The following is a 288,358-nucleotide window of genomic DNA, read 5'->3' as shown; positions in this document are numbered from 1 at the left end:
TAGTAGTGGCCATCGGGACCTAATTGAGAGCCATTCTAACAAAATTTAGACTTATAAGGTTGTGGGATGGGTGATTTATGGGGTAAGTCATGAGATGATTTTGCGTGGCAACTTTGGTTTATAATGTGTCCTTGAATCAATCACGTATATTTTGCATTTTGCATTGTAGTTGGGTTGTCTTATGGTGGAGCTAGAGAAGAATTTTGGCATTAATAAACTTGTTTTTCCTTTCCAAATTTCAGTCATTCTCTAAGAATTAAGAATTCCTTGTTCTATGTCAAGAGCGTTGGTGGATTCAACTATGGAAGTGTTAGAGCCCTCACTCCTCCCACCTCTCATAATATTTACTAGCTGGTTTGCACCATGGGCATTCTGCTTTATGAATTTGGGGTCATTGTGGAAAGGCTTGATTTCACAGTATGTTGGAGAGATTTCACGATCACTAGGAGATTGTCCAATACTTTTGCAAGCATGAGGGTCTCTATTCGATGGGAAGTAGAATAGAAAAAGAAAGTTTAAAGTCCTAGGTTTTGGTCATGCATTTACTATTATAAGCAAAGACTACACCTTTTCTTGATTTCAATTGCATGCATGTGCATAGTGCGCAAGCAAGTTTACCTTCCTTACAAACATTTATGAATTTCGAAAACAACTTGCAGCACTTCTAAATAAGCTATGCATTATTCAAGAATGATTGTGATACCTTTTGCTTTCTTGGCTCATGAGCTTCCCGTGTCTCTGGTTCCTCATATCGTAGCTCTTTCTTTCCTCATATCCTTGTATTCCCGCTTCTAGTTTAGTGTCTGCACCTTAAAGTTCACGTACAACAAAGTCTATACATGCAATGGTGTGAAGTAACCTATGTGCCCTAGACCTACATGTGCATAGATGTGAGATGCCAAGTAAATGTCTAGGTATGTGGATCCAAGGATGCATGCATGGGTTAGCATGTGTGTGTATGTTAACCCCAAGTCGAGACGGCAGAGAAAATGGCGGAGAAATGAAGGAAAATTTGGAAAAAAGATGGAAAAAGAGCAAAGATATGCAGCCAGGCTCCCTCCTCTGCCATTTGTAAAAGAATAGACAGCATAGGTTGAGGCCATGAAGCAAGAAGAGGGAATTAGAAAAAGGGACCTTGCCACAATGGCAGGTCATGTAAAAAGGGATGGGTGCCCATGGGAACTTAGGGTTTTGTATATAAAGTTCAAAAAGTGAATGAGAGCTCATTCTTTGGTGTGTGGCTAACGTTATCAAGAGTCCTAGAGACAACCCGCTAAGCCATAAACCCTGATTGGACCAAGAACGAGCAAGGCAACATAGCAAAAAAACCTAAAACCCTGTCAAGACGGCCAAAGAATTGATCAACAAGCCTATCAGGCCCAAAATGAAGCGAGAGTGCATAAGACGCTTAGACATTGTTTGCCGCACTCACCTTGAATTTCCGCACTTGAAGTACACTTAAGGAAAACTGAAAGCCTAATTGAGCACAAGTGCACGAGAAGAAACACACACACTGAGAGGAGATAAATTGAGGATTGTATTTAATAAGTCAAGGAACTCACTCAGATAAACATCTCAAGAAACCCACCAATAGGAGAAGACTCAAAGACATAGACAAACTATCGACACACAGAGTAGGACCAAGCAAGCGGGGCCAAAGAGGTGGATTTGACAAACTTACTCAACCTAATCGATGCTTGGTAGAGCCCGAAAACACGATGATGGCAAAAGAAAACCTAGACCGCAGGCCGAACGAGGAACTCGACTTAGGAGTCTTCCTAGATGCGATTCAGCAGCTGGTTAGTAGCTACAATGCGCACGCCCGGTATGAGCACCGCGGCAAGATAGCAAATGCCATCATCGCAGACTTAGAAGAGGAGAGGAAGCTAGCCCACAAGGCACTACAAAGCATAGTAGAGTACAACAAAGACCAACATGCTAGGAGCAAAAGGCAAAGCACAGAATTGTGTGAGGTATAGCGGGTGCTGAACCTAGCTGGTAGAAATCGAACTAATCACAAGAGAGCCCTGGAAGGAGACTTAACGCTGAGCAAGCTTCTCATGAAGCGACTACTAGACAACACAAGAGCAGAGCAAAGTGTCGTAGCACTTGTGACATCATTGCTAGTAGGATTAGGAGTAAACCAAGGCTCTAAGAGCCAATCCAAAATCCTAATTGTTGCAAACCAGCTCGACAAGTACCAGCCCCACAATGATCCATACAGTTTCATAGAGCAATTCGAGCAAGTCTGTGAAGCCAACAGCCTCACCGACCTGACTGAGTGCTCTCAAGGATTTGGGCTATGCTTAGGTGACAAGGGTAGGACTTGCTATATGAGTTTAGATGCCGCAGAGCGAACCAACTTCAACGGCCTCAAGAACCTCTTCATCAAGAGATTTGCCGAGCCTAGATACTCCGACAATCTGCTAGTGCGACTGATGAATGTCAAACGGAAGGAGAAGAAGGACATTCGCAATTACGTGACCCACGTGAGGAGTCTCTTCAAGAGAATCCCTACCGGCGAACGACCAACTGAAAGAGTAGTGTCAACTATATTTATCAGTAGAATTCGAAATGAGGAATTGTATAAGACTTTGCCAGGCAACTCAAGCTTGCAGCGAGACATGCTAGCTAGGGTTTTTGAGGGAGCCATCAAAGTTGATGACCAACTGAAAGAGACAATCTCTAAGAGCTTAAACTCAGAAGAAACCAACACACGGAACTCAGAGAGAGCTTTCACCTCTAGCGAACGATCACGCCCAACCACTCGAGATAAGGGGAAAGCCACCGAGACAAACCAGGACTTGGCTGATGTAAAGATGGAGATAGCCAAGCTGCAAGACATGTTGAGACGACCAATGCGCCCACATGTCCAATGCATGTACTGTGGCGGAAACCAATTGCCAGCTGAGTGTCAAGACCCTAGGTCAAAACCTTGCGCTAACTGCGGTAGATTCGGTCACAATGTCACACATTGTAGATTACCAAGAAGACTTCCGTACTCACAACCATACGGCCAGCCCTACCTAGCAAATAGGCCGTAGCCATTCTTTGGAAAAGGGTGCCCCATTGGCCCTTCTTGCGCCTAACAACATTAAGTCGGCTGTTCCTAGGATGGACATAAACCCTACAAGCATACCTAGACAGCCTGGTCCGTACGTGACCCATCCACCGAGTGACGCTCCAGTCCACTATGTGGAAGAGCCGAATGAGGAAGAGACTTACATATACCCTTATGTCTCGCACGACGATGAGGGCAATGCAATCTTTATGGACTATCGACTAGTACCAGTGATGGCATTAGGAAGAGAACGAGATAGAGGCCTAGGAGGGCAGACGCATGATCCAATTATCTGTTGGACTTGTGGTCACCTAGGGCATGTCTCATCACGCTGCCTTGAGAGGGAGCAGCAGAACAAGGAAAAAGCTGACCTAAGGTGCATTGAGTGTGGGATCACTCATCTCTTCATCGATTGCCCAAAGTGAAAACCATCTTCAAGTTTAGACAACGTGCCATCTGTCCCATTGGGACTGTTTGCTGTCGAGAATCTCGATGGGGAGGCCACACCTATCCCATTGTGGGTCATGACTCGTGCCCAGATGAAGCAGGCCGGCATATCACTGCCAGGGCCTAGCAACCTCAATGTAGCATCAATAGGGAAGAAGAGTTGTAGGCGGAGAAAGAAGAGGCCTGAAGCTAAGGTTGCACTGAAAACTGAGAGTGCTACTACTCTGCCTACTGGAAAGAAGGTCATTGATGCAGAGGCAGAAACTTCAGCCCCTAAGACGGTCGAAAAGGGAAGTGCTAAGGTAGGGGAATACCTACATCCGAAGCGCCAACTAGAGGCCATAGAGAAAGTGAAGGAATGGGTGAAAGAGGCCCAAGAGCACATAAAGGATGCTAAGCCCATCCTAGAGGACGAGATCGATGATCTCTCCAGCATAAGCATGCCAGTCTCACCCCCTCAACCAAAGTCAGGGGATGCGACTGCACCACAAGTAGTACCGCTTAGGCCAAGTCTTGATGTTGCAGGCCCACAAATCAGCCACGGCCATTGACCAGGACAATTTGGATTAGGAGAGAGACGAGTAGTCAACGACCTCCTTACCACACTGGTAACCACCCCTATGACGCTAGTCTGGGAGACATGCTTAAGCAACATCCAACCCTATGGCAAGACCTGAAACAGTGGGTTGAAGGATCACAAGAGCAAGATGCTGCTCTACACGACCGTGATGCAGAGACACAAATACAGACTCTGACGCTGCACTTTGTGCCAAAGTCCTTGCACATTAGTGCCTTCTGGGAGGGCACCAAGATGCATGCAGTCTTACCAGTCCTAGCCTTAGTAGGCGACACAATGAGAAAGGGGATCGTAGATATGGGAGTTCGGGTTAGTGCGCTTTCAATGCCTTGATCGACAAGGGAGCAAACTTCAATGTCTTAACTCACGATCATTGGATCCAACTGGGCAAACCACCACTACATCCCACCGATGCCAAATTAAGCCCATATGGGGGCCGCTCATACGCACTTCTCAGCAAGTGCAGAGTCGTCGTTTCTATCGAGTCTGAAACTGTACCAATGATCTTCTACATGTTTCCAAACGTTGAAGATGTAGGCACAAAATCGTTGCTAGGGCGAACCTTCAAGAAGCAAACTCACTGCAATGTTGATTATGAATCGCAGCGTATGCACCTCGCCATAGGCAACGTTTGCATTGTTGCAACCTTTAGCAAGGGCTGCATGACCTCATCAAAGTCCGCAAGACCACCGGTAGAAATGTTAGCAGCCAAGTCTAAGCAGTGGGGTAGTGCTCGGCCACCACCCACCAAATCTCTAGAATCGCCACTCACAGCAACAAAGGCTAAGATCCAACAGCCTAGGCCTCAATGGAGGCCCAAGCAACCACAACCGCCGCCTAGGAGTCGACGCTCACGTCCTCATAACACCAGAAACTCTAACCTAGGAGTCCAAGGTGCAGTTACAGAAATCGACACATGATCAAGCCAAGATGGGTCCCTAAAGCCCTCTTGCATACGCAAGGCTACTATGAGGGAAATGCCTAGATATGGATCCCTAAGGCCCGCATGGCCGGAGGCACTACTCACACGCCGCCCTCAAGTTCGATCACACCAAGCCCCATAAAATCTCAAAGCCAGAAGCCGCACCACTTTCAAGACCCATATCCATCAAGCTCATCCACACATATGCCCAGGGAAGTCGAACAAGCCTATCGGCCCAAACGACAAACACTGTCACATGAATCAACACTTGATAGAGCCACTCAAACTTCCCTGATCCATACTAAAGGCAGCAGTCCGTCAGACATCACTGCTACTACCCTAGCCCTAATTCAAGAGGTCCAACCGCAATCTCAAGAACACCCACAACCGCAACTATTTGTTGTCAAACGCTCTAGTTCTATCAAACCCCAACCGCCAACCAGCCTTCGACCCCCTTATGAGCAAAAATCATTCTTAACACTAGTCGCCGATCTAGCTGAGGACACAGAGGAGGATGTGATTGATTGCATTAGACGACTCGATGCCACTTTCATGTCGTTAGCTATGAGCTATGATCGCTTGGATTTAGGCCTACTGCAAGAACCCTTTGCAAATGAAGTTCGAACAATGCCTTGTTCTTGGGAGACATTTGAATTTGCATTCGTAAAAGCCTCTAACTCCGCTACTGAATTGCTCACCAGTGAGATATCCAAAGAGCAGGCCATCAAACAGCACCTCATCATGTCCTATAATAAACGAACCACTTTTGCCATTACTTACCAAGAAATCGTAGAATTATCAAAACTTGCTAATACTGAATCTCCGTTCTTAAGGCACTGGTACACTCTTCGATTGCAATGGGAAGTTGAAGGATGCCAAATAATGACCAACGCTGAGCAGTGCCGCGCAGTCAAAACAGCGGAGTACGACCCCACTTACCTCGCACCAACCTCGTATAGAGTGTTCACCACTCTTCATGGCGCTGACCCATGGAAGAGCACATCAAAGGACACCCCTACCTCGATCGCCTACTGACTGAGGAAGAGTTACATATTGCTAGCCGTGTCGATTTCGGTGACTTCCTAGCATTTGTTCTCACATACATCACACATGTAGGCATTTGACCCTTTGAACTAGACCACAAAGCTCAGTTAGAGTACAATCACAATTTCTATACTTGGTTCCTACGCAAGTAAATCCTAGACCACATTGCAGAATGCCCTTGACCTCCTAACTTTCAATCCTAGGAAGGATTCTTCTCAAGCTGGGAGGGGAGGGGATAAGGTGAATCAAACCAAAACCAAGGAAAATCAAGCAAACGCATAAACACGTAAAAAATGAGTGAGGTAGGGAAAGTGGCACGAGAACTTTGAAATAAAGGGAAAAAAAAGTCAGATCTGAAGGAAAGAATCTACATTAGATTTTAATGCTTTCATTCAATAAACACATAGAGTCTTTCTTTTCCAGCAAATTATTATTTAGAAAGCACTAATGAAAACTTGGGTTCATGACAGGAACGAAAGATGTCGCAGCAAGACCGTGGCCACCGACTCTCGTTCACGGAGGAGGAAAGGACGCAATATCGCATCACCCTAGAAAACCGCGCCTACAACTAGCTCAAATTTCGAACCATCCATAACATAGAGAGTGTGGTGACCAAGGAGGAAACAACCAAGAGAGTTGTCAAGCAGTGCAACCTAACAAAGTACCTTGAGAAGTTTGCACAAGAGCCTGACCACATGAAGTGTGTGGAGTTCCTCAGGACGTACAACCCAGACCAGGAGTATGGCACCGTGATGGTGGGAAGGGGAGAAAAGGCCAAGTAGATGCAGGTACACTTAAACCCAGCCTTGGTGGAGAAGGCGTTGGGGTTGGAACCAAAGGTAGAGAAAAAGCATAAGAGAGATGTTTATGCCATGCTTAAGATGAAGAGGGAAGAAGTGGTGACCAATGACAACATCAGTATCCAGGACATTCCTGATGCGGAAGCCTGTCTACAAGAAAAGCTAGTGCATGCGCTCTTCTCCAACCAGCGCTATAACTCCTTGATGCATCGAATCAGCGTGCCTGTGCTGGAGAATGTGGCAGCATGCACCTTGGATGAAGTCGACTAGAATGACTATGTACGTAAGACCATTGACCAGGCGGCAAAAGTGCTAGCTTTGGGCAATAAACTAGCAGGTGGGGATTCCCCAACATCCAAGACCACAGAAAGAAAGAAGGCCCAAGCCTCATCCATTGGCTACCGAAGCATTTTGATTGCCCTCATTCAGGAGGCGGTAAAACAAGCTCAGGATGCAAAGGAAGGAGAAGGAGAAACGCCCGAGAGATCACCCCCTCACCAGGAGAAAGAGGTATTCAGTCAGAACTGAGAGTGAAGAAGAAGGAGAAGAACAGAAGGAACATATGAGCAACAAGACAGCAAAGACACCTGTTAAAAAGACGACACAAAAGAAGAAGCAGAACGAAGGCCGGAAAAAAGAGAAAGAGGATTTAGAGAGGGCAAAGAGGGAATCCCTCAAGGAGACCGAAGAGAGGGAGAAGAATAAAAAACAAGAAGCAGATAGATTAGAAGAAGAGTTTAGGAAAACAGAGAAAGAGAGGGAGAGAAGAGCTACTGAAGAAGAGGAGGAGCTAAGAAGGAAGGAGGAGGAAGACTTGGTCGAAGCTACACGCCAGTCAACGAACAGCAAAGCAGTGACCTAGGGGCTATGAGCCCGCTTAGAGAGGAGGGGCCCGGTTCCAGCACGCAGGTGCCAGAAATCATACCGCCGGCGAGCGACTGTCACTGAGGGCAAAGGCAAGGCTCCAATCCACCCTATTCCGACCCTCCTGGTGCCTCCCATTGAAGCAACAACCCTCACCCCAAGCATCCCCACTAGCGCAGATGTCTCACACTTTGTGGCATGGATACAGTACTTTATTAACAAAGAACTGGCCCAAGGGAAGAGTACCAAGACCACCGCCACAGGGCAAAAAAGGCCAGCCACGGACGCCAAGTCAAGGTAGGATCCGAAGCACTAGAAAGTGGAGGCCTTGACCACTCCCATCCACACAACAATGACGCCACCAGCTAATTACGATGAGTACGTCATCGAGCTACTCTCTCAATTGGAGAAGGCTAAGGAGGAAAGGAAGATAGTTGTGGCTGAGTTGGCGGCACAAAAAGAGTTGGTGGCTACATTTCAGCTCGAAAAGACCCGAGTAATAACCATGCAGCAAAGGGAGATCTCTGATCTCAAACAGGAGCTAAAGGCTAAGGATGTCAGGGAAGAGGACTGAAGGCAGCAACAGCTAGAGGATGAAACATAGGAACTCATGAAGATGCAAAGAGAATACAAGCTCCTGATCGTACAACATGAAGAGTTGATTGCAAAACTGATCAGATCGAAAAGCTTATGGCTGAGTTTATTGCCAGGGACGAGGAAAGAAAGCAAGAGTTAGAGCAGCAGAGCAGAAAGAGATCGAAACCATAACTTACAAGCTGGACCAAGGAAAGAAAGAACGGGAAACCATGAGCAAAGAGCTAAAGGACCAAGAGCAGAAACTCGTATCCCTGGTCCAGAGGCAGGGTGAGAGCATGAAAGAGATGAAGAAGAGAGCCGAGGAATGGGCAGGGCAAAATGAAAGAAGGGTGAAGACACTGGCACGGCACCTGGCTCAGGTAGAGAAAGAGAAGATCCTTGCAGAGAGCAAAGCAGAAGCCGCCTAGGTAGCCTTTAATACCCAGCAAAAGGCCTTCCTAGATACATTGATGGACACCACCCGCCCAAAAGAAGGAGAGTCATTGGAGGTGGTTAAGAAGAAACTCGGTATCGCACGCAGGGCTGCAGATACCACCCCAACCTGCAGAGGTTAAGCTGAGCCTGGATGATCAACGAAAGTACCTATTACTAGCTGGCCTAACCCCCAAAGAAATTGATGCGATAGGGTTTGAAGAGCGAACACAACAAGGAGACCAACAGGGGGATGAAGGTGAACTTCAATTCGATATGGGAAGGTTTAGAGAAGAGGTGATCTCACAACCCCCCTCGTCGCATTTCCAAAAGCAACAACTGGTTGACACATCTATGGAAAGACAAGCCGCGCTCAGGGAAAGAAGAAAAAAATTAGTAGAAGAAACTAGAAAGCAACTAAGGGCCAAGCCAATTATGCAGCCGTCCGCGCCCCTCCCGCCATGCCCTGATGACATTCTCGCAGGATTCCACACAGAACTGGTAGTTTGGGAGCAACATGAACGAGAAAAAGAGACATTCACTTTCAGCTTTCTCATACCCAACAACCTGCGGAGGGTCTTACCACTCAAGGTGATGGAGGAGGCGATTGGGGTGTTTGAAGTGCCACATTCCATGCAAGGTTATAATTGCCAGCCCCTATGGAGGAGGCGAGTGTGCAACATCAGCATGCTCGCCTGGATGGCTTTTTGCAACACCCTATCCTACAAGAGGAACAACCCCATGTTTATGGCATACCCTCGTAGGTTAGGAGTGGATTTTGATGCCACCCTCCACGGGCGATATGATTTTCCCATTACCTACAACTCTAATGTTGTCTCCTTTGAACACGCCCTCATTGTCAACTCAGAAAGCTTGGATGACTCCATGACTCGCTTCCTCGCCGACTTCTCCTCTTGCCCTGATCCAGCTTTCATAACTACATGTAATTATTGTAGGCTTCTTAAATTATTACTTAAGCATGATCCAACTCCGCAACAACGTGGCCTGCCTCCCCTCTTCTTTGATCCTAACGCCATCGATAGCTGTGCCACGGCGTGCATGATGATGAGGGCTAGCGTCCTCCCTTCCTTTTGCCTAGCTCTCCTAGAAGACATGAAGGACAGCCAGTTCACCAGATGTAATCATCCGTTCCTCTCCATCACTTCACTCCACGTTCGCATGAATCTTAAAGGGTACATGTAGAGCTTGCAATTTTTGAGCAAATCCATCCGACCCCCTTCTCCACCTAATTCAGACGATAAAAATTAGGCACTGGTTGTCATCCTACTAGTGTAATATTAAAAAGAAGAAGCAAAATAAGAAAAAGAAAAGCATGAAAGGAAAAGCAAGAGGAACATCACACAAGGACATGGAAAAAACGACTCACTTGAAGAAGCACTTAGCACCACATAAAACACGATCACTGCACCTAGGGGTCCTCAAGTTAGGCGTGCCCGGTGGCTTCGGTCGGCCGGCTCTCCTTCTAACCCCCTAGCCCTTTTGATCTCCCACTTCACGCTTAGGGCCCATCAAGGGTAGGACATACCTAGGGAGGTAACACTTGCCTATGGTTAGACTTGTCACCCTAAGCTACTTGCACTGCACCTCCCTTTGCACGAATGGGGTCCTCAAGTGTGGGACGTCACCCAAGCTTGCCTGTGGTTAGATCCACCTCCCCATTCCACTAGCACGAGCACGATGCACCACACAATAAGGTAGACACACCCCTTAGGTAACGCACCGCACCTTCTCCTTTCAGGCATTACAAAAGGTGACAAACCACCAACTTTGGAGGCCCCCATCATCCACTTGGCATCCAATTGGCTTTTCCGACAAACATCATTACTAAGCTTCCACAAGCACCCAAGTCTACATGTGGCCCTACCCTCACGCGAATAATTTGCCAACTGCCTACCATTCCCCAACAGCAGCCAGAAGTGCCATGGGACTAGCACTCGTCTCGGAGGGGGTAATGTTAACCCCAAGTCGAGATGGCGGAGAAAGATGGTGGAGAAATGAAGGAAAAAGAGAAAAAAACATGGAAAAATAGCAAAGATATGTAAGCGGCCTCTAAAGCTAAGCTAGAGCAAAAAGTGCAATTTTAAATGAAAGGCGCCTCAAAATGCTCTAAAAACTCTTGTAAAAGAGCGCCAGGCTCCCTCCTGTACCATTTGTAAAAGAATAGAGGGTATAGGTTGAGGCCATGAAGCAAGAAGAGGGAATTAGAAAAAGGGACCTTGCCACAATGGCCGGTCATGTAAAAAGGGATGGGCGCCCATGGAAATTTAGGGTTTTGTATATAAAGTTCAAAAAGTGAATGAGAGCTCATTCTTTGGTGTGTGGCTAACAAGAGTTCTCTTCTTCTTCTCTTCTCCTTGCTTGTGTGTGCTCTTGAGAGAGGGAGTGTGAGAGTGGAAGTGAGGGATCAAGAGGGTGAAGCTCTTCACCATCTCCTCTTCTCTTCTTCTCTTCTCTTTTCTCGTGCACGCGTCTATGGTGGATGGAGCTTGGAGATGGAGGAGGCTTGAGGATGCTTGAGCTAGCATCTAGGATCGTGGAGCTACCGGCATGTGCAAGAGAGAAGGCAACTCATTTCGACATCAAGGTAAGCTCACTACACTCGTAGGATCGATGACGCATCAGCTAGGTGAGAGATAGCCATTAAAGCTCGCTTGAAACGCTTGAAACAATAAGCGGTCCGTGGGTCTTAGCGGTTGAGCATGAGCTCCCTCTATAGTGTAGCTAGCTAGCAATGCCAAGCAAATGTCTAGATACATGGATCGTAGGATGGATGCATGGGCTAGCATGTGTATGTGCAACTACCAATGTTGGAGTGTGCGTACTGGGTTATATGTCCATTTGTAATGATAGTGCACTAAAGAGTTGCCTACATGTGCTAGAATGGGCGTCTATACATGGCGTAAGAAAGAGGAAAGGGTGGTACGTTAATGCACAATGCAATGGACCGTTTTGCTACTCTAATGTACATATGCCTTGAACATTGCGTACTTGTATTATGCACCTACGCATTAAGATAATGTCCTAGGGGATTGCATGGATGCACTAGAAGATGTATTAAGGTTGGGATGTGTGCTCTAGAAGTTTTAATCCCAAGGACGATGATGATAAGTAGGGATGGTGCCTCTCCTGTAATGTGCACACATGTGTGACCTACAATGCAAGGTAAATGCGAGTTACTTGTGATGTTTGGGCCATACGATGGGCGAATCGTAATGTGTGATCTAGGTGTGATTGCATGGATAGTGCAAAAAATGCAATATGTGCATTGAAAAGTGCATTAATTCTAGATACAACATGAGCTACGTGCAACTACAAAAGCTTGCATGCATACAAATGTGAGTGCCTAATACAAGTGCATGATATACTGCAAGGTAGGTTTAACCTAGCAGTGAAATGGACGCATGTGAGTGCACTCTTATGTGCACGAAAGTATGATTGCATATGTATGTGCGCCTAAGATGAAAGGAAACTTAGGTTAGTGCAACATGGCCACCCTTAATATATGCACACCCTAGGTGCACTGAGCAATTTGGTGCAAGGCTAAGGTGTTTAGTGTGTGGGTGTACTAGGTGGCCTAAGATGCACGTAAATGTTAGTGGCCTATGTGTACTAATGTTGAATTTGCCTTAAGTGTGCACATGATTAGTTACAAACATACATGATCAACACCAGGGGGATGCTAGTGCACATAAGTGCACTAGTCATGTTGCTCTTTGTGCATGTGTGTGCTTTTGAGTCCCTAAGGTGTACCGAACTAGTGGACCAATTTATGCAGGTGTGAATAATCCTCGGGGAAGTTACTATATGTATATGCTCTACATCACATGTGTTCAAGGTCTTTTTATAAATATCCTTATCTGTTAATTTTTTCTAAATAAAACATAACCTTTTCTATTCAATCTATAAACAAACCCTTAATATTACACCCTTCTATATGTAAAAAATGTATTTTAAAAATACCTTATTTTGAACTATGTGTGCAATGCACCTTAGTAGGTGTAGCAAAGAGATAATGTTCATGTGCAAGGTGTACCTAGGTGGGCTAGTAATGCACTAATGTGCTAGGTCTAGTTAGTGTGCATGCGTACTATGTGAGTGCGTGTGAATGGGTCCTGTGTGCAAGAAGGCATGTAAGTGTGTAGTGTGCAATAGTGTAGTGCACATGGACCTATACAATTATGTGCACTCGAATACACGCGAGCATTTTAGTGCATGTAAGAATGCCTCTATACTATGCTTGGTTAGAGGTTAAGACACGTGCATGACGAGAAAGTACTAGGTTTTGCGGGCACTAAGGTGATGTAAATGCAAATGCGCATGTAACTAAGGCATGCAGGTATGTGTAGGGGTGTTGTATGTTTATCTATATACACAATGCACCATGTAGTGCTTTCTAAATGCAATGCATATATGTGCATGTGAGGCTAACATGCAGTCATGTGAGTGTGGGTGTATATATGTGCAAGTGCAATATGTGATGTGTTTCTATGTGGGGCTATTTTGTGCCTGTGCAATGGTCCATATGCATATGTGCATGGGTCTATGCATGCAAATGTGTGCACATGCACGTGTCTGCATGTGCATGTGAGGGCCTATATGCATGTGTCCAAGGGTGTTGTGCAATGTCCTAAGTGCTAGCACATATGTGCAATGACCTATGTGCACATGCAAGTGTTTATGTGCAAGGGTCCTAGTGTGTGGGATTGTGTGCACATGCACATATGCACATGTGATAGTTTATATATGCATGCATGTGTGCAAGTGCAAGGGTCCTAGTGTGTGGGATTGTGTGCACATGCATGTATGCATGTGTGATGGTTTATATATGCATACACATGTGTGAGCGCAAGGGCTTATGTGCAAGTGTACGTGTGCATGTGCATGTGTGCACGTGCATGCGTCTATGTGCAAGTGCACATGTGTATATGTCTATGTACGCATGCTATGTGCACGTGTATTGGCCTACGTGCAACTGATTGTGTGCATGTGTCTATGTGCTAGTGAACATGTGCATGTGCATGTCTACATGTGTATGCCTCTACATGCAAGTGCACAAGGGTTGTGTGCAAGTGCACGTGTGCATGTGCATGTGCAAGCACGTGTCTGTGAGGGTCTTAGTCAATTTCTCAGTGTGCATGTGTCTATGTGCTTGTGCACATAAGGGTGTTGTGTATGTGCACGTAGTTTGTGTGCAAAATGTGTGGGTCTCCACACACACACACACACACAAAACCAATGTTACCCCCTTCTTCAACCTCTTCTTCTCTATTATTGTTATTCTTTCCTATTCTTCTTATTCTCTACTCCTCCCTTCTTCTTCTCCTTCATTTCTATTCTCTCTTCGTCCTCTTCTTCTACTCTCTTCTTCTCACATAGCAAGGACACAAGATAGGCAAAGCAAGACATCAATAATCTCAAGAATGTCATCCATTCATGACAAGTAAGATACACGTGCAAAGCCACACAACTAATCAAAGTAAGAAGAGTTTGCATAGTCATATGAAAGGACCATTTTTGAGTCCCTTATCATTATTTCTTTTTCCCATTTCCCATTCCATGCCTATTCCGTGTGACTATATAGTCACACGGAATGGCAGTTCATGGCCATGTCCATTCTCATTCCCAATTCCCATTTTCCAATCCATGTGACCATGAGAGTTTAAGAATTGCATTTTGCATTCCTGTTTTATGTTCTTTCTTCTATTTCTTCATGTTCTTCTTTTCTCTTCACAACCCAATCCTTGCTAACATAGTTCTGAACTTTTCGAAGCATGCAATATGCAAGCATAGTCAACCAATGCCCCTGACAACCAATCCAATTGTGCTCTATACCAAGCCTTCTAGACCATTGCACAATAGGAGTGTGAGAACCTCAATGGTTGCACTATTCTAGGTCCTAGCAACAGAACTAAAATGTTACGCTAAATACACAATAGTCAGGACATTGGATGGACTTCTATTGTTTCAGAAGTTGCAACTCGTTTCATCAACAATATCTCATATTGTCTCTCAACAGTTTGCTCTAACCATGCATCCTTCTCTCCAACCCAAGAAAGCAAGAACACAAGACTAGCTTCGAGGTATAATGAACTCACCAACTTATCTTCATGTGTTATAGTTTGAAATCTTGCAAGCTCGAAGATGGTTCCACGACCCAAGAAATACAATCCAGCGTTGTCGCTACTTCACATCCACCACCAAGTACACCAACAAGTCGAGAAGCTAATAGAGACGAAAAAGAAGAGAAAGAAGGCAACAAAAAGCTTTGCATTTCCTCGATCTCTTACTCAACACACACACACACACAAATTTCTCTCTGTCACTCTCAATAATCGAAGCAATATGATAAAATAGAACAAGTAAATAGAAAGCTTCAATAGTTGGACTAATAGAGTTTTTGTACGATGGACACACCAAAAGGGTAAATACAACTAAAACCTTGCCCCCTTATATAAACTATGATTAGGGTTGGATTAGGTCACTACTCCAAGGTGGCACCCCATTTGTGTTTTAGGGTTGCATCCCATTTGCATTTTAGGGTTTGTGCCCTTTTTGCATTTTAGGGTCTTCATACTTATGAATTAGAGTTTACACTCTCCTTTGGGCATCCTACCCACATTGTGTGATCTATGTCAATCAAACCTTGAAGGATGCTTTGTCCTTAACTTAAATAGAGCTAGAGTCTACTATTCTGGTCACAAATTCATGTGTGCAACCCTCACAACAATTGTGGGTGTGACAAATACAACTATGGGTAATGATACAATGTGCATGGGCTCTCACATAATAACTCAACCATAATTATGTAATTTCCATGAAGCACAAAATAATGCAAGTTCCCAAATATAAAATAATTATTGAAGCACTCCAAAATTTAATCCACCATTCAAAGAAATCTAACACTTTAGCCTTCACTTTGCTTTGACCTTACCTTTCACATTTGGTGTTAACAATAAGCCTTTGCATGGTACAAAATAAGAAGATGATATAGATTTTTTTCACTCATTCTCAATTATCCTTTTTTATGCAATAAGATCTTTGTTTGAACTTATCATTTTAACTTACCAATCAAGTAATAGCATCATGTCTCAATCATTCGTGATTGAAACTATACATATAGAGCCAATTTAGATGAAGGATTATAGCATGCAAGAAGACTCTTACATTATGCAAGGTAGCTATACCAAGCACAACTTACCACCACAAATGAGACATCTCTAAGATAGGACTTATTGTATGATTGACAACAAGCTTAGAATGAATGAAACAAGCTTTGTGAAGGTTTTCCAACCACCACATATGACACCTGATGCATCACACAGACAAAGTGGATGGTAGATACTTCACCTCTCTAACATAGGAATGTTTGTATGTTTCATTAGTTTCTCATTGAGCATAAAGTCTTACTAAAATTAACATTAGACTTCACACTTCATTACCATGTGCTAATTAACATTATCTTATCAAACTTCTAGAACTACCAAGGTTTGAAGCTCCAAAATTTTAAAGTTAAAAATAGATTGTTCATGTATATTCATGCATATTTTAAAAGCACCATGTAGCCATGAGCATCTTTTGAAGAGCCACTCCAAAAAATTGTGGCTTTAATGACAAAATGCAATGTATTATAGCTCAGATCCCAATGCTTTCATTCACTTAAAAAGCACATGTTAACATGAAGAATCAACAATACTTGCCAAAAACATTTTTGAAATATACTTGATGTATTTGTATCATTGTGAAACATGAGTGTTGCCCTACTTGTCTTAATTATGCCATGTGTGGATGGCTAAATTACACAAACCAATGTGCATCGATCACATACATCTCTCTCCAAAATAAGTTTGCAAGAGATGAAATGACTTATGTTGGCCCCTTCTAGTGAGTTCTTCGTATAAGGACCCATTTTTCTATATGATTTGTGGACAATCCAAAGGTGGCCCTCTTGTTCACATTCAACTATTTGAATGTTGACAATGTTCCCTTGATGTGGATCCACATGATACATTTAGCATACTTTCATATGAAGCACTTATGTTTTGCCATCCATTTGTTTTGCAAAAGCACCTACTTAACATAACTAGGGTTTAAATATTTCTAATACTATAGTATAGCATCACTTCCATAAGAAGTACTCAATAAGATTTGAAGTCCTAAAATTTGTCAAACATTAAAAGAGAAAACTGTACATTTCTTATTGTCTCTATCAAAATATATTAAATGGAGTTAGGTCTCAATAACTCTCACATAATGTGAGAGTCACCTTTTCGTAAAACAACTCTCAAGTTATGTGAGAGAGATTGTCACATAAGTCTCACTCTTGTTTACGTTCAACTCTTTGAACTTTGATAAAGTTCCCTTGAAGTGTATCCACATGAAACATTTAGCAAAGTTTCATGTGAAGAACTTATGTTTTGTGGCCCATTTGTTTTGCAAAAGCACCTCTTAGCATAACTATGGCTTAATTATTTCCAATATTGCATTATAGCATCGATTCCGTAGGAAGTACTTTGTAAGATTTCAAGTCCTCAAAAAGTTAAAATGTTGAATGTTAAAATAGAAAACTTTACATTTTTTTTGTCACTATCAAATATTTTGCAATATAACATTTCATTTAATGAAAATGTATTAAGTGGGAGTTAATGCTCACATAACTCTCACATAATGTGAGAGTTAACTCCCAAAGAGTTATGTGAGAGTAAACTCCTACTTAATATATCTTGGTAAATAGTTTTTTCAAATTTAAATATATTTTAACTCATTTTCTTGGTAGGATGTTGTTTGAGAGACTCATAAGGAAAGGGTGTGTGTTTTCGCTATCTACTTGACCTTCCTATCATCATCATGCTCTTCCTCTCCTTCCTCCACTCTCATGTCGCAAAAGCTCTAACATAGAACATCACAATCTCTAGCATTCTCCTCTCTTCCAATCTCCATACTCCTCTCGGACTTTGTCATCCTCCTTCTCATTGTAATAATTCTTCTCCTTATCCTCCTCTTCCTCTTTTTCTTCGTGCTTCTCGTATTATGTCATCTTTCTTATCTTGGAGAACAAAAGGTTCTTCTACAACAATTGAGATGGACTGGGTACACCACTTTTATGTCTCCTGAAGCTTATCCACCTTGTCTACAAGCTCTTAGCTCCTTTCTAGCATGGAGCTTATGGGGGCTAGCGAGAGAGAGAGAGAGAGAGAGAGAGAGAGGGATACATACTTTGTTGGTTGTAGGGTAGGCTTCTTCAATGAAAGAGATGGAGGGCAATGGCACATTGAGGGTAGGTCGCCATTGTTGCACGAGCATCTCCTCCTTCGTTAGGCTTCTCCTCTACCTTCATCAACCTCTCACTCCTTGGTCTCCTCCTCCATCGGCCTTGTTCGCCAATCTTGTTCTCCTTCTCCTTTTCCTTTGTCTACTAGATAGAGTCCATCTTCATCCACACTACTTTGCAAACATCATCCCTATTCCTGAGGTTTTTGAAAGATGCTAAGGGTTCAGTCATGACATTCGTGTAGTGCATTTAAATTCTGGTCGGCTCCTTGGGCCTTTCAGCGTTGCATGCGTCCTTTCTATTGGCTTCGAAAGGGGGGCAAAATACCAGGACACCTGATTGGAATTCTCCCATATCACTCCTTCTTCTCTCGGTTTGGAGTAATGTTTGCTGCCTATAAACTGCGACCACGTGTCGCACGATTTCGCCAATCCTTCTTTTTGCATAAAATCCCCCAAAAATGACTGAAAGCCACTTGCTTTTTTACATGTCATCCTATTCTAGAAGTTGTCTACAGCTTTGTGATATTTACAAGAAATAATATCCAAAAGATCAAAAATAGACTAAACTTGTCCAAAAATCTAGTATTTTTGAACCATCCACACTATGGATATTGACACTAATAATATGCCATTGACTCTCTAGATCAATAAGAAAGACAAATGATGATGCACTCTAGAGTTTTCCACATTGTGTCGACGTAGCGGCACAACATCCGCCCCCTCTTAACCTGCACATCCTCCAGCATGTGCCAAAGTCTTATGGATCTATAGTGTTAAAAGAAGTATCCTCTGCCATGCCAATGTCTTCATCTTCTACCACTTCTTCTTCCATATTCTCACGTTCATGGTTAGTATCTAAATTCTTTAACTTGTACGCTGAAGATTCCCTACATTTAAAGAGCTTGATACACTTTCTAGCCATTGGAATCCTTAGAGTTGTCCCATCCATCTCATCTAATGCATAGGTAGCATTATCAAAAACAAACCTTACCACATATGGACCAAACCACGGCTTTGCCACCTTCCAAACTGGCATTATGCTGATTTTCCAAGTTGCTATCATAAACCAGCACCTAGTCCCCTTCTTGTGTAGCTCGTGGTCAAAGTCTATGTCGCTTGTCAAACCTCTTCTTGTTCTCGATCTTTATAGTCTTCAGCTTTTTCATGGCTATTTCAATGTCTTCATGCCTTCTTTCTAACTATCTAATGTGTAGGACTAGAAACTCTTTTCTATTCAAACCCTCTTCCCATGGTAGAACACTCCAAGTGCAATAGTCTCCTAAAAATGCATGATTGGCTGTTGTCCTATACCCTATAATTACACTATGAGTGGTCTTATCAGCCCATAAAGCAAAGGGTAACATTCTTGGCCACTCTTTCATCCTACTCTTGCATGACTTTGCTAATTCCTTAATGATAGGTTGATGACCACTTTCACTTTTGCCATTTGCTTCAGGATTGTATATTGAAGTTAAAGCCAACTTGATATGCAATTGTGAAAAGAAGTCACGAGCCTCATCTACATCCAATTCTCCTCTATCTGCAACCACTTTACCAACACAACCCTACTTGCAAAAGACTTATTCCAATAAAAAACCTACAAATTGCTTGAGTAGTCTTTGTACTAAGAGCTCGATCTTCCACTTGATTTATCAAGTATTCTCATGCAAGCACAAGATATCTCATATTCCATAAATCTATAGGCATGATAATCAAATCGACTACCCATATGTAATGCATAGACAATAAATAGGTCGGTTGCAACCCATCTCTATGCTTTACCATGGAATACATCTGATAATCACTGCATGATTCCACATAATGATCTACATATTTATATATAATCTTCCACCAATGCTTCTCTTTGATCTTGGCAAATGTGCCCCAAACTCATCTATGTCCAACCCATAAACTTTCATGAAACTCATGCATCACCTGTTGTTGAGAAGCCCTATCTCCTAATACACCTAGTGGAGCTCCTCTCTTTTTCTTTGCATGCTTCCATAAATATCTATCTTTCAAGAAAAACCTATAAGTGTTTCTTTTAATCCTTTTAAAAATTTCAACTTTAGACCACTTAGCCTTCTTTGTCATGAGGCTGAGATATTGGCCTATTTTTAGCCAATCCAAAAATCGCGTTCTCATTGAAGCATAACATTGATGATGCTTTCTCTCTATTTTCCATCTATTCTCAATGGGTGTAAGTTCTTTTCTTACTTCTAAAATCCATGTTACAACAATTGTACTACCTGCTATTTCTAGTTATGACATCTATACTTGCATTAATGACAGCTATACTTGTTGTTTTCAGATCTAATCTGCATTAACAACAGCTGCATACTCATTCCCTACTGTCATAAAGTTGTTTTCAACATCTATCACATCGTCCTCTTCATCTTCTATCAACTTCTCTTCATCTTTAAACCTTGCTTGTGAAAGCATGTCAACCACGGGGTTTTCTCTATCTGCAATATGCTGAAAATCAAGGTTAAGTGACTTTATGTATGCAATCCACTGTAGCATGGAAATATTGAGAGTTAAGAAATTTACTATTGTGCCCAATAGAGGTAGACAATTAGTCTCTACCACTACATGAGCTCCCATAAAATAGTCCCTATCACACTTACGGGCTATCATTACACCCCAAAGATCTCTTTTGACTTGAGAATACCGCCATTGCCATTCATTGAGGACCTTTGCTCCAAACCAAATGGAAAACCTATTATGATTAGCATCATCTTGACCCACTACCCAACCAATGCCAATTGGGCTTGTACCCATGGTGAGAATAATAGGCTTCCCATTCTCATAATTTGCTCTCTTTAGTGTTGGAGGGACTGAAATCAATAAGCTCTTTAACTTCTAAACTACCTTCGTATGTTTTTTACCCCCACCAAAACTTTTCCCATTTTCTCAAGAGCTGATATAAACTTTCTGCCACATGAGCAAAATGCGGAATTCCATGCTCATTCAACTCTTCATTATTCTCATAGATATCACATCCTTTAATCGACACATCATCAAGAAAGGGTAAAGTCAACTGAGGAATATGCTCTCTCAAAACCTTATGCATAGCATTCATCATATCTGTCACTAAATTGATTGCTCCCTATGGAAGCGTACACATCCTAACCAATCCAAGTGGTGTCTTCATGGTAGTGATATCCTGGCTTTCCAATGCAAGTTGAAACTAATCATATCCTAAATATAAATCACCCATAGAGTAAATTGCCTTGCTTGCAAATGCTTCTATAAATTCATCCACTATATCAGGCCTAATCCAACATTCCTCGTGGTGACTTTACTAACTATTTGTAAATCCTATATAAACTTCAAAGCACCATTCTTCCTTTGGAACAGTAAACCACCGATTCGAATATGGAGCTAAAGAAGGCTTCAAAATCCGCATTTTGATATTCTCATTTAAAAGCTCTAGCAGCTTAGGCGAATATGCCCAAGGCACTAGAAGAGGCTTTAAATTCCATGGCACATGAGGTACTGTAAAGATCACCATAGGTGCAACTATGGTCGGATCAACATGTTTAATTTCATCTGACTGAAACGCAAAGGCTTTCCTACGCCTTGCCAACATCTATAAGAAACAAGCTTTCTCTACAGCCAAAAGGAAGCTTGTATCACCAATTTTTAGCTCTTGTAAAGTTTCAGCTGTTAATTTATGTCCTACTCCATGTGGATCCCATAAACTAGGATGTTGAGTCACTTTTTCAGCCAACCCATCACTTTCAAGTGGTAAAGGCAAAGCCACAGGCTTAACCTTCTTTGCAACTATTTTGTACTTTATATCTACCCTTGCTTTAGCCCTCTTTTGCAACCCATAACATTCATGCTCAGCAAACTCTTGAATGACTTTATACATCTCTAAAGTGTCAACATAAATAACCTCTTTTTGTGCCATGTTTTTAGCATTAATTGCTGCAAAAATTTCATCCACTGTATCAAAATCAACCAACCCTAAAAATAGCCCTGAAATACCTTCATTTGCAGCCATCCAACCATATGTCTTCAGCTCTTTTTTAGCCCATCCTACATACATTTTTTTAGCCCTACACATGGCTCAAATATTCTTAAAAATGCCAAGACTACATGTTGTCCATTCCTACAATCCATACACAAACACAGTTTTCCCTTTTCTTGGAGGCATAATTATCTTCCTAGAAGCATTGCCATAGCCTCCACTTATAACAGTGATGTCTAAAAACCCTCAAATTCTTGTGCATTAGGTGGCATGGGATTATCCCGTAGCCTATCTAAATTGCGGGGATGATTCACACAAACAGTGAGAAACTGCACTGCCTTTGTATTATCTTTACTCTAAACCCAAGCATATGAAGAACCATCATCCAAGGCTTTTGTTTCCACCCTTGATTCCAAAATATAGGGCTGCCTCAAAATCACCGATAACTACATGAATCCTACACAAAAAAATGATATTCATCCCTAGCATTTCTAATAGTCACAGGTACATTCACACAAGCCACATAAAGATCCCCTGATGAATTGTTTGTTACCTGCATGTGCCATCCCGGATCTACATCAATCGACCAACCTCCATTCTCATATAAGCTGCGTGCCATAACATTGATTTTAGAACCATGATCCAAGAGAGCTATGAAGGGCGTCTCCGTTTCTCCCACTTTAATAATTGTCTCTGTTGTAGCATGAGCTCAATGCATTTGTGAATAATGATTGCTTTGAATAAAATGAGCATCTTCTTCTTCATGTACTTATTGATGGACATCCCCATTATACATAGCCTTCTCTCTATGCTTACTGTTACCCATAAGACCAATTTCAGCCACATGCTTGCTGTCTTCACTCCCATTTAACCCATTTTCAACATCAGCCTGCTCCAAATCAGCATTACATGCATCATCATATTCCCTCTGAAGTTGTTTCTCTTATGGCCCAAACTTGCTTCAGACTACGAACCTTATCTTGAAAAATTCAGAGTTAAGCAAATTCCTCATTCACAAACCCTTTGTCACTCAAGAGAATTTGATGTTTACTAATCTTTGATGGCTACATATATTGATGCCCCACCCTTGTAAGGTGCCACAAATGGTCCACGATGTTGAAAGTTATAAGGCCCTCATTATGAGTAAGAGCCATGTGTGATCTTGATTGGGTTAGTCTTTGAATTAAATAGAGTAGTTAAGCTAGTAGCAACTCAAGGGACCTTGCATTGAATTGTGGTGTGTGGAAATTCTTAGAAACCATATTCTGGGGTTTGGGGGTTGTCGAAGTAGCTCTAGCTGGGAGGATCTCAAAGGGGCTAGCAACCACCCTAATGGGGGTCGAGGGGAAGCACCTCACGTTGACAATAAAGGCAATATTCCCTAGTCAACTATGAAGGTTCATAATATGGTAGGTTGGAAAGACCGACTAGATTGCGTTCATGAGCTATAATAAGGAGACCCCTTCAAAGCCATCATTATCAATCTTTCACCTAGTTAGAGTTCTTCCAATTGGTCTAAGCTCTTCACCTCTCATTTGCATAGATTACCATTTAAGCTTCACAATGGAAGCATACTGGTGAGTAGAGCCATCTTTGCATTTGTTTGTTTAGAATTAATGAAGTTTTTGTTCTTCTCTTATTCTTTGTGTACTCTCTATTCCTTGCTCAAATGTTGTTTGTTGATAGAGGCTAGATCCTTGGCATTTGCAGAATACATGCTTTGCCAGCTGTATCTTTGCATTTGTTTGTTGATAGAGGTTAGATCCTTGGCATTTGCAGAATAAGTGCTAAAGATTGTCTACCTTTTGTTGACATTGCAACAACAAGGAGAGATAGCTTAGAATTTTTGCAATGTGTCCTTCATTAGCATCTTTTAAGTTAATATCCACCATAAGAAGGTAACAACCTCATTGGCGTTGTGGGTTGCTCTTCTAGCATGTGCGTGGATCTTGTGGCCATGGTGGTTGTGCTGGCCTTATTCATATGTTGTTGGTGGTCTGCACAAAAATATGTGAGATGGACACAAACAACCAAACACCAATGTAACATTTGAGAATGAGAGATAACTCTATCCCTCTCTCTCTCTTTTGATGATATGATTATGGTTTTGCATATATTAGTTTGTTCGTAGCCATCACATTAAAATTTTAAAAATCCATTCTAAAATACAATTAAAAAATATAACATTGTGTCTTGACTCTACAATAGATTGTTTTTTTGTATTTTGCAAAAATTAGATAGTGTACATGGAAATGTTGATGTTGAGGATAACAAAGAGAATAGTGATTTCAACGGCTTGTGTGAGTGCACCTGAATACAATTGCAACACATGGTAGTAAGCACAAACAATCGAATGACATGATATGTAAGAGGACATGAGAGCATTGAAATGTTTGACAAGCTTATTGATGGTCAACCAAGGGGAGTACAAAAAGCTGCACCATCCATTGTTACTCTATTTTGTAGGCCAAAGAAGTCGTTTGGTAAGTGTGATCAAATTGATCCTCATGTGCATCCCCATCAAAACGCTATCCATGTAATCTTTTGATTTTCTAGTACACTCGTTTCATATTTTAGGGGATGTAATAATATCTCTCCTACTTCCCATCCTAAAATTTTAACTCTCATTGTAATACAAAAAATAAAAAGAACTCACTTCCAAATCCATACGCTTTTCTTTTTTTAAAGGGATACCATAGCTCCTTTCCATGTAAAATGAGGTTCTGCCGTAGTACCCTTTAGTTCTTTCTACATTTTTGCAACTTGCAACCAAACCCCCCACAGAGGAACTTTTGTATGCTTGCCATCGAGGTTCAGTGTCAGGCCAGGTAAATCCCCGAATAATAAGTTAAATAGAAATAGAAGAGAGAGATAAAATAGTAGATTAAATAGATAAATTAAATAGATTTTGGGTGATTATATTGGTTCAAATATGAAAAGACGGGTTGGTCCGTTCATATAAACACTTGTCCACACAGGATATATTCTTTTAATATTCATTTGATTAATTGATGCTGAGCCTGGGCCTTTAGCGAACACGCACCGGGCTCTTGTAGTTTCCAGTCGAATCGGTCGGAGCGATGGCGCAGCTTGCTTTTGCCTCTTGTCATCCTCAAGCCTTCGCAAATCAGCTCACAAGTCAGTCCAGAGCCTCTGCCATACGATGTTCTTCAGGTCAGGCTCTAGCTGCTGGCGATGCCTTGAAAGAGCAAAAGAGAACAGGACTCTCGAGAGGATACCATTTCCTGATAATCGTTATCGTGGATGACAATGCTAGTTTTTCACTTGTGCTCATTTCCGAGTACATTCCAGTCATGTCAGTTTAACTCTGTTCCATTCCTACATCCGTGAGCGCACTTGTGGCTCTTTACATGCCTAACTGAGTAGTGCAATCAGTCATCACATTTTCTCGTGCATGTCAAGCTATCGTATGCTGCTTGTTAGCTACAATTTCAGATGTTTAAAAGAAAGTTGAAATCGTTAATTACTGATGACAGTTCAGCTGTCACATAGTCACTGTGAATAGCATTCAGTTGTCACAATTTACTTGAAAAATTCAGTAGCCATAACCGCTTCTTTGCTGATCTATGTTTGTTGCACATTTTCATTCACTTCAATCTCCCTGGAATGGCAGGGTATGCTTCATAACACTTTTCATAAAATGGTGCTGTCTGATACCGAATGCGGCTGTCAAAAGTTGGAATCAAACTACTGTAGCTACGTTCCTAATATGCATTAGCAAAACTCAATTGCATGTGTATCGCCAGAACATAATGACACGTGTATCACTCTAAAGAACCTGCAATCGAGGAATCAGAATCACATATTACCATGAAGTGGGACGCACTTTAAGTTTGTATTCAGTAAACATAGATGTCTTGCTATGCTCTTACACATTGACTTTCTAGGTCAGTTGAAAATAGATTTGGGAGTCCGAAATCTGGTACAGTTGGTGCAAAGCGACTTGAAGAAGGTGCCCTTCCTGGTACTTATTGGAGCAAAAGGTGAGTGTCGGTGCCTAGTTACCTCTTATACATATTTTGCTTGAATGTTGAAATACAGATGATTTGCTTTACGTTTTTGTTCAAGCTGCAGCTTTTTTGTTTCTTTTTGTCTTTTGCACCTACTAATTTGGAAGCTTGTGGTAACATTATGTCCAACAATCATGCCATAGAGACTGGGAGATAATCACTTGCAACATTAGCACAGGCTAAACTAGGCTTAGGGGTGAGCCTGTTGGCTCTCTGGATGGGAGATGAGTCTCATGTTCCATTTTTTAATATTTATTTCTGCATTTGTATGGCTTTTGTGTGCAAAGTAAAGGACCAGGAATGCCTGGAAATTGAGTCCTTGCAATAAACATAAATCTGCCCTGATGTTGGCCTGCTATGGAGGTTGCCTAGACAAAATATGATGTCACCCAGGTCAAAAGAACCTGTCCAATTTGAAACACAGCAAAACTGTCCACTTGTCCAGCCAAGAAGATGCCGCCCAAGTCTAAAATATGCTGCCCAGGTCTGTAATAGGGCTGCCTGGTCTGAATAATGGCTGTCCAGCACATAAAACAGGCCGCCCAACTGAGAAATGGACTGCCTAGCCTGGAAAAGGCCGCTTGGGTGTTGTATCAAGCCGCCCAAAGTTGGAGACTGCCCTGCAAGAACAAAACGGAGAGGTGGCAGTGGTTCACCTGCCTGAAAACAGGCTGCCCAGGCTACTTTGATGCTGCCTTGGTCAAGGGGAGATGGCCAACTGTCAAATGCAGGTCTGGGTGTGGTGCAGCTGCTTGAAACAGGGTGCCCAGTCCGCTATAATGCTGCCCAGGTCAGGGGAAGATGCTCAGCTGTGAAATGCAGGTGTTGACACGTGTTTGTCCACTTGAGAATGAGCCGCCTGCACCTGGAATGGGCCGCCCAGCAAGGTATGAGGCAAAATGCAAATGTGCTGCCCCCAAAACTAGTGATGAAGATTGATTGGAATTGTGAACAGAGTGCTCCTCTTTGAAATCTCCGGATCCCACTTGTTGCTCTGATACCATGTGAGAGTGCGCGATGGAAGGAGGAAAGTGAACATGGAGAGGAGGAGGAGACAAAGAGAGAACATAGGAGAGAGAAGGAACAATGTGACTGCAATGGCTGAAGGTACAAGGTTGCAACAATGAGCCCCAACATGTAGCTCTACATGTTAGTATGGGCACCAGATAGTAGCAGGGGGGATGAGAGAATGAGGAAGGCTGGCTGATCATGAAGGATTAATGATGGATAATGGATAATGAGAGTGGGAGGGCAGGCTGCCTATATATAGGCGAAAAGAGAGAAAACTCTAAATGTGGTCAAACCCCTAAAAAAATAGCCAAAAGTGCACAAAAAGAAATTCACTAATGTGCCCTCCATCAAGTGTCTAAAACACACAAAATGATAGACATACAATGTCAGAGCTCCTGATGTCCTCTTCTGACTCGGACTAAGGTTCATAGGCAGGAGATGACCACACAAGACACACATGATTGCTAACAGTTACCTACCTTATTCCTCGTTGCATGAAGGATCTGAGAGTGGGATTGATGATGGAGGGTGTAGCCCTATGGGATTGGCTCAATTCTAGAGCTCGATCTTTCCCCTTTACGAGCTTACATGATTTTGTCCTAGTACATGTGCACAAGTTGTGGTAGGTTGTGGAAGGTTGGACAAAGCTTGCTTCTTTGTACCGTTAGAAGACATTTGCCCACTAGATTACTCTTGAGAAGAAATTACGAATGCTTTGATGACTCTTCTTCCATGAAGAATCACATCAACAAATTGGAGGATATAAGGGATGAGCTTTTTTGCCTCGGTAGTCATGTTTGTACCATTAGAAGATATTTGGCCCACTCAATTATGTTGTAGCCCAGTTGTAGAGTGAACAACAGTTCGAGGAGTGAGAGTGACAGAGAGAGAGAAAGAGTAAAAGTATGATTCGACTTGGGTGTACCAACAATGTGTTGGTACACAAAGAATAAAATGTATTTATTCTTAGGGCATGTAAGGGTGCATTCACATGTACAACTAAATAATGTACGTGTACTATATACGGAGGTGAAAAAAGGGCCTTTATCCCAACAACCTCCTACTTAAGGGTCTGAAATGAACCTTTAACCAACTCCCACTAGTTGTATGCAATGCTCATGCTGAGCTTTGCTGAGACTTTTAGTGAGAACATTTGGAAGGTTATCTTGTGTTTTGATCTTGGTCAATGTGATTAGGCCATCCTCCAGAATCTGTCGGATAAAGTGATATTGCACATCAATATGCTTTATGCATGAATGATATATGGCATTCTTAGCTAGATACACAGCACTGTGGCTATCACATCCCAACACTGTAGTACCAATAGACATGCCGAGATCCTCTGCAAGTCTGCTCAACCATATAGCTTCCTTAGAAGCTTCAGTAGCTGATATGTATTCAGCTTCAGTAGTACTCAGTGCTATGATGTTTTGTAACTTGGAACACCAAGAAATGTCTCCATCAACGATTGTAAGGACATACCTGCTAGTGGACCTACGAGTGTCCAAGTCACTTGCCATGTCGGCATCATAGTAACCTTGCACACTAAATGCACCCTGTTCATAGCAAATACACTTTCTTTGTGTACCCTTGAGGTATCGACGAATACACTTCACAGCTTCCCAATGTGTTTTCCCAGGATTTGACATAAACTTGCTAACAACTCCCACTGCATGAGCAATGTTTGGACAAGTAGCAACCATAGCATACATGAGGGAGCCACAAGCTAATGCATAAGGGACTCCCTTCATAGCATTGGCTTCCACGTCATCTTTTGGGCTGTTGGCTTTACTAAGCTCAAGGTATGGAGGTAAGGGCACCCCAAAAGGCTTAGCTTTAGACATGTGACTCATGCCAACAAGAGATGGAAGGCTACTACATTCAATAAAAATGTTTTTGGCTTTGTATTGAAAAGATGAGATTAAATTCCATTAAAAGGCATCCTAAAATTAAACAAATCCAATATATTACAAGCCATTTCATATAGTAAACAACATCAATGATAATGCATTCAAACTGGGCATTCCTCCTCATTGGCAAATTCATTCCATATTGATCTATTAAAAAATCTTTCAACGATACACAACCTATGACTCTAATCGCAAATGATCCTCCATTACTAGAGGAAGATACTAAAATCATAGTACCGAAAGTTATCTCTAACCATGACTAGTCCATATTAGAAGAAAGCCCATCAACCTACTATTGGTCATGCACATGCACCTTAGATTACTCATAATACTAATTGCTTGTGCCCATAGAGTAAATATCATAATCAACATGACAATCAACAAGTCTAATGATCAAGTTTATAGGGAGTTTGAATAGCTTTTTGCAATTGAGATGATCCAACCATGTCCATGTAATTGGTTTATCCAAGGTAGCATGATACCTATTTTTTTTAAAAACGAATCTATATCTCTACTTTTAGCCACTTTAATCAAAAAATAATTCTAAAAGGTATGCTACATGAGGGTATAGTTGGAAGTCTTGACTTAATGGCCATTTTAGGTCCAAGTACTTGCACGGGTAAGATGAGCCCAAATGTGACCAAAAAACAGCAAGTGCCGGCCCAAAACTGTCACCCAAGTGTCTAAGGTACAAACAAGTACCAACCAGCAATAAATGACCACTTAGAAGCACATATTTCAGATCTTTAATTAAATTTTCAGAAGCACCAAACGATGTGCTATAGCATTCCACAACTCAAAGCGTCAACCACAGATCTGCATTTTCTCTGTCATGCATAGAACAGGCCAAATTTTCCAAAATAGAGCAATTTCAGCAAAACCCCCAAATTTTACCAAGTGTTGATGTCCAAATTGCGTAGAATTCAACCTCCATGTACATAAATGACCAAATGCTGCATAGATTTTTCCCAAATTGCAAAAGCCCCAAATTGCACGGGGTTCAATGTGCATCAATGTCGAGAAATTGGGTAAATTTCAGCCCAATTTGTGTATGTACATGAAAAGGCTCAAATGTCGGGGATAAAATGTCACAAATTCCTACAATTTCTGAGACAGATAATACTATTGCATCTTGCTCGCATCAAATCTGGAGAAATTCGTAAATTTTCCAAGTCCTGCGTGGACTAATTTCAGTGAAATTGAAAGAATTTCACTAACAATGTGAAAGACCCCAAAAAATTCCCAAGCAAATGTGCACCGACTTTGCAATTTCTGAGTCAGATTGTTCAATTTTGCGTTAAGATCCCCAAATTCGGGAAAAGCCCCAATTTTGTGGGCCTAAATCTGCATAAATTTGCACATTGTGCTTGTGCGCACGAACACCCGGAGGAGAGGAGGTAAAAGCAAACTCAAAATTTGAAAAAAAAGGATGCGACGGGGGGTCTGTTAACCCACATCTAGGTCCGTGACCTGTCAGGCGTCCCGTGACGCCACGCACTGGACATGTCTCGAGCAGAGAGAGTGCACTTTTTTAGGTACAATGACGAGTGAGTACCTCTAGGTTTTTAGATAGATATATATGTGTAAGTACAAGTGCTAAGGGTGTGTTCACACCTGAGCACATTTAAAGGCACGAGGCCTTTATTCCCAACATGGTGCTTGCTTCAGCCCATACAAGCTGTGCTTTAGTTTACACACCATCTGCTCTTTTCCAGGAACCACAAAGTTCTTGGGCTGTTTCATATAGATTTTCTCATCAATGTCACCATGCAAAAAAGCTGTCTTTACATCCATTTGGTACAACTCTGAAGTCCAATATAATAGTGGGAGCAAAAAGCACATGTAGAGTGGCCATCTTCACAACAGGTGAGAAGACCTCTAGGAAGTCAATCCCTTCCTTTTGTGCATACCCTTTGGCAACCAGTCTTGCCGTGTATTGGGTTTCCCATAAACTTTCTTTACTTTGGACATCCATTTGTTTGGAAGTGGCTTCCTTCCCTTGGGCAAAGACACAAGATCCCAAGTATCATTTGCATATAGAGATTTAATCTCTTCCTGCATAGCTAGCTCCCACTTATTGCTGAATTCGCATGACTTGGCCTCTTTGTATGTAAGAGGCTCACCCTCATCTGTAAGCATCACATAATGCAAGGAGGGGTCAAAGTGGTTGCTGTCTTACGCATGTAGACCTGCGTATCCAATGATCAACCTTTTCAAGAATTGGATCTACATCTGGAGGTATATTGTTTTCAGCATTTATTGGCTGCTGTAAGCCATTTTCAGCATGCTGTTCATGCTGTACAACACCTTCATTTTCATTACCGGGAGCTGCATTTTCATAATCAGCATGCCTATCTTGCTGTCCATGACCTCCTTGTGCTTCTATTTGTCGTCCATCATCATCTGGCTCAAAAATAACTGGGTGATCATCACTTTCACCTTGTGGTACAACACCATGAGGCTCATTTTTTGAAGTAATAGGTGGCTGCAAACTGTGAAATTTGACCTTTTTCATGTCTTCATTAGAGGCTAAAGTACCTTTCAACAATTTTGCCTCATTAAACACAACATTACGGCTCCAAATAATTTTCTTGGACTGAGGTAACCACACTCTGTAGCCAAATTCACCCTCATCACCATAGCCCATGAAAATGCCTTTGGTGGATTTACGATCAAGTTTGTTCCTCAGCTCATCCCTAACAGGCACAAAAGTATCACAGCCAAATATGTGTAAATGGTCATATGAGGCTGATTTGCCAGACCAAACCTCCTCAGGGATGCCATTATTTAAGGACTTGTTCGGAGAGCGGTTGCAAATGTGAACTGTGGTTGTAAGTGCCTCTCCCCAAAATTCATGAGGGAGGTTAGCAGTGGACAGCATGCACTGCACTCTTTCACATAAATTCCTGTTATATCTTTTAGCCACTCCATTTGAAAAAGGGCTGTAAGGGGCTGTAAGCTCCCTCTTAATTCCATGTAATTCACAAAAGGACTTGAATTTAGTTGCTGTGAACTCAACCCCATAGTTCTCAAGCATTTCAGCTTTCTACTTCTCTGAGCGGTCACAAATGCATGAAAAGTTTTAAAAACAGCAAATACTTCACTTTTCTTTTTCAACAAATAAATCCAAATCTTTCTGTAACAATCATCAATAAAAGAGACAAAATATGCAGCACCCCAACGATTTCATGGGCATACTACATACATCAGAATGCACTAAGTCCAAGACATTGGACTTACGAGAGACACCGGAGTAAAATGAAAATTTCATTTGCTTTTCGAAGTGACAATCATTACAAAAGTCAAGTTTAGAGTCTTTTTCATCAACCCTTTTCAAAGAGGTAAGGACATCAAGTCAACCCTTTTCAAAGAGGTAAGGACATCAAGTCCTTTCTGGCTCATATGGCCTAATCTCTTATGCCACAACTCCAAGTGACAACAAATTTGAGCAACTACAAGGAACTTGCCATTCAAGGCTTTACAGTGCAAAAAATACAAGGTGCCCTTCTTGGTTCCTTTTGCAATCAGCATGGAACCCTTTTTCACTTTCCACAAACCACCACTAAACAATGTAGTGTAACCATGCAAGTCAAGCTGACTGAAACCAACCTTTTGTTAGCAGTCATGTTTGTCATGCCTTGTCATCTCTTGCCTGTGAGCCTCAGTCTGAGTCAGATGAGGACTTTAGGAGCTTTGACTTGTCTATCACTTGTTTTGACGGAGGAGGTAGCTCATTCTAGAGCACTCAGTTTATTGCATTTCAGTGCATTTTCTCCTCCAGTCGGGATTTTATGTGCATTTCCCGGGGCAGTTTCTGCATTCTTCAGCCTGCCTCACCTGCCGGACATTGTCCACCCTTTCCGGGATTTTTCTGAGCATTCCTGGCATTTTTACCAGCATTAAATGCTGGTCGGATCAGCATTAAATGCTGGTCGGACGTATTTATGGCCTCAAATTTCAGGTCGGCCAGTTTTTGGGTTTTTTGGCTATTTATAGCCATTTCCCACTTGGCAGTCAGTTGTATTATCATCTTCCCTCCTCCTTTGGCAGGTGCACACTCCGACTCCATCATCTTCCTCCGTCTTCGGTGCTGCCATCATCATCAGCCTGATCTGGTGCCCTCACTGACGCTTCGGGCTGCGTGCAGGGGCTGATCAGTCCACAGTTTTGTATTCAGCATTCATTACAGTCAGTGCAGATTTTCTTCCTTCATTTTTTGCTGTCTCTCTCTCCTCCTCTATGTTCGTGTTCTTCTTCCGTTGCGCACTCTCACATGGTATCATCGCCTGACTGAGAGCACGGAGGACCTAACCTTGTGGAGAGATACCTCACCCTTCTTCTGCTGCTGTCGCCTCATCTCCAACTGCCTAGGCAGCCCCTCTAGGTGGCCATTCTTCTTGCGTTTGCTGCAGATGACTACTCCCGAGGCTGCCACGTCATCAAACGATCCCTCTTGCTTGCGTTTACCATCAGGTGGCCCCTCCTTCAGCTGGGCGACACATCATTAGGCTGCGTTTTGCAGATCTGGTGGTCGTTTCCACTCCTGGCGGCTCATCTCCTGCTGGCGACCCACTCCCAGGTTGCGTTTTGGTGCTGGCAGTTTCTGTTCTGGTGATCTTCATCAGCTACCTTTGCGTTTTGCAGATCCAGGTGTTTGTAGGCTATCACAGCCTGCGTTTTGGTGGTTGGTGACCATACTGCTGGTCATACTTTGGCTTCGGCACAGTTTTCTTTGGTGTTTGATATTTTGCAGATTGGAAGATGTCTTCTCATCAGTTTACGGGCTTTGATGACTCAAATGACGAGCTTTTGTCTCGACACTCATCTGAATGGAGGCGTGATTTCTATCACGAGGACCGTCGTCCGGAGTCTATTCCTCTTTCCTGTCCCCCTTCTATTCATGTATCTCGGCGAGCCCCTTCCAGTGGGCCGAAGATGCAGCCTTTGGTACCCCCTGTACAGGTACCCATACTTCCTCAGCTGCCCAAAGAGGACCGGTTGGATGGCTCCAACTTTTCTCTATGGTCCTGCAAGGTGGAGTGTATCTTGGACTCCTTCGATCTTTGGGAGCTTGTTTCTGTTCCTATTCCTCGGCCTAAGGTGGATCGCGCAGATGGGACATCTATGGATCGTGCAGCCTTATGGGATCGGCTTAATTCTAGAGCCAGATCTTTCCTCTTTCTGAGTTTGCAGGATTCTGTCCTTGTTCATGTTTAGAGGTTGAAGACTGCAGCAGATGTGTGGAGAAAGCTCGCGTCTCTCTATCAACAGAAGACGTTTGCCCACCGGATATCTCTTGAAAAGAAGTTACGGATGCTCGCTATTGATGATAGTCCTTCCATGAAGGACCACATCAACAGATTACAGGATATGAGGGATGAGCTTGCATCCCTCGGTCGGACGATATCTTCTGAAGACATGGCTATGATTCTTTTGACTCAGCTGCCATCGCCTCGGTTTGATGTCTTCTACACCAGCCTTCTTACATCGAGGACCTGTGAGAAGCTTCTATGGGAGGAGCTATTCCCGCTTGTCTTGGAGCATGACGAGCGACTCAGAGAGGTCAGTGTTAGTGGATCCGACTCCACTAGAGCCTTTGTTGCAGGTTCGGGAGGACAGAAGAAGAAGAAGACGAAGTCAAAGGCTAAGAAGAAGGACAGTTCTTCAGGCTCTGACTCAGATTCAGAGCGACCGAAGTGCCCACACTGTGGGAAAGGGACATATCCCAAGGAGAAATGCTGGAAGAAGTACCCTCACCTTCGTCTGGGAGCGAAGGGTGGATCTACATCGGAGCCTTCTTCTACCTCTACACCAGCTGTTATCCATGAGTCAGTGTTCCTTCATATCCATGCTTTGGAGGAGGATCCTTCTTCCGTGGCTGCAGTCTTTTGCGCAGCCTTGGTTAGTGGACAGTGGTGCTTCGAGTCATATGACTCCCCGAGGTGATTTGTTACAGGATCTCCGTCCATCAGAGGGTTCAGGCACTGTTGGTGACATTTTATTGGTGCCTATTAGTGGTGTTGGCACATTGCCTTTGTTTACCGACCGACCTTCGAGCTCCTTTTCCCAGGCCCTACATGTTCCGTATTTGGGCCTTCCCCTCCTCTCAGTTTATGGCCTTACAAGGCTTGGCACACGCGTGATCTTCACCGAGCATGCCGTTGTTATTGAGGATTCTCTTACAGGAGCTGTCTTATCTACAGCTTGGCATATTCTATTCCACAGGTTCCTTCCCATCCCCCACCCTCTCCTCCGGTGGTTCCCTCGTACCTCCCATCCCTTTCAGAGGGGGACGATCTCGGTGATGTGGCTGTGGATTCCCTGGCCCCTAGTGTTTTAGAGGGGGATTCCCAGGATCGTGAGGAGCTCCTTCAGCAGCAGTCTACATTGACGGACTTCATCGACCTTGGCATTCCTCTTGCCACCCCAGGATCCGTTTCTCCCTTGGCCTTCTGCCACATCCAGGATCTGAGAGGGGGTGTTAGCAGTCATGTTTGTCATGCCTTGTCAGCTCCTGCCTGTGAGCCTCAGTGTGAGTCAGATGAGGACTTTAGGAGCTCTGACTTGTCTATCACTTGTTTTGACGGAGGAGGTAGCTCATTCTAGAGCACTCAGTTTATTGCATTTCAGTGCATTTTCTCCTCCAGTCGGGATTTTATGTGCATTTCCCGGGGCAGTTTCTGCATTCTTTAGCCTGCCTCACCTGCCGGACATTGTCCACCCTTTCCGGGATTTTTCTGAGCATTCTTGGCATTTTTACCAGCATTAAATGCTGGTCGGATCAGCATTAAATGCTGGTCGGACATATTTATGGCCTCAAATTTCAGGTCGGCCAGTTTTTGGGTTTTTTGGCTATTTATAGCCATTTCCCACTTGGCAGTTAGTTGTATTATCATTTTCCCTCCTCCTTTGGCAGGTGCACACTCCGACTCCATCATTCTTCCTCTGTCTTCGGTGCTGCCGTCATCATCAGCCTGATCTGGTGCCCTCACTGATGCTTCGGGCTGCGTGCAGGGGCTGATCAGTCCACAGTTTTGTATTCAGCATTCATTACAGTCAGTGCAGATTTTCTTCCTTCATTTTTTGCTGTCTCTCTCTCCTCCTCTATGTTCGTGTTCTTCTTCCGTTGCGCACTCTCACACCTTCCTCCTCGGATAGGGTGGTAAATCCTTGATTACAACTCAATTACAGTAGTAAACAATAAATGCAAATCTGAAAATACAAATTTACCCACTGATCATGGACAATGCACACCCGATTGGCCCCGAAATTGGTGCCCCTTTTGATATTTCTTTAGCTTTATTGAAGAAAAATTTGATTTACAATGGGATTTTCCCAATTCCTTTAGGTATTTCAACTCCCTTTGCTCTCCAAAGTGACTAGCAAGTCTTCAATCTATTTTGCCCCTTGATTCAGTCACTCAATTGGCCTTCACCCACTTCATAGACGATGGAAATGCCCCAAATTCAATGGCTGGCTAGTCCTCCACCTGAATTCAGCTGAAATTCACCTTGACCCTTGTTGAATCCAAGTCTTGGAGCTTCCAATGTTTGGCACGCTTCCCAAGGCTTTTGGTAAGCCCTGATTTCTACTATAAATTAGGGTTTACAGCAGAGAAATTTGGAATTTGGTAGTCTTCAAGGGTCAAAATGTTGAGATATTCGGAGCAAGGCTGTGAAATGACTGGGAGATGAGAGGGAAAGTTGCAGAGAAAGAAAATTCAGAGTTTTGTCGCGAAGAATAACTGAAAATCAGTCAAATGCAGCTGTTGCCTTGCCACAACAGCATGTAGATGCAAAGAACTGAAGAAAATCAGTCATTTACTGCTGGTGCCCTGCCTCAACAGCTGTAGATGCTGTCTCCTACAGTTGATTGGTCTTCTTTTGCCCCTGGCTACCTCAGAAGGTCCTCCAATGGCTGCAAATCAGATGAGCAGCCTCCCCTATCTCTCTCTTGTAGGCTGAATTTATAAAAATGCCTCTCCCTAGCCTCTAAAGACATATTTTCAGTCTTGCATGGGCATTTTTGACAAGTGGCAGCCTTCCAAATGGTTTTTCTAGCATTTTTCATACTTAAATATTAATTTTCAGCCTTTAAATATTGAAAATGAATCTAATAATTATTTCGGTGCCCTGAAAAATAATTTGACTGGCCAATAATTAAATTGGCTAGGCAACTTCCATTCCCGAGTGTCTTTGCGTCATCTTTGACCATTTGATTGGCGTTCAGTAGCATGAAACGCCACTTCTCTAGTGTCACCAATTAACACTTATGGCCAAATGGATGACCTAGGCCAACAATTGGCACCAGATACCACCAAGTACCTGTGTTGCATAAGTTATAGCAACTTTTGCCTTTGACATCCCGTGATTTCTTTGGGTTCCGGGCTCGCAAATTTACTTTAACCCTAGTTGCACCTCGCATGTGCATCATTTACTTAATTATGTGATTAAAAATTAATCCACATGTTAAGCGAGGTTTCAACAATACATGTCCTCATGATAGCCCTCCCCCTTGAAATCCTTGCAATCGTCCTCGATTGCACTGCCAAATGCATCAAAAGCAAAGTACTACATTGGAATTTCCATAGGGCATCATAGTAAACACAATGTTACACACTATTGTTCAACCATTCCATATGCCCAACATATGCTGAAAATTACTTTAACCCCAGTTGCACCTCACATGTGCATCATTTACTTAATCATGTGATTAAAAATTAATCCACATGTTAAGCGAGGTTTCAAAAATACATGTCCTCATGATAGCCCTCCCCCTTGAAATCCTTGCAATCGTCCTCGATTGCACTGCCAAATGCATCAAAAGCAAAGTACTACATTGGAATTTCCATAGGGCATCATAGTAAACACAATGTTACACACTATTGTTCAACCATTCCATATGCCCAACATATGCTGAAAATTACTTTAACCCCAGTTGCACCTCGCATGTGCATCATTTACTTAATCATGTGATTAAAAATTAATCCACATGTTAAGCGAGGTTTCAAAAATACATGTCCTCATGATAGCCCTCCCCCTTGAAATCCTTGCAATCGTCCTCGATTGCACTGCCAAATGCATCAAAAGCAAAGTACTACATTGGAATTTCCATAGGGCATCATAGTCAACACAATGTTGCACACTATTGTTCAACCATTCCATATGCCCAACATATGCTGAAAATTACCAGCCAACATAATATAACATAAGACTCACAAAGAATCTCAAAAACATTGCCAGATTATCATGTGACATGTCTATTTGTCATGAGCTCAACTCATCTGGCAAAACCAAACCATAGCATAGCATAACCAAGCATAAATCATGGCTAAAACATCAATGGCATCATAACATATGTTGTTGTTGATGGAACTAGATGTAAACCATTGAAAACTGAGCATAATGTGATCATGAACTGATCACTTGCTGATCTGAGAACTGATCACAAACTGCTGCAAATGTGACCCCAAATTGATCACAAACTCATTGCAAAAATTAGCCAGAAATTAGTGCAAAAACTGATGCACAACTGATCTAAAAAGTGACCATAAACGGTTCTCAAGCTGATCCAAAATTGAGTTGAAACTGATTAGAATTTTTGGCTCAAAATTGAGGCAAAATTCATGCTAAATTGATCATAAGCTGATGCAAAAGTATAGTTCCAATTCTCGGGTGAAACTCATACTCATCTGCATACATCTCACAGTGACTAGTACACTAAGTAGTGATCTCATGGCAAACATACTGTCAGCGTAGTACCTTGGATGCATGCTGAATACATCCGAGATCCACTATATACGAGAGCGGTTCATAACTGGAGGAGGGGAAGTGCTATCTCCCCCTTGAGCATCAGGCAATACTCCGGACCCTTGCTCTGTTGAACCCGACGGAGCCCAAACTAAAGTCGGCTCTAACTGAAAGGCATCTATGTAAAGCTGTTACAATTGAGGATGGTCTGCCAAGTCATCCTCTTCCATCCATTTGATATCCATTGGTGAATAATTTTGAAATTTCATCAAGTATCTCTTGGAAACTTTACCTTTGACCTTTCTTTCCTTATGTGCCAAAATTTGCTCAGGTAGCAAAATCTCATCTAGCTCCTCAACCTCAAGCTGAATTTCACCAGACATATCCTCTGGTATATTACCATGAAAAGGCCTCAACAAACCGACATGAAAGGCATTGTGTATCCGCCACTGTGGAGGTAATTTCAGCCGATATGCCACATCGCTGATCTTCTCCAACACCTGGAAGGGCCCATAGTATCTCATACTTAACTTTGGATACAATCTTTCTCTTCCTTTCATCTTTTTCAGCCTTGCCTTTTCAAAATGCAGCAATACATAATCATCCTTTGCAATCTGTGGCGATCAGCTGCCTTCTTTTACTTTTCTTGCAATCTTTGAAGTGTATATTTTATCTTTGCATAGGCTACATCCAAGTTTTCCACATAACAATCAGCCTCAAAGATCTTATCCTTAGTTTTTGCAGAATAGGTGGTACCTTCTTGCCACCCTCAACCACTTCAAATGGAGCTTTGCCCATAGAACTATGCACTGTGTTGTTGTAAGCAAACTCAACCAACGGCAAATACTGCTCCCACTGTGTCTTGTGGTCTGAAACACATCTCAAAAGATCTAACACTGTGGAATTTTCTTCCTCAAGCTGACCATCTGTTTGCGGATGGAAGGATGATGAGAAATTCAGCGTGGTACCCATATTCTCAAACAATCCCTTCCAAAATAAATTGGTCATCCGGGAGTCTTGATCACTAATGATCGACTTTGGCATACCATGATACTTAAAGATGCGCTGCAAAAACAATCGTGCCATATGATCAGCCTTTATTTTCTTCCTGAGCGGAATGAAATGGGCTTGTTTGCTAAACCTGCAAATGATAGTCCATATCCCATCATTCCCTTGTTGAGAAACCCTTCACCCTTCACCCGCAGTTTGCGTTTTTGCGTTTTTGCGTTTTTGCATTTTACATTTAGGGTTTGCCTTTAGGGTTTGCAGCCCCAAAAAGGGGCGCCATCCTAGATTGACTATGCCTATTTATAGGCCACTCTCTCATTCATTCCTCACGGCTGATTCATTTAGTCCGTTGCCTCTTCTCTCCAGCCTCTCCACTACCCTCATACCCCTTCAGGAGAACATTGTGGTTCGTGGTTCGTGGCTGTCTTCATCATCTTCCTTGTGCTACGGCACCCTTGGTCCCTTGTATCACATTCACTCCATGATTCGGAACTTCATCATTCCATTCATCAGAGCTTCTGTTCTGTTCTGTTCTCTTCTCTTCATGTTTGCTGAGTTCACTCCGTGTTCCTCCCCGCAAACCCTACTGTCTTGCGAGTACGTCATCTTTTGACATGGTATTAGAGTTGGAACTGCTCAAACAACGGCAAATATCCCTGTAGGTGTCTTAGGAAGCTAAAAAATAAAGTCCATTGCAATGCTCTGCCAAGGCCTATTTGAAATAGGCAAGGGCTGCAATAAACCTGGTATCTTTTGCCTATCATGCTTTACCTTTTGGCATACAATGCATGTCTTAACAAACTGTTCTACATCATGTCTTTCAGTGATAACTCTAGGCCTTAAGTGCTTTGTGACACATAGTCGTCCATGCATCATCAGAAATTAATCTCTTAGCACAAAGTGTTCATACCTTTGGCCATTGCAAAGCTGATCATAAATATTTGCAAAGTCCGAATCAACAACATCCAACTCGGTGTGATAAACCATGCTGATGGCTGAAATTTGTGGCTTACGTGACAATGCATTAGCCACAACATTCTTTTTACCATCAATATGTACAATCTGAAAATGAAACATAGAGAGAAAGTTTGCCAATCTCATATGCTTGTCTGACAACTTTGTCTGCGTCAGAAAGTACCTCAAAGTTTGATGGTCTGTCTGCACTGTAAAATCAGCCCCCAATAAATAATGTTTCCACATAGGCAGTGCATGATTTACAACCAAGAGTTCTTTCTCATAGACGTGCAAATTCTTTTCTGCACCGTGGAGAATTCAGCTCTCATAAGCCACAGGTCGGTCATCTTGTATAAGAACAGCCCCACTGCTGTTACCGCATGCATCACATTGAACTATGAATGACTTTCTTAGATTGGGCAACACAAGCACATGATCTGAAGTTATCTTTTCCATCAACTTTTCAAATACTGAAATTTCCAGTGCTGTCCATCTAAATGGCACATCCTTCTTCTGCAAGGCATGCAATGGAGATGCGATTTCAGCAAACCCGACTGACGGAGGGGGTCTGAGACTTATGTTTTGGTATTGTGCCTCGTGCCTTTGATCGACACTTGTCGTCAAAATGGCCAGCCTTTTGACAATGTTGACAATACCTATTCTTTTTAGGTATATTCTGCCACCCTGGTTTAAGTTGTTACTGGGAGTTTCCTTGAGAATCCCTAGATTGATTTAGCTTTTGAGTTTGATTTTGATTTTGAGTGGAGATTTGGTTTGATTTGCCCTTCCCTTATTGGCTCCTCTGAAGAGGAATTCATATGAAATTGATCGAACAACCGTGTGTAGCGCAACAACTGATACTCAAATTCATAGAATGTAGGCATGGTAGGCTTTGAAACTACTCCTTTCACAAAATTGAAGTATTTCTTGGGGAGTTTATTTAGGAACAATGTGACCTGATCGTCAGAGAACTGGGGGTCCTCGTAGTGGAGAATTCAGCGAGGAGATGCCGATACTCAGCCAACTTGACTTTCAAGTCATCCCGGTCAATGATTTTGAAAAGGTGAAGCTCACATTCAAGATTAATATGACGGGTCCTATCCCGAGCCGCATAGTGGTTAGTCAAGTGTGCCCATCGCTCTAATGCTAAGTTAAAATGCTGAAGCTGAGAATGAAACTCAGGCAACAAGCCCTGCATCAGCTCGACAATAGCGGAGGCATTTCTAGCCTTCCATGAGCGGACGACCTTGTATGGAACAAATGCGGGGTTGGGTTGCGGTTCTAACCCCTGCACAAGATCCCATAGGTTTTGTGAGTCAATGAGATGTCTCATCAAATTCGACCAAGTAGTAAAATTTGACCCGTTAAAACGAGTCTTGTCATTAAATGCATTCTTGGCAGAAGATGAGCTAGAACCATGAGGTGTCGAGCAGGTGGTGTAAGATGATGGTGGGAAAGATGATGGAGGTGGGTGTGCCTGATAAGAGTAAGAGGGAGGGGGAAGAGGTGGATAGGCAGAAGTAGACTGTGAGTGTCCAATAAGTGCTGATTGATGTGGAGACATTGGAACATGAATGTTTTCCTAAGGTGCCGGTGTAGGTGGAGGCACTAGGACACAATAGCCTTGGCTAAAGTGAGGCTGGGACACAGTAGTATGACTAGAAGGTCCACTAGGCAATGCCATGGAGGCAAATTGTGGAGGCAACTGATCCACACTTGGGAGAGATGTGTTTTCATAAGCCCCCAGTGTGATGCGCGGTGCGACATGAGGTGTCTGAAATGGAAATGTAAATAGTGTAAATGGAAGTGGTGAAGCAGCGAAAGAATGCGGTGGGATGGATGGGTTTTGAAAGTGAGGTGTATAAGGTGCAGATTCTTTTTGTTCATTTTTATCATTTAAAGACTGAAAATGAAATTGTGAAGATGATGATGCACTATGTAATGAAGTGAAAGGAACACCAAATTCATTTTGATTATGTGAAGTAGACGGAAAAGAAGGAAGGACAGAAGAAGAGTTACCTGGCTTCTTCTTATAATCCCCGCGACGTGTGTTAACATACAAGAATTGGTCCTCTAGAGGACCTCTTCCGTAGTCAACAGACTGGACTCTTTCTTCCACATGAACTCTACCAGTATATTGCAAAACAGAAGAGAGAAAAGAAGAAGGTACAAAAGACGAATCAAAAGTACCTTGCATCAGAGAGGACGAAAAATCTGAAAAAATGGAACATACTCCGGATCTTGCTCTCCAAGAGGGGGGCCCATCCCTGATGGAGGTCTCGACGGCCCTGCAACATCATCAGATTTACGCGCAACATCTGAAGAGTGAAATCCATGCATACCTTCATTTAGAAGCTTTTCTTGAAGGGCAATCCTTCGGTTGAGCTTCTCAATCTTCTTTTGTCGATAGGCTATGATCAGTTTATATTCCTCAGAGGTCAGCTTGCCTATCTTTTCTTCCATGTACTCAGATGTTTCTCCCGCCATGTCGGAACTTTGTGGAGCAAGCTGATCGGCCCACTCTCGCTCGGTTCTCGGCATAGGCTGATTTGGAGACTGAATCGGTATTGATGTGTTCGAAGTCATTTGAACCTACTGTTGTTCTTGCTTCTTGCGAAGAGCTTTCAGATCAAAGGCCTAGGTTTCTGAGAGAGTACCAGGCTTTGATACCATGAAAAGAAAATATCCTAACATAGAAGCTTAAAAAGAAACCGTATGACAAAGCACAGACTGATAAAAGAACACAGTTAGGGTTAGGGTTAGGGTAACTCAAAGACAATGAACATAGTGAATAAATGAAATGATATGACTAGCAATAATACGATGCTCTTGCAGGAAACACACTATGCAATGAATGAATACTAAACCTCGAACTCTTGTATCTCAACGATCAAGGTAGGGGTAATGAGCAGGAGAGTGTGTCGTACTCTGAACGGATCCCGAATCGCAGTAAGGCAGTCTCCGAATATCGAACACTAGCAAACGCAGCAGTGAGAAGCTGGATTTGATGCAGACAACAGTGAGGAGAGAGAAAGACTAAAAACGCAGGCAGCAGGTGAGAGAGACTAAAAACGCAGGCAAGACAGCCTGCAGGAGAGAGAGAGACTAAAAACGCAGGCAATAGGTGAGAGAAAGACTAAAAACGCAGGTAGGATAGCCTGTAGGAGAGAGAAAGACTAAAAATGGAGCCTGCAGGAAAGAGAAAGACTACAGCGATTGCAGCAGGAGAGAGAAAATTGTCAGGGCGGCAGTTGGAGCCTACAAACGCAGCAGTATGCTGACGTGGTAGGCTGTATGACAGCAATGCAGATGATCAGCAGTCAGTTGCTAGGCAGAAAAAGCAGCAATCAGTGTGTGGAGGGCTGGAAATAGGCGCTAGATTGTACGGAATAGTGATGGACAGCAAGGGTTGAGATTTCCTCCGCAAACGGGGTGTGGGTAGTAAGCTGATAACACTTGAAACCTGCAAAAAGGAGATTCGGGAAAGAGTGAAGGGCTAGCTGTCAATTTATAGAAAATTAGGGTTCTAGATCCTCTCCCACTTAACTTTCTCGATCCACTTCCCGTTTTAGGGTTTTGGCTAAAATAAGCGTAAAATAAGCATGTTTTGGGGCTATTTAAGTGGCTAAGAGCAATTCTTAGCACAACACATACTTCCTGTAGTAAGAACATAAACCCAAGAAGCTGCGGATCTCATGCACATTCCTCAAAGGTGGCCATGATTGTATTGCTTCAACCTTTGCAGGGTCCATCCGAATACGATCAGCCGATACAATATGCCCCAAAAAGTGGATTTCATGCAAGAAGAATTCACTTTTCTTGTCATTGATAACTAGCCTATGGTCACGCAGTTCATTGAATACAATATGCAAGTGTTTTCTATGCTTCGTCTTGTTCTTTGAATAGACAATCATGTCATTAAAGAAAGTGCCCACAAATCCTCTATATGGCCTGAAGATACGATACATCATCCAATTAAAAGTGGCTAGAGCATTCGTAAGTCCAAAAGGCATAACAAGAAACTCATACAATCCAAAAGATGTTCTAAAAGCTGTCTTAGGCACATCTTCTGGACTAATGCGTATCTGATGATATCCACTTTTTAAATCTATACGGCTAAATATGGCTGCCCCTTGCAATCTATCCATAACATCATCGATCTGAGGAATCAGAAAGTGATTCTTTATTGTGATCTTGTTCAGAGCACGATAATCAATGCACATACGCCATGAGCCATCCTTTTTCTGCACCAAAAGCACCGGAGAACAAAAAGGAGATGAGTTGGGTTAAATCAACCCTTTTTCTAACAGCTCATTTACTTGAGTCATAATCTCCTCCTGTTGGGCTGCACTGACTTTGGAGGGTGGCTTATTAGGTGAGCTACTTCCAGGGATAAGATCTATACCATGATCTTTTGGCCTTTCATGCGATAGTTGCCCTGGAAGTGATCGAGAGAAGCAATCAACATACATTTTCAGAAATGACATGCGATCCTTCTCTAACTTAGACATGTTCCCAACATTCTTACTATCATCTTTATCCTTAGTAAAAACCAAGTATGTTAAAAGATGATTTTTCATTATTTTAGAAATGGTAGCTACAGATACAATAGGGACAGATTCACCTTTCAACTTTACATCAAGTGTGAATACCTTTCCCTTATGCTGAATAGTGATCTTTTTTGCATGAAAATCAATCACTGCATGCATACGGTGACACCATGGCATACCAAGCAATACATCACAACCCTTAAGTGGAGTAATGAAGAACTCTTCACTGTCCATATATCCTTGTATGTGCAATGGAAGCTTTCCAATGAGCGGAGTGAAAGACTCTGCATGGCCTTTACATGCCATTCCAACTTTCCCCATGGGTCCCATCTCATCCTCTTTGATGCCTAGACAGGCGGCCATGTCAACAAAGATGAAGTTGGCTCATGCACCATTATCAAAGAAAATCAATGCATGCTGATCCCTAATTTTGCCCCATGCTTTGCACAACTCAGTAGCATCATCATTGGGCTGATCACTAACAACATCGGGCACCAATCCCACTGATGTTTGGGCTTCTTTTCTTTAAAATCTCCCTGATTTTTTGATTTTCCAGCTTGCTGCCTTTTGGGACAGTCCCTTGCAATGTGACCCTCCTGTTCACAAATAAAACATCTATTTGCAACCATCAATTCCCTACGTTGTGCCAATGTTTTTGAGTCATTTCTGTGTTGTTTTGGCCTCTTTTCAGGCTGATTTTCAGATCTGCCCCTTTTCTCAGCCTTAAATAACTTTTTGTTCGGCTTCTCCCCACTCTCTAGGAAGCCCGAATTCTTCCCATGCAGCAAAGCATCAGCTGTAGTAGCAGTCTCTATAAGTTGAGACATGCTAGACACGGTCGATTTAATGCAAAAATCCCTGATTCCTTTGGGCAGTCCACAGACATATTTTTCCACTTGCTCATGAAGGGGTATGGGGTGAAAAGAAGTAATAGGCAGCAATGCATCCCAAAACTTCTTATTATATTGCTCCAAATTCTTACATTCCTTAGTATCTAGCTTATTCCAAGTTGTCATGATGTCCACCTCAAAGGTACTTGTCAACCAATTCGATGGAAACATTTGCTGGAATTGTACCCATGTTGACGGTGCTCTATCTTGCATCAAAAGTGGACCACCATTGTAATGCATTTCCTTTCAAGAAAGTGACTACCTTTCGAATCTTTGAGGACACTGTGAAGTTCCCCCCTGAATATACTGCATCAAACTGCTGAATGAAAGTCAAAGCTTTCAGCCTATCTTGTATACCGCTGAAGGACTCAAACTTCACTCCTTTTCCACCCTCATCATAGTCTTTTGCTGCCCCTTTGGGTGTCAAGTTGTCATACATTGGCTGCTGCAAAAAGGACGCACTTGCTGAATTTACATAAAAACCAACGCCAAACGGAGCATTTGCATGACCAACATTCATTCCTTGAGCCCCATAAGCATTCAGGAGTGCAGATGCAATACCAAACATGCTACTTTGTGCCCCAGGCATCGAGCCAATGCTGCCATTCATAGGGTTTTACATATTTCCAGCCATACCCAAATACATTGGGCCTCGCACTCCATGTTGCATACCATAGGGATTTGTGACATACATTCCTGTATGCGGTCCTTGTCCAACCATAGCATGAAAAATTGTGCTTCCACCAAAATATCTTGGCTGCCCCATCATAGCATGCACGCTTGGCTGTCCCAAATCCAATTGGATCGGCACTTCCGCGATGGCCTTGCATTTGCATTCCTTGCCCCGTAGGTACCGACTATTTTATTTTATTAGCATCTTTGGGAGCTTCAAATGAAGGGTTTGGCATTATCTTCGGTGCATCTTGCTGTCCTGAGGGTGTAAAAGACGTCTTCTTCCTCTTGCCTTTGCTATCCTTCTTTGGAACATTCAATATATTGTGGATCCTTTGCCAATTCAGCAAAGAGATTTGCTGCTGTCCTCATCCGATTCTTGAACTGGTCATCAAATTCCTGTTCACTTTGTTGGTCATCAGTCTCCTTATGCCTGGAAGACTGTGCATCTTGCCCAACAGCAACATTTTCAGCTTGCTGTCCATGGTCTGAGCCTTGTCCAAGGTTAGGCATTGCATTTCCTTGATTCCCATGTGAACATTCATATTGAGAGGCAACATCACTGCTTGAGTCCATCTCACTGTATGAAGACATATTGCTGTAATTTCTCAGCTGAGAGTAAAAATCAGCACTAGCACAAAGCTTTGGCTTGCAATCAGGTGTCTTGGGCCCACCAAATCAAGGGATTGAGTGGTATCCCGGCAATGGAACCATGAAACTAGCCTTCCTTCTCGGATAGGGTGGTAAATCCCCGATTACAACTTAATTACAGCGGTAAACAATAAATGCAAATCTGAAAATACAAATTTACCCACTGATCATGGACAATGCACACTCGATTGGCCCCGAAATCGGTGCCCCTTTTGATATTTCTTTAGCTTTATTGAAGAAAAACTTGTTTTACAATGGGATTCTCCCAATTCCTTTAGGTATTTCAACTCCCCTTGCTCTCCAAAGTAACTAGCAAGTCTTCAATCTATTTTGCCCCTTGATTCAATCACTCAATTGGCCTTCACCCACTTCATAGACGATGGAAATGCCCCAAATTCAATGGTTGGCTAGTCCTCCACTTGAATTCAGTTGAAATTCACCTTGAGCCTTGTTGAATCCAAGTCTTGGAGCTTCTAATTTTTGGCACGCTTCCCAAGGCTTTTGCTAAACCCTAATTTCTACTATAAATTAGGGTTTACAGCAGAGAAATTTGCAATTTGGTAGTCTTCAAGGGTCCAAATGTTGAGATCTTCGGAGCAAGGCTGTGAAATGACTAGGAGATGAGAGGGAAAGCTGTAGAGAGAAAATTCAAAGTTTTGTTGCGAAGAATGACTGAAAATCAGTCAAATGCAGCTGTTGCCTTGCCACAACAGCATATAGATGCAAAGAACTGAAGAGAATCAGTCATTTACTGCTGGTGCCCTGCCTCAATAGCCTGTAGATGTTGTCTCCTGCAGTTGATTGGTCTTCTTTTGCCCCTGGCTGCCTCAGAAGGTCCTCCAATGGCTGCAAATCAGACGAGCAGCCTCCCCTCCCTCTCTCTTGTAGGCTGAATTTATAAAAATGCCTCTCCCCAACCTCTAAATACATTTTTTCAGTCTTGCATGGGCATTTTTGACAAGTGGCAGCCTTCCGAAATGGTTTTTGTAGCATTTTTCATAATTAAATATTAAATTTCAGTCTTTAAATACTGAAAATGAATCTAATAATTATTTCGGTGCCCTGAAAAATAATTTGACTAGCCAATAATTAAATTGGCTAGGCAACTTTTGTTCCCGAGTATCTCTGCATCATCTTTGACCATTAGATTGGCGTTAGGTACCATTAAGCGTCAGTTCTCTAGTCTCACCAACTGACACTTATGGCCAAATGGATGAGACCTAGGCCAACAACTGGCACTAGATACCACCAAGTAATTGTGCGGCATAACTTATAGCAACTTTTGTCTTTGACATCCCATGATTTCTTCGGGTCCCGGGCTCGTAAATTTACTTTAATTCTAGTTGCACCTCACATGTGCATGATTTACCTAATCATGTGATTAAAAATTAATCCACATGTTAAGTGAGGTTTCAAAAATATATGTTCTCATGACACTGACCAAGAGATAGTAAACTCTTTTTGATGCCAGGCACATATCTGACATCATTTAGCACAAGCTCTTGCTCATTTCCAAGATACATCTTTTCATAATTGCTTGCATTGAACATAGCAAAACACTCTAAGCAAGGAGTTACATGAAAAGAGGCACGAGAGTCTACAATCCAAGTCTGAGTGATATCATCATCAAGTGACAAAAGTGCATTTCTATATTCAAAAGCTCCTCTATGACTACATTGGAGGCCACATTGGCCTTTTTCTTGCCTTTTTGCTGCCTTAGATGCATCTGTCTTATCCTCTTTCTTCTTCTTGTCTCCTGCATTCTTCTTTATCTCTTGTTTCTTCCTATAGTACCTGCAATCAAGCTACTTGTGGCCCTTTTGACCACAGTGATAGCAAGTAATGTTACTGTTTTCCTTTCCTTTGCTCTTGCTTTTGTTTCTCTGTCGAGCGTTGGGATTTTTCTTTTTCAGCTCAGCCTCTTATATTATAAGCTGAGTTGCTGCCTTCTCTCTACTAGACATGCGTCTAATTTTTTAATTCAGGATTGAATCCCTCAGACCATTATTTGAGAAATTGGTGTTATTATTGAGAGAAACCACCAAGGTCTCCCAAGATTTAGGCAGTGCCATGATAAAAAAGATCGCTCTCAACTTATCATCAAAGTCCAAATTTTCATCCTTGAGCTGATTTAAAATGTGAGTAAATGCACTCAAGTGCTCAGCTAGAGGCTTTGACTCATCCAGTTGCATATTGATCAACTTGCGCATTAAATGCATCTGATTAACAAGTGTGGTGATCTCATAGGTAGTTTTTAGCTGCTCCCATATTGCATAACTAATATCTAAACCCTAACAGCAATCTAACGCCCGCCTAAGAAAGACCACTTTGTAATCAATCAAAGGCAGGAGTGAGATTAATACCGCACTTGGTTCAAAGAGAGTGAGAGACGGGGGAGAGTGTAACTCGATCCCCCTAACCATAAGGTAAAATCTCAGCTCTAGCCCTCTTTAAATGGTGTTAAATTTGATAACTAATCCTACCGATATGAGGAGGGTTACGATTTAATCAGCTCTATCTAGTGTTGGAAAGTTACTTGACTTATTGGGTCCACCTAGCCATAGGCGTTCGGTCGTCAGGATCGAAGCCTCCCACTTTCCTCGATGGAGTTTGCTTAGTTTTCTAATTAGCAAAGTATATTACCACGCTGTTTGGACATATAAAATCAACTTCCTTTTATTACTCCGTTAAATTGGGTTCGTTAAACTCAATCTTTAGCACATAACAAACAATTTGGAAATCAAATACTTTATTTTATAATAACAAGTAGAACCATCACTCCGCAAAGTAGTACAAACCGTCTTATTGCAGAAAGACACCGTCCAGCCTAGGATAGGACCTTTCAATCCCTGGGAATTGGGCTGTATGTGTTCGCACTCCGCAAAGTAGTACAAAACGTCTTATTGCAGAAAGACACCGTCCAGCCTAGGATAGGACCTTTCAATCCTTGGGAATTGGGCTGTATGTGATCGCACTCTGTCCGCGGTCAATAGGAAATTTACTAGCTCAGAGCCCCTCTAAGCATCCTTGAGCCTCAGGAGCTGTCCTACATAACAAGGACACTTATCACTCGGCCCTTTGCCCTATCAGGTGCTCGAGTGATCAAAAACCAAAAAACACGGTCAATAGGAAATTTACTAGCTCAGAGCCCCTCTAAGCATCCTTGAGCCTCAGGAGCTGTCCTACATAACAAGGACACTTATCACTCGGCCCTTTGCCCTATCAGGTGCTCGAGTGATCAAAAACCAAAAAACACCTATCTCCCTCAGGAGCATAGAACCCTTACCTCAGGTGAGTTTTTCCACACTTCGCAGAGTGTTAGGTAGCATTGGGTTGGGGACCCCAACATCTCGAACCACCACCATCCACAACTCATCCAGCTGATACAAGCCCGGAATCATAAGAGATATAATTCATCATTCACGAATCCAAAAGCAGTCATAATCATAAAACATTTTTAACACATTTCTTAATGTATGCGATGCATAGAATCTATCCCCTTTATTAATTTCCGTGTCCCTTTTTAAAAAGCATTTGATAATACTAACATGCTTTTGCAAGTTTAAGTAAGTTCTAACTAATCGTAATCCTTTTCTTATGTATTAACCTGATTATCTCCGTTCGGCCATCCATCGTGATTACGAGGTATGGCTATAACCTCGGTTTGTTATGGAATAACCAGTCCTTTGGGTTGAATGGGTTCGGGGTTAACTTCTGTTTGTGCTTCAGCAGTGACTACTTCCTCGCCTTGGGGAGCTCTCTGAGCATAACTTTGCTCAGTATCTCGACATCTCTTGGGAGCTATGGAAGAAGCTTGATGAATTTGAGCAACGCTTCATGTAGGCATGGAGAGAGAGAGAGGCTCGGTTGCTTGCAACAAAGCTTTGTTATATCAACAATAGAGAGACTTTTGCACGGGTTGTGTCTTTGACATGATGCTCTACCCTTGTTTATATAATAATGGGGGGGGGGGGGGGGGGAGATAAAGAGAGGATGCTTGCTTTTTAGCGTTTTGATGACATTATCGATGATAAAGAGAGAATGCTTTCGTTTAGCGTCTTTGATGACGTCACCAATGACGTTAGAGAGGGGGACTCCATTTTTGTAGTGCGAAGTAAAAATGTACGAATATATGGGGGAGCACTACGGGTCGTGTCGTTGAGTGGGCGTCACTCCAAGGCTCACGACCAAGGCGGCGACCAAGTCATAGACCTTGGCATACTTGGCAATGGGTTACGAAGGCTTCGTTGGCTGTGCGTGAGAAGCTCCCGCTGGCTTGTAGGAAAATCTTCTCGAGAGGTCACTCCTCCCGGCAGTGTTGTCACCCAAATGCACTTAACTGCCAAGTGACTATCCACTAGGCTAGTTCTTTTGTTGTTCTATACTACAAATATAGTTTTAATAAGCTAGTCTTGGGAGGGTTTCCCAAGTCTTTCTTCTATGAACTGACATATAACACCTCATTAATAATAACAATTATCTTCATATTTAGAGCTATTTTAAAAAATGTGCAATTTTTTTTCAACATAAATCAATTTTTGGAATGTATACGTACATTGTTTATTAAAATAAACTAAGTAATGGGGACATTACATATCTTTATGTAAGCTGCAGCCTTTTTGTTCTTTGGCCCAATCAACATCATACATTTGTGCGGGTTTATCTTCCTGCAAAGCATGCTCACAATCCTTTAGGAACAAGATGCCCTGCATAGGGTCTTTCCAAAGGTCAAAGCCATGACCATCAAACCGTTTGATTTCCATCAAACTCTTGATGTCTGAATTGGAAGAAGTTGCATCCATTTTTATCACGAACACAAGAGTAAATGCACTGAACTGCAGAAGCACAAGCTGAACCAGCAAATGTACTACTGTTCTTCTTCAAACAGTAATAAATCTCTGCTGTTTATACATATACTAGCCACCGCATGGGAAAATATTGCTGTAATTTACCAAATTCTGCACAAAGCCCCAAAATTCTAGGTCCCAAAAATGCATAAATGTCAGCCAATTTGACCCTGCTGAGTAAAATTTTACCAATGCATGAAAAGCCCCAATTTTTCGGGGTTCAGTGTCAGGAAATTTTACTCGAAAGAGTGAAATTCCGACAAATTTGGCAAAATCCCCAATTTGATTGAGATCACCACGCACAATGTCTGCAATTTCTGACCTGAATGTTGCTGGTAGGCATAGGCGGGATCAAATCTGAGAGAAGCCCCAAATTTTCGGGCTCAAATTTGCACAGATTTGACGTCTATGCTTCCAGTGCGTGAACCCTCGTTAAGACAAGGGGAAAAAATTCAGAAATTAAGGAAATTTCTAAAAAAAAAAGGGGAAAGAAGCGTCTGTTGACCCATTAGGTGTCATGTTGCATTGTGCTTGGCTGTGGGCGACTCGCCAACCCCTGCCCATTGGCGTTCGTGTTGCGCCCGGTTGTGGTCGTCTCACCTGGTCGTCGCGTGCCCTGCAGGTCACGCATGTTGACGTGTGTGTTGTGTTGCCCGACACCACACGCTTAGTCGCCTGCCATTGCCCAGTCATGCCACACACCTGCTACCACACGTTGTGCTGCCCACGTTTCCTGTCGCCAGCACTCAGCCCTTCCACGCCGGTCTCTCACTGTTGGACCTTTGTCGGGTGCGCTTGTTCTCTCGTTGACCAGTCAGTGGTTGGATCTGACTAGTGCTAATTGCGAGCAATCTGTTTGACAGGTGACCTGTCAGTTTCAATGACGAGTGATTGTCGGCTTGTACTTTAAGCTTTGATACCAATTGTTGTAGCCCAGGTGCAGAGTGAGCAGTAGTTCGAGGAGTGAGAGTGACAGAGAGAGAGAGAGTACGATTCGATTTGGGTGTACCAACAATGTGTTGGTACACAAAGAATAAAATGTATTTATACTTAGGGCGCGTAAGGGTGCATTCACATGTACAACTAAATAATGTACGTGTACTATACACGGAGCCTTTATCCCAACAGATTACTCTTGAGAAGAAATTACAGATGCTTTGATGACTCTCCTTTCATGAAGGATCACATCTCCAAATTGGAGGATATAAGGGATGAGCTTTCTTCCCTTGACAGTCGTGTTTATCATGCTTGGTCATCTCTTGCCTGTGAGCTTTAGACTTAGTCCAATGGGGACATTGGGAGCTCTGATATGTCTGTCATGTGCTTTGACGGAGGAGGTGTTAGCAGATATGCCAATTTATGGTTGAGTTTATGCATGTGATCCAATGGGCTAGGGCACTAGGATATTTTCTAGCTTATTTAGGCATTTTATCTGGAATTTTATGATGGCTGTTTTAGCATTTTATGCTGGCTGACCTAACATCATTTATGGCATTATTTCAGCCTATTTATTAGATACTCCTCCTCCATAGTTTGTATCATGCATCATCTGTCGCTCATCATCTGATAGGTTTTGCTGGAGGGAGAGGAGCAGGTGCTAGTGCCTTCATAGCGGTGGCTCACATTGGTTTTGTATTGTCTCATATCTTGATATATGGATTTCATTTCCTGAGTATCTCTTTGCTTCTGAGTTCTTTGTGCAGTGTTCTTTTCTCTCTTGTGTTCAACAGTCTATTACAACAATTTTTGACACTTCCATCCTACATCTACTTTGACAAGAGGCAGCTCATTCTATAGCATGCATTTCTTCTTCCAGTTGAGTTTTGTGTGCATTTCTTGCATTTCCAGTTAGTTTCTAGCCCCCTGCTAGTGCTTGCTTGTCTCTAGACTACCTAGGATGCCACATCACTATTTGTCAGATTATTATGTGTAGTTCGACTTCATTTATTGATACCCTAGGGTATTATTCAGCAGGTCGGCCAGTTTTCAGGGGTCTTTTGCTGTATATAGTTGCCCCCCACTAGTTCGCAAACCAATCCACCAATGTCCAAGTTTCATTTTGATCAATACTATCCAGCTCCTTCTCCATGGCCTCATGCCACAGAGGGTTGTGGAGAGCCTTCTACCAGCGGTTTTGCTCAGAATGTGCAATGTAGTCAGCTGTAAACAACGATGCATATGAACCCTGAAGGGGGAGCCAAGCAAACCTTTTGGGTCCCTTCAGAGTGAAATCCAGTGGAAAGATCCCTGAATCGTACATAGCTTGCTAGTACTAGCAAGGTAATAGGTCTCGGGGAGGAGGCCTAGGAGTTGAAATATTTGCTGGAAGGTTAGAAGCAAGTAGTAGATCCAGCTCAGTAAGCATGATCTCAAATAATGTGAGCGAAGGTGAGGATGAAGAGTCCACTGTAGAGGACTATACTATGTCCCTCGCATTAAAGACGACATTTCTCCTAACAATCACCTTGTTCGTCCGAGGATTGAACAAACTATAGGCTTTCCCTTTGGAAGAATAGCCAACAAAGATCAAGAGATCTACTCAAGGGGTGAGCTTTCCTATCTTGTTATTAGGAGTGTGCGTATAAGCATGACTACCGAAAACTTTGAAGTGAGAAATAACAGGCCGAGAGCCAAAAAAAGACTCGTACGGAGTCTTTTCAAGGACAATTGTTGTCAGATATCAATTAAGGATATATAGTGAAGTGTTAACAGCCTTGATCGAAAGGCGCTCAAGCAACTCTACTGCGAATAGTATAGAGCGTGCCACATTGAGGACTTTCCAGTTTCTACGCTTTACGACTCCATTATGTGTGGGGGAGTTAGTAGAGGTGAGCTAGTGTGCAACGCCCTGCTTTTGTAGAAACTCAGAGAACTTGTGGGAGGTAAACTTGCCACCAGAATCACTCCTCATAGTACCCATACGATGACTAGTCTGGTTATGGACCAATAGTAACCAAGCACTGAAATAAGTGAAAGTATCAGACTTGTGCTTGAGGAAGTACACCCACATGTATCTAGAGAAATCATCCACTATAAAAAAGAAGTATAGTGCACCATTCAAGGTAGTAGTGGATGTGGGATCACAAAGATCTACATGAATGAGCCTAAGGGGTTTTACAACATGAGTGATAGACTGCTGAGAAAGGGTGTACGATGTTGCTTATCTAGTTGACATGCTTTATATATCTCTTGAGATAGTTTTAGGCGTGGAAGGCCCTCAACGATCCCTTGACGTGACAGCTCATAAAGAGAATCGTAGCCAAGATGTTCTAAGATAAAATGCCAAAGATGCTCAAAGTCCGTGCGCTCCCGTATAGTGGCCAAAGCTTGGAAGCGATGGAACTTCGAATCATCGGTAGTTGGCTCAGTAAGAAAGTGTCATGTGGTAAAGGCCATTAGGCTATGCCTTGCCTTGAGCAATCACTAAACCAATTTGAGAGTCTAGGACCTCAACTGTGGTCAGGGTGAAGAAAAATGCTTGCCCCAACTGATAGAGTTGTTGAATGAACAACAAATTGACCCCAAGTTGGGGGACATGATAGACATCATCCAACAAAGCGAGATCTAGACCCAGGTCAGTGGAAAAACTGACGTGACCTTGGGTGTGAATCTTGACCGAGGAGTTGTTCCCTACATGAACACTTTCGGTTGCAAGGGCTTGAGAAATGAAAATGTCCGCTCTAGGAGTCATTAGATGGGTTGCTCTATTGTCCACAAGCCAAACATGTGCTGACGTGCTCGACTGTGATGAGTGGGCCTTTGTAGGTACCTAATCAGGAGGCAACTCGTAGATGTGAATGAGACTCGCATCCAATATCTCTAAGGAGAGAATGTGGGCCTCTGCAAACCAGTTAGATAAACCTTATGGAGTTGAGTAGTTTGTGGGCTGTGATGGACTGATTGGTGGCAGTGTGGTTTTGGTCTCGCTAGTGCCCTTGTTGGGGGTTGCCACCACCCTGCCCCTATTGGGGTTTACTCGATTGGGGTATGGGGGTTTAATTCTTGGATTTTGGCTGTGTACCTCTTGCCTTAGACCGATACTCCTCATAATAGCTGGCTTTTTTACAATGTTGACTATCTATTCTTCTTAGGTACATTCTGCCATCGAAGTTGAAGAGTAGATCAAGTAGTTCCTTGGGATTCACTAGCCTTGTTTTATTTTGAGTTTGATTTTGATTTGAGTTTTGTTTGGCCTTGCCTTGTTGCCTCCTCTGAAAAGAGGTAATAAGAGCTCCCTCTATCGAGGGCGTGTTATAAAATTGATTGAACAACCATATGTAACACAATAGTTGACACTCAAACTCATAAAATGTAGGCATTTGAGGCTGTGAAATCACCTGTTGCACAAAATGAAAATATTTTCTTGGCAGCTTGTTCAGGAACAAGGTAACCTGATTGTTAGAGGACTTAGGAGTCCCAGTGGTTTTGTTGACAGGGTGAGTTGCAGTTGAACGAGTGAGCAAGTGAGTGAGAGTGACATAGAGAGTGAAAGTACAACTCGATTTGGGTGTACCAACAATGTGTTGGTACACAAAGAATAAAATGTATTTATACTTAGGGCACGTAAGGGTGCATTCACATGTACAACTAAATAACGCACGCGTACTATACACGGAGGTGAAAAAGTGCCTTTATCCCAACAACCTTCGACTTAAAGGTCCGAAGTGAACCTCTAACCAACTCCCACTAGTCGTATGCAATGCTCATGCTGAGCTTTGCTTAGACTTTTAGTGAGAACATCTACAAGGTTGTCCTGTGTTTTGTTCTTGGTCAATGTGATTAGACCATCTTCCAGAATCTGTCTAATAAAGTGATATTGCACATCTATATACTTTGTGCGTGAATGATACATGGCATTCTTAGCCAGATACACAACACTTTGGCTATCATATCCCAATACTACAGTACCCATAGACATGTTGAGATCCTCTGCAAGTTTGCTCAACCATATAGCTTCTGCTGCTTCCCTAGAAGCTTCAGTAGCTGATATGTATTCAACATCAGTAGTACTCAATGCTACAATGTTCTGCAACCTGGAACACCAATAAACGGCCCCACCAACAACTGTAAAGACATACCCGCTAGTGGACCTACGAGCGTCCAAGTCACCTTCCATGTCACCATCATAGTAACCCTACAAACTAAATGCACCCTGCCCATAGCAAATACATTTTCTTTGTGTACCCTTTAGGTATCGAAGAATACACTTCATAGCCTCCAATGTGTTTTGCAAGAATTTGATATAAACTTGCTAACAACTCCCACTGTATGAGCAATGTCCGGACGAGTAGCAACCATAGCATACATGAGGGAGCCACAAGCTGATGCATAAGGGACTCCCTTCATAGCATTGGCTTTCACATCATCTTTTGGGCTGTTGGCTTTACTAAGCTTAAGGTATGGAGGTAAGGGCATCCCAGAAGGCTTAGCTTCAGCTATGTTAAATCTGTCCAGTACCTTTTCAGTGTACTTTTATTGAGATAAAAACAACAATTTTTGCATTCTATCTCTGCGAATCCTCATGCCTAAAATATGCTCTGGATTCCCCAAATCTTTCATGGAGAAAGCTGATTTCAAGTGATTTTTGAGAGCATCCAAGCTCGTCTTTCTTTTCCCAGCTAGCACCACTGTCGTGGTGCTTGTTTCAGCCCATACAAGCTGCGTTTTTGTCTACACACCACTTGCTCTTTTCCAGGAACTACAAAGCCTCGGGCTTTTTTCATGTAGATTTCCTCATCAATGTCACCATGCAGAAAAGCTGTTTTTACATCCATTTGGTACAGCTTTAAGTCCAATACAACAATGAGAGCAAAAAGCATACGTAGGGTGGTCATCTTCACAACAGGTGAGAAGACCTCTTGGAAATCAATCCCTTCCTTCAGTGCATATCCTTTAGCAACCGGTCTTGCCTTGTACTTGGGTTTCCCATCAACTATATTTCCTTTGTAAACCCATTTGTTTGGGAGAGGCTTCCTTTCTTTGGGCAATGACACAAGATCCCAAGTATCATTAGCATATAGAGATTTAATGTGTTCCTGCATAGCTAGCTTTCACTTACTGCTGAATTTGCATGACTTGGCCTCTTTATATGTAAGAGGCTCACCCTCATCTATAAGCATCACGTAGTGCAAAGAGGGGTCATACCTATGTGGGTGCCTTCTTAAACGTGTAGATCTACATACCCAATGATCTACGTTTTCAGGAATTGGGTCTATATCTATCATTAGCATACAGAGATATAATCTGTTCTTGCATAGCTAGCTTCCACTTACTGTTGAATTTGCATGACTTGGCCTCTTTGTATGTAAGAGGCGCACCCTCATTTGTAAGCATCACATAATGCAAGGAGGAGTCAAACCTATGTGGTTGCCTTCTTACGCATGTAGACTTGCGTATCCAATGATCAATCTTTTCAGGAATTGGATCTACATCTGGAGGTATATTGTTTTCAGCATTTATTGGCTGCTGTAAGCCATTTTCAGGATACTGTTCATGCTGTACAGCACCTTCATTTTCATTACCGGCAGCTGCATTTTCATAATCAGCATGCCTATCTTGCTGTCCATGACCTCCTTGTGCTTCTATTTGCTGTCCATCATCATCTGGCTCAAAAATAACCGGGTGATCATGGCTTTCAGCCTATGGTACAGCACCATGAGGCTTATTTTCTGAAGTAATAGGTGGCTGCAAACTGTGAAATTTGACCTTTTTCATGTCTTCATTAGAGGCTAAAGTACCTTTCAACAATTTTGCCTCATTAAACACAACATTACGGCTGCAAATAATTTTCTTGGACTGAGGTAACCACACTCTATAGCCAAATTCACCCTCATCACCATAGCCATGAAAATGCCCTTGGTGGATTTCGGGTCAAGTTTACTTCTCGGTTCATCTCTAACATGGACGAAGGCATTACAATCGAATATCCGTAAATGGCCATTATCAGTTCTCAAGCATTTCAGCTTTCTACCTGTCTGAGTGGTCACAAATGCACGAAAAGTTTTAAAAACAACAAACACTTCACTTTTATTTTTCAACAGATAAACCCAAATATTCTTAGAACAATCATAAATAAAAGAGACAAAATATGCAACACCACCTAACAATTTCACGGGCATACTAGATACGTCAAAATGCATTAAGTCCGAGACAGTCCTTTCTGGCTTATATAGCCTAGTCTCTTATTCCACAACTCCAAATGAGAAACAAATTCAGCAGCTGCAAGAAACTTGCCATTCAAAGCTTTACAGTGCAAACAATACAAAATTGCCATTCTTGGTTTCTTTTGCAATCAGCATGGAACCCTTTTTCAATTTCCACAAACCACCACCAAACAGTGTAGTGTAACCATGCAAGTCAAGCTGACCAAGAGATAGTAAACTCTTTTTGATGCTCGGCATGACATCTTTTAGCACAAGCTCTTCCTCATTATCTAAAGACAAATGTACATTGCTAATCCCATCAATGCTGCAGGCATGGTTATTTCCAAGATACACCTTTCCATAATTGCCTTCATTGAACATAGCAAAACACTCCAAGCAAGGAGTTACATGGAAAGAGGCACCAGAGTCTACAATCCAAGTTTGAGTGACACCATCATCAAGTGACAAAAGTGCATCAATGAAATCAGCCTTGGTAATGTGCATATCCTGCATGTGACATACAAGGGCATCATAGTCAAGTGCACATAATATATTAGCCTCTATATCCGAAAGCTTCTCTATGACTACATTGGAGGCCACATTGGCCTTTTCCTTGCCGTTGGCTGCCTTGGATGCATTTGTCTTATCCTCTTTCTTCTTTTTGTCTCCTACATTCTTCTTTCTCTCTTGTTCCTTCTTATAGTACGTGCAATCAAGCTTCTTGTGGCCCTTTCGACCACAGTGATAGCAAGTAATGTCACTCTTTTCCTTTCCTTTGCTCTTGCTTTTGTTTCTCTGTCGAGCATTGGGATTTTTCTTTTAAGCCCTCCTCTTATATTATTAGTTGAGTTGCTGCCTTCTCCACTAGACATACATCTAATTTCTTTATTCAAGATTGAACCCCTCACACCATCATATGAAAGATTGGGGTTATTAATGAGAGAAACCACCAAGGTCTCCCAAGAATCAGGCAGTGTCATGATCAAATAGATCGCCCTCAACTTATTATCAAAATCCAGATTTGCATCCTTGAGTTGATTTAAAATGCCAATAAATGCACTCAAGTGCTCAGCTGTAGGCTTAGACTCATCGAGTCGCATACTCACCAACTTGCGCATTAAATGCACCTATTTAACGGGTATGGTGATCTCATAGGTAGTTTTCAGCTTCTCCCATAGTGCATAACCAATATCTAAGCCCTTAATGTTTGTCAAAATGTCATCAGTGACACCCATCTTTATATAAGCCACAACCTTTTTGTTAACTCTGGCCCAATCTGCATCAGACGTGTGCGGGTTTATCTTCTTGCAAATCATCCTCACAATCCTTTAAGAACAATATGCTTTGCATACGGTGTTTCCAAAGGTCAAAGCCCTGACCATCTAAGCGTTTGATTTCCATCAAACTCTTAATGTCTGAACTGGAAGAAGTTGCAGCCATTTTTATCACAAATACAAGAGTAAATGCACTAGACTGCAGGAGCACAAGCTGAACTAGCAAAATACACTGGTGTTCTTGCCCAGATAGTAATAAATCTCTGCTGTTTATACATAAATCAGCCACCACACGGGCAAATATTGCAGAAATTTACCAAATTCTGCACAAAATCCCACTCTATTGCCACTAACTCTACAGATTTCAAGGCTGAATTCAAACATGCATTTGCTATGCCAGATATGGGCTGCGTACACTACTATTTGGGGATTCGGTTTACCCAAAATCAGCATGGCATCATCATGTCATAGTCTAAGTATGTGGACAAGATTTTACATAGGTTTGACATGCAAAATTGCAAACCTATGTGCACTCCTATGGAGCTAGGCTTAAAGCTATCCGTGCATGATGGTGAAGAGATGTATGATGTTGCAATTTACAGCTAGGCTGTTGGTTGTCTTATTCATCTTTGTAACACATGCCTTGGCATTTGGTATGCAGTATCTCAAGTAAGTAGGTATATGGATAGCCCATGGATCATTCATTGGCAAGTTGTTAAGCGGACCTTTAGATATTTGCAAGGTACTCAATCACATGCATTTTATTTCCCTAGGGGAAGACTTGCATTTACAAGCTTACAATGATTTAGATTGGGTTGGTGATGTAGACATTAGGTAGTCTACAAGTGCACACTCTTTCTTTCTGGGCCACTCTTGCATTTCATGGCTAAGTAAGAAATAGCCTACAGTGGCTGCCTTATCTTTTGAGGCTGAGTATAGGGCAGACTTCACCGCAATAGTGGAATGTGTATGGCTGTGTAGATTGTTGATTGATCTATAGATTTCTTTGGAGGGTGCTACACTCATTCTTTCTAACAATCAAAGCTATAGTGGCATGGAATCCTATGTTTCATACTTGTACAAAACACATTGAGGTACATTACCATTATGTCGGAGAGAGATGCTATGCAGGAGAGATCGGTTTGATGCATGTCCCTACATAGGAGAATGTTGCAGGCATTTTCACCAAAGCACTTCTTTGTGAGAAGTTTGAGGCTTTTCAAAAGTCGTTGAACTTGTTATGCTTTGGTGATTGATCTTCCTATACTTCTACCACATTGGCACTTGTTAGCCTGTCACTTTAGTGTTGTAAGTTTGTTGTCTCTCGGTTGTGAGTTCCTGTCAGAGTTTGATGGAGACATGGGAGCTTTGGCATTTTAGCATGCATTTCTCTTGCTTTAGGCCCTTTTTCTATATCTGTGAGCTGATTTACACCTCTTGCCGATCATAGACTCTCCGGCATGCCATGGCATTATTTATGGCATTTTTTAATGCAGTTGGTCTACATTTATTGCAGACCTATGGTCTATTTTAGCTAGTCGGCCATATTTATGGCAGGTTGGCCAGATTTGGGGGAGTTCAGCTATTTATAGCTGGTCCCTCTACACTTTGGCCATCATCTTTTGCAGGCTGCTCCTCCGAGTTTGGGTGTACTCCTCCGTCTCTGGTGTTGTTGCTAACAGTATTTCCAGCCAGATCTAGTGCCCTCATTGATGCTCCTCTGACTCTGGGGATACTCCTCCATCTTTGGTGCTTTTGTTGTCAGCATTTCCAGCCAGATCTGGTGCCCTCATTTTGATGCTTCAGGTTGCGTGCAGGGACTGATCAGTCCTCCTATTTGTTTTCAGCATTTATTTCAGTGCAGATTTCTTTCTTCTGTCATTTTCCTATTTTCTTCCTCTCTCTTTGTTGGTGTTCCTTCTTCTGTTGCGCGCTCTCACATGGTATCATTCCCTAACCAGAGATCATAGAGACGATTTTCATTGCGAAACCACCATAGACTGCTAGATGGCCGCCTCTAGATGTGCATTTGCTGCAAATGCAGCCTTCTTGGGACCAAGTGATAGCATCTGACTGCATGTGACACCATTTGTTGCGTAGATGACTGCCGTTTCCTTTTGACAATAGCATCTCGCTTGCCAAATGTAGGTTTTTTTGCTTCCCTGACCGTGATTGTGTGCATGGCAACATTCCTTGACTATAGGCGATAGCATTTGGGTGTAGGTGAAAGCCTTTTTTGTGCAGGTGGCACATCTACATCCTGATTGGAGCTGATTTCCTCCTGTCTTGATGCTGTTCACTACTGAACATAGCTTTTTTGGGTGTTTGCAGGTTTAGAAGATGTACCAAGACCAGTTTTTCGGCTTTATTGACTTAGAGGATGAGGACTCTCATCATTTCTTTGAGCAACAATGAAATTATTGGAGGTCAAAGTCCCCTATTTGGACTTCTCATTTGGAGCACCCCTCTCCTCCTCCCTCCCTTCATATTTTCAATAAGGCTTGGTCTACCGGCCTGAAGATACCTTACATGGCACCCGTTGTACGGGTGTTCGTGCTTCCTTCTTTGCCCAAAGAAGACAAGTTGGATGGTTTCGACTATTCTCTATGGTCGTGTAAGGTGGAGTGCATTCTCGATACCTTTGCCTTTGGGAGTTTATTTCTCTCCTTGTTCCGTGGCCCATGGAAGGCCGTGCAAATGGGTCATTGATAGATTGTGTAGTCCTTTGGGATTGGCTCAACTCTCAAGCCTGATCCTTTTTCTTGGTTCATGTTCTCACTAATTGAAGACTGCATTAGAGGTGTGGAAGAAGCTTGCATCTCTTTACCATCAAAAGGCATTTATTCATAGCATCTCCTTGGAAGACAAGCTTGGGATGGTTGGTGTTGGTGACTCTCCTTCTACGAAGGATCACATCAACAAATTGGAGGATATGTGGGAGGAGCTTCCATCCCTTGAAAGGATGATATCTTTGGAGGATATGGCCATGATTCTATTGACTTAGCTACCATCTTCCAAGTACAATGTTTTCTACATCAGCCTTTTGAATTTGAGGATGTGAGATACCCTTCTTTAGGAGGAGCTTTCACCGCTTGTCTTGGAGCATGATAAACGTCTTAGAGAGGTGGGGAGTAGTGGATTTTGCTCTAGGAAGGTTTTTATTGTAGGTTTTGTGGCGGCAAGAAGAAGGGGAAGCCATAGGCTAAGAAACATGAGGACAACAAGGATGATTCCAAGGATGAGAAGCAGCAGCAGTCCAACTGCCCACATTGTGGGGAGGGCACTCATCTTAAGGAGAAGTGTTGGTAGAAGTACCCCCATTTGAAGCCTAAGGAGGGGTCCAGGGATTGGAAGGCTATACTCGCTACCACACCGAGTCTGTCTTTGTACACTTGTTTGAGGTGAAGTATAAAACTCTTGCTTCTTCTTCTAAGGAGAAGCCTTGGCTCGTGGATAGTAGGGCCTCTTCCCACATGACTTACCACTAAGATTGGCTTTAGGATATTCGATTTAGAGGGGTATCCGTTACCATTGGTGACAAATCTTCTGTACCTGTACATAGAGTAGAAACCATTCCCTTGTTACCCGATTAGTATTCTTCTTTGGCAAAAGTACTCTATGTACCAGATTTGGGCTTTAACCTTCTGTTTGTTCATGGTCTTACACAGCTAGAGAGTCATCTTTACCGAGGATGCAATTACGGTGGAGGATGCATATTCAAGAGTTGCTCTTTGGAAAGGTACACAAGACGATGGACTCTACACACTCAAAGCCCTTTGTAGTGATGGGTCAGGCACAAAGATCGAGACAGTAGGTATTACTTAGGTGCGGAGAGATAGTGAGAGTGAGAGAGAACAATAGCAGAGAGTGAGCATGTTTTTAGGTACAATGACGAGTGTGTACCTTTGGTTTTTAGATAGATATATATATGTGTAAGTACAAGTGCTAACGGTGTATTCAAAGCCAAGCACATTTAAAGGCACAAGGCCTTTATTGCCAACAACCTCCCACTTAAAGGCAATGTGCCTTAAGAGGAGAAAAGAATAAGCTAAGTCCAGGTATGTACAAAGCTGAAATACATATATCTATCCAACTTTCATCATCTGTCGGCAATGAGCAAACCGCTCTGCTGGAAGACCCTTCGTGAGAAGGTTTGCAGGGTTATCATCTTTATGCACTTTGACAAGCTCAATGCTCTTACTGTCAAGTACATCTCTAATGAAGTGCTACTTCACCTGTATGTGCTTTGTCTTTGCTTGAAAGAGAGGATTTCGTGCTAGCATGATAGCAATCTGACTATCACAATGGAGAACATGTAACTTTGTGATGCCAAGCTTTCCCACCAAACATGAAAGCCATAAAGCCTCTTGCATGCCTCAGTGGCAGCCACATCTTCTGCCTCTGTAGTAAACAATACAACACACTTTTGTAGTTTGGAGATCCAAGAGACTGCTCCTCCTGTGAAAGTAAACACATATCCAGAAGTGGACTTCATGCAATTCGCATGACCACCATAGTCTACATCTGTAAAGCCAACAACAGATGCCTTCTACTTCCCAAAGCAGATGCACAACTCCTTTGTGCCTTTGAGGTATCTCATAATACCTTTCACTGCATCCCAATGCTTCTTGCCAAGGGTTGCCATGTATTTGCTAACCACTCCCACTGCAAAGGCAATGTCAGGACGTGTAGCAACCATAGCATATATCAAACTGCCAACATTTGAAGCATATGATATCTTGGCCATTTCAACCTTCTCATCATTAGGTGTAGGTATGTCCTCTACACTGAGTTTCACATATGGAGGAAATGGAACCCTAATTTCCACACCCCTCCCTCCCCCCCCCAAACATATTGAAACGCTGCAAGACCTTGGAGATATACTCTTGTTGAGATAGATAGAGTAAGCCTGTCGACCTATCTTTGAGTATTCGCATGCCAAGAATGTGATTTGCATCACCAAGATCCTTCATGTCAAAGCTGCCATGAAGACTTTGCTTCAGTGAATCCAAGGCATGAGTATCCCTGCCAGCAATTAGCATGTCATCTACATACAAGACCAAGATAATCAAGTTGCCATCTGTTGCCTTCTTGGTGTACAAGCAGTGATCCACTTGACTTCTATGGAAACCTTGAGACTGCATGAATGTATCAAACTTATGATACCATTCTCTTCGTGCTTGTTTCAGCCAATACAAACTTCTTCTGAGTTTACATACCATCTTTTCTTTCCCTTTTCCCACAAACCTTTGAGGCTGCTGCATATATATGTCTTCATGCAGATCACCATGTAAAAACACACTCTTTACATCCATCTGTATGAGCTCCATATCTTCACCTACAACCAATCCCAAAATAGTTCTCAATGTAGTTATCTTGACTACAGGAGAGAAAATCTCATCAAAGTCAATTCCATGCTCCTGCTTGTACCCCTTTGCAACCAATCTTGCTTTGTACTTTGGTGAGGAACCAGAAGTGACCATCTTGTAAACCCATCTGCATGGAAGTGTTTTTTGCCCTTTAGGCAAGTGCACCAAGTCCCAAGTGCCATTTTTTCTCGAGAGATTCTATCTCTGACAACATGGCTTTATACCGTTTCTTGCTGTCCCGTCTGTCCATTGCTTCCTTGAAGCAAGTCGGTTCACTACAGCCTGTCAACATGACATAATCATACACATAATTTGCACTAGGAACAAATCTATGAGGTTGTCTAGTAGCCCTAGACGATCTTCTAATCCAATGATCATTGTTTGTTGGCTGTTCTTGCAAATTTCCATTTTTAGCATACTGTCCTCGCATTTCAGCTTGCAAATCAGCATTAACAGCTTGATGTCCTGGCTGTTCCTGCTCATGTAGTGGCTCATTAGCATGGGCAATAGCTGGGTGATCATTTTCAGCATCATTTTCTGCAGTTATAGGTTCATTTACAGCAGGTATTTGCTGCTGTGCAGCGGGCACATTTTGTTGTCCAAAAGGTATTTCTTCGCAGAATACAACCGTACGGGCTTCCACGGTCTTTTCGGGCTGTTTATGCATGCAATCTTCTTGGAAGATAACATCATTCTTGCGTACTACTTTTCTTTTCTCGGGATCCCACAATCTATACCCCATTTCATCGTCACTATATCCTAGGAAAATGCATTTACAGGACTTTGACTCAAGTTTGCCGTGTTTTTCTTTACGAATGTGCACAAAGCTTCGTAGCCAAATACTTTCAGGTGAACATATGAAGCTGGCTTGCCCGACCACGCTTCTTAGGGAACCACCCCCCCCGCCCCAAAGACCTGTTTTGTGGCCGATTAATCAATTGTGTGGTTGTCATAACAGCCTTTGCCCAAAAACCATGGGGTAATGTAGCATGAGACATCATTGCACAGACCTTATCCTATATGGTCCGATTCATACGCTTTGCAAATCCCTTTTGGGGTGTATTATGAGGGGTATCGAGCTCCCTCTTTATCCCTTTGTTGTCACAAAATGTTTGAAAGGCCTTGGACACATATTTTCCATCATTGTCAGAGTGAAGACACTTAAGCGTCTTATCAGTTTGATTTTTAGTCAATGCCAAGAATGTTTTAAGTTTGTCAAGCACTTCATCCTTGCTACGATAGAGGAGAAGATTTCAAAGAAAGAAACTTTTTGTTAGATGATTGTGTATGTTTATCATAAATACAATGATTACAATGCTCAAAATCAGCATAACGAAGACAAGGCAAGTAACTGAAACAAGAAAGCACTTTCATTCCTGTTTGACTCATGTGTTTCAACTGGCCAAGCCACAAAGAAACCCTTGGCTGCTCGGTCATGGCAACAACATGGTCACACACACTAGATACATGAAGTGGATACAAAGTATCACTCTTGCAACCTCTGGCAATAACCCTAGAGCCCTTACAGATCTTACACTTTCCATCAGCAAAGGTGGTATGAAACCATCATCATCTAGCTACCCTATGCTAATCAAGCTCTTCTTCAGCTGAGGTACATGCCGTACATGCTGAAGTGTGAAGATAGAGCCATGCTGAAACTGCAATTGCACACTGCCTACTTGCAATGTCACATGTATAGTTGTCCCCAAGATGAACAACACCATGTCGATGCCTTGTATAGGCAGAGAACCACTCAAGATGAGGGGTGACATGAAAGGAAGCACCTGAATTGAGAATCCAGGTCTACATGTCATCATCTGTATCTGCAAGTAAAGCATGTGTACCAAAGTGTGAAGAGACAAAGAGTACATCACTTCCACTATCACTGTCATGAGTGACTACATTCACCTCTTCAATTTTTACATTGCTCTTCTTAGGGTGATTGTCCTTCTTCTCTTCCTTGCTATCATCTGTCGTCTTGCCCTTTCCTTTCTCTTTTTTCCATTTGTAGCAGTCATGTTTAAAGTGACCCTTCTTGCCACAATGATGGCATTCAACATCTTTGCCACGTGATTTACTTCGTCTCTTGCTATCAGATTTGCCTTTCTGCTATGATCTGTCCCTAGTATGCAAAGCACTAGAAGACTGACTGGATGCATTATTCTGCCGATTCATTTCTTCCATGAGTAGAACACTCTCTACATTAGCATACAAAAGAATCACATTCGAATTGCTCATAGCAGTCTTGAATGTATCCCAACTCTTTGGTAGAGTGGAAAGCAGGAACGTAGCCTTAAATTCTTCATCAATCAAGAACTTCAAGGCAACCAGCTGGTTTAAAATAGAGTTAAACTCACTCAGGTGAGTAGACATTGCTGTACCCTCTTTCATACGCAAATCCATAAGCTTTTTCAGCCAATACACTTTGCTTGTAGCAGTTTTCTATGCATATAGTTCTTCCAGTGGAGTCCATATTGCATATGCAGAATCCAAACCTTGAATGTTAAACAACAAGGCATTAGAAATCGATAGCTCGATGGTTGAGCGTGCAAGGTTATTTAACTCATCCCAATCTTCCTATTCCATGTCCGCGGGCTTTGCCCCTTTTGTTTTGATCGGCTTTGCCTGCTTCTTTTGCAACTTGCCTGCTTCTTTTGCAACAAGATATTGTAGCACTGTTTTTGCCAAACTGCAAAGTTATGTGCTCCTTCAAGCTCCTTTATGTGCATTAGATTATTGCTGTCATTGCTGCCAGCCATGATTCTCAGCCCAAATGTGACCAAAGATTCAGCAAATGCAGGCTCAAACTGTCGCCCAAGTGACTAAGGTACAAACAAGTATCAACCAGCAATAAATGACCACATAGAAGCACAGATTTCAGATCTGTAATTAAATTTTCAGAAGCACCAAACCATGTGCTACGGCATTCCACAACTGATTACAGCTGTTCCAAGGGCATATGCATCACATTGCAAGAGAAATCCCAAATTCTAGCTGCAATTTTTGTTGTACATGTACCCACGGGCATAAAATTTGACATGCACGGTCAAAATCCCCGAAATTTTGTGCTCAAAGCATCAATCACACATCTGCATTTTCTTTGTCATGCATAGAACATTCCAATTTTGCCAAAATAGAGCAATTTCATCGAAACCCCCAAATTTTACGAAGTGCTGATATTGAAAATTGTGTGGAATTCAACTTGCATGTACATAAAATGACTAAATGCTGCAGAAATTTTGCCCAAACTGCAAAAGCCCCAAATTGCACGGGTCCAATGTGCATCAATGTCGAGAAATTGGGTAAATTTCAGCCCTATTTGTCGCAGATTTGTTAGCAGATGTGTATTATGTATAGTCATTTCTTGCGTATGAGCCTTAGTCTCAGTTAGACGAGGACATTAGGAACTATAACATTGCAATTGTCTGTCATTGTATGTGTTTTTAGCACTTTAGATGGAGGGTACAATAGTGCATTTTGTGTTTGGCATTGTGACCATTTTGGTTTGTTGGGCTGGCTGATCTAGGCACCCACATTTTGGGCCTAGCCACTTGTATATAACCAATTATGGCCTTAATTTGCCTACTTATAGGCAGCTTGTCCCCTTGACTCATTCGTCCATCGAGATCATTAGATCAGCCAGCCCTCCTTATTCTCCTCTCATCCCTGTGCCACCATATGGCATCCGCATTGATGTGCATTGCTCCGTGTTTGGGATGATCATTGTAGCCTTGTATCTTTCAGTCATCAGGCAGTTTGTTCCTTTTCTCTCTTGCTTTCATTTAGTTTCCTTCTCTATTCTCTCTGTTATCTTTCCTTTCTGCTGCACACTCTTATAAAATTTGAGGAAGCGATCCTTGTTTGCATACTCAACTCTTCTTTGATGCATCTTGAAGGGAGTCCTATCAGCAATCACCTCTTTTGGAACATCTTATGAGTTGTGGCATTGGGAGCATTTACGGAAAAATGCAATCATTGCCAAGTTATTGCAAAATTTGGTGCTTCTCATGATTCTCTTGTTGAAAGAAGTGTAGATGTGAAGGGCTGGTTAGGGATCCAATGTGGAAAGGTACATGAAAAACAATCAAAAGTAGCTAGGGCCTTGTAGCTAAGTCTTTTATTCATGTTTATAAGAGTGTGATCCTATTGCCTTTGCAAAGAGTATCGTACACGAAGGTGCGTAATTTTTATGCAATGCCACCAGATCTACCATGTGTAGGTGAGAGACAAGTATATCCAGTCAGATTTGCAACAGTTTTGCTATTTTAATAGTTTGAACTAAGTGATGACAAGTGAGATTTCAGAGTAAACTTAACAACTAATATATTTACCTGTTAGTTAATTATATTCCACATATTTAACTGCAGAGGGCTTGAATTTTTAAGCAATGGATCAATAATTTTCTATTGAGTGGTCTTTAAGTAGTAAAGATGGGGCATTAATGAAAGAGAACTGTATTTAAAGTAGCACTTCTTTCAAAGTAAGGTATATGTTTGACATCGATATTTCCAATATACTTTTTCAAAATATGCCATCTTATGCTTGAAACTTATGATCATGTTTTTGCTGTTGTGAGAGATGGTGTCTGATTTACCTAATTGGTGATTGCAGTGTTGAGCTTGGAGAAGAAGTAAAAATAACATTCAATAAAGGTTCAGAAATGGTAACTTTTTTTTTTTCTTGGGTTATTGGTTTAAATTGCACAATATATGCTTTGAAATGATATTTTGTGATTCAAAAGGGAACAAATAAATGAACTTTAATGCTGGTACCCTTAGCTCTTTGCATGGGACTATTGAATTGATACTGAAGGATTTGACATTGAGTATGTTGTGGACAAGTGTATAGGCCATGTGGTACAAGAGCAAGGCAAAAGTAATAAGGTGTGTGCATAATTGAAGTACTAATACATCAGGATGATGTAGTTATAAAATATATGCAAAGAAGGGAGAGGGGGGATATGATATATATATAGTGTGATATCACTTATGTATGCGCAATTGAACCACTAATAATGTGATAATATTATCAAAGATAAGCACATAAGCTTAATATGGTGATGTTAAGGAGAGAGAACTACTAATGCATTTTGAGAGAGAGAGAGAGAGAGAGAGAGAGAGAGAGAGAGATCTGTTTTTGAGGGGAGTGATATGTCGATGGTTGGTCCCCAACATATGAGAGAGAGATGTGAAACTTTTATTAAATTGAAAGTTTGCACCTTAGAATTGGGTTACATCGAAAGTTTTACCTAGTAAGCAAATTACTTAGGAAACTAAAGTTATAAATCAAGCCTTAAGCTTGAGTTTGGTCTAATGAGCAGCTCACTTAGGGCAATTGGGTTGGCGGTGTTGGAACAACACAGGAGGCAGCTGGTGGTGGTGGTAGATAGCGCAAGTGCAGGCTGAGAAGGTGCTGCAACTAGTGGGCGGCAGTAGACATGCAGTGCTTGGTGGGCAGCTGGCGAATGACACATGACTCATGGGTAGAAGGTGCCTCAGGTAGGTGGCAGGCAGTTCGCCAGGACAGAGTTGTTCTTTAATAGCTTCTCCTCCTCACAAACTAGTGGCTCTTCTTTCTTTCTGGCTGAGCGGGCTGAGCTGAGTTGGCATCAACATAGACCTTGGGCAAGTGGCACTTGCTAACTAGTGATGAGATGGAACTTGTGTGTGAGGCTTTGATACCAACTATTGGATATGGAGGTGAGAGAGAGAGAGTGAACACAAGATAGTGCACAAGTGTGTAATAGTCCCATAGTGAAAACTTGCAAGTAATGGAATAAATGAATGAAAGTACAATAGGTTTATAGACCTATACCTAACTCAACTAGAGTTAAATGGACTCTAGAGATATTGACACAAGTTACTAACTTAGTTGTGTCCACACCACACACTTAAACATAAATGATAAGGTACTGTTCAGAATTTGAAAATTCTAACATAGAGAATTGAATAAAAGAGCAAGAACACATGAAATCAAAAATAATGAACGTGGGAAAGGGAATCCATATACCAAACCATAAGAGTGTGTACAAAGGCATGGGCTATGGGAAACCAATAGTCTGCTCCCAATCTTCCTCTCTACAGTAGGATGCAATGTGCATGTATAGCTTAAAACACAGGCTTGACACCTCTTGTGTCTTACTTTTCCATGAGGACTACCCAAAACCTTAGTGGCATAGGAACTCCCTACAAGAGTTTAGGGTTTGGTGCTTATATAAGCACCTATGTTCTTTGGTATTTTCCTTTTTGATGAAGTGAGAGTTCTCTTGGCCTCTCATTTTCTTATTTGCTGAACATTCTAGAAGGGTGTTATGATAGTTTCTTGGTGATTTTGTTAGCCTACCTATTTTATGTGTGCCAGTCTGTCATCTACTGGATGTGAGGTTTGTGAGAGTTTGACAGAGACATTGGAGCTTTGACTATGTTTTCTTCTAGTTTTGTGTGCATTTCTTCCCCCTTGCACAGTAAGTGTGCATTTCTTGTGTTTATTAGTCAGATGCCAGTCAATGCTACCTTGCTAGTCAGCGATTTTGCTCTAGGATGCTGTGATTTTCCCTAGAGTGGCCATGTCAGCATTTTCACATTATGCATTAAATGCGGTTGGTCAGATCAGGTTAGACCATTAGGACAGTCGGTCAGCCAATTTGGCTGGATTCAGCTAGTTATAGCTGATCACTCTCTATCTCTGGTGCTGCCGTTGTCTTCAGCCTGATCGGGTGCCCTCATTGACACTCTGGGCTGCGTCCATCGACTGATCAGTCCATTTTGTCTCTCTTTCTATATTCGGCATTCATTTCAAATTCAGTGCAGATTATCACTTCACTCTCTCTTTTCTTTTGTTGTGTCTCTCTTTTCCTTTCTCTCCGTGTTCGTGTTGCTCTTCTATTATGCACTCTCACATCGTATCATTGCCTAAGTGAGGACATTGAGTTACCACATCAATAGTAGACCCCCTAGACTGAAAATGCAGATTTTCAGCGCTCTGCGCATTGCTGCAAACACGGATTTTCTGATGGCAATAGGTCCATATGACTTAGGTGGGATATCTATAGTCCTTCCTTCACACAGGTGTAGCTAATTTCCATTGTTCGGGGCCATCTACAGCAAAACATGGATTTTTGTGGGTGTTCGCAGGTGTTGAAGATTTCTTATCACTGGCTTCCAAGTTTTGATGACTTTTTTGAGGAGTTTCTTGATTATTCCCTCAGATTTGGCATCGTTAACATAGGCAGGCTAACAAATCCCACCTTGGGATCTTCCATAGGATGAGGAATCGGTAGAGTAACGAGCTCCCAAAGATCGAAAGTATCAAGAATACATTCCACCTTGTATGACCAAAGCAAATAGATTGTGCCATCCAAATGGTCTTCTTTGGGCAAAGAAGGGAATATAGGCATTGGCATTGAAGGTGTGATAGGAAGCACTTTAAGGCTAGTACAGCGGGCCTTCATAGAAACATGGGGAGAATGGGGAGAAGATTGAGGTTCCAACTATTGCAATTTGCAACTTTGCTGAATGAGCTGCTGACCTTCATTCCTCACAATTATTGCACCGCGTTGTCAAGGATTGACAGAGATATAGGACCTCTGGCAGTTTAGGTGCATTTTCTTTATTTGTCTGCTTCCTGTGTGCATTCCTAGGCTAGTTAATGCTTTCCACAATTTGCCTACATCTCTAGTATTTTTTCCCTTCAGTAACCAGCATTAAATGCTGGTCGGCCAGCATTTATGGTTCCTACAAGAGTAGGCCGACCAATATTTTGGGGATTTAGCTATTTATTGCTCCCCCCCCCCTCCCCCCCCCAAAAAAAAAAAAAAAAAAACTTGACAGAGACACATACTCTTCAGTCTTCAGTCTTCCCTTGGGAGGTGCACACTCTGACACTCCAACTCTCCATGCTTGGTGCTGCCATGTCTTCCCTTTGGAGGTGCACACTCTGACACTCCAACTCTCTGTGGTTGGTGTTTCCATCATCATTAGCTTGATTTGGTGCCCTCACTGATGCTTTGGGCTATGTGCAGAGACTAATCAACCCATCATCATTGTATCAGAGTTCTTTTTCAATTAGTGCAATATTCTTTCTTCATCCGCTGCTCTCTCTCTCTCTCTCTCTCTCTCTCTCTACTCTTTGTGTTCATGTTTCTCTTTCATTGAGCACTCTCACAGGATCAACATTGGATCAAATAGTACCATGGGACCAGCTCAACTCTTGAGCCTGATTCTTTCTTTTCATTAGTCTGCAAGATTATGGCCTTGTGCATGCTCGCAGGTTATGGACAATGGCAGAAATGTGGCAAAAGCTTCTGTCTTTGTATCAACAAAAGACGTTTTACCATAGCATGTCCTTGGAGAAGAAACTTCGGATGCCTAGTGTTGACAACTCTCCTTCTATGAATGATCACATCGACAAATTGGAGGATATAAGGAACGAGTTCTCATCTCTTGCAGCCTGATGTCTTCATAGGATTTGGCGATGATTCTCTTGACTCAATTGCCATTTTCAAAGTACAATATGTTCTATACTAGCCTTCTTACATCGAGGACTAGAGATATTCTTCTTCGGCAAGAGCTTGACCCGCCTGTCTTGGAGTATGATGAATGACTCCTCAAAGAGATAGGAGCCAGTGGACCCGGCTCCATTAAGGCTTTTATAGCAAGTTTGAGAAGAGGAAAGAAGAAGGAGAAGTCAAAGCCCAAGAAATAGGAGGAGAAGAAGGATGATAAGAAGAAGTACGTGTTCACATTGTGGAAAGGACACTCATCTGTAGGAGAAATATTGGTAGAAGTCCAACAAGGAGAAATATTGTGGTTGAAGACCAACAAGGAGTTGAAGGAGTATTTAAAGGCTACACCGACTAGTACAGAGTTTGTATTTGTCCACGTGTTCAAGGATGAGGATACAACTCTTACTTCTTCCACTGTAGAGAAGCCTTGACTCATGGATAGTGGGGCCTCTTCTCACATGACTTATTGACAAGATTGGCTTCAAGATGTGTTTCAGTGTGGGGGATCTGTCACCATTGGTGAGAACTCTTTCATACCCATTCGTGGAGTGGGGACCATTCTCCTATTTGCCGGATCAGCAAGACGCTTAGCCAAAGTTCTGTATGTACCAGATTTGCTAATTAACCTATTGTTTGTTTATGGTCCTACACATCTGGGAACTCAGTGGTCTTTATACAAGATGTAGTGAGTGTGGAGGATGCTTCTATAGGAATGGTTCTTTGGATAGCTATACAGGAAGGTGGGCTTTATGTGGCCACAGCCCTCACTCGCAAGACTTCCCATGAGCTTGAAGTGCTCTGGCATGCCTAATATGGGCATCTCAACTTTGATGCTATTAGGTGGGCTTCATAAAAGAGGGTGGTGGAGGGACTTCTAGATTTTCCTCCCGTTTACTCTCTGCCCTAGTTGCTTGAGGTGGAAGAAGCATAGGCAGCCCTATCCATGGGTTCCTTCTAGAAGGGCTACTACACTGCTTGAGTTGGTTCACATTGACATTTGTGGACCTATGAGCCGAGCCTCCCTTGGGAAGGCCAAGTATCTGATGCTGATTGTTGATTATTTCAGCTATTATGTGTAGCGATACTTCTTGGAGTACAAGAGTGAGACATACTCCAACTTGTGCGAGTGGAAGGTGTTTGTGGAAATGCAAACGTCTTTCAAGATCGTTTGTAACTGCGTATTTACAATATCGACAGGGTGATCAACTGAATCTTCCGCAATGGGCAAAATCTTGACGGAGCAATGCCGACTTTGGAAATTACTTGGAAAGCGTAAGCGGAGAAACACAAAAATATTGACACATATTTCTTTTTTGAAATACGGTTTAATTGTTTCCCAATTACTAGTTTTAGCGCCTTGGGGAGGAACTACCCGATACTTTCAGAGAAGGTGAAATAAACATGGATTAAAACACTAAACATTTGAGGTGTACGTGTAGATGACGGCGATGAGTTTTGTTCAACGCTTCTTTCTGAGTTTTGTAGGGATTACAACACTTGGGTGGAGTATTCCCATCCGAACACAATATTTGAGAATGGCGTGGTAGAGTGCACCAATCGAACTATGCTAGAGATGGCCCAATTGATGTTGGAGCATAAAAGTTTACCTCATTTCCTTTGGGGTGAGGCAGTGGCTACAACGGTTCATATCGGCAATAGGTCCCCCACTTTAGCATTACAGGATATGACTCCCTATGAGGCTTTCTTTGGGAGAAGCCTTCCATATCCCACTTTTGCATCTTTGGGTGTGATGCATATGTCCATGTGGACAAGAAGAAAAGAGAGAGAAAACTCAATCCCTAGTCAAAGAAGCTTATCTTCATGGGCTATAGCATGACTATGAAGGGCTATTGGCTCTATGACCCAATGGAAAGAAAGATTGAGGTGAGTAGGAATGTGATCTTTGATGTGGCTGTGGCCTTCCAAGATTTGATTGATGGTTTTTTTGTTGCAAAGTGGTGCTTCGTCATCATCTGAACCCCCCTCCCAAATAGCCATTATCCCCTCCCCTTCCTTCTAGTTACCCATTTGTATCCCTTCTTTGTTTGCAACTCCTCCCCCTCGTACTTGCCACGAAAGAAGGAACACTTTGCCCAAGGCTTCTATGCTTCATCACATGAGATTTTTGGGCCTTCAAATGCTCCCAGGATTTGAGAGGGGGCATTAGCCTATCACTTTTAGTATTGTGAGTCTGCTTTCTCCCAGTTGTGAGCTCCTATCAGAGTTTAACGGAGACATGGGAGCTTTGGCATTTTAACATGCATTTCTTCTGTTTTAGGTCTTTTTTCAATGTCTATTAGTTGGTTTACGTCTTCTACCGGCCACAGATCATTTGGCATGCCATGACATTATTTATAGCATTCTTTAATGCAGTTGGATTGCATTTATTGCAGTCTAACCTATTTTAGCTGGTCGGTTATATTTATGGACCATTTATGCAAGTTGACCAGATTTGGGGGACTTCAGCTATTTATAGCTGGTCCCTCCACATTTTGGCCATGAGCTTTTGCAATAGGCTGCTCCTTTGACTCCTGGCATATGTTAGCGATTATCAGAGTCTGGTCTGGTTGGACTGACACGTGGACTGCCAGTTGGACTGATCAGTCGGCTGCATTTAATGCAGCCGACCTGCCATTTCTGGGCGCATTCTTGTTGGCTATTTATAGCCGATATTCTGCACAGTCTTCCACACTTCTGTTTGCAGATTACAGGCTGGAGATTCGTGCAGACTGCAGCGTACTTCGAGGTGAACAGCAGGTTGCGTCGTCGAGGTGGAGACACTCAGTCCCGCGCACTGCGCCCGTGTACATATCTGCATATCTTTGTATACAGCACACTTTATACATCAGATCTTCATCTTCCACTGTCTCTTTCTCTCTCTCTCTTCTCTCTGCGTTCACTCTCTCTCTCTCTGTCTTGGTCTCACGCTTCCGCATCGGTGCACTCTGACATGGTATCAGAGCAGTGAAGAAGGGCTGACTGAGTGAAGAACCTACCTGAAGAGGAGATTTCATCGCGACACAAGGCTGCGTTCCCAGCGTTCGAGGGCGAGCGGGAGGGCTACACATCGGAACAAGGCTGAAGCGAGCGTGGGCGCGCGGGAAAGGAGTCCAGTTGGTGAATTTGCTGCTGTTTGCTGCTGTCTAAAGAGGAAGAAGGCTGTGTTTTCAGCTTTCAAGTGCAGGTTTTACTTTTTCATCGCCTGCGGCGGGTGAAGAAGGTTCGAGACGCGGAAGAAAGAGCCCTAGCAGGCTGCGTTTTCACAGTCAGAGGGGGCTGCTTTTGCGTTTGTGAAGGCATTAGAGGTGAAGATGTCTACAGAGATTGACTTGGAGTCCCAGACGATCATGGATCGGAAGGTGCCTGTCTTACCGCTCTTCCCGCAGATCAAAAGCTCGATGGCGACAATTACCGCATCTGGCGTGTGATGATGTTGGCCATCCTTGAGTCTTATGATTTGGCCGAGCTTGTACAGGAGGAGATTGACCGGCCCTCGGTGAGAGATGAGTCCAAACTCTCTTCCGATGCTCGTGCGGAGTTGGCCAAGGCAACAGTCTCACTGGGACAAACTAAATGCCCGGATTTGTTCTTTCCTTTTTCTGTCTTGTTCTACAGCGGTGATAGCCCACATCGAGCACTTGACGGTGGCTCGGGGGATATGGCTGGAGCTTGACCAGATGTATAACCGGATGACCCTTATGAAGCGGGTTTCTTTGGAGGTGCAGATGCACACCTTGTCCGTGAACAAGTCTTCTTCGTTGCGGGAGCACATCAACAAGCTTAGACAGCTTCAGATGCAGGTTCAGAATGCGGGGAAGCCGATTTCCTCCGAAGACATGGTGATCACACTCGTCCCAGTTGCCGCCACGATTCGGTGCTTTCTACTCCGCCCTTATTGCTTCGGGACGTGAGTCTACTCTTCGGTGGAAAGAGTTGGTTCCTATGGTCTTGGACCAAGAGGAACAATTGAAGGGACAGTATGCTTCCAAGTCGGAAGCTTTGACAGGTCAAGCCTCTCAGAAGAAGGGGAAGGACCAAAAGAAGAAGAAGGAGGACAACAAGTCAAAGAAGGACAAGGACAAAGAATCCACATGCCATATTTGTGGTAAGACCGGCCATTGGAAGAAGGATTGCCCCGACAAAGACAAGAAGGACACCAACAAGAAGGACACGAAGAATTCTGGAGCGGTGGCTGCACCCTCATCAGCTGCATTTCTTCATCTAGCAGCCATTGAGGACTCTACACCGAAGGCTTCTGATGCTGCGATGACAGCTCCCTAGGCTCGAGAGTGGATCGTTGACAGTGGTGCCTCCCGGCACATGACTCCTTCATCAGTTGGTGTTGCCCAGTTGCGACCTTCGCGTGGGTAGATTCTCATCGGAGATAGCTCTTCGGTGTTTATTGCAGGACGGAGTGAGATGCAGCTTATTCCAAATGGACGTGGTGAAACCCATACCTCAGAGGTCTTGCATGTGCCATGTGACATTAATGTGACATTAAAAGTGACATTTAATGTAACGATAAGGTCACAAATATTGAATGTGACACATGCCAGGTTTAGGGTATCATCTACTTTCGGTTCATAAGATTTGTTCACTTGGACTTTTGGTGGAGTTTGACAGTGATTCGGTGCGAGTCCTTGATCATGGGTCAAGGAAGGTTCTCTCATCAGGATATGAGGAGAACGACATCTACAAATTGACGTCTTCTACCGCTCTCCCTACTCTTCTTCTTATCTCTTAGACACAGTCAGAGCTATGGCATGCTCGGTTTGGTCACCTCAACTATGATTATCTTTGGAGGGCGTCACGTGGACAGCTTGTTCGAGGGTTGCCGGACATAGTGGTGAGCCAGTAGCCATGCGTCTCCTGCATTCGTGGGAAGCAGCATAGGGATGGGATTCCCAACAAAGCTTCGCGGCGGTCTACTTCCCGATGGAGCTTGTTATCTACGGATCTTTGTGGCCCTATGAGGAACGAGTCCTTAAAAGGGAGCTCGTACTTCATGTTGATCGTAGATGACTACAGCAGGATGACCTGGGCCTATTTCTTGGCGTTGAAGTCGGAGGCTTTCTCCCACTTCAAGGATTGCCTTCTCTTTGAGGAGAACCGATCGGGTCGGTGATTGAAGACCTTGCGATCCGACAAGGGTGGTGAATTTGTTTCTAATGAGTTTGCTCGTTTTTGTGCAGATAAAGGCATTCACCAGGAGTTTGCTAACACCAACACTCCTCAAGAAAATGGCATTCTTGAACGGAAGAACCGAAGTGTGATCGAGATGGCGCGCACCATGATGGAGCACCGACAGACACCTCAGTTTCTGTGGGCTGAGGCTGTGGCTACTGCAGTCCACATCCTTAATCGATCCCCCACTTCGGCCGTTGATGGGATGACACCTTTTGAGGCTTACTTTGGGACTAAGCCCGATGTTTCTTATTTCAGGGTTTTTGGGTGTGATGCCTATGTTCACATTCCCAAGACTCATCGTGATAAATTTGAAGCGGCTTCTCGTAGACAGGTGTTTGTTGGCTACAGCTCTCAGTCCCAAGGCTATCGTTTGTATGATCCCGTCAAGCGGGATGTGTACACCAGTCGAGATGTGCGGTTCGTGGAGGTTCTGGCCATAGCAGCGGGTGAGGAGCATCGCGTACCTTGGGTTGCATGCAAGTTTGTGAAAGAGATATGCTACAATGACCTCAGCAGGATAGTAGGCCACCACTAACTCGGGATCCATGATCTACTCTCGAACATAGTGGTATTGACTCTCGATGTGCATCGTGTGAGCATAAAACACCAGGTTCTTCACTAGAGTGAGGATAGTCTGGTTGTCCACACACAGCTCCATAGGTCATGTTTGTGGAAAGTGAATCTCTGCCAACAAGTGACGGAGCCAAATTGCCTCCATAGCTGTAGAACAGAGGGCATGATACTCGGTCTTTGTAGATGAAAGAGCCACAATAGATTGCTTCTTATTGCTCCGAGAGACAGCTCTCGATCCAACGGAGGAGGAATAACTAGTAGTTGACCGCCGCAAGTCCACATCACCTTGTTAGAGTGCAGCAATGCAGAAGCGTGGGACCAAGATTGAGAGAGTAGGGTGAACATAGAGAGAAGAGAGAGAGAGAAAGAGACAGAAGAACCAAAAGATCTGCTGTATAAAGTATGCTGAATACAATGGATTGCAGATATGTACATGGGCACAGTCCTTATGTCTGCGTATCTCAACCTTGACAATGTCTCCCTGTTGGACACCTCGAAGCTGCTGCAATCTGCCCGATCTCTACCCTGAAATCAGCAACTGCAAGTGTAGAGAGTGTGCTGGTGTCAGGCTATTTATAGCTTGCTTGAAAAATGGAAAAAAACTGTCAGGTTGGTTGGCTGGCCGCTGCATTAAATGCAGCCGACTGTACTGAAAACTGGCAGACTGTACTGCACAGTCTGAGTGGACTGCCATGTGGCAGTTGGATTGCAACCTGTGTCTGGCTGCTGATGTGGCATTGACAGATGAAAAAAACCTACTGTGCACATTGAAACACTCTCAAATGGCTGCCCGACTGGAAAAATGCATATGTACACAGCCTAATTGAGGAAAATGCATGTCTAGGGGATGACAATCTCTAACACCCCCTCTTAGATCCTGGGCGAGGCATAAGGCTGAGGGATTTGGAATGTTGTCAAAGTAGAGTTTGGGGAAGCACCTTCATAAATAGATCTGCAAGATCGTCCTCTGTCTTGTAGTACTCCACATCTATGGTCTCATCTAGAAGCTTCTCCTTGATGAATTGGTATTGAATCTCTATGTGCTTCGTCTGGGCATGGAATGCAGGATTCCGTGCCAAGGCAATGCAACTCTCATTGTTGCACTGTAGAATAGTAGGACGAGTTTGGGGGTAGCCAAGCTCCTCCAACAATCTCCGAAGCCACACAATCTCACATGTGTTAGAAGACGCGGCCCGATACTGCGCCTTAGTTGAAGATAGGGCTACCCTGGGCTGCTTCTTGCTACTCCAAGAGATAGCACCTACACCCAAGGTAAAACAATAGCTTGTAGTAGACCGCCTGTGGTCCACATCGCTAGCCCAATCGGAATCACTCCAACCTACAAGGACAAGATCGGAAGCATGTGTACTTGCAGGATAGTAAATCCCTAGGTCATCGGAGGTTCCCCTAAAAAACCATAGTATCCTAAGAGCAGCTTGCCAATGCACCTGCTGAGGTTCACTCATGAACCCAGCCAAGAGACCTACAACAAAACATAGATCAATCCATGACCTACAACAAAACATAGATCAATCCATGTGTTGAGGAGCTAAATCAATGATCCAATCAGGTGATGGTTGCGGGTAGCATCTGCCAAAGGAGAATCTAAGTGTGAAGTGGCCTTTGAGTTCGGATCCATAGGAGAAGAAATAGACTTGCAATCCTCCATCTCAAAAGTCACCAAGAGCTCCTATACATATCTCTGCTGAGAGATAAAAATCCCCCTTTGAATCTAATAAGCCTCGTGGCCCAAAAAGAAATGGAGAAGTCCTAAATCCATCATCTTGAACTTCTAATGTAAGCCTGCCTTCATCTTGTTGACCTTTTGTGCTTGGTCACCTGTAACAATCAAGCCATCAACATACAAAACAAACAACACATGACCACCTGTGGAAGTGTGCACATAAAGTTGCGGATCGGCCTTGGAGCGCCGATATCCCAACTTCTCCTAGAGAAACGAGTCAATCTTCTCATTCCAAGCACGCAAGCCTACTTCAAGCCATACAAGGCCTTCTTCAACTTGTAAACCTTCCCATCTGAGGATCCAAAGCGAAGAGGGTGCTCTACATAGTTCTCCTCCTTCAAGTCACCGTTCAAGAAGGTGGACTTTACATCCAATTGAAAAACGGGGCCATCTCCTATGGCCAGCCAAGGTAAGAACAACATGAAACGTCGCCATATGAGTAGTGGAGGCAAAAGTATCATGGAAATCAATGCCTAGGCACTGAACAAAACCTTTAGCAACAAGACGAGCCTTGTGCTTGTCCAAAGAGCCATCACTATGGTCCTTGGTTTTGAAGACCCATTTGACACCAATTTCCTTCTTATAAGAGGGACAAGGCACAATGTACCAAGTGCCATTCCTCTTAATAGCCTCCAACTCGGCTTCCATCGCTTTCCGCCAATGGTTAAGACTGCAAAGCCTCCTCCTCGTAGGTAGGCTCTCTATCCTGCATAACACGAGACATCAAACAATAGTTAGAGTAAACAAGCTCCGTAGAATGTGCCCGGTGCCGCCGTGACCTCTGCGGTCCATCCTGCAGTTGCCACTCCTCAAGGACATCCGAGAGAGAGGAATAGTATGTGAAGTGAGTGTAGTGAATAGAGGCACGACTATCGAGAAATACCCTAACATAGAAACTCAATCACAATCGTACAACAATAGCAAAAATTGATAAAAGAACATAGGTACAGTTAGGGTAACTCAAAGACAATGAACATAGTGAATAAGAAATTGAATTAATCTCAATAGATACAATGGTCATGTAGCAAACAAACTATGCAATGAAGGAATTTGGACCCTTGAACTCCTGTGTCTTGAGGAACAGGGCAGAGAGTATGAGCTGGAGTGTGTTGTACTCTTATGAATCTTGAAACACAGCAAGGCAGCCTCGTAGATGTCCAGCAGTAGCAAATGCAGCTGTGGGCAGTTGGATTAATGTGACAGACAAACAAAGGAGAGAGAGAATCCGCAAATGCTGTAGTTGGTGATTTTGTGGTAGGCTGTATGACAGTTTGAAGTTGAGAAACAGCTGCCATTGGACAGAGAACAGCCTTGGACAGCTCCGACTGAGATATCCCTTGTGAGTGGGGTACGGAGAGCAAAGCTTTGGCATCTACAATCTGCAAAAAGATATCAATTGAGTGGGAGGGAAGCCTATCTATCTATAGAAAGTTCGGGGCCTCCCAAATTAGGGTTTGTCTTAAACAAAAAGGCTAAATTCATTAATTAATTATAGTTTTGGGGCTGTTTAATGAAATCTAATGCATTTTTATCTTTACAATGACAACTAACAGATTTGAGCTTCCTTCTGATTTGAGAATCCGACTGAAAAATGCAAAAAGGAATGGCAGGGAGCCTAAAAAAGTGAAAACAACTGCAAAACTGATGAAAACGGCAAAATGCCATAGTACTCTGCTTGTATTACATTTACCTCATGTTCCCTTTTCTGAGGTGTTTGTTAATATAGAATTTTCTGTTCTTTACAACAAAAAAGGGGTAAAATGTCATGCCGCCCTCATCATTGCAGGTAAGTTGTACTGGAAGAATTGGTGAAAATTTACTCAAGATTGCTGAGAGATGTGGAGTTATGACTCCCAGTTCTGTAAGTGGTTTTCTAAATTTTAAATTTTAACAAGATTGATATAGTTCATCTGTATTCTGCTTGATAGTTTCACATGGACAATGTACGCCTTGATGGTGTTTTCGAGTTTTATATGTATGGTCATGCTTGAATTTTCTGCAAGGTTCTCTCTAAGTTTCTTTTGATGTCTAACAAAACAAAGGAATGCTGTTTGTATTACACTCTACCATTTGGCTTGTGAATTCCAATCTTCTGGAACAGACTTTGCAGTCTCTCTGTATTAGCACAAGTCATACACAATCAGTATAGACAACATTTCAAATTTAAAGGTGATTGCTTGGATCATTAAAGAGAACATCCAGAGAATGAGATGCAATCGCCTGTGGTGCTGTTTGAACTTTTTGTGACCACAACCTTTGATCCAAGCAAGTAATGCTTCAATTTAGTCAATGCAAGCATCACAACCAACATTCTTTTCCATATGCTACATAGTGATTTTCCGCACCTTGCACCATCTTGATCTTGTAAGGAACATGATGTCCTTGGCAGCAATGCATTTTTTGCAAGCAGTATATTTGATAGGAGAAGGCTTCCTTAGATTTGGCACAACCAACACTGGACTAGAACTCAAGATGGTGTGGGAGTGTATCCAAATCTTCTTGTTCCTTGTATTTTGAAAGCAAAGATGTTTTCTTTTCTGTCAAAACATGCAAAGGATGCAAATGATCGGACAAGTGTGCGCTATGAACCTAGATTGAGGAAACTCCTCACCTCAGGAATGTTCATAGAACCAAGCTTCACTTGGAGCTTTATAAGAGGCTAGAGCCATGCTTACCCCATCCTTGGAGTCAAGATTCTGCAAAAAAGTAAAATTTTGTACAAAACAATTCACTCTTTTGGGATTAATTTGCAGCCTATCTCCTCAATTGCTTGGATACCACATTTGAACATTCACAATGTTCTGCTTCATTCTCAGAGAAAGCCAACTGTCATCAAAGAGAGTACAAGTCTTATCACCTATATGGCATGAAAATATTTCCATCATGTGATCGACGTCCAAAGAAAGTAGTGAAAGCTGCTTTATGAATACCCTTGGATACCCCTGATATGATCATATCTATGTTCAAGTCAATGCACTTAGATGTCCTAAAAAACTTATCCAAGGTGTTATCATGTAGTGCCGAGATGCAAACTTTGGAAGTAAACGGACTTATGGCTCACTATCATGGAGTTGCAAGGGATACTAGAAGTAGGGAGTTCTGGGGCATTTACACTTCCAAACCTAGTTTTGTCTCATTTAAGACCTGTTTCACTCTTGCTCACGTTGGATCTTGTGCTTGTATACTTTGACTCTCTCTTTTTTTTCGTGAAGATAATTGAATTAAGTAGTAAATAGTTACATCAGACCATCAGGTCAACATTCTCTCTGACATATCTCTTACATTCTATTACATCTGACCATCAGGTCAGCATACTCTGTCACTCTCACACACACACACGCACACTCTCTCTCTCTCTCTCTCTCTCTCAGCTTTCACATGCATTAGCATGTGTGATTGTGATTTTCCATGTTTTGTGAGACATCCACAAATCTAAATATGAACATGGATTCATGACTTATTCTTACTTACATGAATCTATGCACTACTCTTTTCATGGCTTCTTGAATGAAGCAAATGGTTTAACAGGAAGTAGCCTTGTTTTCCACTGTTTCCGCTTGTAATTTCATCAACACATCCCTCTCTTTGAGGAACTTTGTCATTGTACAGTTATATACCAGACTGTTGAGACCAATATTTCATCAACACCGATGGATGTTGCAAGTGCACGTTCAAACATTTTGAGTCTGTGGCTTTAGAAGCCTTGTTTATATGGTAAATACTGGGCAAAATGACTTGATTGTCAAATTTTTTTTAAATTGAATCGTGATGTGGCCAGCTGTGGATAGTAAGGTGCATTATCTTAAGCAAATTAATGCACTTAATTTCTCGAATGGAAGTGTGGTGCATTTAAGGTGCATCTATTGATAATTTGGATATTCACCAACTCTAAATAACCTCATTTAATCTTGAATGGAAGTGTGGTGCATTTAAGGTGCATCTATTGATAATTTGGATATTCACCAACTCTAAACAACCTCATGTAACAGGAGATAAAAGACTGACAACGATGTTCCCTGCGGAGAAATCCCTGTTATACTGCTCATTTTGGTGCATGTATTTATTTGTTCATAATGCTGAATGGCATAAGTGGTATCAGGCCCTCATTTTCTGTTTTTGTATGCAGGACTTCTGTTTTGAGGGGTCCTGCTACCATTGTGAGATGCAAGTGACTGGTGGAGCAACTGAGGTCTTGTACTTGTTTTGAAAGGAACACAAGAAAGCTTTCTGGTTAATCATCAGTTGGTTCTGAGTTTGGTGTTTGTTTAGGTGGGTTCTGCTGGTAGTGCTAATATGGATGAAGTTATCCGAAGCTGCTTGTGCCCTGTAAGTGCTGGACTCCAGCATCCTAACAAAGTTCTTGTTCCAAACAGTTGGTGAAAAATGTCTATTGGGTGAAATTTGATTGCAGTAGCTCTTTTTGTTGATCCACGTCATTATAGCAGGTTCCAGCAGGAAGAAAGCACATTGAAGTGAATCTAGTAAATGAAGAGGATGTCTGGGGTGAACAGGTGGTGTGATTGGGAGTGCCATTTTGGGATTTTTCCTTCGCAGCAAATTCTTACACGAAAAAAGGTCACTGAGGTGGTTCTGGTTAAAGATGCGTTTGAGAGAAACAAGCTGTGTTGAGTCTACAAAGCATGATATGAACAACTAACAATAGATGTTAGGTATGGATGCCTGATGGGGCAAGCCCTTGCCAGAGACATACACAAGGAGACATTCCTATCATCAATACCCATGAGAGTATCTTGGTGATGTAAAGTGGTTGGTTTTGACATCTGTGTTGCAAGTAGACATGGACTTAGCAGCTTGCAAAGAATCAGAAAAAAGTGAGTCATCCAAGCTTGCTGATTCAGAAAGCTTGGTGCTGCTAGGGGGAAGCACAGACCCTTTCTTGGCTTACATATATTTTATTGTAGTGTGGCCTATTGGAAACTTAGACTGAAGTAACCACATTGCTAGAACCAATACACAAAGTGCTGATTGATGCAAAACCAGGAGGAACTTACCATCATGATCTGGTAAATCCATACATTATGGTGAATTTTGCAAAAACGAGAAATAATTGAGATGTAGTTTGATATCATATCTTTTTTGAGATGAGTAATTTTTTGCCATGTGTAGGATTTTCTATATATCAAACGAGTATTTGCAATATATTGACATTACGGAGTTCATGAATATTCTTAATTGCAATGCATTGACGTAATCCATCATGGTATGAATATGCATGATATGCCCCACTCCATTGTTAATATTATATGTTGTAGGTCCTTATCGAGATCCATCAACTTTAAATACAACAGTTAATAGGACAATGAAGAAACTAAATGACACTAAAAATCAAATTATCACAATGAAGTACATTATTCATGACATTGGTATCTTGTACGAGTAGACAAAGCTACATCTGGACGACCTAAAGGTCAACAACACATTGATACAAGAGCATAAATAAAAGAAAAAGCTAACTTATAAGTTAAATATGAACAACGGTCAGTTGAAGTGTCATATCAAGGCATACAAGGTCGCTTAGAATGAAAACCTAGGTGACAGCAAGGTTGTGAAAGAGACCTTGATTGAGTCCATACAAAAAGATGACTAAAATGAGTTTTTAGTTGTGGGTGTACAACCTATTTGTGATAGTGTTAACATTCGCACAAGAATTTAGTCTTAACATTTATGTTGGGTAGTGTTAACATTTGTGATAGGATGAATTTAGTCTTGTGTTGAAGGATAATAGAACCATGTCTCTTCTTAGACCATCAAAGGTGGTAGAGACTCAAAGACTACCCAACATAAAGGTTTTGGAGCTAATAAAGATCCTATGTATGTTATTGGTGTGAAAACATTGCAGGTGGGGACAAAAAATAAATGAGGTTAAGTTTACAAAGCTCTACAATCCTTGATTGGATCTATGGAAGGTGTAATCGAAAATGGTTTATAATGTCTTGAAGAATGTAGTGGCATAGGTTGTCATCAAATTGAATGAAAGTGAGTTTTTCAAGGAAGTAAAGCTTGAAAGGGTTGAGTAAGAATGAAAGCACAAGCAAAAGCAAGAGACTGTGGAGGTTGGAGCAATAAGAGAGCAATGCTATATATAGGAACTCCAATAGTCACAATGTGTGAGTTGCATTCCCTTAGTCTATTATCATAGTAAGATTTAAAAACAAAGTGATAGTGATGGGCAACCACCACTTACAGTGTACAAGTGTGCAAGCAATAAGTACAAGATAAATATAAGTGGCTAGGCACATGCAACCTTTAACTCCCAACAATCATGAAGATACAATTGATGCAATATTTCATCATTCTCCTATGTGAAAGTATATGCATGTTTTGCAAGTATATTTGAATATGATTGGCCATGTAAAAAATGAAATTGAAGAATCAAAAATTTTTAAATAACTTCTCATAGAAATTATTGTAATTATTTGGATGGCAATAACTATCTTATATTCTAACTCACTTGAGTGAGTTTTGCAAGAACTTACCATGGATTATCTCATCTCGAAAGTTTGTGGATCTCCATTCTATACATGATTGTGTATCTTTCATTAAAAGTTGTGATATTTTGGCCTTTCGAAACAAAGATATTGAGGCATCAAATATTTTTTCCTTGTGTAAAATGCAAGATGATTCTTATATATATTACATCATTGGTTCTATGGTGGCTAAGAGTGATGCAAATTTGTTCCTTTACTCAAGTGAATACCTTAACTTTATTGATATGGGAGGTGGTTTTCCTCTACACTTTTTGTGTTGATTAAAAAAATATCTGATGATGCTCTTGGGAAGTCTAAATCCTACAAGGGGCTTTGTAATGATATAATAATGATATGCAAACAATTCCATAAGAAAGACTTGGAGGGAGGATTTATTACTCAAACCAATATTTGTGGTATTGTCTTAATAACTAGAATCACTCTTTCCAATGTCAATATGATTCCTATTCATTATGAGGAGAAGACAATTCCCAAATTGCTTGGCCTTTGCAATGACTATTAGCAAGTCTCAAAGGAAAACATTAACCTTCTTGGATGGGTTTATATCTCAAGACACCAGTGTTCTCCTATGGCCAATGTTATGATGCATTCAAATAGACGAAGTTTGCTAATTTCATAAATGTTTTATGGAAGGATAGAAGTGTAAACTCACATATGATTGGGCAAACATTATATAACTTGAAGTACTGTAGAGAGCAAAACAAAATTGTATTTTGCTTTTTGTCCTAATTGGAGCAAGTTTCAATTGATATCATTTGAATATTTTATTGATAGAACTTTATATGAACGATGTTTTAATTTGCATATCTATTTGATTTACTATGAACTTTGCCTACCTTGCATCAACTTCATTTCCTTCTCAGAATGATAAATATAATTGTTGAGTTTTGTTGTGTTGAGTAGATATTTGCATAGCAATGGAATGTGGACAATCATCTGTCTTAGTCATCCTTCTTGTGATTTAAAATTCAATCACTATAACATATAGACCCAATATTGACATTTAAAGCAACAAAATTAGTTATGATAAGAATCGCACATGTCGTTGATATTACCATTGCTATTTATATTAATATTTGCATTGCTATATATGACACAAATATTGATTTGTATACCAATAAAAATAGCGATGTAGTAAATTTGTAATGTTAATAGTGATAGTTGCAAGTAAATTTTAGTTGCAAATAATGGCGGTTACATACTCTTTTTTTGTGATAGGGCATGCATTCCACCACCCTTATAGCCATATGGACTGAATATTATTCTATAATTCATTTACAATATAACATATATCCAGTTTCAAAAATTGTACATCATGATTTGCCAAAAACAAGGAATCCATTGATTGAATATACAAACAAGTACAATGGTAACATCATATTCCATAGTACTACATTGAATGATAGGAAAGAGGAACAATAATAAGGAAAATTGTCTATAAAAGTTACTCAATGCGAGCCGCATATAATGAAGGAAAAATGTGTATAAAGAAAGCTAGATACAATCAACCAAAGGAAGTATGTATGGCACACAAGGCCAAAAAAGATAGGGATGCTCAATGAATCCAAGCTCATTTGGCCACTGTCTGATAGCTCATCTTGATGCAATGAATCATCGAAAGGATTCAACAACATAACTACAAATAAATCCAAAGTAGACAATACATCACAAGAACTAAAAATTAATAGCTCATCTACCACTGCTTGATAGCTCATCTTGATGCAATGGATCATAGAAAGGAGTCTACAACATAATTACAAATAAATCCAAAGTAGACAATGCATCACATGAACTAAAAATTGAGAAACATTAGAGAGGCATGACATTTTGGACTAGCACACGCATATAACGTGTTGATAAGTGCAATTAGACCATGTTTTTTGTACATCATGTCTCTAAGCCTATAGGATCCTAATTTATCAACGGAATGCTATATTAAAAACAAAAAAACTAGCATTGTTAGAATTAAGTTATTATTACGAGCAACACATAAAATAAGAAAGTCAACATAACTAATAGAAAACTTACCAAAACCTTCAAGTAGGTCCTCTAGCCACCCGCTTCTTCCAATGTGATGCATGACTCCCGTCTCCAATTATGTAGTTGAAAACACTATTATCAATTCTAGAAAAACTTTGAACAACATTAATGAAGTGCAACGAGGCCCTCTAGACAAAATCACAAAACTTAAAAAGGGAAGCAAAGAATGAAGCGATGAGAAGGCAACCATGCCAATAGAAATTCAATAACTAAAAGAGGAGATTGTGGTGCTAAAGAGCACCAGATGAGAGGAAGGAGAGACCCATGAGGACATGATCACCCCCATAAAGGAGGAAATTCTCCAAAGTGGTGGACGTTAAGCTTGAGGCCATGCAACAAAGGGTGGGTGGACGTAGTGAAGAATGGCATAAAAGGGAGGTGGAAAAGGACAACTAAAAGATGAGGTACACATAAAAGGGAGGTGGAAAAGGACAACTAAAAGATGAGGTACACATTGTCAATGCCACGTTGGAGGAAGAGAAAATGAGGATTCATTGTCCAAGCAGGATGGTAAGATGAATCCAAGCTCTTGTCAGTATTTGATAGCTCGTCTTGACACAATGGATCATCGAAAGGAGTTTGCAATATAACCAAAGACTTATCCAAAGTATACAATACATCAAAAGAACTAAAAATTGGAAACATTACAGAGGCATGATATATCAGACCACCACATGCATATAGCTCATTGATAAGTTAATTAGACCATATCTTTCTATATATCATGTTTCCAAGCCTATAGGATCATAATTTGTAATGGAGTGCTGCAATAAAAAAGACAAGCTAGCATTGTTAGACTTAGATTATTACTATGAGCAACACATAAAATAAGAAAGTCAATATAACTAATAGAAAACTTACAAAATCCTCCAAGTAGGTCCTTTGGCCGCCGCTACTCCCAAGGCGATGCACGACTCCTGTCTCCAATCATGCAATTGAAAACACTAATTGCCAACACTAGAAAAACCTTGGACAACAACATTAATCAAGTGTAGCGAGGTCTTCTAGACAAAATCACAAAGCTTGAAAAAATGGAGGAATGAGAAGGTAGCCATGCTAACAGTAAATGTCATATGCAAGGAGGAGGATTCACTGCTCGAGGAGGATGGTAAGAATTTGTGCATATGCCTTGGATACAAAGAGGAAGAACCGCTCCCCTTTACAAAAGGTTGGAGACTTGGAAAGGGACCACAAAAGTGCACTCATTGTGAGGTTTTGGGATGAAATGGAGAGCATGGCCTTCATGAGAAAGAAAGCTATGCTACATGGTCTCCTAAGAAAGGGATCCCGTCTACCTAGACAATGACCTTGAAGTGGAGAGCATGGCCTTCATGAGAAAGAAAGCCATACTACATGGACTCCCAAGAAAGGGATCCCATCTACCTATAGGATGACCTTGAGATGTAGGCAGAGCATAGGTATGCAAGCATGCCCAAAATAATCAAGGCTAGGAAGGGGGAAAGAAGGCAATATATATAGATGGTTGAGTCATCATTGATGGCAAGGCACTTGAATAGGGATGGGTAGCCTATGAGACAAACACCTCTGAGATAGAAATGACATTATGGGATTGTATCAGCTCATTATGGACACACCCAAGGAGGATGGAGAAGCTAATGGAGAGTCATGAGATGATTTTGATCATAGAGACACAACAGACTCTCAAGATGGATTGCCTAGAGTACATGAATATGTACACGACTTGTACGAGACATCAGGGCACCACTTGAGGATTAGGAGTAGTGATATTGATCATGCAACAAGAGCTATAGGATATAGTCCACATAATGGCATGAGATCCCAATGCATAATATACATGGATCACAGTGGGGAACTCTTGTGGCTGGATGCTACATATTACTCTCTATTACCTTTACCCATGGGGGTCAAGATATGCTAGTAGGAAGCTACAATAGCAGGAGGGAGAGGGAGATGGAGGAGGAGGTTCCCCTTCTATAGATCTATCCAATGATATTGTACACTACTTTAGTCTAGGGGAGATTTTCCTAGTCAAAGATTTTAATGCAAGGATGCATAATAGGTAGTGCAACACATATGATATTGAGGATTTGGGGAGGCAACAGGTGATGTGTGTAGAGGAGGTAGGCACACATAAGATATCTATTGATACTAGAGGAGACAGTACTTGCTACAACTAGTATCTACTAGAGCTAGGCTCCCAACACCATCTCTTATTTACAATAGGATGAAAAAGTGGCATGGGTATAGAGCAATAACTTGCTTCTATCCCACGGGCTCCAACATGGTTGCCTATGTACTAGGTTCCATTGAGATGATGGAACTAGCCAGATCCTTCACAAACCCCCCTTCCTAATCGGAGTAGATCATACTATTTGTTTCTCATCATATCCTCCTCTTCACACCCATAGATGCAACCACTCCCTATACCCAGTCCACCACTTTGTATTTTAGGCATGTGCTAAGCTAACAAATACAACCATAAAAAATATAATGGGCTCATACAATTTGAGCATATTGCCCCCTAGGGACACACCTCCGAGCTCACCACCATCCTCCACTTGGCTGCTCTCCATAGCTTACCACACTCCACACACACTAGCAAACCCACGACCTAGGACCGTGCCTCAAAAGAGGTGGTATGATGATGAGTGCAAAGCGTATACATACACTTTTGGATCTAGAGAGGAGTAGGATCTCTCTAAGAGAGAGGCCCACAGGCAAATATGGAACTTGACTCGTCATAAACAACATGCCTACAAAAATACACAATATTGGGATCTATACCATTTGTTCATGAGTAGAGATGTAGCCATAACATGGCATAGATTATGAGAGCCACACCAGCCCACCCCCATCAATGACCCAAAGACATGCCACTCCTATGTGCAGGAACTATATGATATACCACACCAACCACCACTGATTTCTCATGCATAGTGCCTTGCCCTACCACATTGACCTTCATCACATATGATACGGTGAGGAGAACGATAGAGCACGTACAACATGGATGATCGGGTATACACGATGAGCACTTCATTTATGCCATTGACATTTTGCCTTCACTCCTTTCTTTTGTGTTCAATAGGGCCCTAACAAAAGGCTTCTCGGATGAAGGAACCATGCATACCATCGTGCCCATCCACAAGTTTAGACACCCCCTAGATCTAGGTAACTACAAAACCATCATGGTGGGCCACACATTGGCAAAGATATATGGAGCAGTGGTGGAGGCAGAGCTCGGTAAATATTTAGAGAGAGGGAGATTGAAAGCAATAGGACACACTGGCTTTAGGCAGGGATTCTCTGCACTTGACCACATATTCACCTTGAGGAGCATGATTTAGTAGATGAAAATGAGGAAAAAGAGACACTATAGTTGCCTTTTAGATTTATGTAAAGTCTTTGATATGATTCCATAAGATAGGCTGCTACAGAGGCTATCATACATGATTTGGGGTATCTATGCACTATATGAAAGAGTGGTGGGTCAAGATTCCTAGGAGGACTTTTAGATATGATCTCTAACACCGTTCGAGTGAAGCATGGATTTCCTTTGTCACCTACACTCTTTACTCTCTCAAGCTAGAAGATCACATCACATGAGGAGGAGGAAACTGTGTGGAGTTAGTAGGTATATTGATCTCTATTATGCTTTATGGTAAAGATACTGCTATGGTCTCTAAATCACAAGAGGGTCTACAACAACATCTCCATGCCTTCTTGACATTTCTACATATCATGGATTGACAACTAATCTTGGAAAAACCAAGATCTTGATTTTTCACACATCGGTCCAATGAGGAGGAGATCGATCTTCACCCTTGGAGTAGGATAGGTGGAGGTTGTGGACTCATGTGTCTATCTAGGGGTTACTTTCACTACATTTGTTGGGAGATTCACCATGGATAGGCAACTAGAGATTAACTCACATGAGGATATGAAACATTGGCTATGATGGAGAGATAGTGCAATCAGGCACACTTCCAAGAGCCTTGCATAGCGAGGTGGCTATTTGACATACTTGTCCACTAACCATGATGTATAGTGCACTATTCGGACCCTAGCTTGGGTAGATACCTATGGACATAGATCAAGGAAACATAGATTATCATGCTCTCATGGAGGATCCATAGCATATCATTAGTGCCAATGAGATTATTAGATTTGAGTTTGTTACACTCCCGATCATGATGATGAAGGCCCATTTTCATACCATTATCTTCATACGCAAATTACATGACATGCACCAGATAGACTACCTAGGAGAGCCTTCGAGGACTCTAGGCAACTAGTTGAGGCAGGATAGGAGACTTCATGGTATGCATAGGTTAAGTAGTGTCTTATAGGATATGGGATTAACATGGACCGTGTTAACCCCAATTTGAGATGGCGGAAAAATGAAGGAAAAAGCGAAAAAAGGATGGAAAAAGAGCAAAGGTGTAGAGGTGGCCCCTAAAGCTAAGCTGGGGCAAAAAGCGCAATTTTAAATGAAAGGCGCCTCAAAAACTCTAAAAACTCTTATAAAAGAGCGCAAGGCTCCCTCCTATGTCATTTGTAAAAGAATAGACGGGTATAGGTTTAGGGCATAAAGCAAGAAGAGGGAATTAGAAAAAGGGACCTTTCCACAATGGCCGGTCATGTAAAAAGGGATGGGTAGGGTTTGTATATATAAAGTTCAAAAAGTGAATGGAAGCTCATTCTTGGGTGTGTGGCTAACAAGAGTCCTCTCTTCTTCTCTTCTTCTCTTCACCTTGCTTGTGTGTGTGCTCTTGAGGGAGGGAGTGTGAGAGTGTGAGAGTGTGAGGGAGTGAGTAAGTGAATGGAAGTGAGGGATCAAGAGGGTGAAGCTCTTCACCATCTCCTCTTCTCTCTTCTCTTCTCTTCTCTTTTCTCGCACGCGTGGCCATGGTGAATGGAGCTTGGAGATGGAGGAGGCTTGAGGATGCTTGAGCTAGCATCTAGGATCATGGAGCTACTAGCGTGTGCGAGAGAGGAGGCAACTCATTTTGGCATCAAGGTAAGCTCACTACACCCTGAGAGGATCGACGGTGCGTCGGATAGGTGAGAGATAGCCATGAGAGCTCACTTGAAAGGCTTGAAACAATAAGCGGTCCGAGGTTCTTGGCGGTTGGGCGTGAGCTCCCACATTTTGGTTCCGTTGCCGGGACCAACAGATTTAAGCTTGAGCACTTGCGCATCTCATATCGAGCATCGAAGTAAGGGATTCATCCCCGAAACGAAGCTTGAGATAGGTAGGAAGTTGGGTTTTTTGATCTTCAAAACAAGTAAGTATTTTGGGTTATTTTGTTGGTTTGATGATTGGAAAAGATGGAGAAGTCATTTTAGTTTTTTGCCTTTGATCTTTGTTGCATTTAGCGTAGGTTAGGATTAGAAAATCGGATCAGAAAAGCGTAGGGTTTGCTGCTGTAAAACAGGGCACAAATCATGCAAAAAGGAGAAAAAGAGTGCTTGGATAATGTTGGCAAGTGAGTGATTGGGGACATCAAAACTTTATCTGGGAAGGGGTTTAAGAGCCAAGAGGTCAAGGAAGAGCTCATTCCATACCCTGACATTGAGAGAGAGAGAGAGAGAGAGAGAGAGAGAGAGAGAGAGAGAGAGAGAGAGCTCTTGGAGATTCGATTTGATCTTGCCATCAGGGAGTCTACCACGTGTTCCAGGTATATCAAGCCTTCCCCTTATGCCTTGGTACTGATCTGGAAGCTCTTGTGCGATATGATTACATGTGTTGCAAGATTCGAGCAAATTAGTGCCTTCGCTACCATCATCGCGTGCCGTTTGGCCCGTTCAAGTGACCGGTTCTCGGGCCGAGTCCCAGAATCGCCCCTTGGCCCACTTACTCTTGGTCTACTCAGCCCACTAGTCAACTTGGCCCATCCGAAGGAACCCACTCGGCCAAAAGTTCACTCAGCCATATCGAAACTCGGCCCTCGGTCCGCGTGCCTCGGCCCATCCAAATAGGCCCTCTCGGCTCGCTATCCGAGTGAATCTCCTCGACCCGTTTGAATCACCCCGTCCAAACCACCCTGTCCGAGCTCCCCATTTGGCCCTCAGCTACGACAACTCGGCACGTTCGAGTGACACACTCAGCCCCTGCAATTCGCACAAGTTGGGCCGACTCAGGATTTTTTCAAATTTTTAGAAAATTAGACCGGGTCGCGTAAACCTTCGTGAGTCCTCTCGACGCGCGGAACTCGATTTTGGCGTAGGGAATAAGCAAATTCGTAGGACACAGTCACTTAGCAATCACTAAGAAATGGTAGAGCCCACGATCAGTCCTGAAAGCAGTCTTGACTTCATCACCCTCTCGCATGCAGGTCTGATGATATCTTGACCTCAAATCAATCTTCGTAAAGAATCAAGCTCCCTTGAGCTCATCAAGCAAATCATCAATCCTGGGTATCGGATATCTGTTCTTCATTGTGATCTTATTAAGATCCCTATGATCAATGCACATCGTGAAAGTTCCATCTTTCTTTTTTACTAACAAAACTGGAGATGCACAGGGTGAAGAACTTGGTTCAATGAATCCCATCTCAAGAAGCTCCTTGATTTGCTTAGCAACTTCCTCCTGCTCACATTTGGATAATCTGTAAGGTGGCTTATTGATTGGCTTTGAGTTGGGTTCCAAATCAATAGGGTGATCTACTGCTCTCTTGGGAGGCAATGAAGTAGGCACCTCAAACAAATCCCTATACTCCTCATGAAGAGTTGTCAAGGTTGGATGACTTGCTGAATTATTGGGCTGATCATCCATCTCTTTATTCAAATGTAAAACAAATATTTGCGAATGCCTCTTGTACTCCCTTTTGAGTTGTTGAATGGTGATAAGCTGAAAATTTGATCTACCAGGAAATCCTTGTAAATGGATGAGCTATCAATTGAAGATGAACTCCATATACAACTGTGAGAAATCCATAGTGATTTTGCCTAATGTCATCAACCAATCATAACTGAGTACAATGTCTTTTGGCCCCATTTCCAAAGTAATCAGGTTTACTTTTGCTTCAAAATTTTCAGCCAACTGTAAAGAAACCTGTGGGCATATTTGTGTGCTGATTTCTTCTTCACCATTGGCCACTTGAACTCTAATGGGCTGTTGTAAATTAGTGGGAATACAATTCAGCTTGTCCATAATAGACTTATTCATAAAACTCTGTGTACTGCCACTATCTATCAAAATGAACACTGCCTTTCCATGAATGTTACCCTCCATATGAAGTGTATTAGATCTTTTAGAACCAGTCCAAGCATCCATGGAAATGGAACAACTAGTGGCAGCAAGTGGCTCATGATAAGTCCCACCTGGGTCAAAAGAAACACTCCCACCTGGATCAAAAGGAAAAGAGTCGGCTGGATCATAAAAATACTCTTGGCCAACTTCTTCCTCAAGATCATCATTTTCAGCATTAGGCTCGATTGTATTAGCTTCATCAATATCATCTTCAAGATTCTCAAAGACTAACATACTCTGAAGCTTAGGTTTGACATTTTTTTATACACACTTTGTGGCATGATCAGGTGTATACTTTTCCCCACACTTGAAACATAAGCCTTTTTCCTTTCTTTCTTTGTAAAGATCCATAGGAATAGACTTAGGATTCATGCTGGCTGAAATGGATTTAGGCTTGCTGTCCCCTTGTTTGAAGTCAACTCTAGGACTTCTTCTTGTCCTGAAATTACTTTGAGGTCTTGAAGCATTGAACAGTGGATAAGTTGGCACTCTTAAGCCCCCATTTGGCACATGATTGTTGCCATAAATGTTACCAACTTGTCCATGTTTTAAAACAATCCTTGGCTTTCCAAAATCAAGCAAAAATGAAGATTATCTTCTATATTTCCTTCCATAGAGCTCTGCAAGGTCAATAGCCTTAAAGAGAGAAGTAGGGTTTTGTGCCATGACATCAGCTGAAGATGGCTCTAAGCCATACATATATTTTTGGAGCTTAGCCTCATCACTAATGCTCTCTACATACATGGTTAGGTTGAGAAATTGGTTAGTGTACTCTCTTACAATTAGGCCTCTTTGCTCCAAACCATACCATCTTTGTGCCAAATTCTCTTTTTCAAGAGGGGAGACAAAGACTTCAGCCATGAGTGTCTTGAAAGCTTCCCAATTCTCTATAAGTATGTTCTCTTTTTTAATATACCTCCACCAAGCATGCACAAATCCCTCTCCAAGTGCAAGGAAGAAAAATGAATCTTCATGTCATCAGTTCTAGGGAATATGTCAAAGTAAGATTCCATTTTAGAGATCCACTCCTCTAAATCAGATGGTAAAGATGAATGACCATTGAACTTGGTAAAAATGATCTTATCTTTCAGTTCCCTTTCATGGAATGCTTGCTATCCCAAAATAGATTGATCATGATTGCCAAGTATTGAACCCCTCAAAGTGGGATGAAAATCTCCCAATAGGTGGCTGAGAACCACTATGCAATCTTCCTGTTGGTAGAGGACCCCTAGGAAGTTGAGTATTCAGCCCAAAAGCTTGAGAGTTGGCTCCATTCAAACTACCCAAATAGTCGTCATGCCTTTGTGAAGTCTCACCTACTTCATATTGGCTATTTGAGATGCCTCTTTGTCCAATAATTCCATGACTATGACCATTTTGGTTAGGTGGCTGAAGTGGAACTGAAGGCTTACTATTTGAATAAGCTTTCTTCTTTGCTTCTTTAGATCCCATTTGCATTTGCATCCATTGGGAGAATTGAGCCATAACTTAAGCATTCGATTCTACCAAATTGTCAATAGAAGCCTTTGTTTGAGTCGTTCAATCCACTAATTTCTCAATACAAGACTTCGTTTGATCAGTAGATAAAACCATTCGCTCCGTTCTTGATAATAGGGCCTCATGACGTTCTCTATGCCTTTGTTCATGTGCACATAAGGTATCATTGAGTAGACTAATTTCCCCTTATTATTGAGGCTCTTTAGGGCTCTCTTGGGGTACATTCTCCAGCATAGAATCTCTGATTTGCTGAGCATAATCATCTTGGACTTTATTTTTGCCTTTATGCCCTACCATAATAGTGCAGTCTTGCAGTATCCCCTGTTAGAAAAATGGCTATAACTTGGGCTAGGAAACTCCAATTCCGAATTTTTTTACCAAACCCTATAGAAGGCTGGATAGGACCTGTGGGTACCCTATAGTACCTGCACTTGTACTTCAATAATGAAGTTTGTACCTGTAAATGCCCTACAGTGTCCTATAAAATCCCTATTTCACCTTATTTTGATCTTGAAGGTACTTGAGCCTTTGGAAACTCTTCAATCTTCAATTCTCCACTTGTTGTACATGTGTGAGGGATAAAATAGCATGATAGGCTCCCTACATGGGCTCCAAATCACCGGGAAGTGGGCAAAGTTTCCCCCGGGTCAATTGGTTGCACCCCTTCAAAATCTTCGATAGTGAGGGAGGGTCACCTCTCTTTTGTCCCACTATCTCCCCCGGCATCCACCTTTTTCCTCGGTGCATATATCAACATGGAAGTAGCATGCTAATCTAATCAATCAGCATGAAATACATTTGTGAAATATTCATTCAGCCCCTTTCATGAGATGCAATTGGATAGAATCTTGAAAAAATAGATAGGATAAGGGTCTTACCAATGCAATTCAGTGACTCACCGATTGCTAGTACTTACCCTTTTACAATATTTCATCTTGGGTAAAATAATTTAGCCAATCAATGGGTTAGAGTGAGAAAACTCTTCAATCAATAGATTCAATCAATTGGATTTAAGTGTTATGCTGGAAATTTCAGATTGAAGCCTCTAATTCACTTATTAGAATTAATATGCTTAGAACAATCATTTCATTATATGAATAGATTGATTAAAGCAAGGGTTGACTGAAATTTGATGGAGATTATTCAATTCTTTAATCTGTCAATCAAGTGGATTAAGCTCAGCAAATGGATTAATGAGAGAGATTAAGAATTGAAGAAGAGTACCTTTGACATGGTTGATGATGACTTGATCAATCCTCATATGCCTAATAAAGCCTTCGGTGGTCCAATGTTGCTAAAATAATCTTCAAGAATTGTGTATTTAATGCTTGAGAACAATCTTGAAGCTTCAGATGCTTGAGATTGAAGCATTAAACCCGTTTCCCCCAAATTTTGGCTCCATGGAAGCTCTTGAGTTTCATTCTTTGACCAATCGTGCTTAATCATTGCAATTTCTTGAAGAATCCTTAGTAAAATGATCCCATAGGCTGAAAAGATGAAGAATCTTCAAGAAATTGCTGAGAAATGAATGCTTGGACTAAAGCTTTCATGGCTGCCATGGACTGTTCATCTAGGGTTTAGAAGAAGGCTGAAAGTTCACAAATGGAGTTCAATCTAGAGAGTTTGCTAAAGGATTTCATTTGCCAAAGGTCAGAGGGAGTGCCAGAGGTTGGAGTTGAAGCACAAGATGCAGAGAACAGGCTGAAATCAGCCCAAAAGTTGCTCTGCATTTTCGGGGTTGTTTCTGGCTCCATAGTTGAGCTGCTCTCTAACAATTGGGTAATCAACTTGAAGATCTTGAAGTAGGGAAGCTATTCCATATGGTGCTTGGCCAAGAAGATCAGGGATTTGAGAGAGATGAACACATTTTGATGGTAAACTTCCATGAAACCTGCAGGAAACTCTAAGAAAGGGAAAAGAGAACTCTCCCTTTTCAAAGCAACCACAGTTTGTTCCCAAACTAAGCCCGATTAACCTTCCTTTACCCTAGTTACCTCCAAATTGCATGAAATTTTGATGAGACGACCTGCTACTTTAGCCTCCTTCCACCATATCTAACCTTGGAGATCTCCAGATGTAGTCTCTTACTAGCTGTAGATGGTCTGCAACCCTCCACTAGTCATTGTCTTGTCCAGTACTTGTCTGAAATTGATTTTGATGGAGAAAATAGGACTGAAAATAGAAGGAAAAAATGAATCAAAAACCAATGCTTTGATACCACTTGTCAAGAAGAGGACTAGAGAGAGAGAAAGAGGAAAAAGAGAGAGTGCAGAAGAGAGAGAAAGACTGCAGGAAGAGAGAGAAAGAGAGTGACAAGGAGAGAGAAATACTAGAATTGGAGAGAGAAAGACTAGAAAGAGAAAGAAGACATAGAAGCTATAAGCAAGGTGAGAGGAGAAGGACAGTAATTGTATTAATGTTTCAAAAAGATGAGAAAAATTACATGTCCTCTCCTTTTATACCAATGTCAGTGTGACATTTCATAATATCAATATTATTTACACACTAAATCCTTATTCTTCCCAGGTTCTTACAAAGGTAAGCGGAAGCAATAATCCTCAATGAGTTTCAACATGAATTTCCAATGCAATGAGAGTGAAGCAAAATGACTGTGAAGAATTGGATAGTAGATAAGCATCAAATTGATCTCCTAATGCCTAGAGCTTTTGCATTCTCTTAGGCAATTGGTTATGGCTCAGTAGAGGATGAATTTGAGAGAATAAGAGTTCAAGAACCAAGTATCTTGTGATGCTTGATGAAGATGACAATCAAACAATGGTTCAGCCTTTCTTGAGTGCTCCAAGATTCTCAAGTACAGGTCATAAACATAACTATCATCCCAGATTGGAAAAATCACATTTGTGTACCAGACCAAAGCTGTGTATCTGGTCTAAATTGTGGCTTTCCATGACATAAATCCATTTTCTTAGAGGCATTATTTGGTGACATTCCCAATTGTGTGACTGACCTTCAAAAAGGGCACAAACATCAGGCTCTTGTTGAGCACATGGTAATGACAGGAGCGATGTTGCTGCAACGAGATGCTACAAATGCATCAGAATACAAGTTTGGGTTCACAAGCCTCCCTTCCACAGTGTTAACCATCTTCATCTTCATTTTTTGGCCCTTCCCTTTTGCCCAATATGGAAAGCTATTAAGTACATTTCATTCAGAGTCTAGGGTATCAAGTTCAATTATACCAGTGGCTAACCTGCACATGAATCCATCACTGACAAAATTTATGGTAACACTCTTTCTATCTCATATATTAAAATGGCTCAAATTTATGACGTTGATCTTGCAAAGCTTGGTGTAACAAAGTTTGAAAATTTCAGTGTGGAGGTCATAGATCCTGTCTCTAACTACTTGAAGCTGCTAGAGAATGTGTTTGATTTTGGCTTGCTCAGTGAATTTCTCAAACGTCCAGATTTTAAGTTTAAGTTTGTGTACAAGTATGTAGCCAGGTGGGGTGACAAGTGAGTGCAGCCACTCATCCTTACTGGTAGTGTGGGCCAATAGCCTCTATCAACAGAGGTCACAGATTGGATCATTGGTTGTTACTTTCCCTATCGGTGAACAATCCTTCTTCTGCTTCATAGCTTGATGTCCAATTAATGGAACTCTTGTATTCAACAAAATCTACAACCCTTATTCTCTACTTCCTTTAGTACATTATGGGGTAGGAAATCCCTCAACTATGTCAATAGCTTGGCCTTTTGAAGTCCTCAATAAGCCAACAATGTTGTTTATGCCAAATGATTGAGGTTGCTACACATTTCCGTAGTCCAATTTTGTACATGTGACATTTGCAATCAACGCTCGATAGAAAACTCATAAGGACTAAAGACACGATCTAGAGGATGGCACATGTTGGTAACCATAGATGTTGACTTTGATGGAAGCTTGGCCACAACACTGTAATTGTCATGAGTGACCAACAATCTGCAGTGCTGGCTTAAGTTGAAGTGAAGCTTGTCATGGAACATGTCATAGTGTTGTTTTGGCGGATAGAGGTTACGAAGCAAGCATTGATGATAAGTTCATCCTCTAGGGCATGCAGAGCGGAATCACATTTTTCATGATCCCATGCAAGGCTCGCAAAGAACACATTAGAACGTGTTTCCTTCAAGAATAATTTTACAAGATAAAGCCCTTCGTCCACACGTAGCATGTTTTGGGGCCTGTAATATTTCCACATAATAAAAGTTAGTTGGTTAGTTAGTCAAATAATGAGTTAGTAAGATTACTAACTAAAGACTAACTAAGGTAAAAACTAACTAACATTAAAACTACTAATAATTTTTATTTAATTAAAAATATTTTATTTAGAAAAATCGAGAGTCGTAAATCTGATATTTTTCTCAGATTGACAAGGACCGTAGCTACCCTTCACGTAAGTTACAACGTGAACTAGGCTTATGAGCTACATTAATAACTAGTATTAACGTGTATAGTTTGGATAGTCCAAAAATATTAGATTTTGGGCAAAATTAGTATATTTTAAATATTTTAGATATTATCCTAAAAAGATATGGAGATTTTCTAGAACTGGATGTCATTTAAAAGAAAAGACAAGTGATGTTTTAATCAGTTTTTGAGATTTTATAAAAAGAAAAATAAAGAAAAGTGATTTGTGAAATCACGCACCGCGATCGCAGTCTACAGGCAGTGCTTGTTTTGATTCTCGTATGAGATACGTTAAGCCCCATACTATGATGCATGAGTATAGGTCATCGGAAGGGGATAAATTTCATCTCACGTATTCAAAAGATCGAGCTTGCAAAGTGCATGTATTAAGGAAAATTAATTGCACCTAGTTGCATATGGTTGATAGAGCAATTACAAGGAAGAATTGGTTAGAGATTATGGATGGCATAATCATGACATTAAAAATTGTGCATACAAGTGTTAAGTAAATTTTACATAGAATCGCTCTTTGATCCCAAGGGGGAGAGCATATATGCGATGGTAATATTATTGTGACTATTCTTGCATTGTTTGGCAAGAATACAATTGGTTTTTTTTGTTGGTTGATCTAACAACATCCTAAATGCTTTTACATTCAACTGGTTGTTAGTTTGTTGTTTGGATGATTGTTCCAAGTTTTCTTGTGATTTATGCTAAATTCATGGCAAGGGTCTATGATGACAAGTTGCCATGGGAATAAAGGAATGTTTTCCTAGAAACTGATACTAGGGCTAAATGCATTGTTGTGTTGGATTCCTAAAGGATTTAATTAAGGAAGGATATGTTGCACAGGTGGATCACCTCCATGATCGCACTGCAGATTAACTCAAAGAGGGCACTGCTGGATTCATGGTCCGAAGGTCGAGGGTGAAAAGGCCAACCACGAGAATGATGTTTCGCTCCTAGACAGCTTGCGGGTCAGGTGGAGCTCTGGACACCCCTTGCTAGGTCTAGAATGGAGTTGAAGACCTCCATGTCCCCCAATGTTTGGGCATGTTGGGAGATCCTATTCTAGATAAAGGATTGAATTTGTGGTGCCATGTGATTTGGACCAGTTACTTCTGCAGCAGGGTAGAAGGGATACTTCTGTTGGACAGAAGGGATACATAATTTCTCATGTATGGGCAGGAGACAAAGATTAACTTAAAGATAAGTTAAGGAACTTTCTTGAACTTGTTTGTCAATAGATTGCTTTCTCTATTTTTGTTTTTTTGCTATAAGTTTTGTGAATGAACCCTATTCTCTAAAAGTCTTAATTAATGAAACCGACTTTAAATGTCACACATAAATGTGGTAGGACCTAAATAGAAAACCAAAGCTACTGAGGGAAGTGGGTGGGCGGAACCCCCAATGGGTCCGTCCTATGGTAGGGTGGTCCCAGAGAACTGGGAGGCTTCTCTTAAGATTTTACCGTCATTCGACCTTTAGGTATTGTTAGGTTAGAACCTGATTCATGCTGTTTTAGGGGACCGAAATGGGACTATGCCCTATGGGCAGAGAGGTTGAGCGGTGCATCTCTCTCATTTCCCGTCCTCTTTGAACCAAGTGCGGCATGGGTCTGCTTTGGCTTGGGTATCTCTGCATAAAGTAGGATGTCCAGGATTCGACACTAGAATGCTGTCAGGAGACCTTGGCCACTAGGAGCCCAAAATTCAAGTTGATCCTAGTGGGTTCGACCGTGAACGTTCTGTTGCGAGGCAGATTTGGAAAACCCTAGGTGACAAAACTCTAAACATTCCATGGAAGCACCAGGCAGTGACGCTTAGATTCGTTTCTCGATAGACCGCTAAAAGAGTGCCTAGAAAGCCGATGGGCGAGCACCTTACAGTTGGTATTAGAGCAAAACTTCGTAATGAGGTGTGGTTGATTAATGTATGGTTCATAGACATATCCTAAATAGAATAACCTAAATGGTATGGCTTGATTATTAGGCACCTCCTGCACCCACAAATGCTGACATGCAAGAGAAGAAATTTCTTCTCAAGCAAATTAAGGCACCCGAGTTTGAATGGAGAAGGAAGAGACGTCGCAGCTAAGGTGGAGATATGGATTGAGTCGATGGATGATTATTTTGCTGCTTTAGGAATCACTTCTACCAATCAAGCAATGATAGCCAAACTTAAGCTAGTTGGCCAGCCTCGGTGATGGTGGAAGCAATGGTACAAGGATCAAGGTATTTTCAAAGCCGCTGTCACTTGGGCTCAGCTGAAATATGTTGTACGTGGACGATACCTTCCGCCAACCTACCAAACTTTGAGGATGAATGAATTTTTCAAGCTCAAGCAGCTGGAATTAACCCTGGAAGCTTACTACTCAAAGTTTGTAACCCTACTAAAATAAGCACCACCTATGGATATTGCGCAGCAAAGTATCCAAGTTTTGCCATGGCCTAAACACTCCTCTGAACCACCGTCTTGAAGCAATGCATCCAACAGACTTGCAAGATGCAGTACTTCGAGCAAATCCAATTACACAGGAACTTAAATCAAGCAATTGTAACAAAGATAATTTCCAAGATCAGGACAAGAGATGCCATTTGTGTGGTGAGATAGGCCATATGCATAGGAGATGTCTCTACCATCGATGTTTCCATTGTAATGAGCTAGGATACATCCAAGTAGACTGCCCTGATCTAAGTCCAGAAGACATTGAGCCTCCAAGGAAACAAAGCTACACCAGTGCAGTCTTCAAATATATAGAGGAATCTTATGAAGATGAAGACCTAGAACCTACAATACCTCTTCAGGATGATTAGAAATCCTAGAAATTTTATCGACATGAAATACAACTTGTATTGGAGTAAACTTTACTCTTGTAACTACAGTTAACCTGAGTAATATAAGTTGCATCTATTTTGAGCCTAGAACTTGCAAATGATTAATGTGCAATGAATTTCTCTTAAGTCATTTCTTCTCAACCAATATAGATTGGGTCTTACTAGAATGTCAAAACTTGGAAGTATTCTTTAGTATTACAAGCAAAACCAATTGTCCATGGAGCCCAATCCCAAGTTAAGAAGAGGACAATCTCGGAACATAGTTTCCAAGATAAAGGACCGCTCCAATCCACTAAAAGGATCCTAGGACAATTTGGTCTAAAGAAGAAAATCCTACCAAGGACAACCAAGAATCTTGTGACCACAAGTAATAAAGTTCCACGATGTTTCTATTGCAGGGAGTTAGGTCATTTCAAAAGGGAATGTCCAAAGCACCCTAAACACCAATGCTTCGAGTACCACATCCGGGGCGGTGTCGCTTGGGACCTCGTTTCTTTGCATACCTTTTGAGGCTAGGCACGTAGCGCATCGGTGGAGGAGCTTTTGCTGCATGTTCCCTTCGACAGCGAAGAGAGTCTTTGCAAGCCAGCTGCCTTGGGTGCTCCATTTCTTCCACATAGGGGGACCTACAAAATGCGAACCACGGATTAGGCCTTGATATAGGATAAAACCATTCACATGGAGAGGATTATAGTGTGGGTTATCAAGCGCATATGACGAGGAGGGGAGAGATGAGGCATGCAGTGTTTGTTATAGAGGGGTGGCCCCCCATGATGATGTTCATTTTTCCTCCAACCAATAGCAGAACTTGGCTTATGTTAAGTTGTGTGGACTGGTTGTCATGGAGTGGGGCAAGGCTTATCCTCAGAAGGATAGACCGAAAAGGGAAAAAGGTGTACATAAAGGAACAGTACCCTGTCTACACCCTCAGAGATGTTGGTCAAGGCTTCCTATGGTGGTAATGAGGGTTGTATCCCCTCCGCCTGGAGGTGGGAATGGTCACACAACTTCTAAATGTGTGGTAAGAGGAGGACCTGAGGAGCTTAGCTTGTTGAACCCAATTCTTCTCCCTGCGCTTGACTATTATTGCTTGTGTGTGTTGATAGTGTTTATAGAGGGTCACAAAAGTCATTGTTTATTTATATACATATCTATGAATCCATGTCACTTCACGAGGATAAAAGCCAATTGTAGAACTCCGGATTGTACTGGAGCGTGGCACATGCATCTAGTACTCGTGGCAGCTTACTCAATATTGATAGATATTTTGCAACATCGAGTAGCATGGAACCTTGTCCGAGTCTACTGGCAACATGTAACTCCTCCTCAGTGAGAACCTTATCAGACAGAGAGTTCTCTTGGCTAGTTTCAGCTAAGTCTATACCCCGAATGGCAGTCAGCACAAAAGGAAGTTGGTGCCACATAGGTTGGGTCTCTTTGAGACTGCCATTTGGCCAATCACTCCTCTGAGACTGTCATGATCTGGGCTCCTAGTTCGGCCATTGCAACACGGTTTTCACACCAACGTTGTTCAAATTGACTTTGACCCTCTAATAGTCGCTTTAGTTTCTCTATCCCTAAGAGATTTGGTTGGTAGAGCACATCATTGAATGTGACAGTTAAGCATAGCTCATCGACTTCCTCGTTAGAGATGAGTCACATGCGTTCATACAAGAGCTTGTTATAGTGCTCGTCAAGATGTTCTTGCTCTTCCCAGGATAAGAAAAATGGCAAGTATTCTTCAAGCTGTTCTTTAGGGAATGCGCCCATGTCTGCCAGGACATAGACATGTGCAAACACTTTGAGCTTAGCATCCAACTCGGTTAAGCATTCTGTGACACTTCTATGTTCAATGAGGGCTTGCTCGGTTGCTATCTCATGCAAGGTTCCAGGAGTTTGCCTGGGCTTTAGCATAGCTGGGGGCTCAGGCCTAGACAAGCAAGTTTTGCCAACGCCAGGATTTCTTATGCTCTTGGGGTTTCCATGTTTCTCCTAGGGCTTTGTTATTGTGTCACGGTTCTCCTTGGATGTGACTCGTATAGATTTGTCACCCTGTTGTGACAGTGTTGTATCCACTCTTGATTGGTCAATGCGAGTTCTGTGTGTCAGTGGATTGAGTGTTGCAAGCAACCATTGATGGTAACAACTGCTTTGATTTCTCAGAGCACACAGATGTATCTGAGGTTTCACCATTATTAGGAGAGGCATCAATGGGGTTATTGGTAGATGGACTCGATGCTTTATTCCTCAGCTCTCCAGTGCTCTTGGTGTCAATGTTCTTGGGATCCACAACCACCTGTGACTGTTGTTGTCTTCATTGTTTTCTCCTCTTTTTCTTGGTTAGTGAAGGTGCATCTCTCAACGACTCAGGACCTTGGACTAGGTCAACCGTTGATGTGCTTGGTTGGGCCTCAGCATTCTCTCTCTCTAGTGTGTCCTCATGGGACATAGCCGTAGCCTGCTGAATAGCCTTGCTAGCTTGTGAGGGTACAACTGCTTCTCTGTTTGGAGAGTCTGGCTCTTCAGCCAATTCCCTTGTGTTTAACTCCTCCAGCCTAGGCTTTAGGCACTTTGGAAGTGCTGGAGTTGTCAAGGAAGTTGGTTGCGACACCTCCTCCACAGGTAAACTACTAAGGACGTCCCGCAAGGGGCATTGTCATGGCCAAGGGCTGTGACTGCTGTGATCCTTGATTGGAAGTAGTAGCGGCTAGTCCAGTGGGCTGGCTACTCTTGGTGGATTGCGATGTCAGGTCCCTAGGGAGATCGGAAGTGGTCATGTCTTTTGTTGCCCTTTGAGCATTCATCTGTGTAGATTGAGCATGAGTTGATCTAGTCCCATTAGGTTGCACAGGCATATCCTTGGACCGAGATCTACGGCTAATGTCATGTCCCACCTCTTGGACATTTGGAAGCTTTGATGGAGATAGGGATTGGGAGTGAGCAGCCGCCATTGACGACCGCTGTTGTGCTTCTTGTGTCCATTTATAAAAAGAGGATATAGGAGATCTAGGACTCTTAGGTGGACTTGGCACTGGCTAAATGATTTACTCGAGGCTATTAAACAATTGTGCCATTTTCTTTGTTGAGCGATCAGCCTTGCCATGAGCAAGGTTGTGCCTATGATGCCTGTTATCCTCTTGGGAAATCAAAGGCTCTTTGGGCACTAATGGCTTTTGTGCACGCTCAATGGCTACATATGACATCTGCTTATTAAGCATGCTAGGCTGAGGCTCTTTCTTTCGAACACTCATGTCTAGTTTCTTGCCTCGAGACATGGAGTTTCCCTTAGATTTCCTCCTGTGCTTCATTGCTTTTGATGCAATCTAGCCTTCAGCTGATAGAGGTAGTTTAGCAGGGGATTTTGGTACCCAAATCTATCGGTTACCTGCGTAATACCCTTGAGCACGTAGCAATGCTTTGGATATCCATCGCAACATTGTGCTGACCTCCATTGATGCTTGCGTCTATAAGGCTTGGGCTTCTTTTGGGGTCTTCTACGATACTTGTAAGTCCAAAGCCCGTCCTTGGCCTTGTCTCTTGACCTTCTTGTTTCAGGCATGGTGTCACTCACTGGTTCTCGTTGTTCGACCTATGCTTGTATCAACTCTTCCAACAAGTCCTTGCTCTCATTAGTAGGTTTGACTGTTATGTCAGCACCTTCCTTGCCTTTCCCTCGAGTTTCGATGAGGTCAACCTTGCTAAAGGTTGTGACTATTCTCACACCCGGTAGTGTCAGGTATATCCTTTGTGCTACATAGTCGGCCTCACACTTGGTCGCCCTTTTGAAGGGTCTTCCTAGGAGGGTTTCTTTTCCGTAATTAGCACTATTTGGAGGAACATGCAATAGGATAGGCAAGCTTTCTGTTTCAATTGTCGCAAGGATTTTGCACTTCCCTATGAGTGCTTGTGGGTGTCCCCCGTGTAAGGGCTAAGAGTTGCACTAGTCGATGTGAGCTCTGGTTGGCCTAGTAGGGTCCATGATTCATAGGTCAAGATATTAAAATCTGCTCCTTCATCAATCAGAGCATCGATAGTATGCTCTCTTTTTGCGGTGAGTTTGACCCTAAGATAAGCAGGTGGTACTATGTCTTCATCTTCCGGGCCTTGGCTTGTAAATTAAAGCCTTCTGACAAATGCCCTTGAGTCCCCAACTGCACGACTAGATGTGGATTCCCCATTGATGTCTTGGGTCGTCTGTGCAGTGCTGCTCAAGGTACATCTCTCGTCAAGAGTGTCATGTCTAGTCATCTTCGCAATTGTAGCTTGCTGATGTTGCATTTTGCTCTAACTAGACACGGTCTGAACACAATGTCTTTGTGTTCTCTTGGTGTGGCCCTTTTGCCTTTGATGGCTAGATTGGCTTGTTGAGGTTCTAGGGTCTCTTTTTGTCTTTGTTTGGGTGTGGGCTTCTGTTTGCTACCTTGTAAGTGAAGATTTATGATTGTGTAAAGCCATTACTACACTAGGGCCTAATCCGGAGGACCTGTCACGATGCACGTTTTCCCTCCAACTTACTTAGGGGAGGTGCGAAGGGGTAGAGCCCCCTCTGTGGGGGTCCGTTACGGTAAACGCCATGCACAATTTGGAGGACTATTTGTAGCCAAATTTTGAACTACTTGCTCTAAATTTTAGCCCATCTGTGATGTGCCTTTAGCTCTACGTAGCCTTTGGGGTCAAACTTGGGGTTTAGATGCATCAAAATTTGTGTTCTAGATGCCTGTCCAATTTTGACAGTTTTCTGTCGGATTCCCAGATGTTCGATTTTCAGGAGTTCGATTATCAGAATCGGACGTCGAATTTTGGGTTGGTTCGATCGGCCCAGTGGTCTGATTTTGGTCACGTGCGATTTTTGGAATCGAATGTCCGATTTTGACAGGTGTTCAAATTGGTGTGGCTCTCGAATTAGATGTCGCCTAATTAGATGCAAAGCAATAGAGGAAAACACCTGGCATACCTGAAAACGGTGTGGCTCTCAAATCGATTAGCATGTTGATGATCTCCCCGCAGCTCTCTCTCTCTCTCTCTCTCTCTCTCCGTGGCTCTAAAGCTCACTCTCTTCTCAGAGGACAGGATGTCAAATGTGGCCTTTCCTGGTTCCCTGGGCCTCTTATTGCCCCATCCCAGCCTACTATGACCTCAGAGGTTAGTCCCTCATACTCTTCCGGCCAGAAATCTGAATCTGTGTCCCTATTTTCCCGTTTTGAACCTGTTATACAGCTATGACCTCAGAGGTTAGTCCCTCATACTCTTCCGACCAGAAATCTAAATCTGTGCCCCTATTTCCTCGTTTCAGCCTGTTATATAGTAACAGAAAACCCTATTGTTTTCCTTCTTTTTTCCTATCCTAACCTTAACCTAATGCAACAAAAATCAAAACCAAAGTTGGAGATGGATAGTCCTCTAATATTCAACAACAAATCAAAAACCTACTTGCTACGGAAATCGAATACCTCTTCAAACTCCCTTGCTTCCTACCTATCTACCTCAAGCACCGGTTTGGGGAAAAACCTACTTTAATGCTCGATTCGAAGCGTGCAAGCGCTCAAGGCTTGAATCTGTAGGTCTCGGCAAACGGAACCAAAATGTGGAAGCTTTCACTCAACCGCCAAGACCCACGGACCACTTATTGTTTCAAGCGTTCCAAGCCGAGCACTAATGGCTACCTCTCAGATAGCCGATGCGCCATCCATATCTACGGGTGTTGTGAGCTTACCTCCATGGCGATTGAGTTACCTCCTCTCCCGCGCACTCCGGTAGCTCCATGATCCAAGTGCAAGCTTCATCCTCAAGCTCCACGCTCCAAGCTCCATAGCCGCGAGCAAGACAAGAGAAGAGAAGAGAAGAGAAGAAGAGAGGAGAAGATGGAGAGCTTCTCCTTCCCGGTCCCTCGCCCTCACACACTCACTCCCTCACACTCTCACACTTCCTCTCTCAAGCACAAGCTCAAGCAAGCAAGAACAAGAAGAAGAAGAAGAAGAAGAGGAGAGCCACTTTTGGCCATACACAAGAATGAGCTTCTCATTCACTTTTCAACTTTATATACAAAACCCTAAATCCCTTTTGGGCGGTCATCCCCTTATCCCCTTTTTTACATGGCCAGCCGTGGACTAGGCCCTTTTTCCCATTGTCCTTCTATCTTCCTAGCTTCCTTTCCACAGCCCACTTACATTTACAAATTGCACAGGTGAGAGCTCGACGCTCCTTGAATTAAACCATGATGTGCTTGCGCTCTTTTACAAAAGTATTGACTTGCACTTTTTCTTGCATGCCTTTCTCCCTTATTTAGGACTTTTCTCCTTGTGCATCTTTATCTTCCGTTTCACTTTGCCTTGGCCTTTGTCTTCTGCTTTAGCTTTTTCGGATTTTCCACCTTCGTTGGTTTGAGGGTTAACACCTAAGATGATGAGACCATTGCCCTAATCTTCTACAACTCTCATGTTGCGCATCCAGGGTCAGCCTAGCAGGATGCCGTAGTCCACTCCCTTCATAACTATAAGCTCAATAGAGAATTGGATTCCTATAATCTTCAGTGGCCAATTTTCAACACTCCGAATGGTCTCACTTTCATTACGTTAGCTAGTGTCCATTGAACCTAGCAATCTCAATGGGTGGGTTACCCCATGTTTGGAGTACCACATGGCTTAGCACACTCACACCTGCCTCTGTGTCTACAATCCCCTTTCTTGTGACATTAGAGCTAAGACTAGCAGGACTACATGCATTTTCATGCCTTCCCAAAAAGCATTGATGTGTAAGGATTTAGGCATGGAGTGCAACGTCAGACTTGGTATTTGTGTTTCTACGTCGTGCTCAATCAAGTCTATGATAATTGGCTTATCTGATTCCTTAACCCACTGTTTTAGCTCCTACTATAGCGTTGGATGCTACCTAAGCAGGTCCCCTAAGCTTAGAATCATAGGGGTGGTCACCAGTGTATTAAGGAGGTTGCTAGCCGCTTGCCTTTCTTCCAACTCTGTGGTTGTTGGCCAATGGCCTTGATTGGTTTGTTGGCCCAGAGCATTTAGACTTTGTTTAGGCGGCCTTGCTTATGTGCCATCGCCTCGCTTGATTTTGGTCGTGGAAGAGAGACTGACATGCTTATGCTTAAGAGATCATCGATCTCGTCTTCTAGTATGGGCTCAATGTCTTTTAGGTGCTCTTGGGCCTCCTTCACTCACTCTTTCACCTTCTTGACGGCTTTGAGTTGGCATTTCAGGTTGGGGTACTCCCAGACCTTAGCACTTCTCCTTTCGAGTGTCCGTGGAGCCAACGTTTCTTCCTCTGCGTTAATGACTTTCCTCCCAACAAGCAATGTTGTGGCACTTTTGGTTTTAAGGGTGACCTTAGCATCTGGCCTTTTCTTCCTCCATCTTCAACTCTTCTTTCCAATTGAGGTTCTGGCAATGATATGCCGGCTTGCTTCATCTGCACGTGGGTCATGATACGCAATGGGATAGGCGTGGCCTCCCCATCGAGTGTCTTGATACTAAACAACCCCAATGGAATCGATGGCTCGTTTGCTAAATTAGAGGATGACCTCCATCTAGGGAAATCGACAAAGAGATGAGTGATTCCAAACTCAGCGCGTCTTAGGTCAGCCTTATCACTATTTGCTTGCTCCCTCTTGGGGTAGTGCAAAGAAATGTGTCCTAGGTGACCTCAAGTCCAACACAAGATTGGCTCTTGATTTGTGCTCCTAGGCCTATGCCTCTCCCTCTACCTAACGCCATCATCGGGACTAGCCAGTAGTCCATAAGGACTACATTGCCTTCCTCAGTGTATGATACATATGCATTTACATAAGGCTCGTCCACTCTAGGCTAGTCCTCCTGGACTGGAGTATCACTCGGTGGAAGGGTCATGTAGGGTCCAGGTTGCCTCGGGATACTTGTAGGATTTATCTCCATTCTAGGGATGGACAGCTTAGCTTCATTAGGTGCCGGGAGAGCCAATGGGGCTCCCCTTCCAAAGAAGTTTGGTGGTCTATTCGCAAGGTAGGGTTGAGCATAAGGCTGTGGATATGGGAGTCTCCAAGGTAATCAACAATGCATGGCATCATGACCGAACCTACCACAATTAGCACAAGGTTGTGACCTAGGGTTGTGACACTCGGGTGGCAAGTGGTTTCCACCACAATGCATGCATTCGGCATGTGGGTGTGTTGGTTGTCTCGTCATCTCCTATAGTTTGGCTATGTTCATCCTAATCTCTATGCTAGCACTTGCCCTAAATCAGTGCCCTTCCCTTTGTCTTGAGTGCTTGGGCCTGATCTCTCATGTGATGTTGAAGCCCTCTCAAAATCCTTGGCGTTGGACTCTTCTCGACTCAAGCTCCTAGAGCTTCTCTCTTTGAGCTAATCGTCCATTCAAATAGCTTCTTCAAACACGCTCGCCGGTGCATCTCATTGCAAGCTTGAATTACCGGCCAAGGCTTTGTAGAGCTCTTCACTTCGTATTCCATTAATAAATACCGTGGACACCACTCTTTCGGTGGTCTCTCGCCCATAGGGATTCTTTTGAAGAGGCTCCTCACATGGAACATGTAATCCCGGATGTCCTCTTTCACTCTTTGCTTGACGTTCATGAGTCATACTAGCAAGTTATCGAAGTACCCAGGTTTAGAAAATCTCTTAATGAAGAGTTTTCTCAGGCTATTGAAATTGGCTCGCTCCGCAGCATCTAGACTTGTATACCAGGTTGGGCCCTTATCGCCTAAGCATAGCTCGAAAGCTTGGGAGCATTGAGTAGGATAAGTGAGGCCATTGGCTTCGCAGACCTGCTCAAACTGCTCCACAAAGCTGTATGGGTCATTGATTGCTTGGTATTTGTTAGTTGCTTTGCTACCACGGGGATTTTTTATTGCCTCTTAGAGCCTTGGTTGACTCCCAACCCTGCGAGTAGCGATGTTGCCAATGCTGCAACGCTAAGTTTTGCTATGGTGTTATCTAGTAGCTGCTTCATCATTAGAAGCTTTGCTTAGCGTGAGATCTCCTTCTAGCACTCTCTCACTCTCCGGCCAATTTCTGCCTGCTAGGGCTAGCACTCTCTGGATCTCTCTCATTTCCTTGCTCTAGCACAAGCTCCTAGTTTGCTAATCCCGGTTGTGTGCAGCTAGGCCTTGCAGAGCCCTGCCTGCCAGCTTCCTCTACTCCTTGAGATATGCTATGATGTCCTCTACAGGTCTACTATGATATTCTAGCTAGGTTTGAGCATCGTATTTGTTTAGTAACTACTGGATAGCCTCAGGAAAATCTCCTAGGTCAAGTTCTTCGTTGCTTCTACGGCCTGAGCTGCCCTCTTCCATGTCCAAGACTTCTCATTTTGCCAAGTTGTTGATCAGGTTGATGAGGCTGGGTAGATCCACTTCGACAATAGTGTTTGTCCTTGTTGTGTCCGGCTTTTTATCTATGTTCTTTTCTTGGTCCTACTTTTGGGGATTCAATCACCATTATGTCTTGGGGTCTTCTCTTACTGGTGGGTTCCCTCAAGTTCTTATGTCTAGGTGAGTTCCTTGTTAATTACAACTAGTCCTCAACTTACCCTCATTGTGTGTGTGTGTATTCTTTTCTGTGCATTGTGCGAAATCAAGCTTTTTGCTCTTCTCAAGTGTGCTTCGAGGATTGGAAATCTGAGTGAGTGAGAAAACAAAGTGTCTAGGCAACTCTAGCACTCTCGTCATGGGTTTAGCCCGATAGGCTTGTATGCTCAGTTTCTGGCCATCCTTGCTAGTTCATAGGGTTCTCCACTATTCCCTCCACTCAGTCAAGACTCTGCTTGTTATCGCTAGCAGACCGAATCGTTGGATGTCAACTAGTGTCACCTCAATGTCTGTGTCTTACTAATTCCTTTGTTCATTGTGCCAAAAAGGCATCTCAAGATTCTGTATGGTCTTCGGGTGTTTGTACGGCCAATGTCTAGGTGGGTCTAGCCCAAACTTTTAAAATTTCTATGAAACCCTAGTATCTAATCTGGCAGAGTGACTCGGATGGAGTTTGGGTGGGCTGAGTGCTATGTCTGAATGGTGAATTCTCAACTTGCCCAAGTGGGCTGAGTCGGGGCCGAGGGACAAATTTTCATGTGTCCGAGTAAGATGGGCTGAGTGGCCGAACACAAGAGGGCTGAGGATCGATTCCAGGACTCGACCCAAAATTGCTCACTCAAACATGACGTGTTTTTTCCGAAATAACGAAAAATTTATCAGGCCAACTGATTGCGTGCTTCACACTTACCTACCACTTCCAGTTCCTACCCATGCATGAAGGAGAAGGTGTGGGTATACCTAGAGTGGGCAACAAACTTGTTGGCGAGGTGATTGAAGCAGATACACGCAATGGAGTACCCTCACTCACTCATCACACACACTCTTTCTCAACCAAGGTTTCAAATGAGCTCCCCCTTGGTCTCCTAGCTATTAAACCCCTCCCCCGCAAGGTTCTTGCCACTCCTACCCCCTCACTTGTCGACCTCAACTCCCTTCAGCACTCCTTCCCATTTTTCCCTAATTTGTGCCCTATTTGGCCTGTTTTATAGTAGCAAAACCTATGCTTTTCCAACTGATCTCTTAACCTTAACCTACTCTAAATGCAACAAGGATCGAAGGCAAAGTACTGAATTGATTTCCCCTACTCAACTAACCATCCAAAACCAAAAATACTTACTTGTAGCATGGATTAAAAACCAAAACCTCCTATCTATCTCAAGCTCCGGTTCGGGGATGAAACCCTTACTTTGATGCTCGATTTGAAGTACACAAGCACTCAAGCTTGAATCCATTGGTCCCGGCGCAACAGAACCAAAATGTAGAGGCGAGAGCGAGAGCTCAACCGCCAAGACCCACATACTGCTTATTGTTCAAGTGTTTCAAGCGAGCATTAATGCCTATTTCTTATATAGCCAACGCACTATCCCTCTCTATGAGTGTAGTGAGCTTACCTTGATGCCTGATTAAGTTTCTTTCTCTCTCAGGCACTCGAATAGCTCCACGATTCTTGATGCAAGCTCAAGCATTCTCAAGCCTCCACCTCCATGCTCCATCCTCCATATCCACACGTAGGACACGAGAAGAGAAGAGAAGAGGAAGAGAGAAGATGATGTAGAGCTTCACCTCCTTGATCCCTCACCCTCACACTCACTCCCTCACACTCTCACACTCCCTCTCTCAAGCACACACAAGCAAGGAAGGAAGAGAAGAGAAGGAGAGAAGAAGGAGAGTCCACTTTGCCACACACCAAAGAATGAGCTCTCATTTACTTTTTAAACTTTATATATATACCCTAAAATTCCATGGGCATCCATCCCCTTTTTACATGGCCAACCGTGGCCTAACTAGGCCCTTTTTTCCATGGGCCTCCTATCTTCCTAGCTTTCTTTCTACTGCCCATCTACCTTTACAATTTGCACATGTGAGAGCCCGATGCTCTTAAAATAAATCATGATGTGCGTTGTGCTCTTTTACAAAAGTATTGACTAGCACTTTTTCTTATGTGGCTTTCTCCTTGATTTAGGACTTTTCTGCGCTTCTCGTGTTTCCATATTTTTCTTGGCGCACCTTCGTTTTCCGTTTCACTTTTGCCTTGGCCTTGTCTTTTGCTTTAGATTTTTTGAATTTTTTTCGTTGTTTGTCGGAGGAGTTAACACACATTTTGAGTCGTGTGATCACTATTTATATATAGAAAATTTATTCATTGTAAACAAACAGATGCAAAGATGCCTCTATCTACCCATATGATTCCATTGTGAAGTTTAGGTGGTAATCTATACAAATGATAGATTAAGATCTTAAGACCATTTGGAAGAACTCTAACTAGGTGAAAGAAAGATGATGATGGCTCTGAAGGGGTCTCCTTATTATAGCCCATGAAGGTAGTTAGGTCGTTGGTCTTTCTGACCTACCATATTATGAACCTTCATAGTTGGCTAGGAAATATTGCCTTTATTGTCAAGTGAAGGTGCTTGCCTTACATCCCCATCAAGGTTGTTGTTTGGCCCTTTGAGACCCTCCTAGATAGGAGCCACTTCTACAACCCCCAAACCCCTAAACAGAGGTATTTAGGAATTCCCATATATTGCAATTCAATGCAGGGCTCCTCAAGTTGCTACTAGCTTAACTTCTCTATTTAATCCAAAGGCTAACCCACAAAGGCCACCTTTTTGTGCTCCAATCACATGGACCTCATCTGAGGTAGACCTAATCAAGATCACACATGGCTTCTCCTCATAATAAGGGCTTTATAACTTTGGGCACTATTGACCATTGGTGGTACCTTACAAAGATGGGGCATCAAGTATATCTAACCCTAAAAATTTAGTAAGTACCAAATTCTCTTGAGTGACAAAGAGTTTGTGAATGAGGAATTTGCTAAAATTTTAATCCTTCATGACAAGGGTCATAAACTTTGGGCCATAAAGTATGCCTATAGAGCAGAAAGGCTCAATGAGTTGACTAGGAACTCAAATGCACCACATGAATGTCAGTATTGAACCCTTTTAGCATACTTGAGAAACCTCTAGAATAGAGATGAGGTTTACAAAGTGTTGTGGATGAATATAGACTCCCATCTAGTTGACAAAGGAGGAGGAGGAGGAGGAGGAGAAGATTTGTAGACATGGCTGATGGAGGAGGAGAACAAGGTGCGGGAGGTTGATGAAGGAGGAGGAGAAGGTTGATGAAGGAGGATATGCTAGTGCAACAATGGCACCATACCGACAATGTGCCATTGCCCTCCATCTCCTCTCCATCTCTTTCATTAAAGAGGCATGCCCCAGGCAACATAGTTTGTGCCCCTGCCCTCCATCTCATTCGTTGAAGAAGCCTTTTTAGATGTACCATTTTAGTCTCATATACCAATTTGGCCTTTTGTAGACATTAATCTCTCTCTCTCTCTCTCTCTCTCTCTCTCTCTCTCTCTCTCTCTCTCTCTCTCTCTCTCTCTCTCTCTCTCTCTCTCTCTCTCTCTCTCTCTCTCTCTCTCTCTCTCTCTCTCTCTCTCTCTCTCTCTCTCTCTCTCTCTCTCTCTCTCTCTCTCTCTCTCTCTCTCTCTCTCTCTCTCTCTCTCTCTCTCTCTCTCTCTCTCTCTCTCTCTCTCTCTCTTTCCTACCATGGGGGAGGAGAATGATTGTATATCTAGAAAGGTCCCATGGGTCATAATTTGACCTTCCGTGGATGATAATAAACTACTCTACTCTACTCTACTCTACTCTCTCTCTCTCTCTCTCTCTCTCTCTCTCTCTCTCTCTCTCTCTCTCTCTCTCTCTCTCTCTCTCTCTCTCTCTCTCTCTCTCTCTTTGTATTGTGTGACTAGTATTGAGGGCATCATGGAAAAAATTGCTTTTTGGAGGCACATCTACTCTCTCTCTCTCTCTCTCTCTCTCTCTCTCTCTCTCTCTCTCTCTCTCTCTCTCTCTCTCTCTCTCTCTCTCTCTCTCTCTCTCTCTCTCTCTCTCTCTCTCTCTCTCTCTCTCTCTCTCTCTCTCTCTCTCTCTCTCTCCATAAGCTTCATGCCAAAAAGGAGGATAGAGCTTGTAGACAAGGTGGAGACATGGTAGACGATAACCTTCAAGAGACACAAAGGTGACATTTGTAATCCATCTCAATTGTAAAAGAACCTTTTGTGCTTCGAGAGAAGAAAGGTTACATAGTAAACAATCCATCTTGGTCTATATAAGATTGGGAGGTCTCAATTGTATTTATGCATTTGGTGCAGTCATGCCATGAAGGCTCTGTCGGTGCCACTATTAAAGCTTTCTATTTACTTCTTCTATTCTATTATCTTGCTTTGATTGTTGAGAGTGACTAAGACAAAGAGTGTGTGTGAGAGGTGTGTTGAGCAAGGGATTGAGGGAACGTGAAGATCTTTGTTGTCTTCTTTTTTGTCTCTATTAGCTTCTCGATTTGTTGTGTGCTTGTGGAAGATGTAGAGGAGTGGCAACAGTGGATTGTGTTTCTTGGGTTGTGGAATCATCTTTCAACCTTCAAGCGTTCAGACTACATTGTGGAAAGGTAAGTTGGTGGGTTCATGACACCTCAAAGCTAGTCTTATATTCTTTCTTTCTTTGTTTCTAGAGATGAATGCATGGTTAGTTAGAGCAAAGTGTTGAGAGATATGATTAGAGATTGTCGCTAAAGTGAGTAGCAACTTCTAAAATAATACAACTCCATCCAATGTCCCAACTATTGTGCATTTAGGCCAACATTTTGGTTCTATGCTGCTGGGACCTAGGATGGTGCAACTGCCAAGATTGTCACACTCATATTGTGTGATTACTAGAAGACTTGGCACTGAGCACAATTAGATTGGTTAGGGGGATCGATTGACTATGCTTGCATACTGCATACATTAAAACATCCACGACTAGGTTAGGGCAAGGATTGGATTGTGAAGAGAGAAGAAAAATATGAAGAAATAGAAGAGAGAGAAAAAACACAAAAAAACTCAAAGCACAAATGCAAAATGAAAATCTTAAAACTCTCATAATTACATGGAATGGGAAACAGGAAATGGGAATGGGAATGGGAATGGACATGCCCATGAATTTCCATTTCATGTGGAATGGAAAATGGGAAAGGAAATAAGGACAAGGGACCCAAAAATGGTCCTTTCATATGATCATGTAAACTCTTCTTGCTTTGTGTGGTTTTGTACATGCATCTTGCTTGTTCAGGAATTGATAACACTCTTGAGATTCTTAAGGTCTTGCTTTACCTATGTTGTGTTCTTGCTAGGTGAGAGGAAGGGAGAAGAAAAGGAGGAAGAAGAGAGAATAGAAGTGAAGCAAAAGGAGAGAAGAGTAGAGAATAAGAAGCATAGAGAAGAAAATGAGAGAAAAAAAATAATAGAGAAGAACAGGTTGAAGAAGGGGGTTTGACAACACCTATATATATATATATATTTATTTATTTATTTATTTATGTGCGTGTGTGTGCCCACATTAGCATATATATGTATATATTTCTAGCAAAGGAGAAAGAGACGGAGAGAGTTGTCTCTCATTCTCAAATGTTACATGGGTGTTTGCTTGTCTGTGCACCTCTCACCTCCCTTTGAAAAAATCTATGGTACTACATTAGCAAATTGTCTCTACTCCACAACCTCTAGTAGCATAGGGTCGGGGTCAGGGTCAACACAACCACCAGCAACATAAGAATAGGGCTAGCACAACCACCATGGCTATCGACATGGCTACCAGATCCATGCACATGCTAGAAGGGCAACCCGTAATGCCAACAAGGTGCTATCTCTCCTTATTGTTGCTATGTCAACAAAAGGTAGAGGATGTTTAGCACTTATTCTACAAATGCCAAGGATCTAGCCTCTATCAAGAAACTTAGGAAGGTGTCAAAAAGAATGGAGGGGACAGGTCTTTACTCAATGCAAAAATTACATAGCATAGCATATGACATTTGAGCAAGGAATAGAGAGTACATACCAAATGAGAAAAGAATAGAAACTTCATTAATTCTAAACAAATAGATGCAAAAATGGATCTGTCCATCCATATACTTCCATTGTGAAGAGCTTAAGACTAGTTGGGAGAACTCTAACTAGGTGAAATATCGATGATGATGGCTCTAAAGTGGTCTCCTTGTTATAGCCCATGAAGCCAGTTAGGTCAGTCTTTCAAATGTACCATATTATGAAGCTTCATAGTTGACTAGGGAATATTGCATTTATTGTCAAGTCAGGGAGCTTTCCCTAGATCCCCATTAGGGTGGTTGTTGCTGGCCCCTTTGAGGCCCTCCCAACTAGGAGTTGCTTTTACAACCCTAAACCTCAAAATAGGGGTTTTTAGGAATTTCCACATGTTGCAACTCAATGCAGGGTCCTTGAGTTGCTACTAGCTTAACTATGCTATTTAATCCAAATGCCAACCCACATAGGTCACCTTTTTGTGCTCTAATCACATAGACCTCATCTGATATAGACTCAATTGAGATTGCACATGGCTTCACCTTATAGTAAGGGCCTTATAACATTGAGCATCATGGACCATTAGTGGGATCTTACTAGGGTGGGGCATTAAATATATCTAATCCTGAGAAATTAAAAAAACCAAATGGTCTTGAGTAACAAAGGGTTTGTGAATGAGGAATTTGCTAAAATTTAAATTCTTCATGATAAGGGTCTTAGCCATGAAGCAAGTGTGGGCCATAAAGGATGCATGTAGAGTAGAAAGGCTCAAGGAGTTGATTAGGAATTTAAATGCACTCCATGAAGGTCATGAGTGAACCCTTAGTATGTTTAAGAAACTTCAAGATTAGGGATGAGGTTTGAAAAGTCTTGTGGAGAAGATGGACTCCATCTAGTAGACGAGGAGGAGAACAAGGAGATTGGCAGACATGGGCGATGGAGGAGGAGAACAAGGAGTAAGAGGCTCACAAAGGAGGAGGAAAAGGTTGATGAAGGAGGAGATGCTAGCACAACAATGGGGACCTACCCTGAATGTGCCATTGCCCTCCATCTCTTTCACCGAAGAGGTGCACCCTAGCCAACATAATTTGTGCCCCTGCCCTCCATCTTTTTCATTGTAGAAGCCATCACAAACATAACATTTTGGTGGATTTGGCATTTTGTAGACATTAATATAAAGATGTGTGTGTGTGTGTGTATCATGTGGCTAGGATTGGGTCCACCATGGAAAAATCTTGCTTTTTGGAGGCACATCTAAGCTCTCTGTGTGTGTGTGTTTTTTTTTTTTTTTCCATCCCCTACAAGCTCCATGCTAGAAAGGAGGATAGAGCTAGTAGACAAGTTGGAGACATGGTATACAGTAACCTCCAAAACACAACAAAGGTGGTGTACACAATCCATCTCAATTGTAGAAGAACCCTTTGTGCTCTGAGATAAGAAAGACTACATAATAGTATAAGAAACATGAAGAAAAAGAAGAGGAGGAGGAGGGTGAGGAGGAGACTTACTACAGTGAGAGGGAGGATGACAAAGCCTGAGAGGAGTATGGAGATTGGGAGAGAGGATAATGCTAGAGATTGTGATGTTCTATGCTAGAGCTTTCGTGGCATGAGAGTGGAGGAAGGAGAGGAAAAGAATGATGATGATATGAACGTTGGGTAGAGAATGGAAACACACATCCTTTCCTTTTACGAGACTCTCAAACAACATCCTATTAAGCAAATGAGTTAAAATACAGTTAAATTTGAAAAATTATTTAAAAATATATATTAAGTGGGAGCTAGCTCTCATAATGTGAGAGTTAACTCCCACTTAATATATTTCATTTAACTGGAACTTTATCTTTTAATATATTTTGATAAAGAGAAAAAAATGTAAGTTTTCTCTCTTAACGTTCAACATTTTAGCATTTTCAAGATGAAATCTTAGTGAGTACTTCTTATGGCAGTGATGATATAATGCGCTATTAGAAATAATTAAACCTTAGTTATGCTAAGAGGTGCTTTTGCAAAACAAATAGGCCACAAAACATAAGTCCGTCACATGAAACTGTGTTAAATGTTTCATGTGGATACACTTCAAGGGAACTTTGTCAATGTTTAAAGAGTTGAATGTGAACAAGAGTAAGAGTTATGTGACAATCTCTCTCATCGAGAGTTATTGAGACCTAACTCCATTTAATATGTTTGGTTTAATTAAAATTTTATTTTTAAATATATTTTGATCAATAGAAAAATAAATTTAAAGTTTTCACTTTTAATGTTTTACAATTTTTAGGATTTCAAATCTTACTAAGTACTTCCTATGAAGTGATTTTATACTGCAATATTAGAAATAATTAAGCCTTAGTTATGTTAAGCGAGTGCTTTTGCATAACAAATGGGTTGCAAAACATAAGTCCTTCATATGGCTCCTTTTCTTCACTTGAAACAAACTCATACATGCCTTTTCCAATAAGCAAGATTGTCACATGAAACTTCCATGATGGGTAGTTGTTTTTATCTAGCTTCTCAATGATGGGGCTTCCACTATTCTCTGCCATTAGCACAAAATTGATACAAAACAACAAATAAGTCTCTTGCAACCTTTCACAAGTATATAACAACACACCAAGTAGTTTTTTTTCATTGATTGCTAAACAACATGTGTAATCTACACTTGTTAGCATATAAAACTTGTGTTTGCTTCCAAGCAAATACGTCAAAACTTATAAATTCAAACTTGTGCACTCACTTTCAATCAACACAATCAAAATTGCAAGATACTCTAAAATTGTTGTCCGTAACCTTGTGGACCTGAAATGGGGCCCAAAATGGTCTGAGATGGCCAAAAAAGTAGCGAGAACCCTATGAGGCTAATCTACATAATATATTATGCTCTGCTTGCGCACTAAATCTTACAACAATCAAAGATTTTTACTTTGCCCTACTTTCAATGTCTCCGCATGCACTATCCAAGAGAAAGAGTGGAAGAGTGGGAGAGCTTCTCCTTCAAAATCAACCTCTCTTAGTGGTGCCACTCTAAAACCATGTCATGAATCATGTGGTGGGGGGGCTTGCTTGAGCTCTTGCGCTAATGTTTACCATAGCACAGAGGAGCGGGAAATGGAAAAAAGGAAATAGCAAAAGGCGCAGGACAAAAGGAAGAAAAAGGCGCCTTAACCGGTAACCAGACCCTGAAAAAATTAAAAGCACGGGCACGACCCTCAGAAAGTCTTAGAGTCGCCCAAGGAAAGTAAAAGAGTAAAAAGCGTACCATTAAGTGTGAAAGCGCTCCCGAATCCTTGTAAAAGAGTGCCAGGCTCACTCCTGTGCAAATTGTATGCATTAGTTGGAAATAGGATAGATTAGAACGGTGGGAAATTAGAAATGGGCCTAGGCTAATGGCCGGCCATGTAAAAAAGGGGATGACCGCCCATGAAAAGTAGGGTATGTATATAAAGTTCAAAAATTGAATGAGAAGATCATTCTTGTGTGTGGCCAAAGCTTCTTCTTCTTCTTCTCTTGTTTCTTGCCTTCTTGCTTGTGCTTGAGAGAGGGATTGAGAGAGTGTGAGGGAGTGATTGTGTGAGAGTGAGGGATCTTGGAGAAGAAGCTCTCCATCTTCTCTCTTCATCTTCCCCTCCTCTCTTCTCTTTTCTTGTCTCGCGCGTGGCTATGGAGGATGAAGCTCATGGGAGAGGGATTGAGGTTGCTTGAGCTTACCTCAAGGATCATGGAGCTACCGGTGTGCAAGAAAGAGGAGGGTACTCGATCGAGCATCAAGGTAAGCTCACTATACCCGTAAGGTAGGCATTGCGCGTCGGCTATAAGAGAGGTAGCCATGGCCGCTCGATTCAAAACACTTGAGCAATAAGTGGTCCGTAGGTCTCGAGGTAGAGCTTGTAGCTCCCCTTCATTTTGGTTCCGTTGCTGGGACCGACGGAATCGAGCCTTGAGCACCACGCACATCAAATTGAGCATAGAAGTAGGGTTTGCAACCCAAACCGGTGCTCGAGATAGCTAGGAGATTTAGGAGGTTTTAATCCGTGAAACAAGTAAGTGTTTTGGTTTGTTGGAAGCATTAGTGTAGGACTACCATTCTATATCTCTGTTTTGCATTTTGGCTGCACTAGATTAAGGTTAGATTAGGTTAAGAAAAGAGAAAACAGAAGGTTTTGGCTGCTGCTGGAAACAGGGAAATAGGGGACCAGATTCAAATTTCTGGGTAAAACAGGGAAAAGGGAACTCCAGGTGAGTCTGGTGCTTCTTAGTAGTGCCTAATCATATCTGGAAAGTCTCTTGTGATTGTGTGTAGCAGGCGTCAAGTGGGATCGAAATGCGTCAAAATCATGCCTGCCGCCAGACGCAGTAGGACCAGGTCTCAGTGGTCTGATTCTGGGCCACCCGAGTCCTGGAGTCGAACCGTCCGATTCCAAGAATCGGACCGTCCAACTGAGGGATTCGGACTGCGTGCTAGTCGGACCATCCAACATTCGGATCGGACCAAACAATTTTAGAATCGGACCCCACTACCGGATCGGACAGTCCGATCGGACGTGCCATGTGGCACTCGAACCGCCCATCATAGTCGGACCATCAGACTTTAGGAATCGGACTCGACCTGTTCTACTGCTGGACTCAGACCACTTTGTCCGACTGCAAGAATCGGACCGTCCGACTACTAGAGTCGGACCAGCCCTGTCCGATTCCCAGAATCGGACAGTCCGACTACTAGAGTCGGACCAGCCCTGTCCGATTCTGGGAATCGGACCATCCTGCCAGAAGGAAAAATAAGGATCTTTAGTTGACCCTGCCACAAACCTGACCCCCAGGACACAACCCTAAACACCCCCAAGACCCAGTTTGACCATTAGAACCTCAGAGACCAATCGAACTTAGAGCAGAATAGAAAACGCAGCACAGACCTTCTGAAAGACCATAGAATAGCCGGGAACTGAGCTTAGAACTCAAATCAGGCTAAGAATGTGGAGAGAAACAGAGTGGAGTTCGCATTAAACGCTTTCTGCATCAGCACTTCACTCTTGTGTTCCACTAAGTTTGCACTGCAAGAAAAGAGAAAAGCCTGTTTTCGCACCAAGCACCACGAAAGCACTAAGCATAACGTGTGAATAAGGATTGCAGTTGCTTTCAAATAACAAGGAACACATCAGGATATCTAATAACATTAAGGAACCCACTAGTAGGAGAAGACCCCAAGACTTAGACAGGTGCCTAAGTGCCCTACTAGTAGGACCTGGAGAAGACACGAAGATACGGAAAGCAACAATATAGAGGATTGGACGCTACCGAAGTTGCTTGGATTTATTGACAACCTCGTGGAGCTGGAACCAGAAACAATGTCGGGATCAAGAGGCAAACGAGGAGAGGACCAATTAGACTTAGAAGAATTTCCAACCTCAGTCCAGGAACTGGTCCACAACTACGATCTACTCACTAGGACCATGATCCAGGGCAGACCTGTAGAGGAAGTGGTAGCAAACTTGGAAGAAGAGAGAAGAGCAATCAAGAGAGTGCTAGAAGGCATAATTGCCTACAAGCATGAGCAAAGGGCTAGAAGGCTACAATAAGACGTAGATATGTACGAGGCTAGACGAGTGCTAGACCTAGCTGGAGCGGCTAAATCTGCACCGAATGTAGAGAGGGAACGGGCAGCAGATGCTGACATGACATTGAGCAAACTGGTAGCAAAGCGACTCTTGGACAATACATCCGTTGAACAGAGCGCTACTGCCCTAGCCATTGTGCTACTATTGGGATTGGGAGTCACACAAGGGGCTAAAGGGCAGGCTAGAATCCCCATCGTAGCAAAACAACTAGCTAGATACGAACCTAGCAGTGACCCGTACAGCTTCATGGAGCAGTTCGAGCAAGTATGTGAGGCACACAGTTTTACTGACCCTGCGCAGCGAGCTCAAGCTTTCGGCCTGTGCTTAGGCGATAAGGGAAGGACCTAGTATTCTAGTCTAGATGACGCAGAACGTATGAACTTTGTTTGCCTTAAGGACCTCTTCATCAAGAGGTTTTTGGAGGCAGGGTATTCGGATAACCTCATCATTAGGTTGATGAATATCAGTCAAAGGGAGAAGGAAGACGTTAGGGATTACGTCACTCAGGTACGTAGCCTCTACAAGAGAATCCCTGCCAATGAGTGGCCTACCGAGAGGGCAGTGTCTACAGTGTTCATGAACAGGATTCGGAGTGAGGAGCTCTACAAGGCTTTGGCCTAACTCCACCTTGCAACACGATGTACTAGCTAGAGTTTTCGAGGAGGCAATACGCGTAGATGATCAACTCAGGGAACGCAGCATGAGGACTACCAACCGAGAGAGTGCAAGCCAGAGGGACCCTGAGAGATCAACTACTTCGGGGGGAAAAGCAACTGCTAGTGTGCAGGATAAGGAAAAGAGTGTAGACCACGACCACCGGATGGCAAAAATGAGAATGGGGATTGCACGGTTGCAAGAGCTGGTAAGGAAGCCTGTGAGATCGCATGTACAATGTATATACTGCGGTGGCAATCACCTCCCAGTTGAGTGCCAAGATCCTAGATCTCGGCCGTGCTCAAATTGCGGTAGATTCGGGCATGATGTAGTGCATTGCAGAATGCCGAGGAGATTCCCATACGCGCAGCAGTACAACCCTCCATACTTAGGTAATAGGCCACCCAATTTCTTTTGGAGGGGAGCCTAGTTAGCTCTCCCAGCACCGACTGACTCAAGACTTGCTGTACCTAGGCTGGAGATGAACATAACCGGTATACCCAGACCACCAGGGCCTTTTGTAACCCACCCATCTAGCGATGCTCCTGTTCACTTTGTGGAGGAGCCTAATGAGGAAGAAACATATGTCAACCCGTACATATCCTAGGACGAGAAGGGCAACCCAGTCCTGATGGACTATCGGCCGGTGCCGGTGATGAATTTAGGAAGAGGAAGAGGCTGAGGCTTTGGAGGGCCAAGCCAAGATCCAAGTCACATGCTGGACTTGCAGCCACCCAGACCACATTTCATCACGCTGCCCAGAACGAGAACAAGCTAACAAGGACAAAGCGGATCTCCGATGCACAGAGTGTGGAATCACACATCTATTTCCTAACTATCCTAGGCAGAAGCCATCAACCAGCTCTGCCAACATGCCATCGGTGCCTTGGGGGCTTTTTGGAGTGGAAACCTTTGACAGTGAGGATACACCCATCCCACTACATGTTATGATGTGAGCTCAAACAAAACAGGTAGGCATCTCTTTGCCAGGGCCAAGTAACCTTGACGCAACCTCAATAGGAAAGAAAAGCCGGAGGAGACGAAAAAAGAGAACCGATGCAAAGATAACTCTTAAAACTGAGGAAGCGACTACGTTAGTAACGGGAAAGAGGGTCACAGACGCAAAGGCGGAGACCTCAGCTCCTAAGACAGCCAAGCTAGGGAGTGCCAAGGTAGGGAATATCCCCATCCCAAACGGTAGCTCGAGGCTATAGCTAAGGTCAAGGAGTGGGTCAAGGACGCCCAAAAGCACCTCAAGGATGTTGAACCCATATTAGAAGATCCTATCAACGATTTCTCAAGCGTGAGCACACCAGTCTCACCTTCAAAACCACAAGCTGCGAGCATATCTTCACCACTAGGGGCAACTTAGCAGCAAGGCCAAGGGGAAACTTGCCAGGGCAGATAGAACGCATGGCCTAGAAATGCTAGCCTCAGGGGAAGACAAGAGCCCAGTAGCCTCCTCACAACCTTGTTGTCTACTCCAGTAACTCTAAGCTTGGAAGACCTGCTTAGGCAGAATCATTCCTTATGGCAGGAGTTAAAAGACTTGATGGAGGGACACACAGGACTTGCGGGTGCTGATCTGCAAGATCATGATGTGGTTACACAGATCCCAAGTCTAACTCTACACTCAACTCCTAATTCTTTGCACATCAATGCTTTTTGGGAAGGCACTGAAATGCATGCAGTTTTACCCGTCCTAGCCTTAGGAGATATGACGCGAAAAGGAATTGTAGACACAGGCGCAGGTGTTAGTGTACTAAGCCATGCAGTCTTAGAGGCATGGGGAAACCCTCCTATAGAGACTGTCAGGTTTAACGTCATGTTAGCAAATGGAATGAAGGTAAGACCATTCGGGGTCTTAAAGAATTGGCCAATAAAGATTGCCGGTGTGCAATTTTCCGTAAACTTCATTGTCATGAAGGGAGTGGATTACGACATACTATTAGGCTGACCTTGGATGAGGAATGCGTGTGTAATTGAGGACTGGAGCAATGGTTTGATTTTCCTAGGGAACAGAACTAGTGCAGTAAGGGTAGAGATGGACACTTGGAAGACGACCCCTGTTGACCTAGATGCCATCTCAGCTATGCTGAAAGGCGACCAAACCCTATGGATCACTCACTAAATATATTCATTGCCCTGAGGATGAGAGGGATTGGATGCACGTTTTGGCAACCATTGACCTACCATTCTCGGATGAGGAAGAACTATATCGGTAGGCTGCTAAAGCCGCAACCATGCCAATTGAGGAGCCAATTGTGCCACTCTGCATGATGGCAGGAAGCTCACTCAACCCAGGAAAACCAGCCTCGTTCCATATCCCCAACAACAAACTAGAGCTTCAAGAAATCGTAGAGTATCTGACCAATAAACTGGAAGGCAACTTGGCTGCTAACTTAAAACCTCTACGTGATCTATTAGCTAAGCCAGAATGGAAATGGACCAAGGTTACTGATGACAAGGAGACTGGAGAGGAAAGCTTAGGTGATGATGAGCAATTAGAAGGACAAGACTCTGATGATGAGGAGTATGAGGACTGTCGCTCTACGAGAGAGGAGAGTGAAGAAGAGATAGATACAATAGAGTACGACACGGAAGGAAAAGCGATAGAACAAATCAGGGCAGACTCGAGGCCTAGGAGAGGAAGGACTAGTCAGAACGAAAAAGGAGTCATGCGAATGGAGTGTGACAGATCCTGTCTAGAACACATAGGAGCCGTGGATTACGAGCAAGCTGGAGTGGCACGACCATGGGTAATCCCAGTGCTCAAGACGGATGCACCTACTGAACTACGACCCCCTGGTCCTCAAGTGAGGGATGCGAGTTTAACTCAGAGTCGGAAGTCAGCACTGAGAGTGATCCCGAGATACCACAACCTTCTAAAGTCAAACATACCAAGGGAGACTTGCCAGTCCACCTAAGGCATAGGAGGCTAAAGGAGGAGGCCAGGAAGCAAGCAAAGGACTCAGAAGCAGAAAGGCAAAAGAAACTGTAGGATCTACCCAAATGGTTTACAAAATTTAAAAAGGGTGACAGAGTGGTGATTCTGCTAGGTGCGAAAAGACAAGGCCAAACTAGTGAACCGATCGAGGGACCCGCCAAAGTCAAGGAAGTTAACTTGGCTGGGGAAGGTGAAAAGCCAAGACCTGTATTCATTGCAGATGACTTGACGAAGGATGAGGAGACCAAACTTGTTGCACTCTTGCAAGAGTACATTGACGTATTTGCCTGGATGAACTTAAGGGAGTCGACCCTAGGGTTGTGACTCATAATATCCCAATGGTCCCTGATGCAGTGCCAACAAAACAACGACCTTACCCCATGAATCCCAAACACGCCCATGCAGTAAAAGAGGAGATTGATAAATTCATGAGGGTAGGATTCATATATGAGATCGAGCACATGGACTGGGTATCACCTATCGTGATTGTCATGAAGAAAAATGGAAAAATCCAAGTGTGCGTGAACTACAAGAAAGTGAATGCTGCTACAAAGAGGGATAACTATCCTTTACCTTACACCAAGCACATGCTTGAGAGGGTAGCAGCTAAAGAAGCCTACAGTTTTCTAGATGGTTTCTCGGGCTATAATCAAGTGCAAGTGCACCCCAACGACAGGCACAAGACTGCCTTTGCCATGGAATGGGGTGTATTCGCCTACATTGTCATGCCTTTTGGGCTGATGAACGCATCTGCGACTTTTCAATGCCTAATGTGCACTATCTTTAAGGACATGCTTAGGCGCGAACTGGAAGTGTTTGTAGATGACTTATGCGTACACTCTAGTTGGGCCGAACACTTAGAGAAATTGAGAGCTGTCTTTGAAAGGTGTAGGTTGTACCACCTCTCGTTGAACCCCTTAAAGTGCCAGTTCTGGGTGAAACATGGATGCATTTTAGGGCACGTAGTGTCAAGGAACGGCATTGCCACTGACTTTTCTAAAGTCAGAGTCATTGTTGACTTACCGCCACTCGATAACTACAAGGGAGTTCAGTGCTTCTTAGGACACACTAGATATTATCGATGCTTTGTACTAAATTACGCACTAATTGCTAGACCATTGTACAAGCTGTTGATAGTGTTCGAGTGGACTGAGGAATGCCAGCGCGCATATGAGGAGTTGAAAAAGGCTCTTACTACTGCACCAAACTTACGAGCCCCAGACTGGAACATAACGTTTCATGTACACATAGACACCTCTAAGTTTGCTATTGGAGCCGTCCTATGCCAGCCTGGTGAACATAACTTAGATTACCCGGCGAGTTTTGCCAGCAGGCAGCTCACAGAGACCGAGATGAACTATTCCACGATAGAAAGGGAGGGGTTGGCCATGGTATTTGCGGTAAAGAAATTTAGGCATTACCTGTTGGCCACTCCCTTTGTCTTCTTTGTTGACCATCAAGCGTTGCTATATCTTGTGAACAAGCCTTGTGCTACGGGACGCATAGCTAGATGGTTACTCCTTCTACTGGAGTTTGACTTCTCTGTGGTTGTACACAAAGGAAAGCAGCATTACATGGCTGACCACATGTCCCGCATACCCACAGGAGAAGCCGTTGGACAAGGCATACCTGACGATTTACTGAATGCTCATCTCTTTAACCTGTCTAGTGAGAGAGAATTGTTTAAAGTTGATCTGACGCCGTATTGGGCCGATGACATAGTGCAAGTGCTAGAGAGCGGACTACCTAAGAGACCCATTGAGAAGGCCAGGCTGAGAAGACTTATCCTGAAAATTCAGCCATACCAACTGATAGCCGGCCAACTCTACAGGTTGGGACAAGACCGTTTTGTTGTGCAGATGCGTATGTGAGCACAAGATGCACAATGCATTGAAAGAAGCACATGGTGGAATCGCTGGAGGGCACTTTAGCGGGGACACAACAGCCCGAAAGGTGCTACAATCCCAACTATGGTGGCCCACCCTTTTCCGCGATGGAGCTAAATTCGTAAAGCACTGCGATGAGTGCCAAAGGACCAAAGTGCCTGTGTGGAAAGACAAGATGGAGTTGACCCCTGTCATAGCCCGACAACCCTTTGAAAAATGGAGCATCGATTTTATTGGACCTATCAGTCGTGCGGCACAATATTCCCAAGCTCGCTACATCATAGTGGCAACAACCGATTATCTAATGAAGTGGACAGAGGCACGAGCCACGAGGAAGAATGATGCTAGAACCACTGCAAAGTTCTTGTGGGAGCAGGTCATTTCACGGTTTGGGTGTCCAATCGAACTTGTAAGCGACCAAGGCACGCACTTCATTAATGAGGTGATTTTCCACCTGCTCTCTACCTTCCTAATAATTCATCGGAAGTCCTCTCCCTATTACCCTCAGGCTAATGGCCAAGCCAAATCCACGAATAAAATCTTAGTCAACGTGCTTACAAAGGTAGTGTCTACTTCAAGAAGTGACTGGGACAACAAGCTAATGGCGGCCTTGTGGGCCTATCACACAGCTTATAAAACGGCTGTAGGACAGACGCCTTTTAGGCTGACGTACAGAAGTGAAGCCATTTTACCCTTAGAATTCTTCATCCCTAGTTTAAGGATAGCAGTCCAGGAGCGTTGGGAGGGAAGAGAGGCTTGGACCAATCGCTTAGTGGAGTTAGGGCACCTAACGGAGACCCAACTCCTCGCCACTCACTCTCTGATTTGTGAGAAGGCTCGACGAAAGATGTCGTTTGACAAGCATGTCAAACAGGAGACTTTGAACAAGGGGACCTTGTTCTGCTATACTCTGTAAAAGGACATAAACAGAAGATGAAGTTTCGGGGGCTAGGGCCTTTCAGAGTACGCATGATTGGTAGAACAGGGAATGTTGAGTTAGATACACTTGAAGGCAAAGGAATAGACTTTTTTAATTGTAGCCGCATAAAGAAGTACTATCCTCCTTCCCATCCATTACATGAGCCACCCATGCTAGAACCCCCAATGAACGTCTGCATGGCTACTATAACCGACCTTACAGATCAGGACGAAGAAGCAATGGCACCGGCGTATCTACGAATCACAGTCACAGCAGGAGCGAGGTATTCTTTCGATGCCTTGATTGATGAAGGTGCCGACTACAACATCTTGACGCATGACCATTGGACAGGCATTGGTCAACCGAAACTACAGCCCACTAATGCCAAACTCACCCCATTTGGGGGTAATGCTTATTCACTCCTAGGGAAGTGCAAGGTAGTCGTTTCTATCGAGTCTGAAAGTTTACTAGCTTTCATCCATGTGTTTCCTGACACTAAAGGAGCCGGTAATATGTCACTGTTAGGTCGTACTTTCAAGAAGCAAACGAACTGTAATGTGGATTACAACCTAAACTGCATTCATCTTGCTATAGGCAATGTGCGTATAGTGACGACTTTCAGCAAGGGCTGTCCTGACTACTCCACCATTATGAAGCCACCGGTAGAAACCCCTACGACCACGCTTCAGCCCAAGTCTAAACAGAAGGAAACTAAGGCCTCATGCCAGACTCTCGACCCTAGGCCCAAACCCACCAAGAGTGCTCACAAGGCCAAGGAGTCCAAGCTTATATGGGTGCCAAAACGGCAAAGACCACATCTGGGTAGACCACCCAAACGTGATTCTAAACGCCAAAATAATCAGCCATCACGGCCTAAGAGGCAGTCTAGATGCTATCGACGTAGACACACAACCACACCGCAATGGATCCCCAAAGATCTCTTGCGAGCACAAGGATACTACGAGGGCGGATTTGGGTGCCTAAAAATGGCAAGTTTAAAAGCTCATCTACAAGCAATCTCACCCCAGTGAGGGAGGCTTGCACACATGGTGCCCAGGGCATAGTCAGCAAACCATTGCCTGATGTGGCTAGTAAGCCCCAGCTCATCTATCGACCAAAGCAAACGCCACAAGCCTTAGACTTACCTAATCCAGAGAACTTAAATACCCCCATGACTGCTCACTCAGAACCCAGCACAACTCCCATGGCCCCAGAGCTTCCTACAGCACCTCAAAGTGCTTCGGAGTGCAAAGCCACACTTGTGACACCAATGATGGAGTCACCACTATCCAGTCCATTTGCACCATTCCCACCAGCAGGTCTTAAACCTTCCTACACAGTACGACCTTTCCTTTCCTTGGCTAAAGACCTCGCTGCGACTTCTGGGGATGACTTAATAACCTGCATCAAGATGTTGGACAAAACTTTCCCTACATTCGCTAGAAGTTATGAGAGGATAGACCTAGGTCTTCTTGACAAAACACTTGCTTCGGATATTCGTGCATTACCATGCACTTGGGAAGAATACGAACTTATGACCGGTAAATTCCCCAAAATTGCTGTTGAACTTATAGCAAACGATGAAATCTCAAAGGAGCAAGCTGCCCTCAGAAGACTAATCACTTCATATCATAAGCCTCCTGGTTCTGTTCCTAAGCACGAGTTGCAAGAGCTCACATAGATGGCAAGCTCGCCTTCCACGTTCTTGCAGCAGTGGTTTGCTCTGAGAATCCAATGGGAGAAAAAAGGTTGCCGGATAATGACCAATGCTGAGCAACGCAGGGCAGTTAAAACCATCGAATATGACCCTACTTATGTGGCACCTATCTCATTTAGGGTTTTGGCCATCACCCACAACTAGCATTTAGACAACCATGTGCTCGCTCACTCTTACATTGACCAATTCCTTACGGAAGAGGAATTACATGTTGCAAGCCACCTTAATACTGGAGATCTGTTTCACGATGTCTTGACCTACATCTCCCAAGTCTCCATCCCACCATCTGCTCTTGATTGTCATGCCCAACTTGAATACAATCCAAGCTTCTATGATTGGTTATTGGTTGGTTAAGTCAATCCACGAAAAACAACATTTGCCTTGTACTTCCTGTGCTAATCCTAGGAAGGATTCCTTGAAAGATCCAAGACGGGGGGGAGCAATGTGAGCAAGAGCAGAGCAAAATGAGAGTCAACAAAATGAGAGTCATGCTATCTAGCAGAATGTTATGATTAATTGAGTTTCAATGGAAGATACTGCAAAGGGAAAACAATAGCAATTACTGCTGTGAGCTTTTCTCTAAAATTCAAGCCTCTAAGCAAGTATACCAATTTTTGACACATACATTTTTCTCTCAACATTGAGTTTTGTTAGAAATAAGCTGATTTTTAAGCATTAATGTTGGTATGGTGTGTTGACAGGTAACCACCATGGCAGGACAAGACAAAGGGGGCAAACTCCCATTTTCTGAAGAAGAGATGACCAAGTTCGGCATCAGCGTCGAGACACAAGGATTCAGTCAATTCACCTTCAAGCACACGCTGAACCTGGATGAGGCCATCTTGGAGGAACCTGCAGTCAAAGAATTGGTGGACAGATGCCACCTCCACAAGTATGTGGAAAAGGTGGGGCAGGCCGTGGATTACAGCATGTGTGCTGAATTTTTTAGGAACTTTGACAAGGGCAAGAACTGTGGCACTGTCACAGTGAGGACAGGGGAGCAAGAAAGAAGAGTTGAAGTGCCCCTCAATGCGGCAATCGTAGAGAAGGCCTTGGGGCTCGTACCCAAGAAAGAGAGGCGACCGAGAATGGATTTTTACACCATGCTGGGGGTAAAGAAAGAAGAGGTGCACACAGTGGATGGAATCAGCTTGGCTAACATCCTGAATCCAGCAGTGAAGGTGCAAGCGAAGATGATCCACACACTCTTCTCGGGCCAAAGGTACAATGCATTGATGAACAGGATCGGGGTCCCGTTGTTAGAAAGCATCGCAGCAGGAGTCCCTGAGGAGTTAGACTGGAATGGGTTCGTGCAGAAAACCATTCAAAGCTCAGCTTCCCTTCTCACTCCAGCGGAAGCATCAACAGGAGGAGAATCCCCTGCCTCAACAGCACGCTCCACAAGGAAGAAACCTGCCTCAAAGGCGGCCACAATTAAATATGGTGGTGTTTTGACAGCCATCATAAATGAAGCAATGAAGGATGTTGGAGTCATGGAAGAGCAAGCTGCACATCAAAGCCCACCGCATCAAAGCCCACCTCACCACGAAGGAGAAGAATCAAGTGAAAGAACGATAAGTGACAAGGGAGAATAGGAGGTGCCTGCCGCCTACACAAGCAAGCAAACCAGAAGGACAAAAGAAAGGGGATAGGATACAGAAGGAAAGGAAAGAGGAATTAAGCAAAGAAGAACGAGCTGAAATCAAGAGGGCTCAAAGAGAGTCTAGGAGGGCTGAGGAAGAAAGAAGGAGGAAAGAGGAGGAAGAGCTTGCAAAGATAAAAGAAGAATCAAAGAAGGCAGAAGAGGACAGGAAAAGAAGGGCGGAAGAAGAAGCTGAAGAGCAGAGACTGAAGGAGCTAGCCGAGTTGGCAGAGGCTACACGAAGATCTGTGGAAGAGACCCACGGGGGTGGAGAGCTCGAACGTGTGAGCCCCCATCATAAAGCCGAAGTTAGTTCAGGTGTGGAAGCAGCTCCAGTGGCTGTAGGCAAGGGCAAGTCCCTGCTACATCCACTTCCTTCCTCTTTTGTGCCTGCAACAACTGAAACCATGATTACAACCACCACACAACCCACATCTCCCCTCGACACGGCACAGCTAATGAACATGATACAAATGCTAGTGAGCAAAGTGGCCGAGATCGTGCCAGAAACCGGATTGAAAAGGCCCGCTTCCGCAGATGCAGAGTCACGGCAAGACCCTAAAAGACAAAGGCTGGAGGCATCAACCACCACACCCCATACTCCCATGCCTGCCGACGCTGACTATGATGCATATGTGGCTGAGCTACTGGCACAACTAGACAAGGCGAAGGAAGAGAAGAAAGTGGCCTTAATGGAGCTAGAAAAAGAAAAAGAAACGTTAGGTGCTCTTAGGCTAGAAGTCTCAAGGCAGGGAGCCGACTGACGAAGGGAAATGAAGGCCCTGCAGGACCAGCTAGTAGCAAAAGCAAAGGAAGCCCAGGACAACAAAAGCCGCCTTAGACAAAGGCTGGAAGACGAAGAGCAGAACCTGGTGGCAGAGCAAAGGAGTCTAAAGCTACTAGTGCAGCAATATAATGATCTATAGCAAAAGGTCGCTCAAGTGGAAACGCTAAGACAGGAGGTTCAGGAAGGCAAAGCCAGTATACCACAAGAACATACCATGGAGCTCCGTTTGTGGTAGGAGCTAGAAGAACAAAACAGATTAATAAGTGAAATCGAGTTTCTGAAGAGTGAAGGGCCAGGAGTCTCAGTAGTAGCAGAAGCAAAACGGCTACAAGATGAAGCGCAAAGATTACAAGATGCGTTGGAGACCTCCCAGGAAGATGTAGAGGCCCTCATGGCCATGGATTTCAATCAAAAAAGGCTATTCCTTGCTAAGATCCAAAGCCAAGAGCAGCTGGTGCAGGAAAAATCAGAAGTACTGGTCGAGGTGCAACAAAGGCTCAGCATTGTAGATCAAGCCAAAGGGATTGCTGAAGAGCAGCTGGCTCAGAAGTCAAGAGAAAGGAACCAATTGTGGTTTTTAACAAATGAGCAGCAATAGGTAGTGACCACCCTGGCGAGCCAACTGGAGGAAGAGAGAAAAAGGATGGAAGAAAGAGCTATGGATTGGGAAAGGAATAATTTTGACAGGGTGAGAGACTTGACCGAACGCTTGGCAGTGGCAAAATGCAAAAGGGTGCTTGCAGAAGCCAGGGTTAAAGCTACCGAAATAACTACTAAAACACAGCGGCAGGCCTTCCTCAACACGGTACTCCATGTCACACAAGCTGAGGGCGATGATCCAGTGGAAAAGGTGAAAAGAAAGTTGGAGATGACCACCCGAGCTCTAAGATATGGTCTTCAAGAGCAGGAGCTCCCAACGAGTACAGGGATCACTAAGGAGCAACAATTCCACTACTTACGCTGTACGTGCCTTTCCACTATTGAGCTCAAGGAGCTAGGTTTTGAGGAGCATGAACAGCCACCACCACCGCCGCCAGTCATCCCATCTGTGGTTGAGCGACATGTCGAAGAGGGTCCGGATTTCGAGCAAGGTGATGAAGAAGAGCAACAAAGAATGCCGAGTCTGCCTCAACCCGATCTCCCACAGGAAGAACCTGCAGATGCCCATCTGCCTGAGCGTATAGTTGCAGCAAGGAGGAGAAGACAAGAATTAGCTGAGAAGGCCCAATGCCGAGCACGCACAATTCCAAGACAACTTCCTGAAGAGCCCATGCCACTGAGAGGTGATGCACATCCTGTAGACTAGCCCTAGGAGTTGGTCATCTGGCGTCAGCGAGAGTTCCAGAAAAGGCCGTTTGAGCTCTCATTTGCTTTCCCACGCTCTCTAGACCGGGCCCTGCCTCTAGGAGTCTTAGCCAAGATCAAGGATCTGGCTAATGAACTTGCAAACAAGTGGATTGAAGAGAGGAGTCTGATAATAACTAGGTGGCGACAAGAACCACAGGATTACTGGGAAGATAAGGTCAATCTGGTTCCCAAAACTGTCCAAGGCTACGAGGCACAGCCGAAATGGCGGAGGAGGATTTGGGACACCAATTTTGATGCATGGACCGCCTTTTGCAGTTCACTCCCCGAAGAGCGCAATGATCCTATCTACATGCCCTATCCCCGTAGGCATGGAGTGGACTATGATAGAGACTTGCATGGGGATTACGACTTTTCAAAAATATATAATGTAAATGCTAGGAGCCCTTAGGAATGCTTAGTGTTTAGGTTAGAAGATATACTTCCTTCTATAAATCGTTTCCTGCAGACTTCTCTTCCTGCCCAGATCCAGCGTTTTTGACCACTTGTAATTACCTCTGACTTATCAAATTCCTGCTACTCCAAAAACCCACAGCAGGAAGCCCATCTCCCCCCCCTCTTCTTTGATATCAATCTAGGAATAGATAGTAGAGCTATGACTAGGTTAATGATGCGGGCTACTCTCCTTCCTTCCTTCTGTCTAGAGCTCTTAGAAAATATGAGTGACACCCGCTTCACAAGGTGTAATCACCCTTTCTTGTCAACCACTCCTCTGAGAGCTAAGGCTGATATTAAAGAATACCTACAAAGTCGCGCATTCTTATCTCTATGCCTGCGACCGCCCCGTGATTAAATGGGTGTGATATGCCTTGACAATTGTACTCCCTCTCTCATTCTCAAAAAAAAAAAAAAAAAAAAGAAAAGAAAAGAAAGCAAAGAGAGAAAAAACCACAAGGAAACAAAGACAAGGTGACTGGAGAGAAAGACAAGAGCAAAAAATAGCAAAGCTGAAAGATGAATCTACTACTAAGCAAGGTAACAAGGAGAACACTTCACATGTGCTTGCCGTCTCCCTTCATTGTTATTATGCACCACACTCACTGCATCTAGGGTTCTCCCTAGCCCCTTCCCCACTTCACACTTAGGGCACATCAAGGGTAGGACTTCCAGACCTGTCACCCTAAGTTTTGCACCGCACCTCCAACGATGCACGAACTGGGTCCTCAAGTGTGGGACATTACCAAGGACTTGCCCAAGGTTAGACCCATCTCCCAGTTCCACTAGCACGGGCACCATGCACTACACAGTGAGACAGACACACCCCCTAGGAAGTGCACAACTTTTCTTGCAGGTTATATTCGTGTTTCAAGAACTGGCTGCTTGGCAGAAGAAGATCATCCACTACATCCTCCAATGACAAGGAATTTTTCCATGAGTCGGACATGACTCCATTACTGCAACTTCAGGAGCTTCGCTGCGAAGGTTTAAATGGCTCAACAGATTTCATGTTGCCAATCATCCGCCTACTGATAGGGCTGCCATGACTGAACCAAATCAAGCAGAAGGAAAACCCAGTGATGGATCTGCCATTGGCTTAGATTTTGGAACCTCATCTTCCAAAGATGCATGCTTACCGCCTCAAGATCTACGGATCGCTTATTGATTCCACAACCTTTAAGATTTTCAATGCAAGGTTCAAGATCTTCAGCTCAGCACTGAAGATCTTGAAATCAAACCTGAAGATCTTGAAATCAAACTTGAAGATCTTGAAATCAAACCTGAAGATCTTGAAATCAAAGCTAAAGATCTTCAAATCGAAGACAAGGATCCTCAGGATAACAAGATCTTCAAAACAAAGACAAAGATCTTCCATGCGAAGACAAAGCAAACCTTTGTCAAGACAGAGTTCAGGGAAGTTTCTCCAGGATAAATCCCTCCAACACCATTCTCTTAAGGGATTGCTTATTGACCAAGCGTTTCTGTTGACCAAAGGATAACCGGCTACCTATTTTCCACCAGCCAATTGGAACCTCTATCAGCCGTCTCGCAGAATGGGAGCCACAGCTGTGTGTGAAATCCCGAGCATTTTCATGAAGTCTAAAGCATGTCGGAATCTCTCCTAGTCATCGTCATCAAACTCCATCACCTCTCATTCACAAGCATCAGTGTCATCTACCCACCAGTTCCACCTAGCAACAGCATCATCTATCCCAGTACTTCCCACCATAGTGCCATGGGACTAGCACTTGGCTAGGAGGGGGGTAATGTTTACCGTAGCACAAAGGAGCGGGAAATGGAAAAAAGGAAATAGCAAAAGGCGCAGGACAAAAGGAAGAAAAAGGCTCCTTAACCGGTAACCAAACCCTGAAAAAATTAAAAGCACGGGCACGACCCTCAGAAAGTCTTAGAGTCGCCCAAGGAAAGTAAAAGAGTAAAAAGCGCACCATTAAGTGTGAAAGCACTCCCGAATCCTTGTAAAAGAGCGCCAGGCTCACTCCTGTGCAAATTGTATGCATTAGTTGGGAATAGGATAGATTAGAACGGTGGGAAATGAGAAATGGGCCTAGGCTAATGGCCGGCCATGTAAAAAAGGGGATGACCGCCCATGAAAAGTAGGGCATGTATATAAAGTTCAAAAAGTGAATGAGAAGATCATTCTTGTGTGTGGCCAAAGCTTCTTCTTCTTCTTCTCTTGTTTCTTGCCTTCTTGCTTGTGCTTGAGAGAGGGATTGAGAGAGTGTGAGGGAGTAAAGGAGTGATTGTGTGAGAGTGAGGGATCTTGGAGAAGAAGCTCTCCATCTTCTCTCTTCATCTTCCCCTCCTCTCTTCTCTTCTCTTGTCTCGCGCGTGGCTATGGAGGATGAAGCTCATGGGAGAGGGATTGAGGTTGCTTGAGCTTGCCTCAAGGATCATGGAGCTATCGGTGTGCAAGAAAGAGGAGGGTACTCGATCGAGCATCAAGGTAAGCTCACTACACCCATAAGGTAGGCATTGCGCGTCAGCTATGTGAGAGGTAGCCATGGCCGCTCGGTTCGAAACACTTGAGCAATAAGTGGTCCGTAGGTCTCGGGGTAGAGCTTGTAGCTCCCCTTCAGCTAAATACACACCATACATACAAGAGGAAGCTGACTCAAGAATACGAGAAGAGGGATGGAGGCCAAGACATTTTCTTGCCAAATTTTTATTCTTCTTTTACACACAATACAATGTACACAAAGTATAGATAAGATACAACATAAGGAAAAGTAGCCTACTAAGTTAAATAGTGCATAACTAACTATACTAATCGATTGGCACTATAACTATACCAGTTGTAGATAGGTGTAATAAACCAAATATATTAAGTAATAAGTCACTGGTTATGTGATGATCATTATGACCACTGATGTGCTAAGTGTAGACATGAGGACCCATCTAAATAAGCACACATGTTGAGCTTGTCATATCAACAACTATGGGTGATGATACAATGTGCATGGCAAGAGTGAGCTTGGCTCTCACATAATAATATAACCATAACAATGTAATCTCCATCAAGTACATAATAATGCAAGTGTCCAAAGAGAAAATAATCATTGAAGTGCTCCAAAATATAATCGACCATAAAATAAATCCAACATTTTAGTTTTCACTTTGCTTTGACCTTCTTTGACCTCACCTTTCATATTTGTTGATAATAGTAAGTCTTTGCATGGTACAAAACATGAAAGCAATATAGATTTTATTTAAACATTCTTAATGATTCTTTGTCATGTGGTAATATCCTTATTTCAAGTTACCAAATAATAGCATCACATCTCAATAATTTATGATCGAAACTATACAAATAGAGCTAATTCAGATGAAGGATTATAGCACGCAAGGAGACTCTAAGGTAGCTATACCAAGCACAACTTACCACCACCAATGAGACATCTCTAAAGATAGGACTTATTGTATGTTTTACAACAAGCTTAGAATGAATGAAACATGCTTTGTGAAGGTTTTTCCACCACCATATGTGACACCTTGATGCATCACATAGACAATGTGGATGGTAGGTATTGCACCTCTCTAACATAGGAATGTTTGTATGTTTTGTTAGTTTATTGCTGAATATAAAGTCCTAGTAAAATTAGCATTACACTTAACACTTCATTATCATGTGCTAATTAACATTATCTTATCTAAACATCTAGAACTCCCAAATTTTGAAGCTCCAAAATTTTAGAATTAAAGACCACTCGTGTATATTCAACCATATTTTAAAAGCATAATGTAGCCATGAGAATTTTTTGAAGAGCCACTCCAAAACATTGGGGCTTTAATGACAGAATGCAATATATTATATTTTAGCTCCCAATGCTTTCATTCCCTTAAAAAGCATGGTTAACTAGTAAAAATTTGAGACATTATCACGAAGCTTTACAAACACAATTGTAGAAGATGATCATGGTTACCTTGTTTATATGAGGAGGAACAATGGCAATCTTGTTTTGGTTAGAGGTGCATATCTTGACATTTATTATAATCCTTACCTCTCTCAAAAATACAAGTACCTATCAATATGGAGGTTTGTTCTATAATAACTACCATAAATATTTTTAGAAATATGTATATGAAGGGCATGGTTGTGTGATAGTCTAGTTCCAAACCATGGCAAACAATTGAAGTAAATGCATAAAGTCATATTGAAAGAGCAAGAGATGTTGATGAAATACATATGTACCTTGATGCTTGGTATGTTTTTGCTTCAAAGGCATGCTGAAAGATTTACAATTACTAGTTACACGACAAAAAACCAAATATCATTTATTTACATATACACTTGTTGCCAAGGAAAAATGTGATAACGTTATAGGACAATGACAATATCAAATAAGTAAGTGCAAATGACAACATTCATTTAACACTCTAATGGAGTGGTTTGCATGCAAATGCAAAGGCAAATGTATTATTGTATTAGAAGTTCCCTTCACATTAGGTTTGGAATTCTATAAGAAAATTTTGGACTAAGCAAAAAAAGGGTAATGTTTGTGGGTGTATTCTTTCTGTGTTGCCATGTGCAGGTGAGCTGTATTACTCAAGAATACTTCTCATGGTACACAAGGGTTGCAAATGTTTTGAGGATTTCTAAATAGTTAATAGGTATTATATCCAACCTTCAAAGTAGCTTGCATTGCAAAGAGCTTACTAGAGATTGACCATAAGTGGTATGTTTGCATGGAGGAAATTGTGATGCCATAGACGAGTAGATGTTTGCAAGCACTTTTTACAACTTTTTTGGTCTTTTGTGATCCTGTGCAACTAGACCACTTGTAGGATCATTTTAAAGTGAATTTGATAGATACAAGGTTGATGTTTCTTCACATGGGCATGATTATACCACCCAAGAGGTAGCCTTCAATTTGGAACTAATGCATTTGGAAGATATTTTATGGTAGCATGGCTAAAGTTTGGATTAGTTTGAGGAAATGCCAAAAATAGGCAAGTCATTGATTTCAACTTTTAGTAATCCTTTGGATGTGAGGAGTTGGATATGAAGTATCAAGAGAGCACTCAATGGAGTCCAGTTTGAATGACTATCAAACGAGGGCATACTTGGATGTACTTGATATTGTGAACTTATCATGTGACATATTCTTTTGGAACATTCGGGTGGTTGGGAAAAACATATTTGTTTAATTGCTTATTAAAAATGTTGCGAGGTGAGGGAAATGTTATGTGGTTCAAATCTAGAAATGGCTTTTGTACATACGCAAAATAAAGGATTTTCAGGCCTTCTCATTACTAAGGCCACACAAAGTAGATGAAACCAAGTCATTATCATCAAGTATCGTGTTGATAGATACTAAGGCATATGCAATTCTCACCTTTAAAACTACATATATATTTCCTTTCTTCAAAGTATTTAACTCTTGCTTGAGTTAAACCTTTTATTCCTTTGTATTTATACTGAAACATATTCTTGAAGGTTGTCCAAGCTGCATATGAACTTTCAACATTTCTAATATGCCCCAACATAGTATTATCAATGATTGTAGATAGCCGATACATTGCCTTTTTTGTCATATGCATTCCATTCTTTTCATGCCTTTAATTCTTTTGCAGTCATATGATCACTTAACTTTGGTTCCTTTCTTCACATGAAATAAACTCAATGAGGCTTTTTCTAATAAGGAAGTTCATCACACGAAACTTCCATGATAGATAGTTATTCAGTGATGGAAAAATAAAAATAATGTTAGAGAAATACTTGAAAGTGTTAAATGTATTAAAAAATATATTTCTTTTGCATGAATGGTTGTTAACATTGGTTTTTAAAAATTTTCTTTTACTTCAAAAGAACACTTATATCACTTATTAGTAGGAGACATGTATAAAAACAAAATAGAAGTGAAAATCTAGCTATAGTCACCTAAATTAGAAGTAGGCGCATGAATCTTTGTTCCATTGGTCACAATCATGTCAATGCACAATTAATCCATCCTGATTAAGCATGAAAGATCCATGAACTCATTATGCTCCCAATATGGAGGGGTGTACTAAGAATGGGTTTTCTTAATTACAAATGGATCCAAATGGACCAACACATAAAAGCATTACACATAAGCCCCATGTTGAACCTATACAAAAGCCAAGTAGAAGAGCCTAAGTACACTTATCATGTCGGTTGTTATTATGATCCTTACATGGCCATTGACTTACCACTTATTATATATGGTTAGTCACATCTAGCTACACCTCATAACGCCAATCGATTAATATAGTCAACTATGTAATGTTTGACTTAGTAGGTCACATTCATTTATATTGTATATTATCTATACTTTCTGTACATTAAATTATGTGAGGAAGAAATAAGATAAACTAGCAAGAATGTTTTGGCCTCCATTTCTCTTCTTGTGTTCTTCAGTGAGCTTCCTCTTGTGTGTATTGTGTGTTTTGGCACAATAGCTCAAGCAATCCTCCCACCATGCAATTCATGAAATGGTATTTAAGAGGCACTATTGAAAGAGGATAGTTTTGTAAGTTGAAGTGAAGGAGAAGGATTAAGGATTCAAGCAAGCAAGCAATTGGTAAGAATCTCTCTCTCTCTCTCTCTCTCTCTCTCTCTCTCTCTCTCTCTCATTTGCTTGAACATTGCGTGTGGAGGCATTAGAAGGACAAATCAAAAAATTGAGATTGTTATGAGATTTTGTCTATAAGCAAAATGGTGTACATTCCACAAATAAGCCCTTAAAAGCTTTCATGCTATGTTTTTTGCCATTTGAGGCCTCATTTTGGCTTTGATGGAAGGTTGCAGATAGCAGTTCCAGGGCATACAATACTTTCGGTTGTGTCAGCTATTCTCTGGTGCATAGATTGCAGATTTCGAATATGTAAGTTATTATGTATTTGTCAAGAAGCAAACACAAGGTTATGTGCAAATAGGTTGCAAATTATATGTAGAGTAGTCAATGAAAAGGTTGCCCAATTTATTATTGGCACATCTTGTGAAGGATTGCAAAAGTTTTGCTTGTTGTTTGGTACTTAGTTGTGTCATAATGGCCGAGATTGTGGAAATCCCGTTATTGAGAAGCTTCTTCATTGCATGATGTTCCATTGGTATTTGCTAATGTTTATTTGTGAAAGAGAGAGCTTTTTTAGATGGCCTTTGTTGTTGCTTCATATATTTGTTATGAGACTGACTTGATGCTTTGGAGCTTGCTTATGGTTGTGCTATTGTAGTACATATTATACTTTTTATGCTTGCAATCCATCCATATTGTTCGATAAATAAAATTTTCGGTTCTTTTGCAATGTATTCTTTGAAATGTGATTTGGAAAAGTGTGTGCAATGTTTTGTTTCAAACACATTTTGTTTCTTTTACTGCCATAAATCTACATTGGTGTTCTTTGAAATTTATGTAAACTCTTGAAATACATTAAAATATTGTGACAGGTTATTAAGATATGTTTAGACATGTGCAACACGTTAATGAGTAGTTCATTTGGTGAGACAAAAAAGCAACAATACGATAGTACGTTAGCAGCGGGCAAGTTGCAAAACTAGCCAGCTAGTTTTGAGAATGGTCAAAACTTTGGGGCATTGTGGTGATTTTGGCTAACGGAATTATCAGAAGGATTTGAAAAGTAAGGTGGATTTGCAGGTCGTTAATGCCCGTGCTTCTTCTTCTTCCCTCTCTCTCTTTCTCTCTCTCTCTCTCTCTCTTTCTGGCCGGGGCCCCGGGTCTCGTTATCAGTCACGCGCTCGATGATGGCCTCACAGGATGCTTCTTTTTTGTCGTTCGCTTATTCATGCGCGGATTTCAGATTCTGCGTCAGGGAATGAGAGCCTGCTTCGGCGGCCATGCTTATTCAGAGCATGATTGATCAAGTATTGCTTTCCATCCTGCGTGAACTTCTGTATAAAGTCAACCATATTGTGGATGTGGAAGTGTGCTTGTATCTCTCTCGTCCAGCTCTCGTGTTCGCCTCGAATATCTAGTTGCAGGTACTGCCGCCTATCTTGGCTGCATCGTGTGTTGTACTGTACAGACTCATATTATGCCGAGGCCGTGTTTTAGACCACTTTCTTATTCTAACATACAAGGGTGTATCATGTTTCTTATACATAGTTGTATTATGCTGAGGCTATATTTTGGACCTGTCGCTCATTTTAACATACGAGATGCAATCTTACAGTGCATGTTCCAAAGATGCCGTCTCCATACAACTTGATGGTTATTATACAGAGTTGTGTTATGCTGAGGATGTATTTTAGACCTGTAGCTTCCTTTATCATACAAGATGCAATTTTTGACAATGCAGTTTCCTAGGACGCTCTCTCGAACATTGAAGCGCATCAAGACTCAGCCTTATCAATGGGAACAAGTATCGCCAAAAGTTGGAACGAGAAAGATCCTTGTCGAAGGACACTCGTGAACTCTAAACTTTGACAACATTGGTCAAAACCCCCTCTCTATGTGGGCAGGCATTCTTGGATCATCTTGTTCTGTACTAATAGCGTATAAAAAGCCTTCAAACAAACATGGAATCAAGACTGCACTCGAGTGTAGTTGAGGGAACACATTAAACTGCATGCCATCCTCCAACTTTGCCATTTGCCTCTGCCACCAGCCAAACCAGCAACCAATGGCAACCGAATTACTACAAGTTTGGCAACTGCCAAAGGCTGCCTGCTTTGAGGACTTTTGTATGACCTAAAATACAACCCACATCCAATCCCTCTGGAGGAGAAGCATTGACTTGTTGAGTATGACTGAACAGCGCACTTTTGCAGCAGCACAGCTGACCATGGGAACTGAGTGTAGCAATACAAACAAGGCAACCAATTACTATACATCAGCATCATCATCTTCATCGAGCTCATTGCCACCTACTCCACTATCATGCGATCCTACCAAGGCCTCCATGCCACCACCTGTTTGAAGTAATACTCCACTGACAGTCGACATTGTAGGATGAGAGGAGAAGAAGAAATCAAGCAATTGCCGAAAGGTTTAATACCTTAGCACTAAGCTTATATAAGCTAGTGATAAGCAATGGAAAGGTTAATGCCAATATTGCTCTACACACCCATTGCTTAGAGAGAGAGAGAGAGAGAGAGAGAGAGAGGAGAAAGTAAGAGGAGAATGAAGGAAGAGAGTAGTGGAAGGAGAAAGGAAGGGGAGAAGAGAGGAGAAGTGAAGAGGGTGAATAGAAGAGAAGAAGGGAGAGGGAGAGAAGAAGTAAAAAGGAGAGGATAAAACCTCCCAAGATTAGAGCTATTTTGAACTTGTATTCACCTCTTCCTGAGATTAGAAAACCTCCCCAAGTTACACATTTATCCCACAAAACATTTATAGAGGCATAAAGAACAAAAATAGAACAGAGACAAATACTCTACAGAAGACCTACGGAGGTTTTACAATGCCATACAGAAGGTCATTAGAAAGCATTTAGCTCAACGAAAACCATTTAAAATCTCACTCAAGAATCATTCAATTTCAGAAATGGGAGAAAGGGAAATGGCAAAGGCCGGAATTTCAAAGTTTTGGCCAGCTTTGGAAATGGGGGGAGGAGTTTTGGATTTTAGCCTAAAATAAATTCATAGGCATTTAAATAATATTAATATCTACAATATCATCTACCCAAATTTCACACAGAACTTAAAGCCTTCTAGGCACATGATTGAATTCATATCACATCCCTTTTCTTTTTTCTAAATTCTCATGTCTCTTTCGAGGTCATGGCATTGGGCCCATTTTGGAGGCATGTACTTGGAAGGTTAAAGGAGGAAGAGGAGGAGAAGGAGGGAAAGAAAGGAAGGAAGGAACGATGGAAGAAGAAGAAGGAAAGAAGGAGGAAGGAAGGAAGGAAGAAGGAGGAGGAGAAGGAGAGTAGGCAAGTTAGTGGTCATGAAGGAGAAAATGCAGGAGTACAAATGTATGAGCTAGGGAGAAAAAATGACCTAGGAGGATAGTCTTGAAGAAGGGGAGCCCCAAGAGGGCAAGTTGCAGGTTTTAATCGATAGTAACATAATTATAGTGATAATAAGGAATGTTGGCATTGTGGTGAGAAATGTCATATTTCTAGTAATTATTTCCAAAAGAAAGATAAAATTAGAATGGGAAAAAGTAGTAAGGCGATTATGCTTTCACTAAAAAGCTCTTTGTCATGTAATATTTTACGAATTCTATGACTTATCTAAGAATGATTTATGGTATGTAGACTTAGGTGTCTCTATTCACATGACTTTTTGTGGAGAATGATTTAGAGAGATGTGCAATCCAAATTTTCTAGGGTATGTGGAGACAAGGGATTGTTTAAGCTTGTTTCTAAATGCACGTGGGAGCTTTCACTCAACCGCCAAGACCCACGGACCGCTTATTGCTTCAAGCGTTCCAAGCCGAGCATTAGTGGCTCTCTCTCACATAGCCGACACGCCATCCATATCTATGGGTGTAGTGAGCTTACCTCCATGTCGATCGAGTTATCTCCTCTCGCACGCACTCCGGTAGCTCCACGATCCAAGTGCAAGCTTCAAGCAAGCTTCATCCTCAAGCTCCACACTCCAAGCTCCATAGCCGCGAGCAAGACAAGACAAGAGAAGAGAAGAGAAGAAGAGAGGAGAAGATGGAGAGCTTCTCCTCCCCGGTTCCTCACTCTCACACACTCACTTCCTCACACTCTCACACTCCCTCTCTCAAGCACAAGCTCAAGCAAGTAAGAAAAAGAAGAAGAGGAGAGCCACTTTTGGCCACACACAAGAATGAGCTTCTCATTCACTTTTCAACTTTATATACAAAACCCTAAATCCCTTTTGGGCGGTTATCCCCTTATCCCCTTTTTTACATGGTCGGCCATGGCCTAGGCCCTTTTTCCCATTGTCCTCCTATCTTCCTAGCTTCCTTTCTACCGCCCATCTACCTTTACAAATTGCACGGGTGAGAGCTCGGCACTTTTAAATAAATCATGGTGCGCCTTGCGCTTTTTTACAAATGTATTGACTCGTGCTTTTTCTTGTGCGCATTTTTTCCTTATTTAGGACTTTTCTGCGCTTCTTGTGTTTCCAGATTTTTCTTGGCGCGCCTTCATCTTCTGTTTCACTTTTGCCTTGGTCATGTCTTCTGCTTTAGATTTTTCAACTTTTCCACCTTGTCTGTTTGACGGTTAACATTACTCCCCTCCTGGACGAGTGTCAGTCCCATGGCACTCACCATTGTAGGTAGCAGACTTTGGCCTGCACTGAAGACGTGGGTGGAAGGGACATTGATGGTTGCCGTGGAGGAGTGTTGGTGGTGGTGTGGAGGAAGGTCGTTGGGGGCACGTTGGTGGTCTAGGTGGTTGGTGGTGGGGTTGTTGAAGTTGGTGGTTGATGAGACATTGCTTCACCTCTTTGTCTCCTGTCCTCTTGTACGACAGATCTAGAATTTCATTTCTCATGTGTGGTCCTCTATGACTCAGCACCGCCTATTAGTTCGTTTGTGGATTATGGGAGATATGTCATCTATGCCCTCTTTGAGTTCGGTCTATTCTTGCCTATTTCATTTCCTTACATGGACAACCCTGTGGCATATATGGCGTATTGGCAATGCCTTTATTTTTGATTCAGCATTAGGAATCCATGGGCATGTGGCCCATGTGCGAGGAATAGTATTATGGCAAATCTCCTCTATGATATTAGCGGACTTGGTTCTTCTGGATATTGCTGCTCCCTGGCTGGCGATTGTTCGCTCTACTCCAGCTGTTTCTTCTATGTGATTAGTTAGTACTAATTTCTGAGTATTAATATGAAGACCAGATGCCAAAGAAAAAAGATTTCACATTTGGTCATTTGGTCATCCATACATGTCAAACTTCAGAGGTTCTCTCCTTTACCTGTGCTACAACCATTGTATCCATGGCGTGACTGGAAGTTTGTGATATCGGATTTCGAGAAAAGGTATACTAACCAAATATACCATTAGATGGTGGAGGCCAAGAGACAAAGGTGAATAAATTATGGCATATTAGGGATGGCAAAAAGAAGTGGTAGGAAAGATTCCTTCAGCTTTGGAAGTCAAAGGTTTCCTATCAGGGGAAAGTCTTCTTGTGGAGACTGCTGCTGATTGGTGGTCTTCCAATTGGAGAGGTGCTACGTGCTTGAAAGATCTCTGCTGGTCATTGTGTATTTAGCACTACATGTGATGAAACATTGCTTCATCTTTTTGCCTCTTGTCCAGTTGTGCGACAGATTTGGTGTTTTATTTCTCGCGTGTGGCTCTTAGTGACTCAGCTTCGGATAACAGTCCGTTCATGGATTATGGGAAAGCTGCCCTCCATGCTTTCTTTGCATTCTAATTATTCCTGCCTGTTCCAGTTCCTTAGATTTTTTTTTTTTTTTTGCAAACAAAGTGTGGCTAATTATATTACTTAAAAAAAACTTGAATATAAGTGCTCATGCTCAACAGACTAGCTGGAACTGATGCAGAGTCATAGATATATCAAATGTACAAGCCTCTCAGGGCGGTCTAGGGGGGATGGGGGCAAGAAGCCATGGAGGGGGGGGTGTATTGCCATCTGGGACTGTGTGCCTGCATCATTAAAAACAGGTCCTGGCTGCCCCAAGTGCGCATGAAATAGAAATGGAGCTTTGACGAGCTCTAGACTCATCTTGCACCTAGTCCCATCGGCCGTGGAGGGAGTGGATGATGAAGGTCCAGAGCTCTGCTAAGGTCGCCTGAGTTGAAAGTCTCTCTTCGCCAAAAGCCTACTGACACCACGTCTTCTAGATATGCCATCCAGTAAGACTCCCCATGATCTCCATACCTTAGAGTGGTCTGCTGTGGACTCCAATACCTGGCAGATGGGTAGAGCCTCCAAATCGACCACTGTGCACGACCTTGTCTCAATAATGAATATCGTGTCCTACATCCCGACCTCATACAAAAGGTGACGGCCTTGGCTAACTGCCTGCCAGCAGAAAGCTCTCCATGAGATACATCCAAGGCTGGGTGCTATACGGCAGAGGATGCGGCATGCTCCTTTCTACATGAGCTGCGCCGCCTCACACGACCAAAGGCACTGCTTTGGAGTTTCCAGAGTCTGATATGTGCAACGCTTATAACCTCCCTCCTGCATTTGGGCTAGCCAACTTCCCACCGGGAGGCCTCCATGTGCCACCAGCCACCATAAGAAATATGATACCCTACTTGGCCTCTAGCTATCCCATAGGCGGCGCCAAAAGGCCTGTGGAAAGTCTCTATGATGCTGTGCTCTTCCCAGTGCCTGCTACGTGATGGTGCCCAATCCATGTCCTCCTGCATCAGTATGTGTCTACCAATCCTGGCTGTGTACTCCAGGAACCTCGGTGGCTTCTTGGCGACCGCAGTAGTTGGCTACTCTCCCGGATCCCACTCCAGCTCATCAAGTGGCCTGCCCTCCCAGATCCGGAGGTGCCACTCCGTGAGCTCCGCCCAGAAGACATAAAGGTCTAACTGCCATGTCTTCCCCCAAAGGCCAACCACCCAAATCCTCCTCCATGAAAGGACAGCTATCCCCTCATCTTGCTGTCCTCTGTCAAGGGCCAGACGCCCCCCCTTCTGCACGGTGAAGAAGGTCCCATGTGGAGCGCCGCCCACTCTACTTGCCACCTGTAGGAGGATACCTGCTGGTGAGAACCTAGCGGTCCATACCTCCTCGGGCTCTACCGGCTCTCGTATCGGGGGAGCAAGCCACTCCTAAGGTATTGCTGCGTCTATCTCCCTTCTCCTCAACTCAACTCCTCTCTAGTAGTCTAGTGCTCGTTGCAGCACCTCCTCGTCCACCATCATGTACACCTCCCCCCATGTCCTCATGGTACGAGCTGGGCCGGCCTCCCAACCACAGCCCATTGGATGTGGGGGTGCTCGCCAATGTGTACCCCATCCCGATCTCTGACTTGGGGTTTCCAGATCACCGGTTGACTGTCTATCTCCTCCTGGCAGCCTCGGGGGATTTGAATTAGGGCCTTATGGAAGCCCCGCCACACACGAAACAGGCTGCGTAGGAAGGGGGATCGGGGGGGGGGGGGTGATCTAGGCTGTCATGAAGATCCATCTCAGGGATGGCCTCCAATCACTTCCAAGCCTTGGTCTACAAATCCTCGAGACCCTCCTGCAGTAGGACCTTCCAGGTCTGCCCTCCTGGTGTGAGGCCACGGACTACTAGCTTGCCCAAGAGAGCCATACCCTGATACTTTGGGTCTATGATCCCAAGCCCTCCCTGTGACCGATGCCAGATGATGGTCGCCTACGCCACTTTGGCCTGGGAATCCCTAGAACCGTCTGACCCAGACAAAAGGAAGTTTCGCACTAGGCGGCAAAGCTGAACTACGTAGGAAAGGTGAGTAGTACTCCAATATGTCAGCTTCCTCCGCATAGAGTCAAGGACTTGAAGAAACTGCTAGGCAGGAGTGATGTTGAGTCCCACCTGGAACCCTAAGTAACGGACGGTCTGTGCCCTCTGCACACCCATCTAAATCCCAGGTGGACGCCCCACTCCGTGCTAGGGTCCGGGTCCAACCGACTTTTGCCAATTGATTTTCGCTCCCGCTGCAGTACAGAACACCTCAAGAGCAAGTCTCACTCTCTCCAACATCAACTCATCGTCCTCTATGTAGAGTGCTATATCATTTGTATACTTTGAATCTAACAGCTTCATCTCCTCTCTCATTAGAAGTTGGAGGCCGCGTAATCCACTCACACGTGACCTGAGGAAGTGAGACATTGCCTCTGCAAAGAGTAAGAACAGGTATGGGGCCAGGGGCCAGGGGCCAGGCCTGTCAGACCGATCTCTCCAGCCAAAACTCCACCCCTCACCCACCACCTATGAGAACCTTGCTGGTAGTTGATCTGTAAAGTTTGGAGACCCTGCGGATCCATGCCGGGGGGAAGCCCACGGGGGGAAGCCCAACCTCAACATGGTGCCTTTTAAGAAGTCCCAGTCCACCTATCATAGGCTTTCTCGAAGTCCAGGAGTAGTACGGCCAATCCCTTCCCACTATGCTGACCCACTCTGTTTCCTCAAAGAAGGTGAATACATTGTCTAGGATGCTCCTATCCTGGACAAAGCCTATCTTTGTATCATGACTGATGTTTTGAAGCACAGGGCGGAGTCGCCTACCAATCATCTTTGCCAGTGCCTTATAGGCCACTGACAATAAGGTGATTGGTCTCCATGGGGATAGCTCCAACCGGTCTCCCCCTTTGGGGAGGAGACTGATGAGGCCTGTCGAAAGACTCTGGCATCTGTCCTAAAGTGAAAATCTCCTGGAAGGCCAGCAGTAAGGGTGTGAGAGTGCGCAAGGGAAGAAGAAACACAAACACAGAGGGAGAGGGAGAGAGAGAGAGAGAAAGCAGAAAATGAAGAAAGAAAATATGCACTGACTGTAATGAATGCTGAATACACTGAAATGGACTGATCAGTCCTTGCACGCAGCCCGAAGCATCAATAAGGGCACCAGATCAGGCTGATGATGACGGCAGCACCAAAGATGGAGGAAGATGACGGAGTCGGAGTGTGCACCTACCAAAGAAGGAGGGAAGATGATAATACAACTGACTGCTAAGTGGGAAATGGCTATAAATAGCCAAAAAACCCAAAAATTGGCCGACCTGAAATTTGAGGCCATAAATATGTCCGACCAGCATTTAATGCTGGTAAAAATGCCAAGAATGCTGAGAAAAAACCCGGAAAGGGTGGACAATGTCCGGCAGGTGAGGCAGGCTGAAGAATTCAGAAACTGCCCCGGGAAATGCACATAAAATCCCGACTGGAGGAGAAAATGCACTGAAATGCAATAAACTGAGTGCTCTAGAATGAGCTACCTCCTCCGTTAAAACAAGTGATAGACAAGTCAGAGCTCCTAAAGTCCTCGTCTGACTCAGACTGAGGCTCACAGGCAGGAGATGACAAGACATGACAAACATGACTACTAACACCTCCTCTCAGATCCTGGATGTGGCGGAAGGCCAAGGGAGAAACGGATCCTGGGGTGGCAAGAGGAATGCCAAGGTCGATGAAGTCCGTCGATGAAGATTGCCGATGAAGAAACTCCTCGCGATCCTGGGAAGCCCCCTCTAAAACAGTAGGGGCCAGGAAATCCACAGCCGCATCACCAAGATCGTCCCCCTCTGAAAGGGATGGGGGGTACGAGGGAACCGCCGGAGGAGAGGGTGGGGGATGGGAAGGAACCTGTGGAAAAGAGGGTGCACAAGTGGAAATGGGTGTAGCAATAGACAACTGCCTCGGAGGTCCCTATATAAGAGAAGGGGAATGGAGCCTATAAAGCCCGCTCTCCTGCCAACTTGTCGCAATAACAGCCCCTGTAGAAGAATCCTCAATACAAACTGCCTGCTCGGTGAAGACAACCCGGGTACCAAGCCTAGTAAGGCCATAGACTGAGAGGAGTGGAAAGCCTAAGTCAGGAACATAAAGAGCCTGGGAAAGGGAGCTCGACGCGCGGTCAGGAAATAAAGGCAAAGTGCCAACACCACAAATAGGCACCGAAACAATGTCACCAACAGTGACTGAACCCTCAGAAGGACATAGATCCTGCAACAAATCACCTCGGGGAGTCGTATGACTAGAAGCTCCACTATCAACCAGCCAAGGCCTCTCAGAAGATGAGGCAACCATTGAAGAAGGCTCCTCCAAGTCAACAATATGAAGGAACACAGACTCATGGGTAACCGCCGGAGTAGAGGTAGAAGCCTCGGATGTGTTAGCTCCATCCTTCGCTCCTGGACGAAGGTGAGGGTACTTCTTCCAACATTTCTCCTTTGGATGTGTCCCCTTCCCATAGTATGGGCATTTAGGCTTCTCTGAGTCGGAGTCAGAACTTGAAGAACTCTCCTGTCTTTTAGCCTGTGACTTCCCTTTCTTTTGTTGCCCCCCTCGCGAACCTGCAACAAAAGCTTTGATAGAGATGGATCCACTGGCTACCTCTTTGGCGCACTCGTCATGCTCCAAAACAAGCGGGGCAAGCTCCTCCCATAGAAGCTTCTCACGGGTCCTCGATGTAAGAAGGCTGGTGTAGAAGACATCAAAACGGGGAGATGGCAGCTGAGTCAAAAGAATCATGGCCATATCCTCGGAAGAGATCATCCTGTCAAGGGATGCAAGCTCATCCCTCATGTCCTCCAACCTGTTGATATTTTCCTTCATGGAAGAAGAATCATCAACAACGAGCATCCGTAATTTCTTCTCGAGAGTAATCCGATGGGCAAAAGTCTTCTGATGGTACAAAGAAGCAAGCTTTGTCCACACTTCCGCTGCTTTCCGCAACCTGCGCACATGAACTAGGATAGAATCTTGTAAGCTCATAAAGAGGAAAGATCGAGCTCGTGAGTTGAGCCGATCCCATAAGGCCGCATGATCCATTGATGATCCAATGGTGGGATCCTCCACTGGATGGGAAATAGGGTGGGTAACAAACTCCCAAAGATCAAAGGTATCAAGGATACACTCCACCTTACACGACCAAAGCGAGTAGTTGGAACCATCAAGCCGGTCTTCTTTGGGCAAAGAAGGGAGTACGGGCACCTGTATAGAGGGTGCCATGGAAGGCATATGAAGGCCAGCAGAACGAGCCTTCTGTGAAACATGGAGAGAACGGGGAATAGAGGGATGTCGATCAAATGGGCTAGGTGACCTCCGGTCGTCGCGTGAACTAGCACGAAAGTCTCTCAGTCTCTCAGAGGAAGGAATAGAGACCTCATCCTCTGAATCAGCAAAGAACTGGTGATAAGACATCTTCGTATATATCTACAATCACCAAACAATCTGCAATTAACAAACAGTCAAGATGGAGCCGCCTATGTCAGAAAAGACCCAGAAGATGTTGTCGCCTGCAAGAGGAGAGAGAAAATGTTGCCGCCTGGAGAAAAAAACTGTCGCCTATCCTCCAGATGATGACGCCTTCTCCTCTGTTGATGTTGACCACCTCCTGTTGGCTGCGTTTGATGCAAACGCAGGCTGCAAACACCTAGTAAACTGTCGCCTACTCCTCTTGATGCTGCAAAACAACAAAATGCAGGTATGGAAGGCTGCGTTTCAGCCTGGACAGCACCGCCAAGGGCTGGACAGGAGGGAAGAAAGGCTGCACTTGATGGTGTCCTCCTCTGCAATGGAAGCTCTCTGTGCTCTCAGTTAGGCGATGATACCATGTGAGAGTGCGCAAGAAGAAACACGAACACAGAGGGAGAGAGAGAGAGAGAAAGCAGAAAATGAAGAGAGAAAATCTGCACTGACTGTAATGAATGCTGAATACACTGAAATGGACTGATCAGTCCCTGCACATAGCCCGAAGCGTCAGTGAGGGCACTAGATCAGGCTGATGATGATGGCAAAACCGAAGACGGAGGAAGATGATGGAGTCGGAGTGTGCACCTGCCAAAGGAGGGAAGATGATAATACAACTGACTACCAAGTGGGAAATGGCTATAAATAGCCAAAAAACCCAAAAACGGGCCGACCTGAAATTTGAGGCCATAAATATGTCCGACCAGCATTTAATGCTGATCTGACCAGCATTTAATGCTGGTAAAAATGCCAGGAATGCTCAGAAAAATCCCGGAAAGGGTGGACAATGTCCGGCAGGTGAGGCAGGCTGAAGAATGCAGAAATTGCCCTAGGAAATGCACATAAAATCCCGACTGGAGGAGAAAATGCACTGAAATGCAATAAACTGAGTGCTCTAGAATGAGCTACCTCCTCCGTCAAAGTGATAGACAAGTCAGAGCTCCTAAAGTCCTCGTCTGACTCAGATTGAGGCTCACAGGCAGGAGATGAAAAGACATGACAAACATGACTGCTAACAAAGGGGTCCCTCACCACCTCCCAATAGGTAGTGAAAAAGGCCTTAGAGAGGCCATCCTCTCTCGGGCATTTCTGCCCGTCTTATAGTGTATGGAAAGCCTCCTCTAGTTCCTTCTTTGTGAAGGGGGCTAGGAGGAAACGTCCCATCTCCTCTATGACGAGGGACGTGATTTGATCCTAGACATGCTGTCTACATTGCTATCATCTAGCTGAGGCTGTCTCCTGTTGGAAAAGGCGTCTGTAGTAGTCGGTGGAAATCTCCATCACCTCGTTTAGGCTGGAATGAGTCCTCCCATACTGATCCCGAAGGCTACGTATCTGCTCTCCTAAGGTGCGGGGCTGGTGCACCTAGAAAAACTCCTTGCACATCGTGTCCCCCTTCCGTGCCCAAAAGATTGCTGAGGTGCGGAATGAGAACTCCAAAAGCTTGTCCTCTAGACTGGTGATGGTCGCGTAACTGGGGGGGCACTCGCAAAATGCACCGGCTCTGACTAGAGGTTTCCATTGCGTGTCCTTGCTGAGAACCTACCTATCGCGTTGCTTTGCTACTAGTATGGGGGAAAGTTGCTGCAGAGGAAGGGAGTAACTTGGGGGGGGGGGAAGTATGGGTGGTGGATCTGCTAGATGGGGCCGTGTGCTGCAAGGTGGAGGCGACAGGGGCAGCGTAGGGGGTTCTTTAAAGCCCCCTTTAATATCTTGGCTTTGAAATCGGCATAGCCATGGCATCTTGGTTCTTTAAGCCTCTTCCTTCATTCATCAAAGGTCCACCCTTGGCAGGGCAACCGTGCCACTGAGACGCAGGTGGGGGGGGAGGGGGAAGGCAGGTCGGGTACGTTGGCTGATCCGCAGACAAGGGTCGTAGGCAAGGGGGGATAGGCAAGGCAGTTGCCAGGCAGCCGGGGGTGTAGGCGGGGGGGCGACAGGACATGTGATAGATGGCGAGGACAGGGGTGATGGCTAGGGCAGGAGAGCGGGCTGCAAGCAAGGGGGGGGGGGGGGTGAGGGCTCTGGCGTTGGCGATGGAGAGGGAACAGGCAGGCAGGGGGGATTGACCAAATGATGGTGGCACGGCGAAACAGTCGCTAGGGCAGGAGAGCGGGCTGCAAGCAAGGGGGGGGGGGGGGGGGGAGGGCTCTGGCGTTGGCGATGGAGAGGGAACAGGCAGGCAGGCGGGATTGACCAAATGATGGTGGCACGGCGAAACAGTCGGGGCGGGGGTAGCTCTTGCGATGCGACAAGCGGAGTTTTTAACTAGTTTGTATATTCCAGTTCCTTAGATGGACTGCCTTGTGGCATATTTGGCGTACTCGGAATGCCTTTATTTTTGATTCGGTCTCGGGTATCCATGGTCATGTGGCCCGTATTCGAGGTTTAGTGCTATGGCAGATTTCTTCTATGATTTCTCTTTGTGTTAAAGTCCCCATAGTCTTTCGTCACTTTCTTTGATGACTTGATGGTCTGATGTAACAGAATGTAAGAGATTTAGTGAGAATGCTGACTAGATAGTGTGATGTATATATTTTCTACTTAATTCAATTATCTTCATGAAAAAAAAAGAGAGGCAGCAAGAGATGAAAGAAAGAAATCTGCACTGATTGAAGAAGAATGCTGAATACAAAGGAGTGGACTGATCAGTCCCTACATGGAGCCCAAGGCATCAGTGAGGGCACCGGATTAGGCTTGAATAATAATGACATCACTGTCGACAATGATGGAGATGGTGACAGTGATGGAGATGGAGATGAAATGTGCAGCCAGCAGTCCTCGCTGGAGACGGAGAAGAACACAGCAATCTGAATGTGTGTGTACTTGTTGAAAGAAAGAATGAATCTGTCCTTAGCCAGCCCATGGCTATATATAGCCAAAAATGGCCAAATTTGGCCAACTGCTCCAACAGTCACTAAAAATGGCTGGCCGATTGGTGATAAATGCTGGTGATAGCTTGTAAATACTGGCTAACAGCTGAAAAATGATGATGTGGCAAAAACAGGGCTGATCGCAGCCATTTGGAGCAGACTGGGGCTGTTGCACAGTGTGAACTATTAGCAGTCATGTTTGTCATGCCTTGTCATCTCCTGCCTGTGAGCCTTAGTTTGAATTAGATGAGGACTTTTGGAGCTCTGATAGGTCTGTCATGTATTTTGATGGGGCAGGTTACTCATTCTAGAGTGGCTATTTGTGTGCATTTCTATGCATTTCCTCCGTTTTTTGGGTTCTAGTGTGCTTTTCTTGTGCAGTTTCTACATTTCCTGGGCTGTCCTTGCCTGTTGGACATCATCCATGCCTTTCGGGGTTTTTTCTATGACACTTGTAATTTTCTAGCATTTTTTACCAGCATGACCATCATTAAATGTTGGTCGGCCAGCTTTTTGGCATCCTTTTGGGGCAGGCCAGCCAGATTTGGGGATTATTAGCTATTTATAGCTTTCCCCTCTCCACAGAATACTTTCTTCTGTTGTGCACTCTCACATGGTATTAGAGCATGGTATCATTGTCTGAGAGAGACATAGAGTACTTCGTTCTTGTAGAGGAGGCCATCCACATTTGCGTTGCTGCAAACGCAACCTTTTCTGGAGTATTTGTGCAGAGGTGACATCATTTGACATCTAGGCGCCAACTTTGTGTGCCAGGCATCCGCCTTTGCCACACAACCTTTTCTGGAGTATTTGTGCAGAGGTGACATCATTTGGCATCTAGGCGCCAACTTTGTGTGCCAGGCATCCGCCTTTGCCACTAGTCGATTGTCCTAGTGTGGACGCGACCTTCTACAATGCCAGGTGACTATGTTTGATCAGCGTTTTGCTGAAAATGCAGGCTTTTGCCTGCAGGCGAAAATTCCCTTGGCCAGAATCGACTGCTTCGCGACATGATCTTCTACAACGTTTTGTGTTTTTTGCAACTATTTCTTGGTAGACGGCAGTTTACTCTCCTTAGGTGAACCTTCTACATTGAGATTTTTTATCTTGTAGAGCCGATTCCTCTTGTTTTAGGGCTATCCATAGACAAACACAACTTTTTGTGGGTGTTTGTAGGTATATACGAAGATATCTTATTACTAGTTCTTTGCTGATTGAGAGGATGAGGTCTCTATTCCTTCCTTTGAGAGACGGAGAGATTTTTGAGCTAGTTCACCCAACGAACAGAGGTCATCTAGGCTACTTGATCAGGAACTCTCTCCTCCCCGTTCTCTCCATGTTTCATAGAAGGCCCGTTTTGCTGGCCTTCATATGCCTTCCATGGCACCCTCTATATAGGTGCCTGTACTCCCTTCTTTACCCAAAGAGGACCGGCTTGATGCCTCAAACTACCCGCTTTGGTTGTGTAAGGTAGAGTACATTCTTGATATCTTTGATCTTTGGGAGTTTTTGTTACCCACCCTATTCCTCGTCCAGTGGAGGATCCCACTGTTGGATCATCGATGGATTGTTGTAGCCTTATGGGATCGGCTCAACTCTAGAGCTCGATATTTTCTGTTTATAAGCTTACAGGATTTTGTCCTAGTGCATATGCGCAAGTTGCGAAAAGCAACGGAAGTGTGGACAAAGCTTGCTTCTTTGTACCATTAGAAGACATTTGCCCACTGGATTACTCTCGAGGAGAAATTACGGATGCTCGTTGTTGATGATTCTCCTTCCATGAATGATCATATCAACAAGCTAGAGGACATGAGGCACATGCTTGCATCCCTTGGCAGGATGATCTCTTTAGAGGATATGGTTATGATTCTTTTGACTCAGTAGCCATCTCCTTGGTTTGTTGCCTTCTACACCAGCCTTCTTACATTGAGGAAGTGTGAGAAGCTTTTGTGGGAGGAGCTGGCCCCACTTGTTTGGGAGCATAATGAGCGTGTCAAAGAGGTAGCTAGTGGATCCACCTCCACCAAAGCTTTTTGTTGCAAGTTCAGGAGGGGGGAAGAAGAAGAAAGGGAAGTAAAAGGCTAAGACATAGGAGAGTTTTTCTGGGTTGGACTCCAACTCGGAGAAGCCTAAATGTTGGAAGAAGTATCCTCATTTTCGTTTGGAAGTGAAGGATGGAGCTAAAATGTCCGAGCCTTCTACCTCTACTTGAGCGGTTACCCACGAGTCAGTGTTTCTTCATGTTGTTGACTGAGAGTAGCCTTTTTTAGTGGTTGCCTTGTCTTTTGAGAGGCCTTGGCTGGTTGATAGTGGAGCTTCTAGCTATATGAATTGATGAGGTAATTTGTTGTAGGATTTATGTGTTTCTGAGAATTCTCTTATTGTTGATGACATTGTTTCGGTGTCTATTTGTGGTGTTCACACTTTGCCTTTATTTTTCAACCTTGCATTGAGCTCCCTTTCATAGACCTTTATGTTCCGGACTTGGGCTTTTCACTCCTCTCAGTTTATGGCCTTACTAGGCTTGGTAGCCGAGTTGTCTTCACTGAGAAGGTTGTTTGTATTGAGGATTCTTCTGTAGGGGCTGTTATCGTGACAGTTTAGTAGAAAGAAGAAAGAAAGAAAGTTATATTAACGTCTACAACAGGCTCCATTCCCCTTCTTTTATGCAGGATCCTCCGAGGCAGTTTTCTATTGCTACACTTGTTCCTGCTTGTGCACCATCTTTTCCACAGGTTCCTTCCCATCTTTCACCCTCTCCTTCGGTGGTTTCCTCATACCCCCTATCCCTTCCAAAGGGGGAGGATCTCGGTGATGCGGCTGTGGATTTCTTGGCCCCTAGTGTTTTAGAGGGCAAGATCATGAGGAACTTCTTCATCGGCAGTCTCCATCGACGGACTTAATCGACATTAACATTTCTCTTGCCACCCCAAGATGCGTTTTCTCCTTGGTCTTCTACTACATCCAAGATTTAGAGAGGGTATTAGCAATCATGTTTGTCATGCCTTGTCATCTACTATTTGTGAGTCTCAATCTGAGTCAGATGAGGACTTTTGGAACTCGGAGGGGTTTGTCATGTGTTTTAATGGGGGAGGCTACTCATTCTAGAATGGCTATTTATGTGCGTTTCTATGCATTTCCTTTGGTTGTCGGGTGGTAGTGTGCTTTCCTTATGTAGTTTTTGCATTTTTCGGGCTGTCCTTGCTTGTCAGATATTGTCCGTGCCTTCTGGGTTTTTTTTTTTGTACCACCTATATTTCTCTGGCATTTTTTACGAGCACGACCAGCATTAAATGTTGGTTCATCAGCTTTTTGGCATCCTTTTGGGGTAGGTCGGCTAGATTTGGGGATTACTAGCTATTTATAGCTTGCCTCTCTCCACACTTCATCATCATGAGATCGTCTTTCTTTCTTTTGGTAGGTGCATACTTCGACTCCATTATCTTTCTTTGTCTTCGATGCTGCCATCATCATCAGCTTGATTTGGTGCCCTCCACTAATGCTGTGGGGTGTGTGCAGGGTGAAACTAGCCTTTCTTCTTGGATAGGGTGGTAAATAACATCATTTAACACTAATTATAGCAAGCATCATATTCACATAAACTGAAAATGCAAATATTATCACTTTAATCTTGGACATTGGACACCTTGTTGGTTGCTTTTTGAAAAACAAATTGAGCTCCAAATTTGATATTGATTGACTGGCTTCTTGAATCTCCCTGAAATTCCTCAATTTCAATTGTTGGAATTCAAGTCCTAGGTTCTCAATTCTGAGCATGCATTCCGAGGTGGTTGTTAAATCCTATTTTTGCTGTAAATTAGGGTTTACAGTAGAAATTGACTGAAATCTCTTTCTTTGATGGCTTAAACTACTAGAAAATGTTGAGATAACTTGAGAAATGGTTGGGGGATGAGAATGTTGTAGAGAGAGAAATTTTAGAGTTTTATCGTGAGAACTACTGAAAAGGTGTTACTGCCCTGCTTAAATAGCCACGGAAGCTATCACTTATAGCTTAGGACCACGAGAAAGATTGCTGCTTGTCTTGTAGGGTGTTATTTGTACCAGAAGGACCTTGGGCTACTATCACCTACTCTTAGAGGGCTTCAAATTGCTCTCACATGCTGTAGGACTGATCCTTGATGGCTGCAAATCACGTGCTATAGGACTAATTCTTGATGGCTGCAAATCACGTGCTGTAGGGCTTATCCTTGATGGTTGCAAATCACATGAGTAATCTCTCCTTGCTCTCTAATAGCTTCCTTCTCTCTCACAATGGCTGGAATAGGAATAGACTTCCACCAGTCCCTAAAAACGTTTTTGCCACTTGCATGGGCAAGTATTGCTAATAAGTGTTAGTCTTCTAATTCAATTTTCAGCATTATTCAGCTTATTAAATTAATTTTCAAAAGATTAATTGTGAAACTTAATTTAATAATTATTATAGTGCTAAAAAAATTAATTCCACCAGCTAATGATTAAATTGGTTAAACCAATTTTTCTTTCAAGTATCCTTGAGCAGTTATTAGCCCTTAGACCGGCATTAATTAATTAATTAATGCCTAGTCTCTAATGTCACCATTGACATTAGTAGCCAATAAGTTGGTCTAGGCCAAAATTATTGGCCACTAATGTCACTACAGACATTAGTGGCCAATAAGTTGGTCTAGACTAAAATTTGACACATGGTACCACTTAGTACATGTTAGGCATAACTTAATATAACTTTTGCCTTTGACACCCATTGCATCCTCAAGGTCCTTGGCCTCATTATGCCTTGAAGGCCCTACATCTTGCTCAATAGTAACATTTTCAGCTTGCTGTCCATGGTCTAAACCTTGTCCAAGGTCAAGCATTGCATTTCCTTCATTCCTATGTGAATGTTCATACTGAGAGGCATCATCATTTCCTTCATACACATTAGACACCTTGGTGGCCCCAAAATTTGTGCCCCTTGTGGTGTTTCTTTATCTTATATTGCAAATGGAAGGAGTACAACTGAGATTCTTTGATCTTGTCCACTAATGCAAGTGCCCCTTACTGTTAAAACTGACCAACAAGCCTCCAAATTAATTCGCCCTTGGTTTGCTTGGGGATTGGCCTTCACCCTACATCTTGAAAGACAAATCCGGTCCCAAATTTGACATTGGTTGGTTGGCCTTTTAAATCTCTTTGAAATTCCTTAATTTCAATTGTTGAAATTCAAGTCCTAGGCCCTTAATTCTGAATATGCATCCTGAGGTGGCTATGAAATCCTAAATTTTGCCCTAAATTAGGGTTTATAGTAGAGATTGACTGAAATCTCGTTCTTTGATGGCTGAAACTATTGAAAATTGTTGAGATAACTTGAGAAATGGTTGGGAAATGAGAGAGAATGTTGTAGAGAGAGAAATTTTACGTTGAAAACCTCTACTGCCCTGCTCAACAGTCACGAAAGCTGTCACCTATATCTTAGGCCACCAGAAAGACTGAAGCCCCCTTTTGTAGGTTGTCATTTGCACCAAAAGGACCTTGTGGTGCTGTCACTTGCTCTTGGACGGCTCAAAACTACTCTCACATGCTATAGGATTGATCTGTGGTGGTTGCAAATCACATTAGTAGTTCTCTCCTTGCTTTTTAACAACTTCCTCTTTTTCACAATGATTGAAATAGACTTCCACTAGCTCCTAAAAACGTTTTTCTCACTTGCATGGGCAGGTTTTGCCAAGTAGTAGTCTACTAATCCCATTTTTCAATATTATTCAACTTTTTAAATTAATTTTAAGAATATTAATTTTGAAAATTTTCAAAATATTGATTTTGAAAATTAATTTAATACTTATTCTGGCGCTTAAAAACTTAATTCCACCAGCCAATATAATTAAATTGGGTAGGCCACATTGTTTTCCAAATATCCTTGAGTAGTTATTAGCCAAAATTTGACACTAGGTACCACCTAGTATTTGTCAGGTATAACTTATTACAACTTTTTCCTTTGATATCCACTGCATCCTCGGGGTCCTTGGCTTGTTACTATGAAATAACTGCCATGTGCATTACCTGTGCTAAATAACCTTGCACATTTGATTAATATCTTAATCAAATTTTATTGATAAGACTAGAGTATCTCAAAATTTCATGTCCCTTTGATATAGGGACTGATTAGTCCTCCTATATTCAGCATTTGTTCCTTGTTCAATGTAGGTTTTTTTCTTCTTCTCTTGCAGATTGTCTCGCTCTCTTTCTCTATATTCGAGTTTTTTCTTGTGTTGCGCACTCTGACATGAACACATCTAAACGGACTTGGAGAAGAAATGCAGACTCTAGAATGAGTTTCCTTCTCCATCAAAGCACACGACAGACATGCTAGAGCTCCTAATGTCCTTGTGTGACTCAGATTGAGGCTCATGAGCAGGAGATGACAATGCATGATAGACATGACTACTGACAAGACTCAACACATCACAAAACAAACAAGCTATCCCCCAACCACCATTGGTTGCTTGGTGAGAGAAAAAAAAGTGTGAAGAATCTATGGAGTGTACGTGGAGAAGCAAAAGAAAGATGAAAGCAAAGGAAGATTGCCCTAGGAGAATGCTATGCAAGCTGTTGTGAATATGGTGGATCTAGAGCTGACCACTCTTTGACTAAAAATGATAAATGTGCACATGTGCGTGTTTATAAGAACATAATCTTGATGCATGGGGTTATGCAAAGGGCAATGTAAATTGTTATGCTTTGTAAAATGCTATGCAAGGGTGTCACTTGGATAGTGCTCTCATAGGGAAATTGTTCACTTGCCTAGGTATCCATTTACAATCATAGTCACTTAGAGGATGTGGATAATGATATAATGTAAAAATAAAAAAAACTATTTGTGAAGTAATAAATGAACCAAAACCTTGTTGCCCTCAAGAGAAGAAGGCGACCCCCTCTCAAAGTGGAAGAAAAAGTGTGAGGGAATCACCTTCTCCCTGTCAATCCAAAATAGTACGGAAGGAGGCACCCACACCAATCCGGGGTAGAAGATATTGAAGAATGATGATCAAAATATTTGCAAAATTGTCCAATGAAGACAGAAACTCTAGGTGGACATGTGAAGAAATGCCCTAAATGCAATAAAACAAATACAATCGTATGACAAAGCATATATTGATAAAGAATACGATTAGGGTTAGGATAACTCAGAGACAACGAACACAATGAATAATCTAGGATGAATGAATCTGAATAATACAATGCTTATGCAGCAAATGAGCTCGAGAGCGTGTCATACTTTGATGGATCCGGAAACATAGCAAGGTAGCCTCCAAAGGCGTCTAGCAGCAATAAATGCAGTAGTGTGGATGCTAGAATAGTGTTAAATAGGTAGAGGAGAGAGAATCAGCAAATGCAGCCTCTAGTAGCTAGGTGATAGGTAGTAGGAAGAAAAAACGCAGCATAAGGTGTATGACATGGCAAGTTGTACGGCAGCCGATCTGCATAGGAACAGCAGTCACCTGGCTGGAATCAACTCCAAATTGCGTGAAGAGGGCTGGAAATCAAACGTCAACTGATGGAGACAGCAATGGACAACTTCGGCTAAGATGTCCTCCGCGAATGGAGTGTGGATAGCAAGCTAAAACACGTGAAATTTGCAAAAACAAGATTGTAGAAGAGCAGAGGGCTGGCTGCCTATTTATAGAAAATTAGGGATCTAGATCCTCTCCCACTTAGCTCTCTCGATCCGCTCCCCATTTTAGGGTTTTGGCTAAAATAAGCCTAAAATAAGCATGTTTTGGGGCTATTTAAGTGGCTAAGTGCATTTCTTAGCACAACACCCTCTCTCAGGCCCAAAATAGGGCTAGAAAAGTAGGCCAACCTAAATTTTAATTTACCCCAAGGCGTCCCACCCCAAAGCAGCCAGGGCATCGAACAAAGGGTGCACGTCGGTTGCCCAGTGGCATATCAAGACTACAAAGATAATGGTTATCTTAGCAAGGGAGCCCAAGTGATCACCCTAGAAAGGCCAGGGCATGCATCCGACCAAGGGTGCTCGGTGGTTTCAAGGACCTACCAAGTCCTACAAAGGCGGATGGAAACAATGATGGACTGGTTTGTTTTGTTTTTTGATTTTTTTTTTGGTGGTTGTTTGAAAAGTGTTTTGAAAATACATAAGTAATATAGGGACAGCGACCGATTAAGTGATAGATAGGAAAAGATAAAGAGAGTTTTAAACCCAAGTCATTCACAAAACTAGTAAGCCAATCCCTCACACTGACTAGGATAAGCGCCTAAGGATGGTAAAAGTGTGTGTGTGTGCCAATCATGTGGTGAATATGGGGAGAGGCAAAAAAGATGATGGTGGGCTTAGCAAGACAAGCAAAGCAAGCAAGCAAGCAAGCAAGGGTAGGGAAACTGCCTTTAGGAGAACTGCCACGTGTTATGCCATGAATATGGTGGATCCGAGGGTCGATCACTCCAAAAGACCGAAGAGGGATAAATGCACACAGATGCATGTTTACAGGAATAGAATGCTAATGCATGGGGTAATGCGAAGGGAGATACAAGATGTCGTGCTCATTCAATATGCTATGCAAGGGTGCCACTTGGACAGTGCCCTCCTCGTAGGGGAATTGTTCACTTGTCCAAGTGTTCTTTTACAATCAGGTCATCTTGATAGTGCGGATGAAGTTATAAATGTCCATAATACAATACAAAAGAATAAATGAATGTAATATCTAAAAACTGTAAGCATCATCACTGTCAGATCAAGAGTAGAAGCCGCCCGCTCTCAAATTGGAAGGGAAAGCAAGAGGGAGGCACCCTCTTCTTGTCAAGCTGAAGAAGTAGGGAGGGTGTACCCAAGCCGATCCTGGGAAGTAGATAGTGAAGAACCGGCCGGTTGACCACTTTGGTCAAAATGTCTGTAAAGTTACCTGACGAAGGCACAAACGCTAGGCGAATAGTATCTAGCTCAACTTGCTCTTGGGAAAAGTGAAACTGGACTTCCACATGCCACGTCCGTGGTGTGATGATCGGATTGCCCGCAAGGGCAATGGCACTCTGGTTGTCGCAGTAGACAACTGTGGGAGAGAGACAATGAAAATGAAGTACCGCCAGTAAACTCCTCAAATAGATGGCCTCGGTGGTGCCATCAAAGAGAGCCCGGTACTCGGCCTCGGCCGAGGAAGCCGCCACCTTCTCCTGCTTATGGCTGGACCAAGAAATGGAAGCCATGCCCAAGGTAAAGAGGTAGTCGCCATGGGAACACCGGTTGTCAGGATCTCTTGCCCAATCAGAATCACTGTACCCCTGTAAACATAAACCAGAACCATATGTCAGGCCATAAGAATAAGTACACCGTAAATAACGCAACACACGAAGACATGCAATCCAATGTGACATCCTAGGTGCCGTGAAATACTGACTGAGTATGCTAACTGAGTAAGCTAAATTTGGCCTAGTGTGAATTAACCAAAGAATTTTTCCTACAACAGAGCGATAGGTATGTGCATGTGCCATTTCCATGACTGTCCGGTTCCTACGCTCTACGACTCCATTCTGAGAGGGGGGAGTTGGTAGAGGTGAGCTGGCGGGAGATGCCATGCTTCTGTAGAAACTCAGAAAACTCGTGGGAGATGAACTCACCACTGATATCACTCCTCTTGCAATTGACACGACGACCAGTCTGGTTATGAACCCAGCAGCGAAGCAAAAAAGTATGTGAAAGTATCGGACTTATGCTTGAGGAAGTACACCCACATGTATTTAGAATGATCCACTATAAAAAAGAAGTACAGTGTGCCATTCAAGGCAGTAGTGGATGTCGGCCCACAAAGATCAACATGAATCAATCTAAGAGGCGTCTCAGCTCTATGTGAGGTCTGTGAGGAAATGGGATACGGTGTTGCTTCCTGAGCTGACAAGCTTTACAGACATCTCGAGCTAGCTTTAGGCGTGGAAGGCCCTTAACCAGCTTACGACATGAAAACTTATAAAGTGAGTCATAACCAAGATGCCCTAAGCGAAAATGCCAAAGACGCTCATTGTTCGTAGGCTCCCGAGATGTGGCTAACGCCTAGAAACTATGGAACATGGAGCCCACGGCTATCAGCTTGGTCAGAAAGTGAGTCATGTGGTATAGGCCATTAGGCTGTGCCTCATCGCGAGCAATCACTAAACCAGTTTGAGAGTCAAGCTTCTTGACTGAGGTCGGTGTAAAGAAAACCACTCACCCCAACCGGCAAAGCTACTGAACAGATAACAAGTTCACCCCAAGCTGAGGGATATGATATACATTGTCCAGTGTAGCCAGATCTGGACCCTTGTTAGTGGCAAAATTGATATAACCTTGAGCCTGAATCTTGATTGAAGAGTTGTTTCCTATGCGGACCTGTCCGGTTGCTAAAGGGGCTTGGGAACGGAAAATGTGTGCTATAGGAGTCATATGATGTGTAGCTCCATTGTCCACAATCCAAACAGGAGCTGAAGTGCTCGACTGTGATGAGTGGGCCTTTGCAGTAACCTCATCAAGAGGTAACTCACAAATGTGGACGAGACTCGCATTTGATGTCTCTATGGAGATGATGTGGGTCTCTGCAGACTAGTTAGACAAGCCCTCTGGAGTTGAGAACGTTGTCGATTGAGATGGCTGAGCGGTGGTAGTATGAGTCTAACCTTTAAACTGCCCCTTGTCATCACCTTGCTTCCCCTGTTGGGGGTTGCCCGACTGAGGGGCGGGGGTCTGAGACTTAGGTTTTGGTGCTGTGCCTCTTGCCTTTGATCGATACTCATCGTCAAAATGGCCAACCTTTTTACAATGTTGACAATACCTATTCTTGTTAGGTACATTTTGCCACCCAGGTTTGAGAGATTGGGATGTTTCTTGTGATTTCCCGGATGGATTTTGCTTTTGCTTTTGATTTTGATTTTGATTTTGAGTGGAGGTTTGGTTTTGTTTTCCCTTATTTTCCTTTCTGAGAATGAGCAATAAGAGTCCCCTCTGAAGAGGAATTCATATGAAACTGATCAAACAACCGTGCGTAACGCAATAGCTGACACTCAAATTCACAAAATGTAGGCATGGTAGGTTTTGAAACTATGCCTTCCACAAGATTGAAGTATTTATTGGGGAGTTTGTTTAGGAACAATATGACCTGATCGTCAGAGGACTTAGGAGTCCCCGTAGTGGAGAATTCAGCGAGGAGATGTTGATACTCAACCAACTTGACTTTTAAGTCATCCCCGTTAGTGATTTTGAAAAGCTGAAGCTCATGGTCAAGATTAATATGATGGGTCCTATCCCGAGCCGCATAGCTGTCAGTCAAGTGTGCCCATTGCTTTGACGCCAAGTCAAAATACTGAAGCTGAGAATGAAACTTAGGCAATGAGGCCTGCATCAACTCGACAATAGCGGAGGCATTCTTAGCCTTCCATAAGCGGACAACCTTGTATGGAACAAATGCGGGATCAGGTTGGGGTTCCAACCCCTATACAAGATCCCATAGGTTCTAGGAGTCAAGGACATGCCTTATCAAGTTCGACCAAGTAGTAAAGTTTGACCCATTAAAACGAGTTGTGTCATTAAATGCATGCTTGGCAGAAGATGAGCTAGAACCATGAGGTGTCGAGTAGGTAGGGTAAGATGGATGTGGGGGATAAGATTGTGGAGGATAAGATGGTGGAGGTGGATGTGTCTGATAAGAAGGAGGAAGGGGAAAAGATGGGTAGGCAGAAGTAGGCTGTGAGTATCCAATGAGTGCTGATTGAGGCGGAGTCACTGGAACATGAATGTTTTCATAAGGTGCCAGTGTAGCTGGAGGCACTGGGACATGGAAGCCTTGTCCAAAGTGGGATACCCAGGCTGTAATGATCCCGAAAGTGTGTGTGAAGTAGGTGGAACCCCACCCGGTAGAGGTAAGGATGAGGTCCTAAAGGATGTGCCTATGTTTCCATAACCCCCCGGTGTGATGTGCGGTGCGACATAAGATGTTTGAAATGGAAAAATGAACGTTGTGAATGGAAGTGGAGAAGCAGGGGATTAATGTGGTGGGATGGGTGGGTTTTGAAAATGAGGTGTATGAGATGCAGATGCAGTTTGTTCATTTTTATCATTTAATGATTGGAAATGAAAATGTGAAGATGATGATGCATTATACAATGAAGAAAAAGAAACACCAAATTCATTTTGGTTTTGTGAAGTAGACGGAAAAGAAGGAAGGGTAGAAGAAGAGGTACTTGGCTTTTTCTTATAATCCCCACGACGTGTATTAACATACAAGAATTGGTCTTCAAGAAGACCTTTTCTGTAGTCAATAGACTGGACTCTTTTTTCCACATGATCTATACCATAATATTGCAAAGCAGAAGAGGTAAAAAAAAAGAAGGAACAAAAGACGAATCTAAAGTACCTTGCACCAGAGTGGACGGAAGAGGATGAAATAAAGGAACATACTCCGGGTCTTGTTCTCCAAGAGGGGGGCCCATCCCTGATGGAGGTCTCGATGGCCCTACAACATCATCAGATTTACGCGTAATATTTGAAGAGAGAAATTCATGCATGCCTTCATTTAGAAGTTTTTCTTGAAGGGCAATCATTTGATTTAGCTTCTCAATCTTCTTTCGTCTATAAGCTACGATCAATTTGTATTCTTCAGAGGTCACCTTGCCTAGCTTTTCTTCCATGTAATCAGAAGTGTCTTTTACCATATCGGATCTTTGTGGAGCAAACTGATCGTCCCACTCTCGCTCGGTTCTCAGCATAGTTGGTTTTGGAGACTGAATCGGTGTTGTTGTGTTCGAAGTCATTTGAACTTACTGTAGTTCTTGCTTCTTATGTAGAGCTTTTAGATCAAAGGCCTATGTTTCTCAGAGAGTACCAGGCTCTAATACCATGTAAAGAAATGCCCTAACACAGAAACATAAACGGAACGACAAAGCACAAACTAATAAAAGAATACAGTTAGGGTAACTCAGAGACAATGAACACATTAAATAAATGAAGTGATATAACCAGTGAATAATACGATGCTCATGCAGCAAATACACTATGCAATGAATGAATACTGAACCTTGAACTCCTATATCTGAAGGATTAGGGCACGGGAAATGAGCTGGAGAGTGTGTCGTACTCCGAACGGATCCCGAATCGCAGCAAGGTAGCCTCCAAATGTCGAACATCAGCAAACGTAGCAGTGAGAAGCTGGATCTGTTGTAGATAGTAGTGAGGAGAGAGAAAGACTAAAAACGCAGGCAGCAAGTGAGAGAAAAACTAAAAATGCAGGCAGGACAACCTGCAGGAGAGAGAAATACTAAAAACGCAGGCAGCAGGACTGTGATGATGTGGCAGGCTGTATGGCAGCAAGTTTGCACAGGAACAATAGTTGCCTGCTCCAAACTGCGTAACGAGGGCTGGAAATCAAGTGCCAACTGATGGAGATAGCAATGGACAGCTTCAGTTGTGATGTCCTCTGCGAACGGGGTGTGGGCAATAAGCTGAATCAACTAAAATCTGCAAAAACGAGATTGTAGAAGAGCGGAGGGATGACTGCCTATTTAAAGAAAATTAGGGTTCTAGATCCTCTCCCACTTAACTCTCTCGATCCGCTCCCCATTTTAGGGTTTTGGCTAAAATAAGCCTAAAATAAACATTTTTTGAGGCTGTTTAAGTGGCTAAGTGCATTTCTTATTACAACAATGTGCTTCAGTTCCTCTCAGCAAGCCCTGAACTATGTGATATTAAAGGAATGGGCACCATACGCTTGGCTCTTGAAGATGGCCAGGAATTGATTCTTCATGATGTTAGGTATGTACCTGGCATTAAGAAGAGTTTGCTTTCCATTGGGCAGCTAGGTAGCAGGGGTTCATTACTTTTGGTGGTGGAATGTGAAAGATACAGAAAGTGTCTATGCTAGTCACTAGAGGTGGTAAAAAGGGAATTCTATATTATCTCTAATGCAAGGCACTTCTTGGAAAGTTTGTTGTAGTTGTTGAAGTGTAGTCACACATGAAGTTATGGCACAAGCATCTTGGATACATGAGCCAAAAGGGTTTGCATACACTTTTTTCACTTGGAAGAGTTGATGTGAAAAATTCAAAGCTTGATTTTTGTGATGATTGTGTTTTGGAAAAACATGTAAAGAGTTCATACTCTCATGGAGCCTCTAGGAAGTCATGTATCTTGGATTTTGTCAATTTTGATGTATGCACCATACCAATAAAAACTCATAGTGGTTTCCGTTATTTTGTGTCTTTTATTGATAACCATTCCAGAAAGCTATGGGTTTACTTGCTTAAACAGAAGAGCAAGGCATTGGACGCCTTTAAAAAGTTTTATGCATTTGTTAGTACTGAAAAGGTTTTAAAATTTAAATGCATAAGAACAGACAACGGGGGAGAGTATGTATCTAAAGAATTCAATAAGTTTTCTGATGTCAATGGGATTTAACAGGAGCTTACAACTCCTTACAATTCATCATATAATGGTGTGGCTAAGTGAATGAATCACATGCTATGTGAGAAGATTCGCTACATGCTATCCACAACTAATCTCCCGCAATCGTTTTGGGGAGAGGCACTTAAAACCGCAGTGCAACCGATCTCCACATCGTGCACTTGAAAGTGGCATCCTTGAAGAGGTTTGGTTTGGCAAACCTGCTTCATGTGACCACTTGAGGGTCTTTGGCTGCGAATGCTATGTACATGTACCTGTTGATAATAGAACCAAACTTGATATGAAATCCCGTAGAGACATCTTCATGGGTTATGGAGATGAAGGCGAAATAGGCAAGCATGACAAAGGTGCTACACAGTTGGGATGTGGTATTTAATGAGTCAAAGCTGCTAAAAAATGTCACATCTAATGAGTTAGACAAAAAGAAAGTGAAATTTCAGCATGATCAGCCACTTGAACAGCCATTAACCATTGAAATTCAGCTCCATTTGATGTTGGTTATGATAACCAACGTATCATCATTGAGCTAGATGAAAATGGGCAGCAAAGGGATGTTGAAAACCAGCTTGGGGAACAAGATCAGCTTGCTGAAAATGAATTACAGCAGCCTGAAAATGTATTACAACAACTTGAACATGCAGTTCAGCAGAGCCAAATAATGAGGTCATTGACATTCCTTTGGATGTGGATCCATTACCTAATAATACAGATCATTGGGTAAGGTCTACTCGTGTCAAGAGACCTATACAAAGGTTTGATCCCTCTTTGGATTGCATTTTAATCAATGCCTTACTTTTGTCGAAACCCTTGTACGACAAGGTGAGCCTCGTACTTGTCTAAAGTCCCATCACCCTTTAGCTTGGTCCTAAATATTCACTTTATCTCGATGACTTTCTTGTGACTCGGACGATCCACCAAGGTCTAAGTCTCATTTCGATCAATATTCTCTAGCTCATTTCAATGGCCTCTCACCATTGGGGGTGCTGAAAAGTCTCCCTCAATTGTAAATGACGACGCAAATGAAGCCTAAGGTGCAAGCCGGGTAGATCTTCTAGGGCCCTTTGGAGTGGAATATAGTGAAAGGATCCCTGAATTTACATGGTTTGCTGGTACTAGCAAGGTAATGGGTCTCAAGGAGGGGGTGTGGGAGTTGACGGAACTGCGGGAAGGGTAGGAGCAGACAAACAACATATCATTACATGATGAGAGTATATCAAGCATCTACTGAGAATTTGGTTGCTAAGTTTTTGCCTTTCATCATATACCATACCATCCTTGTAAGTGAGAAAATTTGTAAGTTCAGCCACACATCTTGTATGGTGTGGTGCAGATATGTTTGACATCCCTTGATGACAAAAATAGTAGGGTACCCTTTACAAAGAAATATTTCCACCTTTTATTAATGTGTGAAACCAATTTACAGCCAGAAGGATTTTCAACCATAGCCCTGAATGATTCAAAGCATGCACAAATACATCAAAATTATACCTTTATGCCATAAGCTTTACGCTAGTTGTGCGGCACACTTCATGCTTGACCCATTTGAACTCGCTCACACTGTCTATTTGAGGAGTTGCCCAGATGGCATAGTAACAGGGGATGGCAGTTTTCCAGCTTCCTGTCCTTGTCCTATCCCATCCCTCTACCATCCCAGTTCCGTCCCCATGTTAGAGCCCCCTCTCATGGTAACAGGGGATGGCAATTCTTGCTCCATCCCCGTTCCCATCCCTGTCCTGTCCCCAAAACCCATCCCATGTTACTATGCCAGATGGACTTTCCCAGACTCCGATTTCACCTTTAGTACCTGCTCTTCAAATGTCCATGTCTTGTGCTTTTGTTGGGTGCCCATTTAGACATTTGAGCTAGCAAGTTTGTCAAAGAAATTGATAGGGTGCTCTGGGAATGCAGTGGAAGTATAGAAAAAACAATGGCACTAGGGATATGATGCAGATTGCCTGTACTAATGACTCTTCATGCACCACACTCACGGACTGTTCATTGTATCTCAGAATTGCACCTATACAATTCTGATTAGAAGAGAAGGAAATGCACCACCATATGGCTCCAAACATTGAGCTAGAAAAGTGATGCTATGGATGCCTATATGTGAATAAAGATATAGGTGGTACAGGAACAAGACAAGTCTGTTCTAGAAACAGATTGATTTGCAGTCCAAGTTAATTTAAGGATGCACAATGGGCAAACTTATTCTACTATAGGATGATGCTTGACAGGATGCCCGAAAAGATCTTATTTTGAGGGAACAGGATATTAGTTTGAATATGTATGCTAAGCATTCTAGACCATGCTTGTAGGATGATTGTATAATCTTATACTGGAGCCAGTTCAAATCTGAAATCCTAGTTCCTTGATCTGAATGATATAGGCTTTTCTGGTGGTCAGCTATGACATTATGACAGAAGAACGAGGTGTTTGAACTTCCTTTTGAGAGTGTAACCAGGAATTTACACTTCAGTGTCAATTTGGCCTCCCTATTTACACTCCAGTGTCAATTTGGATCCATATAATTTTAGCCAGGAATGTGTGCAGTTTGCTATGAAGGTGGAATAGTAGTGTACCTGCATCAATAGAAGAATTGATATATTGTACTTGCTATGAGGGTGGAATTGTAATGTTTTGGATTTGCTATGAAGGTGGGATTGTAATATACTTGCATTGATAGAAGAATTGATATGAAAAGAAGATAGTATTTCTTACAATAGACTTACTTATTGGTGGTTTTACTCTTATATAATGAAAAAATCTGATGGCCAATTTGCTAACCTAATATCTCACTTAACCAGGTATCTGACAGCAGCAAACAAAGTGCTTAAGATGGAGGTGGATTGCTTCAAGCAGCTTCCTACTTGTAGCACTAAGTGGGTTTCAGGTTGATGCTTGTAGCGGGTAGAACGCTTGAATCATTGATACTTAAGGCGTTTTAAGTTGTAGCCTTTAGGTATCATGAAGAGACACTCATCAAGATATGTAGACACTGATCAGTCTGTAAGCTTGTCAGAGACAGCAAACTGGGTACAACAATCAAACTTTTACAATTGCTCACAGCATAGTGCAGACTTTCAAAATAGTCCTATAGATCCAGGGGAAGATGTACGGGAAACTCAGGTAGGTTGTACAGTTTTTTACTTCATTCTTTATAAAACAAGAATAAGTAAGGCCTTTTGCTTTCATCTTGTAAGGAAATGACCCAATTTCTCTGTTTTGAAGCAGGCTGTTACAACACAAAGTACTAGTTTCCCTTCCTCAAAGCTAGTACCTTTTTTGGAACAGAGTACAGAGCATGGATTTGCAGGACAATGTAAATAAGAACTGACTGTACATTTAAGGTTTTTGTCTCAGACGAGCAAGAGAGTCATCTTATCTCAGAATGGAAAACGTCTGTGTAGAAAGAAGAGTTCGTATGAAAATACTGTTTGTTTCTTCAACCAAATTAGGAAAACTTAATGAAGTTTAAGCAGTGTGCTAAGTTATGTCCAGTATGTGTTGAAAAGCTTTCAGACAAGTTTCTGCCACTTAACTGCAGATTTGGATGCTGATGAAGAAGAAAGGAGAGTACTTCTTGCCATAACTGTAGAGGTTGAAGATGGACATTTAGAATACATCGAAATAAGGGATGGTGACTCAGCAGAAGCTGCAGCAACTAATTTTTGTCAAGCTCATTTATTGCCTGAAAAATATGTGGCTCCCTTGACTGAACACATTGTCCAAGAGGTGCGCAGGATCAGGTGGACTACTATCTATATAGTTGGACATTTCATTTTAAGTTGGCATCCAGGTGTTAAGGTGCTTTTTTATAAATTCAGATTTGACATTCTTTGAAGTGAGGCCTTTTCCTTGGGGGTGTTTTAAGTTTTACAAAACAGTTCCGCTTTACGTGTGAGAATCTTTTGGATTGCACAGGCAAAGTGGCCATAATCTGTCCCAAGGAACTTTTTACATTTGAGCTATGAAACATTTTACATGCATGCCTCAAATAGCATCATAGAGTCTCTATCAAAATTCTGATTTATGATTTCTTAGAGCTTGTATAGGGATGTCACTTTGTGACGTGTTATCTCTTTGTTGAGGATAAACCTTTGCTGAACACCTTTGTTTTCACACCTTTAAATCACAGTTTCCACATATAAATACTACAGTAACATTTTTACTATATTTTTCATAGGCTTACTAACCACTTGTTAAACTAGGTTCCAAAAATTGTGAACTTAGACCTTTTGTGTGTCTTGTGTGCTCAACGTGTGTGGTTAAAATGTGTATACAGCCATGCCATGTTTCACTGCAGCATAATTGTGAAGAACTGCAGCAGTGTTGCTTGGTGGCATGATTGTGGAGTGGATTTACTGTGCTTGCATTGTTTTTCTATGGACAACACATAGTACATGTAATGCCATTTGCAGCTATGAATTGTGGAATTCCTGTTAGAGCTCTGCTCGTTTGGCCTGTGTTAGTGGCATCTTTAGGCCCAGTCATGTATGAAACATCTGTGTTGGGAATTCAAAATATGTTACTCTATGGAGCACAGTCATTGAGATACCAAAAATGCAGTTCTACTGGAAAATTCGGCTAAATGGCTTGACATTCCTTGCCCAGTTATTTCTTGATTGCAAATGTCTGTGCAACAATGAGTAAAGGCCATTTCAAAATGTGACCTGTTTCCAACACTCTGTTTTTTACAGGCATCTCCAACAGGTTCTTGCCAGCGCAGTTATGCTCCATTTTCAAACATTCCTGGTCATTTCTGATGCAATGAGTTACAGAAACACTTTGTCTTGTTTCTAAGCCCTAAACTAGCCTCTTTAGCCTCTTCTATCACATCTTGTTGCCCATTTTCCTGAGCCTATCCAAGAAGTGGGGCTCTTCTCTGGAGGGACTAATCTTGAAAGATAGTGGGTAGGTTCTTTTGGAATGAGTTCACATTCAGAAAGGGGATGTGTCTTTTTAAATTTGTCTACCTTTGGACCATTGCCGCAGTTTCCACCTGCTGCTTCCAATCTGTTTGGGCCTTTTGTTCTCTGTTCTGCTTTCTAACATAGTGGAAACAGAAGATTGGATATTGCTATTGTGATAAGCGACCTGATTAGATCTTCACTTTGACAAGGAGGAAGCGACTATGATCAGGGGGTATTATCTTTGTGTCTCTATGAAGGAATCCACAAAGTGATAGACTATTTATGGCATCATTCCTTGTGCAATCATTTGTTGCATTCAGGGAGAGGATCTCCAAACTGCTGATCCTTGCAGTAGTCTGGTTTCGTTCCAAATAACAAGGCTCTGTTCTCCTAAGCATGTTGTGTCGATCATATGAAGAGTACTAGATTCTTTTGCATTAAACAAACACAGATGTACCATCTCATATGTACTGTCTGACACATAGTTGGTAGTCCCCAAAGTTCAGGGCTATACTCCTATTCTGGTTGCATTTTTTCTTAGTTTTGGCAAGCATACGTTTGCCTGAGTTGAGGGGAAAGTCTTCTGTTCATTTGTCTGTGAAAGGGTTCTCTTGACCTGACTCAAATTTTTTTTTTGACTAAAATGGCAGTAAAGTGGACAAGAGTATCAGATTCGCTTCTCAGGATGGAATGGTCTATACAGATGAAGCAGGAACAGAACAAGCATCTGAAGAAAAGAATCTTGAATCTGCTGAACATAACTGGAGCTCTAAGAACAATCAGGATTACAGGTATGACACAGAGCAACGGCAATCTCCCAATGCCAGCAACAGAGCTCATAACAGTGAAAAGCTCTCAAAGACACTTTCAGAGAGTCTTCTCTCTCCTACTTTTACCAGTCTAGCAAAAAGTCAGGCAAACAATCAATCAGAAAAGCAGGAGAATCGTCGGTCAAAACAGATTTCAGAAAGAGCAGTAAGATTGTTAGAACTATTTAAATGAGTCTAATGCTTTGTGGGGATTAAATTGGTACTGATCTAATCATGAAGGTGATGTTCGTTTGAGACAGAAAGCAGTTTATATGCGTCTTTATGGAGAGTTTCTAAGGCAAAAGCAGAGAATTGAGGAACAAAAGAGATGGTGCCAGGAACAGTATCAACAAAGAATTGAGAGAGACAAGCCTGCTATCTCAAAGGTACATTTGCGGATATGGGTATATTGTTCAAGTTGGTGAGTGTCTGTAGATCCTTTTGTATCCAGATTCTTGGAGGCTACATAAGACTATTATGTCTAGAGAAGCAGCACTCCTATCAATCACTAACAGTTTACATGGAATTTTGGCCATAAATGTATCCATTAGTGAAGAAAACTTTCCTCTGAAAGTAAATACACTTATGATGCTGTAAGATATAATTGAAACTTTGCCATGTGTATGGGAAGGGATTTAAATTTATAAATGACTAAGAATCCTTTGAAGATCATGAGTTGTTGAGGTTGCGGACTCTGAGTTCTTGCTCATTGCAAGGCCTTGGCCATGCATTTATATCTAGAATCCTGTTCCTGAGAGGGAGATTTGGTGAGAATAACACAAACCTATATTACATGGTTCTCAACAGAAAAGATCTCATGTAACAAGACACGTGGATCACAAAAGCAATCAACTTTTTAATTCTCTCTCATTATGTGGAGGCAGGGTAGCGTTTATGGCATTACCAACCAGCACCATGGCTCTTCATTCCTCATCTTGCAAAGCAGCCAGCCTTGGTTAACCGGCAATTGCATGTTTTCTCTTTAAAGCCACTTCTTGTTACTATTCAACTAATAGGAGGATCTTATTTTTGGAGCAGAAGTCTCAACAACAATTCCAAAATTTTTGCATAACAAATAATCCTGTTCTATATATCATAACCCTTTGCTCCTGCCATTGTGCTCGCTGCAGCTCCAACCCCCCGCCATTGCGCCAGCTCCCCCTGCCTCTGTCCTGCTACTCCCCCATCATCCCCCTGCCTTCTACGCTGCCTCTTCCCCCCTTCCCCCTAGCACGACCCCTCCCCCCAGTGCGACCCCCCATAGCGCCGCCTCCGCCCCTGCTCGACCCCTCCCCCCTGTTCCACGCCCTTGCATGACCCCTCCCCCTGCTCGACCCCCCTTGTGCGACCCCTCCCCTTGCTCAACGCCGCCCTTACGCACCTCCCACAACGCCACCTCTGCCCCCGCCTGCTTGCCCACGCCTGAAAACACCTTCCGCTTGATCCCGCCCTGTCCTCCCGCCTGAGGAGCTGTTTTCCTGCCTCTCCGCCTCCATCGTCTACCCCTCCGCCTTTTCCCGTATGGATACCCGGCTCTGTCCGATAGGCCTAACACGTGTTCGCCTGTTGCGAGCTGGCATATAGCGGTGTCTAACACCTCCCCCACCGTGTAAAAAGAATCCCTGGCCCCCCCCCCCCCCCCCCCCCCCCCCCCCCCCAAACCCCACAGCTGTGCATCCCCCCTGCCATCGGCCTCCTCCCCTCCAATTGCTCCCTTCCTTTGTAGCAACATCTCGTCCCCTTCGATAGCACAGCAGTGTGAGTGGTAGGTTCTCGGCAAGGATGCAGAATGGAAACCTTTGGTCAGATGGTGGTGCATTCTACGAGTGCCCCCCAGTCAAATACCTTGCGCGTCGTCCTTTGTGAGGAACAACTTTTAGCCATTCGTGCCACAGAGATGGAGCTTAAAGAAACAATGATCTTTGGTCAGGTAGTAGGACACTCCCCATCCAGGGTCCAGCTTCGGGATTGGCTTCACTCCACGCTGAGCATCGGCACAACGCAGATTGTGGAGACGGTCCTAATGGGTCAAGGGATCTTCATGGTACGATTCACCTCTCAGGAGACGTAGCACGGGAGCTATTGGCTAGCTTACCCTATGTCTCCACAAAGGGGGCCATCCATATGGTTCCCTGGTATAGTGGCTTCACAGTGGAAGCATTTGTGCTCCACAACAGTTTCCTTAGACACCTGGTCACCCTACTCTTTCCCAGACTAGCGATAGAGTATCGCTAGCTTGTGGAAGACTTTGGACGGCTCTTCGGCACTGTCCTTTCCGCCTCTTTCACGGATGCAATGATAGTTGCAGGAGTCCCAAAGGTACAGGTGGCAGTGAAAGAGACAAAGAGTATACCACAGTTTTTAGAGATTGAGGCAGGTGGACACTCCTTTAGGCAGTAGGTCATCGTGATTGGGCAGCCAGGGCAGTGCTTGCATTGCTATGACTTTGGGCACTTTGCATCAGAGTGCACGCACTTCGGAGCTAAGGTGGCTTCGCCGACAGGTCCATAGGCGGACGCAGACGACTTTACACGGATCTAGAGACGGTAGAGAGGGAGACGGCAGGGGGGGCCGCAGGTAGCCTCTCAGACACAGCCACGGCAGCAGGGAGCAAGAGGGCGAGTGTCACCTCCCCGGCAGAGCACTACACGGCGCCCCCCTCCTCCCCCTATTCGAGAGGACCATAGGCCTACACATCCGCCCCCCACGGAGGCACCATAGGCCGCCTCACCTGAGAGCCCACATCCCCCAACCCCTTCCCTCCCCCCCCCCCCATGGTTTCCCCCTCAACCCTAGTCCATAGCCCCCCTCCTCTAGAGCCACTGGCTCCCCCCCCCACACCTGCCGTGTGCCCCCGTTCACCCCACCATCCCTTGATCGTCCCCCTCCCCACCATCACCCCCAACGACCAGCCCCGCTGATCCCCACCCACCACAGGTGACCCCCCCCCACAGGAGGCAAGGAGCCCTATACACTGACATCATCCACTCACCCGCAATCTAGCCCCCCTCCCCTCCCCACAACCACCAGCTCATCCGTTCATGTTGCCGGTCACACTTTCTTGAGATAGGCGCAGTTGCTACCACAGGAGTTTTTTCGCAGTGGGCCGTGGTCTTACCTGAGAGTTGCGGAGCACGGAGAGTTCCCACTACCCTTGGAGGTGGAAATCTTTGTGATACACAAGTCAAGGAGTGGCAAGGTCCATCTACTAGCACCATCGGATGGACCAAACTACGCCTTCTTCCTTTAGACCTCTCACACAGGAGATTGGACGATGACTCAGATAGAGGAGGAGGTGAAGAGCCAGGTGGCAGACCACATCTCCCAGTATAGGGGAGAAGGTGGACTGACACTTTTCTCCCAACAGTGGCGAGGGTGCATGATGGACATTAATTGGTGGGTTGGGGCCGAGGTCCCACATCTGAGCATTATCTTTCGAGCCCCTCCGCAGTGGAGAGCGCCGATGGATGTGATTGAGTGGCCCTTGGAACAGGCGGCCTGTTTCTACCAGTGTATAGAGTCTCGCCTCTCAGCCTGGTTGATAGATGCCTTGGTGGTACCACTAGGCGCATCCATCACCCCCATGGTCCACCCAAGGGCTACCACGGGGGAATGGAGTTCACTATCCAGGCCGGCGGCGAAGCGTATTTGCATGCCTCATAGCTCGTCCTCTTCGTTAGTAGCTTCCACACTGAACAGATGCTTGTTTGGTCAGTCACAGGTTTCCCTATGAGCTTACATCTTGCATCATGGAATGTGAATAGCCTCCACTATAGTGGAACATGTGGTTCCAAGAAGTTGATTGCTCGGCAGGAGCTACAGCTTGCCCTTGCCGGACAAATCGACATCTTACTATTACAGGAGCACAAGCTGACTCCCGCCCAGGCCTAGCGGGTAGGGAAGGTACTCTCGGGCAGTTCATTCACTTACTGGGAGCATGCCATCGGTCCCCATGGTAGGAGTGGAGACGTGTGTACTTCTATTGGCCCGAGTCTCACCGCCTGCGTATGAGACCACAGGATGATAGTGGCAGGGAGGGTTCTATGGATCAGATTGGATATTGGGGACTTGTGCCTTGGAGTCCTCAATGTCTATGCTCCCAATGAGGTGAGGGCACGCAGTAGGTTCAGGGTGGAGATCGCAATAGGACTCCTAGAGGTGGACTCGTGGATTGTTGGAGGGGACTTCAACAACCTGGAGGCTCTACAGGACCAACATTGCAGAGGCAGGAACTACCACAGCATGGTTGGGGAGGAGCAGAAGGCATGGGAGGTCATCCTAGTGGCAGTAGGAGTACACGTTGCTTGGAGAGACCTTGCCTTCCACAGGAGTGAGAGGTCATTGAACTACTCTTGGGGATATAGGCAGCTAGGTGGAGTCCTGCTCGAGCGGTTGGACAGGTTCTATGTGGGAGTGTGGAGATGCTCTCGTGGAGGCCAAGTAGGGCAGTTGGTGGGCACCACACTGTCCGCCGGTTCTCCTGACACTTGATCCCCCAGCATCTGCCCTAAACACACGACCCTCTCGGATCCCTGACTCGATCTATAGGAGGGAGGAGGTGAAGAGACAGATTGAGCAGATCTGGACCAGGGAGCGAGGTAGGAGGGACCGGATCGCGGAGGAAGTTGCAAAGGTCCTAGCCGAGTCGAGCAGTATCTGGCAGGAGGAAGTCCTACAGGCTAGGCAACAGAGCTAGGAAGAGGAGAGAGTACTCTGTTGGAACCTTGTAGCCACGTAGAGATTACTACAAGACGCACCAGGGGATCCCACCCTCCACGCACAGGTGCGAGCGCGAGCAGCCATCACGGGTCTAGAGGACAAGCGCTCGGAGTTCTTATTCTGCACCTCAGAAGCCTTCTGGGCGCGGAAGGAGGATACGATGTGCAGCGAGTTTTTCCAGGCGCACCAGGCCCGCACCTCAGGAGAGCAGATACATAGTCTTTGGGATCAATATGGGAGGACTCGTTCTAGCCCAGACAAGGTGATGGAGATTACTACCGACTACTACAGACGCCTTTTCCAGCTGGAGATAGCGTCAACTAGAGGACAACGATGTAGACAGCAGGTCTAGGATCACATCCCGTCCCTCATCACAGAGATGGGATGCTCGCTCCTAGCCCCCTTCACAGATAAGGAACTAGAGGAGGCCTTTCATACACATGACGGGTAGAAATGCCCAGGAGAGGATAGTCTCTCCAAGCCCTTCTTCATTACCTACTAGGAGGTGATGAAGGACCCCCTGCTGCTGGCCTTCCAGAAGATTTTCACTTCAGGACAGATGATAGGGAGTCTCTCGACAGGCCTTATCAGTCTCCTCTCCAAAGGGGGAGACCAGTTGGAGCTATCCCTGTGGAGACCAATCATTTTATTGTCAGTAGCCTATAAGACACTGGCAAAGATGATTGGTAGGCCACTCCACCCTTTGCTTCCAAACATCATTCATGACACACAAATAGGCTTTGTCCAGGATAGGAGCATCCTGAACAAGGTATTCACCTTCTTTGAGGCGATAGAGTGGGCTCAGCACAGTTGGCAGGCACTGGCCGTACTACTCCTAGATTTCGAGAAAGCCTACGACAAGGTGGATTGGGATTTCCTAGAGGGCACCATGTTGAGGTTGGGCTTCCCCCAGACATGGATCCGCGGGGTTGCCGCACTTTACAAATCGGCCACTAGCAAGGTTCTCATAGGTGCTAGGCAAGGGGAGGAGTTTCGGCTAGAGAGATTGGTCCGACAGGGATGCCCCTTGGCCCCGTACCTGTTCTTACTCTTTGTAGAGTCGAAGCGGGTTATGCGGCATCCGACTCCTAGTGATGGAGGAGACAGAGCTGTTAGACTCAGAGTATGCAGATGATACAACACTCTACATAGAGGACAATGAGTTGATCTTGGAGAGAGTGAGACTAGCACTTGAGGTGTTCTGTATTGTAGTGGGAGCGAAAATCAAGTGGCGAAAGTCAGTTGGATTCCTTACAGACCTGGACTCTAGTAGGGAGTGGGTTGTCCACCTGGGATTTAGATGGGTGTGCAGAGGGTAGACCGTCCGTTACTTAGGGTTCCAGGTGGGACTTGACATCACTCCCGCCCAACAATTTCTTGGAGTCCTTGACTCTATTTGGAGGAAGTTGACCTACTGGAGTACTGCTTGCCTTTCCCTAGTAGGCCGAGCCTTGGTGGTATAGGTCCTCCCAGCGACGGCTTGGTACATCGCCTCGTGTTAGTGCTTTTCTTCATCCTACGTAGTTCAGCTTTGCCGCCTAGTGCTGAATTTCCTTTGGTCCAGGTCAGATGGTTCCAAGGATTCCTGGGCCAAGGTGGCGTGGGCGACCATCATCCAATATCGGTCAAAGGGAGGGCTTGGGATCATAGACCAAGAGTATCAGAGTATGGCCCTCTTGGGCAAGCTAGTAGTCTGCGGCCTCACACCAAGAGGGCAGACCTAGAAGGTCCTACTATAGGAGGGCCTCTAGAATTGTAGACCAAGGCTTGGCGGTGATTGGAGGCCGTCACTGAGATGGATCTTTACGACGGCCAAAATCACGCCCCCCCCCCCCCCCCCCCCCCGATCCTGCTTTCTACGCAGCTTGCTCTTTGTGTGGCACGGCCTCCGTAAGGCCCTAATTCAAAGTCCCGTAGGCTGCCAGGAGGAGATAGACTGTCAATCGGTAATCTGGAACCCCCAGGTCAGAGATCGGGACGGGGTACAGATTGAAGAGCACCCCCACATCCAGTGGGTTGGTTGGGAGGCTGCCTCGGCTCGTATCATCAGGACATGGCGGGAAGTGTATAGGATGGTGGACGAGGTGTTGCAGCAAGCATCAGGCTGTCAAAGAGGAGTTGAGTTGAGGAGTAGGGAGATAGATGCAACAATTTCTCAGGAGTGGCTTACCCCCTCAATATGGGAGCCGATAGAGCCTGGGAAGGTATGGGCCGCTAGGTTTTTACCAGCAGGTATCCCACTACAGGTGGCAGGTAGAGTAGGCAGCGCTCCACATGGGACTTTCTTCATCGTGTAGGGGGGGGGTGCGTCTCGCCCTTGATAGAGGGCAGCAAGATGAGGGGATAGCTGTCCTTTCATGGAGGAGGATTGGGGTGGTTGGCCTTCAGGGGAAGACATGGCGGCTGGACCCTTTTGTCTTCTAGGAGGAGCTTAGGGAGTGGCGCCTCTGGATATGCGGGGGCAGGCCACTTGAGCTGGAGTGGGATCCGGGAGAGTGGTTATGGCCGGCCACTGCGGTTACCAAGAAGCCACCGAGGTTCCTGGAGTACACAGCCAGGATTGGCAGACACGTACTGATGTAGGAGGACATGGATGGGGCACCGTCACGTAGCAGGCACTGGGCAGAGCACAACATCACGGAGGCTTTCCGACGGACCTTTTGGTGCTGCCTATGGGATAGTTGGAGGTCGAGGAGGGTATCATATTTCTTATGGCTGGTGGCACATGGAGGCCTGGCGGTGGGAAGTTGGCTAGCCTAGATGCAAGAGGGAGGTTGTAAGCGCTGCACACAACCACCTTTGGAAACTCCAAAGCACTGCCTTTGGTCGTGTGAGGTGGCGCAACTTGTGTGGAGAGGAGCATGCCGCATCCTCCGCTGTTTAGCACCCAGCCTTGGATGTATCTCATGGGGAGCTTTTTGCTAGCAGGTAGTTAGCTAGGGTCGTCACCTGTTGTATGGGGCCAGGATGTAGGACACGATATTCATTATTGAGGTAGGGTCATGTGCAGTAGTCGGGTTGGAGGCTCTACCCATCCGCCAGGTACTAGAGACCACAACAGACTGTTTTGAGGTATGGGAGATTATAGGGAGTGTTATTGGATGGCATATCTGGAAGGTCTGTTGTCAGGAGGCTTTTGGCGGAGAGAGACTTTCAGCAGAGGCGACCTTAGCAAAGTTTTGGACCTCTATCATCCACTCCCTCCGCGGTCGATGGGACCAAGTGCAGGGCGAGTCGAGAGCTCATTAGGAGCTACGTTTCCATTTCATGCACACTTGGGGCGGCCAAGACCTGTTTTCGTATTGCAGGCAGGCAGCCCCAGATGGCGATAGACTCTACATCAGCTCCAGCTAGTCTATTGAGCAAGAGCACTTCCTTGTATTCAGGTTTTTTCTGAAGTAATATAATTAGCCACACTTTAGTTGCAAAAAAAAACAACAGCAGCAATTCCAAAGAGTAAATGACAAGATGAGGTGTTTCCAAATAACCTTTCAAACTGCTGATTATATCTCCCAGACAACATAAATGGTGTTTGCTGGTGGATATGGCGATCAGGATATGTGCAATACTTTTATGGCCCTGATAATCTCCCACCAGAGGAGTGATGTCAAGTACATTTGGTCATGGCAAAATTAGGTATCAGAATGTGTGATATAGGCTTGCCAACAATCAACCCCAAAGTTGTGTTGTCAGCAAATAATAGACATGCCTTGTGAGACCTGAAGTTCTAGTGGCCCCTAAAATTCTGAAAGATATAATCTCTCAGGTGGTATATTGTTGCCAGTAGAGTAGTGAAGATGGAGGTCCAATGCAGAGGCAACAAGGATGTGCTGCTGAGGAGCTGTATAGAACCCGTTTTGAAAATTGTGGACCTGTAAGAAATGTTTCTTGCACAACAAACACATTCAATGTAACATTAGAGTTCTTAAAATCAGCAAATTGCTTGATGTCTTCTTCTTTAAGCTCCATAAAATATGCTTATTTTTTCGTTCTTGCTTGTTTTGTACTGAACTCTATTATGCAAGAGAGACATATATGCCATGCTTTATTAGGAGAGAAACTTCTACTTGGAGGACAATTTCTGAAAGGAAACTGCCAATATAAAAGAATTGGGGTGCATTTCAGGAGTTTGGTGCTAGTGATAGTGAGTACATAAAGCTGGAGAATACAAGTTTCAATGTAGAATATTGATGAGATTAAAATTCTCTAGTAGACTCTAGGGTCTAGCTTTTTGAGACATTTCATGACTCATATTTTCTCATTTATAGAACTTTGCAGTACTACTCCAAACAGCAAGCTGAGTGTGGTCTTCTCTTTCTAGAAATTTCGAGTCCTCACTTTGGCAATGATACCAAATGAGTGTGCACAATGGAAGAGAAAACATGACGTGGAGAGAGAAGGGAAGAGAGGTTGCAACTGGATCAAGCTAATGAGATGGAAGGTAGTAGCAGAAGATGGAGGAGAGTCCCTAATTGTTGGAGTGTGCCAAAACTTGGAGAAGAAAATTTGTGAATGACTGCTGCCATCAAATCACCCTGGTATAAATAGTAGGAGGGGCAGCAAATTGGCTGAGCTGGTCAAACAAGGGACAAGAAAGGTGGTTGACCTGAATAAAATAGTCAAGAAAATGCTGTTGCCACTGGATCATCTGGTCACCTCATCCTGGCCAGTCTGAACGTAGTCTAGATCTATTGAAAAAGAAATACACAGGTTGGAAGATAGCTCAGCTAATGTGAACACACCAAAAAACGATTGGAAAAGAAATGCATGCTCTAAACAGAGCTGCCTCTGTCAAAAACATGATAGATTGCGTGTTAGATCTCTTAATGTCCCTGTCTCACTTAAATTGAGGCTCACAGGCAGGAGATGGCTGTGCAAGACACATGACTGCTAACATCAACACGACTACGACTAGAGAAGCATGTCACCGTCTCATCTTTGTAGCATAGAGATGGAGCTGCCAAGACCAGCGGAAAGCAGCCACCAAAAGACTTGATGAAACATGCAACCTTGGGTGAGTGCATTTGGGCCAAATTGGGTTGATTTGGAAGAGCATGCATTAAGAATTTTGGGGACGAATAGGGGCTAGTTTGCTGCTGTGTGTTTAGAGGTTGCAGGGTGATTTGGGAGATATACTTGGACAAGTTTGTCATGTGAAATGTCACTATTGGGTGAGAGCAATGCTGGGGTTGGTGGGCCAATTGGTGTTGACTCTTCAGTGTGGGAGTCTTCTAGCTCCCTTGCTATGAGTTTATTGTTTGCTGATTAGTGTTTAAAAAAGTTGTTTATTGTGCTTGTGCTAGTTTATGTTTTGTGTGTTGGGTTTATGGAAGGCCAGTTTTACCAATGCTGGTGTCATGCTGCCTTTCCCTACCTAGTGTTTGCCAATGTTTGTGTCTTGGTGTCTTGTATCAGAATTCATTCTTCTTTAAGAAGATATTCTAAAGAAAAGGTGGTGCCCTTCCCATCCTAGTATTTGTGTCTTGGTTCTACTTCTTTCCAATTGCTCTTGTCATTTAACTTGTGATTTAAATGTGATTGACTTTTGCAAAAAAGCTCAACAATTGACACGCGTTTTCAGTAGTGAGATTTTTGTTAACATCTGCAAGCCCTCCTATGGGGATGCTTTAACAGTATTCTAAAATTTTATTCTAAGCTTTTGTTCTGTGTTCACACATTGGTTTAAAGAAATATTGGGAACTTCATTTTCCAGAAAACAAGGAGAATAATGAGACTCAGAGGAAGAGCAGCAAAGCAATTTCGAAACTATGGTGAACTACTCTACCGAGAAGGTCTCAACAAAGAGGAGGAAAGACAAAGAATCATCCAAAAAAAGCTGCAAGAAGATGAAGATAGAGAGTTGAGATTTTTAACTTTGAGGCCTGAAATTAGGTAATACTCTTCCATTGACTGCAATCTGAAGTCACATATATCATGGCTGTCTTTATGTTAGCTACTTTCACATTACCTTCTTTCTTTAACTGCTTGAAGGAGAAGGTCAAAGCATTTTGTTTTCTAAACTAGTGTCTCTTAATGGACTAGTTAAAAATATGTTCATCTCTCTGCTTTTACTTATTGCTTTTATGATTTTGGTTTAATCTGCTGTGTGAATATTGAGAGGACGATGTAAACTTCTCCTTTTCATATACTTGTCTCTTTTTTTCTTTGGAAGTAAAATGTGGCTGATTATATTACTCAAAAAACTGATTACAACAGAGTGCTCATGCTCAACAGACTAGCTGGAGCTGATGCAAAGTCACCAATACATCATGTATACAAGTCTCTCAGGGCGGTCTAGGGGGGATGGGGGCAAGAAGCCATGGGGGGGGGGGGGGGGGGTATATCGCCAAATGGGGCTGCCTGCCTGCATCACAAAGAACAGACCCTGGCCGCCCCAAGTACGTATGAAGTGACCACAGAGCTCCTTACTCGCCCTGGACTCACCCTTCACCTGATCCCATCGGCCGCGGAGGGAGTGGATGATGGAGGTCCAGAGCTCTGCTAAGGTCCCATGTGCTGAAAGTCTCTCTCCGCCGAAAGCCTCCTGGCACCGCGCCTTCCATATATGCCATCTAGTAAGACTCCCTATGATCTCCCATACCTCTGAGCGGTCTGCTGTGGGCTCCAGTACCTGGCGGATGGGTAGAGCCTCGAGACCGACCATTGCGCACGACCCTGCCTCGATCATGAATATCGTGTCCTGCATCCCAGCCTCATACAAAAGGTGACGGCCTTGGCTGACTGCCTGCCAACAGAAAGCTCCCCATGAGATACACCCAAGGCTAGGTGCTATACGTCGAAGGATATGGCATGCTCCTCTCCACATGAGTTGTGCCTTCTCACATGACCAAAGGCAGTGCTTTGGGGTTCCAAAGGCTGCTGGCTGCAGCGCTTACAGTCTCCCTCCTTCTGCATTTGGGCAAGCCAACTTCTCACTGCCAAACCTCCATGTGCCACTAGCCCTAAGAAGTACGACACCCTCCTTGGCCTCCAGCTATCCCATAGGCGGCGCTAAAAGGTCCGTCGGAAGGGCTCCGTGATGCCATGCTCCCCATAGTGCCTGCTGCGTGATGGCACCTAGTCCATATCCTCCTACATCAGTACATGTCTCCCAATCTTGGCAGTGTACTCTAGGAACCTGGGTGGCTTTTTCGCGACCACAGAGGCCAGCCATAGCCACTCTCCTGGATCCCACTCCAGCTCATCAAGTGGTCTGCCCTCCCAGATCCAAAGGCGCCACTCCCTGAGCTCCTTCCAGAAAACATAGGGGTTCAGTTGCCATTTCTTCCCCTGAAGACCCACCACCCGAATTCTCCTCCAGGAAAGGGTGGCAATCCCCTCATCCTGTTGCCCTCTGTCAATGGCCAGACGTCCCCCCTCCTGAATAGTGAAGAAAGTCCCCTGCGGGGCGCCATCCACTCTACCTGCCACCTGAAGGGGGATGCCTGCCGGTGAAAACCTAGCTGCTCATACCTTCTCGTGCTCTATCATCTCTCATATCGAGGGAGCAAGCCACTCTGGAGATATTGTTGCGTCTATCTCTCTTCTTCTCAACTCCACTCCTCTCTGGCAGCCTGATACTCGTTGCAACACCTCCTCGTCCGCCATCCTGTACACCTCCTGCCATGTCCCGATGGTACGAGCCGGGCCGGCCTCCTACCCAGCCCACTGTATGTGGGGGCGCTCTCCTATCTGTGCCCCTTCCCGATCTTTGACCTGGAGGTTCCAGATCACCGGCTGACGGTCTATTTCCTCCCGGCAACTTGGGGGGCTCTGGATTAGGGCCATACGGAGGCCCTGCCACACGCGGAGTAGGCTACGAAGGAAAGGTGATCTGGGGGGGGTGATCTGGGCTGATGTGAAGATCTATCTTAGGGATGGCCTCCACTCACCGCCAAGCCTCGGTTTGCAATCCTGAAGACCCTCCTGCAATAAGACCTTCCAATTTTGCCTGCCTGGTGTGAGACCGTGGACAACTAGCTTTCCCAAGAGGGCCATACTCTGATGCTCTGGGTCTATGATCCCAAGCCCTTCCTCTGACCTATATCGTATGATGGTCGCCCACGCCACCTTGGCCCTAGAATCCCTGGAGCCATCATACCCAGACCAAAGGAAATTCAGCGCTAGGCGGCGAAGCTGCACTACGCACAATGAGGAGAAGCACCAACATGAGGCGATGTACCAGGCCGTCACTAGGAGGACCTGGTTAACCACCAGGGCTCGACCGGCTAGAGAGAGGCGAACCGTGCTCCAGTAGGTCAGTTTCGTCCGAATAGAATCAAGGACAGGAAGAAACTGCTGGGCAAGAGTGATGTTGAGTCCCACCTGGAACCCTAGGTATCAGATGGTTTGCCCTCTGCTCACCCATCTAAATCCCAAGTGGACGCCCCACTCCGTGTTGGAGTTCGGGTCTGTGAGGAAACCAACCGACTTTCGCCAGTTGATTTTCGCTCCCGCTGCAACGCAGAATACGTCAAGAGCCAGCCTCATTCTCTCCAGTATCAACTCATCGTCCTCTATGTAGAGGCTTGTATCATCTGCATACTTTGAGTCTAACAACTCAGTCTTCTCTCTCATTGGAAGTCGGAGGCTGCGTAATCCGCTCACACGTGACCTGAGGAAGTGAGACATTGCCTCTGTGAAGAGTAGGAACAAGTATGGGGCCAGGGGGCAGCCCTGTCGAACCGATCTCTCCAGCCGAAACTCTTGCCCTCGCCTTCTGCTTATGAGAACCCTGCTGGTGGCCCATTTGTACAGGCCGGAGACCCCACGAATCCAAGCATGGGGGAAGGAGGGGCTGTGCGCCAAGGTCAGTAAGGGGGGGCATGGGATGTGGGGGGGGGGGGGGGGGTGGCTGAGGGGCCTGTGGGAACTCAGGCGAGGTAGTCTGTGGCGCGGGTGGAGAATGTGGGGGGCTGTGGTCCTGTCGTGTGGGGCGGACAGGGGGGGTTGTGGAGTGCTCTGCCGAGAGGGGGTCGCTCGCCCACCAACACCCTGCTGCTGACGAGGCTGGGTATGTGGACCTGGCTGCGCCTCCCCTTGCCGTCTCCCTCTTTGTCGTCTTTGGACCCGTGTGAAACCGTCAGAGTCCACTTGCGGACCTATGGGCGGAGCCGCCTTGGCTCCCAAACGCGTACAAATTGCCGCCTGATGCCCAAAGTCGTGGCAGCGCAGGCACTGCCCTGGTTGCCCAGTCACAATGACTTGTTGCCTAAAGGAGTGCCCGCTTGCCTCAATCTCTAGGAACTGTGGGATATTCTTGACCTCTTTCACTGTCACCTGTACCTTTGGGACTCCTGCTCTACTGTCACTGCATCCGCGAAAGACGCGGGAAGGACTGTGCCGAAGAGCCGTCCAAGTCTTCCACCAACTGGCGATACTCAATCGCCAGGCTAGGGAAAAGAAGGGTGACCGGGTCCCGAAGAAACCTATTGTGGAGTGTAAACAACTCCATAGTAAAGCCACTGTACCAAGGGACCATGTATATGATCCCCTTCGTGGACGCATATGGTGAATTGGCGAGTAGCTCGCGGGCTGCGTCTGCCGAGCTGAGCCGGACCATGAAGATCCCTTGGCCCAATAGGACCGCCTCCACGATCTGCGCTGTGCCGATGCGTAGCGTGGAGTGAAGCCAGTCTCGAAGCCGGGCCCTGGCTGGGGAATGTCCTACTACCTGACCATAAATTGCTGTTTCCATTAGCTCTAGCTCCTTAGCTCGAACGGCTAAGAGCTGCTCCTCAACGAGGACTACGCGCAAGGTGTTTGACTAGGGGGCACTCGCTGAGTGCGCCGGTGTCTGACCATAGGTTTCCGTTGCGTGTCCCTTCTGGGAGAACCTACCTATCATGTTGCTATGCTACTGGAGGGGGAGTTGCTGGAGGGGGAGGGAGCAACTGGAAGGGGGGGGGGGGGAGTGTCGATGGCGAAGGGGGGAGGGAGATTTCTGTTTTCGATGGCGGTGGTGTGACAGTCTGACAAGGGCCCGGCCTCCAGGCGGGATAGCATGCGGGGGGGTGGAGGGAGGAGAAGATAGGCGGGGGCGGGGGCGGGGGCGGCGGCTAGGGGGAGAAAAAACGGAGCTGGGACAGGCGGGATAGGTGCAGGGGCGGCAGGTGGGTGTAGGCAGAGGGGGCAGGGCAGGCGCAGGGGGGTGCAGGGCGGGCGCATGCGGCGCGGAAGACGTAGGCGGTGGCGCAGGGAGATGGCGATGGGGCACTGGCGAAGGCGAGGGGGATGGGGCGTAGGCACTGATGAGGGGGGTTGGTGATGGTCTTGGCGATGGCGAGGGGGGATGTCGCTGGTGATGGCGCTGATCCGGCCGGATGCGTCGATCAGACGGGGCGGGGGGGGGGGGTAGCTTGTGTGACGTGATGGGGCTGAGCCGTTCTGTTGGCCCTTCATATACTTGTCTCTAACCTAGGAGGAGGTAGCAGGACATCTTGAGTGTATTCGTAAGCATTCTGATTGTAGTTATCACAAGTGTAGCACAGGTTTTCTGCCCTTATGAGGCTGGAAGAGTACTGCAGAGACATTGTAAATACCTTGTCTGCCCCAAAAGCAAATTTATCCTTATCAGAATGCTACTTGATAGGAACATAAATACATCCATTGGACACTCAACAAGACTGCCACAAATTATGCTGAAGCATCGAACTGCTGATCATAAAGGAAGGCAAGATCCCATGTTTGTAGACCTCTCAACCAATCTCTTGTATGTGGTTCTCGGGACCACTGATGTAGGAATGGTAGACCAAGTTCTAGGGTCATTTCTTTCATGGATGGTAAAGTTAACAGAACTTAGTTTTGCACTCTCTAGTTATGATAATCCATCTCCTTGTGTTAAAAAATGGATAACATAGAAGTCCTAAGCTTTTTGGAAAGCAAGGGCCTCCTGCACTACTTTTGTGTGAGTTTGTCTATGTATCTATCTCTTTGTTTATGTCTCTCTCTCTCTGCACGAGGGGCCTATACACAGCTAGACACACTCGATCTTTTGACGCCTAGTGCGACAGAAGAAGAGGGCATTTCTATCCAGATTGGAGCATGAGGTTTATCAGCTATTCTTGGGACAAGATTGCAAGGAGGTGTGGAAAGCATTCTAGGCACCTCGAGCCCATACATCCATCACCTCCCTAGACACATGGCATGCATATGCCACCTCATTATACTAGGTACATGGGCGGTCCCGACCACCAAAGTATAGACCCACATCATCTACCTTCTCAAGCATGGTGATGGTTTGCAGCGCCATCGATAGATTCTAGCATGACAGGCCCAGGAACATGATGGACTAGTAGTAGAGCACCTATCACATGCCAAAGACATCTTAGCGCCTTTTAGCCCACCGATTCAACATGGCCCTATGTGAAGGCTTCCTTTCTAGTTGGTCAACTAATACCATAGTACCAATCTTGAAAGCTGGAGACCTCATGGTTCTTATGAACATTAGGATGATCATGGTTGGCCACGTGCTACCAAGCTTTATGGATCGATGCTAGAGCATGAGGAGAGGAAATGGGTAGAAAAGCACCAACATTGGGCATGGTCATACTTGGCCACGTGTTAACCAAGCTTTATGGATCGATATTAGAGCATGAGCAGAGCTAATGGGTAGAGAAGCACCAACATTTGGTACGTGGACAGGTAGGGTTTAGGGGGGTTGCTCCACTCTTGATCATATCCTCACACTTTAAGCCATCATTGAGGAGAGCAAGGCACAAGGGAGGAGGGTATATTGTTGCTTTGTGGATTTCATTAAGGCCTTTGACACAGTACCACATGCTAGGCTCGTGCATAGACTACATGAGTTGGAGGTCCCAATGGAGATGAGATTGGGGATATTAGCATTGTACGCGTGTGTTACAGGGTGAGTATGAGTACTAGGAGGGCCGTTGGAGGAGATCACCAACACCATTGGGGTGAAACAAGAATGTCCACTCTCACCTACTCTATTCGGCCTCTATATTGATGAGATATTAGACTACATTGATGGACGTGGAGGGGAGGGAGTTGGCTTGGTGGGGCATTGATACCCATACTATTGTATGCCGATGACATAGTCCTCATCTCTAGCACATCGAAGGGATTGCACTGCCACCTGGATGCACTACAAGTCTTTTGTCAGGATAGGGATCTCATAGTGAACCTTGGAAAAATCAAGGTTATGGTGTTTAACACTTCCTCCTAGTGGATTCGGTGAGGAGTACCCCATTTCACATATGGAGAGGAGATAGTGGAGGTGGTCTAGAGATATGTTTACTTGGGGATTACCTTTTCAAGATTGAGATTCACTTTGAGGAGAGCGGTAAAGAATAGATTGAGATGAGACTATGCAACTCCAGGGGCGATGGAGAGCCAGTGCGCACTCATATAGTTTCAGCAGCCTCGGATGAAGCTTTGGCTCTTCAACACTTTGGTCATACGAACACTTCTGTATGGGGCCCCTGTACAGGGATCAAACGTCTACCACACAAGGAGAGCTACACAAGGTCAATCACTACCTAGGGGAGAGGAGATATATGAGGGATGGGAGTAGATGGAGAGACCCTTGGTACTGATGATTTCACGGATGGTTTGAAATAAGCCCTCTATACTGTACGAGATTATTAAAGTAGAGATGGGAGCACCAGCTCTTGTGACGAAGGCCCTTGTCCAGATAGTGACTTTCTTGCATAAACTTTGGACGTTGCTGAGAGAGATACACTTGGCTTGGAGTAGAGTCATCTAGACAGTTGACATTACAGGGGGGTACTGAGTGTTGGTATGCACGGATAGAGGCATGGCTATAGTTACATGGATTACACATGGATCACCTCCCACCCCTATAGTACAGCTAGGATTGGCTCCACTTGGAGATCAGCTCTTGAGAGGAGTTGCACTGCATCATCAAGATGGACATTGTTTAGATAGACACCTATTGAGGATTTGGGGATGAAGATGGCTTTCTACCAGAAGTATCTTCTACATATATCCCCTGATGGCTTTGTTGTGTGCTTGAGATACATGGATGCACACTTGTCTCATGGTGCATGATGTGCCATTGGGCAGCTCTTTACATGCTAGCATAGGATTGAGATAGGTAGATATAGCATAGACTCACTCCCCTGATGGCTTTGTTAGCTCGAGCTAGAGATAGAGTAGTAGTACTTACGTAGATGCAAACGGTGTACTACGAGATCTAAGGGTGCTTCCATTGCTTGTTTAGAGAGGGATTTGGGCCACTATCCAAGGCTCTCGACTTCCTAGATCAGAGATGTCTTGGGCTCTTTTTGTTGGAGCTACGCTACCACAAAGAGCATCTCTTATGGACCTAGTAGTAGAGACACGGAGCCACACACCGTGTGCACTCACAGAGTTCTACAAAGCATCGACTACTCCCTCCACCACCGAGTCTCAACTAATGGTCTCATCATCGGAGACCACCTTAGACACGGCCACAGAGAGATGTGGAGCCCGCTGCCCATGTCCAACTGGTCCATACCCTAGCACAAGGGGCACCATCTGCAGATAGGATACTATACCGTCATAGGTGTACCCTACTTCGCCGCTTCTCTATTCTAGACAAACCCATGAGAGAGATCATCAGATGAGAGTACTTCTTGAGCATTTCCACATTGTATTTGGCTAGACATCATTTTGTACTCATCAGCTATGTATTGCTCATTGTTTATTTTCCATCTATTTAGTCAGCATTAGATGTTAGCTATTTTGGGACATAGGAAATTTTACTGAATTTTCTGATGTAACATTTTGGTCTCATAGGCCGATTTGGCCTTTTGTAGACGTTAGTATAACTTTCTTTCTTTTTCACCTATCCATGTGTGTTGATCGGGTGTATGTGTGTGTGCTTGCACACACACAAGTATGCGTGTTTTTTTGGTTATTCACTAGTTGTATGTTTCGCTTGCTTTGCTTAAATTTTTTAAAGTTCCCTTGCATTTCTATGGAAAATATTTAGAAGTGTATTTGTTTATAAATTTCCCCCCTCCTCCCTCCCCGAAAAAAAAGGTGTTGCTAATTATATTACTTAGAAGAAATTTATAAAGAACGTACATGTGCTTGACAATCTAGTAGGACCTATCTGAAAATCAGAAAAAAATCATATATACAAGTCTCTAAAGGCAGTCTGGTAGGGGTGGGGGAATAGAAACCATGGGGGGAGGATGTATCACAAGATAGGGCTATCCGCATATGTCATGAAGCCTAGCCACTCTAGGTGAAAATAAATTGATGTCAGAGCTCTTGATGGTGTTGTGAGTCGCCATATAGTTGACCCCACTGGCCGTAGGGTGAGTGGATGAAAACCAATCGTATGGCAAAGCATAGACTGATGAACATTCTCCAGGATTGATCGATTTTATGTGGATGACTGGGCTTGCGACACAGGCAGTTTTACAGGCATCATACCTGGCACGACCCTCTCAGACCACTCACCGATTCAGATACTTCTTCTTGAGAGAGTAGGGGGACCTCATTCCAGTGTAAGGATTCCAGAGCACTTGTTTTATGAGGATGATCTTAGAGAAACAGTCACACAGTGTTGGAGATCTAGACCCTTCTCAGCTGGACGGGTAGCTAGTGACTTGGATGAGAGCCTATAGGAGATTAGTTCCGTCTTTAGAGAGGAGGCCACAAGGAGGAGACAGAGCCTTCTAGAGAAGGAAAGAGCTGCTAGGGCATCATCGGTTGCCTTACAGAGGGAGGAGGAGAGACGGCCAGGATGCAGATGGATAGTTGAGAAGATGCATACCGACAGGGCAGAGATTGACTCCATGAAGGAAGCTAGATCAGAGTACATATTTCATGCAAGAGCCTCTTTTTGGACTCAGTCTGGGGACAGGGTTAATAGGGATTTTTTCCGCACCATAGGGCCCAAACACTCTAGACAGGGTGTTCGGAGACTTAGGAGAGCTGATGGATCCATTGCACAGGGCCCTCTAGAGGTGAGATAGGTGGCCACACAATACTATACATCCCTTCTAGGATCCACCACTAGACCCCCTGGATATGAGAGAGAGAGAGAAGCAGTTTGGCAGAGCACGCAGAGGGTGGTTACAGACAGGATGAGTAGAAATCTGATGGCCCATTTTATATAGGAGGAGTTGGAGGAGGCACTTTGGGCACTACCCTCAGGCAAGTGTCCAGGGGAAGATGGACTAGATAAATCCTTCTTTGTGAGCTACTGGGATCTTATCAAGAAAGGCCTTCACTTAGCCTTTCAGGAGGTTATGGCATCAGGGACTATGCCAGAGAGACTCTCTGAGGGGCTGATTCATCTTATCTCGAAAGAAAGTGGAGATAGATTGGAGATCACACAGTGGAGACCGATCACCTTGCTTGGAACTGCCTATAAGATCCTCGCAAAGGCGATTAGTCCGATATTATACACCCCACTGATGTCAGATATTATACACCCCACTCAGACAGGATTTGTCCGAGAGCGCAGCATGTGGGACAACATCTTCACCTTCTGGGAGACCATAGCTTTGGCTAGATCTAGGAGGCAAGACCTTATTGTTCTCCTTCTCGACTTTGAGAAGGCATATGATCGTGTGGATTGGGAGTTCTTGGAGGGAACAATGTTGAGGATGGGCTTTCCAGAGCTTATTATGAGGTGATAAACTAACCATAGCTAAGGAAGCTAATTGATCACTATAGCCCTTCTTGGCACTCGCTGTGAGAAAAATTGACAGTTCATCAAAGCAATTTTCTTTAACGCTCTCAAATATGTATAAATAAATCTGAAGGCTTAGTGTTGGCCAAGCAAACCACCACCACACACGCAGCTAGTGGAGAGGAATGTAGAGTCCCCATTAGCCAAAAAGGTTTCCCAACTCTTGTGCTGAATTTGCTCCACTATATGATAGACCAAAGGGTGGTTAAAAATAGTCTTATCAACAACTATAGCCCTTCTTTTATGAGAAGCATATAGTTGGTCAAGTAACAAAATGTCTTGAAGGAGAAGAGTAACTGATATATAAGCTTTTGTAAACTAACAAGGCCTAATAATTTATTGTTTAATGCTTGTTAAATGCTTCCTCCAGTTGTAATGAAGCTACACAAATATAAAAAGAAGCAAAAGTTCTTTTTAATCTTAATCTGTATCGGTACATCATTTGTCTATTGTATCTATCAATTTAAAGAGAGGCTGAACCTTTTATGAAAACTTTGTTTTGAAATGTTTTAGCAAGTTGGCAAAGCAAATCAAACGAGATGATGGACCAGTTTGGGATAGGCTGTTACATGAGAAACCAAGACATGATCTGCAGGGTTTACGGCAGGAGGTAAATGTGACTTTGCAGCTAGATGGCAATTTGTTTATTCATTGTATTCCTAGATTTTTTCATGGTGAGGCATGAACTTCTAATGTGAAACTTGAAGGTAAATTGCAGTTTTTGTACAACTCATTTTGTATATTTTTCAGCAGGTTTGGGAAGCAAAATTTATGGAATGTACTTTTCGGCCTAGAATAAATCAACAGTCAGCAGATGATGATTATCTTAGCCATAATCGCTTCGATCAGTTGTTTTGGGATGCTGAAAATCGGCGACGACGCCAAGCTGAATATGGCCAGTGGTATCCAGAGGGGTATGCTTTCAACAAAAGCTTTGTATTAGTGAAATAAGCATCAGTAAATTCTTTTTTCTTGTCTTAAAGAGACCCAAACAACAATCTGTCTCTCCAACATGTAATAACTGAGGAGGAAACTAAGTCTAGTTGAATGCATCCTAGAATGCTATAACATTACAATTATGATGAGTAATGAGTAATCTATCACTAGGTCCATCTAGTGCGTATGATGGGGTCTAATATATCATACATGGGGCAAGGGGCAAGAAGGGATCCTATATCTACTTTGTTAGATATGATCAATGCCCCACCCTCATTAGGTGCTACCAATGATCCATGGTGCTCAAAGTTGTAAGGCCCCCATTATGAGGAGAAGCCATATGTGAGCCCGGACATTGGTTGAGTCCTGACTTGTATGTCAGATGAGGTCTATGTGACCGGATGGCAAAAAGGTGACCGTTGTGGGTCTAATCTTTGGGTTAGACAGAGTAGCTAAGCTGGTAGCAAATCGAGGCACATTGCATCGAGTTGCGGGGTAAGAGAGTTATCAGGGGCCCTAGCCAATGGTAAAGGGAATATTCCCTAGAATATTCCCTAGCCAACTAGTGGAGGTGCACATGGAAGGTCAATAGACACATGGGCACATGGAAGGTCAACAGACACATGTGCATATGGAAGGTCAACAGACACATGGGCACATGGAAGGTCAATAGACACAAGTGCATATGGAAGGTCATCCATCATGACCCCCTTCACAAGCTATAAAAAGCTAAACCTCTTCATAGCTATCTATCATCCATCTTTCACCCAATCAGAGTTGTTGTTCCAGCTAGCCTTAAGCTCTTCACCTATCTTCTGTCTAGATCGTCGTCTAAGCTTCACACTGTGGAAGCGCACGGGTGGACAGAGCCATCTTTGTATCAGTTGTTTGAAGTTAAAGAATTTACTGATTCTCCTCTTATCTGTTGTGTACTCTCTCTATCTCTTTCTCAGATTCTGTTCGCTGCGTCGTGTAATATTTTACATGGTATCAGAGCCCAGGGGGCTCTAGAGATCGGAGAGCGTGCAAGAGGCAAAGGCTTCAACAACAAAGAGAAACTATGTCGACTTCCGGAAGCGGTGCAGGAGGTGGTGTTGCTGTACCGGCTATTCAAACACTGAGGATTCGTCCACTAACCTTCAGCGAAGGCAAGTTAGATGGTACAAACTACACCTTGTGGAAGTTCAAAATTACAACTATCCTTGATTCTTATGAGCTTCTGGAGACTGTGCTGGGGACTGACGCAGAACCACAGCCTATCCCCGACCCATCAAATCCTAGTGTGATGATTCCTTCGAATGCAGATCTTCTGCGAGCTTGGAAACGAAGGAATGCAGATGCATTGTGTGCCTTAGTTACAAGCTGTTCTGACAGTGTTTTGACTTTGATTCAGCATACAACCAAAGCGTCAGAGGCTTGGAATGTACTAAGGAGTCAGTATGAAACACGAAACCAAACAAGGATTCAAAACTTGGAGAATCAACTAGCAGCGGAGAAGTTTGCTGAAGGAGAGACGGTTGAAGCATTCATCACTCGGATTAAGAATCTGCGCGACCAGATGGCTGGCGCTGGGATACAAAAGACTAGCGAAGAGCTAGCTCGTAGGTGTCTTCGGATTTGTCCACAAAAGTTTGATGGACTAGTAACTGTACTTAATACTCAGGTGAGACCTCAAGCTTTGACTTTTGAGGAGTTTTGTGCATTATTAATGGAGGAGGAGTTGAGGCTGAAAGCCCGAGAAGGAAGCAACAATGGAGATGCTACATTCTCTGCCAATGCAAAAGGCAAAGGTGTTTCCTCCACCAAAAATGATGGTGACAAAAAGAAGAAGGGCGGCAAGAAGAAGTTTCAAGGAGAGTGCTTCTACTGCAAGAAGAAAGGACATGCAATTGCAGATTGTCGTGTCAAGAAGGCAGATGAAAAGAATGGTACCCTTAAAAGTAAAGGGAAAGAGACAGCCAATACGGCTGAAGCAGAGTTGGGATTATTCATGGCGACCATTGAGGAAGTGTGCTCCTCGGCGCAAGAAGAATCTACCACTGACTCATGGGTGTTGGATAGTGGGGCCTCCCGTCACATGACCAACAAGAAAGGTCTATACAGTTCTATGCAGCCTCTACAAGAATCCATCAATGTGACGGTTGGAAATGATGCTAAATGCCCTGCTGCGGGCACATGTACTATTTCTTTTGTTGCTGCAAATGGTGAAGTCAAAAAGCTTTCAAATGTGTTGTATGTTCCCGAAATCAGGAGAAATCACTTATCAGTTGCTGCCATAACTGATCTTGGTCATGAAGTGAGGTTCAAGAAGACAGGTGCAAAAATTATTGATAGTGCTGGCACAATTGTTGGCAAAGGAGAAAGAAGGAACAACCTGTATGAGCTAAGTGCTCTTACAGCCACCGCTGGAGTGGGCACAAGTAAGCTTTGGCATGAAAGGTTTGGACACATCAGATTTGCAGTATTGAAGGAGATGCAAAAGCAAGGTATGGTTGCTCACCTACCTACAATAACTGAATTGAAGGAACCATGTGAAGCTTGTATGATGGGCAAGCAACACAGAAAGGCATTTCCACAAGAAAGCAAGAATAGAGCACAGGCTCCTCTAGAGTTGGTGCATGCTGACTTGTGTGGTAAGATGCCTACACAGGCCTTGGGGGGATCTTCTTATTTTATGTTGATTGTCGATGACTACAGTAGGAAGGTGTGGGTGTACTTTCTTCGTGATAAGGCTCAAGCTTTTGGTAAGTTTAAAGAATGGCTAATACTTGTTGAGAATGAAACAGGGAAAAGTGTGAAGAAATTTAGAACAGATGGTGGTGGTGAGTTCAACTCAAAGGAGTTTGAAGGCTTTTACAAGAGCAAAGGGATCAAGCGTCAATTGACGACGCCTCACACACCTCAGCAGAATGGTGTTGTGGAACGCAGGAATCGCACCATTGTGGAGATGGCAAGATGCATGCTAAAGGGCAAGGGATTGCCTAACCATTTTTGGGCTGAAGCTGTTAATACTGCAGTCTACATTCTAAATCGGAGCTATACAAAGGCTCTCAAGGGAAAAACACCTCATGAGGCTTACACTGGTAAGAAACCATCTGTCTCACATTTCAGAATTTTTGGATGTGAATGTTATGCACATGTTCCAGATGAGAAGAGAAACAAGTTACAACCAAAAAGCAGAAAATGTATCTTCTTGGGTTATAGTGATGAGCAGAAGGCTTACAAATTATATGACCAAGAGGCAAAGAAGATCATCGCGAGCCGTGATGTGGTTTTCAAGGAGGAGCCGCATACAGTGGAGGAGGAGAAGGCAAGTTCTTCCACTTTATCATCAAGCGAAGAAGTAGTCCACTATGAACCTGTCCCGAGAGCTATCCCTATCCTTAAGGAGGAGGAAGCATCAAATTCAGATGATGAGGAAAAAGTTCACCAACTTGACATCACCCCACCGGAAAAGCCATTGTCGCGCTGGGTGAAGCAGCTCTATGACCACAATAATCCTATGCCTGCATCTGTTGAGGAGAAGGCAGACGGACCAAGGAGGTCTCAGAGAATAGAGGAGCAACGGAGGGCTTCTGCTCACATAGTCAATATGACCTTGATGGTTGAGATTATGAGAGAAGTAAAGGAGCCAACTGATTTAGAAGAAGCACTTTCAGATTCATCATGGAAGGCTGCTATGCAGGTGGAGTATGACAGCATAATGAAGAATGACACTTGGGAGCTAGTGGATCGACCAGCAAAGCGGAAGGTTATTGGCACCAAGTGGATCTGGAAGGTAAAGTAGAAGGCTGATGGTACCTTAGAAAAGTACAAAGCTAGACTGGTTGTCCAAGGATTTTCACAAGTTGAAGGGTTTGATTTTCAAGAGTCATTTGCCCCAACTGCCAGAATGACCACTATTCGCATGGTACTTGCAGTGGCTGCCCACAAGAAGTGGCCAGTGTACCAAATGGATGTTAAGTCAGCGTTCTTAAATGGTGACCTCAAGGAGGAGGTGTACGTGGCTCAGCCACCAGGGTTTGAGGCCCCCCATTTTGAGAACAAAGTGTGTAAACTGAAGAAGGCATTGTATGGGCTGAAACAAGCCCCCAGAGCATGGTACCAGCAGATAGATAGGTTCTTTTTAAACCTAAACTTCAAAAGATGTGCCTCAGATGCTAACTTGTATGTTTACAGGGATGGTAAAAAGTCTGTAGTGATTGTCTTATATGTGGACGACCTTCTTATTACAGGTGACTATGAAGATATGATCAACCAAACTCGAAAGGCTTTGAGTTCTGAGTTTGAAATGACAGACTTGGGCTTGCTGCACTATTGTTTGGGGATTGAAGTCTGGCAAGAGCCAGGAAAGATCTTCATCTCTCAGAAGAAGTATGCATGGGAGATCTTGAAGGCATTTGGCATGACCGAGTGCAAGGAGATAGCTACACCTATGGAGGTGAATGCAAAGTTATCCATCGAGGATACATCAGCACTAGCAGACATTGGGAGGTATAGGAGGTTGGTCGGCAGTCTGATCTACTTGTGTAACACCAGACCAGATATCAGTTTTGCTGTTGGTGTTTTGAGCAGGTTCTCAAACAAACCTCATGAGAGTCATTGAAAGGCTGGGATGCGGGTGCTCAGATACTTGAAGAAAACTCTTGACTATGGTATCACATACAGTTTCGGAACTTCTCTTGTGGGGAACTGTGACTCAGATTGGGCAGGAGACATTGATTCCAGGAAGTCAGTTTCTGGTTATTGTTTCTCTTTGGGTTCAGGAAATTTCTCTTGGATTAGTAAGAAGCAACCAATAGTGGCATTGTCTTCTACCGAAGCAGAGTACAAGGCAGCTTGTTTTGCTGCATGTGAGGCCGTATGGTTGAGAAGGATTCTATGGCATATGGGAGTGCAGGATGAAGAACCAACTGTGCTGAGATGTGACAATCAGAGTTGCATCGCCATTGCCAAAAATCCAGTGTTTCATGCACGCACCAAACATATAGAGATCCAGTATCACTATGTGCGTGATTTGATGGAAGATGGGATAGTGGAATTGGTCTACTGTCCAACAGAGGAGAATGGAGCAGATATCTTCACCAAAGCACTTACGAAGGATCTGCTTCAAGTTCATCTTCAGAGACTCGGCATTGGGCCGAGGAGATAGTTCACCTATGGGTGGACATTGAGGGGGGGTGTTAGATATGATCAATGCTCCACCCTCATTAGGTGCTACCAATGATCCATGGTGCTCAAAGTTGTAAGGCCCCCATTATGAGGAGAAGCCATATGTGAGCCCGGACATTGGTTGAGTCCTGACTTATATGTCAGATGAGGTCTATGTGACCGGATGGCAAAAAGGTGACCGTTGTGGGTCTAATCTTTGGGTTAGACAGAGTAGCTAAGCTGGTAGCAAATCGAGGCACATTGCATCGAGTTGCGGGGTAAGAGAGTTATCAGGGGCCCTAGCCAATGGTAAAGGATATTCCCTAGCCAACTAGTGGAGGTGCACATGGAAGGTCAATAGACACATGGGCACATGGAAGGTCAACAGACACATGTGCATATGGAAGGTCAACAGACACATGGGCACATGGAAGGTCAATAGACACAAGTGCATATGGAAGGTCATCCATCATGACCCCCTTCACAAGCTATAAAAAGCTAAACCCCTTCATAGCTATCTATCATCCATCTTTCACCCAGTCAGAGTTGTTGTTCCAGCTAGCCTTAAGCTCTTCACCTATCTTCTGTCTAGATCGCCATCTAAGCTTCACACTGTGGAAGCGCACGGGTGGACAGAGCCATCTTTGTATCAGTTGTTTGAAGTTAAAGAATTTACTGATTCTCCTCTTATCTGTTGTGTACTCTCTCTATCTCTTTCTCAGATTTTGTTCGCTGCGCCGTGTAATATTTTACATACTCCACCCTGGTTTAGTCTCTACCATCTCTCCTCCTCTACAATGTCATGCTAGGATCTGATCAATCTGTGCTGCCTGATAGGGTTCTCCTGGTAGGTGTCCAAGTAGTCTAGCTCTTCTGGCTGCCTTGATATCTTAGGCTCTCTGTACTATGATTCCCTTCCATGTCGTCAATGATAAAAATGTGGAGGCCATTGCATGTTGGTAGGGCTGAAGAAGCTAGTGATGTCTGGACTATGGCTCAGATCATTGGCTTTGCATGTATAGTATCCTCTCTGTACTATGAGTCCCTTCTGTGTCGTTAATGATAAAAATGGAGGGGCCATCACATGTTGGTAGGGCTGAAGAAGCTAGTGATGTCTGGACTATGGCTCAGATCATTGGCTCTGCATGTAAAGTAGGCCCTTTGGTGTCTTTGTAGCTCCATGAGGGAAACTCCAAGGCATTTTTGATCAGGATAGGACTATGTGGATCAAGACCCTCTCTGAACAAGCAATGGTATGTCCCCTTGATCTCAAGTATACTGGACATATACAAATGTAATGCTTCTCTCATAGTTGCACTAGTACCACGTGTGAAAGGGTTCATACTATATTATACTATGGGTATTGCACCATAGGCATTAGTACCATGACGTACCAACTTAATGGATACTTCTTTTCTGCCTGATCTGCACTTTGGGATGTGTTAAATGCTTCTTATACTAGTATGATTTTCTCATGAGATTACCTTATTGAGATTTGAACTTCTTCTCTACCTTTTTTTGTGAAAGAAAATTAGGTTTTAGGTAGCTTTTAGGAGATATTTTGTATTTTGAGAGTATTTTGGGCTTCTTTATATGACCATTGAAGCTATTTGGTAATGTTAAATTTAGAGAGATTTGTTGGTCTTGATTTTGTTGTTTAAAGCTTAGGATTTCCTATAGAGTCATTTGAGTGTATGGGCACTAATGATTTGCCTCAATTGTCTTGGATGAAGTCTTGAGTTGTTGAGTTTCCTAATTTGGTACGGGCTGGGGGAACTTCACTCATTTGTATTGTATTGCATGAGAAAGCCCCTAGCTAATCTATAAGAGCTAAGTCATCTATACATTGGGAGCTATGTGGTCAGATGGATGCGATGGCCTGAACTATGGGTACCATTATAGAACAAGGGTCTAGACCCTTCTCCTATAACAACATTAATCGCTTAGACCCATACCTTGTTAGTATCCCAATTGTGATCTTAGAAGTTAGTGGTCCCTAACCATAGACGACCAACTAGCAAAGGGTAGGATCCTTCCATTGTAGTAATGCTTTCCACAAGGATGTACAGATTTGAAGGCCTTGTGTTTAACCATGACCCCTTCAATCAAGCCATTGGTTGCACTTCCCTTACAGATCCTAATTGAAAATGACATCGAAGTGTGGATTGGGCATTTTAATGCTAAGCCACCGTCGACTGTAGCACCTTATGGTGCATCCTCCAAATTCTATTGGGAGTTGGGGGACTGTGAGAGTCGGGGGTGCAAGTGTCTGCAATGGTAGGGATGCCTAATATCAGGTGGTAGTTGGCACTAGTAGATTCTAGTGGTTTACTTTGTAAAGATGGAAATGCATATGATTATGGGCCCTTGACCCCATCTAGGATATTCTATACATATTCTTGAACTAGAGAACTAAGGATACAAGCTTGAGGAAGAGAAAGTGGAATCCTTTCTGTGTGATATTTGTGTGTTAGAGTCTTGGTAGCCTTTCATTTGTGTCTGTTTTTTCTTAGCTGGCCTGATGGTCTGATGTAAATATATTGCTACTTAATTCAATTATCTTCAGGAAAAGAAAAGTGGAAGCCACTTACTGCTGCCAATTTCATGGAGTAAAGCTTCACCTAGTGGCTGATCATCAAGAGCTTTGGCATCCTTGTTGTGGAGGATGGATGAAATAATTGCTTGTGGGTTTGCTATAAAGCCTCCTCTATCACATTCTAGCCTTCCCTAGGTGTTGGCATTTAATTGGCGCACACTCCTTGGAATTGCCAATAGGTACTGGATGGGGTCTTCTTGGAAATGACAGAGAATACTTCTCCCTTGCTTAAAACTTATCGAGAGAGGCTGAGACCTGAGGGCTTTGTGGGGGACCTCATACTTTTTTACAAAATTTTTAAGAAAGAATCCTTTGAGGGGAACTTCTAAGCTTAGTGCAGATAAAGGACAGATTTCTAGAGGGATTTCCTGTAGAATCTCCTTGACAAGAATGATTGGGGAAATTTTGAGTTTTCTGTAAAGATAGAAAGAATTTCTAGAGGAATTTCCTGTAGTAGTAGAAAAACTAGCCTCAAGGGCTTCAAGTTGGGCTTGTGCTTGTGTGAATACAACTACGAAGGAGAGGCTTAACTAGTTATTGATGAGGCAATATCAATCAAGGTGGTGGTTTGGGGAATGTGATCATTGTTGTTCTTGGGGTGGTGGTAGTAGGACATTCTCCAGCCAGGGCCCAGCTTCGGGAGTGGCTTTACTCCACGTTGCACATCGGCAGAGCGCAGATCGTGGAGGCGGTCCTAATGGGCCAAGGGATTTTCATGGTCCGGCTCAGTTTAGCAGACGCAGCTTGCGAGTTACTTGCCAATTCACCATATGCGTCCACGAAGGGGTCATAAACATGGTCCCCTGGTACAGTGGCTTTACTGTGGAGGCATTTGCACTCCATAACAGGTTTCTTCGGCACTTGGTCACTCTTCTTTTCCCCGGCCTGGCTATAGAGTATTGCCAGCTCGTGGAAGACTTTGGACACCTCTTCGGCACTGTCCTTCCCGCGTCTTTCGCGGATGCAGTGACAGTAGCAGGAGTCCCAAAGGTACGGGTGGTAGTGAAAGAGGTCAAGAATATCCCATAGGTCCTAGAGATTGAGGCGCGCGGGCACTCCTTTAGGCAGCAGGTCATTGTGACTGGGCAACCAGGGCAGTGCTTGCGCTGCCACGACTTTGGGCATCAGGTAGCAGTTTGTACACGCTTTGGTGCCAAGGCGGCTTTGCCAACAGGCTTGCAGGTGGATGCTAACGGCTTCACACGGGTCCAAAGACGATAGAGAGGGAGACGGCAGGGGGGGACCAGCCAGTCCCTCAGACCTAGCCTCGGCAGGGAGCAGGTGGGCATGTGTCGCCCCCTCGGCAGAGCACTCCACAACCCCCCCTGCCTGCCCCACCCGGCAGGACTGCAGCTTCCTTTTGTGCCATAGACTACCTTGCCTGAGGTCCCACAGCCCCCATAACCCCCCCTACCCCAACTGACCCTGTCCCAGAGCCCCCTCTTTTTAGGGCCACCAGTCCCCCCCACACCCGCCATACAGCGCCGTTCATCCCACCATCACTCGATCCTCCTCCCCCCCACCACCTCCCCTACCGAGCACTCCCCCTGACCCGCACCTAGTTTAGGTGATCCCCCCTAGACCCACTCCCCTTCCTTCCATAGGTGGTGATGAGCCACACACGCCTACATCCTCCTCGCACCAGCAGTCTTTCCCCTTCCATACAGCTACTAGCTCATCCGTCCCTGCCGCCCATCACACTTTCCTGAGACAGGCACAACTGCTGCCACATGAGTTCTTCCGTAGTGGCCCATGGTCCTACTTGAGAGTTGTGGAGCGCGGAGAGTGTCCAGTGCCGCTAGAGGTGGGGATCTTCATGGTTCGTAAGTCAAGGGGGGGCAAGGTCCATCTACTAGCACCACCGGATGGGCCAAACTATGCCTTTTTTCTTTAGTTCTCTCACTCAGGGGAGTTGACGACTACACAGGTAGAGGAGGAGTTGAAGAGTCAGGTGGCGGACCACATCTCCTAGTGGATGGGAAAAGGAGTAGCATTGTTTGCACAACTGTGACCTGGTTGCATGATGGACATTAACTGGTGGGTTGGCGTCGAGGTCCCACACTTGAGCATCATCTTTCGAGCCTCTCCACACTGGACAGCTCCGAAGGATGTGATCGAGTGGCCCCTAGCACAGGCAGCCCGATTCTACCAGTGTATAGAGTCATGACTCTCAGCATGGCTGATAGATGCATTGATAGTACCACCTGGAGCATCTATTACCCCTATGGTCCCGGCTGAGGGCCACCATGGGGGATTGGAGCTCGCCGTCCAGACCGGCGGCAAAGCACCCCGTTTCTTTCGAGCCCCTCCACAGTGGAGAGCTTCGAGGGATGTGATCGAGTGGCCTCTGGCACAGACGACCCGTTTCTACCAGTGTAGAGAGTCCTGACTCTTAGCATGGCTGACAGATGCATTGATAGTTCCACTTGGAACATCTATCACCCCTACGGTCGAGCCGAGGGCCACCATGGGGGATTGGAGTTTGCCGTCCAGACCAGCGGCAAAGCGTACTTACATACCTCATAGTTTCTCCTCTTCATCAGTAGCGTCCACACCGAACAGATGCCTGCTCGGTCAGTCACAGGTTTTTCCATGAGCCTACACCTTGCATCCTGGAATGTGAATAGTCTTCACTACAGTGGAGCACGTGGTTCCAGGAAGTTGATTGTTCGGCAAGCGCTGCAACTTGCCCTTGCCGGACGGATCGACATCCTACTTCTACAGGAGCATAAGCTCACCCCTACCCAGGGCTAGCGGGTAGGGCATGTTGAGATGGCAAGCTCAACACGTGCGGACATTGATGATGGACCACCTGGCTAGGTGGGTCCGCACGTCTAGACTTAGTATGTTGGTGGCCATTATGATACTCACATGGCCACTGACTTATCACTTAATATATTTAGTTTGTTATACCTACCTACAGCTGGCAAAGACATAGCGCCAATGGATTAGCGTAGTCGGTTATGCACTATTTGACTTAGTAGGCTACTTTCCTTTATGTTGTATCTTATCTATACTTTGTGTACATTGTATAGTGTGTGAAAGAAGAAGAAGAAACCAGCAAGAAAACGTTTTGGCCTCTATCTCTCTTCTTGTGTTTTTGAGTGAGCTTTCTCTTGCGTATACAGTGTGTGTTTGGCGCAGCACCTCAAGCAAGTCTCCCCACCACGCGATTCTTGACATGGTATTAGAGCCGCGCCATTGAGAGAGGCTGATTTTGAAGGCTGAAGTGAAGGAGAAGAAGCAAGATTAGAGCAAGCAAGCAATGGGTAATAAGCTCTCCCATTCTTCCACTCTCTCTCTTGGATAGTGCCTGTGGAGGCACCGGAAGCAGGGTCGAGCAAAAATCTCAGATTGCTGTGAGATTTGGTGTGCGAGCAGATCACTGTATATTCTGCAGATAATCCCTTTAGGGCTTTCCCGCAATTATTTTGGGCGTCTGAGGCCGTTTCAGGCCCCATTTTAGAGCCACAAGGTTGCAAACAACAGTTTCAGGGTACACTGTGATTTCGGCTATTTTGACTGAAAGTGAGTGCACAGGTTACAGATTTGGAACCTGTAATTTTTGAGGTGTTTGCAGGAAGCAAACGTAAGGTTTATCTGCAAACAGGTTGCAGATTACATGTACTATTGGGCAATCGGGGAAAAAGGTTGCTTGGTATAGTGCTGTACACGTGTTGTGAAAGATTGCAGAAGACTAGCTTGCTGTGTTGTATCCTTGTTTGTGATAATGGCAGAGAACAGTGGAAATTCCATTATTGAGAAGCTCGACAAGAACAACTACTGTTCATGGAAGTTTCGCATGACAAACTTTCTCATTGGAAAGGGCCTTTATGAATTTGTTTCAGATAAAGAAAAGGAGTCCATTCATTTGGGAATCCTTCTACCAAGGCACTATTGAACATGAAAGCAAGGAGTGGTGTAAGAACCTCCAATATATATATGAAATGCTCACCCTGGGTAGTGATGTGATCAAGCGACTCTCCATATTGTAGTCTTCTGATGGCCGGTTCCACTATGATAGTTGTCAAAAAAGCGAGGATGTGGGACGTGGCTCCACTATTTGGGGTATAGGAGGTTAGTGTGGCACTTCATAAAGACATTTTGCATAAGCGTGCCATGTCCCTTGATCCTCGATGGGGCGTCTACCATCTTGGCTCTTTGAAGCTTTGCCATGTAGCGATATGTGTGCTCTTGAAGAGTAGAGGAAGGTTTCAGTGGTGTCTCTCTTTGTACTTTCACTATTTTCAATGAGTGAAGAGGTGTCACTCTCTTTGGGTGCCTCTCTCTATAATCTTCCCAAGCGCAACCTATGCCCTAAGTTGTTAGTAGTATGCCTGACATTCCTTATCATACCAAGTGTTTTGAGATATGACTGTTGAGCTAAAAATGCATTAGCCTGACTTTCACAGTCCCAAAACATGCTTATTTAATGAAGAAAACCTCTTATTTTAAAAAGAAACGTGATCCTATGTCCCATGTGCAAAACCCTAATTTGGGAGCCCCAAACTTTCTATATATATGCATGCAGCTCACCACTCTCCCTTAATCTCGTTTTTGATAGTTTTAGGAGCCATAACTTTGTTACCCATGCCCTGTTTGCGGAGGACATTGTGATGATTAGAGCTTCTAGCAGCCACTTCATACCATCTAGCACCTGATTTGAGTCTTTCTCACATGTCTGCAGCTATCTCTTGGTTTCAAGAGCTGTTGCCTATAATTGGTAGCTATCGCCATGATCTTCTCTCTCCTCTAAATGTTGCATTTTGGGGTTTCCGATTGCCACCTTGACATTCTCTCACCACTGTCTACTGTGTTCACACCTAACAGCTGTTATGCGGATTTTCACTCCTCAGGTATTTGCATTCTTAGTCCTCTCTCTTGCACTGCCGTTTGCATCAGATCTAGCCTTCCTTGGCTGCGTTTGTTGGTGTTCGATACTCGGAGGCTATCTTTGTTGTGATTTGGGATCTGTTCGGAGTATGACACACTCTAGAGCTCATAACCTCTACCTTGATCCCAAAGATATGAGAGTTCAAGGTTCAATATTCATTGCATAGTGTGTTTATTGCATGAGCACTATATATTCATTATTCATTCACTTTATTGTTCATTGTGCATAGTTGCATTCGTACTACGCATGGACTAGTTCGTTCCGTATGGTTCGTATTGTACCATACGATATGTATTTGTATCAATTCATACAAAAAAATGCTATTTTTGGTCTATGAAAACTCTTCCATAGAATATCTTCTAACTCCCAAGTCTTATTTTTATTATCACGATTTCAAGCCTTTCTCACTCTCTCTGTTCCAACTTTCAAGATGAATATGTAATTCCAAGCGCATCTCTGTGTGTGTGTGTGTGTGTGTGTGTGTGTGTGTGTGTGTGTTGGTTTAGAAATTCTTCATTTTGTGATTTTTTCTCTCTACTGGTCAGGGGAACCACGAGCGCCGACAAGGGATCGCGTCCATAGTTCCGCCATCGTCTCTCTCTCTCTCTCACATGATGGGATGCTGTGACGCCTCTCTGACGTGATGCTGTGATGCCTCTCGTGACGTGACGGGATGCTGTGACGCCTCTCTGACGTGATGCTGTGACGCCTCTCGTGATGTGACGGGATGCCTGACAGGATATTGTGACGGGATGCTGTGACGTGACGCCTCTTGTGACGTGACACTGTGACGGGATGTTGTGACGTGACGTGACGGGAGCTCTCTGACGGAAGAACATGTTGGGATGCTGTGACACCTGACGGGATGCTGTGACGTGATATGACGGGAGCTCTCTGACGGAAGAACATGTTGGGATGCTGTGACGTGACGCCTGACGGGATGTTGTGACATGACGGGAGCTCTCTGACACAAATATACTCAGATTGATATGGAACGAATGTACTCAGAATGACATGAATGCAGACCTAGGTGAATGCACTGATGCACTGGCTTGTGGACCAGGCAATGATGCATTGACTTTGATTTCGATCATATCCTGGAGTATGGAGTAATACACTGACTGGGGCTACAATTTGTATTTCTGCAGTGATTGTAAACAATGTGAAAGCATTTGGGCTCGTAAAAGATTAATGGGCTTACAAAAATTTAGTGAGGGGCTCGAGAAACTCTGGAAATTTGCAGGAATCACAGAAATTGCTCTGATTTGATAGTACAAAATACAAGTTGAGAGATGGATAATGTAGACAAAAACAAGCATCAAACCGTGGAAAATGAATATCTGGGAGACGAATCTGATCAAGAACTAACACAACCATCCATGGAAGCAATGTTCAACACCCCTTCTAAGAACACACGGTACAAGACGTATGGCCGTAGGGTATGTGATTGGACCGTCTCCCCAGCATCTGACAGGCATGGAAAGACCTCACGCACTATGAATGAAAAGAAATACGAAGAAATTCACCTCATGATTCGCTCTAAACTACGAACTATGAGACAAGAATTGGAGAAAGAAATACGAGAGTAGATCAAAGCCGAACTGATGGTAAATGAGAGGGCAGAAATGCAAGACATGCACATAAAGATTAAGAATGATTTACAGGCACAAATGCTGTCCGAGATGCACACACTGAAAACTGAAATGCTGAATGTTGTAGATGCCTACAAATCTGAAATCTTAGAACTGAGGGAATAAGTGAATACATTTAAGAAAAAAGAAATGGACGTGCAAGAAGAATTACAAAAAGAGAAAGAGGGTTTGAAGGCATGTGAAAGGGAGGTTCACTCATGGGCAGAAGTGGCAAAGACAACACAGAAGCAGATAGAAGAAGCCAGCCCATGGATTGAGGTAGCAAAAAAGAATAAGGAAACATCAATGAACAAAACTGAAGTAATGAATGCTACCTTGGAAGAAGAGGCTAGGAGACGGGCTAGGGTTTTACATGTACGGGTAGTAGGATGGGAGGAGAAGAGCAGCCCACAGGAAGATGCTAAGACACTTGCTGACAAAATTGTGGCTTCTGACGTACCTATCGTCAGTGCTTGGAGAGTGGGGAAAGAGGACTCTAAGTCCAAGGGTCTAATTGTTCCCTTTGGAGACAGAGAAAAAAACCAAGAGGAGAGCCCTTAAGGGTGAGAAGATTTATTTGGATGAGGACCTTACCCCAACACAAATAGCGCATCGCAGAGAACACATGCCCAAGGTATTGGAGGCTCGCAAAGAGGGAAAGTGGGCTGGACAAGTCATCATCACTGACAAAAGGACTTCATGACGGTATGAGGCCTATGAGACCCTTCGGATGTCAATATGGAATTGTAATGGAGTCCTACGCTTGGATGCTGGTTACTTTGAAGATAGCTTCCGAAACATAGATATAGCAATGTACACAGAAACACACTAATGTAAAGGCAACCGACTACTAGACGTGCGGGGATACAGGTGGGAAAGTGCATTTCGTCCAGCAGCTAGAAAACCAAGAAGCACTAGGGGTTCTGGAGGTGTGGCCATACTATACCGGGAAGATCTCAAAGGGATAGTGCAAGTAATGAAAAGAGATGATGATGCACGATATTTATGGATTAGGATACATGCAGGAAGACCACAGGATATATTCATCGCAATATGCTACTTTCCTCTTGCAAATTCTACCTATGCCACACGAGATGGATCACCCTTTGATGTACTTTATGAGGATATCATGAGATATGCTAGCATTGGGGACATATTATTAGTAGGAGATTTCAATGCACACACTGGAGATAGACAGAGTGACTTTTATATGCATGATAATGCCATGTTCAACGAGATCAACATAGATGAAATAGGCCTACGCAGGAGAGCCCAGGATAAAGAAGTGAGTACCTATGGAACACACCTATTGACTTTGGGAAGTGCACATAGACTAGCCATCTTTAATGGTCTGCCACAATGGCCAGGATCTGACAATTTGACATGTTGGAATCACAAAGGAGAGGCAAGTACTGTGGACTACTTGATAGGCTCACCAGCATTGATACTAGACATCCAAAACTTTAAGATATCTAAGAGACCAATTGGCATAGCATCAGATCATGCTATTTTGACACTCATGCTCTCTTGTGTACATATGAAACATGAAACACCATGCCTCCCTAAACATCCCAAGTACTACTTTACAGAAGACACTTCACACGTCTACAGTGGTTCTTTGCAGACCAGTTTACATACATTGGACTTGAGTAGATCGTTGGAAGAATGTACAAGGGATTTAGCAGAGGCCATACATGGATTAGCCATGTATGCATTCCCACACACCTTGCCCCGATGTAGACCCACATGATCTACTGCTTCCCAAAATAGTTGGTATGATGATGAGTGTAGAGTCACACGAGCTTGTCTACAAAGGGAACTGGAGCTAGGCACTTAGACACATCGCCAAGCAAAGGCGTTTTTCAAACGCCTTGTGCAGAAGAAGAAACGAGACTACTTAGCGAAAGCAGAAGCAGAGATATATCAGCTATTTTTGGGGCGGGATAGCAAAAGCGCATGGAAGATGTTCCATGAAAGACAGCCCCCCATACAGATTACATCACCAAATGCGTGGCTTGACTATGGGAAACAGCTGTATAACCTACCAGGACAACCACCTATGCAACCTTCACAAGCTTGTAGGCCAATACAATGGTCATTCTTCACATGGAAAATGGTTAGGGATGCAATTTATAGATTACAAAATGGGAGGGCACATGATGAAGATGGACTAGTAGCAGAACATTTCTCACATGCTTGTGACATATTAGCACCCATATTAGCACATATGTTCAATAGAGCAGTATGTGAACGTTTCCCTATGAGTTGGTTAGACAATACTATAATCCCGCTATTTAAAAATGGTGATCCCCTGATTCCTAGCAACTACAGGACTATTATGATCGGTCATACTTTGGCCAAGATATATGGATCTATATTGGAGCATGAACTCAGTGAATGGGCTGAAATGCAAGGAAAGAGAGCACAAGGACAGACAGGTTACAGATGAGGATATACCATGCTGGACCATATTCTCACACTTAGAGCCATTATTGAGGAGAGTCGAACCCGAGACAAGAGGATTTATTGTTGCTTTGTAGACTTCCGCAAAGCTTTTGATATAGTGCCTCGTACACGCATCATGCAGAGATTGCACGACATTGGAGTACTAGAGGGTATACGATGGGGTGTCTATGCATTATATGAGGCAGTGACAGGTCATGTACGAGCACCTGGGGGGACTATCAGAGAGGATTGACAGTACCATAGGAGTGAAACAAGGATGCCCACTTTCACCCACATTGTTTGGTCTATACATAGATGAAGTATCTAATTACATAGACCGAGGAGGAGGAGTTGGAGCCAGTCTGGTAGGGGTGCTGATACCGATAGTACTTTATGCAGATGATATTGTTCTCATTTCAGATTCACTGGAGGGATTGCAGTGCCATCTAGATGCTTTGCACATCTTCTGTAGAGATAAAGACATCACAGTGAACCTTGGGAAGACCAAAACCATGGTTTTCAATACCTCAGCAGCATGGGTGACTAGATCTATGTACCAGTTCACATTTGGGGGAGACATACTGGAGCATGTGAGGGAATATGTCTATTTGGGAGTCACCTTCTTTGGCCCACGTTTTTTGTTGAGAGAGGCATCAGAGGCACGTTTGGCATGTGGATATGTAGCACTAAGGGCACTCGAGAGTCAATGTGCTCACATACAGTTCTAGGAGCCCCGCACCAAACTTTGGTTGTTTGATACCTAGTCACACCTACATTACTATATGGAGCAGAGGTATGGGATTGCAGCTTGTACCACAGGCGTCTTAGCCCACTCACTGATCAGATTAGAAAAGAGAGGGATTATTATGATGGTTGGGATAGCGTGGAAAGGCCATTGATCATGATGATAGCACGCATGATTAGGAGTAAGCCCTCCACTCCACATCCCATTGTCAGAGCAGAGCTAGGGGCAACACCTATAGTTACGGAGGCACTCTTCAAGGCAGTGACCTTTTGGCACAGACTATGGGAACTTCCACGCCATAGATACTCTAGATTGGCACTAACCTCATCTAGACAACTAGCAGTTGGAGGCGAGAAGAAGTGTTGGTTTTCACAGATGACTATTTGGATGAGCCTACATGGTTTGGATTGACTGTCTTCCACCTTTGGATTATAGCCTTGATTGCCCTACACTTTCTCTCAGCCGATCAGAGTTGAACCAGGTGATCAGAGCTGATATCCTGAGGATTGAGACAGCAAGGACATGGATCCATCCACCACTCCCTCTAGGATCAAGGATGGAGTTCTACAGGAGCCATTTCTTATGTCTCTCTGATGATGGCTTCACTATTCGACCAGCATATATGGACACTTATCTCTCCCATAGTGTACGGGTTGCTATCAGACAGATTCGCACCTCCTGACATAGACTTCAGATGGAGATAGGCAGATAGACAAATACCCTAGCAGAGGATAGGACTTGCTAGCTTTGTGGTCGAGAGCCTGAGACGGAGGAGCACTACATATGCAGATGCACAGTATACTATGACATATGAGGACGGTACCACTGCCTCTTCCGTGATGGATTTCGACCCCTTCGTCGCGTCATGGAGTACGAGGACCAGAGATGCCTAGGTCTTTTCTTCCTGGAGCTTGAGAGGCGCCGAATTGCACTACTACAAGACAGAAGGCCAGCTCACCTAGAGGGACACACACAGAGAGCAGTGACAGACTTCTTTTACAGAGCCGAACCTATTGACACTACCAACCTAGCAGAGACAGAGCCGCCCCGCCAGACACCTTAAAGGCCACACCGTGGTGTCACATTGGATAGAGCCACTTCCCTTCGTCGAGCACGACGACCCCATCTACCAGGACCACGTCCGAGGAGGCCACACCACAGTCGGATTAGAGCCATTATCACGAGACACTGTAGATTCACCACTAGGCATATCAGTGAAGCAGCTAGGGACTGCATCATAGCTGAGATCATGTGTAGATCTTAAGATCACCTACAGTCCATAGTCCCCACCACCCTTTTGTACATGGTTCTATCAGATCTGGTTCTCCTTTCCTTTCCTTTTCTTTTCTATTGATGGAATAACACTACACATGGTTCAACCCTAGTATAGTCCCATCATATAGTTATTTTCAGTATTGTTTCATAGGCCACCCACTTATTTGTAATTTTATCTTTACCTTACTGATGAGATGACATTAGATATGGATGTACTCTGGATTTTGTCTCATAAGCCACATTGGCCTTATGTAGACGTTAATATATCTTTCTTTCTTTCTTTCTTTCTTTCTCTCTCTCACACACACACACACACACACACACACACACACACACACATAAAAGAATGAAGAGCCTCTTTGTCCATCCACCCTACACTTTGCTTCGTTGTATAATGTGTTACGTATACACTTCCATTTGTCTTCTAATGGCATGTTATGCATGTTGTGCATGAGGTTTTATCTTGTTACCCTCACATATTCATCCTATTAAGTCAAGTGATATTGCTATTTTAGCTCTAAACATGTGTACTATTATCTATAATCCAAAATAACCAAGTTTTTGTTTTTTCTTCACACTAATATTGTACCATACCTTATAAAATCATAAGGTACAAAATAGGACCGTATTTTATTATATTGTACTGTATTGGACCTTTCGTACCTGACAACATTGTCATTACGTTCACTATCTCTTAGTTACCTTAACCCTTACTCTAATTGTGTGTCGAGTTTATCAATTTGTGCTTTGTCGTATGATTGGTTTTGTGCTTTTTGCATTTAGAGCATTTCTTCACATGGTATCGGAGCTAGGCACTCTTTGAGAAACCTTAGCCTTGGATCGGAAAGCTCATTTGTGAAAGTAGAAACAATAGAAGGGTCAGATGACTTCGAACACATTTACAATATCGCACCAGTCTCCACAGCTAAACATGGATAGAAACAATTAGAAGTGGGCCTCTTAGCTTGTCACTACTCGATCTCAGATGGGTGGAGAATCATCAGAGCACAATGGAGTTCACTGACCATACCCGATTTCTTCCTCAAAGTATGATCTCATGCTTATGCATAGAAGAGGTTGAAGGTAAGCTTGAGTTTTCTTCTTTAGATTTGGTGCAAAGTACTAATGATCTTGCAGGACCTTTGGAATCTCCACCATGGATCATGCATTTGCAAGTGGAACCTGGCTTAGATTATTACACATTACTTCCATAGTGTTTCTTTTCTCCAATGCTAGGTACGAACCCTACCATTTCAGATACTATGCCAACTAATTTTGTATTTTCTGTTGGAATGAAGAAGAGACTCTTCAAAACAAGCTTTGGTTTGTGAGTAATGAGAAAGACAAATATTTCTTTATGAACTCAAAACTAGGTAAGAAACTGAAAGAAAAACTTGTAAGTATTCCTACCCTTACTTTTCCTTTGAATGATTTTATTTCTTATGGTCAATATGGAGTAGATGCATCTCTAGCTAATGCATTTAATGGACAAAAGAAATCTACGATGTTTCCCACAACATCCATCATAAATCCATTTGGACTCTCATCCATTCCTTCCTTATCTTCCGCTGTATCTTTCTTTCCGCTTCCATTAATGTAACAAGCGGGATACACACCGACTAGGGTTTAGACACCTAGTCACACTGAATGGGGTATATAAGGTGTAAGAGTCCCAAATTAGGGCAGCCAGTTATTATCAAGAACATACTTTTCACCTTCATCTCCAACTTCCATGGCTTCGTCCCTCCTTCCCTCTTTTTTGTCTTTCTCTCTCCTCTTCTAGTTTTCTTTCCTCTTCTTCTTACTCTCTTTCTCCCTCTTCAGCTCTTCTCCTCTCTCCTCTCAACTTCATTCATCACAAGTGGTATGAGAGCTTCAGGCTTTGGTCTTTTTCTCCTTTCCCCTTTCTTTCTTTTCAAATCCCAAAAACTCTAGTTACTCAGCTTAGAGGTACAGGTACAGCAAGAAGGACTATAATTAACTTTAGCTTTTTGAAGCAAGCAAGAGCTATGGCTGGAGACTTAGAGATATTTGGAGGTAAAGTGGTTGAAATAGCAGGTTATCACTTCTTTTCATGCAAATTTTAAGGGTTCCAAGCCAAGTTTGGAGTCTCAAGGGTTAGGGAAGGACAAAAACTCAGCTCCTTTTTGCTTCAACCCCTTTTTCTCTCCTCCCAAGCAAATTGCCGTAGCCACACAATAGAGAAAAACCCTTCCTTTTGTCAAGAGTAACTATGGAAGTGCCCTGCTGCTGAAGCCCTAGGAGTCTTCCCCTCTTGCACCTGACTAAGGGCGATACTCTTGTGAAGGGTTACATGCTAGGAGACCTATGGAATAGCCCGCATTTCGCGGTGCATTTTGCGTTGTTGTTCCTTGCTCAGCCTGCTGTCCCCCTCTGTCCCAGCCTTTTCTCGGTGCTGCCCTCTGCCTCTCCAAGGCACTTGCTCAGCAGTTGGACATTCTTTGCTCCTTCTTGACACTCTTGGCTCTCGAGAACCAACCTCCAAGATGGACAACAACTAGATAGTTTGGGACAGTTTAGGCAGCCATGAATCCTTCAACTGAAGCCATCTCTGATCTTGAAAGCTCAACCCCCACAAGCCCTTCAACCCTTGAATGACCTCTCTTACTACCCGGATTGAAGACATGGAGTTCAACATGCATGGGAGTTTTGTGGGCAATCATGAAAGCTCCACTTGAAGCTTTCCTTCTTTGAAGCTCAAGCTTGGGAACAAGCACGGGAGCCATCATCATCATTGGGAGCATTCAAATGCCCGAAACAGACCTGTACACCTGGTTCAATCACACCCTCTGTTAGCATGAGCTTCGTCATATGGAATGACATAATGATATGGTTGCCAACCATCGCCAAATGATGTCCAAGTTTGATGAGGTGGTCGAGCACATGGCTCTCTCAAACTCGAAGACTTAACAGACCTTGGAGCAACTCACTACTCTTGTTGCTTAATTAGCTACTGCTTCATCCCAAGAGAAGGCCAATGACCCTAGGCATGAGTCTAGACGTCCTCCACATCAAGAGCCATTGCATGGTCCACAGGGTATACTAAGTGCTAAGGGAATTCCCCCTTCTACCTATGAGATTGGTGAACCCTCTCATGCATAGGATGAGCCCTTGCTGAATTTCCCCATCAACCATATAGCCAACATTCCATTAAGGCCCTCTCCCACCCTTGGTCGACGAACTTCCCCCGCTCTCCCTAGGAGCCCCCATGCACCCTATATGAATCAACCACATCATGGACAATATGGTACCAATGGCCAGCATGGCAATCATGGATAGCGTGGTTATAATGGAAAACATGGAATTAATGCACCACATGGGATGTATGGACAGCAAGGCATGTATGGCCACCACGGGATGTATGGGCAGCATGGCCCTAATGATCTGCGTGACAAGATCATCCTAATGGGCAATCCCCCTCACCATCTGACTTGGAGGAATGGACGTCTAGGTTGGAGTCCTACTTCAATATCTACCCTCGCACTGATGATCAAAAAATACTTTTTGCTTCTCTCCACTTGGAAGGATTTACCCACACTTGGTGGTGCTATATCAATCAAGAGAATCATCAATTCATTGACTGGGAAGATTTTAAAATGCATATGGTCCAAGTTTTTGTGTCTCGTGTGGAAAAAGAGTGGTTGGCAAGATGATGGTACACTCTTGACCAACGTAACCTCGTTGTACGTGAGTATATAAATTAGTTCATAAACTTGACCATGTATGTGGAGAGCATTAGCGATGATGCTAAATTGCACAAGTATATCTATGGGTTGGAACCAAGCCTATTGGCAAATGTCATGGCCCAAAAACCTACCACACTGTTTGATGCAATTGAACTAGTTGAGAGATATGTAAGAAAGCACCGTAAGAATGAACATTTTCAGCAAAGTTGTGGACAGTCTCGCATTCCTTCACGATCAGCCCCATACGGAGGTGGTTTGCGAGGCGCTTCTATGCCTAATAACAGCCCCAAAGTACCCACTTACCCTGCTTTCCATGCTAAAAGAAAAATGGACACTTTTGGGACAGCATTTTGCTCTAATGCTAAGAATAAATATACTGAAAATAAACAGTCCACTGTATCACCTTCTCTTTGCCTTTGCTCTATCTCTTCCCTTTGCTCTATCTCCTTGGATGCTTGGATGGCGGGTTTCTGAAGCCCTAGCACCCTTCGCATTCAAGGAAGTATCCACGGAAAGCATGTCTTCATCCTTATGGACAGTGGTAGCACTCACAGTTTTGTCAATAAATCAGCCATTGATCGGTTGAAATGCATCCCTATGGCATTACACCACTCCTTGAAGATCAAGAAGCAAATGGAGAAGAAGAAATCAGCACACATAGATGTCCCGCAGTTCCCTTTTGCTTGGCTGAAAACTATGTGGCACTGATTAATCTAATTATCCTAGATATGGGCCCCATTGATGTTGTCTTGGGCTGTGATTGGCTAAAACAATTGGGAAAAATTTCTATGGACTTCTCTCAACTCTACATGGAGTTTATGATGCATGGACAGCCTATCCACCTAGAGGGAGTTCAAGATCATGCTGATTTTCAGCTCATTACAGCAAAGCAACTCAAAAGGGAGTTTAAGAAATGCTCACAAATCTTTGTTTTGCAATTGAATAAGGACAAATCCGGTCTGCTCTCTGCAGTATCTAATGATTCAGCCTTTCAAGCCTTACTTGAGGAATACAATGACCTATTTCAGATGCCTACAGTCCTTCCTCCTAAGAGACACGTGGACCACTCACTTGACTTAGAGCCCCATTCCAAGCCAGTAAACAAGCCCCCTTACAGACTCTCCAAGTATGAGTGTGACGAGGTTGCAAAGCAAGTCAAGGAGTTGTTAGAGATGGGTTTCATTGAACCGAGTTCTTCCCCCTATGCATCTCCTATCTTGTTAGTTAAGAAGAAAGATGGCTCCTTTCGCATGTGCATTGACTATAGAGACTTAAACAAAATCATGGTGAAGAACCGCTACCCCACCCCATGGATTGACGATTTGTTGAATGAGTTGAAAGGGGCATGCTTTTTCACTAAGATTGACTTGCGCTCTGGCTACCATCAGATTCGTATGAGGGAGGGAGATGAGGTCAAAACGGCCTTCAGGAGTGAACGTAGACTTTATCATTTTCTAATGATGCGTTTTGGGTTAGCTAACGTCCCTGCCACATTTCAAAGCCTCACGAAAAAAATCCTACAACCCTTTTTGTTCAAGTTTGTGCTTGTTTTCTTTGATGACATCCTCATTTACAGCAAGTCATCCAAGGAGCACTTGACACATATCAGAAGGGTGTTTGACATATTGAGAGAGCGTCGACTCTTTGCTAAGGATAGCAAATGCACCTTCATGTAGACATCTGTGGTGTACTTGGGACACATTGTGGGCAAAAATGGCATAGAGTTTGATCTGAAGAAGGTGCAATGTGTTAGAGACTGGCCCACTCCTTCCACCACCACTTCTTTGCATGGCTTTCTTGGTCTCTCTTCATTCTATAGACACTTCATTAAGCACTATGCCACCATTGCAGCACCTTTGACTGATTGCTTAAAAAAGGAGTGATTCTTTTGGGATGCCACTACTGATCATAGCTTCAAACAGTCAAAGGACGTGCTTTCATCCGCCCCCATCCTTGTTTGCCTTGACTTTTCTAAGATGTTTACCATTCATTGTGATGCCAGTGGCAAGGGTATTGGTGCAGTATTGTTGCAAGAGCATGGTGTGATTGCATTTGAGAGCTGGAAGCTTGATGAGAAGGAGATGCAAATGAATGTATATGACTAGAAAATGTTGGCCATCCTCCATGCCATCAAGAAATGGCACCACTATTTGTATGGCAGCTGCTTCTAAGTAAAAAACGACCACCTAGTCCTCCAGTACTTCTTGACTAAGTCCACTTTGACTCCTAAGCAAAGGCGATGGGTGACAACCTTACAAAACTATGACTTTGACATTTCGCACACTTGCGGCAAGGATAATATTGTGACTGATTAACTCTCTCAAATGTGGGCATGCAGAGTGTCCTCTATCTCAGAATTACAGAGTGATTGGGTTGAAGAGCTTCACTATTGATCACTTGGATGTTTTCAAAACATATGACAGGATTGCCAAGAGCTTTCATTGGAAAGGCTTATGGAGGGATGTCAAGGACTTTGTTACCAAATGTGCTCCATGCCAACATAACAAGGACAATATACTCAAGCCCGCTGGCCTCTTGCAGCCTCTCCCTATCTTTGAAGGGAAATGGACTCACATCACAATGGACTTTATCATTGGTCTTCCCACGACCAAGAAAGGGTGGAACAATATCTATGTGGTAGTTGATCACCTCACCAAAGCTGCCCACTTTATTCCCACTAAGACCCAATACACTACCTCTTATATGGCCACTCAATTTATGTCTTCAAGTTGCATGGCTTACCACAAGTCATAGTACATGATCGGGATGCAAAGTTTATGAGCAACTTCTGGCAGCAGACAGTTTTCACCTCCATGGGGACCAAGCTTGCTCCATCCACTCCATACCACCCTCAAACTGATGGTCAGACTGAAAGAGTGAACAAATGGCTTGAGACATATTTGAGGCACTTTTGCCATGATGTACAACACAGTTCGGATACGTGGCTCCACTTGGCCGAGTTTGCATATAATAACTCCACACACTCTAGCATTGGAGTTTCCCCTTTTGAGGCCTTATATGGGTATAAGGTTCCCCTCCCCACAGTCTTATTTAATGATAAGATCAATCCTCAGAGTCAGGCTGAGTTGGATCGCATGCAAGCCTTATTTCGGCAATGTAAAATGAACCTTCAAAAGGCCCAAACACACATGAAACTCTATGCTGATAAGAAAATAAGGCATTTGGAATTCCAAGAAGGAAATTGGTCCTTTTGAAAGTGCCTAAGTCCCGCTACTCGACTCTCAAAGAGGGCATCAATAACAAGCTGGCCTGCCGCTTCTATGGCCCATACCGGATTTTGAAGAGAGTTGGTGACTTGGCCTACCACTTAGAACTTTCCTCTACCACCAAAATCCACAATGTGTTTCATGTCAGCGAGCTGAAACTGTTCATGGGCTCCTCAGTGGACTATTTGGAAGAACTTGTTGGGTATTTGACTCACGCCTCACTTACGCCTACGCTCATATGGGAGTGTCGGTGATCAGTAGGACACTGGGGCACTTTTTACTCTCGGTAGGAGAGGTTTTTTCCCCCAAACTTATGGTCTTATTGTCTTATGTGCTTGTGTTACACACTTATGGGCACTTAGTGTGTGTCGGGTGTGAACACCCCCTTACAACCCTAAGGTTTAAGGGTTGTACTTTGTACTTTCTGATTACACTCTTTCAGTCTATTCTCTTGGGTGTCGTGCTTCAACTCTGTCTCTCACTCTCACACTGTCTATTGAATCTCAGCTGCACCTCGATCCTTCCATCTCACATTTGGTATCAGAGCACAGCTCTGAGCTCAGCTTCTGCCTGCAGTGTGCAGTCCTGACCGCACCCGAGCCACCTCTCCTCTGCGTCTGCTCCAAGTCATCAGTCTTCAGCACGCCAGTGCTGTTCGTCAGACGTCGCTTCCTGCCTCCAGCTTACAGCGCAGACGTCTCCAGCTAACTTGGGGCACGCAACCTGTCTCCAGTGCAACGGCTGCTTAGCCACGTCAGTCGTTAGGCGTCACGTCAGCTGCAGGCGCAGACGTCTGCCAGCGCGCTGTTCGTCAGCGCCCAAACGGTCGCCCGTCTGCCCCGCAGTCCACGTCAGCCACCACGACGTAGCCTAAGTCGCCTGTCATCTTGTTCGTCAGCACTGTCGCCTGCTGCACGTCAGCCGTAAAAACGTCTGCTCGACTGTTTGCCCGCCCAGACCTCCGTCAGACCACCGTCAGACCAGCGCCCGCCTGTCAGTTTGCCGCCAGTTGCAGACGTCACGCCATCACGTCATGTCCGCCCGTTGCAGTCCACGTCAGGTGTGTTTTTTTTAAAACAAAAATATTTAATTTTAGCCCAGAACAAAGTTCTAGAACAGGAGGTTCATACGCGGCAGGCACAACACGAATACATGCGACAAATTTGATGCAAATTTCTGGACTGGATCATCAGAAATTTTGGGGCTTTTGTGTATTTTGAGGACAGTTGCATATGAACTGCTGGTACAGTCACAAAAAGACTGTTTTGACAGACATTTTGGCAAAAATTTTGGGGATTTTGATATAACAGTGTTGCTGTGCACTGTTTGCACCTTGGGAAGCGTGCATTAAAAGACAGTTTTTTGACAGAGTACGCCCTTGCACATTAATTGCAGAAGCGTGTTTGCTGCAATTTCTGGAAATTTGCAGATTTCCAGTCCATACTGCTTCGACATTGCTCATTTTGTCTTTGGAAATTTGTCATCATGGCAAATCAGGGAGGTGATGTCTTTACGTATGTATCCTAGGAAGACAGATTGGACGGAAACAACTATTCGCTTTGGTCATTCATGATGAAGAATGTATTAGTGGCCAATAATTTATGGGATTATGTCAGTGGAGAGGAAACTCGACCGGGAGTTGTAGCTCCCGTTACTCCTCCTCCCCATGGCGCACGTGGACAACGGGGACCTCAGCCCGCTCCACCTCAGCCACTTCCTCCAAGAACTGCAGCTTAAAAAGCTTGGGATACACGTGATGCACAGGCCTTGTCGTTGATTGCTCTGGCATTTCAACGGTCCATCATCCCTCACATTCCTTCGGCATCTTCTTCACGAGATGCATGGTTGACTTTGAAGCATATGTTTGCAGGAAAGAATGAGACTCGGATCTCTTTCTTGAAGAAAGAGTTGGAAACTTTGAAGATGCATGAGGGTGATTCTATGCAGGATCACTTAAATAAGATTCAGGACTTGAGGGAGCAGCTCATGAATGTAGATGAGTATTTTTCGGATGCACAGTTGATATCCACCACCTTGAATTCCTTACCTCCTTCGTATTTGTCTTTTCATACTACATTGAACCTCACCATGAGGATTGTTGAGCACCCACTCACTTTGATTCAGCTGGTTAGTTTGCTTCTAGAGGAGGAGCAAACACGGAAAAATAGTGGTGTGGATGCTATAGTCTTTGAGCAGGCTTTTGTGGCAAGACAGAAAGGCAAAAACAGCAAGGTGAAAAATGCTCCACAGAGTTCTGGCACTTCTGGCACATCGCAGAATTAGACACAAGGGGGGACGCAAGCTAAAAAAGGCAAATGTCACTATTGTAAGAAGCCCGGCCACTATATCACTGAGTGCAGGAAGCGCATTGCCAAAGAGAAGAAGGAGGAGTCAGGAATGTCTGTTTCTACTACTCCTTCCACTGCTAGTGAGTCCGCGTCCTTTATTTGTGGACAGGGACTATTGTTTTTACACTTGCAGTTATGACATCTCTTGGGCCGATAGAGCACTTAGCTCTATAGAGGATGCTGACACTTGGTTCTTTGAGAGTGGTGCTTCTAGACATATTACATCTCGTAGAGATTTGTTTGCTTCAGTTAGTGCACCTCCCGTTGGGAAATCGGTACAGTGTGCCAATAATGCATCATAACCTGTTCGTGGTATTGGGGAGATTCAGCTCACAGCCATTGATGGCTCTATTCTCCGCCTCCAGGATGCTTTGTTTGTGCCTGGAATCAAGAAGAATTTGCTTTCTATTTCTTCTTTGGCACGTTGTGGTTTGCAGGTCACATTTGATGATGACCGTTGCATGGTTAGAGATAAAGAACGCATGACTTTGGTCTTGACAGGATCTTTGTGTCATGGTTTATATGAGTTGGATGATCTTTCAGTAGATCAGTCGGCATACTTGACATCCACTCTTACTCCTGCTATGATACAGGCGAAGTTATGGCATGCTTGTTTGGGGCATGTAAACTTTGGTAGCTTGATGCTTTTGCAGCGTACTCAGATGCTGGATGGCTTACCTCTCTTGGAGAGACCTCCTGAGCACTTATGTGAGGGATGCATTTTAGGGAAAACGCATCGTTTCTCATTTCCTCGTGATGTTGCTTTCAGAGCAACAACCAGATTGCAGTTGGTGCATTCAGATGTTTGTGGGCCTATGCAGACCATGTCTTTGGGCGGTTGTTATTATTTTGTGACATCCATTGATGACTTTATACGTTTTTGCTGGGTCTACTGTTTGAAAAAGAAGTCAGAAGTGTATGATGCATTTTTGGCTTTCAGTGCACTTGTTGAAAATCAATCTGGATGCAAGATTAAGACTCTCCATTCGGACCGAGGGGGGGAATACATGTCCTCTATGCTGAATTCTTTTTTGCAGCAGAAGGGCATAGTCCATCAGTATACTACAGCCTATACTCCACAGTAGAATGGGGTAGTAGAGAGGAAGAATCGGTCACTCATGGAGATGGCCAGATGTATGCTAAAGGCAAAAAGCTTGCCTCATAGTTTTTGGATGCCCTACCAAAGCCTTGAAGACCATCACACCTTTTGAGACTTGGAACAACCGTAAACCTTCTGTTGGTCACTTCTGTATCTTTGGGTGTCTTGCCTATGCCCATATTCCACAGGTACTTAGAAAAAAGTTGGACAACAAGGCTGTTAAGTGCATTTTTATGGGATATAGCAATGAGAGCAAAGGCTACAGACTCTATGATCCCGTTACAAAGAAGGTTTTTGTCAGCAGGGATGTTGTTTTTGATGAAAAATCAGAATTATCCTTGGCTGGTTTGGACACATATCAGGCTGCCCGTGATGTTTTTGAAGGGCTGCTGCCCATTACTTTTGGTGATTCAGCTGGAGCTTCAGAAAATGAACCTAATGTTCAGCCAGCTGCTCCTATGGAAAGTGCAGAAATTCAACCATTAGCTGATCGGAATATTCAGCATAATGCTGAAACTGAAATTCAGCAAGAGCTTGCACACAGTCATGAAGCTAGACAGTTACCTAGATGGTATTTGTAGACTATGCAAGATAGTCCTTTGGATGCACCCATGGCTGGTCGTACTAGAAGGCAAACTCGTTTGCATGATTCAGCACATACCATGGAGTTTGTTATGGCAGCAAGTACTTTTGATAATGAAGAGCCTGAATGTTATGAGGATGCACAATACAGTGTGCATTGGATGGCAGCAATGCAAGCTGAATTCGATTCCGTTACTAAGAATCAAACTTGGGATTTGGTGTCCTTGCCATTTGGGAAGAAAGCCATTGGAACGAAATGGGTCTACAAACTGAAAAGGAAAGCAGATGGATCCATTGATAAATACAAGGCATGGCTTGTAGCTAAAGGCTACGCACAGAAAAAGGGCATTGACTATGAGGAGACATTTGCTCCTACTTCCCGTATGACGACCATCAGGTCTATGATTGCTTTGGCTGCACATTATGGTTGGACAGTGCATCAGCTAGATATCAAAACTGCATTTTTACATGGGGAACTTCAGGAGGAAGTTTATGTATAGCAGCCCATTGGTTTTGCAGTTGAAGGCTCAGAACATTTGGTATGCAAGCTCAAAAAGGCACTATATGGTTTGAAACAAGCTCCTAGAGCTTGGTATGCAAAAATAGATGCTTTCTTGCTTGGTCAGGGATTTCTAAACAGCTCATCTGAGTCTACCCTTTACGTATGTAAAGAAGGGGGATCTATGTTGATTATATGTCTTTATGTTGATGACCTTTTGCTCACTGGAACACCTGCTGATCAGATTTCAGCATTCAAACAAAATTTGCAGCAAACTTTTGACATGTCTGACTTGGGATACTTGGGCATCCAGTTCATACATGATGCTCGAGGTATTGGGCTATCACAGTCAAGGTATATTGGGCAGCTTCTTGAGAAGTTTGGCTTACAGGATTGCAAGCCTGTTTGTACCCCCATGGAACCTGGACTGAAACTGTCATTACATGATGACAGTGATTTGTTTGATATACATACATATGCTCCTGCAGTTGGATGTCTTATCTATCTATGCAAGACTAGGCCGGACATACAATTTGCAGTTTCAGCTTTGAGCAGGTATATGCATCACCCACGTATGTCACATTGGCAAGCTGTCAAGCGTGTTTTTCGCTACTTGCAGGGTACTCGATCTCTTGGGTTGCTTTATGCCAAGGGGGGACCACTGCAGTTACATGCTTATAGTGATTCTGACTGGGCTGGTGATTATGATACACGTCACTCCACTAGTGGCAATTGTTTCTTTCTTGGCTCTTCTTGCATTTCTTGGCTTAGCAAGAAACAATCCACTGTTGCCACATCGTCATGTGAAGCTGAATACAAGGCAGCTTTCACTACCACAGTTGAATGCGTATGGCTTAGACGTTTGCTAGCTGATTTGGATGTATCTGTTACGGAGCCTACTCCTTTGTTCACTGACAGTCAGAGTGCCATTGCAGTGGCACGGAACCCAGTGTTTCATGCCCGCACGAAACACATTGAGATCCATTATCACTTTGTCAGAGAGAGGCTACATGCAGGTGATATCAGCCTTGTCTATTGTCCTACCACCATTAATGTGGCAGACATCTTCACCAAAGCTCTTCCTCGTGACAAATTTGAAGCATTTCGCGATGCTTTAAATTTGATATCCTTTGGTGGCGGATGATCCTTGTACTCTTGATCACTCTTCACTCCAGGGGGGTTTGTTGGGTATTTGAGTCACGCTTCACTTACGCCTACGCTCGTATGGGAGTGTCGGTGATCAGTAGGACACTGGGGCACTTTTTACTCTCGGTAGGAGAGGTTTTTTCCCCCAGACTTATGGTCTTATTGTCTTATGTGCTTATGTTACAGCTTATGGGCATTTCTGTACCTCCTGAACGTGCGGCAGCTGCAACTGGCAGGTGGCGCGCTGGGCAGAGGAGGCGACGTCTGCTGGTTGCGTGCTGGGCAGAGGAGTTGGCTGGAGCTGCGCGCTGGCGGACTGACAGGCACAGGCAGGACTGGGCAGGAACAGGCGGCGCCTTCAGCTGACAGGTGGGGCTGGGGACTGGAGCTGGGCGCTGCAGACTTGACGACTGGAGCTGGCGACCTGGGCTGAACTGGCGGCGGCTGGGGCAGAATTGGCGGGGACTGCAGAACTGGCGTGGGCTGCAGAACTGGCGTGGGCTGCAGACTGCAGACAGGTGGTGAGCTCAGAGCTGAGCTCTGATACCAAATGTGAGATGGAAGGATCGAGGTGCAGCTGAGAGTACAGTAGACAGTGTGAGAGTGAGAGAGATAGAGTGAAGCACGACACCCAAGAGAATAGACTGAAAGAGTGTGTCCAGAAAGTGCAAAGTACAACCCTTAAACCTTAGGGTTGTAGGGGGTGTTCACACCCGACACACACTAAGTGCCCATAAGTGTGTAACATAAGCACATAAGCACATACGACAATAAGACTATAAGTCTGGGGGAAAAAACCTCTCCTACCGAGAGTAAAAAGTGCCCCAGTGTCCTACTGATCACCGACACTCCCATATGAGCGTAGGCGTAAGTGAGGCGTGAGTCAAATACCCAACATAGTTGTATCTTCTCAGAGGGGGCAATAGGACAAGGGCACAGAAATCTCAAATCAAAATCAAAATGAAAACAAAGCTGGTAAATCCCAAAGAACCAATCAATTTACACTTAAATCTAGATGATAGAATGTACCTAAAAGGAATAGGTGTTGTCAACATTGTTAAAAGAATGGCCATTATGATGACAAGTGTTGATATAATACAAGAGGCACACAACCTAAATCCAAGAATCAGCCCCCTAGACCCTAATCAGGTAACCCCCAATAAGGGAAGCAGGATGGTGGCAACCCTTTGCAGGGGCAGTGGAGAGGCCAAACCCACATTGCCACCGGTCCGTCATTACAGTGGGTGAATGAGTCAACTCTAGAGGGTTTGTCTGATTGGTTTGTAGAGGTCCACATAGTCTTCTTAGAGATATTGGATGTGACAAATCTCGCTTTGTTGGATGATGTCTTTCATATCCCCTAGCTTGGAGTGAGCTTGTTGTCTGTTCAGCTGCCTTTGGTGTGATTCGGGATCCATTCGGAGTACGATACAATCTATAGCTCATAACCTCTATCTTAATCCCACAAATACGAGAGTTTGAGGTTCAATATTCACTGCATAGTGTATTTGCTACATGAGCACCGTATATTCATTATTCATCTTCTTTGTTATTCATTATATTCATTGTCTATGTTACCCTAATTCTTATTCTGTGTTCTGAGTTTATCAGTTTGTCTTTGTCGTACGATTGGTTTTATGCTTTGTTGAGCTAAAAATGAATTAGCCTGACTTAAACAACCCCAAAACATGCTTAATTAATGAGGAAAACCTTTTATTTTAAAAGAAAAGTGATCCTAGAGAGTTACTGTGTCCCACATGCAAAGCCCTAATTTGGGTGCTCCAAACTTTCTATAAATATGCATGTAGCCCGCCACTCTCCCTCAATCTTGTTTTTGTAGATTTCAAGAGCCGTATCTCTATTGCTCACACCCTATTCGTGGAGGACATCGCGGTCAAAGTGTCCACCAACCATCTACTACCATTCTAGAGTCTGATTCTAGCCTCCCTTGCGTGTTTACAGATGTTGCCAGGTGCCTACAGTTGGGTGCTGTCGCTTACTACAGATGTTTGCTGTCACCATCATCTTCTCTCTATGCTTTGTCATACGATTGGTTTTATGCTTTTTGCGTTTAGAGCATTTTTTCACATGGTATTAGAGCTAGGTATTCTTTGAGAAACCTTGGTCTTTATTGGAAAGCTAATTCGTGAAAGTAGGAACAACAAAAGGGTCTAATGACTCCGAAAAGATTCAAAACACCGCTCCAGTCTCCACAGCTAAACATGGATAGAAACAATCAAGGCTGGGCCTTCCAACTTGCTACTACCCGGTCTGACATGGGTAGAGAATCATCGGATAATCATGGAATCCACAAATCATATCAAATTTCTACCGCTGAGTATGATCTTCTCCTTATGCACGGGGCTCAGTAGGAGATTGAAGGTAAGCTTGAGTTTTCTCCTTTAGATTCGGTACATAGAATTAATGATCTTGTAGGACCTTCAAAATCTCCAATATGGACTGGCCATCGACAAGTGAAACCTGGCTCGGATTGCACATCACTTTCATAGTACTTTTCTTCTACAAGGTACGAACCCTATTATTTTAGATTCTATGTCAATTGATTCTGTATTTTCCGTTGGATTGGGAGATGCTCATCAAGAAGGGACTCTTCAAAACAATCTTTGGTTTGTGAGTAATGAGGAAGACATGTATTTCTTTATGAACTCAAAACTAGGCAAGAAGCTAAAAGAAAAACTTGTAAGTATTCTTACCCTTACTTTTCCTTCAAATGATTTTATTTCTCATGGTCAATATGGAGTAGGTGCATCTTTAGCTAATGCATTTGATGGACAAAAGGAACCTATGATAATTCCCACAACATCCGTCACAAATCCATTTGGGCTCCCATCCATCCCTCATTCATCTTTTGTTGCACCTTCCTTTCTGCTTCTATTAAGTGCACCGCATTATCCACCACACACCACACCGCGGCATTCTGCACATTTAGGCATAGCCTTTACGACCTCTACAAACCCGTTTCTGGATGGTGTCTGTGACAGAGGCTCAACCTCCCACGCAGACACTTCGGGCTATGCCTTTGGGAGTGTATGTTACACATACTCAAGTGGATTGTTTGGTATCACAGTTTGCCTCTACAGCATTACCTAATGGACCATCCGATCATTGTGTAATGCCCTAGCCAACATTTGGACAAGGCTCTTGTGTCCCAATGTCTCCACCTACACCTACAGTATCATATGGACCTATGTCCGTTTCGGTACCTTTGTAGCAATCGGCACTTGTTGGACATCAGCAGTCTATTTCTGTCTATCCACCTTTACCGCCTTCTACTTCTTATTCACTACCACCACCACCATCTTGTTCTTCATCTTATCTCATGTATCCATCTTCACAGACACCTCATGGTTCTAGTTCCTCATCTGCCTAGCATACATTTAATGACAAGACTCGTTTCAATGGGTCAAACTACACCACTTGGTCAAATTTGATGAGGCATGCCTTAGACGCTCAGAATTTATGGGATTTAGTGCAATAGTTGGAACCCTAACCTGATCCCACTGTTGTTCCTGACTTAGATAGTCCCAAATTACGTTTAAATAATGAAAAAAAACTTTTATTTTTAAAAGAAAGTCAATCCTAGAGAGTTATTGTGTCCCACATGCAAAACCCTAATTTGGGTGCTCCACACTTTCTATAAATATACATGCACCCTATCACTCTCCCTTAATATCGTTTTTGCAAGTTTCAAGAGCTGTATCTCTGCTCCCCATACCTCATTTGCGGAGAACATCCTGGTTTGAGCTTCCATCAGCCACTTGCTACCATTTGGCACCTGATTCCTATCTTCCGCATATGTTTGCGATTGTCGCCAAGTTCTAGGAGTTGTCGCCTACAATTCAATGCCATCATCTACAATCAATTGCTGTGGCCATCAGCTGGGAGCTGTCACCATCATCTTCTCTCTTCTTTGAGTGCTGCGTTTTGGGTTTCTGGTTGCTGCCCTGACATTCTCTCACCTCTTTGTGTTGCATTTGCACCTAACATTTCTTGTGAAGATTCTCTCTCTCCTTAGGTACCTACATTTTTAGTCTTTCTCTCTCCTGCACTGCTGTCAGCATCATATCCAGCTTTCCTTGGCTACATTTGCTGGTGTTGGATACTCGGAGACTGCCTTTGCTACGATTTAGGATCTGTTCGGAGTAGAACACAATGTAAAGCTTATAACCTTTGCCTTGATCCTAGAGATACGAGAGTTTGAGGTTCAGTATTCACTGAGTATTCATTGCATAGTGTGTTTGCTGCATGAGCACTGTATATTCATTATGAGACTCACTTTATTATTCATTGTGTTCATTGTCTGTCAGTTATTCTAACCCTAACCCTAACCTTGTTCAGAGTTTATCAATTTGTGCTTTGTCATATGATTGGTTTTATGCTTTTTGCGTTTAGAGCATTTCTTCACAATGATCCCTACCCCTAAGTTGTGTGTGGATTGTGTGAGGAAAGCTCATTGTCGTTGCCAAGTGTATGACTAAAGTGAGCTATGAGGTGCTTTGAGGTGAGTGTAGCTAGTGATGCCAATGGGTCCAGCTGACGTAGTCTCCCTCATATACATGATATGTGTAGATGTCAACAAACTCGTGTGAAGTAGAATCCTATGGGCTGTGGTTGGGTGAGTGAATCCTGTGTGCAGGTGGAAGCCAATGTGTGATGGTGAGGTAGGTGTGGTATGCTCATGTGGGCCATGCGAGTATTTTGAATGAAGAGACCATCTCCATGAAAGGAATGGATTGCAATATGTAGTCCACCGTACTGGATCCTATGGGCTAGAAGCATGCCAATACTCCAAATGAGGGCCACTCCTCGATCCCATTATAGATAACAAGGTAGTGTCGTTCTCCCAGCTCATGCAAATATCTTCCATACCCTACATTTTTCAGGACCTAACCCTTCATTTTCCTCCTCATCCCAATCTGTGCCAGGTCTAGTGGTTGAAGTAGCTTTGACCCCTCGAAATCATACACCTTGCACTGACAATCTTGGGTTTGGGTATTGAAGTCTCCTACTAGGAGGATCTCTCCTAGACCATAGAAGTGTATGATCTCCTCTAAAAGGTCAGTGAATGGTGATTGTGTCATCCTCTCCTCCTCTGCTATCTCTTATTCCTATCCATCTCCTTCTCCCCCTGTCCGTTCACTTAGTGAATCTGGACCCCTTTGAGGGGAAGTAGCATAGTGCAATGTATTTGTTCCGTCTTAATGATATCTTCATTTGAACCGACATGTATGCTACTTCCCCTCAAAGGGGTCCAGATTCACTATGCTACATGTCAGTTCAAATGGGGTCCATACCTGCTGTAATTGCAGTCCCCCATACTGTTTGTAATCTCCCCCTCTTTTTTAAAGAGGTCAAGTTGATTTTTGTAGTTGGTGACCTCCTGTTGAAGCTCTTCGATCATCCTATTCCTGTCTTGGAGGCTAGATTCAATGTCCTCTTTCCAAGATATGAACTGTGCTCTTATCTCCTCATATATCTCATTTTTTCACTCTTGCATATTGGTGACCATCTCCTCTCTGATTTGCTGGATAGCTTCCTCACGCATGGCTGTCATCATTTCTCTGATATTTTTCATGTTGTGATCCTGGATATTACATACATCTCAGACTGCTTCCATGCCCTTGTTTGTGTGGGAGTCTTTGATCTTATCATGCTACTCCAAATGATGGAATATTTCTTGTGCTTCTCCCTTCACATACAGCTTCTAGATACTTTTGGGTGATCCCATCTTGCCTTGCCTGTTTATGGAAATTCCAAGATATTTTGATCATATAGAGATCACAGGAAACAGGGATTACATAGACTCCCAGGGGATCCCTTCTACCTGGACAATGATCTTACAAGAATGTAGATGGAGCATATGCCTAGACTAATCAAGACCAGGAAGGAGGGCAAGAAGACAATATATAGAGATAGCTGAGTCATCATCGATGGCAAGGCAATTGAATAGGACACATTGTGCATGAGACAGACACTTCAGAGATATAGATGATAGTATGGAACTATAACGGTTCACTATGGACATACCAGAGAGGATGGAGGAGGTGTTGGAGAAGCATGAGTTGATCCGAATCACGGAGACACATTAGAGTCCTGGGGGGAGATTGCCTAGCATATTGGGATAGGTTTGGAAGTGTACATACAGGATCTGCACGAGACATTAAGGCACCACACAAGGATCAAGAGTGCCGGTGTTGATCTAATAGGAGCTACAAGATAGAGTCTGCATCATGGCTGGAGACCTTAGTGTGCAGTACATGTGGAATCAGAGTGGAGAGATCACATGAACAAATGCTATACGTTGCCCTTTGCTACTTTCCCTCACAAGGATAAAGATATACTATCAGGGAGTCCCAACAGCAGGAGAGAGAGGGAGATGGAGGAGGAGAGTCCCCTTTCACAGACCTCTCAAACAAGATTATACACTACTATGGATTGGGAGAGATTCTCTCGGTAGGAGATTTTTTCACTTGACTCGAGAATAGGCACAATAGTGTTAGTGCTCCAGCTCTTTGGGGAAGCCTCTACACATGGCTCTCTTAAACATGTAAGCTATTTAGTTGTGTGACCAAGTCCTTAGCATGGATCAAGTGCTCATCTACTAATCTATTGTGATCTTGTGCCTTGCCTCTACTAAGTTTCTCAATAGCAACTTGGACCCTAATCTCAGTACGGAAAGTGGAGATATTTGGAAAAGGCTCTGGTGGATCAAGGAGAGGACGCTGACCTGCTACTGCATAGCAACTAGCTGCATACTGGTAACTGCTCCAATGTATCAGAGGATGTAATGGGTGTGGCTGGGCAATGTCCTCTTAAAACCCTCTGGGCCTCTCTAGAATAGTGACTCAAGAACAGCTGGTATAAGTCTCTCTCAAACAGGGCTAACAATGCTCTCTTCTTCTGCCCTACGAGTTGTGTGATGAATAGTTGTTCCTATCTATGGGTGGTCTATCCCAATGTTACCTCTCTCTATAGGCAAGCTATGGTCTCACAGCACTCATCATTGTACTAGCTATATTGAGGTAGCACTCCGAAGGAGGCTCTATGTGTGAGCTGTGAATGTGGAAAGGCTGCACCTGGTGATGTGTGCAAAGCCTCACGAAACTGCTGGGTGAGCTCCTATAATGGAATGTCAAGGTTTGCATCATATAATAGTGTGAAGATCTTGACCCCATTGTTATCCTTTGTCTTTTTGGGGAAGTATCATCTCAGGTGTTGGTGGACCACATGATGGGTTTATCCATGGGTGAAGTGGAGATCTATAGTGAATGACAAGTAAGCATGATCCATTGTGACTCTGCTGAGGCATGCGAGACTATGAAATCTTGAATATGAGATATAAGCATCGGAGGGGCAAATACTTAATGTACCTTGCTGGCACTATGTTGTTGGGGGTAACATGTGAAGGCACCTGATAGGGATATCTAGCTAAGCCATTGAGTATGGCTAGTCCATGTGCTGTGCCCATCTCCACAAGATACCTCCCATACTCTATGAATCCACCCATGTTCTGGGAGGTCCTCTCCTCTCCATCTATAGTTCTGACACATCTTGCTCTTGTAAGATCTCCTCAAATGCATCAAAGAAAGACACCTGATGGCAGGTTGTCCTTGCATTAAAGTCCCCCTAGAAGAATGACATTTCCCTCCCCTCGAGAACTCCCATATATCCTCATCCATGGCCATGTACAGTGATTGTCCCTTGGGTGAGGCGTGTCCCCCAAGTTGGGGGGGGGGAGGGGGGGTTTGTTCATACTCCCTAGGGTGGACTTGGTTTCTTGGCATACGGCAATTTCTTCTGCTCCATTGTTGTGACTTTTGTCTTTTTTATGTGATTTGATTTGATATTGTATAACTACCCATTAATAAAATAAGAAAAAAAGAGAGGAAGGGAGAGAGGGAGGAATATTTTTATGTAACAAGCTGTTTTGAAAATTATCTTTGAGCTGTTACAGAGTCACATTCCGCCCTGTAATTAATAGATACAATAAGAGTCTAGGTAATCTAGACGAGCAGGGGAGATACCATGAAGGAAATGTCTTCAATAGGCTTATGCAGTATGCAGAAAAGCTAGCAGAGAAAAAGAGAAGGATACAAGAGATACAAGACAAAAGCATAAAACACATGGATCTATCAACTGGCCAGGAGTTATTTAGGCCACAAACGGGACGCAAACCACTTGCTGAGGCAAGAATCTGAAACTCGAAGAGCCAAGTTTCTCTGTTCAGGATTCAGAAAACATAACTTTCACCTAATTGATATTATGAGCAGAAAATATGCTTTTAATCTAAAAATTCTGAGAATGGAAGGGAAAAGTCAGTGTCCAGAAAAATTTGAAACTTGATAAAGTTGCTACAATGTTTCTTTGTCTGTAAGCATGAGTAACTGTTTAAGAGCTTTTTGTTGCTGGAGAATGATAGATTTAAATTATATGTTTTTCAAAAATGTGTGCAAGTGATCCTTGATCTTTTAAGACAGTAAGAGATCTGATTGATCAATCCAATTTGGCAACTGTTTAGGAAGGAGAGTGCACATATATGTATGTGTGTGTGTGTGCGCGCGCGTGTGTGTGCACCCAGGCGTGGTATCAATATTCATTCACAATCCCTATTTGGAAATTTGATCTTACTGTTAATGTTTCTTGTGATTTGAAAGCTGTTTTGTTGCAGAGGAATACAGCTTCCTTGCCCATTGGTGACTTCTTGTATCAGCAAAAATTTGAACTAGAGAATAAGAAAAAGTCAATGGCTGCAAAGGATTGGAAAGAGAGAAAGGAACTAGCAAATGGTCATTACGTTGGCCAAAGGTCTCAGCAACTACTGAACCGTCTCAGGGACCGGAAGCTTTTGAAACTGTTTGAACATCTTGATAAAGATAGGGTTTGTTTCCTAAATCTAGCCCAGTGTTTTTGGAGGTTTTAAAGTGGTAGCTATGCATTTTTTTAAAATAGTGTTTTATACTTGATTTTCTCAAAATGAGGGTGAAAGGGAGTTCAAATTATCATAACTTCATCCTTTGTTTTTGGAGATGATTTGCTGTTGCATTTCTTGTGTTCCAAGTAACTTTGATATTTTGCAGTCCATCTTTGACTCTTCTGTAGAATGTATCACACATTTGGGTGCCAAAATGGAGGGGGATTGCAAAGACTAAGCTTGAGGCTTGACATAAGTTTCTTTGGTCCTTTGGAAAGTGTGTTTTGGAAGTGCTCAAGTAATCTGCATCTAGGAGTCTGACAAGCTCTTGGGTCCATAGAGTTCAAGCAACGCCCAAGAATAGCCAATGAATACTAGAATCATACCAGTGATACCCAGTTGAAATGAATTATTTCATTATTAAACATCACTTGGCCGCAATTGGGCCACAGTGATGTTCAAGTGCATCCAGCTCGGAAACAGTGGATCACATATGATGGTGTTCTCTCACAATGCACCAAATATACTTAATACTTTGAGATCTAAGAGTTTTATGCATTTGAGGTTTTGTTCAGTTGGTCAAAGTCAGACTATGCAGTCCATTAGAGCATATATATTGGGGCTAGTCCTTTGCATGTTTGGGGTGAAGAAAAGCAAGGCACAAAACGAAGTGCATGAAGCCTTCTGCATGCCTGCTTGAAAACTCAAACAGCATTAGCAGCTTTCCAGAGGGCCTACAAGTGCTGCAACTTCTGAGACTCTTAAATTTGGGCAAAGGTTAAAGTAGTGTTTGCCTTTCAGACTTGTGGGTCTATAGCAATAATTCCAAAAATTTCCTGACTTCCTGTAAGGCTCTCAAACTTCAGTGGATTTATTTCTTTATTTATTGCATAGTTGCACTAGTATCACATGTGAAAGGTTATATACTGGATGTCCGCGAAGGCACGAGCCTATTGCCCTCTGTCCATATCTAACCAGCCACTCTCCTGCACGGCGAAGAAATTATGTGAGGGTCATTTGTGACTCTGCATAGCACCTACACTAGGATGCCCGCAAGGTGAAAATTGTGGTGCCCACCCATAGGTCGATGGCATAGGATTTTGAATGGGAGGGGCAAACCAATCCTGAAAGATCATCATGTTCATTCCTGCCATCTGGCCTCTGCCCCCCTCCAGCATCCTACAACCTACTGAAGTACGTCGAGATCTGCATCCCTCTTGATATCTCTCCAAACTTTGATGAAGTGGATACTAGCTTCTTGGCTAGCCCCCTTGAAGTGTGTGTGCTTTCAGGGATGGAGACTGTCTCACTCCTAGATTTTTTATTTTTTATTTTTTCAAGTAAAATGTGGCTGATTATATTACTCAAAAAAACTGATTACAACGGAGTGCTTATGCTCAACAGACTGGCTGGAGCTGGTGCAAAGTCACAAATACATCATGTATACAAGCCTCTCATTGCGGGGGATGGGGGCAAGAAGCCATGGTGGGGGGGGGGGTGGGGGGGTGTATCGCCAAATGGGGCTGCCTGCTTGCATTACGAAAAACAGGTCCTAGCTGCCCCAAGTGCGCATGAAATGGCAACGGGGCTCCTGACGAGCCCTGGACTCGCTCTGCACCTGATTCCATCGACCACGGAGGGAGTGGATGATGGAGGTCCATAGCTCTGCTACGGTCCCATGTACTGAAAGTCTCTCTCTGCCGAAAGCCTCTTGACACCGCGCCTTCCAGATATGCCATCCAGTAAGACTCCCTATGATCTCCCTCCCATACCTCCGAGTGGTCTGCTGTGGGCTCCAGTACCTGGCGGATGGGTAGAGCCTCCAGACCGACCACTGCGCACGACCCTGCCTCAATAATGAATATCCTGTCTTGCATCTCGGCCTCATGCAGAAGGTGATGGCCCTGGCTGACTGCGTGCCAATAGAAAGCTCCCCATGAGATACATCCAAGACACCCTCCTCAGCCTCCAGCTATCCCATAGGCGGCGCTAGAAGGTCCGTCAGAAAGGCTCCGTGATGCTGTACTCCATCCAATGCCTGCTAGTGACGGTGCCCAATCCATATCCTCCTGCATCAGTACGTGTCTGCCAATGTTGGCAGTGTACTCTAGGAACCTGGGTGGCTTCTTGGCCACCGCAGTGGCCGGCCATAGCCACTCTCCTGGATCCCACTCTAGCTCATCAAGTGGTCTGCCCTCCCAGATCCAAAGGCGCCACTCCTTGAGCTCTTTCCTCAAAACATAGGGGTCCAGTGGCCATGTCTTCCCTTGAAGGCTCACCACCCGAACCCCCCTCCACGAAAGGGCGGTTGTCCCCTCATCTTGTTGCCTACTATCAAGGGCTAGATGCCCCCCCCTCTTGAACGGCGAGGAAATTTCCCTGCGGGGCGCCGTCCACTCTACCTGCCACCTCTAGGGGGATGCATGCTGGTGAAAACCTATCTGCCCATACCTCCCCGGGTTCTATCAGCTCTCATATTGGGGGAGCAAGCCACTCCAGAGGTATTGCTGCGTCTATCTCCCTTCTTCTCAACTCCAGTCCTCTTTGATAGCCTGAAACTCGTTGTAGCACCTCCTCGTCTGCCATCCTGTACACTTCCCGCCATGTCTTGATGGTACGAGCTGCGCCGGACTCCCAACCAGCCCACTGGATGTTGGGGCGCTCGCTGATCTGTGCCGCTTCATGATCTTTGACGTGGGGGTTCCAGATAACCGACTGACAGTCTATCTCCTCCTGGCAGCCTGGGTGGCTCTGGATTAGGGCCTTCGCCTTACGAAGGCCCTGCCGGGGGTGGTTGATCTGGGCTGACGTAAAGATCCATCTTGGGGACGGCCTCCACTCACCGCCAAGCCTCGGTCTACAGTCTTGAAGAACATTCTGCAATAAGATCTTCCAGGTCTGCCCGCCTAGTGTGAGGCCGTGGACAACTAGCTTGCCCAAGAGGGCCATCCTCTTATACTCTGGGTCTATGATCCCAAGCACTTCCTCTGACCGATGTTGTATGATGGTTGCCCATCCCACCTTGGCTCTGGAATCCTTGGACCCATCTGACCCTGACCAAAGGAAGTTCCAGACTAAGCAACGAAGGTGCGCTACGCATGACGAGAAGCACCAACACGAGGCGATGTACCAAGCCGTCGCTAGGAGGACCTGAATAACCACCAGGGCTCAGCCGGCTTGTGAGAGGCGAGCTATGCTCCAGTAGGTCAGTTTCCTCCGAATAGAATCAAGGACAGAAAGAAACTGCTGGGCAGAAGTGATGTCAAGTCCCATCTAGAACCCTAGGTATCAGACGGACTGCCCTCTGGTCACCCATCTAAATCCTAGATGGATGCGCCACTCTGTGCTAGAGTCCGGGTCTGTGAGGAAACCAACCAACTTTCGCCAGTTGATTTTCGCTCCCACTGTAGATCAGAATACGTCAAGAGCCAGCCTCACTCTCTCCAGCATCAACTCATCGTCCTCTATGTAGAGTGCTATGTCATCTGCATACTCTGAGTCTAACAACTTAGTCTCCTCTCTCACTGGAGGTCGGAGGCCAGATAAAGTGCTCACACGTAACCTGAGGAAGTGAGACATCGCGTCTGCAAAGAGTAGAAATAGGTGAGGGGCTAGGGGGTACCCTTGTCGAACCGATCTCTCTAGCCGAAACTCCTCCCCTCGCCTTCCGCCTATGAGAACCATGTTGCTGGCCAATCTGTAAAAGGCTGAGACTCCGCAAATCCAAACCTGGGGGAAAGCCAACCTCATCAAGGTGCCCTCTAGGAAATCCCAGTCCACCCTGTCATAGGCTTTCTCGAAATCCAAGAGTAATACGGCCAATCTCTGCCCATTGTGGTGAGCCCACTCTGTCGCCTCAAAGAAAGTAAATACATTGTCCAAGATGCTCCTATCCTGGACAAAGCATGTCTGTGTGTCATGGATGATGTTTGGAAGCACGAGGCATAATCGCCTACCAATCATCTTTGCCAATGCCTTATAGACCACTGACAATAAGGTGATCGGTCTCCACTGGGAAAGCTCCAACTGGTCTCCCCCTTTGGAGAGAAGACTGATAAGGCCTGCCGAAAGACTCCCTGGCATCTGTCTTGAAGTGAAAATCTCCCGAAAGGCCATCAGTAGGGGGACCTTCACCAGCTCCCAGTAGGTACTGAAGAAGGCCTTAGAGAGGCCATCCTCTCTCGAGCATTTTGTTGGGTATCTCACACGCCTTACTTACGCCTACGCTCATATGGGAGTGTGCGGGTGATCACTAGGACACTGGGGCACTTTTTACTCTCGGTAGGAGAGGTTTTTTCCCCCAGATTATGTGTACTATTTTGTATGTGCTTGTGGTGCACACTTACGGGCACTTACTGTGTTCGGGTGTGAACAGCCCCTTATAACCCTAAGGTATAAGGGTTATCATTTGTACTTTCAGCTTACACTCTATTCAGTACTATTGCATTGGGTATCGTGCTCAACTCTGTCTCTCACTCTCACACTGTCTACTGCACTTCAGCTGCACCTCGATCCTCTCCCATCTGACATTTGGTATCAGAGCTCAGCTCAGAGCAGTCTTCAGTCTGCAGTCTGCAGCCCCCGCCAGTTCTGCCCCAGCCGCCTGTTCCTGCCCAGTCCTGCCTGCGCCTGTCAGTCCGTCAGCGCGCAGCACCAGACGACTCCTCTGCCCAGCGTGCAGCTCCAACAATCAGCGCGCAGCACCGCCCTGCCCAGCGCGCCACCTGTACCTGCGTGCTGCCACCTCTGCCCAGCGTGTCCTCTGCCCTGTGTCTGCCCAGCGTGCCCCTTCGCCTGTCAGTCTGCCTGCGCAGCCTCCCTGCGCTGAGCTAGCCTGTGCCGTCAGCTCCAGCTGCCAGCGCGCCACCTGTCTCCACCAGCCAGTCCTGGGTGCCGCCTCCTCTGCCCAGCGCGCGCCCAGTCCTGCCTGCGCGTGTCACTGGACCTGCACGCCTGTACCTGTGCGTCAGTCCGACTGTACCCAGCAGTCATTACCTCGGGAATCGTGCCCGTCGTCAACACGCAGAGGTAACATTCTGCACTTTTCTTTTACACAGGAGTTCCTGCAACAGGTTCAGGTTCAGCATTGGGAAACGTGCTGAACAGCAGGTTCAGTTTTCAGCATTGGGAAACGTGCTGTGTCTGTCTGTGACACATTGAATGCACATTTTGGGGCTTTTGTAACAGACATTTGTGACAGAAATTTTGGGCAGAAAATTTTGGGGCTTTTGATGTTTTAGTGCTGCTGAGCACTAATTGCACCTTGGGAAGCGTGCATCAGTGACAGTTTTTTGACAGAGTACCCTTTGCACATTAATTGCAGACTTGTGTTTGCTGCAATTTCTGGAAATTTGCAGATTTCCAGCCCGTACTGCATTGACATTGCTCTATTGCCTTTTGGGAAATAATGGCAAATCAGGGAGGAGATGTATTCACCTATGTGTCCAAGGAAGACCGATTGGATGGGAACAATTATTCCCTTTGGTCTTTCATGATGAAGAATGTATTAGTGGCCAAAAATTTGTGGGATTATGTCAGTGGAGAGGAAGCACGACCGGGAGTTGTGGCTCCCGCTACTCCTCCTCCAGGAGGACGTGCAAGAGGGCAACCTCAGCCCCCTCCACCTCAGCCCGCTCAGCCACTTCCCCCAAGAACTGCAGCTCAGAAAGCTTGGGATACACGGGATGCACAGGCTATGTCGCTGATTGCATTGGCAGTTCAGCGTTCTATCATTCCTCATATTCGTTCAGCAGCTTCTTCACAAGAAGCTTGGTTGACATTGGAGCAGATGTTTGCAGGAAAGAATGAGACTCGCATCTCTTTCTTGAAGAAAGAGCTAGAGACTCTAAAGATGAATGAGAGTGATTCTATGCAGGATCATCTCAACAAAATTCAGGACTTGCGGGAGCAACTCATGAATGTGGATGAGTACTACTCAGATGCGCAGCTGCTTTCTACGACATTGAATTCACTGCCTCCCTCTTACTTGGCTTTTCATACTGCCTTGAACCTCACTATGAGGATTTCGAAAGAGCCCATCACTTTCATTCAGCTTGTCAGTTTGCTTCTAGAGGAGGAGCAAACTAGACGGAACAGTGGTGTGGATGGTATAGCCTCTGAGCAGGCTTTTATGTCAAGGCAGAAGGGTAAAAACAGCCAAGGGAAAAATGCTTCGCAGAGTTCTGGTAGTAGTAGCACTTCACAGACAAGTCAGAAACAGGGGGGCACGCAAGCCAAGAAAGGAAAATGCCATTACTGCAAGAAGCCTGGCCACTATATCACTGAGTGCAGGAAGCGCATCGCCAAAGAGAAGAAGAAGGAGTCAGGGATGTCTGTTTCTGCAGCTCCTTCCACTGCTAGTGAGTCCGCGTCCTTTGTTGCAGACAGGGACTATTGTTTTTACACTTGCAGTTATGATGTCTCTTGGGCTGATAGAGCATTTAGCTCTACAGAAGATGCTGACACTTGGTTCTTTGACAGTGGTGCTTCACGGCATATCACATCTCGTAGAGATTTGTTTGCTTCTCTTGGTGCACCTCCCGTTGGGAAGTCTGTTCAGTGTGCTAATAATGCATCATACCCTGTTCATGGTATTGGGGAGATTCAGCTTACAGCCATTGATGGCTCTATTCTCCGCCTACAGGATGCTTTGTATGTGCCTGGCATTAAGAAGAATCTGCTTTCCATTTCTTCTATGGCACGTTGTGGTTTGCAGGTCACCTTTGATGATGACCGTTGCATGGTCCGTGACAAGGAACACATGACATTGGTCTTGACAAGTTCTCTGTGTCATGGGTTATATGAGTTGGATGCTCTTTCGGTAGATCAGTCTGCATATTTGACATCCACTCTTACTCCTGCTATGTTAGAGGCAGAGTTATGGCATGCTCGTTTGGGGCATGTAAACTATGGCAGCTTGATGCTATTACAGCGTACTCAGATGTTGGATGGATTACCTCTCTTGGAGAGACCTCCTGAGCATTTATGCGAGGGTTGCATTTTGGGGAAAATGCATCGTTTCTCTTTTCCCCGTGATGTTGCTTTTAGAGCAACAGCCAGATTGCAGCTTGTGCATTCGGATGTTTGTGGGCCCATGCAGACACAGTCATTGGGTGGTTGTTACTATTTTGTAACATTTATTGATGACTTTACACGTTTTTGCTGGGTCTACTGCTTGAAAAAGAAGTCAGAAGTGTATGATGCATTTTTGGCTTTCAGTGCACTTGTGGAAACTCAGTCTGGTTGCAAGATTAAGACTCTCCGTTCGGACCGAGGGGGGGAATACATGTCCTCTATGCTGAATTCTTATTTGCAGCAGAAGGGCATTATCCATCAGTACACTACTGCATATACTCCACAGCAGAATGGGGTAGCAGAGAGGAAAAATCGGTCACTCATGGAGATGGCCAGATGTATGCTGAAGGCAAAGAGTTTGCCTCATAGTTTTTGGATGGAAGCCGTCATGTGCGCTTGCCACATTTTGAACAGATGCCCTACCAAGGCCTTGAAAACCGTCACACCTTTTGAGGCTTGGCACAGCCGCAAACCTTCTGTTGGCCACTTCCGTACTTTTGGGTGTCTTGCATATGCCCATATTCCACAGGTACTTCGAAAGAAGTTGGACAACAAGGCTGTAAAATGCATCTTTATGGGATATAGCAGCGAAAGCAAAGGCTACAGACTCTATGATCCCGTGACCAAGAAGGTTTTTGTTAGCAGGGATGTTGTATTTGATGAAAAATCAGAATTATCCTTGGCTGGTTTTGATACATATCAGGCTGCCCGTGATGTCTTTGAAGGGCTGCTGCCCATCACATTTGGTGATTCAGCTGGTACTTCAGCAAATGAACCTAATGTTCAGCCAGCTGCTCCTATGGAACATGCAGTAAATCAGCACATTGCTGAAATTGAAATTCAGCAGGAACTTGTACACAGTCAGGAAGCAAGACAGGTGCCTAGATGGTACACGCAGACTATGAGAGATAGTCATTTGGAAACACCCTTGGCTGGTCGTACTCGAAGGCAAACTCGACTGCATGATTCAGCACATTCCATGGAGTTTGTTATGGCAGCATGTACTCATGATAATGAGGAGCCTGAATGTTTTGAGGATGCACGACATAGTGTGCATTGGATGGCAGCCATGCAAGCTGAATTGGATTCTATTCATAAGAATCATACTTGGGATTTGGTGTCTTTGCCAGTTGGCAAGCGTGCCATTGGTACGAAATGGGTCTACAAATTGAAAAGGAATGCAGATGGATCCATAGATAAGTACAAGGCACGGCTGGTAGCTAAAGGCTACGCACAGAAAAAGGGCATTGACTATGAGGAGACTTTTGCTCCTACCTCCCGTATGACGACCATTCGGTCTATGATTGCCTTGGCTGCACATTTTGGTTGGAAAGTGCATCAGCTGGATATAAAGACTGCATTCTTACATGGGGAACTTCAGGAAGAAGTGTATGTACAGCAGCCCATTGGTTTTGCAGTTGAAGGCTCAGAAAATTTAGTATGCAAGCTGAAAAAAGCTCTATATGGTTTGAAACAAGCTCCACGAGCTTGGTACGCAAAGATAGATGCTTTCTTGCTTAGTCAGGGGTTTGTAAACAGCCCATCTGAGTCTACCCTTTATGTACATAAAGAAGGGGGATCCATGCTGATTTTGTGTCTATATGTAGATGACCTTTTGCTCACTGGAACACATGCTGATCAGATTTCAGCATTCAAAAATAATTTACAGCAAACTTTTGACATGTCTGACTTGGGTATTTTGCACTATTACTTGGGCATCCAGTTTGTACATGATGCTAGAGGCATTGGATTATGTCAGTCAAGGTACATTGGGCAACTTCTTGAGAAGTTTGGCTTACAGGATTGCAAGCCAGTTTGTACACCCATGGAACCTGGGCTCAAACTGTCATTACATGATGACAGTGATTTGTTTGATATCCATACTTATGCTCCAGCAGTGGGATGTCTCATCTATCTATGCCACACTCGGCCAGACATACAGTTTGCCGTTTCAGTTTTGAGCAGGTACATGCATCAGCCTCGTATGTCGCATTGGCAAGCTGTGAAGCGTGTGTTTCGTTACTTGCAGGGTACTAGAGCTCTTGGATTGCTTTATGCCAAGGGGGGACCACTGCAGTTACATGCTTACAGTGACTCTGATTGGGCTGGTGATTTTGATACTCGTCACTCCACTAGTGGCAATTGTTTCTTTCTTGGCTCGTCATGCATTTCTTGGCTTAGCAAGAAACAATCCACTGTTGCCACGTCGTCATGTGAAGCTGAGTACAAGGCAGCCTTCACTACTGCAGTTGAGTGCGTATGGCTTAGACGCTTACTTGCTGATTTGGATGTATCTGTTACGGAGCCTACTCCTTTATATACTGACAGTCAGAGTGCCATTGCAGTGGCACGGAACCCTGTGTTTCATGCTCGCACGAAACACATAGAGATTCACTACCACTTTGTCAGAGAGAGGCTACATGCAGGTGATATCAGCCTTGTCTACTGTCCTACCACCAGCAATGTGGCAGACATCTTCACCAAAGCTCTTCCACGAGACAAATTTGAAGCATTTCGCGATGCTTTGAATTTGACGCCCTTTGGTGGCGGATGATCCTTGTACACTTGATCACTCTTCACTCCAGGGGGGTTTGTTGGGTATCTCACACGCCTTACTTACGCCTACGCTCATATGGTTGGGTATCTCACACGCCTTACTTACGCCTACGCTCATATGGGAGTGTGCGGGTGATCACTAGGACACTGGGGCACTTTTTACTACACTGGGGCACTTTTTACTCTCGGTAGGAGAGGTTTTTTTCCCCAGATTATGTGTACTATTTTGTATGTGCTTGTGGTGCACACTTACGGGCACTTACTGTGTTCGGGTGTGAACAGCCCCTTATAACCCTAAGGTATAAGGGTTATCATTTGTACTTTCAGCTTACACTCTATTCAGTACTATTGCATTGGGTATCGTGCTCAACTCTGTCTCTCACTCTCACACTGTCTACTGCACTTCAGCTGCACCTCGATCCTCTCCCATCTGACACATTTCTGCCCAGCCTGTGTATGGAAAGCCTCCTCTAGTTCCTTCTCTTTGAAGGCGGCTAGGAGGGAGCGTCCCATCTCCTCTGTGACGAGGGACAGGATGTAATCCCAGACCTGTTGTCTATATCTGTGTCCTCTAGCTGAAGTCGTCCCCTGCTGGAAAAGGCGCGTGTAATGGTCGGTAGCAATCTCCATCACCTCGTCTGGGCTAGAACGAGTCCTCCCATACTGATCCCGAAGGCTGCGTATTTGCTCTCCTGCAGTGCGAGACTGGTGTACCTGGAAGAACTCCTTGCACATCGTGTCCCCCTTCTGTACCCACCCTTCTGTACCCAAAAGGTTGCTGAGGTTCAGAAAGAGAACTCCAAACGTCTGTCCTCAAGGCCAGCAATGGCTGCTCGTGCGCGCAACTCTTGTGCGTGGAGGGTGGGATCCCCTGGTGCCTCTTGTAATAATCTCTGCGTGGTTGCAAGGTCCCAACGGATTGCTCTCTCCTCCTCCCAGCTCTGTTGCTTGGCCTGTATGGCTGCCTCTTGGCAGATTCTACTTGACTCGGGTAGGACCTCTGCAACCTCGTCTGCTATCCGGTCCCTCCTGTCCCACTCTTTAATCCAAATCTGCTCTATCTGTCTCGTTACCTCCTCCCTCCTATAGATTGAGTTAGGGATCCGATAGGATCGTGTGTCTAGGGAGGAAGCTGGGGGTCAAGTGATAGGAGAACCGGGCAATGATCGGACAACGTGGTGCCTGCCAACTGCTCAATCTGGCCTCCACGAGAGCCTCCCCACTCTTCCACATAAAACCTGTCCGATTGCTCCAGCAGGACTCTATCTAGCCGCCTGTATCCCCAAGAGAATCCAACAACCTCTCCCTCCTGTGTAAGGCAGCATCTCTCCAGGCATCACGTGCTCCTACTGCTAGAAGAAAGATCTCCTGCTCCTCCCTAGCCATGCTGTGGTAGTTATTGCATCTGCCTTGTTGGTCCTCCGAAGCCTCCAGGTTGTTAAAGTCTCCTCCAACAATCTGGGAGTCCACCTCTAGGAGTCCATCCGCGATCTCCTCCCAGAACCTATTGCGTGCCCTAACCTCCGTAGGGGCATAGACATTGAGGACTACAATGCACGAATCCCCAATATCCAATCTGATCCATAGAACCCTCCCTGCCACTATCGTCCTGTGGTCTCGTACACAGGTGGTGAGACTCGGGCCAATAGAGGTGCATACACCTCCACTCCTGTCGTGGGCACCTATGGCGTGTTCCTAGGAAGTGTGCGAGCTGCCCGAAAGTACCTTCCCTACCCGCTAGGCCTGGGTGGGGTGAGCTTGTGCTCTTGAAGAAGTAAGATAGCGATTCGTCCAGCAAGGGCAGGCTGCAGCTCTCCTGCCGAACAATCAACTTCCTGGAACCACGTTCCCCATTGTAGTTGAGACTATTCACGTTCCAGGATGCAAGGTGTAAGCTCATGGGTGAACCTGTGACTGACTGAATAGGCATTTGTTCGGTGTGGAGGCTGTTGAAGAGGAGAAGAAGCTATGAGGCATGCAAGTACGCTTTGCCGCCGGTCTAGACGGCGAACTCCAATCCCCTATGGTGGCTCTCGGCGGTTCATAGGGGTGATAGATGCTCCAGGTGGTACAATCAATGCATCTATCAGCCATGCTGAGAGTTGTGACTCTGTACACTGGTAGAAATGGGCATGTTTGTGCCAAGGGCCACTCGGTCACATCCCTTGGAGCTCTCCACTGTGGGGGGGACTCGAAAGATGATACTCAAGTGTGGGGCCTCGGCTCCGGCCCACCAATAAATGTCCATCATCCCAGGCAACTGCTATGCAAACAATGCTAGTCCTTCTCCCATCCACTGGGAGATATGGTCTGCCACCTGACTCTTCAACTCCTCTATCTGTGTAGTCATTTACTCCCTTGAGTGAGAGGACTGAAGAAAGGTGTAGTTTGGTCCATCCCGTGCTGCTAGTAGATGGACCTTGCCCTTCCTTGACTTACGAACCACGAAGATCCTCACCTCTAGAGGTAGTGGGACCTCTCCTGCTCGGCAACTCTCAGGTAGGACTAAGGGCCACTGCTTAAGAACTACTGTGGCAACAGTTGTGCCTGTCTTGGGAAAGTGTGACGGGTGACAGGGGCAGATGAGCTGGTGGCTGTATGGGAGGGGGAAGACTACTGGTGCGAGGAGGATGTAGGCATGTGTGGCTCATCACCTCTTGTGGGAGGAGGGGGGTGGGTTTTGGGGGGGGGGGGGGGTCACTTGAACCGGGTGCGGATCAGGGGGGGCACACGATAGGGGAGGTGGTGGAGGGGAAGATGATCGAGGGATATTGGGATGGGCAGAGGTGCATGGCGGGTGTTGGGGGGGGGGGGGGCTGGTGGCCTTGGAAAGGGGGGGCTGTGGGCCAAGGTCAGTGGGGGGGTGAGGGGGGGAATGGGATGTGGGGACTGTGGGATCTCAGGTGAGGTAGTCCGTGGTGCGGATGGTGGATGTGGTGGGATGCGGTCTTGCCGGGTGGGGCGGGCAGGGGGGGTTGTGAAGTGCTCTGTCGAGGGGGCGTCGGTCGCCCAACAACTCCCTGCTAACGAGGCTGGGTCTGAGTAGCTCGCTGCGCCCCCCCCTGCCGTCTCCCTCTCTGTTGTCTCTGGACAGGTGTGAAGCCATCAGTGTCCACTTGCAGACCTGTCGGTGGAACCGCATTGGCACTGAAACGCGTGCAGACTGCTGCCTGATGCCCAAAGTCGTGGCAGCGCATGCATTGCCTTGGTTGCCCAATCACAATGACTTGCTGGCTAAAGGAGTGCCCGTCCGCCTCAATCTCTAGGAGCTATGGGATATTCTTGACCTCTTTCACTGCCTTCCGTACCTTTGGGACTCCTGCAGCTGTCACTGCATCCGCGAAAGACGCGGAAAGGACAGTGCCGAAGAGCTTTCAAAGTCTTCCACCAACTAGCGATACTCTATCACCAGACTGGGGAAAAGAAGGGTGACCGGGTGCCGAAGAAACCTGTTGTGGAGTGCAAATGCCTCCACAGTAAAGTCACTGTGCCAAGGGACCATGTATATGACCCCCTTCGTGGACCCATATGGTGAATTGGCAAGTAACTCGTGAGCTGCGTCTAGCGAATTGAGCCGGACCATGAAGATCCCTTGGCCCATTAGGACCGCCTCCATGATCTGCGCTGTGCGGATGCGGAGCATGGAGGGAAGCTAGTCCCGAAGTTGGGCCTTGGCTAGGGAATGTCCTACTACCTGACCATAAATCGCTGCCTCTTTTAGCTCCAGCTCCTTAGCTTGGATGGCTAAGAGCTGCTCCTCAGAGAGGAAGATGCGCAAGGTGTTTGACTGGGGGGCACTCGCTGAGTGCATCGGCGTCTGACCAGAGGTTTCCATTGTGCGTCCCTTCTGAGAGAACTACCAATCACGTTACGGTACTACCTGCCTGGGGGGGGGGGGGGGGAGTTGCTGCAAATAAAGGGAGCAACTGGAGGGTGGGGGGAACAATGGCGGGGAACTGCTATTTTTGGCATTGGGGGGGGGGGGGGGGAGTTGCTGCAAATAAAGGGAGCAACTAGAGGGTGGGGGGAACAATGGCGGGGAACTGCTATTTTTGGCATTGGGGGGGGGGGGGGGGAGGAGGAATCCTTGGCCGAAAATGTTGGAGCGGGCCGAATCCGTTTGGGGGGGGGGATGGGGGTGGCTGAGAGCGGGACAGGGTGAAATGTTGGGGCGGAGGTGAAAGACGGCGGACAGGACACAAGCGCGAGCCGTCAGGTGAGGGAGTCAACATGGGGGGGGCAAGTTGTCGGGCTGGGTGTTGGCGATGGCACGGTTGAGCTGTGGCGGGCGCGATCAGACGGAGCGGGGAGTAGCTTGCGACCTGACGGGTTGAGCTTGCACCATTGTCACTCCTAGATTTGTGGGTTTGACATGACTAGTTGTCTATTAATCTGCTCCTGACAAGTTGGGGCCTTCGGTCAAGGACCTTCTGCAAGCTCTGCCAAACTCGTAGCAAGCTGCAAAGGAATGATGGCTTGGTAGAGTAGTCAATGTTCTAGTGAAGATCCATCTCAGAGATGGCCTCCACCTGCCTTTCAGAGCCCTTACAAAATGTACAGATGTAATGTTTCTGGTGATCAGACAAGTAAATGTCACCTAATATTTTGTCTTTTGGCTCTTTAGAAATTGTAAACTGCAAATACATAATCTCAATCATCCATCTAGAAAAAAAAGCATTTATATTGAAGATGGAATCTGTGTATCCCAAAGTGTTTGCATCACATTTTAATGGTCTTATTTGAACCACAAATAGGTCTCATTAATATTACATTACAAGGTATATTCAGGGAGAAAAAGGAGACATGTTGTATTTTTTTGTGTCAATCATTATTGTTGTGATAAACTGTTTGTTCGGGTGTTATCTTTAGGATGGCTTTGTGGATCTTGATTCATCAGAATTGAAGAAGCTTCCACAAGAGGTGGTCTCTGATATCTCAGAGATACAGCATTTAGGAACTGTCAATAAAAAACATGTGACATTTCCAGAATTTCTACAGCTGATGAGCCATCTTCAGGTACCAACAAAAGGCTGCCTTTCATTTCCCACACTTGCACTGAGATATGCCTGAGTTTTAGCAGAGCAGTTCTTTTATTAATTGAGAAAATGGTTGCATTTATGTATTTTTTCATTGATAGAAAAAGGGGAATTCTATTTCATATTTGGATCAGAAGTGCACTAAGAAGAACCATCAAGGTAGTGAAAAGTTTACATTTCAATTCAAGATGGACCGCTATTCTCGTAGTTTAGCCAACAGGAAAAGGAGATTCAGGTAATTTGATGTTCATCCATTTGCTTGTTTTGTATGCTCATTGTGTTAATTCCAAAACATAACAATATAACACAGCTGGATTAGACAAGCTGCCATTACTGCTTTAGCTGGAGCCAACAAGGTCATTTTGTTATTGCCAGACCTGATATTTTTGCTGGATCATACAAAGCTTCTCTTGCCTAGGGCTGTTGGTCCTCGGCAGGACTTCTGAATTGTCTCAAAGGTATTGATTTAGTCCTTCACACTCGGGCTCATAACCATGAAGCTGTGGGTCCATGTGTCTCTAGGTGCATCACTTAGTTGGACACTTACCTTCACATGGTAGCTTCATTTAAGTCTGGATTGTTGCTCACTCAAACACCTAGTTGGTCCTCCTCCTTGGTGGGGTCACTGAGGAGAAGGGTTGCAATGTTATCAAGCTCTGTTGTTCATTCGGCTCTATCTGCACACAGGAAAATGTCCCATTAGTGTGTACAATAAGTGAGGGTGTTAGGGGCGAATAAAATTGAAACAATGGAAGACATACAACAACCTTGATAGTTTCCCGATTGGTAGGCCAACCTAACAAAGGTGCACATAATTTAGTGACCCTTGATTAGCATCTAGGACCTCTAGTTTTGGGATCCCAAGAAGGTGGACAGTCTAAAAATATGGATACTGACCAAAAGCGGACAAAAGTGGATAGAGCTCTTAAAGGCCCTTTATTGGATGAGTGCAGGGCTGACAAAACATGGCCCTTAACACTCCATCATGGAAGAGCTTTTTTGAAAAGTCTATCACAGTCCAATGTAGAAGCTCCAACTCCCTATCCAAGGATCCCCTGTAGATCAATCTGATTCATGCGAGCATGAAATGTCTTAACACTCCATCATGGAAGAGCTTTTTTGAAAAGTCTATCACAGTCCAATGTAGAAGCTCTAACTCCCTATCCAAGGATCCCCTGTAGATCAATCTGCTTCACCCGAGCATGAAATGTATGGTTTCTAGCTATGGTTAGAGAGCTCTTAAACTGTCACATGGAAGAACTGCTGACTATCTCTGTGGACTGCCTATCGTCCCTATACTGGCAGCAGTACTGCTGGTCACTGTGCTGGTACCCTGGTAGTATGGTCACTGTTCATCTCATGCTTCTCTTTGTGTACTGCATTGCCATTTATTCTGAGTTCTTGTGTTCATCTCATGCTTCTCTTTATGGACTCCATTTCCATTCATTCTGAGTTCTTGTGTTCATCTCTCATGGTTCTTTTTGTCAGCATTTATGCATTGTCTTTGCACTCCTGTTCATTTGCACATTCTCACAGAGTATCACGGCTATAATATTCGATTTTGGTGCTGTTTTACTGACTGTTACAGGTATGCAATCCTGCATTTTACTGTTGCTTGAGCTGTCTTACCTTGCATTTTACTCCCAGTCCATGACCTCACTCCATGACAATCTAAACTCCTCAACTGTCCCATATTTCTGAGAAAACCTTCTCAGATGAGACAGCACAACATGCTTAAGATAAGTTGCCCCTAAACAAACCATTCAATTAAATTTTCTTCTGCAATCACTTTTTCTGGCCAATACCTATCTAGAAGTTTCAAGCACTTCAATTAGCAAAGCATTATCTTGATGTCTTTGAGCAAGATCATTAAGTGGCTTCCACTGCATCCAAACTGATGTGTTATCATGATGCTACTGGCTGTGACAATTAACATTGCAGATGATATCAATACCTGTTGATGGCAACCACCTCTCCCAAATGCTTAAGAGTGGTGAGATAATCACATTAAAAAACTGCAAAGCACATCTATGGTGATCAGCTGCCTTCTTTTGCTTTTCCTATGATCTCTGAAGTGCATAATAAGCCTTCTCATAGGCTGCATCCATGTTCTCCACATAATGATCAGTCTCAAAGATCTTATCATTTTTGTGCAAAACATGATACACTTTCTTGCCACCCTCCATAACCTCAATTGGAGCCTTACTAGTGGAATTGTGGACCGTATTATTATATGTAAACTCAAGTACTACTCCCACTATGTCTTGTGCTCTGATATATAGCACCTCTAGAGATGTAAAATTGTGGACTTTGAATCTTTGAGCTAACTATCTGTCTATCAATGGAAGGGCGACAAAGAAAATTTCAGTGTGATACCATGTTCTCAAACAGGCCCTTCCAATACAAATTGGTCATCGTGGATCTGAATCTGATGACTGATTCTCACATATCATTACACTCCTGCGATATGATTAGCCTTTATTGTCTTCCTCGCTAGAATGAAATGGGCTTGCTTAGTAGACTTGCAAATGATAGTCTATGTCCCATCATTCCCCATAGGTGTCTAAGGAAGATCAACCATAAAATCCATCACAATGCTTTGCCAAGGCCTATCAAGTATGGGCAAGGGCTACAATAAGCCTAACACCTTTTGCCTATCTTACTTGACCTTTTGGCAGGACAATGCATGTACCAACTAACTACTCTATATCATGTCTCAAAGTTAGCCAATAGAAAAAGTTCTTAACTGCCTTAACTATAGCATCAATGCCTCTATGCCTTGCATAAGGAGGGGCATGATTCTTAGTCATCACCTTTGGCCTCAATAGCTTTGTAACATAGAGTCACACATGCATCATCACAAAACCATCTCTAAGTATATGGTGTTCATGTCTCTAGCCATTGCAAAGCTAATCATATATATTGGAAAAATCCAAATCAACAACATAGTGATCTTTCATGGCATCCAACTCAGTGTCATAAATAACAACTGAAATCTAAGGCTTACGAGACAATGCAACAACTACTACATTTTTTTTTTCCATCTATGTGTACAATTTGGAAGTGAAACATAGAGAGTAAATTCACCCATCTTATATGCTTCTCAAACAACTAGGATGAGTTAAAAAATAGTGCAAAGTTTGATGATGTGTTTGCACTATAACATCAGCCCCTAAACGATAGTGTTTCCATGTTAGAATTGCATGGATTAGAGCAAGTAATTCTTTCTCATAAATGTGCAAATTCTTCTCTACACTATGGAGAACACAACTCTCATATGCTACCGCTTGGTCATCCTGTATTAAAACAGCCCCAATGCTATTTTCACATGCATCACACTAAACAACAAATGATTTTCTTAGATCCGGAAATCCAAGCACAGGATCTGAAGTCATCTTTTCCTTTAACTTGTCAAAAGCTAAAATTTTCACAATTGTTCATTAAATGGTATACTCTTTTTCTACAAAGTATAAAATGGAGATGTAATTTTAGCAAAGTTATGCCCAAACTTCCTATATTGGGAACATAGACCTGCAAAGCTATCCTATGCACATTTCTCAAATGTGGCCATGAACGTATTGCTCCAACCTTTATAGGATCCATGTATATCCCATTAACTATTAACAATATGCCCAAGAAAGTGGATTTTGTATAAAAAGAACTCACTCTTCTTTTCATTGATCACTCACTAACTAATGCTTACATTGTGAAGAAATGCTTTGAACACAGAAAACACAAAACCAATCATACCACAAAGCACAGACTGATAAACACAAAGAACTCTCTCTTCTTTTCATTGATCACTAACTACTCCTTATACTAAGAAGAAATGCTCTAAACACAGAAACACAAAACCATCATACCACAAAGCATAGACTGATAAACACAAAACACAATTAGGTTAGGGTAACTTAGAGACAATGAACCCAATGAATAATGAAGTGAATGACTACTGAATATATAGTGCTCCTGTAACAAACACACTATGTGGCCATGAACATATCACTCTAACCTTAGTAGAATCCATGCATATCCCATCAACGGTTCGGATAACAATATGTCTAAGAAAGTGAATTTCATGCAAAAAGAACTCTCTTCTTTTCATTGATCACTAACTAATGCTTATATTGTGAAGAAATGCTCTAAACGCAGAAAACACAACCAATCGTACCACAAAGCACAGACTTATAAACACGGAACATAGTTAGGGTTAGGGTAACTCAAAGACACGTCATTGTGTCCCCGCCCGTCTGTTCGTTGTGCCCCGGCCCGGCCCGCCCCGCCCCGTCCCGTCGTTTTGTCGTACCCCGCCGGTACAGCGCCTTCGCCAGCGACTCCCTCCCTCCCCATTGACAGGAACCACTCTCCCCTTCATCACCTGCGCCCATCCTTATCGCCTTCGCGAGGGCCCTTCGTCAGCTCCCTGCGCGCTGCCTGCCCTACCCCCCCACCCCACCCCCCCACCCCCCCCCCCCCGCCTGCGTCTACTTGCTCGCCCCCCCCCCCCCCCCCCCCCCCTTCGCCATTGACACCCCCCCTTCCCCCTCCAGTTGCTCCCTCCCCTTGCAGCAACTCCCCATCCAATAGCACAGTAGCATGATAGGTAGGTTCTCCCAGAAGGGACGCGCAATGGAAACCTATGGTCAGACGCCGGCGCACTCACCGAGTACACCCCAGTCAAACACCTTGCGCGTAGTCGTCTCTGACGAGCAACTCTTAGCCGTCCGAGCTAAAGAGCTGGAGCTAATGGAAACAACGATTTATGGTTAGGTAGTAGGACATTCCCCAGCCAGGGCCCAGCTTCGGGACTGGCTTCACTCCATGCTGCGCATCGGCACAGCGCAGATCATGGAGGTGGTCCTATTGGGCCAAGGGATCTTTATGGTCCGCCTTAGCTCGGCAGATGCAGCTCGCGGGCTACTTGCCAGTTCACCATATGCATCCACGAAGGGGGTCATATACATGGTCCCTTGGTACACTGGCTTTACTGTGGAGGCGTTTGCACTCCACAACAGGTTTCTTCGGCACCCGGTCACCCTTCTTTTCTTGGGCTTGGCGATTGAGTATTGCCAGTTGATGGAAGACTTTGGGCGGCTCTTCGGCACTGTCCTTCCCGCGTCCTTTGTGGATGTAGTGACAGCTGCAGGGGTCCCAAAGGTACGGATGGCAGTGAAAGAGGTCAAGAATATCCCACAGTTCCTAGAGATTGAGGTAGGCGGATACTCCTTTAGGTAGCAGGTCATTGTGACTGGGCAACCAAGGTAGTGCTTGGGCTGCCATGACTTTGGGCATCAGGCAGCAGTTTGTACGCGTTTCGGAGCCAAGGCGGCTCTGCCCACAGGTTCGCAGGTGGACGCTGACGGTTTCACACGGGTCCAGAGAGGACAGAGAGGGAGACGGCAAGGGGGGGCGCAGCTAGCTCCTCAGACCCAACCTCATCAGTAGGGTGTTGGCGCGCGAGCGGCCCCCTCTCGGCAGAGCACTCCACATCCCCCCCCCTGTCCGCCCCCACCGACAGGACCGCAGTCCCCCACATTCTCCATATGCACCAGAGACTCTCACCTGAGTTTCCACAGGCCCCTTACCAACAACCCCCCCCGTAACAGGTTTCTTCGGCACCCGGTCACCCTTCTTTTGCACTCCACAACAGGTTTCTTTGGCACCCGGTCACCCTTCTTTTCTCGGGCCTGGCGATTGAGTATTGCCAGTTGGTGGAAGACTTTGGGCGGCTCTTCGGCACTGTCCTTCTCGCGTCCTTCGCGGATGTAGTGACAGCTGCAGGGGTCCCAAAGGTACGGATGGCAGTGAAAGAGGTCAAGAATATCCCACAGTTCCTAGAGATTGAGGTAGGCGGACACTCCTTTAGGTAGCAGGTCATTGTGACTGGGGAACCAGGGCAATGCTTGGGCTGCCACGACTTTGGGCATTAGGCAGTAATTTGTACGCGTTTTGGAGCCAAGGCAGCTCTGCCCACAAGTCCGCAGGTGGACGCTGACGGTTTCACATGGGTCTAGAGACGACAGAGAGGGAGACGGAAAGGGGGGGCGCAGCCAGCCCCTAAGACCCAGCCTCATCAGTAGAGTGTTGGCGTGCGAGCGGCCCCCTCTTGGTAGAGCACTCCACATCCCCCCCCTGTCCGCCCCAACCGACAGGACCACAGTCCCCCACATTCTCCATATGCGCCAGAGACTGCCTTGCTTGAGTTCCCACAAGCCCCTTACCACCCCCCCCCCCCCCCCCCCCCCCCCCCCCCCCCCCAACACCTGCCTAGCATCTCCTGCCATGCCACCATATCTCGATCCTCTGCACCCCCATCAACACGCCCCCTCGATCCGCATCCAGGTCAGGTTAGCCCCCCCAAACCCAACCCCCCTCCTCCCACAGGAGGTGATGAGCCACACACACCTACCTCCTCTGCACATCAACAGTCTCAGAGTACAGCCAAATTTGGTGGACAGCAGAGAGTTTACTGCTGTAAATCCTAAATTACAGTAGTAATTAGGGTTTAGCAGCTACCTTGGGACCCGTGCTATCAGTCAAAGACATTGTACATTGAAATCAGCACCGGAAATTCGTGGAATTGTGAGGATTTCAGATGCCAGCCCATCTATTGTGAATTTGGGGCAGCATTTGACCACTTGGGGTTCCATTAGAGCAAGTCCTGGGTGAAAATCAAGGGGCAATTTGCCCGAATGCTTTGCTGATTATTGGAATAGCAAGGGGCTTTTGAATCAGCCAAGGAGATTGTGAAATCTTGACTTGTAATTTATCCATCAGCAATTGAAATTAAAGAAATACCGAAAAGGGCACCAGTTTTGGGGCCAACTTGGTGTCCACTGTCCAAGTTTATGAAGGTAAAGTGAGCATTTCGGTTTATGTTCATTTGCTAATTGCTATAATTAAGTGCTTAATCAGGTTAAACCACCCTATATGAGAAGAAAGGCTAGTTTCAGACACTACGTGATGGCGGGAACCATAGGGCGGGGGGTTGCACAGAGGGGGGGTAGCATGATGGCGAGGAGGGAGGGGCTCAGTGTGATGGCAAGGAGGGGGAGGCGCAGCTTGATGATGAGAAGGGGGGGCAGCGCGATGGCGAGGAGGCAGGCGAGAGGGACGGGGGAGGCGCGATGGCCAGTCAGCGGGGGCACAGTTTGACGGGGGTACAGGGGCGAGGGCAGCGGCGCGTTGGTAGGAGCGTGCTTGCAAAATGGCATAGTATTTGCATTTCCAAGTTTCTCATATATTTGTTGTCCTTGCCTCAAATCAAATATTTGCATTAGTGCATTCAATGCATTGAGTGCATTTTAAAGCTATATCACATCCATCTAGGTGAGACATACTGTCCCCAAGCATTAGAAGGTGCTCTTTCAGTTTTTCCCTTATTCATCTTCTTCGGAGACAGCATGGATTCAACAAAACATGGGTCTTTTGTAAGCTTTCAACAACTCTCTCAGGCTGCCGATGCATCTTGTCTTCATGGAAGAATACATCATGACTGCGGATGACTTTCCACGCTTACGGATCCCAGAGACGGTAACCCATCTCGCCTGCATCCCCATAACCAAGGAAAATGCATTTGATACTTTTAGGATCCGGCTTACTTCTCTTGTCCCTGGGCACATGGCAAAATGCCTCACATCCAAAGACATGGAGATGCGCATAAGAGGGAGGTTTTCCAATCCATACCTCCTCTACAACCTGAAAATCCAAACCACTAGAAGGTGACCTGTTTATGACATGCATAACTGTACTAACTACCTCAGCCCAAAAGCTCTGTGGTAGGCCTGCATGGCTAAGCATACTGCGTACACGCTCTTGGATGGTTCGATTCATCCGCTCAGCGAAACCATTCTGGGGGGGGGGGGGTGTAGGGGGCAATCAACTGACGCTTAATACCCCTCTCATCACATAACTACTCAAAAGCACGTGAGACATACTTATCTCCAGTATCTGTCCTTAGGCATTTTAGCCTATACCCAGACTGGTTACATTGGATTTCAGCTTAATGGGATAAGCCCAAACTTTCCGTGAAAAATCATCTATGAAAGTAACAAAATACTTGGTACCACCCATAGACTGATAAGGCATGGGCCCACAGACATCCGAATGTACCAATGCCAAGGGCTCACTCATGCGTGGCCTACCAGACTTTTTATGCATAGACCTAGTCTGCTTGCCATAAAGACAATGCTCACATGAATCAAAATATGCATAATCAAGGGGCGGTAAGTACTGCAAACCAGAAAGCATTTTCATTCCCTTCAAAGACATATGGCCCAAACGGGCATGCCAAAGGAATACATGGGGGATAGAACCCACAGACAAGACATGATCAAGGGAAGAAGCTGATACATCCTGCATAACAAAGCTGCTGCCAAAAGGAAACTGCAGCCTAACATCACCAATGCCCACAATATCAAGAGAGCTGTCATCACCCAAGCGCACCGAACCCGAAACAGTACGGTATGAATGAAACCACTCTCGGCAAGGTGTCACATGAAAGGATGCACCTGAGTCCAAGAGCCAACACTGTGCATACATAGAGTGTATCTCTGTCATCTACGATGCACTAGAAGAAGCTGCAAGAATATAATCATCATCATCAACATCCTCAGGTTGCATAACATTGATCTCTTCAATTTTAACACTGGACTTTGCAGGCACTATGCTGCGATCAGAAGACTTATTCTGCACTTTGTCTTTCCCCTTATCTTTGCGCCTTTCATTGCGCAATTCATGGCATTGTGGCCTAATATGGCCCTTTTTCCCACAATGGTAACAAGTAACATCTGCATTCCTGCCACTGGATTTGCTACGTGACTTCCCACAAGACTTGGACCGAGATTTCTGAAAATCTCGTCCACGGCCACTGCCACTGCCATGCTTTCCATATCCATCATTCCTGCCTCTAACTGTCATAGCATGCGACACACGAGAGGCATCCAAATTCTTACGGTTAACCTCTTCCTGCAGAAGAGCACTCTCAACATCAGATAATTTCAAGGTAGCAGTAGAGGCACATAATGCAGTGCGGAATACATCCCATGACTCATTAAGAATACCAAGCAAGAAAAGAGGAGTGACATCCTCTGCAAAAGTGATGTCCTGCGAAGTCAAGTTCTTGAGTATAGCATGGAACTGGCTCAAGTGAGCAGACATAATCACATTCTCCTTCATGCGCAGATCCATAAGCTGCTTTAGCCAATACATCTGACTCGCTAGACTTTTCTTGTCATAGAGATTCTTGATTTTATCCCACAACTGCCATGCACTCTGTTATTCCTCAAAGACATTGTAATGAACCTGTTCTGTGAGAGATAATACAATAGTGGACTTGCATAACTCATCAAGCTCAAGCCATTCCTCATTTGGCATAGTTGCAGGTGGATACCTGCTCAACCTCAAAGGTTTGATTTGCGATTTCTGTACCAACACCTGCCAAATCTGGCTCTTCCAATAAGAGTAATTTGTACCATCAAGCTTAGTGATGTTGAAAATAGCATGTTCAGTGGACGAACTCGCCATAATGCAGGCTGGAAGACTGCAGACAGTTCAAAACTGCTTGCTGTTTACTGCAGAAAATGACAAAAAAATCACCAAAATCGAGAGAAAATGGCGAGAAAAGTGTAACCAAAGCTGCTGCCCACCAAGTACTAGTGAAAGTACATCATTTCAGAATATTTCAGCATGAAAATCCATGTCAGTCCATACATATATGCTTGCTGTAATAAATTACAGATTTCAGTAAATGAGAGCTAACAGTGCCAAAATTGGATCCTAGGTCAATCAGATATTGCCAAGACCAAAGCCGGCATCATGCGGGCATAACATAGACATATGACAGTCGATAAGCATGAATCCAACACCCAAACATGTCATACAAACATCTGCCAGTGAGTAGGCACACCTCCCAGTTAACGGGACAAAGTGTTCTTGCCACTACCAAAACTTGACACAAGTTAGGTGTCAGCTCACAAAGATACGGATCCAAATTTGAGACTCAGCTCATAAGGATATAGTGAACCAAGACATATAAACCATGCATCATCCCAAAGAGTAAGAAATCCCAAAGTCTCAAGTGTCCGTAACTGCTCAATGCATAAAAGCACCGCTTGCTCAATGTCTGATAAGCATTCAAGAATGCTCCCACTAGCACAAAAGGCGTATGTACGAGCTCAAGAGCTCAAACCAAGGCAAGACATAGTGCCAATGACATAAGTCCAAGACAATACATCAATAGTACATCCCGAACATGTAGGCGGTAGAGCATCCGTATGTAGCATCCATAAGCATGTAAGACATCAAGTACATCCCAATCCAAACTCTGACAAGCTAAAAAATAGCTCAAGTAAGCTCCGGGAATCCAAGGTCAAGCCAAGACCGAGCTCCAGTAGCAATAGGCTCCAAACAATGTAACTAGCATGTAGTAATGGCATAGGCTAAGTATGTCAAGACCGGTCAGACATAAGCAACATACATGCCATAAGTACATCCAAGACGGAGCATCCAAATGCTTTGCAAAGCAAGCTCAAGCTCAACCAACGATCCCGAATCAAAACCAAGCTCTATGTCGAGTCCCACGTGTCAATACATCACCATATATGCCTGAAACATAGTCCGAAAAGCATAGGCATAAGCATACATGAGTAAAATGACTTCAGCCCAACTGTGTACAGCAGTGATTTACTGTTCAAAACTGAGAATTTCAGCACCAAAATCAGATCCAAATGGTTGCCAAACAATAGGCATACATTTCCCTAACATCCGGGCATCAAACGGGACCAACCAGGCATCAAATGACAATGCCAAACAAGCTGTAGCATCAAATGTTAGTGTAACACTGTCATAAACTGCCTATGGACTGTTATGGTAGTCCCAAAACAGTGTTAAATCTGTCCAAATGCTATGCCAACACATCAACCATCAAAACCAAGCATCAAAGCATGTTCATATGCCCGAAATGGAGCCTTTCCAAGTGCCAATGGAGGGGGAGAGTTGCTGTTGTGACTATGAATGCTGAAGACACATATGGGAGGGCTGCGTGATTCCGCCAACTGTAAATGCTAGTCCTGGGGCTGCAAAAAATGGTGGCCAAGCTTCGAAGGGGTCCGGTTAAAGCCAAGGAAGGCCTCAAACAAGCTCCAGCAAGGGGAGAGCAGCTCACATATGAAATGAGAGTTGGGAGTGTAATGGCTGCCCTATTTCAAGATGGCTGAAAACTGAGGTAAACCCTGTAAAGAGTGAAGCAATACCTCTGTGTGAATGCCTTGAGGGTGCCCAAAGGGGTCGGGAAGGTGCTTGGGAAGCCGGGGAATGACGGGAGCTCGAAGGAGTCGGATATGGTTGCCGGGAAGAAGACCGAATGCGAGTGGGGAGTCGATGGGAAGTTGAGAATGTCACGAACCAAGCTCAAGAGTCGGGAAGCCGAGCTCTGATACTAGTTGAAAGATGAGAAGGATCGAAGCTTGGACTCGAGAGCTATGGCGGGAGAGCAAGAGCAAGAAAGAGAGAGACAAGAAATGGGAACTCCAACAGTCACAATGTGTGACCGGGCCTTCCTTTATTCAAACTGTCACTAAAAGAATAAAGAATAAAGTGACGGTGACGGGCGCCCGCCACCTGTAGTGTGCAGTGGCGGTGACTGTCAGTGTAGTAATACACGGGCGGCTAGGCGGCTAGGTGCCTTTACCCCCAACACTACGGCAATCAATTGTGCCTTAAAAGCCTTCTTCTTGTTGCTGATTTTCAGCATGTCAATGTGTTGAAGTTTCAACTTCATTATCAAAACTGGCATTTACAGCAGGCTACCCATGATAAAAGCCATGCCATTCTTCACAATTAGAAGAAACATGTTTGCTTTTAGTAAATGCAATCATGATTTGGAATTAGGTGCCTTGGGCCCACCTGCTGGAGAGTTAATGAATCCCTAATACGAAACCATGAAACCAGCCTTCCTTTTTACAAAAGGGTGGTGTAACCCTAAAAGACATTGATTTATAGCAATTCATAACAAGCAATAAATTCATAAAACAAATCATTAAATTGGATATGAACACTTAATCACTTTGGGCTAGAATGCCTCAAGACATTGAGACAAGCCTTAGGCCCACCTACGTGAGAGAGGTGATTTATCGTGGCGATGGAACTATAAAACCATCCTTTTTTTTAAAGGGGGGTGGAACCCTAAAATACACTGATTTACAACAATAAATAAACTCATAAAACAAATAATTAAATTAGAGATTTAACAATTCACCACTTAGGGCTAGAATGCCCTAAGAAACTGAGACAAATCGACACTTGATTGGCTCCAAAAAGCTGGAGCCCCTTGCGGCATTTCTTTTCACATTAATTCAAAACTTTGATTGTACAACTAAGAATTTACTCCAATCCCCAAGAAGAGTTAGGCCCTGCTAGTCCATTGATTAAATTTGCATTAGCAACCTTCTTCAACCATAGAGGCATGCGTGTACACATTCCAATGCTACCATGCAAGCCCTAATTCTTATTGATTACGCATTGAGAATAACATATCAACAATCCACAACAACAAGAAGCAAGAGACAAAATTTTGCAATTTAACTATCAAACAATGATTTGCATCAATTTGATTATCCAACAATGATCAGCATCAATCTGATTGTCAAACAATGATCAACATCAATTTCTCATACAGAAACATGTCAAAATCAGGTTACCCTACCCCCAATCATGCATCAAATGCAGTCATCTATATTAATTACTATGGTTCAGCCCAATCTAGTATCCGGGTCGCTTGCATCAAATACAACCATAAATGCTATCACCAATTGTTACATGGCACGCTAGAGTTGTCACTAATCCTTGATGACCATCCCACTATTGTAGCTTGCTGTTTCAACCCTTGTTTGCACAAGAAGTCATGGCACCTAGCAGCCTCTATCTCTAGAATCCTCTCTAGTTCAGGTCGCCTTGCTGCCATGGTGCTATAGTAGTTGTCTCCATCTCCAAAACTGAGATTCCCAGCTTTGTCTGCCCCGAATAGCTTTACACAGCCTTGCATGGCATCTGAACTTGCCCAATTGCCAAGTGTGAAATGTGTCCATGCACACATAGCCGCTACACTTAATGTGAAATGTGTCCATGCACACATAGCCGCTACACTTAATTTCCAGCGAATAATAAATAATAAAATTTTGAAAAGTGCATGTCCAAGCTCAAAATTTTGCCATGCACAATCCCAATTTGAAATTCCTAACCTCTTTGAACTTGAAAGTTTTTTTTTTCGTAAAAGGTAATTGTATTAATTACGAAAAAAGGTACAAGTTTACATGATTACAAGATACACGATGGCTGTAAGCCGTCGTGTGTAAAATCTTAGTACAAACCACAAAAGAGTTACTCAAGTCATGGCAAAGATGCAGAGGAAATTGCCATATGCCAGGGAAGTAAGTCCTCCCGAGGGAGCAAGTCAGAGTGCCGAATGTGATCTATCTGCCAATGCAAGAGACCTTTAAGCCTCGCAATGTGTCTCGGAACATTAGAGGCCGAATCAAAAAGAAAGGCATTCCGAGTGGACCAATTGTGCCAGCATCCCCAGTATCTAAGAAAGTGGAATAAGATCTTCATATGCAACTGTGCCGGTGTGGGGTATTTTGGCCGTACAAAAACCCAATCGAAAGGGCTTAGCGAGAAACCAACCACAGCTCGCCAAACCGCTGACAAAAGCGACCAGATATTCTTAGCAAGAGGGCAAGAAATAAATCGATGACGGACCGATTCCACAGTAGTGGTGCAGAAGAAACAACCAATCATCACCCTCCAAAGAAAGACCTTGCATTTGAAAGGTGTCTTGTTAAACTAGCCCTCCATCACAGTTGCCTTCCACCATGACTGAGATTTCCGCAATCCCCACATAGTATTAGCTTTAGTAACCAGCCATTGATGATCTTTAATCAGAAGATGGTATACCTGGTTAGCTGAAGCCTTTTCCAAATTCAACCGACCTGCAAGGTCCCAGTCCTGCCAAGGACGATCCAAAGCAAGGGCAGGAAAGGGTTGCCTGCTCTGGATCACCAACAAAAGCTGTTCCCATAAAGCACGGTATCCACGAGGGATTCTGAAACGCCTCTTGGCTGTACGAAACAATATCAAGACATTACGACTGGCAAGGGTGGCATCTGCAACTGAAGTCAAGCCCAAACGGGCCATGCGGTCAAATTTTGATCTGAGCTCATGTTTGCCTTCCCATGAAAGTAATCTCGAGGCTGCCAACAATTCCAGTTGAAAAGAGTTAGTATGTAAGCGGCCCTCCGCTGGATGCCAACGTGCCTTCTGGAGAACCAATTTCCACGAGCCGACCAAATGAACAAGCAGTTATGAGGAAGGACTAGAAAACCGAGAGTCTGCATTAAGAACATACCACCAGGAGCTCTGAATTTGTGTATTACCATGCAGAAGCCCGCGGTCCTCAAGAAAATAACGGGCTATAACAGCCCACGGGTGATGATCCACGCACATGGCATGAAAAAGAGACCAACGAAGTGCAAGCATATGAGTTTCGACATCCAAAATAGCCCCACCACCCATGCGTTTGGGAGTACATGTATGCGACCAAGAAATCCATGAAATGCCTGCCTGCAATGAATCCTTCTTCCATAACATGAAATGAATGGGCCGAGTAAGAGCATTCAAAGTAGTATTAGTCCAAGGCAGCAATGGTAAGAAATATGTGAGCATTGGTAGCATAATTGTTTGAGCTACTTTGAGGACAACATGGAAGGGCCAAGCTTGCGACTTCCAATATAGAAACTTATCTGCCAGTTTCTATGAAATCCACTCTAGTAGTTGCTTCGGCCGAACATCAACACCCAAAGGGTACCCAAGATGCCTGACAATGGAATCACGAGGAACAACCTGTCCCTGCCAGCCCAATGACTATAAATCGGATTCCGTGCAATTGAGAATGGCTGATTTGAAAGCATTGATACGAAGACCAGAAGCATAACCAAAGAGCGTCCAAACATCTAATGCCTTGCGAATATTGTCCTTGTCCGCATGCAAAATCATAAAGATGTCATCAGCCAAAGATTGACTAATGAAGTGCTGTCCAAAAGGAAGAGACAATCTAGCCAACTGAGTAGAAGCTGCCATAGAAGATAACATCGAAAGAACTGGATGAGTTGCAAGGGCAAAGAAGAGAGGACTCAAAGGGCAACCCTGTCTCACAGAACGTGCAAGGACAAATGGCTCTGTAACACCACCATTTAGCATAACTTGCGAAGAAGCCGCAGCACTAATGGTGTAGATCAAGCGGGACATCCGAGTACCAAAGCCCATCGTAGACATAAGTTCTGCAATGAAAGACCAGTCTAAATAATCAAAAGCCTTTTCCAGATCCAATTGAATCAATACCACTTTCTGACTAGAGTGCCTTGCATAGTCAATAGCCAGTTGCACATTTAAGATATTATGCAGAATGTTTCAGCCCTTAATGAAACCATATTGAAGAGGATGCACAATGGCCGGAAGATGCTTGTGGAGCCGATTCGCCAGCACTTTGGAAAAGATTTTATACATCGAACCTATCAAAGAAATTGGTCTTCAATGTTGCAACATTGACGGCGAAGGAACTTTTGAAAGCAATTTGATAAGACCTTTCCATGAGGAAGGCATGATCCCTATTTCCCAAACCTACTGAAACATAGTCGTCAATGGTTTCACTAGTTGGGTAGCAGAACTCTCAAAGAATTCATTGGTGAGACCATCTCAACCGGGACTTTTATCCTTAGGCAGGCGTAACAAAACATCCATAATCTCCTCCTCACAAATATCTGCCTCCAAAGTAGTTTGCATATCAAGTGGAACCTGATGGCGGACCAGATCATAGAAGACTGAGTGTGCATGCGTAACCTGGCCAGAAGGTGAATGCAAAGAACCAAGAAGATCTAGAAAATAATTCTTGCATATATTGACAATAGTCTGAGGATCAGTGACCATTCGACTTTCAGAATCCTGGAGTCGAGTCATATTTTCTCGAGCAGGAGATGCATGCAAAGCGCGGAAGAATTTATGAGACTGACATGCACTATCTTGCAAATTCTCAGTCAAATGTTGCAATTTGGCCTGTTGATAGGATTTCAACTAAAACTCTTTAGTAAGATCAGCCAAACGCATTGCCAGTGACAGCAGAAATACATCATTTGGAGTGTCCACCAGCAGAGAATGAACCAAAGCCAGTAAGTTCCCTGCTGCTTTTCGACGCCGCCGACAAAGAGAGGCATGATGGATCCCATACTGCCGAGTGACCCACTGCACATTAGAGAGCAATCGTTTAAAAGAAGTAGTGCCCTCAGAGCAAAGTCCAATAAGAATCTATCAATCAATTGCTGCATATAGTCCTGAAAGATTGAATGCTTCAAAAAAGATGAGTTGAAACGCAAAGGGAGCCTATCCAGCAATTGCATAAAAGGTGCAATGGGTTGTGCAAGTATCTCAAGCTGGAGAGGGAAATGGTCCGACAAGGCATATTGCTGCAACACCTGCATTTCCTAGACTAAGGGTTTAAATCATTCAATATCCTAGACTAAGAGTCGTGGAAAGTGAACTTGAAAGTTTTGAAACTTTCCATGACTCTCAGTCTAGGATATTGAATGATTTAAATCCATAATCACCATAACACCAAAAGTCACATGTTGCCATGAAATCCACACAGGTCCCAAATGATTGCCTTTCCACAACATGAATTTGATAGGCTGAACCAATTCCAAAAGGGACTTCTTAGTCTGAGAAAGCAATGGTAGAAAAAACGAAATCATATTGATCATAATGCATTGAGCAACTTTTAGTCAGGTATGTAGATGCCAGCTCTGAGATTTCCAGTACATGAACCTATCATGAATCCGGGAGGCCATCCAATCCAGCAAGGCACAGGGAGCTACCTCCACACCATTAGGATATCCCAAGTATCTGGTTATATTGCCCCTTGGGATCACAATTCCATTCCAGCCCAAGGCCTAGAGATCATTCTCCGTACAGAAGAGTAGAGTAGACTTTTGAGTATTAATATAAAGACCCGATGCCAAAGCAAAAAAATTCCACGCCACCATTGCCTGATTAACATTAGTGCAATCAACCTTGAGGAACATAAAAGAATCATTCACCAAAGATTGACCCATAAGTTGGGCCGTACCGCAGGAAAGAGATAAGCCAACTATCTTGCCTTGATCTGCCAAAGATTGACTCACAAGCTGGGCACCGCAAGAAAGAGATAAGCCAACTATCTTGCCTTGATCTGCCAACTTATTGAACAATGAGAGCATCGGGTAAGTGACTAAAGCAAACAGGAAAGGGTTGAGAGGACAGTCTTGCCGAAGAGAACAAGATAAGGCAATTTCCTCTGTGATCCCTTCATTAAGTGCAATACGAGCCACAACACCCTGACTAATGGTATCAACTAGAGAAATCATGTGCGGAACGAATCCCATTGTAGACATTAATTGCCACAAAAATGACCAACTAACATGATCAAATGCCTTCTCAATATCCAGTTGAAGCATAACAACTTGCTGGCCTGAAGCTTTGTTTTTTTGCAGGTAAAATGTGGCTGATTATATTACTTAAAAAAAAAAAAACTGATTACAACAAAGTGTTCATGCTCGACAGACTAGCTGGAGCTGATGCAGAGTCACAAATACATCATGTATACAAGCTTCTCAAGGCGGTCCAGGGGGGATGGGGGTAAGAAGCCATGGGGGGGGGTTTATCGCCAAACGGTTCTATCTGCTTACATCACGAAAAACAGGTCCTGGCTGCCCCAAGTGTGCATGAAATGACAACGGATCTCCTGACGAGCCCTGGAGTTACCCTGCACCTGATCCCATCGGCCGCGGAGGGAGTGGATGATGGAGGTCCAAAGCTCTACTAAGGTCGCCTGAACTAAAAGTCTCTCTCCGTCTAAAGCCTCCTGACACTGCACCTTCCAGATATGCCATCCAGTAAGACTCCCTATGATCTCCCATACCTCCGAGTGGTCTGTTGTGGGCTCCAATACCTGGCAGATAGGTAGAGCCTCCAAACCGACCACTGCACACAACCCTACCTCGATAATGAATATCATGTCCTGCATCCCAGCCTCATACAGAAGGTGACGACCTTGGGTGATTGCCTGCCAACAGAAAGCTCCCCATGAGATACATCCAAGGCTGGGTGCTATATGGCGAAGGATGCGGCATGCTCCTCTCCACACGAGTTGCGCCTCCTCATGACCAAAGGCAATGCTTTGGGGTTTCCAGAGGCTATTGTGTGCAACGCTTACAACCTCCCTCCTGCATTTGGGTCAAGCCAACTTCCCACTGCCAAGCCTCCATGTGCCACCAACCATAAGTAATATGACACCCTCTGCCTGCCAGCTATCCCATAGGCGGCGCTAGAAGGTCTCTTGAAAAGGCTCCATGATGCTGTGCTCCACCCAGTGCCTGCTACATGACGGCGCCCAATCCATATCCTCCTACATCAATACGTGTCTACCAATCCTCGTAGTATACTCTAGGAACCTAGGTGGCTTCTTGGCGATCGCAGTGGCCGGCCATAGCCACTCTCCTGGATCCCACTCTAGATCATCAAGTAGTTTGCTCTCCCAAATCCAAAAGTGCCACTCCCTGAGCTCATTCCAAAAAACATAGGGGTCTAGTCGCCATGTCTTCCCCTAAAGGCCCACCACCAGAATCCTCCTCCACGAAAGGACAGCTATCCCCTCATCCTGTCACTCTCTGTCAAGGGCCAGACGCCTCCCCTCTTAAACGGCAAAGAAAGTCCCCTGCGGGGCGCCGCCCACTCTTCGTGCCACCTGTAGAGGGATGCCTGCTAGTGAAAACCTAGCTGCCCATACCTCCACGGGCTCTATCGGCTCTCGTATTGGGGGAGCAAGCCACTCCAAAGGTATTGCTGCGTCTATCTCCCTTCTCGTTGGCCTGAAGCTTTGGCATAGTCAATTCCCAATTGAACATTCAAAATGTTGTGCATTATATTCTAAGCTTTAATGAAACCGTATTGATGTGGATGAATCAATTGCAGAAATACTTTTTGCAATCTTTTGGCAATGATTTTGGAGAAGATTTTATATAAAGACCCCATAACAAAAATAGATCTCCATTGTTTCAAAGAGGTTGGAGAGGGAACCTTGGACAACAACCTAATGATAGAAATCTTCCAATCAGAAGGCATCATACGAGAATTCCATACTTGTTGACACAGGTGAGTTAATGGATCCTTAAGCAGCTCCACATGGGTTGAAAACAACTCATTAGAAAGTCCATCCCAGGGAGGACTTTTCCTTCGAGGCAAGTGGGAGAGCACTTCTTCCACTTCATCTTCTAAAATATTAGCCTCCATTAAATTCACCCATTCTGGTTTGACTTGATTACTAACCAAGTCAAAAATATATCTGCGAGCAAAGTGAACAGCATCGGAAAGAATCTCTTACGGACCCAACAAGGACCTATAAAAGTCTACACTCATCCGAATGATGGAGGCAGGATCAGTCACCATAATACCTTGCCCATCCATTAAATGCACTATATTTTCCTAGGCATATTTATGGTGCAGACGAGCAAAGAATTGATGAGATTGACAGTTATTATTGTGTAAAGCTTCGGCTCTAGCTAGCAATTTGTATTTTGCATATTCCTCTTCCTGAAGAGATTGAACCTACCTTTCAACCATTCAATGCATGTGAGCAAGTCATCATTGGAATCCCCTGACTCGCACAAAAACGAGGAATGGGCCAATAAAGATTGGGCATGTTGAATACCATATTGTCAGGATAACGCTCGTGCATTATCCCTAAAAATAGCCCATGCTTCCATCCCTCCAGATAGGAACCTCGAGCTAAAAGAAGCGATCAGTTGCTGAACACCTTCCAAAAACTGATTTTGTTGCAAAAAAGATTGATTAAAATGGAAATTTTGTTGGTTTCTCAGGACCCTCGCAGCCGATTTCTGATTTTGGAAATACTTTATGAGGGAGAGGTATTTTTGGCTCATGGGCGTGTATGCTCCTACTATACGGGAACGTCGTCAGCATTGGGATGACCTGCGCTGCCTTGCCATGGCTCGTCAAGGCTTTATCATGGGTGATTTTAATGCTTGTGTATTTGGGGATCAGGGGACTTCTCCGCATTCGGTTATGGATGGTCTTGAGCAATAGGCTTGGGAGGCTCTCCCAACGGTGTCTTTGAAATAGGACTTGTGATCCTAGATATATCCATCATAACCCGGATATAATTAATACTTGGGCCAGATTGGATAGGATCTACATTTGCCAAAGTGATTCTTTTCTTCTTGCAATCATTGATATGTGGGTAGAACAACAGCATGTCTTGTCAAATCATTACCCTTTGGTCTTGGAAATGAGCCACAAACCTATTCATGCATTTAAGGGTCTCCTTGCTCGTTTGCCTCTTCAACTCTACTTCTTTCTACCCTACTATGATCACCTTGCTCCTAGCCACAGAGTTATAAAGTGCTGAGACCCCACCGTTCCAAGTTGAGGATAGCTAAACATGGCCATGGTACCTTCCAAGGAGTCCCAATCAACCTCATCATATGCCTTCTCAAAATCCAAGAGAAGCGTTGCAATCCTTTGCTCACTCTCATGGGCGCACTATGTGACCTCGAAAAACGTCAAGATGTTATCCAAGTTGCTCCAATCCTCAACAAAATTTGTTTGACTGTCATGAATAATGTCTGGAAGCAATGGGTGGTATCTACTTTTGACCATTGACAACATAGCAATTGGACGCCATTGAGTAAGCTCCATTCCATCCCCCCCCTTTGTGCAGAAGACAGACTAGACCAGCTATTGGACATCTACCCAAAGCTAAACTGAAAAGGCCTACTGGATAGAGCCCATCATCTCCTCGTAGCAAGTGAAGAACACCTTAGAAAGGCCAGCCTCTCTGGGGCACCTAGAAGGCTCAGAGCAACTCCTACTCTGTAAAGGGTGTGAGGGAACACCCCATCTCATTCATCACTAGAGACTAGATACAATTTTAGACTTGCGTCCTACAATAGAGCACATGAGCCAAGTCCATCTCTTGCTGAAAAAGCTGTCCATAGAAATCAATGGCTAGCTATAGGGTCAATTGTCACATGTGACAGTGCGCATACGAGGTGCAAGGGGGTTCCTCACAGCAGTATGCTCGCTCTGCAATCAACGCTTACGCCTTTGAATTCCTTGACATTGCTCATTTTTGCAGAGAACCAGGAAGGTCTAGCGAAGAGGGGAGAGAGGTCTAGAAGGAAAGGGGAGTCTGGAGGGAAGAGGGACAATGCTGCAGAGAAGTTAGATAGAGAAGTCCAGATGCAAGAAGTCCAAAGACAGAGATGTTTGGGAAGGGATGAAGTCTGGAGGCAGAGACAGAGAAGTCTGGGGAAGAGAAGTCTAGAGGCAAAGAAGTCTGGAGATAGAGACAGAGAAGTCTGGGGAAGAGAAGTCTAGAGGCAGAGACTAAGGAGCCTAGGGAAGATAAGTGTGGAGGCAAAGAAGCTTGGAGGTGGAGACAGAGAAGTCTGAGGAAGAGAGAAGTTTGGAGATAGGGCTAGATACAGGAAGTCCGGAGATAGGGCTAGATACAAGAAGTCCGGAGGAAGGAGGGAGAAGTGAAGTCTAGGGTGAAGGGGAGAGTGAAGAGAAATCTGGAGACAAGAATGAGAAGAGAAAGATAGTGACACCTGAGTGGTGAGAGACTGAAGTACACAAATTTGCAAGAGCACACTTCTATTAGCATAAACTGATTGCTTGATACATTGGTTGCCTCCCCTCTCTTTTTATAGCTGAAGCGAGGGGAGGGCAAAAGACCTTCACATAATATCAATATCTAGAGATGGAGCAGTGCAAGAGGTTTTCTCCAGACTATCGCCAAAAACTCTCTAGGTTGGGGGCTTCCGGTCGGGTCCAAAAATCTCTGGTGGGGTGGTTCTTGAGGCAGGTCTTGGTGGTCCGCAAACATCCAAGAAGTCTCCAGAGAAAGTCTAGTTTGGAGAAAAGTTCAAAACTCTCTCTAGAGAAAAAACATAAGTCACTCAAGTACAAGAGTAAAAGAAACCTGTTAAACCATCTTGTACATGATAAAAGATTGTTCGCATGCCATATACAAAGTGAGTACAACTCGAACACTTGCTGCTATATCAAAGTGTAAAATACGACTGAAAGCTTTTCTTCTTCTTTTTTCTGTACAAAAGAGCTCAAGTGTGGTGTTCCCATGCGGTGTACACTAGCCCACTCACCTGGGCAAGACCTAACCCTCTTACAGTGATCTCAAAGGCTGTGAATCTAGTCCCTTGCAGTGATGGGTCTATGTACCTTGAAGAACTGTGGGCACATACTATTTCCTTCTGTGCCCTGAAGATAGTAGTCAACAGAAAACTATGTCCTCTACTCTAGGCTCACTAAGGGGGCTTGCACATACAACTCCCAAGTCTAGAGGGCATGGTCTCGGGGGGGGCAGGTTCAGAATGGCTACCTAGTCATGTAACAAAGCCCTTCTCTTCTCCCAACACTGCTGCCTGGCACAGAGAGCCTTGTCCTAGCAAATCTTGCTCAATGCTCAGAGGGCATGTGCCATCTCCTCTGCAATCCCTCCATCCTGCAGCCGTCTCTGGCCCAAATTGGCTTGATTTGCATGCATACCTCCTCGCACTTTGGGCAGCAAGTTTGCTTATGATCATATCTTCTCATGGAAGTGTTAGAAGCTAAGCTGATAGGTAATGTATGTTGTGCCACATGCATTTAGAGAATTAGAAGCTTGGGCACACAGGGCTTGGATGGCTAACTTTGTGCTAGCAACCTCAATGGTTCTAGGCTGAGCCATTGTGTATTAGTGATGACCCTTTATGTCCAGTGTACACTGGCAAGTCTCTAAATGGAGTGGGGCATTTACCCCTCTCGGCCTTAGACCCCAAGAAGTTCAAGGCCTAAATCCTAAACTTAAAGATAAGCTTGTAATCCTAAAACCCAATCCCTTTAATTGTTGTGAAGGAACCATTTGATGGATTCCAACAAGCTAGAATGTGTCTATGTACTTGTCTATGCTTGTACCAGTGACCATTTGAAGGGTTGGAGTAAAGGGTATGTCTGAACTTATTATTTGTCTTTTGAATCTCTAAAGTGGCAACTTGAAGTTTGATATGCACATGAGATGTCCAAAAGTAACCTTTATTAGGCCTGACATTCCAAAGTGACCTAAATTTTTGTGTAGAGTGTCCTAGGTGACCATTTGTTCAAACGACTTAAGCTTACAATCTTTATGTATTTCTTGGATTGACCTCGACTTATATACAGTATACATTATTACATTGACCTCAATAGGCTGAAATTAACAGTTAACACTTACGGTTGTACAACTGCTTTTACTTTAGGGCGAGAATTTTCTTCACATTTGTCTTGCCATGTTTTCCAATTCTTGTGAACAGGCTTTCAGCTTGAGCTTATTTTGTAAGGCCTATCTGGATGCCAAATTGATTTCAGCATACCATTGTAAAACTCAAGGGCCAGAAAAACTTAAGGGTTGAAAGGTCAAGACAAGGAACATGTACATAAGGTTGAGAATAATGGGATAAGATCAAATTGTTTGACTTTGAGGGTGAAAATCACACAACTCTGTTCTTCTCAGAGGCTTGGTTTCGAGAAGGTCAAATGTTTGAGGGCATTATGGTAAAACTTATCTAACTAATGTAGGAATTAGATTCATTTCTTCCAATTCCACACAAAATGTGGTTTCTTAGCAAATGCATAATCAAGTGCAAAACTGAACCCTAGTAAACTGGAGTACCACTACAAGGGTGGGTTCCATTTTGATATACAGAGTTCTGGCTTACTGAGGCAGACTGGAAAGCTACAGGAAATCATTCCAGTGTTACACCTGACAGAACTGCGGCCAAACATACATAGTCGTTGAAAGAATCTCCCAATATCACTTAATTATAACAAGTGCATAAACACACTACTTGTAAAGGACTTACATGAAACCGAAGTTGTTTTCTCCATGGATTTGTGGTGGATTTATTTGCTGTTGAGTAACAGTTTGCAGTGGTAACTTCCATGTCTGACTGCAGCTCCCGGCATCAGTGGTACAAGATGATATTGATGGATAGGGCCAAATGGCAAGCAAAGGTGGAATCCTTGAGGAAAGAGAAACAAAAGCAAGAATTGGCTGAATGCACATTCAGGCCAGTGATCCATTCAACAAGCTCTAGAAGCCATCTCAGGGTATGTGTTGGGTGCCATAATGACAGTTAGATTATGTTGCTGTGAAGGTTTATAATGTAAGATCACAACTGTTATTTGGATACCTTAGTTGCAGCTTACAGATGGAGTGGTGAATCATGCAAATACAAAGGCAGAGACACAAAATGCTACAATCGTCGAAAAAGAGCTGCAGGAAGTGCATGGATTCATTTTTCAAGAAGCTGCCATGCAAAAATCCGGTAAACTTAATATTTCATTGACATCTTCTCATGATTGGATTGAGACATACTGGAATTCTTTATGTCGGTACAAATGTGCCTCAACCTATTAATTGTTCTCTTCAGAGCGAGTTGTAATGTATTGCGTCAGCATTGTATGCCTCAATCTGCTCTATTTTCTAGATACAAGCCTATTGGTTTTGAGAAGCCTACCATATGCATCTCTACATCACCTATTGATATGCCGACGGCATTGGAAGCATGAATCAGCCTGTGGTTGTTTACTTTAATCACTGTAATTGTAAACCATGGACATGTGATGTGATGCTCTGACAGATCTAACCGGAAAACCAAATGGGGAGTCGCCTCTGGGGTTACTTCAATCATTCAAGAACATGGTGAGGAACTCAGAACAGGGTGATGGTGAACCGTAGATTGTTGGTAGATGATATAGTGATTTGACGGCATAATTATTCAGAAGATTTGCCGCCTGATTTTGTGTGGCACATTGCGACTCTGGTTGGACTTTACTATCGAGAATCATATGCCTACCTCCAGCGCCTTTCGGCTCTCCAAACGGTTGTTTATCTTTGATAAAGCACATGGCCATTCATTCCACTCATTGGCACTACACAGTTGTATCACTCCAGAGGAGCAGCTTGTAAAGAAACACACACACACACACTCTCTCTCCCCCTCGATTATGTTGTGTTTGTATGTGTGTGTCTCTCTTTCATCGTCTCATTTGTTTTTATCATAGCATCAAGTGGAATGTTGTATCATGGGCCATAATGATGATACAGATAAAGAAAGATTGTAGCCATTACATTAAGGAATGGTAGATTGTGAAGTCATCCATCATCTCCTTGAAAGTTGTCTTGATTCACGTTCTCGTTTTAATTTTTGGATTGTACAACTCAGATGCAGATTTTGGGAGTTAAGGGATTCTAGAGAGTGTGCAGCCATGACCATTTTTGGTTGCCCATCTTTTCTTTCGTGATTGTGTGGAACAGTAAACTATAGAATTTTTCTAGCTTGGTGATGTTAATGGTTTCTTGGCCACCATAATTTTGCTAACTTTAGTCATAGACCTCGGGTAAGTTACTCATGAATATATGTATGCATCACATGGGTTCAAAATAAGGTATTTTTAAAATACCATATTTATATATATTTTTATATATAAAAGAGTAATATAAAAAGATTATTTACAAATTGAATAGAAAAATGTTATGTTTTATATAGAAAAAATTCACATATAAGAATATTTATAAATAGGCTTTGAACGCACATGATGTAGAGGATATGTATATATATATTATAACTTCCCTGAGTCATAGACTTAATTAGGACATTGGTTTTGCCAAAAATGTGTATCTTCCATCTCGCAAAGATAACTTGCAAACTTCAATCATAGAGTTTTATGTGACTTAAACATAGGGTGGGCAATGGACACAAACGGTGCATAAATTGGAAATGTGTTGTATGCATTCTTTTGTAAACATTTTTTCAGCCCCTTCTTGCTTTGCAATCATTGTCTCATGGCTAAATAAAAGTGTTGCAACATGTTGAATCAATGATAAACCCAAGGAATTCCTTGCCATTAGAAGACTCGATTACTAAGAGTTGAAAATGCTATCTACTCCTTGGATAAATGGAGATTGCATGGTTAGAATGGTAAGTTTATCAAGGATTTTTGGGATCTTCAAAATGATGATTAGGTATTTATGGCTTGGTCAAGCTATTTACAAAAACCAGCCACGTGAAAGCTTCTCAAATTAAGCTAAGAACACTGATGTCTATCAATGATAAGTTGGAGGCGTAAATGTTGGTCAATAGAATCAAAGGTTTTCTTCATGATGGACAATGCCTAGTTTAGTTGAGTCTGCCAAGGAGACAAATCTAATACATTTGTGAGCTTTAGATATTGTCACATATGCAAAGAGGGATGTATTGACCATGCACATTGATATTTAGAAAGCCTTTATTAATTCCATGGGTTGATACTCTATCCATCTTCAAATGTGGTTTGTTAAAACCCTAAAAAATATTAGTTTATCATTGTTGTGCTGTATATAGTGACTACACATCTACTTTCAATGTATTGGATTCATTTGAGCTAGTAAATGTTTGAATGGCTTGAAATTACCGAATGGTCTATATTCTTTTCATTGACATTCCTAGATTGTCACTTTTTTGTAGTTAAAAATGATTATTATGGCGAGATGTTTTCACTCCCATGAGAATAGTGCAAACAATTGGATTACTAGCTCGGCTACATGACAATCTTTAGAAGTCCAAGTCACTTGTAATTTTGAATTGCAATACATTGCTTGCTTTGGCTCCTTGAACTTCACCTTGTTTGGTATATTGCTTATTCTTAGGGATTACTATTTGGGCTAGAACATGCATGTGTGGCCTTTGCATATTCACCCCAAAATGTTCAATTCATTTTAATAGGTGTATATATATCTCTTCCTCTTATGAGAGAGAGAGAGAGAGAGAGAGAGAGAGAGAGAGAGAGAGAGAAATGAAATGATATATTAATGTCTACAAAAGGCCAAAATGACCTATGAGACCATGAGTTACAATCATGTGTGTGATGGTACAACTGTCTGGGCAAAATATGTAGCACAAGCAGAATAAGAAAGGAAACCAACTATGGTTGTGTAAAACATAGAGCTCTATCTAGTAACAATGAGCTCCAAAATGGTACAATCTCATGTGGCTATGGAGGGCCTAGCTCTAGCTCGAGCAATAATCCCATGTATCCGTCTATGAAGGTGTCGTCAATGTTTGTGTCGAGGCCTAGGAGGTCTGGATCGGCTAAGTTGAATGGCTCGATCACTCAGTACTCCTTGTCTGTGTATGGACTATGGCGGTGAGAGAGGCTCTTGTGTGGCTGTAACTGTATTAAAGTCTTTTGAGTCTCCTTTGCAAAGAAGTCTGTGAGCTTCCTCTTTGAAGGGCCTTGGTGTCCTGGAGCAGCTTACTCCTGAGGCACATGTCATGAAGCTGTCGTATCTTGAGAAGAAACAGGCCAAGGCATCGTTGATCGGTAAAATCCATGACTCTAGATAGTGGTCCAAATCCGTCTCTAAAGAGACAGTGGAAACAACCACGGACCTCATAATACGTTGGGCAACGGCAGATATAATGCTCCTCTGTCTTTCGCTCTAATTGGCATATTTGGCATATACGCTAGGAAACTACATTGAGAGAGATGTTCTCATGTCTATCATCATTGAGAGATTTTGGAAAACTACATTTTGGAAACACGAATAAGACTAGCAAAAAAATTGAACTCAGATGTATTAAGAGCTTGATATCTTGAACATTATTATTGCCTTGATTATCGATTATTATTGCAACTTGCATGAATATTCATTATGTAATGTTTGAAAATTAGACCATGTCTCTTAGGAAGTTTGTTTGTGGTTTCTTTGAAGGAAAACTAGATTATTGTCGTTGTTTCACTTAATTGATTTTGAATTGAGAAGGAAAATTAATGAATTTGAAATAGATGTTGAGACATGCCCAATAAGTGTAGTATTTGAGAATGTTATAACGTCATAAGTATATGCTACACAACATTATGATAGTATCAATTGGAATCATTGTGTGTGCAATGTCAAAAGTTGGTGCTCATCAAATAATGTAAATTAATATCTTTAGGTAGCTAGGTTGGAGAGGCAAATAGCAGGCATGTTTACCCTCCTCGACATCATCTAACAGAACACACAAAGAAAGGAAGAAGACGAGGAACCTTGATGGAAAGGTAATGAACAAGTTCACTTGGAAGGGATGAGATATTAGCATGGGGAAGAGAGTAGATGTAAGGTAGAAGAAGAAAATAGGAGGGCTTGAAAGGAAGTAGCTAGAAATGTGAGAGAGAAGGAGAAAGAGGAGGAGCTTTAACCATGCAATGAGAATAAGGAGAAAGAGGAGCAAGGTGAATCATCCACCAACAAGGACAAGAAGAAGAAGTATGAGACACTTAACTACCTAGGTAGTTGTTGAATCGAGCATCCCTTGACTAATTAGATAGTTCTTGAACCAAGCATCCTCTAACTCGGTAGTGTCTTAACCAAGCATCCCATGACTAACAAAGTAGTTGTTGAACCAAGTATCCCCTAACCTATCCATCCCCTAGCTAGCAGCCTAAGTAGCTCTCAACCTAAAAACCCCTAAGTAGCTACTTAGATAGTCTAGGCAACTAGAATATTAGCAAGGTAGCTAGTTGTTCATCATCGAAATAGTAACTAGCTACCTAGTTAGCTTCACACTAGGAAATATAGGTACTTGCTCACCTAATAACTAGGACATCAAGAGTTAAGAAGGTGAGTATGGAAGATTCAAGATGCCTCAACCTACCATGCTAGAGTGCCAAACAAGGGAAAAGAAGCAACCTTTATCTATCTCAAGGAGGATGCATGCAAGTGGTACATGATGGATGTGATATGGAGAGGTAAGAACTAGAGAATCTAGATGAGGCCATGAGAGTGGCTGAAAGGCTAGTAGACTTGAAAGCAATGAGACTAGTCCAAGGGAACCAAGCACAATACAACGCCAATATCATCGCTAACACTTGGACCTAAAAGCCAGCCCCTCCAAGAGGAATAGTGTCAAAAAGCAAATGTGGAATTTCTAGAGTAACCTCGGCCACATCAAAATCTACCTTAGTACCAGGGGAACCACTTAGAAGGTGGGGAGTTAGTCACTATAAACTAACTCCAAGGTTCACACAGCCAAACGTATCACAATGGAACCTCAAGCCTCATCCACATGAGTGAGATGCTATGAGTGTGGAGGACCATAGTACTCGCCTTGATGCCCTATAGAAGACACAACATCAAGTGGATCAAGAGTAGAGCTATAAGTGCGTATGGAGGAGATGAGTCAACTCCCACATATTCAAGATATTTCAAATGGGAATGAAGATAGCCAAGGTCATCTGATAGTTGGTGCAATGAGTGCATTCCCACAATGCATGGCAACATCCGTGGTAGTAGTGTACCACCTATAACCCTATTGATTATCTCTTTTTTTGTTGAGACTCTTATCTAGACCTCTAGAACTCAACTATGAGCTCTTTGATTTCATTTGTCATGACGTTACATTGAAGCCATTGACATTGACAAAACTATAAGGTGAAGGATCCATCCTTGCCCTATTGTGGACCTAGATTTGTTGCTACAAAGGCTCTTTAGTGGAGTCTCGATGTTTTCCATATGTGAATGGTTGAACTTTTACTATACCCTTTAACTATGCAACAACATTCATTAAGCTTACCTTTTTAGCTTCAACCTTCCCATTGAATGGGACACTTTCACTTGATTTAATAGTGTTCTCAATAGAGAAAATACTCACACTTCTTAGTTGTAGAATTGCAAATTTAAGGTGTAGGAGTCCTTGGAAAATTTATGCATCTTCTTTTGGTGCAATATCCTCTCTCTCTCTCTCTCTCTCTCTCTCTCTCTCTCTCTCTCTCTCTCTCCTTGGAAAATTTATGCATCTCCTTTTGGTGCAATATCCTCTCTCTCTCTCTCTCTCTCTCTCTCTCTCTCTCTCTCTCTCTCTCCCCCCAACAAACAATGGACCCCATCACAAGCAGCAAGGATCATCATTGTGATGATTATGCGAGCTAATGGTAGGTATTTGCCTCTCTCAGATCCCCTTGTATGCTTGATTGAGCAAGACATTTGTTCTTTTTCTTTTGTGCAATTGTTATTGAGTTTAGTTCATTTCACATTGTCTTGAGTTTAGGGTTTCCCCTTTGGTGGCTATGTAGTTGGTTATGGCCTGGGTGCGGTTTAGGGTTTTCCCTTTGGTTGTCATCATTAGGTATTACAGACTTCACTACTTGTTTGCATGAGTGTAATGGTTTGTGAAAGAGTGAGATGATATAATTTAGTTCTTTTAGTACAATACTTATCTTGTGAGTTCTTTTCACTCTTGATTTTCACCTTGTATACCTAGGGTATACCTCCCCCATACCTCCATGTTAATGAGAATTAATACTTTGGGATAGAATACTTGTTTGTTTTATTCTGATAAAAATTCTCATTTATGGTTTATTTGCTTCTCTTGTTTGAGTGAATAAGAGATCCATGATGTTTTTTATTGGCTATAATGTTGTTACATGTTTATTTGCATGTCTATTGGTGCATCTTTAGATGCACTAACAAATGTGTAGATATACATATAATTCTAGAAAAATATTTACAGTTATAGATACAACTTCTATAGATGTATACATAGGTCTGCTTATATAGACAATTATGATGTTTTGGGAGACCAAATTTATGCATTTATGTGGACGTATCTTCCTACTAGTATACAAACAAAAATCCATCTTTTTGTAAAGAGAAAGATTTGGTTGTTCATCATTTTCATTTAAATGCATTCTTGATTACGAAATGCATTAATTCATAGTAATTGCCTCAATCATACCCAAAATAAGTGGGATTTTCTATCAATGGATTAGTGAGGATATAGGCTTAGGCTTTTGATATGCTATGCTTAGATGAAGGCTATGCTAGGCTTAAGGTACACTAGACTACTCTCAGGGTTAAACTAGTCTATATCATGCTAGACATAGAATCTTAGGCATGGATGGATGTTATTAAATTATTATTACTACATTTGGCTTTTGATATGTTATGCTTGGACTTAGGCTATGCTAGGCTTAGACTATACTATGCTATTCTTGGGCTTAAGTTGTGCTCTATACTATACTAGATATAGGCTAAACTCTTGAACATGAATGCGTAGGAGTTCATAATAGCCAAACCATATCCTAGCTTCTACAAGAGTTCATAATACCTCATTTTCTCACAATGAAACTGTTAAGATAAAGTTGTGGATAAGGATAAAAGCTTGGATAAGATAAGGACAAGTTA

General features: G+C 44.0%; 2 protein-coding genes across 17 annotated transcripts; both read left to right on the top strand.

Moving 5' to 3' along the window:
- Positions 1-24,975: 24,975 nt before the first annotated feature.
- LOC148017679 (uncharacterized) lies at positions 24,976-87,225 on the top strand. Of its 6 annotated transcripts, none has more exons than XM_087662484.1 (7): positions 24,978-25,164; positions 25,904-25,994; positions 70,660-70,711; positions 83,842-83,916; positions 86,182-86,244; positions 86,325-86,381; positions 86,498-87,225. In XM_087662484.1, the coding sequence occupies exons 1-7, from the start codon at positions 25,071-25,073 to the stop codon at positions 86,573-86,575; spliced, it is 510 nt and encodes a 169-aa protein (XP_087518610.1). In that variant the 5' UTR covers positions 24,978-25,070; the 3' UTR covers positions 86,576-87,225. The 6 variants fall into 6 exon arrangements, with proteins under 6 accessions (XP_087518614.1, XP_087518610.1, XP_087518615.1 ...); XM_087662485.1 differs by having other exon boundaries at positions 24,980-25,164; positions 86,501-87,225; XM_087662487.1 differs by lacking the exon at positions 24,978-25,164 and adding an exon at positions 25,171-25,306.
- A 60,312-nt stretch (positions 87,226-147,537) lies between these two features.
- On the top strand, positions 147,538-282,506 carry LOC148017678 (uncharacterized). Of its 11 annotated transcripts, none has more exons than XM_087663513.1 (16): positions 147,538-147,567; positions 177,828-178,149; positions 178,255-178,342; positions 178,568-178,769; positions 180,584-180,908; positions 181,003-181,128; positions 191,175-191,353; positions 201,648-201,744; positions 201,885-202,048; positions 241,391-241,622; positions 242,105-242,314; positions 256,847-256,993; positions 257,115-257,248; positions 281,106-281,259; positions 281,348-281,477; positions 281,793-282,505. In XM_087663513.1, exons 2-16 carry the CDS (start codon positions 177,988-177,990, stop codon positions 281,888-281,890), a joined length of 2,448 nt encoding a protein of 815 aa, XP_087519639.1. In that variant the 5' UTR covers positions 147,538-147,567; positions 177,828-177,987; the 3' UTR covers positions 281,891-282,505. The 11 variants fall into 11 exon arrangements, 9 of the variants coding, with proteins under 9 accessions (XP_087519639.1, XP_087519643.1, XP_087519641.1 ...); XM_087663517.1 differs by lacking the exon at positions 147,538-147,567 and adding an exon at positions 147,635-147,811 and having other exon boundaries at positions 257,148-257,248; positions 281,793-282,506; XM_087663515.1 differs by lacking the exon at positions 147,538-147,567 and adding an exon at positions 147,635-147,811 and having other exon boundaries at positions 281,354-281,477.
- The last annotated feature ends 5,852 nt before the right edge of the window (positions 282,507-288,358 follow it).

The sequence above is a fragment of the Lygodium microphyllum genome, chromosome 22 (genome assembly GCF_053477565.2).
Source record: "Lygodium microphyllum isolate KBCC chromosome 22, Lygodium_microphyllum_v1.1.10, whole genome shotgun sequence".
Taxonomy (NCBI): domain Eukaryota; kingdom Viridiplantae; phylum Streptophyta; class Polypodiopsida; order Schizaeales; family Lygodiaceae; genus Lygodium; species Lygodium microphyllum.
The sequence above is the reverse complement of the archived record's forward strand: the minus strand, read 5'-3'. Positions and strand labels throughout refer to the sequence as shown.

Coding starts and splice junctions, on each gene's coding strand:
- LOC148017678 (XM_087663513.1), top strand. CDS start 177,988: ATGAAGAGACACTCATCAAGATATGTAGACACTGATCAGTCTGTAAGC. Junction 178,343..178,567: donor GCATGGATTTGCAGGACAAT/GTAAATAAGAAC, acceptor ACTTAACTGCAG/ATTTGGATGCTGATGAAGAA. Junction 180,909..181,002: donor AACAGATTTCAGAAAGAGCA/GTAAGATTGTTA, acceptor CGTTTGAGACAG/AAAGCAGTTTATATGCGTCT.
- LOC148017679 (XM_087662484.1), top strand. CDS start 25,071: ATGGCGCAGCTTGCTTTTGCCTCTTGTCATCCTCAAGCCTTCGCAAAT. Junction 25,165..25,903: donor TGCCATACGATGTTCTTCAG/GTCAGGCTCTAG, acceptor TTTCTAGGTCAG/TTGAAAATAGATTTGGGAGT. Junction 86,382..86,497: donor TCCGAAGCTGCTTGTGCCCT/GTAAGTGCTGGA, acceptor ACGTCATTATAG/CAGGTTCCAGCAGGAAGAAA.